This window comes from Aotus nancymaae, unplaced genomic scaffold (genome assembly GCF_030222135.1).
Source record: "Aotus nancymaae isolate 86718 unplaced genomic scaffold, 86718_ANA_hifiasm-v0.15.2.pri h1tg000062l, whole genome shotgun sequence".
Taxonomy (NCBI): domain Eukaryota; kingdom Metazoa; phylum Chordata; class Mammalia; order Primates; family Aotidae; genus Aotus; species Aotus nancymaae.
In genome coordinates this window covers 32,945,606-33,173,537 of record NW_026988476.1, presented here as the reverse complement: position 1 = coordinate 33,173,537, position 227,932 = coordinate 32,945,606, and the positions used below count along the sequence as shown (strand labels likewise).

At 42.4% G+C, this 227,932-nt stretch overlaps 7 protein-coding genes across 29 annotated transcripts; 4 read left to right on the top strand and 3 right to left on the bottom strand.

The window, feature by feature from the left end:
- Positions 1-298: 298 nt before the first annotated feature.
- MAP1A (microtubule associated protein 1A) lies at positions 299-21,860 on the bottom strand. Of its 2 annotated transcripts, XM_012442372.2 has the most exons (7): positions 21,588-21,860; positions 20,534-20,635; positions 11,497-11,579; positions 11,108-11,248; positions 2,407-10,600; positions 2,044-2,264; positions 299-1,846 (listed from the first exon to the last, which is right to left on the bottom strand). In XM_012442372.2, exons 1-7 carry the CDS (start codon positions 21,823-21,825, stop codon positions 1,691-1,693), a joined length of 9,135 nt encoding a protein of 3,044 aa, XP_012297795.2. In that variant the 5' UTR covers positions 21,826-21,860; the 3' UTR covers positions 299-1,690. The 2 variants fall into 2 exon arrangements, with proteins under 2 accessions (XP_012297795.2, XP_012297796.2); XM_012442373.2 differs by lacking the exons at positions 20,534-20,635; positions 21,588-21,860 and adding an exon at positions 14,510-14,606.
- A 257-nt stretch (positions 21,861-22,117) lies between these two features.
- TP53BP1 (tumor protein p53 binding protein 1) lies at positions 22,118-141,482 on the top strand. Of its 7 annotated transcripts, none has more exons than XM_012442206.2 (30): positions 22,118-22,445; positions 36,699-36,837; positions 43,267-43,455; positions 44,040-44,224; positions 44,417-44,510; positions 44,759-44,843; positions 60,269-60,399; positions 61,287-61,445; positions 61,785-61,911; positions 63,793-63,959; positions 65,517-65,646; positions 66,455-66,549; positions 69,543-69,748; positions 82,722-84,048; positions 91,627-91,746; positions 92,535-92,738; positions 100,039-100,096; positions 102,953-103,027; positions 110,012-110,495; positions 115,113-115,265; positions 122,161-122,432; positions 123,094-123,243; positions 123,542-123,972; positions 128,177-128,368; positions 128,778-128,993; positions 131,263-131,478; positions 134,853-134,947; positions 135,496-135,695; positions 136,483-136,628; positions 137,004-141,482. In XM_012442206.2, the coding sequence occupies exons 3-30, from the start codon at positions 43,449-43,451 to the stop codon at positions 137,189-137,191; spliced, it is 5,913 nt and encodes a 1,970-aa protein (XP_012297629.2). In that variant the 5' UTR covers positions 22,118-22,445; positions 36,699-36,837; positions 43,267-43,448; the 3' UTR covers positions 137,192-141,482. The 7 variants fall into 7 exon arrangements, with proteins under 7 accessions (XP_012297629.2, XP_012297630.2, XP_012297627.2 ...); XM_012442207.2 differs by having other exon boundaries at positions 61,782-61,911; positions 65,520-65,646; XM_012442204.2 differs by having other exon boundaries at positions 61,782-61,911.
- LOC135270390 (putative uncharacterized protein CCDC28A-AS1) lies at positions 116,021-119,067 on the top strand. The gene is made up of 3 exons (XM_064365713.1): positions 116,021-116,028; positions 116,745-116,869; positions 118,625-119,067. The coding sequence occupies exons 1-3, from the start codon at positions 116,021-116,023 to the stop codon at positions 118,687-118,689; spliced, it is 198 nt and encodes a 65-aa protein (XP_064221783.1). The 3' UTR covers positions 118,690-119,067.
- On the bottom strand, positions 127,354-181,415 carry TUBGCP4 (tubulin gamma complex component 4). The gene is made up of 18 exons (XM_012442212.3): positions 181,084-181,415; positions 169,419-169,547; positions 169,053-169,175; positions 168,618-168,671; positions 167,793-167,849; positions 165,821-165,900; positions 162,402-162,603; positions 159,953-160,118; positions 159,579-159,703; positions 149,750-149,800; positions 149,221-149,326; positions 147,574-147,681; positions 146,735-146,876; positions 143,936-144,113; positions 142,325-142,459; positions 140,765-140,881; positions 140,006-140,145; positions 127,354-139,374 (listed from the first exon to the last, which is right to left on the bottom strand). The coding sequence occupies exons 1-18, from the start codon at positions 181,159-181,161 to the stop codon at positions 139,362-139,364; spliced, it is 2,004 nt and encodes a 667-aa protein (XP_012297635.1). The 5' UTR covers positions 181,162-181,415; the 3' UTR covers positions 127,354-139,361.
- A 54-nt stretch (positions 181,416-181,469) lies between these two features.
- Positions 181,470-194,579, top strand: ZSCAN29 (zinc finger and SCAN domain containing 29). The gene is made up of 5 exons (XM_012442209.2): positions 181,470-182,912; positions 183,387-183,591; positions 185,336-186,034; positions 188,679-189,146; positions 191,079-194,579. The coding sequence occupies exons 1-5, from the start codon at positions 182,595-182,597 to the stop codon at positions 191,945-191,947; spliced, it is 2,559 nt and encodes an 852-aa protein (XP_012297632.1). The 5' UTR covers positions 181,470-182,594; the 3' UTR covers positions 191,948-194,579.
- ADAL (adenosine deaminase like) lies at positions 192,237-215,768 on the bottom strand. Of its 16 annotated transcripts, none has more exons than XM_064365967.1 (11): positions 215,534-215,768; positions 212,335-212,587; positions 211,675-211,805; positions 210,792-210,852; positions 207,481-207,568; positions 204,094-204,175; positions 201,492-201,618; positions 200,361-200,498; positions 198,423-198,561; positions 196,783-196,888; positions 192,237-195,945 (listed from the first exon to the last, which is right to left on the bottom strand). In XM_064365967.1, exons 2-11 carry the CDS (start codon positions 212,419-212,421, stop codon positions 195,885-195,887), a joined length of 1,020 nt encoding a protein of 339 aa, XP_064222037.1. In that variant the 5' UTR covers positions 212,422-212,587; positions 215,534-215,768; the 3' UTR covers positions 192,237-195,884. The 16 variants fall into 16 exon arrangements, with proteins under 16 accessions (XP_064222037.1, XP_064222033.1, XP_064222040.1 ...); XM_064365963.1 differs by having other exon boundaries at positions 192,237-196,049; positions 196,788-196,888; XM_064365970.1 differs by having other exon boundaries at positions 196,788-196,888.
- Positions 215,769-215,789: 21 nt separating this feature from the next.
- LCMT2 (leucine carboxyl methyltransferase 2) lies at positions 215,790-222,374 on the top strand. The gene has a single exon (XM_012442361.2). It carries the CDS (start codon positions 215,907-215,909, stop codon positions 217,965-217,967), a length of 2,061 nt encoding a protein of 686 aa, XP_012297784.2. The 5' UTR covers positions 215,790-215,906; the 3' UTR covers positions 217,968-222,374.
- Positions 222,375-227,932: the final 5,558 nt, after the last annotated feature.

The following is a 227,932-nucleotide window of genomic DNA, read 5'->3' as shown; positions in this document are numbered from 1 at the left end:
GTTGTCCAGGTTATCTGATCCTGGTTATTTGGTCCTCAGCTCTTGCCCCCATGGAATGCAGATGCCCTCCCCCAGGAGGCCCCTTGCCTCTCTTCCCTCCCCCAAATCAGATGTACGTACGTATGTACCCACCCTAGGCTCCTATTCTCCATACTCAGGCACAAGTGTTCCCAGTAATCAAAAGCATTGGAGTCTTCAAAGATAAATTCAATGCTGGTTGAAACAGAGAGGTAGGAGCCAGGGCCCAGCAACTAAGCAATGTATGGAGTTAGAAAAGCCTAAGCAGCACTACACCATCTGCAATGAACTCGGTTTATTGTTAGAGTTGGAGGTGGCTCCGTTACAGCAGCTGGGAACTATAGCAGGGAAGTGTGGGGAGGAGCAGAGCACAGCAGCACGGGGAGGGTGGAGCTAGGAAGAACACTAGGTGGGCTCATTTTGGTTTCCCAATAGTTTGGCAGAGAAGGCGAGCCCTGGTGACTACCAGCTTCTGGTTTCTCAGTCCAGCAGTAGTCTGACAGGGCTGCTCACTGGCTTGCTTGGGACGAGATCCTCTCCTGGGGTGGTATTTTCGGCCCGTTTTCACTTCACTCTGTAAGAGTTAAGCTATGACTCAGCTGCTTCTCCCTTTTTCCTTCCTCCCTCTCATTTTCCCCAAGTCCTCTGGCCTGGCCTCCACCTCCCAGATCCTCTAAGAGTGGGTTTGGAGAGGCAGCCAGTGTTCCCATTTCAGCTGCAGGATGGCATAGTGGAATGTTGGGGGAGTCACACATTGCTGGGGTGTCAAATGTTGGGATGTCAGGCAGTTGCTTATTTTTAACCCATTACACACCAGGCCACAGCAGATGACCACATGCAGAGAAGCCAAGCAGGGGATGAGAAGGGATCAGGATAATTGAAATGGGGTGAGTAAAAACTTTCAAAGAGTCAGGGAGTTTGGAAGAATTCTGGCATTTGGAATGGGCTCTCTTTGCCCTTTTGTGCTGTCTGGACACAGCCCTGGGATGTGAATGGTATAAAGCAGGGGCTGGGGAATAAGCTCCTTTCTCCTCTCACCAGTCTATCTATTGGTCTAAAGAGCTTCAAGTTTTAAATTGAGACATTCAGATACTGAGGGAAGCAATAGAACAGTGTAGCAGTGGGATACCCCCAGGCCCCTGCTAGAACTCAGACCCTGGTGGGTGGGGAGATGGGGGATGGGAGATGGAGGAAAGGGTGCAGCTCTGGGCACCTCACTGACAGTATCCTGCCCCCCAGGTCACATAAATTGCTATTGGAAATCCTTCCTGGGATGCCAAATAAATAGATTGAGATAAAGAGGTCCTTGGTGTTGGGGATATAATCTCCCTCCATGAGGGAGGAGGTTGCTCTCTGAGACCTATCCTCAGTCCCCATCCAATACCAGCATTTGACCATGCTAGTAGAGGGTTCTCAGGCATCAGATGCTATCCTATCCTAATTTGTCCCCTTCCCCTATCCTCTCCTTGTTAACTTTGGTTTGAGACCCCTCTCAGGAATGGATGACGGGAAGGGACAATCCCTCCCATTTAGCCCAGCCCAAGTCCCCACAAGAAGACATCTCCCTCCCCTCCCCCTAGCTCCCATCTCCCTCAACACCACAGGACTCAGCAGTAGCCATTATCTAAAGGAGCTGGGGGAGTGGATCCTTGGGGAAGGGAGGGCGGCTCTTTCAGAACTCAATCTTGCAGGCAGGGAAGGACTCATCCTGCATGACCACGGTGCTGCTGCTAGCCAGGACCAGAACGTTCAGTTGCTGCTGCTGCTCATGAGTTTGTTGGTACCACTCACGAGTCACCTCCGTGTCATGAGTAGGGATCAGAGTCACCTAGGAGGGAGATAAGACATGCCTGATGTGAGAACATGAAGGGAAGGTAGGTGAGGGGGAAGGGGAACCTGATGGTCTCAGAAACAGCCCTGTTGCCCTTAGAAAAGTCCCATCCTTTAATAAATAGGGACTGTGTTCTACTACTGCCTCTGAGTGAGCTTTGACCAAATTACTTCCTTGGTGTCTTTGCTACTCACCTGAAGATTCTCCCCCCACTGGGCCTTGCCCTCCAGCAGGGCATCCAGCACAGCCCGGCTTGGCTCGCCATTGGCAGGATCATTCCCACTGACCACATAGTAGGATGCACGCACTCGACGGAAGAAGTCAAGGTCAGCAGTCTTGCCACTGCAATGATTCGGGATATAGGCGAGATCCACATATACAGGGGCACCAGAGCCGCCCTTGGAACTCAAGGCCACTGCAGAGACAAGCCAGCATTCATTGTAGAGGAAAAAGTAGAACCCTTTTGGCAACCTTCTCCTCTTTCCCACTCCTGGAGTCTGACCAGCTCACACCCAGCCCTAACCCACACTCTCTGCCACTTTTCATGATATACTTACTCGGTCCTGCCTTGAGTCCATTGACTAGGCCTTTGGACATGGGGCTGTGTCCATCCTTTTCCTCTGCTGGGGTGACCTGGCTTGGAGTGCTGCGTGGTCGGGGTGGGGCCCGGGATGCTCGATCTGCAGTTCCTTTACCAGGGGTGGGTGATCGTTTTCCTCGAAGATCCAGACGCCGTGCAGGGGACGCTGGCTTGGCCCTGCCTGGAGCCCTGCGCCCTACTCGCCCCTGAACCTTCTCCTTCTCCCGTAGCCTCTCTACTCTCCCAGACTCTGAACTGAGCCCTTCAGGGTCAGCCATGCACACATCAGGGCGGGGAGGTGATGGGTGAGGGTCTGGCTGTGGGAGAGGGGGTGGGTCATGGCCAGGCCTGGGATGGTGAGTACCACTGACCCCCCCAGCTTTGTCCACAGGCAGGAAGTCCCCATCTTCATCTGAGTCAAGGGCTGCCTCCGCTGTGATGGATGGACACTCCTCAGTTTCTGGTGGGACATCAGAATCTGACTGTGAGGACCCTGAGTCACTGGCTGATGTGGGGGGTGTCTCATCAGCCACAGGGCATGGGCCCCCAGTGGTCCCTGACCCCCCTGCCTGGCGCCGCCCGCCTCTTCCTACCAGCCGAGCTTCCTCAGTTGAGAGGTCACTGTCATCTGTGGATGGGGGCAGAAGTGGGTTCAGGAAGGATGGGGAGACCTCCCCCCGATGGGGCCGGGGCTCAGCAGCACATCCCTGGGGCCCAGCCTCAACCTCAGGAGAAGCACTGCTGGGTGGGTCACCAGAGCCCCCTCCAGAACACAGTGGCTGCTCAGGGGACGGCAGTGTGTCAGGCCGGGAGCTCCTCTCAGCTCCTTCAGGCCAGGCCCCACGTTCCCAGGCAGGACAGGCCTCAGCCTCTTCTTTTTCAGCCTTGGCTGGGGCAGGGCCTAGGGGGTTAGGGCTGGTTTCAGTTAGGCCATTGGCTGCACAATCCCCAGAGGGACCCTGGAAGGGGCTTGGCTTCTCCATGGCTGCCCCTGAGCACTCCAGGTGGCGCAGCAGGGTGCCATCACCCATATCTGCAGGCAGGCTTGGAGCTGGAGCTAGGGCCAAGTCCAGTGAAGCTGGGGGTGCTGAGCTCAGAGGAGTAAGGTCCCAGAGGCTGTGGGGAGCTGGTTCCATTCCTGGGTCCAGCTCTCCAGATTCCTGTTCTGCAGCCTCAAGACCTGGAGAGAAGCGCTCAGCCACACTTGAAATCACAGGTGTGGTAGCTTCAGAAGAGGAGCCGTCAGACAGGGCTGGTGAGGCAGGTCGCGGCAGATTGGAGAGGAGAGGGGCCTCAGGGGAGCTGGGTGATGGGAGCTGGGGCAGCGAGGAGTCCAGGCTGGGGGCCTTGGTCACTTCCAAGTATTCATCATGCCGGGTTCTGGTGGGGGGTCCTGGAGCCAGAGCCAGAGCTCGGTCCCCAGAGAAGGCAAGGGAGCCACAGGGTGCCGAGCGGGGTTCAGCTGGAGAGGGCAGCTGTGTGGGAGCTGGCTGCAATGAGGAGAAGCCAAAAGCTGAAGCAGGGAAGTCCAGACTGGGTCGGGTAGGCCCCAGGTGTGAGTCCAAGGGAGGGCTGATATGTGCCTCAGTTTCTGGCCACAATGTAGGGGGCCCCATAGGGATGGAGTGAGGAGGACTTGGGGATTGGGCCTCTTTTTCTGGCTGTTCCCGAGCCCCCTTCTCCAGTTCTGAGTCACTAGTGCTGTCATCCCAGTGACTCCGGCCTGATTCCTTGGGGGATGGGGACCTCCTATCTGGGCTGCAGCTCAAGATGTTACCATTAAGAGGGGGGCTTGGACCTTTGCTCAGGATAGGAGCACGGGGGGGCACTGCAGGTGGGGTGAGGCTGGGCTCCACACTTGGCCCTGGCTCTGGCCTTGGGGGTACAGTGGGTCCTGCCAGGGCTGCATAGCTGAAGGTCGGAGTGTCAGATTGGAGGCTCCTGGGTGAGATAGGAGATGAAAGCTCCTTCTCTGCAGATGTGTTTCGGCCAGCAGCCTCCTCCTTGGTTGAGAGGCATGGGGGCCAATCCCCAGCTGCTCCAAGTGGAGGCTCTCTAGTGGGGCATGCAGGGCCAAGCCCAGTAAGCATCATCTGCTCATAGATGTCTGCATACTGAAAGCTTCTCTCATCAGGATAGGGTGTGGGCTCTCTCTGCTCGGGCTCAGTCTGCTCAGGCTCCATGGTAGTATGGCTTTTGCTGGCCTCTGGTACCTTTGAGCTGTGTGAGCTGCTGTCAGGAGCCCCAGCCCTACCTTCTTCTTCCCGTTCCCCTTCAGCCTTGCGGTAGTCCTTCCCCAGGGGGGAATATGGCCCACCTTCCAACTCAGCTGCCCCCTCCTGCACTGCAGCCACCACACTGTCGTATTCGGCTGTGGCCCAAGAGAAGGGTGCAGGAGTGTGGGGGTCTGGGACAGGTGTGGGGGGACCCGGAGCAGGGGAGAGGGGTGCAGGGGGGAGGGGTCTGTCCTTGGGCACCCAGGGTGGGATGTCAGCCAGCCATGAGGGGGTAATGGGTTCATTCTTCATGGGTGGCATGAGCTTAGGGTCTGGGATAGCGCTCTCTTGTCCTGGGGCTGAAGGAACCCTTTGTCCAACCATCTCAGGTGGGGAGGCTGGAGGGGAGATGATCTCAAAGGGAGAGGGAGTCAGTTTGTCCTCTTCCTCTGGTGGCAACCCAACTGGTGATTCAGCAAGCCAGCGCTCCACCTCCAACCCCTTCTGCGCTGAAGATTCCTGGAAATTCTTGAAGTCTGAGGCCCAGGGGCTCTGGGTTGTGTGTTCCGGTGGGGGCACTTCTTGCTCATCATCTGGGCCCTCATCTAGGAAAGTGCTTTCCCGTTCCTCAGTGTAGCGTGGGCGGGCCCCCTGGCCATCCAGTTCGTGAGGGAACCAGACCTTCCGCTCACAGCTTAGCTCCCTCCAGTATGTGTCCTGTTCCAAGACCACATCCTCTCTGCCCCTCCAATACCTGTTGTCCTGTTCAGGAGATGTGTCCTCCCATGCTGGGACAGGGTCTTTCTGTTCTCCAACTGGCTCCTCTCTCATAGGAGATGTTTCTCTCCACTCCTGGACCACATCCTGCTCCCTCCAGTACTTCTCTTCCTGCTCTCTGGCCTTGCCCTCCTGCATGAGGCTCTCTTGTAGCCCCAGAGCTTTGGTCTTCTCCAAAAGAGCTTCTAACTTCTCTTCCACAGCCTTGACCTTTTCTGGGGATTTTTCCTCTAGCATCTTCTCCTTTGGTTTCCTGGTTTTATCCTCCTGCACTAGGCTCTCCTGCTTTTGAGTTTGGTCCTTCTCTTCCAGGGCCTTCACATTTTGTTCCAGGGCTTCATCTTTCTGTCCCAAAGCCCAGTATTTTTGTTCTAAGGCCTGATCCTTCTTTTCTGAGGCTCTATCCTTCTGTTCCTGGGCCTGGTGTTTCTGTTCAGGGGCTTTGTCTGTCTGTTCTAGGTCTCTGCCCTTCATTTCAGCGACCTTGTCCTCTGGAGCCTTATGTTCAGCATTTCTGACTTTTTGATCTAAGACTTTGTCTTTCTCTTCTGGGGTCTTGTCCTTCTGTTCCAGGACCTTGTCCTTTTGTTCTAAGTCTTTGTCTTTTGGTTCCAGGGCCTTGTCCTTCTGTCCTAGGGCTGTGTCCTTTTGTTCTAAGGCTTTGTCTTTCTCTTCTGGGATCTTATCCTTTTGTTCCAGGGCCTTGTCTTTTTCTTCTAAGTCTTCGTCTTTTGGTTCTAGGGCCTTGTCCTTCTGTTCCAGGGATATGTCTTTTTGCTCTAAGTCTCTGACTTTTTGTTCTAAAGCCTTATCCTGCTGTTTCACAGCCTTGTTCTTTACATCCAGAGCCTCAGCTTTCTCATGGATAGCTGTATCCTTTGGCTCTATCATATCCTTGTGCTCCAGAGTTTTGTCTTGCTGCTGCAGGACTTCATCTTTTGGCTCGGATTCCTTCTTCTTCTGTTCTGAGGTTCTGTCTTTCAACCTTGGAACTTTATCTTCCCACTCTATGGCAATGTCCTCCATGGCAGGGCTTGGCAAAGACTCAGGACTTTTGGAGAAGGAGCTATCAGGTGTCAGAATGTGTTCACCAGGGCTCATTATTGCCCCAGGTAAGTGCTTCCCATCTCCTGAAAGTGTAGACTGAGACAGTGAGCTGGCAGGTGATTTCCTGTCAAGGCTCTCATCTGTGATGTCTGTCTGTGCAGAGTATCTAGTCATCCCATCTGTGGGAGGTGACACTGTGGCTGCATGGAGCTCTGGAACAGACATGGGAGCTGTGTGGTAAGAGGTGTCCTTGGCCTGCATCAGATGCCCCCTTTCTTCCTTCCCAAAGTTTAGTTCCCCAAACTGGAGGGTGCCAAGGCTTTCTGGAGAGAGCTGCTTAGAAGAAACATCCAGGGAGGTCTCCTTGCTGGGGCTCTCTTCTGACAGAGAAAGTGACTGAGCGTCTTCTGGAGATAACTCTGGCCAGCAGTCTTTGTGTAGGTACTGCTCTGTCAGGCCACAGAGAGACTTGGGGCTGGGCTCTTTGTTGGCAGTGTCTGGGGAGGCCACACTGAGGACAGAAAGGGACTCTGCATCTTCAGGGGAGAGGCTTCGGTCAGGATATTTGAGCACCTCATCTTTCTGAGGTTTGCAAGGTTCTTGGGGTGATATCCTCAAACCTCCGGGAAGGGCTTCTGCTCCCGGAATTGGGCCTGTGGGCTCTCCTGCCCCCATAGTCTCAAAGACTATTGCTTTATCCTGCTCTGGCAATAGCTGAATGGTACAGCCTGTATGTCCCTCATCAATGCTGACAGGTGCTTCCTGGGCCTGGGGGCTCCTGGGAAGATGAACCTTCTCTTCCTTCTCTAGTGTTCCCTCTTCAGGCTCTGGCTCAACTGTCTCCTCCACAGCATCTTCTTTGCCCACACCTGGTGTGCGCTTAGTGTCTCCCCAGGAGTCTGCTTCCTGAAAGTCTTGGGGCTCAGACTTTTCTTCCACTGGGGACTGATGAAAGGGTGTGTGGGTGGCACTGGGAGGACCAGATGGTGGAGGAGAAGCCATCTTCACTGTGCTGTCATCTGGGCTAAGGCACCGCTCCTCTGCTTCTCCAAGGGTTGGTTCCCCTGGATGTAGGGCATGCCCAGGGGCACTAAACACTGGAGTTCCATATTGACTGCACAGTTTCTCAGGCATCTGTACTTTTGTCATCTCCTCCTCTTCCTCTTTCACAGCTCTTTCTCCAGACAAGCCTTTCCCTATGATCTCTCCTCTCTTCTCTGACTCCCCAGTCACAGAGAATTCCTCACAGGGTGGTGATTTGAAGCCCTTGTCTTCTTCCAGTGAGGAAGTGGGTGAGATGGTACCAGCCGATGGCACATAGTCCAAGCCCTGAGTAGCTTCAGTACGAGAGGAAGGGATGCTTGTGACTGTGTCAAGCAGCAGGGAGCTCTTGCCTGTCTCCTCCGTCTGGGGAGCTGTAAGTGAGGCCACAGACTGGTCCTCAGCCACTGATGTGGCAAAGGAAGAAAGTTTGTCACACTCAGTGATTGAAGTGGCCGAGGACACATGTTCTTCTTCAGCCAAAGGGGCAGCCACTATGTTAGTGGGGTAGGTAAGTTCAGTCTCTGGTGCTCCATAGCCTTTGCCAGAGGTAGCAGGAACAGCACTGTCAGCAGGTTGGCTGGCTTCGAATGGGCCAGCACTTTCAGGCCCAGGGAGGTCATACGTACTTGTATGAAATCTGGGTGGAGCTGGGCGCTCCTCTGGCTCATCATGGATCTCCTCATCTGAGATGGTCTGCTCAGTCTCTGAGTAGCCAGGGATTGTCTCATCCTGGATGTAAGAGACATGCTCAGTGGCTCCCGCAGGTGTGGTCAGGCTGCTTAGGAATGATGAGGTCTCCTTCTCAGGGGCCTTGCCCTGGAGTCCCAATTCCCGACCCCCAAAAGCTTCCCTGCCCCTTGGAGTTACCTTCAAGGCTTCCTGCATATGTTTTTGGTAAAAACCCTCAGCTTTTGTCTCGTCCTCTTCCTCCTCATCTGAAGGGTGAACCTCCTCCATTTCTTCTAACTCAGCCTTTTCTATCACATCCTCCTTTACTTCAGGTTCACTTTCCTCTCTGGCTTCTGTTCTGTCTGGGAGCCTCTCTGCTTCCCTCTGCTTCTTGTCCTCCCAGGTATCTTTCTCTTCCTCTGTTTCAGCCCCAGAGTCTAGGCCTCTGTCCTTGCTACCTTGTTCCTCAGGGACCTCTGGGACAACCTCTTTATCTTTCATCACATGTTCTTCTTGTCCCAGCCCTGGAACAGAGGGTAGTGTTCCCTGGATAGCTGTATTTGGGGGTCCCTCCTCTGTAGTGTCTAGAGGGAATGGCTTATCTCTTAGTCCCATGTCCCTTTGTTCAGCCAGCAAACCCCTCTCCTCACGCTTCATCTCCTCAAAGTCCTGTGTGAGGTCCTCTGGTGAGGACAGGACCAGCTCCCTGTGCCCACTGACTGTTGGGAGTGGTACAGCCCCCTTCTGGGCTGGGGGCGTCCGGGGCTCAGAAGACAGCTCCTTCTCCCCACGGGCAGCACGGCTCCTGTCTATTTTGACTCTTCCAGGGGCCTTGGCTTTGTAGAGGGTCTTACGTACCTCAGGAGTAAAGGGCTTTAGGTCTGGCTTGGAAATCTTCTTGACCTCAGGTTTGGTATCTTTCCTCTTCTCCTCCTTCTTGGCATCCTTCTTCTCCTCCTTCCTTCCTTCATCCTTCTTGAGCTCTTTCCTCTCCTTTTTGATCTCTTTTTTCTCCTTGTCTTTTTTTTCTTCCAGCTTTGATATCTTTTCTTTAAGGTGCTTTTTCCCCACCTTGTCCTTGATCAGCTTTCGCTTCTCTGCCTTCAGTGCCTCACTTGACTCTGTCCTTACCCTCTCAGGCTTGGCAGGCTTCTCTGGGGGCTTCTCAGATGACTCTTTTGCCTTCTTCTCTGTCTTAGCTAACTCCTTGGCCAGCTCTGAGCGGGCCTCCTTAGCTCCCTCTTCTACCACGTCCTCCCGTTTGGCCAACTTGCTCACAGGTGTCTTGGTAGTGGCTTTGAGGCTCTCCTTGCTATCAGCCCGCTGTTTGATTTTGCTGGGCTTGAGGTTGGTAGGCACAGCCCCAGCAGCCAGGTCCTTCTGTGTGGCCACAGGGTAACGCAGGAAGTCCAGATGCCGAAGCTTTTCCAGGCCCTCCAAAATCTTATTCTGGGGAGCATTTCCTGGAAAAAGCACACGCACAATCTTCTCAGTGGGGTTGGCTGGTAGCCAGACCACCAGAGCAGTAATAGAGGTAAGGTAGGGCACAGAGATCTCAGCCTCCTTCCCACTGGCCAGCACGATGCCTGTCTTGGCTTTACTATTGCCTGCCCACTTTTGCATGAGGAACTGCATCTCCTTGCTGTCCTTGACAGGGTTGAGGACATACATGTCCAGCCGGCCCACACCCATTTTGTGGAAGAGGGTCAGTGGCTCAATGGTGTTGCTGACCACACGATACAGAGGCTCAGCCTGGATGCCCAGGCGGTTTAAGTGCTGCAGAGTGAGGCAGGCCTCTTCAATGCTGCGCTTGGCTTTCCGGGAGGCATCAGGAAGCCGCAGCTTATCAGGCACGTTGAAAAAGACAACTCCAAGCTCAGGGGAGATAAGGTTCTTCACCCAGTCACTGTAACTACTAGAGCCCTGGGACTGCTCCTCCTCTAGCTCTGCCACTTTGCGCTGTAGTAGGCCATTGATGCCTGGCAGGTTATCTGCCCCAATATGTGTGAGTAGCACCGAGTCAATGCGGTCCAGGTGCCGCACCAGCTTCCAAAAGCAGGACTTGCGATCAGAGCCACCATCCACCAGGATGTTGAAACCATTGACAGCAAAGAGGGCAGAGTCCCCACGACCACCTGGGAAGATGTAGCAGCAAGGCTTGGAGAGCTTGAGGAAGCCCCCTGAGGTTGGGGGCTCTAGCAGGTCAAATGGGGATGGCACATCCACAGTCTCAGAGACATACTCGGAGAACTCAGCCACGCCATCCATGGTGGGCAGCGTGGGCTCAGGGTTTAGCCGGAGGTGCAGGGTCTCTTGGGAACTGGATAATCCCAGGTGGCTCCAATCACCTTCCCCTAAGCAGGACACGGTGAGGAAGGCCTGGATCCCAGGGTCTCTATTGCTGAGCAATTGGGCAATCTAGAAGAATAGGAGATAGAAGCCTGATCAGGTCACTAGAGTTCAGCACCCTAATCTTCACCTCTCTCCAAGGTGAACTCTTTTTTTTTTTTTTTTTTTTTGAGACGGAGTTTTACTCTTGTTACCCAGGCTGGAGTGCAATGGCGCCATCTCGGCTCACTGCAACTTCCGCCTCCTGGGTTCAGGCAATTCTCCTGCCTCAGCCTCCTGAGTAGCTGGGATTACAGGCACGCGCCACCATGCCCAGCTAATTTTTTGTATTTTTAGTAGAGACAGGGTTTCACCATGTTGACCAGGATGGTCTTGATCTCTTGACCTCGTGATCCACCCGCCTCGGCCTCCCAAAGTGCTGGGATTACAGGCGTGAGCCACCGCGCCCGGCCCCAAGGTGAACTCTTACCTTTCTGCCAGGGCCCCCCATGGTCAAGAAATATGAGACTTTCCTTTAGATCCCTCCTGTAGCTCTAGTGCCGCCCTTTCTCCCAGACAGTCTGGGATGGAACTTACCTCGGGGTTGTGAAGGACCTGAGCAAAGTTTTCGCAGGAGTAGGTGCCACTCTGTAGGATGAGATCTCCCCCAGGCTCTAAACTTTGCCCACTCAAAATTAGTAGTTTATGAGCTGAAGGGCTGCTAAGAAGATGGTGAACCTGGAATGGAAAAAGGGGAGTGGTCACAGATATAGGAAATCCAGGGAAAGCCAATGAATGTCCTTGAAGTACTGCAAGAGCATGCTTCCCACTGGTGTCCCTCCCACCACCTCCAGACTAGGCTGGGGACAATAAGTCAGCTTAGATGCCAGAGAGAGGAATTCTTGGCCTAATAGTGGTAGCACTGGCAAGAGTGGGTATAGCACTTACACCAGGCCTGCTTGGCAAGGGACAGGCCCTGGCCTTACCTCAGAGCTGATACTGTCTGCACTGGGATTTACCAGGATGATGGTCTCTAGGATCTCACTCTGGTGGCAAAGGGTCCTCTGGCCTGAAGGAGAGATGTAGGAATTTATATTGAAGAGAATAGGTATAGAAATTGTGTGGTGCAGGAGAAGAAAGAATGTATTACTAGAAAATGGGACTCAGGAGAAAGAGAAACTTGGCTATCCTTAGACCCTGCCACCCTGGATACTGCTGAGTAAGGTCTAGGAACTGGCTCCTCCGGCCCTTCCCTTTCAGGGTGTCCACCGCCCCCTCTTCCACACTGGCTGTCCTCTCCTTCCCTTCATCTACCACACCCTCTGCTGCCTGTGTCCCCACCCCTCTGCCTGGAACTACAGGCTCAGACTGCCCTGTTGACAAGAAGCTTTTGTCCTGCTCGAGCACTAAGCTCCTGGTGCTGCCTGGGGATGGGGGAGCTCAGCTGGAGAGAGGGCCCCTGGGATGATGATCTTCATTTCCCTTTCTCCTTCCTGGCTTGCCTCTGCCCTGGGCTTTTCTGCCAGCAGAGTGTCTAGAAATAAGGAGATAGGAGCTTCTGTGTCTACAGACTCCCCAACTTTCTTGCCATCCAAGGCCAGAATTCCTGTTCCAGAAGACCCAGAGAAACCTGTGCTATCTAAACCCTTTATGATTCAAAGAATGGGCATAGGACTATAACTTCCTGTTCTGTCCTTTGGTTCCTCAGAGGCCAGGCCTGCACTAATACACATGCATACAAACATATTGTTCCCACTAGAAAGTTTTCACAGCATCTTTATGTCCCAAAGTTTCAGAGGTCAGATTCACTACCCCACAACCTATTCCTTGTGAACAGTTTCTTCTCTCATCTTTGCCCCTCTCCTAGAGGCCTCTACCATGGACATGGGGAGTGGAAGGTTCTTGAACAAGAAACACATTAATAAGGAAGGAGAGATTCAGAGTGTTCCCCAGGCCATGGAGAAAAACACCCCCAAATCCCCTATTTCCCTTTTCCAGCCTCACATGAAACACCAAGCAATTCAGCAAAGAAAGAAAGTGGCAAATCAGACAGAAGATGCTGAAGAAGAATGCTGCCATCCTCTGCTCCTGCCCTTCCTCCCCCAACCCCCTTTCCAATTGCAGTACATAGTGGCATTAACCTCATAGAGCATCCAACAGATGGCAGTGGGCTGTGTGGAGGATACTGGTGGGAGGGCTCATAATTTGTCCCTTAGACCTTCTTCTGTGACCCAGTTCTCTCTTCTTTCTGGGGCTTGGACAAGAAAAGCCTGGGCCAGGGCCTTTGTTAAGAGGAAGAGCCATGGTGCCAGGATCAGGCAGATCTGACAGCACAGGGCTGCAGATGCAGCTGTGGGGGAAATGAACGATGGATGGTGTCAGAAGACCAAACCCCATACAGGGTGGGTTGGGGTGAAGAGGAATTCAAGGGTTCCCTTCTATTCAGTTGAGAATTGAGGGAACATTTGAGATAAATTCAGAGGACAAGGGCCACCTCAGATGTAGGCAAGGGCAGGGCGTGGGGCAAGTGAGGGATATCAAGGTTTGGGAAGCTGCCAGCCTTAAGTAGTTCAGATTTAGAAGGGCAAGAGCTCCCTCCACACAAATAAGGTCACACATTTGAGGAAGGAAGGTCAGAAAGACAAATATCTATAGCACACACTGATTTGCTTTCTATCTACCACTCCCCTCTACCCCCAGTCTCTCATTCCTCATGGTCCCCGTTTATCACAAGACTTCTCCGATCCCAGTTCTTGTCCTGGCATAAGGTCCTATTCCTCACCATATCCCTGGGAGTGGTTCTGACTTGCAACTACATGGTTTATATCCTATGCCTCTCTTTTTCAGGCCTGGGAGAAAGCCATTTCTTCTGCTCCCCCGGCTGTCTCACTGAAGGGAACTGACTCGTTTTTTCCTTTTTCTTTGGAGAGGACCATCTTGTGAGGCAGGGGCGCACAGGGCTCTGTCAGTGCTGGAGTGGGGAGTGGGCTGTGGTGCGGAGGCTGAGCAGGCAGGAGGGCAGGTGTCTCCGCAGTGAGGCAGAAGGGGAGGAGGGCCATTTGGGCAGCTGCAGTTTGCCGCAGTGTGTGAGTGTGTGTGAGTGTGCGCACTGAGCTCTGGCTCCAGCTCCGCCCCCACCCCCCACCCCAGCATGACAAGTCATTTTCTTGGCTGCTTCTGCATGGGGGGTGGGGATAAGGGGATGCAGAGAGGGAGAAGAAACTGTCTTCTCTGTTCAAGAGCCCCCATCTTGGGAAGAGAGGCAGAGATGAGGTGGGAGAAGGGCTGAGACTGGGAACCTGTGGGGCTGACATGACTGGAAATGCTGGGTAGCCCCGGGGGAGGGAGTTCTCCATCTCCATAGTGGCCTTAGTGGGGCCAGAAAGCGGGGTTTAGAGTCCCAGTCTAAAGCTAGCCGCAGGGAATAGGGTGGGGGGAGCCCATTGCAAACTGGTTGGTCTGTGAGGAGGCGAGTGCCATGTCTTAATGACCCTTTCCTCCCTTCTTTTCCATAGTGTCCCCCACCTTCCCTTACTTGGCAAAAACTCACTGCCCTACTCACCACCAGAATAGGAGAAGCTGAGCAATCCAGCAGCTGACACCCAGGGGCCCTCCCATTAGGCACATTCCCATAACATCCCCCTTTCTCTCAGATTCTTCTGCCTCTGACCAAAAACATCGCTCCCAAATTCCTCCAGCACCCTGGGCTGCCAAGCAGAGCCAGTGGTACCACCCTCTGCTGCTGTCCCAGACTGATATCTCCCACCCCAGCCCAGCTGGAGAGGTGGACTGTCACAGCCCCTGGTGGCCTCTGGTTCTGGGTCCAGACTGGGCCCACAGCCAGTAATGTTCATCTTCTCTCTCCATTTGCCCAGCCTGCCTCCTGCCACTGGGCTAGTTCCAGACGTACCAGCACCCTTTCCATGACCCCATCCCACCTCCCCTCCCTCCCTATCACAGTGTACCCCCACATACCAAGCCCTTTGGTTCGGTTCTTACCCTGGCGTGTGGGAGGAAGCCTCTCATGGAGGCGGTAGCTCCGGCCTCAGCCGGCAGCTTCAGGGAAGAGTCTGCAGCACTTGGGGTGGGAGTGGGGGGGGGGTGCTTGATGAGGAGGGCGGCGCCAGGGCGGGGAAGAGGGGCTGGTCTGTGACGAGGCACTGGAGACTTAACTGTTTCTTTGCCTTCACGATGTCTGTACTCTAGTGCTTTTGCTTGGCTCTGGGGCTGAGGGATTGTCTAGCAGCTCAAAGAGCCTCTGCAATGTCCTGTGGCCCACAGGAGCTTTCTCTCACAACCATGCTTAGTTAAGAAATACTCTTTTAGCATCAGCCAAAAGACCAAAGCCCCATGCTAGGGGACAGAGCGAGGCTATAGAAGGCATGGGCCGCGTGGGCTCTCCCCCTTCTCTGAGAAACCATCTGCTGCCTCTTTCCTCAGATGGATCCAGGGAGTAACCTTCAGTCCCTGGAGGAGCAGGAGACAAAGGCTGGGGGCCCAAGAACATGGGGTAGGGGTGGGGAACTGCTTAAGAGAAAGGTTGGGGATGGGGAGATGTGCTGCCTTCTTCTGAACCTCAGCTACAGAAACCAAGGAGGGCAGAAACAAATCTTATTTTAGGGTTAGAGGGTAGTTTGAAATTCTGGAGTGGACACATGGTCCCTAGCCTATTGGGGTGGGGCACAGGGACCCTGAGAACTACATGAAGTTCTGTGGCAATGCAGCATAACACAGTAACCACACAGGCACTGATTCTTGGGATTCTTGAGTCATTGGAATATAGAGACAAGTCCCTGAAGGGGCAGGGAGCTTTCTGCCTTACGGTGAAGGAGTTTACAAGGACCGAGAAGGATCACCAGGGCCTCAGGGCCTCAGGCCCAAGCAAGGCTTTACGGTAGACCAATTATTAAATGTAACAGAAGTACTCTTTAGATTTAAAAAAAACCTATGATTGTATAGGGTGGTTGAGTTCCTGCTCTCTCCTTGTCTCTTTGCTGACTCTGTCTTATATTATTCTGATCCTTCTAACATTGATCCTGTTTCCCTTAGTCACTACCTCTGTCTCAGATTTAGTAAAGTGCTTTAGGACTTAAAGGAAGGATCTGGAGAGCGGTAGCACTTCCTTCCAATGGGAAGATGCTCATGCTCTCACATAGTCCTTCCCTGCCCTCTTCCCATCCACCCTCCCCAGTCCTGGCTAGCTCCTAAGGCCTTCCTCACAATCACAGCCACCCACGCATACCCCAAGACTCGCCCCACCCTTGCCCCAGGCTGCCAAGAGTTACTTTTGAAGGTCAGAGAAACCAAAATAGTCAGTGCTTTCAGCATCCCCCATCCCCTCTTAACTGCAGCCAGAGGAGAGGAGGAGCTGAGTCACTAGTACTCTTGGGGTTGAGGGGACAAAAGGGGAGCAATTCTTGCTCAGATCCGGGGATGCAAATCAGCAACAATGGCAACAACCCCATTTGGGTAGAAGCAGCCATCTGCAGAGATACACACAGAAAACCAGGCTGAGTTCCGAGCATCACAAAAGGGAAATACCTCTCTTCTGTAACTTTATCGTTTTTATTTCCTCCGACCTCAAGCCCTCTATCTCCTCTCTGCTTTCTAGGGCTTTCTGGAGTGTGTTAGGAGGGAAACTTGAGTAGACATTTGCCTTAAGAACAAAATAACATTTCCCAGACCAATGCAGAGCCCACCTTTATTCTCAGCTCAAGGGCCGCACCCTGGGCATGGTGCCAACTCACAGTAGAGTTTTCCTTCAGCCTGCACCCTCTAAACAGCTATGCACCACCACCAACTCTCCACCTGCTCTGTTTCTAGGCTCTGCTGCAATGAAATGGTGAGATGCCAAAGAAGAAAGAGAGGCTTGAGCTCAGACACAAAGTAAGATATGAAACTCTGGATTTGAGACCTGATCCACCATTTTACTAATCATGCTGCTAAACAAGTCACTTAACCTCTCTTAGAGCCAGCTTCATAAACTATGAAATGAGTATATTAGTACCATCCTCCAATAATGCTGTGATGTTTGAATCATATAAAAGATGAAAAAAATGCTCCTTCATTCCTAGACTTCTAAATCTGCAATGTACAAATGCCACTGGAAGTTTTTCTCCCTTTTATGGAAGATTTCCGAGAGGTCACCTAGGTGATTAAGGAAATTGTAAATCAGGATCTCAGACCAGATCAACTCTAGAGTACTCTTATCTCCCAGGTAAACCCAGAACTAGAGATGCCTGCAGTATGAGACTTGAAGTCCTTTTTGTGTCCTTGCTTTCCCATTTCAGACAGCAATGCAGACCCCAGTTCCAAGGGCTAATGAGCTGCTGTATTATTAATTCAGGATAACTTTTGTATTGGTAGAAGCAATAGACCAATCACTTCCTAAGTCCATCAGTAGAAATGGAGAGTCAGACCGAAGGCCTCCCAACTGGTCCCTCAGCCTGTGTTTTTATTTATTTATTTATTTTGAGATGGAGTCTAGCTCTGTTGTCTAGGCGGGAGTGCAGTGGCAGGATCTTGGCTCACTGCAACCTTTGTCTGCTGGGTTAAAGCAATTCTCCTACTTTAGCCTCCTGAGTATCTGGGTTTACTGGTGTGCACCACCACCCTGGGCTAATTTTTGTATTTTCAGTAGAGACAGGGTTTCACCATGTTGGCCAGGCTGGTCTCAAACTCCTGACCTCAAGTGATCTGCCTGCCTCAGCCTCCTGAAGTGTTGGGATTACAGGTGTGAGCCACCACACGCGGCCCTGTGTTTTTGAGTCTTAGAATATTTGTTATGAATTATGAGCCCTCCCCTCCATTTCCTATAGGTATCCAATAGTAAAAGAATCATAAAATTATTGAAACTCAGTTTTCCACTGTCCTAATGTTTCTGAGTTTGTATTAGAATGCTTGGAAGATCCAGATTTTTTGTAGGGGTTAGAAAGTCACCACTGGGTCTGGGCAGGGTGGCTCACGTCTGTAATCCCAGCACTTTGGGAGGCCGAGGTGGGCGGATCACAAGGTCAGCAGTTCAAGACCAGCCTGGCCAACATGATGAAACCCTGTCTCTACTAAAAGTACAAAAATCAGCCGGGTGTGGTGGTGCACGCCTGTAATCCCAGCTAAGGCAGGAGAATCGCTTGAACCCGGGAGGCAGGTGAGGCTGAGGCAGGAGAATTGCTTGAACCCGGGAGGCAGAGGTTGCAGTGAGCTGATATCGTGCCACTGCACTCCAGCCTGTGCAACAGAGCAAGTCTCCATCTCAAAAAAAAAAAGTCACCACTGGAGAGGCTACATGGTGCAAAAATCACCTTTGAAAGCTTTTACCAGACTTGACCACTAGAAGGAGCTGGGCTACTGACTCTTTATCAGAGGGTCCCTTCTTTTCTGTGTGGGTATGTTAATGTGGAGAGGGCAGTGCCTAGGAATACTTGTACTCTCCCTGTCACTGTAGGATACATTTTTGTCTGCTATCTTAGCATTTTGGCCCAGGGCTTGAAGATAGGTGATAGGAATGGTGGCCTAGCCTGTGGGGTAGTCAAGCCATAAGGCACTAACATATCCCCTTAAGCTCATCCCAGCTGCCTGGTCCCTTTGCGTCCTTACTAATGGAAGGCTGAAGGGAGGGGCAATGTCTGCAGCTGCTCTGGGCTGACTGTTGTTTGTGGGGACAGCTGAAAGAGGAGCCAACAGGGGTGGGGCTGTGGCCGTCTTGAGCAGTGTGGGTTTTTCCAGGAAATTCTCTGCTATTCTCCTGTGACATAGACAGACCATGATAAAAACGTCCAAACCTAAAAATATTCAGTATGCCAAAGTAAGCCCTAGTCTGGAGTATATGGACCTAAGCCCCTTGAGTACACCACAGCCAATCTCTTTGATGGAAAGGGTCTAGTAGGTGTTTATCATCAGTGCTTGTTTCTAAGAAGTGCCTGAGAATAACTATGTATCTCTCTGTAAGGGTCTTCCCAAGTATCCCTGCATCTTAATCTGAAGAATGGCTAGGTACTTTGGTTTAAATTCTTTTCATTTCTTATATTATTCCAGAAACCAGCCTACTCTCAGGTCTCTGTAGCCAAAAGGACAAGGTTAGAGAATTCAGTGTGAATTATTAACATCAGCAGATCATCACAAACTTCTGTTAGTCATTAATTTCATCCTCTGTCATCCCTGTATGTGGCCCTGCACCAAAGCTCCTAGGAGTACTAAGCGGTAAAACTGTTGATTTTCATCATGATCAGCGATAATGGAGGAAGCCATGACATGCATAATTCTAAACAGAAGAATTCTCAAAAGAGTGAGTGGCCTGCATTACAGAAAGCCAGTCACATCAGGAAGATGTCAGACTCACATATATTAATATAAAATTGCCATACATATTCCTAGGATGATAAAGTGTTAGTCATATTAACCTTATTTTCTCCAACTTCCCAGCAGCATCTATAGATATTAGTGATCAGGAAATGATCAAAGATTTGGAAGTAAGAAGCAGTGGAAAAGGAGGAGAGGTAATTAAGGAGAGGTGACTACTATACTGGATAATTGAAAATTATCTGTATAAGATATGAATTGAGTCATTCAGTTGCAGTGGCTGTTGACCTGGATGGATTTTATATTCTATTAAGCTGCATGGATTGGTATGTCAACATTTTCCAGTAACATGACTAGATGCCTAGCTCTTTTTTTTTTTTTTTTTTTTTTGTGATGGAGTTTTGCCCAGGCTGGAGTGTCGTGGCACAATCTTGGCTCACCGCAACCTCCACTTCCTGGGTTCAAGCAATTCTCCTGCCTCAGACTCCGGAGTAGCTGGGATTACAGGCATGTGCCACCACGCCTGGCTAATTTTGTATTTTTTAGTGGAGATTGGGTTTCTCCATGTTGGTTAGGCTAGTCTTGAACTCCTGATATCAGGTTATCTACCCACCTTGGCCTCCGAAAGTGTTGGGATTACAGGCGTGAGCCACCGTGCCTGGCCCTAACTGTTTTACAATAGGATGTAGAGCTTTCCATAGTCTCCTCACCGATATCTGTCATGGAGTGATAGTTCCTAAAATCTTATTTTCTCAAATCTCTAACCCACCCATTCCTCCCACCCAGCAGAATGGGAAACTGCATTATGTGAGCTTTGATCTGGGCCAAATCTCGGAGTACAACTTGATCTCATAGGAGTAAATTCAGGAGACCCTCCTTCCACTCTGGATTTGATGGTGCCCATCATCTTATAGTACCAGGATTCTGCTCTGCTCTGGAGATCTGTTGGCTAAGCCAAAGCAGGAACCAGAAACCCTGAAACCTGTGCAGCCTAAATAAAAATGCTAGGTGGGGCTCAGTGGCTCATGTCTGTAATCCCAGCACTTCGGGAGGCCAAGGTGGGCAGATCATGAGGTCAGGAGTTGAAGACCAGCCTGGCCAACACGGTGAAACCCTGTCTCTACTAAAAATACAAAAAATTAGCTGGGCATGGTGGGGGGTGCCTGTAATCCCAGCTACTCGGGAGGCTGAGGCAGGAGAAACACCTGAATCCAGGAGGCAGAGGTTACAGTGAGCCAAAATCGTGCCACTGCACTCCAGCCCGGGCAACAGTTTGAGACTCCCTCTCGAAAAAAAAAAAAAAGTTAAACAAGGGTCTAGGAAGATAAATGAGGGATTCTGGGGTGTCTTTAAAGGAAAGCAGGGAGTCCGGGGTATGCAGAAAGGGGAACACAAATGAAGAAAGTGAATTTTTGCATGAGAGATGCTGGATCACTAAAAGGAATACTCATTTCTTTAGTTCATGTCAACAGCTATCCACAAACAACCCGCTTCTCAGGGAGAAGTTACGTTCTCTAGGCTCCCTCCACTATCAAACCATGTCTGCAAAGTATATTCGGTATGTGGGGATAGCTATGGAATTCCATGACTTTTCTCCTCTATAAAGTTCCTCCCTTCTCCTCCACCCAAACCTCCCACAAGGCCGCTTCTCCCAGGGAGACTGGATTTCTGCTCTTCAGTGACCAGCTGTCACCCAAAGGACTGAAATAAAATGCTAGTCCTAACCTTTGACCTCTGAGGAGAAGTGAGCCAGATGCCGGGTAATGAAGAGTCTCAACTGTTGGTTCAAGTCAAAGGATGACAGGTCAATGTTCCAGGAGAGAATCCCTGTGGGAGAAAAACAAAGAGGATTCTAGATAAGGTTGTGGGTTAGGGGTTGGTGGGACTGCAGGAATACATTCAAGTTCACACAACAGGTAAGGAGAGGGAGGGTATATGGGCAGTTGCCACAATCAGCCTCAGTGATGTCTTGAAGAAAGGTGGCTAGTCGTGGTATCTTTCTCCCGGTTACCTTGTCTAGGCTTTGCCTAAGCCAGGAGGACGGACTTTAGACTAACCTCGGTCATTAATGAGTTTATAAGTAGGAATTTTCTTGTAAGGTTGCTTAGTTGTGGTGGAAGTGACACTAAGAACCTATTGTCAGATACTGAGAGCTACCTTTTCCAATTTACAGCTAAGTAGGATTCTATGTCGGCCTTCTATGCCCCCTTCCTTATGTCCAACCCTCCACGGCTTGCTTCCACCCGCAGGTGGCTCCGCAGCATTGCACCACAGGCACAGGCACAGCACTGGGGATGCAAGTGAGGACTTAGGAGCTGGTAGCCACAAAGGTCACCCTCAGGTTGGCTGCTAGCATTCAGAGATTTGAGATTTGTAAGGGCGTTCAGAAAACTCCTCATGCTGGTTCAGTGACCATAAAGAAGAAACAGCAAGGTTGGGATGTGGATTCTTCAGGGGATGGAGAGGACTTTCAGGACACCTGGCCCAAAACGCTGCGGAGGAGGGCGTGACCAGAGGGGCCCCAGGGGCTGCATAGAGCTCCACTGCCTCAGAGAGACTGCGGAACGCCACGGGGTGTGCGGGAAGGATGGGCAAGCGAGATGTTAGTAGAGCGAGAGGATACGGACACATGGCATGGAAGATGCAGGTGACAAGGGCGCAGATCTCAGGAAGTGCACACAAGGGATGGATATGCAGACGTATGCATTGAGAGTTGAATACAGAAGGCGGAGAAGCATAGGATGGAGATACCTGAAGCACAGCCAGAACAGTGGCTCACCTTGTTCAAGGTGGGCCCGTACGGCCCTCAGCTGACTCTCGGTACCGATATCGCCGATCACAATGAGCAAAGAGTGCTTCTGCAGGTCCCAGCGGGCAGCCGCCACCGCGGCTCCAGCCTCGCACAGCTGCTCCGCGGGTTTCTGAGGCAGCGGTGGGCCGGGACTTCGGAGCCCCAGCCCCAGAGTTGTCTCCATGGTAACGCCATGAGGCCGCGCAGGCCCGGCCTCGGTCTCCATGGTAACTCAGGCGGAGTGTTAGGCCGGCAGCGTCCTCTGCAGGGAGAGTGCGCGCGGTTCTTAAAGGCCGGCGACAGGTGCCGCTCATTGGCTGTTGCCTGTCAGGGGGCGGGGCGCAGGCGCCGCAGGGGCGGGCCGGGGCCAGAGCTAGAAGCCTCTGCTTTGCGGTCTCGCTGGGCCTGAGGGTGGTGCCGGTCCCCCATCTCCGCCACGACCCCCCCGCTACGTGCTAGCGGGAGCTTCCACTCAGACTTGAGCGGGGGTGGGGTTTCTGGGGGACCCATTGGAGGGGCTAGTCGGTTGCCTCGGCGCCTGAAGAAGCTTCTAGTTAAGATGTATCCCTGATAAGTACTGTCTGGCAATTCTGCAATCTCACCCGAACTGAGGGGAGCCATCTTGTCCCTCTCTGCCTCCGAGTTTGTATCATTGCCTCCGTCTGTGTCTGTGTGTTTGCATTATCGTTGTTTGGCGTTTTTGTTTTTTGCTTGTCACTGCCTGCCTGGGTCCTGCCCGAGGTCTCTATCCTCGGTTTCCCTGTCCTTGCCTCAGGCCCTGGGAGTGCTCTGGAAGGCTGCGCAGTATTGGAGGGGACAGAATGACCTTCCGGCCTTGAGTCCCTGGTGAGTTGTTATTCTGAAGATAGCAGTTGGCTGGCTACTCTCCATCTCTGCTGAGTGCAGGACTCGAGTGCAATGAGCTCAGACTGCAGCAAGGGGGATTTGAGTAAAACCTAGGAAAGACCTTCCCATCTACAAGTGATGTGACAAAGTGAGATGGGTCTCCCTTAGGAGACTGTTGTATTACTTTCCCCGGGGAGTTCTTAAAACAGAGGGGGCAATGTTTGCGCCAAAGAAGAGGTTGACAGTTCTAAGACGAAAACCAGAGGTTGGGAAAGGACTGGGGAGGCCTTGCACTGTTTTATGACTGACTAGAACATCTTTGTAAAAATGTGCTGTAAGTCTAGCCTCCCCCATTCCTCTGTGTCTCCACCTACTCCACACTCCAAAGGCTTTTTAAATCTAGGATACCGAATCATTCTGTACATGTATGTATGGAACCGCCTATGTTTCACCCTAGGGCTCCAGCACCACTTGTGTCTTTGTCCCATTTGCCTTCACTTTGGAGATTGTACAGTAAAGAAAGGAGCACAGTACCAGATTCAGCAAGGCTGCCTGTGAGCCACATTCTGATTGGGCAGTGTCTGCATGTTAAATACTTCACAGCAGCGGGGGGTGGGGATGGGGGGGTAGTGGCTCAGGCCTGTAATCCCAGCACTTTGGGATGCCGAAGTGGGCGGTTCACTTGAGGTCAGGAGTTGGAGACCAGCCTGCTCAACATGAGGAAACCCCACCTCTATTAAAAATACAAAAATTAGCTGGGGGGAGTGGTGGGCACCTATCCCAGCTACTCGGGAGGCTGAGGCAGGAGAATCACTTGATCCTGGGAGGCGGAGGTTGCAGTGAGCCAAGATCGCACCACTGCACTCCAGCCTGGGCAACAGAGTGAGACTCCATCTCCAAACAAAACAAAAGGTCACAGCAATCCTGGTCCCTACCATGGATCATGTGTTACAGAAAAACAGCCAGTCCATTCTGCAGCCAATCTGGACATGGCCCTGAAAATCCTTTTTGCAGCAGAAAAGGGGAAATAAGAGTACTGGCAGAACATCAGATGGTGGGGGTGTCTCACTCTGTATGACACATGAGATGGTATTTCACTGCACCCCTGCTCCCCCTCCCCACTATTTGTGGATCTGAATCTGGAAAAGAGCTCGGAGAGATGTGCAGGTCTCCTCTGCTGCAATCAGAAAAAGAGTACCGTGTAGAGGCAGAGAGCCAGAATATGTTGTGGGGAGAAAGGGACAGTTTCCATAGCAACTGTAGAGATGAGGCCTCTAACTACCACAGGGTCTCAGTATAAAGGTCAGCAGTAGTTAACCAGAGACTCTGCTTTCATCAAGTATGACAAAGGGACTAAACAATAGATCTGAATGGTATAGGGAAGAATCACACACTGATTAGATGGTAGGGGCAGAAATTCAGCCTTGTGATCTCAGGTCTTGCTAAAATTGGGTTTTATTAATTACAGTGCAAATGTAGATTATGATAGTAATAAAATTGCTTATGTGTGCTCAATGAGTATTTTGGAGGCTCATTGCCAAAGGCTGACAATGTCACAGAAAGATTGGCTATAGGTGTCTGTTAATTATCTTCCTCTTTCCTTGGTTAACAGTATTCCAGCCATTCCATTGGGTGATGATTCAATATATATATATTATATATATATATATATATATATAGAGAGAGAGAGAGAGAGAGAGAGACAGGGGTGGGGTTCTTGCTGTGTCACCAACGCTAGTCAGTGGCATGATTGTAGCCCACTTGTAACCTCAAACTCCTGGACTCAAGTGATCCTTGTTCCTCAGGCTCTGGTGTAGCTAGGACTACAGATGCATGCTGTTATACTGGACTAGTTTGTAAAAATTTTTTGTAGAGACAAGGTCTTTGTGCGTTGCACAGGTGGATCTCAAATTCCTGGCCTCAAGCAATCCTCCTCCCTATCCCTCCCAAAGGACTGGGATTACAAGTGTGAGCCACTGTGCTCAGCCCAGAAAATATTTTTGAGTGTTAAATTGCACAGAACATTGTCCAAAGTGCTCTATAAAGAAAACTGTGGCCGGAAATGATGGTTCACATCTGTAATCCCAGATCTTTGGGAGACTGAGATGGGCAGATCGCTTGAGCCCAGAAGTTTGAAACCAGCCTGGGGTACATAATGAAACCCCATCTCTACAAAAAATACAAAAATTACCTGGGTGTGGTAGTGCATGCTTGTAGTCCCAGTTACTCAGGAAGCTGAGATGGGAGAATCAATTGAGCCCAGGAGGCAGAGGTTGCAGTAAGCTGAGATCTCACCACTGCACTCTAGCCTGGGCAACAGAGCAAGACTCTATCTCAAAAAGAAAAAAAAAAGAGAGAAAAAAGAAAACTGTGGAACATTAGCATCTGTGTCCCAGAATTTTATAAGCAAAGACAGAAAATGATCTGATGCATATGTAGAAGACATAGAAAACTGAATAAAAAATTAAATGCACATGTGAATTACAAAGTATTTAAAAACCTATTTTGAATTTAGGAAGTGTGTTATGGCAGAAGCCTGGTAGTTAAAGGATGCTATTCAAAGGCCCTTCCAAGGATATTACCAGTGGAAGGTCTTGACTATGAGTTGTCCAGGTTCTTGGCATGTTGAACAAAGAATTGAACTAGCCGGGCATGGTGGCTCACGCCTGCAATCCCCAGCACTTTGAGAGGCTGAGGTGGGTGGATCACCTGAGGTCAGGAGTTCAAGACCAGCCTAGCCAACTTGGTGAAACTCTATCTCTACTAAAAATATAAAAATTAGCCAGGTGTGCTGGTGGGCACCTGTAATCCCAGCTACTTGGGAAGCTGAGGCAGGAGAATTGCTTGAACCCGGGAGTCAGAGGTTGCAGTGAGTGAAGATTGCGCCACTGCACTCTAGCCTGGGTGACAGAGTAAGACTCCATCTCAAAAAAAAAAAAAAAAGAATTGGACAAAATGCACAAACAAAGCAATGGAAGACGAAAGCATAGATTTATTGAAGTGAAAGTACACTCCACAGAGTGGGAGTGGGCTCTAGTAAGCTGCTCAAGAGAACTGGTTGTAAAATCTTCTTGGGTTTAAGTACCCTTTGGAGGTTTCTTATTAATTACATCCTACCTAAATGAAGACTTGGCCTGTGTGACCAATTAGAGGGTGAAGTGGTGGCTTGGCCTGTGACCAATCAGAGACTGAAGAGAAGTTACACCCTATGCAAATGAAGACTTGGCTCCCACCAGTCAAAGGCTGAAGTGAAGGCTCCCTATCTCCAGACCCTATTCTCCTGCCTCAAGGGGATTATTAGGGACCTGCGATATGCATGATTTTCAGATACAGGTAGTAGTGTGTGGTGGCTATGGAGCCTCCTGTTGTGTTTCATTTAACTGTTGACCTCCTGGAATGACCAAGTATAATCTTTCTGGAGCTGTCCAATTCTGTAGCTTTTTCCACAGTCTCGCCAAGCAAAATTGGCAGATATGTGGCACACCAATGCTTTTAAACTGTTTGTGATGAAGCACCCTTGAATTGTTGAAGTTGTCTCTAAGGATCCACCACTGAAAAAGGAGTTTAGAAGAGGTGCAAGAGAAAGGCACTATTACAGGCTCTTTCCTTGGGTGGGCACTGGAGTGGGCACAAGGCAAAAAGATAGTATAAATCTCAAATGGTATGAAAAATATTGGCTAAGTTTAAACCAGTTAGGGAATTATCAACCCCAGGCCTTCATAATGCATAGTGATAAATTATCCAATAGGAAAATTAACCACATTCTTAACAAAGTGGGAAGGGCATCTCTAAGTTTTTCTGGAAATAATTTTATATTTGGCATTTAAAATAAAGTGTTAAAGTTGTCCTCATGAAAAATCAGAGCTTTACTTGTAATCAGTTACACTCTTTCTTTTTTTTTTTTTTTTTGAGTCGGAGTCTTGCTCTGTCACCAGGCTGGAGTGGAATGGCATGATCTTGGCTCACTGTAAACTCCTCCTGGATTCAAATAATTCTCCTGATTCAGCCTCCCAAGTAGCTGGGACTACAGGCACGCGCCACCATGCCCAGCTAATTTTTCTATTTTTAGTGGAGATGGGGTTTCACCATGTTGGCCAAGATGGTCTTGATCTCTTGACCTTGTGATTTGCTGGCCTCCGCCTCCCAAAGTGCTGGGATTACAGCCATGAGCCACTGTGCCTGGCCACACTCATCTTAAATTATGTGTTCATGAGGGAGAAGAACATCATAATTCTTTCAGTGCTTAAAGTCTCCATAAGATTTAAGACAACTCTGGCAATTCACAAAGAAAAGATGCTGGCCCTTCTCTTCTAGCCTGATGAATGTCATTAGTTTTTCTGGGGGTCTGAACTTATTTGGCAGAACTCCAGCCTGCTCTGCTGGATTGAATCATTTTATCCACCAAAATATCCAAAGGGAGCTGCATACAGCTCGGATTCCCACCCTGTACTCAGTTCTGCCTATAAAGCATTCTTACACAGCTAGAGGCGTGTTGGATTACAGAAGTGCTGTGTCAGAGGCTTATCCTTGGCTTTTGGGGGAAATACTATGATCATAATGCATACCAGCAGCCATAGGGTCACCTCAGCCTGAACAGCTGGTATGTCTGCAAAGGCATGGAGTAAAATAACCTTTAAAAAGGCACTGAGTAAAATAATATCTAAAAAGCTTCAGATGGGGAAGAAGTCTGCATTTATTGCTATTCTGGACCACAGAGCAGGCCAACAATAAATATTTTTCTAATTATTATTTGTTCCCATTAAGTAAATTGGTAGAGCAATGGCACTGGGTTTACCTTCCCCCTGCAGAGCATTGCAAAGGATGACGAAGAAATTTTCCCTTTTTTTCCCTCTCTTCCCACATTCTTTTATTTAAGAAAGTGATTCCCAAAAGCAAAAAAAGTATTTATTAGTACCATCTTCCCTTATCTATTCCATTAGCCTGTGAGATGGAAGGTAGTGTTTGTCTGTGACCTCTGATACTATCTCTTCCTTTAATCTGAGCAAAGCTACCTCTTATTGCAGGGATCTCTAAGATTTTCTTTGTGGTGGTAGAGATGATGGTGGTAGAGGATTCAAACCTAACTATATAACTTAGCTTTCAGGCCATACCTGTGTGAATGATATTTTGCATTTTTTTCCTCATAGTATTCATAGAATGGAGTTATTTTCTTTCAAGGAATGGTTGTGTTGAAGAAATATTCCCTTTACAATATCACAAAATCATAAATACTTTGTCTCTTTCTTCTCATTGGTTCCTTCTCAAAGATCCTTCACAATATCACAATATGCCCTAACTCAACTTCCCTTTCCAGCATTACTTCCTGGAAATATCCTGTTTTTTTTTTTTTTTTTTTTTTTTTTTTGGAGACAAAGTCTCGCTTTGTTACCTAAATTGGAGTGCAGTGGCACAATCTTGGCTCACTGCAACCTCCGCCTCTTGGGTTCAAGCCATTCTCCTCCCTCAGCCTCCCAAGTAGCTGGGATTACAGATGTGCATCACCATACCTGGCTAATTTTTTATATTTTTGGTAGAGACGGGGTTTCACCATGTTGGCCAGGCTGGTCTTGAACTCTTGGCCTCAAGTGATCCGCCCACCTTGGTCTCCCAAAGTACTGGGATTACAGGCATGAGCCACCATGCCCTGCTGCAAATATCCTGTATTAACCCCTTCATTCTGTCATTCTGAACCACTCGCCTTTCTCTCATTCTTGTATTTTCTGTTCAGGCTGTTCATTTCTCCTTGAATACTCTGTTTTCCTTAATTCTTATCTAAGGATTTATATATTTACCTTTACCTTATTTGTGGAATAAGCATCTCATTCCACAAAGGATTTATGGGATATGACTGAACTCAAACACAGCTGCTTCTGCAAAACTGACTTTCTCACTTACCAACTATATGAATTTTAGCAAGTTACTTATCTTCTCTGTGCTTCAGTTTCTGTCTGTAAAATTAAAATAATAGCACCTCACCTTATAGGGATTATTTTGAGAATTAAGTGGAACAACCTTTTAAATATGCTTAGCACAATGTCTGGAATGAATGAATGAATGAATGAATTCAATAATATTTATGGCCAGTCATAGTGGGTCACACCTATAATCCCAGCACTGTGGGAGGCCAAGGCAGGAGGATCACTTGAGGCAAAAGGATCACATGAAGTTGCAGTGAGCTATGATCATGCCGCTGCACTCCAGCTTGGGCAACACGGCAAGACTCTGTCTCAAAAACTTTTTTAGTTTATTGATTGATTTGTAGAGATGGGAGTCTTGCTATTTTGCATAGGCTGGTCTCAAACGCCTGGCCTCAAGCAGTTCTCCCATCTTGGTCTCCCAACGTGATGGGATTACAGGCTTTAGCCAACATTCCTGGCCCTCGAGTATACATTAAATTGTCTCTTGATTACCTGTAATACCTAACACAATGTAAATGCTAAGTAATTAGTTATATTGCATTGTTTGGGAAATAATGACAAGAAAAAAAGTCTGTGAATGTTCAGTACAGATGCACCCATCTTTTTTTTTTCCTGAATATTTTCAATTCATGGTTGGTTGAATCCACAGATGCAGAATCCGCGTATAGGGAAGGCTGACTATATTTTAAAACACTACAAAGAAGAATCAGGAGAAGGCAGGGTGAGACTTCAGACTAAGCTGTAAGTGGAAGCAGAGAGGGAAGGAAGGAGGACTGCAAAGGAATCTTATCCTATTTATTTAAGAAACTTATCTAAGAAAGTTTTGGCTAGGTCTAGGAAGAGTCCTTAAACCAGAGGCACCTGTTGAAGATCTTGCATCTTAATAGGAATGGGCCTACCTTTGTATTCCTGCTGTGCTTAAGCAATGGCTAGGACCAGCCTGTGGGAAATACGGCTTTGATGCAAATGTGATGGTAGATCCAGAAGGGCAGCAGGTGGAGCCATCAGTTAATTATGCTCTCAGAAAGTAGATATCAGTGGTGCATCTTGTTTCTTTTTTATTGAAATGGAGTTTCGCCCTTGTTGCCCAGGCTGGAGTGCAATGGTGTGATCTGGGCTTATTGCAACCTCCACCTCCCAGGTTCAAGCAATTCTGCCTCAGCCTCCCGAGTAGCTGGGATTACAGGTACCTGCCACCATGCCCGGCTAATTTTTTGTATTTTAGTATTTTGTATTTTTAGTAAAGACAGGGTTTCACTGTGTTAGCCAGGATGCTCTCGATCTCCTGACCTCGTGGTCTGCCTGCCTTGGGCTCCCAAAGTGTTAGGATTAGAGACGTGAGCCACTGTACCCAGCCCAGTGGTGCATTTTCATGGTTGCCACAGTACATACCGCATGAGGAAGTTTATCTGAAATTCTAGAGTGGGCAGAACTAATCTACAATGACAGAAAGCAAATAAATGATTGCCTCGGGTTGGGAATTGATTGCAAAAGTCACAAGAGAACTTTCTGGGGTGATTAAAATGTTCTATATTTGATTGGGGTCATAGCGCACATACACACACACACGCATTTGTTGAACTCATCAAAACCTACACTTAAAATGGGCCCATTTTAATTGTACATAAATGATATACAAAGTTGACTAAAAAACACAAGATAGACCGGGCCCAGTGGCTCACGCCTGTAATCCCAGCACTTTTGGAGGCCAAGGTGGGTGTACTGCTTGAGGCCAGGAGCTCAAGACCAGCCTGGCCTATATGGTGAAACCCCGTTTCTACTAAAAATACGAAAATTAGCCGGGGGTGGTGGTGTGCACCTGTAATCCCAGCTACTTGGGAGGCTTAGGCACAGGAATTGGTTAAACCCAGGAGACAGAAGTTGCAGTGAGCTGAGATCATGCCATCGCACTCCAGCTGGGGTGACAAAGTGAGACTCTGCCTCAAGAAAAAAAAAACAAAACAAAACATTAGATACTTCACACTGACAAAGCAAATATTAGTGAGAATGTGCAGCACCTGAAACTCTAATATTGTTGTTAGTGGAAGTATAAGGTTATACAATCATTTTATTTTTAATTTTTTTAGAGACAGAGTCTTGCTCTGTTGCCCAGGCTGGAGTGCAGTGGTGAGATCGTAGTTCACTGCAACCTTGAACTCCTGGGCTCAAGTGATCTTTCCACCTCAGCCTCCCTAGTAGCTGGTACTACAGGCTGGTGCCACCATGTCTGACTAATTTTTAAACATTTTTTGTAGAGATAGGCCTCCCTATATTGCCCAGGCTGGTCTTGAACTTCTGGCTCAAGCAAGCCTCGCACCTCAGCCTCCCAAAATGTTTAGATTACAGGCATGAGCCACTGTACGTAGCCTACAATCATTATTGAAAACCGTTTTTGGCAGTTTTCTTTTTTTTTGAGATGGAGTCTCCTCTCACCCAGGCTGGAGAGCAGTAGCATAATCTTGGCTTACTGCTACAACCTTCGCTTCCCAGGTTCAAGCAATTCTTCTGCCTCAGCCTCCCAAGTATCTGGGACTACAGGTGTGCACCACCACACCTGACTAATTTTTGTATTTTTAGTAGAGATGGGGTTTCACCATATTGGCCAGGCTGGTCTTGAACTCCTGACCTTGTGATCTACCAGCCTTGGCCTCCCAAGGTGCTGGGATTACTGATGTGAGCCACCACACCCGGCCTTGGCAGTTTCTTAAAAAGTGAAAGGAGCACACATCTCATGACCCAGCAGTTCCACTCCTAGTTATCTGCCCAAGAGAAATGAAAACATACGTTCACAAAATGAATTGTTTATAAATGTTTATAGCAACTTTATTTGTAATAGTATATAACAACCCAAATATGCAGTAATAGGAGAATTGACAAAACAAATGTGGTACATACAATAGAATGTTATTGAGCAATAAAAAAGAATGAAGTACTGATGGTTGTAGCAACATGCAAAATGTTGAGCAAAAGAAGCTGGACACAAAAGACCACATACTTGGTAATTCCATTTGTATCAAATAGTATTACCGGCCAGGTGCGGTGGCTCACACCTGTAATCCTAGCACTTTGGGAGGCCAAGGCGGGTAGATCACGAGGTCAGGAGTTAGAGACCAGTCTGGCCAATATAGTGAAACCCTGTCTCTACTAAAAATACAAAAAAATACCCAGGTGTGGTGGTGTGTGCCTGTAATCCCAGCTACTTAGGAGGCTGAGGCAGGAGAATTGCATGAACCTGGGAAACTGAGGTTGCACTGAGCCGAGATCACACCATTGCACTCCAGACTGGGAGACAGTGTGAGACTCCGTCTCAAAAAAAAAAAATAGTATTATAGGCCATATTAATCTATGGTCATAGAAGTTACAGTATGACTGCCTTATGGAATGGGGATTGACTAGAAGGGACCATGAATAACTCTGTGGAGTGATGAAAATGTTTTATATATTGATTGATAAATAGCTTTCATGGCTGTATACATTTGTCAAAGCTCATCAAATTACCAAGCATGGTGGCTCATACCTGTGATCCCAGCATTTTGGGAGGCTGAGGTGGGATGATTGCTTGAGCCCAGAAGTTCAAGACCTGCCTGGGCAACATAGTGAAACCCTGTCTCTACAAAAGAAAGAAAAGTTAGCCAGGCATGGTGGTGCATGCATGTAGTCCCAGCCCCTGGGGAGACTGAGATGGGAGGATCACTCCACCCCAGGAGCTGAGCCCAGGAGTTCAAGGCTGTGGTGAGCTGTGATCGAGCCATTCTACTCTAGCCTGGGCCACAGAGCATGACCCTGTCTCTTAAAAAAAAGAAATTACACAAGAGCTGTGCATTTCACTCTATTTAAATTTTACCTCAATAAAAAAATCAGTCACTAAAAATAAAAAATAAAAAAAATGAAAGAAACAAGTCTTACTATTGAATTGGTAGAATTATTTTTTAAAAGGCTTTAAAATACAGTAATTTAAGTTTATGTACATATGGTTTTTAGACAGAATCTCATTCTGTCACCCAGGCTGGTGTACGGTGACTTGATCACTGCTCATTGCAGACTTGACCTTCTGAGCTCAAGTGATCCTCCTGTGTTGGCCTCCCAAAGTTCTGGGATGTGAGCCACCATGCCTGGCCTGTTCATTTTCTTTGGGTGTGCTAATGATGTTCTTATGTTTAAAATATTCTCTTTATTTTATTTCTTTGAGATGGAGTCTCACTCTGTCACCCAGGCTGGAGTGCAGTGGCACGATCTTGGCTCACTGCAACTTCTACCTCCCAGGTTCAAGCGATTCTCCTGCCTTAGCCTCAAGACTAGCTGGGACTACAGGTGCCCACCACCATGCCCAACTAATTTTTGTATTTTTAGTAGAGACAGGTTTCACCATGTTTGCCAGGGTGGTCTCAAATTCCTGACCTCAGATGATCCACTCACCTCGGCCTCCCAAAGTGTTGGGATTACAGGTATGAGCTACTGAGGCTGGCCTAAAATATTCTCTATATATTAGACACAGAAGTATTTATGGATAAAATTATATGATGTCTGGGATTTGTTTAGAAATCAGTTTGGGGGAAGTGGGTGGAGATATAGATGAAATAAGATCGAGCATTTTTTGAAAAAAAAAGATTGAGCATTTGTTGATAATTGTTGATGGTGGATTATATAAGTATATAGGTTTTAAATTTTTTTTCTTTTTTTTTTTTTGAGACAGAGTTTCGCTCTTGTTACCCAGGCTGGAGTGCAATGGCGCGATCTGGGCTCACCGCAACCTCCGCCTCCTGAGTTCAGGCAATTCTCCTGCCTTAGCCTCCTGAGTAGCTGGGATTACAGGCATATGCCACCATGCCCAGCTAATTTTTTGTATTTTTAGTAGAGACGGGGGTTTCACCATGTTGACCAGGATGGTCTTGATCTCTTGACCTCGTGATCCACCCACCTCGGCCTCCCAAAGTGCTGGGATTACAGGTATGAGCCAACGCGCCCGGCTTAAATTTTTTTTCTATTAATAAAAACAATATCTGGCCATGCTCAGTGGCTCATGCTTGTAATCCCAGCACTTTGGGAGGCCAAGGCGGGCAGATCACTTGAGACTAGGAGTTTGAGACCAGCCTGGCCTACATGGTGAAACCCCATCTCTACTAAAAAATAAAAAAAAATTAGCCAGACGTGGTGATGGGCGCCTGTAATCCCAGCTACTCGGGAGGCTGAGGCAGGAGAATCACTTGAACCTGGAAGGTGGAGGTTGTAGTGAGTTGAGATCATGCCATCGCAATCCATCCTGGGCAACAAGACCGAAACTCTGTCTCAAAAAAAAAAAAGATAGTATCTTCAAGCTTTTTCTTATAAGCAACCACAAGGGTGAAGTTACCATCAACTGAGTTGGGGAAGGCTGTAGGTGGAGCAGGTTGGGTAGAAGAGATGAGTTCAATTTTAAGCATGTTGAGTTTGAGATGTCAGTTGGACATCAAAATGGAGATATTGAATAGGCAGTTAGAGATATAAATTTTGTAATCTGTGAGAGAGGTGTGGGTTGAAGATATAGTTAGGAGTCTTTGGCATATATATTGTATTTATAGCAATGAGACTGGACAACATCAAGAAAGGAGTGAGAGTAAATAGAACTTAGAACATAGTAAGTACTCAAGAAGTATTCATTATAAACACGTGAATAAAATTCTTTCTATTTCTGTCTCACAATTCCTACAGATCTTTTATTGTATCTTGTACTATCATTGTTTATATGTCTTATCTCCTTCCTAGATTGTAAATTCCTTGAAACTAGAAACTAGATGTTATTTATCCTTTACAGTGCTCTCTACCACCACCATGGAGCCAAAATGGTGCCTCGCATTTAAGTGAATTGAAATTAATAAATGAACCTGAGTTTGTGAAGAAACTTTTGGCCCATTTTATGGGTTTTCTGACTTGCTCTGATTTTGGGTTCTTGAGACTCTGTGTGATGTGTTTATATGTGCGTAGAGCCAAGATGTGTTACTGTTATTCTTGCCACTAGTTAGACCACTAGCTCTGTACAGCCCAGATTAGCCTGTACCCAACCATACTGAAGACAGAAGGAATACAGGTCAGCTGACTCAGAATAGAGTATGAAGAGGCAAAAATGACGCAGGAAGTAGGATCCAAGAGTAGGCACTGTTTTCATGCGATGTTACTTTTACTTTATTATTATTATTTTTAACTTTTATTTTAGATTCAGGGGTACATGTGCAGGTTTGTTAAATAGGTAAGTTGCATTATCACGGGGTTTGGTGTACAGATTATTTTGCCATCCAGGTAACAAGCATAGTAACTGATAGTTTTTGATTCTTACCCTCCTCCCTCCCTCCCCCTCAAGCAGGCCCTGGAGTCTGTTGTTTCCCTCTTTGTACATAGACATTACTTTATGTATACTCATACAACTTCAGAAGATGAGCAACAATTTCACAGCTTAGCCACTAGCACACAGTGGTGTCCTTGTCCACTGAAGTCTTCTCTTACATTCTTTTTAGATTTCTCAGCCCCAGAACATAAAAACTCCCTTCTTCCCATTGAGACATGAGTTTAGGAGTAACTTTTTTTTTTCCAATTTTCAAAATGAACTTTTCACCCTTCACCATCCTGGCTCTGATTTCTGGCAGTTTCCACAGTCTCTATGTGTATTCCTTCTCTTGTCCTCATGCTGTTCCTATGTTAGTTGCAGGTTAACTTTTCTTTAGTTTTGCTTAGTACTAAGCTACCCAGCTCCAATCTTGGATAATTTGGTACCACTCTCTCTCTTCTTTATTTAATGACCACAGTATAATCATCAAGGTCAGAAAAATAACATTGATTCATTACTAATCTACAGACCTTATTCAGATAGCAACAGTGCTCCCATCAGAATTATTTATAGAAGAAGGAAAACCAAGTTCTTGTCTAGGATTCAATTCTGGATCACCTGTTGCATTTAATGGTTTTGACTTTGTAGTTCTTAAATCTAGAACATTTCTTCATACTTGCTTTTTTTTTTTTTTTTTTTTTTGTGATGGAGTTTCACTCTTATTGCCCAGGCTGGAGTGCAATGGCATGATCTCAGCCCATCTCAACCTCTGCCTCCAGGGTTCGAGTGATTCTCCTGCCTCAGCCTCCTGAGTAGCTGGGATTACAGGCATGCACCACTACGCCCGGCTAATTTTGTATTTTTAGTAGAGACGGGGTTTCTCTATGTTGATCAGGCTGGTCTTGAACTCCCCACCTCAGGTGATCCGCCCGCCTCAGCCACTCAAAATGCTGGGATTACAGGCGTGAGCCACCGCGCCCGGCCATTTCTTGATATTTTCATTGTCATTCTTGACCTTGGCAACACTTCTTTCTTTCTCGTTCTCTCTCTCTCTTTGGAGAATATGGGTTGTTTATTTGTAGAGCACCCATTAATGTGGGTTTATCTGATTTTTCTCATGATCAGATTCAGGTTGTAAATTTTTGGCAGGAATACAGTTAAAGTGTGATATATCTTCAGTGTATCATATCAAGTGACATGAATGGCTTTTGTTCCCTTACTGGTATATTACCTGGGATCACTTGGTTGAGTTGGTGAATATGAGGTTTCTTCCACAGCAAATTTACTACTTTTCTCTTCGTAATAATTCAGTATATTTTAGGGATATACTTTGAGATCATGTATATGCCCTCTTTTACCATATTATGAGTTTTAGCATGAATGATATTTATTTTGAATCATCTTTATTGTGAAATATAGCACAAAGTGAACAAAATAAAATATAAATTACAAATTTATGAATTATAAATAGTACAACTGTGTAAAGCCTCTGGTAATAAGAAATAGAACATTTCCAAGCACCTCACATGCCTCTTAATGAATGACAACCCCACTGTTCCCTATAAAATTGACCATACATCTGACTTTTATTGCACTTATTAAAATTTTTTATGACCTAAGTATGCATCTTTAAATATTAAAGCTTAGTCTCATTGAAAAACTTTTGTTACTGTAGTAAAATACACATAACATAAATGTACCATTATAACCATTTTTAAGTGTATGGGTTCAGTGGCATTAAGTACATTTACATTGTTGTGCAACCATCACCACCATCCATCTCCAGAACTTTTTCATCTTCCCAAACTGAAGCTCTGTAAATCGTTAAACAATAAGTTCCCTTTCCTCCCTCCTCCTAGCTCCTGGCAGCCACTATTCTACTTTCTCTCTTTCTGAATTTGCCTGCTCTAGGTACCTCATATAAGTGGAATCACACAAAATTTGTTCTTTCTGTCTGGCTTATTTCCCTTAGCATAGTATTTTCAAGGTTCATCTGTGTTGAGCATGTTGGTATCACTCTCGATTTTTATTCTGTAGTTCTGGCTTCCAGGAAGTTAGGAATTGGAAAAAAAGCTGAGATGATGGAGGAGAGCCAGGATATATCGAGTCACAAGATGAGAATTTTGAGGAGCGAATGGCAACAGCATCATACACTACAGACGTCAAAGATAATGAGGTAATTTGTTGTTGTTATTTTTTGAGACAGAGTCTTGCTGTGTAGCCCAGCCTGGAGTGCAGTGGTGTGATATCAGCTCACTGTGAGTTCCACCTCCTGGGTTCAAGTGATTCTTCTACCTCAGCCTCCTGAGTAGCTGGGAATACAGGTGTGTGCCACCATGCCTGGCTGATTTTTGTATTTTCAGTAGAGATGGGGTTTCACCATGCTGGCCAGGCTGGTCTTGAACTCCTGGACTCAAGCAATCCGCCTGCCTTGGCCTCCCAAAGTACTGAGATTACTTGAGTTACCGCGCCTGGCTGATAATGAGGTAATTTGACAAGAAAATTTTAGAATCAGTCATTAACATGTATAAAGTAACTACTTTGTGTCTGGCATTGTGCTAGGAATTAGATTTATGGAGGTTGAAGCCAGATCGCCATTGTAGAGAAGTAGAGTGGAGGGGAGATGCTACTTGAATGTGAAGATTGATTGCTTTTATAAAAAGAGGGAGAACCCAGAAAAGGGGGGATGGCAGCCTCCATCATTATTCAAATAGGAAGGCTAGGCATAGTGCCTCATGCCTGTAATCTCAGCACTTTGGGAGGTGAAGGTGGGAGGATTGCTTGAGCCCAGGAGTTTGAGACCAGCCTGGGCAACATGGCAAAACCTCATCTCTACAAGAAAATAAAAAAATTAGCTGGGCATGGTGGTGTGTGCTTGTAGTCCTAGCTGCTGGGGATGCTAAGGTGGGAGGATCGCTTGAGCCCAGGAGGTTGAGGCTGCAGTGAGCTGTGATCATGCCACTGCACCCCAGCCTGGGCAACAGAGTAAGACCTTGTCTCGAGAAAAATCCAACCAACAAACCAACCAATATATTCAGATGGGGCTAGGCCAGGCACTGTGGCTCACACCTGTAATCTCAGCACTTTGGGAGGCTGAGGGAGGCGGATCACTTGAGTCCAGGAGTTTAAGACTAGCCTAGGCAACATAGTGAGACCCTGTCTCACATGCCTGTAGTGTTAGCTACTCAGGAGGCTGAGGTGGGAGGATCACTTAAGCCTGTGAAGTCAAGGCTGCAATCAGCCATGCTCCTGCCACTGTACTTCAGCCTGGGTGACAGAGTGAGACCCTGCCTCAAGGAAAAAAAAAATTCAAATGGTCAAGAATTCTGGGTTTCCCCCCCACCCCACATATCACAACTTTCTGTTTCTTTTTTTTCTGTTTCCAGGTATGTGGCTCCTAGTAGTCGAGCTTTTATTATTTTTATTTTTATTTATTTTTTAGACAGAGTTTTGCTCTTGTTGCCCAGGCTAGAGTGCAGTGGTGCAATCTCGGCTCACTGGCACCTCCACCTCCTGGGTTCAAGTGATTCTCCTGCCTCAGCCTCCCAAGTAGGTGGGATTACAGGTGCCTGGCTAATTTTTTGTACTTTTAGTAGAGACAAGGTTTGACCAGGTTGGCCAGGCTGGTCTTAAATTCCTGACCTCAGGTGATCCACCCGCCTTGGCCTCACAAAGTGTTGGGATTACAGGGGCGAGCCACCACGCCTGGCCAGTTGAAATATCCAAAAAGGACTGAATATTTGAAAAGGTAGAAGGGAGAAAATTGCAGCTAATACTGCAGTCAAAAGTGTCCTTGGTATTGTGTGTCTGAGAGAGATTCAGGTTAATAAGAGGGCCCACAGCTGATTGGCTGGCCAGAAAATGAAGACATCTAAAAGGGGGAGCAGTGTGCTGAGTTGGCACAGTGCTGCTAATTGTGCCTCAGGAGCCTCATCTGTACTTGGGTATGACAGAGTTGAGGGCTCTAGAAAGGTTCAGAAAGTGGGTTAAAATGAACAGGAGTTCAAAATAAAATGTGACAGAGATATACAATGAAATATTATTCAGCCTTAAAAATGAAAGAAATTTTGACACATGCTACAACATGGATGAACCCTGAAGATATGCTAAGTGAAAAAAGCCAGACACAAAACAACAAATATTGTATAATTGCACTCATATAAGGTACATAGAGTAGGCAAACTGGTAAAGACAGAAGGCAGAATAGTGGTTGCCAGGGGGAAGGGAGGAATGGGGATTTATTGTTTAATGAGTTACAGAGCTTTAGTTTGGGAAGATGACAATTTTCTGGAGCTGGATGGTGGTGGGGTTGTACAATAATGTGAATGTACTTAATGCTGCTAAACTGTACACTTAAAAATGGTTAAAATGGTAAATTTTATGTTATATATATTTTACCACAATAAAAAATGTACAGGAACAACATGCCAAAATGTTAACTAGGTGAAGGGTTTATGAGAGATTATTATTATTTGAGACAGGGTCATGCTCTGTCATCGAGTTCGGAGTGCAGTGGTGAGACCATGGCTCACTGTAGCCTCGACCTCCTGGCTCAAGCAATCCTCATACTTCAGCCTCCCAAAGTGCTGGGATTATAGGCATAAGCCATCACACCTGGCCTATATTATTTTTCATTACACTCTTCTTGCAACTTTTCTTTTGCTTTGAACTTTTTCAAAATAAAAAGTTTACTTACAAAAATTGACAGAATGAAGTTCTGGAAAGGTAAGATATACAACAGTTGGAATTGCTTCTACTGCAAAGGTTGCAAGTATCTACATGTGTATCATCCTACAGTTAGGAGTTTAATATAGTATTACAAGCAATTATTGACTGCCTTAAACAATTCGGCTTTCACTTTTTAATTATATCATCACCTCTTTGTTGACTTCTTTATAGGCCGTGGAGTTGACAACTCTGAGTAGAAACCCAGGTTCTCCTCTGTTTTCATCACATTATTTTAATTATTATGAATTCACAGACTATTAGGGACACTCATATTCAGAATTCAAATAAAAATATATTCTAAAACAAAAGATTTGTCTCAACTGTTTTACAGTTTGTCATTGCTTCTCTTCAATCATGGTTATGTAAAACCTCTGCAGTTATGCAGACTAGTTCAAATTTCCACGCTTTTTATTAGCTCTGAGATGTTGCACAAATTATTTAATTTCTCCAAACCTTAGTTTGCTCATGTATAACCCTTATAGAATTATGAGGCTTTCAGGTGAGATAATGAATATAATACAGCCCAGTACCTGCCACATAGCAAAAATGTAATATATGTTGTTAATTAGTTTTATTATTGGTATATACCTGAACATGATTGTATAGATCCAAGTGCAATAGGTCCAAGTGCAACAGGCAGGTTAGGGATCAGAATCAATTATAGGTTACCTGTAAGTCAGCATATAATACTTTATTTAATATTATAGCTTAAATGGAATATGTAATTGGCTGGACACAGTGGCTCACCCCTGTAATCCAGCACTTTGGGAGGCTGAAGTGGGTGGATCACTTGAGGTCAGGCATTTGAGACCAGCCTGGTCAACATGGTGAAAACCCATCTCTACTAAAAATACCAAAAAAATAGCTGTGCATGGTGGTGTGCACCTGTAATCCCAGCTATATAGGAGGCTGACGCAGGAGACTCCCTTGGGCCAGCAAGCACAGGTTGCAGTGAGTTGAGATCGAGCAACTGCCCTCCAGCCTGGGTGACAGAGTGAGACTCCATTTTCACACACACACACACACACACACACACACACACACACACACACACACACACACATATACATATATATATATATATATATATAATTTCTTTCCTGTCATTAAATATGGTTGGCACTTGTCAAGTCTCCTCAGTAGAGTACTCTGCCACTGAGCTCCAAAACTATGAGTTTCCATAAAGCAACTTTAAAGGTTTGTGAATAATACCTGTGAGGGAAGAATGAGCTGGCTAGAGTTCCTTTGCTTAGAGAAGTCTTTGAGGAGACTTCAGAAAAAGACTCAGAAACTGAAATTAAGTCATATAGCATTTAGATTTGTTGTTTGTTTGAAATTTATTATAGAATTATAGGATCTAATGAGATGATCCCAACTTAATGACATCCACCCACATTTTAAAGATACCAGTTAAAGACAATATGAGAGGAAATGGCTTTAAATTCTAGAATAAAGGATTTAGGCTAGAAGACTAGAAGATTAGGCTTAAAAGAAAAATTTATGACAATGAGGTTTGTTAAACTTTAAATCGAGTTAACAGATCTGATGAGTCTTCTCTGTAAGGGCTTTAGAGATAAGTTAGATTTGTCTGTCTAAGGTGGTTTAGATAAAGATGCACTTGTAGACAGAAGATGTGCTGCTGGTCCTTTGCAGACTAGGGGTCAATAAAGGCCTTTGGCTCACCTAGCTGCAATCAGTCACAGCCTCCATGGGTAACCATTCTGCCTGTAGTTTCTGTTTTTCAGGATTATTTAATGATTAATTTAATTGCAACACTGCCTAACAAGGAATTAACAGTTTTTCTTAACAGGTTTTTTTTAAGACTCTTATTTTGTTTAGTAATGCAAATGGATCAGGCTCATTCATTTATTCATCTGTTTACTTTTACTCAGGTTGAGGTTTTTAGTTTTTTTTTGTTTTTTGTTATTGTTTGTTTCAGACAGGGTCTCACTCTCTTGCCCAGGCTGGAGTGCATTGGTGCAGTCTTGGCTCATTGCAACCTCTGCCTCCTAGTTGAGATCCTTCCACCTCAGCCTCCTGAGCTGAGACTACAGGAACATGCTACCACACCCAGCTAATTTTTTTTCATATTTTTTGTAGCAGTGGGGTTTTACTATGTTGCCCAGGCTGGTCTTGAATTCCTGGGCTCAAGCAATCCACCTGCCTTGGCCTCCCAAATTGGGATTACAGATGTAAGCCCCTGAGCCCAACCATTTTATGAGTTTTGACAAACATACTTGTCAAGTAATGAAACATACCTGTTTATTTGTGTCTCACCTGGGGGGAAGCAGAAGCAGACTGGAGAAGAAAAACAAAAGGTGACTTTTGGGGGATTTTTATGGGACTCAAGGTCATGATTTGCTCATAACAGGACCTGGTTGGTTGTGCCCTCTCAAATAGAGCAGATGAACTCACTTTGTCCACCTAGTGTAGTTAGTATTGATCTTACCTGGTCCTTTAAGTATTAAGTTTGTTTAGTCACTGGTCTTCTGTAACTTTAGGAATAGAGTATGAAAAGAGTCCATTATAAATGATTTTAAGATTAAGAAGTGAGATGTGTCTCTGTGTGGTCCATTTCATTTTAGCTCCACTAATAAAATATTCTGGGGACCATAATTATGTTCTAGTTATGGCAGTAATAGATTATAGATTTTTCAGGACAGTTTCAAGGAGTCAGTTCTTTTGTTCCCATAAGTAACATGTATTCAGACAACATGCCTTGATTTTGGTTTGGAAAATATGATCACTGTAATTTATAGCAGCAATGAGAAGATTGGTAGGAAGCTCCACTTCAGCTTTGCCTATATCAAGTGCTGAATTGGGCATTTACACAAAAGGAGAATCATGGTTGGGCTGTGCTGAAATAAATCAACCTGGGGTAGAAAGAGAAAACTGCCTTCTATTGAATGCCTACTATGTATATGCTTGGCATTGTGCTAGGTGCTTTCCCTGTTGACAGCTGCTCTGGCTAGAATTCTATCCTGGATCCAACTGCCACTTAAATAATAAATGCCCACCCCTCAACAACAGAAAAAACCTAAACACATATGCCTCACGAGGCTTGGTTCATTAAGACTTGTCGCAGCTGCCACACCCTCTTTAAGACCCTGGCACCATAATTAGGATAATAGAATCTCTGGGCTTGGAGGTATATTTGAGGTCATTTAGTTAGAAAGGGTGGCAGCTGTTCTCTTTACCACGGAGTTTGAGAATGACAGCTCACTTCTTTTAATGGGAGGTGCAAAATATGTCTGGGGCTGTAGTCTCTGTAGGCAATCCCAGAAAAGATAAAGCTACAATAAACAAATGTGACGCTTGAAATACGTTCTAGGCTGGAAAGGGCAATGGGAAGAAATATGGCTTACTGGAGCTCTGATACAATGTAAAAACAAACAAAACCCAAAAACACCCTGGCAGAGATATAATGTCAAGTCCTTAAATTCAGAATAGAGGCCCACAAAAGGGATCCTGATCGACACAGGTTAACCCTGTGTCAAAGAAGAAAGAGTCTCTCCGTTTTACCAGCTCTGAAGTACTAGCCATCCTCAAGTCACTTCTTCTTTGCCCTGTTAGGAGAAAGCTGGGAAACTCTCTCCTTTTCCAGGAAAGAGGATGAGAGAAGGGAATTAAGGGGCATGAACGAGAAAAAGCAGGTAGAGGTTCTGAAATGTCTGAGTAGTGGTAAATGCAATCGTACTGGAAGCAAGGGAAGGTATTTCACGCCCTCTCAAGGTCCCTTCGGTTCAAGGATACCGTCATTCTCCGGCTGTGCTAAGGGGAGGGCCTGCAACGTCCATGCTGCCATGGAAACGCGCCGCCGTGTTCCTTTTTCTTACGTGGGGCGGGGCACTCTGCCTCAGCTGCCTATCATCCATAGGATTTCTTGAGTGGCGGGCAGTAGCAGCGAATGGACGATCCGATATTGTGTGACGCGCCGGGAAAGGGGGAGTTCGCGGCCGGTGGCGGCGGTGGCGACAGCGGCGACCTGGGGATCGATCTGGAGGGACTTGGGGAGCGTGCAGAAACCTCTTGCTCGAGTGCGAGGGACCTCCCGCCGGGATGCCTGGTACTGTTTGGAGAGAAATGGGAGTGCAGTGGGCTCTGAAGGCCTGGATTTCGGGTCTGAAGGGATGGCTGACCGGAGGGGGCGGGGTGGCAAGCATGGCGGCGGTGACGGGGAAGGGGTTGGAGGGCCCTGAGGAGGGGGTGGGGAAACGGTAGCTAGGAAGGCTTGGTGGTCGTGAGGAAAGCTGAAAGGCTGTGTGGCTTCTGGCGAACAGATACTACAAAGCAGTCTTTTGCGGGGGGGCGATAGAGGCGCCAGAAGGACGTTGGGAGAGTTGGGGGGGGTGGTGGAAAAAGGGGCGGGGAGAAAAAGAGGTTAGGAAGGAGGGGAAAGGGTGTCTACGAGAAGGTGATGAAAAAGAGAGGGAGGGATAGGCAGGCTTATTGTAAATAACGAGGAATGGGTGACTTGGTAGGCATGATAGGAAAGTGCTTGCAGCAATTATAAATAAAATATTCTAATTGGAGGAGTCCTGAACTGGTCCCCTTTCCCAGCTCTTGTACTTCCGCCCATTATTTAGGCTTAGACTGCGTTAGCAAGGCTAGTCCGTTACACGGAACTGATCTTTTGTTATTCCATTCCAGGGGAGCAGATGGACCCTACTGGAAGTCAGTTGGATTCAGATTTCTCTCAGCAAGATACTCCTTGCCTGATAATTGAAGATTCTCAGCCTGAAAGCCAGGTTCTAGAAGATGATTCTGGTTCTCACTTCAGTATGCTATCTCGACACCTTCCTAATCTTCAGACGCACAAAGAAAATCCTGTGTTGGTGAGTGATGTCTTGTTTGAAAATGATTGAGCATATTTTTTTTTTCTTTAAACCTAGAACAACCAGCAAACAAGTATTTAGAAGATCATTATCTTCTCAATAAAGTTGATTGGAAAAATTGTTCACAAATAGTATGTTTCATTTTGAACTATTTCATATATAATGGGGATATTTTGTATATGTATTTTTTAGGATGTTGTGTCCAATCCTGAACAAACAGCTGGAGAAGAACAAGGAGACAGTAATAGTGAGTTCAATGAACACTTGAAAGAAAACAAGGTTGCAGGTGAGATGTTTAAAGCTGTTGGTCCCCTTTGCATTTTTTGGGTGCTCTTGTTGGAGCTGGGTGGATTTAAACTTTATTTGATTGTGTCGAATGTATGTAAGGAAGCCTACTGTGGTATCTGCATAATAGGCACTCAAAATTTGATGTGCTAGTGTCACTGATTAGATTGGTATTGTCTTTATTCTTGATTTTCTATTAAAGTTTGGTGGTAAATATCCTTTGTGCTAATATTCATTTGTTTTTTTCAGACCCTGTGGATTCTTCTAACTTGGACACATGTGGTTCCATCAGTCAGGTCATTGAGCAGTTACCTCAGCCAAACAGGACAAGCAGGTATACAGTGTTTGAAGGAGTTTAAGTGTATTATTAGATTGGTTCTTTTATCTGTACCTGTTGCCTCATTCAAAGGATAAAAGGATTAATCTTTTTCTTGTGGATTAGGAAATGGGACTGGAGGATTGTATTAGTATTATGTTAGTACTGATAGTTGGAATCTCTTTTGTAAATGTAATAACAATTTTTATGCCTTATTATTCAAATCATTATCTGTCTTGTGCATGTGAAACAAAATAAGCATTCCTGTTAGTAGAAAAAAAATCATTCAAAAGTATTTAGGGGCCAGGTGGGTTGGCTTGTGCCTGTAATCCTAACCTTTTGAGAGGCCGAAGCAGGTGGGTCACTTGAGGTCTGGAGTTTGAGACCAGCCTGGCCAACATGGGAAAGCCGCATCTCTACTAAAAATACAAAAATTATCCGGTCATGGTGGTACGCACCTGTAAGCCCAGCTATTCAGGAGACTGAGGCAGGAGAATCCCTTGAACCTGGGAGGCGGAGATTGCAGTGAGCTAAGTTTGTGCCATTGCACTCCAGCCTGAGTGACAGAGCGAGACTCCATCTGAGGAAAAAAAAAGCATTTAGGAGTATTATCAGAACTATTAGGCATGTTTTCCATCTACCAATTGAAGTACCCCATCAGTTTTAGATCCAGAGTGTTTAATTCATACCCTAAACAAGATTCATCTTTTACTATGTCTTATACATATCTTTATAGTATCCATGTTTTGAGTTCATCCTCTAAGTTGGGTCCTGTATTGGATGTTTGATATATAGTATAATCTTATTTAATCCTATTCTTAAAGCAGCTGTTCAATGAACACATTCTATTATTTCCATGGTATAGAGGGGAAAATTGATGGGCAAAGAAATTAGATAACTTACTCTAGAGTACATTGCTAGTAAGTGACACAGCTGGGCTTTGAACCTGGTCTTTGTAACTCGAATGCCTCCAGTTTCTTTCTAACTAGTCAGTGCTTCTCAGTCTTCTGCCACAATTCTCCTAAGGTCCAAGGAGAATGTAGAGAACTTTAGGAGTGTTTGGGTGTCATAGTAGAAAGGGGAGGTGGTTAGAGAGGAGAATGTTAGCTTGAAATGGTTAAAGACTAAATTTTTTCTTAAAAAGAAATGGTTTTTGGCTGGGTGGAGTGGCTCATGCCTGTAATCCCAGTACTTTAGGAAGCTCAGGCAAGACGATCATTGAGCCCAGGACTTAGAGATCAGCCTGGCAGCATAATGAGACCCAGTCTCTACAAAAAAAGAGAAAAGAAAAGAAAAAAATGGACTGGGTGCAGTGGCTCACACCTGTAATCCCAGCACTTTGGGAGGCTGAGGTGGGCAGATCACCTGAGGTCAGGAGTTCGATACCAGTCTGGCCAAAATGGCGGAACTCTGTCTCTACTAAAAATACAAAAATTAGCTGGGCGTGGTGGCAGTTGCCTGTAAAACCAGCCACTCAGGAGGCTGAGGCAGGAAAATCACTTGAACCTGGGAAGCAGAGGTTGCAGTGAGCCAAGATGGCTCCACTGTACTCTAGCCTGGGCAACAGAGAAAGACTCTGTCTCAAAAAAGTTAGCAGAGCATGGTGGTGTGTGCCTGTAGCCCCACTATTCAGGAGGCTGATGTAAAAGGATCACTTGAGCCTGGAAGATTGAGGCTGTAGTGAGCCGTGATTGTGCCACTGCACTCCAGCCTAGGTGACAGAGTGAGACCTGTCTCAAAAAGAAAAACTTTTTTGGAGGTGTGTTTTATTTTATATTCTGTGTTCATTTGTTTTTTTTTTTTTTTTTTTTTTTTTTGAGACGGAGTTTCGCTCTTGTTACCCAGGCTGGAGTGCAATGGCGCGATCTCGGCTCACCACAACCTCCGCCTCCTGGGTTCAGGCAATTCTCCTGCCTCAGCCTCCTGAGTAGCTGGAATTACAGGCACGCGCCACCATGCCCAGCTAATTTTTTTTGTATTAGTAGAGACGGGGTTTCACCATGTTGACCAGGATGGTCTCGATCTCTTGACCTCGTGATCCACCCGCCTCGGTTCTGTGTTCATTTGTACATAATTTTTTTTTCTCACAAATCATCAAGTAAAATAAAAGCTTTAGAACAACCTGCAAACTGATGGGCTCATTGGGGCCTGCAGAAGGGGTTTTTTTGGCCTACATAGGTGGTAAAATGTTAATATGTTTGAATTAATTGACAGAATTTTAAAATGGGGAAATATCTCATAAAACTTAGATTTCTAGCTTCTGGCATTTCTTGTCTCTACTGGCAACACTTGGCTGGGGTTATGAGTAGCCATCAACCTCTGCTTAATTAACCTGAGCTAATTTTTTGAACATTAGTGCTATAATTTGCCATAGTCAATACAATTCACTATTGTACTTAGATACTGAGACCAGGTGTTCTTTTGTCATTTATCATAGTTCTTGTGCTTTTGTTCTTACGCCCAGCTGCTTCACTCCTCTGTGTTATCTTGCTTTGATTTCTGTGGGCATTTAAGTTTATGGCACCTCTTTAGGAACATGTGCCAGGCTTATCTGTGTATTTGTGGCTCAGTATCCTGGTTTGAGCCAGTGGGGACAGGAAGTATGGACATCCCTCATTGTGAATAAAGCAATGGTGTTTGAGAAGTTTCATGCTACTTCTTTTAATGTTAAATAAATGTGCAGGCACTGTGGCATGTGCTTTAAAGGGGCTTTGGCCATTGTGGAGCTTATAATAGGAGAGTAGGATGTTAAATGAGTCATTACATCAGTAGCTATTCAATTACAATTGTTATCATTGCAAAGAGGAAAAAAAATACATATAACCTAATATGAGGGATAAGGGAATACCTCTTTGTGAAATATAGTCTGAACAATAAATATGAATTTACTAGGCATAGTTGAAGGGTAGGGGAGTAATGTGCAGTGTGCAAGGAAGAGCTTTCCAGACAGAATGAACTGTGTGTGCAAAGGCCATTAAGCTGGAAAGAATTTGGAGTTGATTCCAAAAGAATGAAATCTCTTCAAGGCACTTTTTTTTATTTGAGACAGAGTCCCGCTGTTGTTGCCCAGGCTGGAGTGCAATGGTGTGATCTTGGCTCACTGCAACTTCTGCCTCCTGAGTTCAAGTGATTCTCTTGCTTCAGTCTCCTGAATAGCTAGGATTACAGGTGCCCACCACCACTCCTGGCTAATTTTTTTTTTTTTTTGAGACAGAGTCTTGCTCTGTCACCCAGGTTGGAGTGCAGTGGCGAGATCTTGGCTCACTGCAACCTCTGCCTCCTGGGTTCAAGCAATTCTCCTGCCTCAGCCTCCTGAGCAGCTGACATTACAGGCACACACCACCATGCCCAGCTAATTTTTTGTATTTTTAGTGGAGATGGGGTTTCACCATACTGGTCAGGCTGATCTTGAACTCCTGACCTGGTGATCCACCTGCCTTGGCCTTCCAAAGTGCTGGGTGTGAGCCACTTCACCTGGCCAAATCCATCAAATTTATTCACATTTCCTATGTTACTTCTTTTTGTGTGTGCGTGTGAATATGTGTGTATTAAGTTTTATACAGTTTTATCACCTGTGTAGGTTTGTGTGTGCACCACTACAGTCAGGTTGCAGTTCTAACACTGAAAGGATGCCTTGCCCTTTTTTTTTTGTTTGAGACAGAGTCTTGTTCTTGTTGTCCAGGCTGGAGTGCAATGGCTCAATCTTGGCTCACCACAGCCTCCGCCTCCTGAGTTCGAGCAATTCTCCTGTCTCAGCCTCCTGAGTAGCTGAGATTACAGGCATGCGCCACCACATCCGGCTAGTTTTTGTATTTTTAGTGGAGACGAGGATTCTCCATGTTGGTCAGTTCGGTCTTGAACTCTTGACCTCAGGTGATCTGCCTGCCTTGGCTTCCCAAAGTGCTAGGATTACAGGCGTGAGCCACTGTGCCCGGCCTGCCTTGCCTTTTTATAGCCATATCTACCTCCCTCTTTTGCATCCCAACCCCTGGCAACCATTCATCCATTCTTCATGTGTAAAAATATCATTTCAAAATACTGTATAAAATGGGATCATATGGTATGTAATCTTTTGGGATTGACTTTCTTGGAGACAGGGCCTCACTCTCTTGCCCAGGCTGGAATGCAGTGGCAAGGTCATGCTTACTGCAACCTGCACTTCCTGGGCTCAAGCAATCCTCCCTTCTCAGCTTCCCAAGTAGCTGAGATAACAGGCACAGGCCACCACACCCAACTAATTTTTTTTAACTTTTTTTAGAGATGGAGTTTGCTATATTGCCCAGGCTGGTCTCCAATGCCTGGGCTCAAGTGATCCTCCTGTCTTACCTTCCCAGAGTGCTGGGATTACAGGCATGAGCCACCACGCTTAGCCCTGGGATTGGCTTTTTCAGTCAGTATAACTTCTGGGAGATCCATCCATGTTTTTGCATGTATCAATAGTTCATTTTTATTGCTGAGTAGTCTTCCATGCTGTGGATGTACTACAGTTTGTTTAACCATTCATCTGTTGAAGGACATCTAGGTTTTCTCCTGGTTTTGACTACTATGAAGAAAGCTGCTATAAACATTTATTGTACAGGTTTTTCTTTTCTTTTTGTTTTTTTTGAGATGGAGTCTTGCTGTGTTACCCAGGCTGGAATGCAATCTCAGCTCACTGCAACCTCCGCCTCCCAGGTTTAAGCGATACTCCTGCCTCAGCCTTCCGAGTAGCTGGGACTACAGGCGTGTACCACCATGCCTGGCTAATTTTTGTATTTTTAGTAGAGACGGGATTTCACCATGTTGACCAGGCTGTTCTTGAACTCCTCGGCCTGCCTCAGCCTCCCAAAGTGCTGGGATTACAGGTGTGAGTCACTGCGCTCGGCCATATGTACAGGTTTTTCTGTGAACAGGTTTTTCATTTCTCTAGGATAAATGCTGAGTTTTGCAATTGCTGGGTCTTAGTAGTTGCATGTTTGGTTTTTTAAGAAACTATCAAACTGTTTTCAGGAGCAGCTGTACCATTTTATAGTCCTACCAGCAATGTATGAGTGATCTAATTTTTGTTTCATCCTCACCAGCATTTGGTGTTTTCACTATTTTTTTGTGTGTGTGATGGAGTATCACTCTGTCACGCCCAGGCTGGAGTGCAGTGGCTCGATCGTGGCGCACTGCAACCTCTGCCTCCTGGATTCAAGCACTTCTCCTGCCTCACCTTCCTGAGTAGCTGGGATTACAGGTGCCTGCCACCATGCCCAGCTAATTTTTTGTATTTTTAGTAGAAATGAGTTTCACCATGTTGATCAGGCTGGTCTCGAACTCCTGACTTCAGGTGATCTGCCTGCCTTGGCCTCCCAAAGTGCTGGCATTACAGGCATGAGCCACCACACCCGGCCCACACTATTTTTTATTTTAGCCATTACAAGTCTGTAGTGATACCTCATTGTTGCTTCAGTTTGTATTTCCTTAATGGCTAATGATGGTGAGCATCTTTTCATGTGTTACTTGCTACCCGTCATTTTCTTCAGGGAAATAAATGTCTATTCATATCTTTTGCCTATTTTCTAATTGGATTGTCTTTTTACTCTTGTGTTTTGAGAGATCTTTATATATTCTAGATACTAGTCTTCCGTTGAACATGTATTTTGCAAATATTTTCTCCCACTCTGTTCTTCATAGGGTTTTTCATAGAGCAATTTTCAATTTTGGTGAGATCTGTTAAATAATTTTAACAGAATAATATAAATCATTTCCTTTTTTTTTTTTTAAAGACAGAGTCTCACTCTGTCACCTAGGCTGGAGTGCAGTGGCGCAGTCCCAGCTCACTGCAATCTCTGCTGTCCGAGTTCAAGCGATTCTCCCGCCTTAGCCCCACCCTGAGTAGCTGGGATTACAGGTGCCTGCCACAGCGCCCAGCTAATTTTTGTAGTTTTTAGTAGAGATGAGGTTTCACCATCTTGGCCAGGCTGGTTTTGAACTCCTGACCTCGTGATCCACCTGCCTTGGCCTCCCAAAGTGCTGGGATTACAGGTGTGAGCCACTGCTCCCAGCCAAATCATTTACTTTAAAAAGGGCTTATAGGCCAGGCACAGTGGCTCACACCTATAATTTCAGCACTTTGGGAGGCCACGGCGAGTGGACCACTTAAGCTCTGGAGTTCAGGACCAGCCTGGGCAATATGGTGAAACCCCATCTTTACCAAAAATACAAAAAAATTAGCTGGGCATGGTGGCACACATCTGTGGTTCCAGCTACTCAGGAGGCTGAGGTGGAAGGATCGCTTAAGCCTGGGAAGGAGAGTTTGCAGTGAGCTGTGATCGTTCCACTGCACTCTAGCCTTGGCGGCAGAGTGAGACCCTACCTCAAAAACAAATAAATAAATAAATAAAATAAAATGAATAGGGCTTATGATGAAAAGCAGAGAGTCCTTCTTCACCCTCGATCCCTTTTCACAAAGGCAACTGTCTTTAACTGTTGGTGGTTTTACTTCTGGGAGGTTATCTTCCTACCTCTAATACTATTATGAAACTATAAATGTGTTTTATATGTAAACTAATTCTATTGTACTGTCATTTCTTGCTTTATCAGATTAAGACAATTGAGTTCTGATAATGAAAGATAGGATAACTGAGCAACACCCTCCCAATTTTTTAAAATTTGTTTTCACTCTCCCAATTTTTGATAATAGTTATTTTAATTCTTCTACTGGCTCCTTTTATACCTCTAAATAATATATTTAAACCTTTGTTTTCTCTTTCCAGCAACTTTAGACAGTGGAGAAAAGTTTAACATCAGTATTGTTTTTTGTCTGTAATCTGAATTATTTCATCCTTTTTCTGATTCATCTAATCATTCTCCAAAATTTTTTTGAGTTTTTTTTGAGACAGAGTCTTGCTTTTTGCTTTGTTGCCTAGGCTGGAGTGCAGTGGCACCATTTCTGCTCACTGCAACTTCCACCTCCTGGGTTCAAGTGATTATTGTGCCTCAGCCTCCCGAGTAGCTGGAATTACAGGCGAGCACCACAACGCCTGGCTAATTTTTGTATTTTTAGTAGAGACTCAGTTTCACCATGTTGGCCAGGCTGATCTCGAACTTGAGGCTGACCTCAAGTGATACGCCCAACTCTGCCTCCCAAAGTACTTTTTTATTTTGTATTTTCTATGTGTCAGGTGTTGTTGGATTTTGGGAGTACAAAGTGATCAGAAGAAATAAAAATCGTAGACCTTAGTGTAGCTTACATTCTTGTGTAGGGTATAGAAATATATGATAAGTAAAATATGTAGTACATTAGATATTGATAAGGACCGAAGAGATAAATATAACAGGGAAGGAGAGAGGAAGCACCAAAGGAGTTGCAAGTTTATATAGGCCGTCTAGGGAGTGCTTCATTGATAGGACATTTGATTAAAAATATAAAGTGAGACTGGGCATGGTGGCTTACTCCTGTAATGCTGGCACTTCGGGAGGCCAAGGCAGGAGTATCACTTGAGCCCAGGAGTTTGAGAGCAGCCTGGACAACATAGTGAGACCCTCATCTCTATAAAAAAATACAGAGTAAGACAGTCATGGTAGTATGCGCCTGTGATCCCAGCTACGTGAGAGGCTGAGGTGGGAGGATCATTTGAGCCTGGGAGGTTTAAGACTGCCCTGAGCCATGATTGCTTCACTGCACTCTAGCCTCGGTGACAGAGTGAGACCATATTTCCAAAAAAAAAATGTCTAAAGTGAGTAAGTATATTTGCTGTTATCTGGGATAAGTGCGATCCATGCATGGAAAATGGCAAGTACAAAGACCCTGAGACATGAGTGTCCCTGGAATATTTAAGAAAAAGCAAGGAGGTTAGTGTGGCTGTAGTGGAGTGACTAAGAGAAGTGGGAGAAGAGGTTAGAGAAGTGAAAAGGGAACCAGATTATGTAAGGCATTGTGAGGAATTTGGCTCTTATTTTTAGTGAGATAGGAAGACATTTTAGAGTTTTGAGCAGGGGAATGACATCATCTGATTTAGTTTTTTAACAGAATCACTCTGGCTGCTTGATTAAGAATAGAGTGAAGGAGGACAAGGCTAGAGGCAGGAAGACCAATCAGGAAACTATTGACATAATTTAGCAAAATGTGATAGTGGCTAGACCAGGGTTGAAGCAGATGAAGAATAGTGAGAGTCTGACAATTCGAAAAGAGGATTCAAAGATAGATCAGATGTGGAGTGTGAGAGACAAGAAGGAAGTAACAGTTATTCCAGGTTTGGTTTGCTTTGAGCATCTGGGACTACAGATGCGTACCACCATGCCTGGCAGATTCCAGGTTTTTGATTTGAGCAACTAGAGTAATGGAATGACATTTAAGATGGAGAAGACTGCAGGAGGGGAAGTTCAGTTTTAAACATGTTAAGCATTGAGCCACCCAGTTGGACGAGGAAGTCTGGAGCTTAGAGGGACAGGTCTAGGCCGGAGGTTTAAATTGCAGACTCATAGCAGATAGATACTATTCTAAACCATGAGTCTGGATAAGGTCATTAAGTGGTAAATGTGGCTAGAGAAGAGGTCCAGGGACTCATGGAGCCCACCAGCATTTAGAGATCAGGGACAAGAGGGAAAAACACCAGAAGAAACTAAAAAGAGCTCAAAGTGCTATCATCCTTCATTGCTTCTTTTCTACCATTTGCAACATTTGCTCTTGAACTTTCTTTCTCTCTATTTCCCAGGGTCATTTATCTGGTCCTTTCAGTTATATAGATAATGTTCTATTTTGTTTTTGTAAAAATCTTGTCTTCTTTCACTTGCTTGAGTCACTGTTCCCAACTTTGCAAATTTATGTTTTCACCTCTTTTATGTTTATTAAAGTTATGCATAATGCTCTTTTTATGAAGTATTAATTGTGTAGAAAGTTGCAAGGAAGCAAAGATATCATCTGTAATCCTGCCACCCAGAGGCTAATTACTGTAAATATTTTGCCATCTTTTCTCTCTTTTTTTGTTCATTTGATTTATATGTTTGGCATCATGTGGAAAGTAAAAGTGTATGTTTGCTGATGTTTTGTTTAACAACATGCACATTTTTTCTGTGACAATTAAAACTTAACATATTCCCGAAGTTTTTTATTTTAAAAGTTTAAGCCTACAGAAGAAATGAAAGCGTATACATTTGTTCTCTGTGTCTGTGTGTGTTGTACTTTTTTTGGGGGATGAATTGTTTAAAACCAGGTTGCATTCATCAGAGTTCTCCTTAATATGATATCCCCTTAAATACTTAAGCATTCATCCCCTAAGAATAAGTACATTATTCTATATAATCATAGTACCATTATCATACATAAGAAAGTAATAATTCCATAATATCTAATTATGTAGTTCTGATTTTCCCAATTGTCTCAAAGATGTCTTTTATCTTGTTTTATTGATTGATTGGTTGATAGGATCTAAGATCCAATTCAGATTTCACATTTTATATTTGATTGTTTCACATACACACATATATGCACACACACACACACACACACACACACACACACATATTTTGGAGACAGAGTCTTACTCTGTTGCCCAGGCTAGATTGCAGTGGGACAATCTTGGCTTACTGCAACCTCCACCTCCTGGGTTCAAGCTGTTGTCTTGCTTCAGCTTCCCAAGAAGCTGGGACTATAGGTGCATGCCACCACACTGGTTAATTTTTTTTTTTCTGAGACGGAGTCTCACTCTGTCATCCGGGATGGAGTGCAGTGGCGTGATCTCAGCTCACTGCAACCTCCGCCTCCCAGGTTCAAGCAATTCTTCTGCCTCGTCCTCCTGAGTACCTAGGACTGCAGGTGTGTACTAGCATGTCTGGTTAATTTTTTGTATTTTTAGTAGAGACGGGGTTTCACCATGTTAGCCAGGATGATCTTGATCTCCTGACCTCGTGATCCGCCCACCTCAGCCTCCCAAAGTGCTGGGATTACAGGTGTGAGGCACTGCACCCGGCCTAATTTTTGTATTTTTATTAGAGATGGGGTTGCATCATGTTGGCCATGCTAGTCTCGAACTGCTAACCTTAAGTGATCTGCCTGCACTGGACTCGGTCTGCCTGCCTTGGGCTCCCGAAGTACTGGCATTACAGGCATAAGCCACTGCACCTGGCCCTGTTTCAAACATTTTTAATAGTGGCATAATGTTTTATTAATAGATTATGAAATTATTTAATCATTTCCTTAATGCTGAACTTAGAGGTTGTTTCAGAGTTTCACTCTTGTTGCCCAGGCTGGAGTGCAATGGCGCGATCTCGGCTCACTGAAACCTTTGCCTCCCGGGTTCAAGCGATTCTCCTGCCTCAGCCTCCTGAGTAGCTGGGATTACAGGCATGTGCCACCACGCCTGGCTAATTTTGTGTTTTTAATAGAGACAGGGTTTCTCCATGTTGATCAGGCAGGTCTTGAACTCCCAACCTCAGGTGATCTGACTGCCTCAGGCCTCCTAAAGTGTTGGGATTACAGGCGTAAGCCACCATGCCAGGTTGTTTTTCAATAACAGTAGACTTTTAGAAATAAGCTTGCATAAGGACTGTTCCATATTTCAAATTATTTCTTATGATAGAAATGATTAGAATTGCTAGGTATATGTATTTTTAAAACTTTTGATGCATATTTCCAAATGATTGTCCATAAAGTATTTGTTTATCTATACTCATTGGAAGTGTATGGTGATGCTCATTTCACCTTAATTTGAGTAACACTGAATAGTACTACAGCATTAAATAATTTTTTTCTAACTTAATTAGCAACAAATGGTTTATCTGATTTATGTGTTTAAAGATACTTGTATTTTTTTTTCAGTTGTCTATTCTGTCATTTGTCTATATGTTGAGGTTCTTTGTATGGGATGAATCCTCTATATTTTATGGAGACTAATCTTTTGTTATATTCCTTGCACTTATTTTTTCCTAATTAGTTGTCTTTTAGTTTTTAAAAAATTTATTTATTGTATTTTATTGTATTTTTTTTTTTTTGACAGAGTCTTGCTCTGTTGCCCAGGCTTGAGTACAGTGGTGTGATCTCTGCTTACTGCAGCCTGCACCTCCCAGGTTCAAAAGACTCTCCTGACTCAACCTCCCAAGTAGCCACGATTACATGCGTGTGCTGGGACTACAGGCATGTGCCACCTTGCCTGGCTAATTTTTGTATTTTTAGTAGAGATGGGGTTTTACTACCTTGGCCAGGCTCGTCTTGAACTCCTGACCTCAGGTGATCCACCTGCCTTGGCGTCCCAAAGTTCTGAGATTACAGGCATGACCCACCACGCCTGGCCTAAACATTCATTTTATTTTTATGTTTTTGAGACAGAGTCTCACTCTGTCATCCAGCCTGGAGTGCAATGGTACCATCTTGGCTCACTTCAACCTCTGCCTCCCAGGTTCAATTGATTTCTTGTGCCTCAGCCTCCCACGTAGCCAGGATTACAGGTGTGTGCCACCATGCCTGGCTAATTTTTTTATTTTTAGTAGAGATTGGGTTTTGCCATGTTGGCCAGAGTGATCTCGAACTCCTGGACCTTGAACTCCTGAGCCTCGTGATCCACCCACCTCAGCCTCTCAAAGTCCTGGGATTACAGGTGTGAACCACTGTGCCCAGACAGTTGTCTTTTAATTTTATTATGTATTTTGACCTGTGATGTTAACTTATTTAAAAAATATATGGTGTTGGCCAGGTGCAGTGGCTCACGCCTATAATCCCAGCACTTTGGGAGGCTGAGGGAGGCGGGCAGATCACGAGGTCAGGATGTTGAGACCATCCTTGCCAACATGGTGAAATCCTGTCTTCTAAAAATACAAAAATTAGCCAGGCGTGGTGGCATGTGCCTGTAGTCCCAGCTACTCAGGAGGCTGAGGTAGGAGAATTACTTGAACACAGGAGGTGGAGGTTGCAGTGAGCTGAGATCATGCCACTGCACCATAGCCTGGGCAACAGAGTGAGACTCTATCTCAAAAAAGAAAAAAAATTGGTGTTTGCTTGAGCCCAGTAGTTGAAGGCTGCAGTAAACTGTGATCATGCCACTGCCCTTTAGCCTGGGAGACACTCTGTCTCTGTCTCTTTTTTTTTTTTTTTGAGATGAGGTCTCACTCTGTCGCCAGGCCTGAGTGTAGTTGTACAATCTTGGCTCACTGCAACCTCCACCTCCCAGGTTCAGGGGATTCTCCTACCTCAGCCTCCTAAGTAGCTGGGACTACAGGCACATACCACCATGCTAATTTTTGTATTTTTAGTAGAGATTGGGTTTCACCATGTTGGCCAGGCTGGTCTTTATCTCTCTTCAGTGATCCGCCTGCCTTGGCCTCCCAAAATACTGGGATCACATGTATGAGCCACCATGCCCAGTCCCTTAAAAAAAAAAGTGACTAAAAAAAGTATATGTGTATACATATATAAGCTTCTTACCTGAATTTTGTTTGGACTCTCTGGTTCTATTATGTATTCTAAGATTTTTTTTTTTTCTTTTCTTTTTTTTTTTTTTTTTTTTTATGCCAGATTTATTTTATTTTGAATTGTATGAATGTCTTGCTTCAAAGGTTTTCATTTCAACATCTTTATTTCAGTATTATCTCTTTTTTTTTTTTTTTTAAAGAGAAAGAGAGAGAATAGGAAGGAGGAAAGAGGAAGAGAAAGAGAGAGAGAGAATGGGGAGGAGGGAGAAGGAAAAGAAAGAGGGAGAGAGAATGGAAGTATTGCTTTCTTGCCCAGGCTAGAATGCAATTTAGTAATGGGTATTGAAAACCTCTTTTATACTGATAATTATACTTAATGATGTAGTCAGGAAGGAATAAGGGAAGAAGATAACAAACAAACAGTCAACCAATATTTAATTTAAACCTATGAAATGCTATGCGATTACTGAGGAGTGATTTACTTCCAATTATATAGTCACCTTTGGAATAGGTGTGAGGTGGTAATGTATGTTTTGTGTATTTGAAGTGGAGAGTTCTATAAATGTTTATTAAGTTTACTTGTTCCGGGTCCGAGTTCAAGTTCTGAATATCCTTGTTAATTTTCTATGTCGTTGATCTATAGAATCGTTAGCTCTTCTTGTTGCATTGATCCTTTTGCCATTATGTAATGTCATTCCTCACCTCTTTTGATCTTTGTTGCTTTAAAGTCTACTTTATCAGAGGTGAGAATTGCATCTCCTGCTTTTTGTTTATTAGTTTATTTTTACTCTCTGTTTGATTGGTAAATCTTCCTCCTTCTCTCTGAGTCTTTGTGTATTGTTGCATGTAAGATGGGCCCGGATGCAGCATACCGATGGGTTTTGGCTTTTTATCCAATTAAAATATATTTAAGTTTAATACCGGTGTTTGATGCTAGCTGGCTGTTTTGCGCATTAGTTGATGTAAATTTTTTATTGTGTTAAAGATCTTTGCTTTTTGATATATTTTTGGAAAGGCTGATATTGGTTGTTCCTTTATATGTATAGTGCTTCTTTCAGAAGCTCTTGTAAAGCAGGCCTGGTGGTGGTGAACTCTCTAAGTACTTGTTTGTTCGCAAAAGATTTAATTTTTCCTTCACTCATAAAGCTTAGTTTGGCTGGATAGGAAATTCTGGGTTGAAAGTTCTTTTCTTTAAGGATGTTAAATATTGGTCCCCACTCTTTTCTGGCTTGTAGGGTTTCTGCTGAGAGATCTGCTGTAAGTCTGATAGGTTTCCCTTTATGGGTAACCTGACCTTTCTCTCTGGCTGCCCTTAGTATTTTCTCCTTCATTTCAACCCTAATAAATCTGGCGATTATGTGCCTTGGGGTTGGTCTTCTTGAAGAATATCTTTGTGGTGTTCTCTGTATTACCTGGAGTTGAATATTACCCTGCCTTGCCAGGTTGGGAAAATTTTCCTGAATGATATCCTGAAGAGTATTTTCCAACTTGGATTCATTCTCTTCATCACATTCAGGTACACCTATCAAACGTAAATTAGGTCTTTTCACATAGTCCCATATTTCCTGGAGACTTTGCTCATTCCTTTTCATCCTTTTTTCTGCATTCTTGTCTTCTCGTTTCATTTCACTGAGCTGGTCCTCGACTTCTGATAGCCTTCCTTCTGCTTGATCAATTCGACTGTTTAAACTTGTGCATGCTTCGCGAAGTTCTCGTGTTGTGTTTTTCAGCTCCATCAATTCACTTATATTCCTCTCTAAATTGTCCATTCTCATTAACATTTCGTCAAACCTTTTTTCAAGGTTCTTAGTTTCTTTGCATTGGGTTAGAATAAGTTCTTTTAATTCACAGAAGTTTCTTATCACCCACGTTTGGAAACCTGCTTCTGTTATTGGAACACCCGTGTAATCTATTAAGCCTTGTTCCGTTACTGATGAGGAATTGCAATCCCCTGTAGAGGGAGAGGCATTCTGATTTTGAGTATTCTCTACCTTTTTACGCTGGTTTCTTCCCTTCATTATATATTTGTCCGTCTGTCGTCTTTATAATTACCGACTTTCTAACTGGGTCTCTGACGTCCAACTTGTTGATTCCCTGTGCCGAAATCTGAGCAATCCACTGAGCCGGCCAAAACAGCGGTGTTAAGATTGATGGTGTTTTTCTGCCCGGGAATCTCTGGACTCTGCACCAAGAACTGGCGTGCTAAGGCACCAGCAAAACCGCCACGCCGGCCACAAGAGTCGCCCTGGCGACCCGTGGTGCTCCTCCACTGGGAATCTCCTGGTCCATGAGCAACTAATATTCGTCTGAAAGTGTGGCGTCCTCTCGTTCTTTGCGCTTTCACTGGGAGGTACGTGCCCGAGCTGCTAATCATCAGCCATCTTGGATCTCTCTCTTTTTTTTCTTTTTGAGATGGAGTCTTACTCTATCACCCAGGCTGGAGTGCAGTGGCGTGATCTCGGCTCACTACAACCTCTGCCTCCCAGGTTCAAGTGATTCTCCTGCCTCAGCCTCCTGAGTAGCTGGGATTACAGACACACACCACCACGCCCAGCTACTTTTTGTATTTTTAGTAGAGGCAGCCTTTCACCATGTCAACCAGGATGGTCTCAGTCTCTTGACCTTGTGATCTGCCACCCTCGTCCTCCGAAAGTGCTGAGATTACAGGCATGAGCCATTGAGCCCGGCCATGTTCTAAGATTTTTTATTAAAATATTTCTGTGAACTTTTAAAGCTTTTTGAGCCCTTTCTCTGCTCATCTAATATATATCTTCTCTTGTCACTCATCAGTAATTCTTCTGAATGCAAAATTTTTCTACCTCTGCTCAAAAATATAAAATATATGTTGGTGCCTTGTTTATTTTTTTTATTTACTTAATTCTGTATAGGATGTTGAATTGTTAATCTTTTAGGTGCTTTTTATAGAAAGAAGCACTATAAAGGTGAGGTATCTTACTTTCTTACTTTTTCAAGTTCGGCTAAGAGGTGGTTGGTATGTGTAGGGGGTCAGAGTGCTTTGATTAAAGTGTCCCAAACTATCTGGGAACACATGATTATATTCTTCCGCTGTGTAGTGTTCTGGGCCTGTCAGTGGTGGAATCTGCCCCTGCTGTGGAGGAAGAGAAGGAAGAAGAGCTGGAACGGAAGGAGAAAGAGAAGGAAGAAGATACTTCAGGCAATACTACACATTCCCTTGGTGCTGAAGGTAGCCTTGTGCCTTTTTCAGAATGGTAGATTTTTCTAACTTCCTTTAACATGATCCTGCACATGTCTAAATTTCTTCTCTTTATTTGGTTACAGATTTCTCATAATTAAATTGCGAGTCATTAATAAATTTGCTAGTAATTTAAAATGTTCCACCTGATTTGGTGTTCAGGAATTTGTAGTTCATTGGATAGCCTCCTTTCTGTGTATTCAGTTTTCTTCCTTTTGTATTCATTTGTTTTTCAAATAATTTTGGAATGTGTGCTTTGTCAGGTGGAAATACAATCTGAATTGCTATGACTGTGGGTATGGTTTATGATGTACCTTTAGAAAGCAAACATAGTCTATCATATTAAGTGCTTATAAGGTTTTATAGTATGAACTATTTTTACTTTATTATGCATTTTTCCCCTTCATCTTTAATGCATTTTTTAAAAATTAAAAAAAAATTTTTTTGAGATGGAGTCAAGCTCTGTCGCACAGGCTAGAGTGCAATGGTGTGATCTCGGCTCACTAAGACCTCTGTCCCCTGGCTTCAAGCGATTCTTGTGCCTCAGCCTCCTGAGTAGCTAGGATTACAGGTGTGCGCCACCACACCTGGCTAATTTTTGTATTTTTAGTAGAGATGGGGTTTCACCATGTTGGCTAGGCTGGTCTCGACCTCCTGACTTAAAGTGATCCACCCACCTCGGCCTCCCAAATGCTGGAATTAACAGGTATGAACCAATGCACCTGGCCATATTTGTTTTTTATTTTTGAAAAATTTGAGGGGTGCACAGGGCTTTGATATGAAGGACTTAACAGGACCCTCCTTTGCTGAGATACAGCAGCTTGTACATTGCATAATGTTGTGGGATGATAACTAATTTCTTGGCATTGTGTTCCTAGATACTGCCTCATCACAGTTGGGCTTTGGGGTTCTGGAACTCTCCCAGAGCCAGGATGTTGAGGAAAGTACTGTGCCATGTGAAGTGGACAAAGAGCATCTACAGTCAGTAACCACCAACTCTGGTTATACCAGGCTATCTGATGTGGTTGCTAATACTGGTATGAAACATGTTTTCTGGCATTTGATGTTGTTGTGTTTTCTCCCTTACTAGAGGTAGATTTTTTCCTTGGTAAGTTTTGTAGCTATCCAAGTTGATATAATCTAAGTAATTTCGTAATGTTGAAGAGTTTTCTGGTAAATACTTGTCAATTGTTTGCTTGTGGTCTGAGGTTTTCTTTAAGTTATAGGTTACTTTCCTTTTTAGAATGATCCCTGTATATATTTGTAAATTGGACTTCTGTTAAAATTTTTGCTTTTTAAAAAGCATTTGGGACTGTATCTAGTATTTTGAAAAATTAATTATCTCCTTCCTGTTTTTTTTATAAAACTCTAAGCAGTTAAGCACAAAGAACAGTCCAGTGAAGATATTCCCATAGCAGAACAGGCCAGCAAGGACGTCCCTGTGATAGCACAGCCCAGTAAGGATGTACATGTGGTGAAAAAGCAAAATCTACCACCTGCAAGGTAAGTCGTGTTCTTTCTAAAAAGTATTAATGGGTTTTGCTATAGGGTTATACTAATTTTGTTTTACCAGATGAAAACATTTTTATAAATTGTTGATTTATAAATATTTTTCCCCTTATACTGGGCATACTTGTGTTCCATTAGAAACATTGTTTACTTATGAAGTCTCAAGACTCATTTTTTGTCTGTCTGTTTGAGACAAAGTCTCACTATGTTGCCCTAGGCTTATGTGATTCTCTGCCTCTGTCTCCCAAACACCTGGGCCGTACTTGACTACTTATCTTATCTTTAGGCATTCTACAAAGACTCTTTTTTGTTAATTAAAAAAAAAAAGTTTTGCTGGGTGCAGTGTCTCATGCATGTAACCCCAGCACTTTGGGAGGCTGAGAAGGGTGGATCATGAGGTCAGGAGTTGGAGACCAGTCTGGCCAACATGGCGAAATCCCGTCCCTATTAAAAGTTAGCCAAGTGTGATGGTGGGTGCCTGTAATACCAAATACCTGGGAGGCTGAGTCAGGAGAATCCCTTGAACCTAGAAAGCAGAGGTTGCAGTGAGCCGAGATCATGCCACTGTACTCCAGCCTGGGTGACAGAGCAAGACTCTGTCTCAAAAAAAATTTTTTTTGGTGTAGAAATGGAGTCTTGCTATGTTGCTCAAGCTGGTCTCGAACTCCTGGGCTCAAGTGATCCTTCTGCCTCTGAAGTGCTGAGATTATAGGTGTGAGACACTCTGCCTGGCCTACAATGATGTTTTAAGACTGCTCTAACTATAAGTGTGACTCCGTGATCTTTGGTTGCCACTCTTCCTTTGTGATCTTTGTCTGCAGAGACACTGCCTGTCTGTAGGAGGTCTTCTTAGCCTCTCTGGTTAGTTATGAAGAGTAACATGAATATTATATTTGAAAGCCTACTATTTATATACTTGAGGAGCTCCCAGATTGCTTTCGGTTCTCAAGTATCCTGCATCTGGTATTTTATGGTATCAATAGATGTAGGGATTTTCTCAGGTTCTTTAGGCTTTTAACTTGGTAGGAATTAGGGAATGTGCCTCTGCTTCGTCTCTAGTGATTTTTATAACCAAAGCTTCATTGCGTCTGGCCAGCAGGTGAAGTTTGAATATGGCTGAGGAAAACTGCAATGCTTCCAGTTTGGGGAAGGGGATAAATAAACAGTCAGTATTGTTTTATTAATTCCTTTAATAGAAAGAGTGGGGAGGGGTTGTCCTAAGCAAAGTTGAATATCAAGAGAAATTGTCTTTCTAGCATAAAACACTTGGCATAACAGTGACTTTTTAGGCTTTTCTTTTAGATGCTACCTTCCAGCTAGTTATGCTATTCTGTTTATCCTGGGGAGTGGTAGAACAGGTGAACCTCATAAGTCTCTGGAAAGGGACCAGGGATGAATGTCTTACATGTGTTAGTATTTGGGGAAAAGGTCAGCAGAAGATGTGTGTTGCACTAGTACAGAGGATAATTCACATCAAACACTTTCCATGGAACGTCTTAGTTTGGACTGTTCTCCTTACTGGCATTGTTGTGGTCTGGATCAGAATTCTTCCTACAGCTCTGGATAACAGTATATGTAACAAAAATCCCCCAAGTCACTCATCAGAAGTCTTAGAAAGCCTGCAGCATGGTATTGAGCAGAGTTGAAGACAGGTATTGGCTGTGTGAGAGAGTGAGACAGGTTTTGAAATGGGCTGAGGACTTTGTGTCACTACAAAGAGTAGTTTACTTCCTTTTTAGTAGATAATTATATAGATTAGAGCCGTTGGAATTTTTGAAATTATTAAAGAAAAACAAAACAGGAAAAGCTTTTTAGTTAAAAGATGAAATCATTTGAACTTAGCAACTTTTTCTCCTGGTGATATGAATTTCCTAGGTCAGAGGACATGCCTTTTAGCCCCAAAGTGTCTCTTGCTGCTGTGGAAACAAAAGAACAGATGTCTGCACAAGAACTTATGGAATGTGGACTGCAGATTCAGAAGTCACCAGAACCTGAGGTTTTGTCAACTCAGGAAGACTTGTTTGACCAGAGCAATAAAACAGGTACCAAGAGTGATTTGTTGTTACAGCTATTCTACAAAGATCTAAACTTTTATTTTAGTCTGAGGCTACTGGTTAAGTATAAAGCATTGTATAGGTTTGCAGACTTGTTTCCTTCCATAGAAGGAAAATACATTTCTAGTTAATTAGTGAGAAGGGCTTTTTGGGAATAATTTCCATTCAATATTTTGACATGATTTTCTCTCTTTTGGAAATGAGATACTGAAGAATAGCGAATGCAGTAACTTTAGTATTACGGATATTAACTATTTTCTTTTAAAATGGCTAGTACGTCTTCAAATCTTAAATATGATCATTACGCTTAGGTTTTTCATATTCATCTGGGTAACAGTTTACTAACTTAATCTGTTTATTAGTTCATCTGACACAGATAGGAAGTTAAAATCTAGCAGAAAGGACATAAAACTTAAAAGAATTTAATTTGTTTCACACTTCTTTAGCCTCTACCAATCTTTCATTCCACAGCCTCAGAGAGCCAGAAAGCCTGAGTTAATGACCAGAAAAATACATTATGTTGGTTGTAAGGAGGGAAAGGAAGAAGGCTATATTCCTTTACTATGTTGTGTTGTAGGTTGCTGTGCAAGACATTCAGAGGGTCACCAAGAAACCTTTATTGGTGTCTTACTAAAGTTGTAAGGTTTTATTTAAGCAATTATTTTATACTGGGATTGATACAGTTGATACTCCGTCTATTGCTAAGGGGAAGGGACCAATAGGAGACTCTTCACAGTATAAATCAGTAATGGGTGGTCATAAATTCTGTTACTAATGCATTAGTCTTTTCTATTTCATTTGAGGAGGCCCAATTCATGAAAACTGCTGCATTTATAACATCAGGTGTCATGTGCATTGTTTTGACTTCTCACATCTGTATCATGGCATGAGCTTGACTTGACCTGAGGAAGACCTTGGAATAAAAGGCTTGTTTGCTATTTTTTAATAGAGGCATCCCAAGAAAGAAGAGCAGCTAAGCAGAAGTATAAAGATTTTGGCTTTTTAAAAAAAATTAATTTTTTTTTTGAGATGGAGTCTCACTCTGTCACCCTACCAGGTTCAAGCAGTTCTGCCTCAGTCTCCCAAGTAGCTGGGATTATAGGCATCTGCCACCATGCCTGGCTAATTTTTGTATTTTTAGTAGAGACAGGGCTTCACCAAGTTGGCCAGTCCAGGTCTTGAACTTCTGACCTCATGTGATCCACCCGCCTCAGCCTCCCAATGTGCTGGGATTACAGACGTGAGCCAACACGCCCGGCCGGGATTCTGGCTTTTAATCTCTAAGCTTAGATCATGACAGAAAGTACTAAGGAACTCTTTATCAATTCTTTATTCAGGAAGCACATGTGGGGATGGTGGTTAATGTTCACTCAAGATTTGGGCCATTGTGGTATTCCATTAGTTGTAGTATAATTAGAAAACAATTTTTGCCCTTTTGGAACATGGTTGGAAATTTGGATATTACTCTTTGTAGTACTGAATGGTTTTTGGCAGCTCAGTACTGTCAATCTGAGAAGTAAATGCAACTGAATTTCTTTTTTTCAGTAGCTTCTGATGGTTACTCTACTCCTTCAAGGGAGGAAGGTGGGTGTTCTTTGGCTTCTACACCTGCCACCACTCTTCATCTCCTGCAGCTCTCTGGTCAGCGGTCCCTTGTTCAGGAGAGTCTTTCCACGTAAGTAAGCCTAAAATAGCTTATGCCAAGGCAATATGTGCCTGAGCGTCTTAGGCTAAGGCTGAAAGAGCTAAAATTGCCTGGTACTCTAGAATTCTTTTTGAAATTAAAAGGTAGAACCTAGGCTTTAGAGCTTTGGGGATGAGAACATAGTAAACTGTTGAAGGCAGGTAAATCTGTTTTCCCATTTGAAAATTTTGTAATAGTAGCGCAAAGGTTTGACTAAGAAAGAAAAGGCACAGTTATTTAGAAAATGTTATACCTCCAAAACAAGCATTCTGCTCCTTTGTTTTACTTGCAGTTCTTCTCATTTAATAGCAGAGGGTGGAGAATAGGTTGTTATAGTTGATAGTAGTTGGATTTCTTTATCTCTGTGTTAGGGCAAAGAGGTGTCCTTGTTTTTTTGTTTGTTTGTTTAGTTTTAGCTTTGTTTTCTAATGAAAATATCCGTGGTCTGTCTGTTAGGCAAAAAATGGAATAATTTTTTTATGTCTTTAATCTGCAAATTTATTTATTTCCTAGCACTGCTCATTTTCTTTTCAGTCATGATGTCCTTGTGTCTGATCATTCAGTTTTCCCTTGCTCTCTTTTTGAAAAAGTTCTTATTTTAGAATAGAAATATCTGGTGTGGGAAATAGTTATTGAAGTATTTGTGGTTCTTCCGCCAGCCTCGCTGTTTGGGAGAAGTGCTGATAAGTATTTATCTGAATGCCTTAGATATTTTTTCCTATTAAAAAGTAAAAACAAATACAGAAATGCAAAACTGTGGCTATGGTAAAATAACCTGTGATTCTCTCTTTATATAAAGGAATTCCTCAGATCTTGTTGCTCCTTCCCCTGATGCTTTCCGATCTACTCCTTTTATCGTTCCTAGCAGTCCCACAGAGCAAGAAGGGAGACAAGGTGAGCTCTCTTGATCTGTCTGTTGATCTCAGATTAGAATAGGAGCAACACTTCTTCTGCCTTGCAAAATGTACTGTTTCTTTGTACTTTAGAATGCTTGTGACCCACACAATTCAGTAGGACTCATGTCTGCCTAACCTTTAGGGATATGGCCTATTGTAAAGTGCTGTCCTCAGTTCTTTGTTCTTCTTTCTTTCTTTTTTTTGTCTAACCCCATCCCCCATTCTTTACTTTTCTAGTACTAATTCTGTTGAGATTTCTGTGTATTGTTGACTCAATTTTTAAAAAGGCTCTGGAGGAAGAATTTTTGTTTTTAAAGTTGACTTAAATGAGTTAGTATGGGGAAAAACTGGGCTTATTACTAATGGCCTAGTTGTTTCTAGCAGCATGTAAACATATTTTTGGTAAGAAGGAACCAACAGTTGTTTCTTGTGGTCCTTATAGGTTATTTTTGCTATTATTAAAATAGTTTTAGCATAAGAGTGATTAAGAGTAGGTGGTAAAAATTTTAACTTCATTCATTTACTCCTTTGAAGACTTAGAGATTTTATATTACTTTATTTGCAAGAAAGCTTTCCTTTTTACTTACCTAATTTATCTCATTATTTAAGCTTCTTTTGCTCTGCCCTAGTCTCCTATCCAGTCATTGAAGATGTTTCTAAATTTCTATGATTCCTACAAAACTTTTTCTAACAAATTCCTGATTTTCATCTTTTCCCTCTTTCATATATAAGTAATAATATAATAGTTTTATTTTTATTTATTGAGCACTTAGTATATGCAAGGCATTGTTCTAGGTGCATTTATGTGGTTTTTCTCATTGAATCCTCACAGACATCCTAAGAAGGAGGTGTTATTTTTTATCCCCATTTTACAGATGAGGAAATGGAGGCATAGAAAGATTTTGCAACTAATGAGATGTAGAAGCAGATTTGAACTCAGGCAACTGCCTCCAGAACCTGTCCCATTATCTGTCATGTATATGCCTCCTGTTATATCCTTTCTCTGTTCTTGAATAATGTAAAACATAGACATATTTAACAGGTTTTCACATGTAATTTATCAGTGATAGAATTTGACCTTAGACCTTCTTCTGCTACAAAGTTTGTCTCTGGCTGTTTTCTTAAAATGTTTGGTAGGTATCCAAATGGACTAATACTAATCTAAGCATAATATGATTAGCATAACATGATTAGGTGAATTAATTCTGTAAAAACCCTGGTAATACAAGTTAAGTTTGGTTAATTCTTAGAACAGTTCCTTTTCTGTAGTGTGAACATTGAAAAAATATAAAAATAATTATATTAAATATGCTTTCTCAGGCTGAGGGCAGTGGCTCACGCCTGTAATCCCAGCACTTTGGGAGGCCAAGGTGGGCAGATCACCTGCGGTCAGGAGTTCGAGACCAGCCTGGCCACCATGGTGAAACCCTATCTCTACTAAAAATACAAAAAAACTAGCTGGACATGGTGATGGGCACCTGTAATCCCAGCTACTCAGGAGGCTGAGGTGGGAGAATCAGTTGGACCCAGGAGGTGGAGGTTGCAGTGAGCCAAGTTCCCACCACTGCACTCTAGCCTGGGCAACAGAGTGAGACCCTGTCTCAAAAAAAAAAAAAAAAAGCTTTCTCCCTCATTGTAAACAATTAATATTTATTGTAGAAAGTTTGTTAAGTATATAGGAAATTAATGAAAATAAAAATCACCTGTGGTACTATAAGCCTGCTATAGTTACAACTAATATCGTTGGATATATTTCAGTTTTCAGTGCATAAATATAAACTATTTTTACATAATTGGCATCATTTATATGACTCAGATTTCTTTTTCTATGTAACAGTATATTTTCCCTTGTCAGTTATATTTTAGATTTAATGCAGCTGCTTAATATGTGCATCAGTGTTTGTGAAACTATATGTGCCTTTTGTATTTGTTTTTTTTTTTGTTTTTTTTTTTTTGCTTTTCTCTTAGATTATTAACCTAAAGCCTTTTTTATATGAGTTCCTATAAGCAGGTTTTCAATGTGCTTTGTCATGGCCAGAAAGTTCAAAAGGTACAATAAAAATACTTAGCACAGCTGTGGTAGTATATTAAAGGCCTGTAGCACCAGATCCCAAATTAGGTGTAGAGTGGTAAGATTGAGGCTAAGGTAAGCAGCAAGGATGGATATTGAGATTGTGGTTTGGGTAGCTGGTAGAATCAATGTGAATTATGGGGAAAAGATAAATGTTATAAGTAGTTTGTAGTGATCTAGAGGAAGCCTGGTTGGGGTCAAGTTGTAAGATAGAGGATAAAAATGATGAATCAAATACTTAGCTAGCTAGGCTGACTCCAAGCAAGGTCCTGATAGCCTACGGTGGTAGTACACTATGGGAAAGCAGTGTTTTGTGTTTTTTGTGTGTGTTCCCTCCTAATTTGTGTCAGGATTAGTGTCTTCTCTTAGTTCTTTGATAAATCAGTGCTGATTGGCATTGATAGGTTTTTTTCCTTCATCTGTATTTGTATAGGCATCCATCTCTCTGCACTTAGCAATTGTTAATGTAAATATAATGAGTTCATAAATATGAATTATAGATACTGTATTTACTTAGAGTGGTGACAAGTTCATTGTCTTTCAAGGCCCATGGTAGAATATATGATGGTTAAATTAAGTACCAGTAGTTTGGGCTTTTCTGCCTGAAATGTGAAAAACTGAGCTATAAAATCAGGAAAGGAGCCAAGTTAGTTTAATATTTCTTATGAATGGGTGGGTAGCCCCAGATGCATCAGTTTTAATCTGTACCTAAAAATAGGAGCTTGGACTGCTCTGCCAACCAAAGGAAGTATTGCTAGATTGCTAGGACCCAATATTCTATTCTGTCAGCTTTTGTGAAAATTACATCATTATTGTTTTAGAGTGAAAATTTCTGTAATGTAATTGTTCTTAGTGATGTTGGAACATGAGTAATACTGATGAGTGATATTTCTCAATTTGTTTTTCCTGTTTTAAATCAGATAAGCCAATGGACATGTCAATGTTATCTGAAGAAGGAGGAGAACCTTTTCAGAAGAAACTTCAAAGTGAACCAGTGGAGTTACAAAACCCCCCTCTCCCACCTGAGCCCACTGTATCACCACAAGCTTCAACACCAGTATCTCAGAGCACACCAATCTTCACTCCTGGGTCACTTCCTATCCCATCCCAGCCTCAGTTTTCTCATGTGAGTATTGTAAAAACAGTTGTTTCTCCTAATATATTTTTTAAAAACAGCATTATTGGGGTATAATTTACAGACCGTAAAATTCACATTTTAAATGTATAGTATTGTGATCTTTTAGTGAATTTACAGAGTTGTGGAGCTGTCATCACAAAGCAGTTTTAGAACATTTCCAGAGTCACTTAACATCTTGATTTTTTTTAATGTTTAAACTTTTTACAGTGTCTTTAAACTTTTTGAAAATGTTACTGCAAAATTGGAAAGGGACTTAAATCATTATTCTACCTTAACACAACTGTTGCTATATATATTTTGGCAGGGAGTCTCACTCTGTCGCTAGGATGGAGTGAAGTGATGCAATCTCAGCTCACTGCAACCTCTGCCTCCTGGGTTCAAGCTATTCTCCTGCCTCAGCCTATTGAGTAGCTGGGACTGTAGGTGTATGGCACCACACCCAGCTAATTTTTGTATTTTTTTTTTTTTTTTTTGAGACGGAGTTTCGCTCTTGATACCCAGGCTGGAGCGCAATGGCGCGATCTCGGCTCACCGCAATCTCCGCTTCCTGGGTTCAGGCAATTCTCCTGCCTCAGTCTCCTGAGTAGCTGGGATTACAGGCACGCGCCACTGTGCCCAACTAATTTTTTGTATTAGTAGAGACGGGGTTTCACCATGTTGACCAGGATGGTCTCGATCTCTTGACCTCGTGATCCACCCGCCTCGGCCTCCCAAAGTGCTGGGATTACAGGCTTGAGCCACCGAATTTTTGTATTTTATTAGAGACACTGTTTCACCATGTTGGCCAGGATGGTCTTGATCTTTTGACCTCATGATCTGCCTGCCTCGGCCTCCCAAAGTGCTGGGATTACAGGAATGAGCCATTGCACCCAGTCATGTTTTTTTTTTTAATACTAAATTTTTTTGCCCATGACACATCCTCAGGAGGTCCTGATGATATGTGCTCCCACATGCTTATGTTTTTTAAAAAAGATGTTTATATAGCACAATTTTAATTTTATTTTTCCATTTAACATTGTGTCATAATAATTCTCAGTGCTACATTGTCTTCACTTATCCTTTCAAAAGTTGTGTATTATTTCTCTAAATGGATGTGATCTCAGTATAGGATCATTCCTATACTTAGGGTATCAAGATGGTTTTTAGTTTTCCAATGTGTGTTTTCTTCTAAAAGGAAGGGAAAACTTAACTTTTAATTTGTATAATTTTAAATTTAAATATTTAAAGAAATGAAATACAGGTTTCATAGTGAGTTGAAAATCCTTAAATCTAAATGACTATTTTATATGTTCAATCTAAATACCTATTCTTATAAGACCTTAAGTGTGGGAATTATTGTAGTTTTATTGGGAGAGCTTATTTTACACATTTCAGTTTGCAGGTGTTGTAACAGGAGTTTATATTTAAAAGTAAAATTTGACAATGAATAGTAATGTACTGTGCCATAACTTAAGTGAGGAGAGGACAGTAGGAAGAAATAAATTGATTTGTTTTCTGGAGTTTCAAAACTTGTTTTGTTGAAGGACTTCATTTTATGCAGTTCATTAGAAGCAGTTTGGTGGCATTGTTAAGAATGAGGACTCTAGAGTCAGAACTTCCTGGACTCACTCCTGGCTCTTTCATTACTACCTTTTTGACCAATTGAAATTGAATCTTAGTTTGCTTATCAGTCAAATGGTGAGGATATCGATACTGTCTACCTCATAGGATAGTTATGAAGATTGCGTTAATATGTATAAAATGCCTAGAATAGTGCCTTGCACTTGATAAATGCTACATAAGGGTAGCTGTTGCTGACAGTGAAAGGGTTGAAAACAAGGTTACCTATAGGTAAAACGGATGTTCAAACCACACATCATTTTCTTTAGCTTTTTTCTTTATCGTTGTTAATTGAATCAGGATCTTGGTCTGTTGCCCAAGCTGGAGTGCAGTGGCGAGCCTTGACTTTCCAGTCTCAAGTGATCCTCCCACCCCAGCCTCCCAAGTAGCTGGAACTACAGGCATGTGCCACCATGCCCAACTAATTTCTTAATTTTTCTTATAGAGATGGGGTCTCACTGTGTTGCCAGGGTTGTTCTCAAACTCTTGAGCTCAAGCAATCCTACTGTCCCAGCTTCCCAGTGTATTGAGATTATAGGTGTGGGTTACCATGCCTGGCCTTCTTTAGCTTTTATTTGTCTAAGTTATATGTGAATGTAGCTGGGTGTGGTGGGCATGCCTATAATCTCAGCTGCTCAGGAGATTGAGATAGGAGGAGCATTTGGACCTAGGAGTTTGAGAACAGCTTGGGCAAAATAGCAAGACCCCAATCTCAAAAAAAAAAAAAAATTATAAATTAACATATATAGTTCAGAAGAGATAACAGAATTTAAGGATGAGCTAGGCTGGGTGCAGTGGTTCACACCTATAATCCCAGCACTTTGAGAGGCCAAGACAGGCAGATCACTTGAGGCCAGGAGTTTGAGAGCAGCCTGGCCAGCACAGTGAAACCCAGTATCTACCAAAAAATACAAAAATTAGCCAGGCATGGCGGCATGCACCTGTAGTACTAGCTACTTAGAAGGCTGAGGCAGGAGAAGCGCTTGAACCCAGGAAGTGGAGGTTACAGTGAGCTGAGATCATTCCACTGCACTGCACTGCAGCCTGGATGACAGAGTGAGACCCTGTCTCAAAAAAAATAAAGAAAGAATTTAAGGATGAGCTATAAGCACTGACGCAGAGCACTGAGAAGAATTTTCCAGCACTAATTTAAAGAGAATGGTTATCAGATGTTTATCAGTGACCAAACAAGACTTTTATGGTCTTTGGAAAGGTGTTCCTACCCTTGGTGGGTGTGGACATAATGTCTGGCCACAAAGGGAGAATGGATGTTTTGAAAAACAAGGTACTATTGAAGGAATCGCTCTGTTTGCAACATTTACCAAAGACTTTCAGAAACAGCTAAAAAACCAGCAATGAAAATTTGAGACAAATGAGTGATTCTGAACATACTTCAGAGATTCTTGGAACCTAAGATGACTCTAGTCAGGTTTCTTTGAACTCATATTTTCTAAGATGCCTAAGCCAGCCAGTGCAGTCCATGCCTCTTAAAAAGTCTTCTCAAGAATACCAAAGCCGAGTGCGGTGGCCCACGCCTGTAATCCCAGGACTTCGGGAGGCCAAGGCAGGTGGATCATGAGGTCAGGAGTTCAAGACCAGCCTGACCAAGATGGTGAAACCCTGTCTCTATTGAAAATAGAAAAATTAGCTGTGCGTGGTGGCAGGCACCTGTAATCCAACTACTCAGGAGACTGAGGCAGGAGAATTGCTTGAACCCGGAAGGTGCGCCACTGCACTCCAGCCTGAGTGACAGAGCGAGACTGTCTCAAAAACAAAACAAAACGAAACAAAAAAAACAAAAAAAGAATACCTTTAGTAGGCCAGGCACAGTCTCCCACACCTCATAATCCCAGCACTTTGGGAGGCTAAGCCAGGAGGATCACATGAGCCCAAGAGTTTGAGAACAGCTTGGGCAACATAATGAGACCTTGTCTCTACAAATAGTCAAAAATTGGCTGGGAGTGGTGATATGTGCCTATAGTCTCAGCTACTCTGGAGGCTGAGGCTGGAGAATTGCTTGAGTCCAGGAAGTTGAGGCTGCAGTGAGCAGTGATCATGCCATAGCACTCAGTTTGAGCAACAGAGTGAGACCTTGTCTCAAAAGAAAAAAAAAATACCTTTTCAACATAGCTTTTAAGTTAAAGGTTTGATTTTACTTAAGCATTTGTAAAAGCCAAAAATAAGACAGTTAAAACAAGGCCTCTTCCTACCCAAAGATAACTACTTTTGGTTCTTTATGCTTTTTCTTTTGGTATAATGCTACATAGCATGATTATATTTTTTGTTCTTAGGTGCAGGGTCTTGCCCTGTTGCCCAGACTGGAGTGCAGTGGAGCAGTCACAGCTCACTGTCACCTTGAACTCCTGTGCTCAAGCCATCCTCCCACCTCAGCCTCCTGAGTAGCTAGGACTGCTGGCACACACTACCACACATGGCTAATTAAAAGTTTTTTGTAGAGCTAGGACCTCACTCTGTTGCCCAGGGTGGTCTTGAACTCCTGGGTTCAAGCAGACCTCCTGCCTCAGCCTCCCAAAATGCTGGGATCGCAGGTGTGGACTACCGTGCCCAGTCTATTTTCATAAAAAAATTTTAGCCATTTTCCAAGTATAGTTATATCTTAATTTGGTTTAGATCATTACTGAGTTTATTATCATATGATACTATGTAATGATATTAGATCATTACTGAGTTTAATATCACTATGATATTACTTTATTACTATGTAAACAATTACAGCAGAGCCTATGACATTATTATTTTTTCATGTTTGTATAATTTATGTTCTCTAAAATTGTAAATGTCTTTATTTGTTTAGTTTTCTTTGACTCTCATTAAATCAACCCTAGACTCTCCACCAATTGTCAGAAACTTCTTTCAGGATGTTGAGGAGACTTAGACTTTCTGTTTCATTTTTTTTGTAGAAACCACTTTTGGACCCTCCTGATTTCTAATCTGTACTGTTCCCTTCTGTGCTTAGTGCATAACTGTTACCTCCCTTCACTGTCGTTCTTGGAGATTCTACTTGCTTGTCTTTGTTGGTTACCTCTTGAGCTTCATGTCTTCTTGCTTGGTTTACTCCTTCATTTTGATGGGGGACATTGTTTAGTAACCTTTATTCTGCTGTCACATATTCTGCTATCACACTTGATTTGTAGTTTACAGGAGTATAGAGTTCTAGATTGGAAATAATTTTCCTTTAAAGATTTTGAAGGCATTGCTCTATTTTCTTTCAACTTCCAGTGCTGCTGTTGAGAAGTGTGAGGCCAAGCCAGCCGTGGTGGCTAATGCCTGTAATCTTAGCATTTTGGGAGGCTGAAGTGGGAGGAGCACTTGAGGCCAGGAGTTTGAGACCAGCCTGGGCAACATGGCCAGACCCTGTTTCTGCCAAAAAAAACAAAAACGAAACCAAAATAACAACAAAAAACAAAACAGTGTGAAGGCAGTCTGATCTTGACTTTTAATAGGTGATCTGTTTTTTCTTTACTGGAATCTTGCATGATTTTCTCTTTGATTCCAGTGTTCTGAAATTTCCAGACCTTTGGGATAGGTCTATTTTCATTCATTGTATAGGGTACTTGGTAGGCCCTCTCAATTTAGAAACTCAGGTCCTTCCATTCAAATAAATTTATTTCTTTAATTTTTTCCCTTTGTTTTGTCTGTTCTCTTTTTTTTTTAATGGACTATCCGTTGTTTGGATGTTGAAACTCCTGTAATAGTCTTCTAATTTTATGTTGTCTCCTACTTTCAATCATCTCTCTCTCTTTTTGTTCAACTTTCTGGCTGATTTATTCAATCATTAAACAGTGGCTATATTGTGATGTAATTCACATACCATTCAGTTTACCCATTTAAAGTGCACAATCCAATGTTTTTTTAAAATATATGCACAGAGTTGTGCAACCATCACCATGATCTAATTTTAGAATAGTTTCATCACCTTCCCAAAACTCATGCCCAATAACACTCATATTTCTTTTGGCCCTTAGAGACCACCAGTCACTTTCTGTCTCTATAGATTTGCTCATTCTGGACATTTCATATAAATGGAATTATAAAATATATAGCCTTTGTGAATGACTTCTTTCATTTAGCATAACATTTTCAAGGCTCACCTATGTTGTAGCATGTATCAGATTTTCATTCATTTTTTTTCTGTTGATCTATACTTGTCTATAAAAAATACAAAGAAAAAAAGAATTTCATTCCTTTTTATTGCTGAATAATACCATTGTGTTTATATATACCATAGTTACTCATTGATTCATCAACTGATGGACATTTGGGTTGTTTCCCCTTTTGGCTGTTGTAAATAATGCTGCTATGTACAGTTATGGACAAGTTTGTATGTAAACATGGTTTTATTTCTCTTATGTGTACCTACAGGTGCAACTGCCCAGTTCAACTATTTTTAATTCTTCTCTTAGTTGCTAATTTCTACTCTTGGGTTTTTAATTTCTAAATTTTTTTTTCAGAATATAATATATATATATATTTTAATAGCATTTGTCTTACTTTATGGATATGCTGTCTTATCTCTGTAACAATATTAATAACAGTTTTCTCCTCTCTGGAATAGTCATTATTTCTTCCAGATGGGCTTTAGTTTTGTTTGTTCTGATCTCTTTCAAATTAGAAGCTTTCTTCAGATGTCTGGTAATCTTTGATTATTTGCTGACGTTCAAGAGTGAAATATCAGAAAGATGATTGATAGTTCTGAGCTGGTGGTTGGGTCTTGTTGTTTTTGAAATTTGCTATAATGTGATCTGCTGGGACATTTTATTGGGAGTCCCATAATGTCAGTATCATGATTTATCTTGGTCTGGTCAGATGGCCTAGGAGAATGTCTCATCTTCTGTTTACAGGGTACAGACCTGGCTACCAATGTACTAGAAATCTGTTAATGGAAGAAGGCTTTGGGTGGGAGGGGGTTGGGAGGCAGGTGCAGGTTTCATTCAATATATAGATTTTCATTTAATCTCCCTATTTTCAGTATTGTATTTCCTGATAACCATGCCTCTTGTCTGCCAGTCCTGGGACAGTTGATTTTACTCTCTCCAGGGCAGAGGAGGGGCAGGGTGAGGATATAGGAGTTGAACTGTGGTATGACTGGTTGTTTCTTGGCTTTCTCCACTGCTGGCATAGGAATTCAACTTTCACTCTTCGGCTAAATAGATTACCTTTTCCAGAATTTTTTTGCAGTTATCTTTTCTTCTGTTCTCTTTTTCTCAAAATTTTGTGCTTAAGAAAAATCTCTTCACCATTACTTAATGGGATTTCTGAATATGTGTATATTCAGTCCTCCAGTTTTATTAAGTTCTCTACTTTTTTCATCATATATCAAACTTGTACATATTATTCTTAATGGGTAACCCTTGTACATCTGTTATTTCTTTTGTCTCTTGGTTACTGGAGTCCAAATCAACTTAAGTTTGATGTTGTGAGATTTAAATATGTGTAAAGAGATTATTACTATTCAAGAGAAAATTGGGATAAAGGAAATTTTGTTGATTTTTTTTTTCTTTCTTTCCTAAAAAATGTGTTAGTCGCCTAGCCTCTTTGACCCCCAGGATATGAGGGAAGGGAAGAGGATGAGTAGAACATAGTTTGATAGTTAACATTTTTCTCATTCTTGATATATGTATTAATTTTGGTGAGGACAATCAGACAAATGTTTTCAAACAAGAATAGTGGTGGTGGTGACACAACATTGTAAATGCAGTAAATGCCACGGAATTATTTAATTTAATTAATTTATTTATTTTCTGAGATGGAGTCTTGCTCTGTTGCTGAGGCTGGAGTGCAGTGGCATGATTTCGGCTCACTGCAACTTGCGCCTCATGAGTTCAAGCGATTCTCCTGCCTCAGTCCCCTAAGTAGCTGGGACGACAAGTGCACGCCACTACACCCGGCTAATTTTTTTATTTTTTAGTAGAGATGGAGTTTCACCATGTTGGCTAGGCTGGTCTCAAACTTCTGACCTCAAGTCATCTGCCTGCCTTGGCCTCCCAAAATGCTGGGATTACAGGTGTGAGCTACCGTGCCCAGCCTGAAAGGTTTAGTTTAAAATAGGTTAATTTTATGTTGTGAGTTTCATTTAAAAAAGGGTATTCATAACTTTACATTAGTGATGTTTTATCTATGAGCTTTTGTAAAATGAGTTATTTTTTTACAACAAGGGAAAAAATACATATATCTTGCAGAAGAGGTGGTCATGCATGGTGGCTTACACCTGTAATCCCAGTGCTTTGGGATGCCAAGGTGGGAGGATAACTTGAGCCAGGAGTGTGACAGCAGCCAGGAAAACATAGTGAGACCCCCTTCTCTACCCACCCCTACAAAAGATTAGCTGGGTATGATGATGTGTGCCTGTAGCCTCAGCTCCTGGTGCAGGGGTAGGAGTCAGAGGGGGAAGGATTGCTTGCGTTCAGGAGTCTGAAGCTGCAGTGAACTATGATTGCACTTCTGCACTCTAGCCTGGATGACAAAGCAAGACCCCATCTTGAAAAAAAGAAAAAGAAAAAATAAGATCATTAGTAATCCTATCTCAGAAATAACTACTTTCAGCTTTTTTGTTTGTTTGTTTCTTTGAGTCAGAGTCTTGCTCTGTTCCCTGGTCTGGAGTGCAATGGTGTGATCTCAGCTCACTGCAGCCTCCGCCTCCTGGGTTCCAGTGATTCTCCTGCCTCAACCTCCTGAGTAGCTGGCATTACAGGCACCTGCCACCACGCCTGGCTAGTTTTTTTGTTTTTAGTAGAAATGGGGTTTCACCATGTTGGTAAGGCTGGTCTCGAACTCCTGACCTCAGGTGATCTAACTGCCTCAGCTTCCCAAAGTGCTGGGATTACAGCCATCATGCCTGGCCAACTCTTAGCTTTTTTGGATATATGTTTATTAACTAAAATTACATGAAGATTACATATTATAAAAATGTATAAAAAGACTGTAATGGCCAGGTGTGTGGCTCATGCTTATAATCCTAGCCCTTTGGGAGGCCGAGGTGGATGGATCACTTGAGGTCAGGAGTTTGAGACCAGCCTGACCAACATGGTGAAACCCCATCTCCACTAAAAAGTACAAAAATTAGCTAGGCATGGTGACAGGCGCCTGTCATCCCAGTTACTACAGAGGCTGAGGCAGGAAAATCATTTGAACCTGGGAGGCAGAAGTTGCGGTGAGCAGAGATGGTGCCACTGCAGTTCAGCCTAGTGACAGAATGAGACTCTGTCTCAAAAAAAAAAAAAAAGACTATAATATATACCCGCATAATATTTTACTAAAATAGAAACTTCTTGCTATAGCCTGAATGTTTTTTGTTCTTTTAGTATTCTTCTGCAGTATAGGTTTATGTAGACACAAAATATTCTATCATGTGATATAATACAATTTAAAAATGATTGTCCTGGCTGGATGAGGTAGCTCATGCCTGTAATCCCAGTGCTCTGGGAGTTGGAGGTGGGCAGATCACTTGAACCCAGGAGTTCGAGATCAGCCTGGGCAACATGGCAAAACCTCATTTCTACAAAAAGTACTAAAAAATTAGGTGAGGTGGTGTGTGCCTGTAGTCCCAACTACTCAGGAGGCTGAGGTAGGAGAATCACTTGAGCCTAGGAGGTCGAGACTGCAATGAGCCATGATGGCACCACTGCACTCCAGCCTGGGCAACAGAACAAAGCCCTATCTCAAAAAAAAAAAAAAATATATATATATATATATCTCTCCATAACAATTTAAGATATTTCATATTGTTTTCTAAGTTATAATAAAACAGTGAACCACTTTGTAGCTAAATATCAGTGTGCTTTTATTGATTAATTTCAAGGAAATGGAATTATTGGGTTATGGGTATATAGGATTTCAGGGCTGTTGTGTTTTGCTAAATTGCCATTTAGAAATGTTGAACCACTTTTTTTTTTTTTTTCCTTTTGAGACAGAGTTTCACTTTGTTGTACAGGCTGGAGTACAGTGGCATAATCGCTACTCACTGCAGCCTTGGCCTTCCAGGCTCCCAAGTAGTGTGACCACAGACGTGTGCCACCACACTCAGCTAATTTTTTTTTTGTTTGTTTTTGGTAGAGACAGGGTCTCACTTTGTTGCCAAGGCTTGTCTCAAACTCCTCAGCTCAAGTAATCCTCCTGTCTCAGCCTTCCAAAGTGTTCGGATTATAAATTTGAGCCACTGCACCCAGCCTGAACCAATTTATACTCAGTCATATGTCAGAGTATATGAACAGATTTAAACAATCTGATAGGATAAACAGTAGTACCAGACATTGATTATACCAGAAGTTAAGGAATATATAGAATGCTTGTCTACCCATTTGATTCCTCATTCCCTTAAAAATCATAGGAAAAAAACCTGGGCATGGTAGCTCATGCCTGTAATCCTAGCACTTTGGGAAGCTTGAGCCCAGGATTTTGAAACAAGCGTGGGCAACAAAGTGAGACCAACTCTGCAAAAAATACAAAAATTAGCTGGCTCTGGTTGTGTGCACCTGTAGTCCCAGCTACTTGGGAGGCTGAGGTGAGAGGATCAATTGAGTCCAAGATGTCAAGGCTGCAGTAAGCTGTGATCAAGCCACTGCACTCCATCCTGGGTGAAAGAGCAAGATCCTGTCTCAAAACTAAACAAAACAAAACATAAGAAATGAATGCCTGACCATCTGTGTCTGGAGTTTTACATCATTTGCATTAGACAAAATGACACACTAAATGTAAATTCTTATGTAAAAACAACTAAGCTTTGTATTAATTTTTTAAAAAAAATTGAAGTATTGCTTACATAAAATAAAATTGCTCTTTTACATGTATGATTTGATGAAATTTGGCCATTGTATACAGCTGTGTAACTACGACCACCATCAAAGTAGAGAACAGTTCCCTCACCCTAAAAAGTTTCCATAAGGAAACCACCTTTTGTGGTTGATCTCCCTGCTGGCCCAATATACTCCCCTCTCCCGCCCTAGGCAACCACACATCATCTTTCTGTGAGTATAGTTTTGGTATTTCAATAATTTCAAGTCTGGGCAATATAGCAATTCCCATTTCTAAAAGTCACTTTAAAAATTAGCTGTGTGTGGTGGCGCCCACCTGTATTCCAGCTGCTTGGGAGACTGAGGTGGGAGATTGCTTGAGCCCAGGAAATTGAGGCTGCAGTGAGCTGTGATCTCACCACTGCACTCCAGAGCCTGGGCGACAGAGTGAAACCTTGTAGTTAAAAAAGAAAAGAATTTAATGTAATTGTAATCAGGAAGTATGTATATGGTCTTCTCTATTTGAGCTCTGTTACTTAGCATATTTTTGAGATTTGCTTGTATTGTACTTAGTAATATTTTATTCCATTTATATTGTTGGATAGTTTTCCATAATATGTGTATCTACAATTTGTTTATTCATCAATTGATAGACATTTGGTTCTAGTTTTTGGTTATTTTGAATAATCTATTCAATAATAACTAATATATGACATATGAATGAATATATGAATCATTTCCTATGAATTTATGAATAATAATCCTATGATCATTTGCATGCACATCTTTTTTTTTGGAAACAGAATCTTGCTCTGTTGCCCAGGTTGGAGTGCAGGGGCATGATTTTGCCTCTCTGCAACCTTTTCCTCCTGGGTTCAAGCGATTCTCGTGCCTCTTCCTCTGGGTAGCTAGGATCACAGATGTGCACCACCACATCCAGCTAATTTTTGTATTTTTAGTCAGGACAGGGTTTCACTATGTTGGTTAGCCTGGCCTCGAGCTCCTAGCCTCAAGAGATCTGCCTACTTTGGCCTCCCAAAGTGCTGAGAATACAAATGTGAGCCACTGTGCCTGGCCAGCATGCACATGTTATAAATAATAACTCTATGATCATTTGCATGCACATCTTTCTGTGGGCACAAATTTTTATTTTTCTTAGGTAAATGCCTACAAATAGAATGCCTAGGTTATATAGTAATGAATGTTTAACTTTATGAGATACTGCCATACTGTTTTTCCAAAGTGGGTGTAACATTTTGCATTCCCAGCAGCAATGTATAAGAGTTGCAGGTGTTCCACATCCTTGCTAATCCTTGGTTTTGTGAGCCTGTTGTTTTCTCTTTTTTTGGGACAGAGCCTTGTTCTGTCACTCAGGCTAGTATGCAGTGGCACAATAATAGCTCACTGCAGTCTCGAACTCCTGGGGCTCAAATGATCCTTCTGCCTCAGCCTCTCGAGAAGTTGGGACTCTAGGGGCACAACAACATGCCTGGTTAATTCTTAAAGTTTCTGTAGACATGGAGTCTAGCCATGTTGCCCAGGCTGGTCTTGAACTCCTGGGCTCAAGCAGGTTTCCCACCTTAGCCTCCCAAAGTGCTAGGATTACTGGCATGAACCAGCACGTCTGGCTGAACCATGATGCCTGGCTGTTTTGTGAAGTAAGTTTACTTTTTTTTTTTTTTGAGACAGAATCTTGCTGTATCACACAGGCTGGAGTGCAGTGTCATAATCTCGGTTTACTGTAGTCTCTCCCCCTGGGTTCAAGTGATTCTCCTGCTTTAGCCTCCTGAGTAGCTGGGACTGCAGACTTACACCACCGTGTCTGGCTAATTTTTATATTTTTAGTAGAGATGGGGTTTCACCATGTTGGCCAAACTGGTCTGGAACTCCTGACCTCAGGTGATCCACCCACCTTGGCCTTCCAAAATGCTAAGATTACATGCGGGAGCCACTGCGCCCGGCCTATGTTAGTTGCTTTTGTTGCATATAGTGGCATTTCATTGTTATTTTAATTTGTATTTCTCTGTTGACTATTGATATTGTAAGCTTTGGATTTTATTTATTTATTTATTATTATTATTTTTTGAGATGGAGTCTCACTCTGTTATCTACGCTGGAGCGCAATGATACTAACTTGGCTCATTGCAACCTCCGCCTCTGTGGTTCAAGCCATTCTCCTGCCTCAGTCTCCTGAGTAGCTGGGATTACAGGCACGTGCCACCCTACCTGGCTAATTCTTGTATATTTAGTAGAGACAAGGTTTCGCTGTGTTGGCCAGACTGGTCTCAAACTCCTGACTTCAGGTGATCCACCTGCCTTGGCATCCCAAAATGCTAGGATAATAGGCATGAGCTACTGTGCCCAGCCACTGGGTTTTAATATCTGCTTTATGAATGCTAGCATATTTTGAAATAATGAAGTAAAATAAGTACATATTCCCACCTCATGAGAACTGAAGTGGGCTGGAGCATGTGCCACTGCTCCTGGCTATCCTGGAGTTCTTTAATTCTTGAATATTTGATATTAGAAATTTTATATGAATCCAGGGATTAGCTATAAAAGATATACGATCATCAACAAATTATGATTTGTTTCTTTTTATTCTTCCTTAGGACATATTTATTCCCTCCCCAAGTCTAGAAGAACAATCAAACGATGGGAAGAAAGATGGAGATTTGCATAGTTCATCTTTGACAGTTGAGTGTTCTAAAACTTCAGAGATTGAACCAAAGAATTCTCCTGAGGATCTTGGGCTATCTTTGACAGGGGATTCTTGCAAGTTGATGCTTTCCACAAGTGAGTATAGTCAGTCCCCAAAGATGGAGAGCCTGAGTTCTCACAGGATTGATGAAGATGGAGAAAACACACAGATTGAGGATGTTGAACCCATGTCTCCAGTTCTCAATTCTAAATTTGTTCCTGCTGAAAATGATAGTATCCTAATGAATCCAGCACAGGATGGTGAAGTACGACTGAGTCAGAATGATGACAAAACAAAGGGAGATGACACAGACACAAGGGATGACATTAGTATTTTAGCCACTGGTTGCAAGGGCAGAGAAGAAAGTGTAGCAGAAGATGTTTGTATTGATCTCACTTGTGATTCGGGGAGTCAGGCAGTTCCTTCACCAGCTACCCGATCTGAGGCACTCTCTAGTGTGTTAGATCAGGAGGAAGCTATGGAAATTAAAGAACACCATCCAGAGGAGGGGTCTTCAGGGTCTGAGGTGGAGGAAATCCCTGAGACACCTTGTGAAAGTCAAGGAGAGGAACTCAAAGAAGAAAATATGGAGAGTGTCCCATTGCACCTTTCTCTGACTGAAACTCAGTCCCAAGGGTTGTGTCTTCAAAAGGAAATCTCAAAAAAAGAATGCTCAGAAGCTATGGAAATTGAAACCAGTGTGATTAGTATTGATTCTCCTCAAAAGTTGGCAATACTTGACCAAGAATTGGAACATAAGGATCAGGAAGCTTGGGAAGAAGCTACTTCAGAGGACTCCAGTGTTGTGATTGTAGATGTGAAAGAGCCATCTCCCAGAGTTGATGTTTCTTGTGAACCTTTAGAGGGAGTGGAGAAGTGCTCAGATTCCCAGTCTTGGGAAGATGTTGCTCCAGAAATAGAACCATGTACTGAGAATAGATTAGATACCACGAAAGAAAAGAGTGTAGAATATGAAGGAGATCTGAAATCAGGGACTGCAGAAACAGAACCTGTAGAGGAAGACTCTTCACAGCCTCCCTTACCTTTGGTGAGAGCAGATGATACTCTGAGACTTGACCAGGAGGTGGAGCAGCCCCAAACTCAGGAGAGAAAAGATAATTCATTAACAGAAGACTCAAAAATGGCTAATACAAAGCAGCAAAGCTCAGGTGCAGAGGCCCAGAAGCTGGAGAAGGCCTCTGCCCATGCCTCACAAAGCTTCTGTGAAAGTTCTAGTGGTGAGTGTGATTGTAGATTATTCTGTCTCCACCTAAATTATAATTTGGAATGGAAGGTTGGCAAGAACTGCATGCTTATGTCAGGGGTGAACATTAACTTTGGTTTTTGTTTATGAACAACCAATAATAATTGGAAAATTAAATTTTCTGGATTTTTTTTTTTTTCTTTAAGACAGAGTCTCGCTTTCTTGCCCAGGCTAGAGTACAGTGGTGTGATCTCAGCTCACTGCATCTTCCACCTCCTAGTTTCAAGTGATTTCTTGTGCCTTAGCCTCCCAAGTAGCTGGGGTTACAGGCATGTGTTACTGCCCAGCTAATTTTTGTGTATTTTTAGTAGAGATGGGGTTTTGCCACGTTAGCCAGGTTAGTCTTGAACTTCTGACCTCAAGTGATCCACCTGCCTTGGGCTCCCAAAGTTCTGGGATTACAAGCATGAGCCACCGCCCCCAGCCTGGATTGCATTTTTTAATAGTTACAGTTATTTGTGTGATTAGAGATATTTGAGTTTTCAGCTTTATAACTCAGGAGTAGTTGATAAAAAATATTTAGAAATTGTACCCATCTGGTTTTTTCTACTTAGATTGTATTGTTGCTCTGTGTGTATAGATTTTGAAGTCGCCTTGAAGTAGAAGGATCTTTTTTGATTAACTCTACATGATAAAATCACATTCAGAATTCTGTTGATGAGTATCCTATCAGTGAGTTATTTCCTTTTTATGGGCATTAAGTAAAGTTTCTAAAGTTGGTTCAAAAAATAGATGGCTCTTAAACCTGAAACGGGAAAATGTATTAGTTCTTGTTCTTTATTTTATGAAATTCAGCATGAAAACAGATTACTTTCTATTTGTAGGCTGGGCACAGTGGCTCATACCTGTAATCCTAACACTTTGGGAGGCTTAGATGGGCGGATTGCCTGAGCTCAGGAGTTTGAGACCAGCCTGGGTAACATGGTGAAACCCTTCTCTACTAAAATACAAAAAATTAGCTCGACATGGTGTTACATACACCTGTAGTCCCAGCTACTTGGGAGGCTGAGGCATGAGAATCACTTGAATCTGAGAGGTGGAGATTGCAGTGAGCCGAGATCTTGCCACTGGCCTGCAGCCTGGGCAACAGAGTGAGACTCTGTCTGCAAAAAATAAAGTATTTGTATGACATTAGCTGAAAATAATTTAATCTTTGTGCATCCTTAGAGTTAGTATAATATAAAATCAAAACAAACTCTTAAGACCAAGACACAAACTTAAGAAAACAAGTTTCTAGGATGAAATGAAAAAACAGTATTTGACAAGTTTACATAAAATAGCATGAGTGACTGTATATTTTATTTTGGTTTGTCTAGAATAGTCCCTTTTTTTTTTTTTTTTTTTTTTTTGAGACAAAGTCTCTCTCTGTCGCCAAGCTGGAATGCAGTGGCATGATCTCGGCTCACCTCAACCTTAGCCTCCCAGGTTCAAGCAATTCTCTTGCCTCAGCCTCCTGAGTAGCTGGGACTACAGACACGTGCCCCAACACCAAGCTAATTTTCATATTTTTAGTAGAGATGTGGTTTAACCATGTTGGCCAGGATGGTCTTGATCTCCCGACTTCATGATCTACCCACCTCGACCTCCCAAAGTGCTGGGATTACAGGTGTGTGCCACTGTGCCTGGCCTAGAACAGTCCCATTTTATACTCATTGTCTATGTGTGGTTATTAATAGTATTTTTTTTTTTTTTAAGTCTTTAAATTGTCCCTATTGCCAGGTGTGGTGGCTCACGCCTGTAATCCCAGCATTTTGGGAGGCCAAGGCGGGTGGATCACCTGAGATCAGGAGTTGGAGACCAGCCTGGCCAACATGGTGAAGCCCTGTCTCTACTAAAAATACAAAAAATAAATCCCAGCACTTTGGGATGCCGAGGTGGGTGGATCATAAGGTCAAGAGATCGAGACCATCCAGGCCAACATGGTGAAACCCCATCTCCACTAAAAGTACAAAAATTAGCTGGGTGTGGTGGCACGCGCCTGTAGTCCAGCTACTCAGGAGGCTGAGGCAGGAGAATCGCTTGAACCCAACAGGTGGAAGTTGCAGTGAGCCGAGATTGCGCCAGTGCACTCCAGCTTGGTGACACAGTGGGACTCTGTCTCAAAAAACAAAACAAAAATACAAAAATTAGCCCAGCATGATGATGGTTGCCTGTAATCCCAACTACTCGGGAGGTTGAGGCACCAGAAACTGAGATTGTCCCATTCTACTCCAGCCTAGGCCACAGAGCGCGACTCTGCCTCAAACAAAAACAAATGTCCCTGTTTATTAGCTTTTATATTTAGTACTTTTTTCCTTTCAGAACAAGGAATGTTAGAGCTAAAAAGGAAGTGAGGGGTTATTGGATTTAGTCTCTTCTTAACGTCTTGTGGCTCATTAATGACAGAGGCGGGACTAGAACCTAGGTCTCCTAATCCCGACTGTGCTTTTTCTTCATGTAAAGCTACTTAATACAGTTTCTTTGATTCTGAAGATCTGTAGTAAGGAACAATGTGAATAATCTAAAATTCTGTAGTAGAATATTTTTGTAATTTTGTGTTTAAATACTGTTAATGACCTATGCCAACAAAGTATCAGGTCTTGTTGATTGTTTTAACGCTATTATTTTGGAGTACTTTTATTTTATTTATTTTTTTGAGACAGAGGCTTGGTTCCGTCGCCAGGCGCCAGGCTGGAGTGCAGTGGCGCAATCTCGGCTCACTGCAACCTCCACCTCCCAGGTTTAAGCAATTCTCCTGCCTCAGCCTCCCGAGTAGCTGGGACTACAGGCGCGCACTACCACGCCCAGCTAATTTTTGTATTTTTGGTAGAGATGGGGTTTCACCATGTTGGCCAGGATGGTCTTGATTTCTTGACCTTGTGATCCGCCCACCTCAGCTTCCCAAAGAGTGAGCCGCCATGCCCAGCCTCAAGTGCTTTTAAATTATATGCAAAAGAAGTTTCTAAAACTTTGAGATATTAATTCTATTTTACTAATATTCTTCATGAATTCTTGTTTACAGTGTTAATTGGCAGAGTCAGCTTTTTTTGGTCATAAACACTGCCATAGTAAAACTTATTATTTTATTAATATTATTACTATCCAGATTATTGAAAATGCTAGTGGTTTTGTGTTTACTTCATGATTTTAATTCTTGGGCAATCAATGAAAAGCAATAAAGACAGTGGTTGGAAAGATAGTATTTATGAGGAGAAGTTAAATAAAAATAATTTTAATTGTAAATTAGAACATGAAGGGAGAATAGTGTTTTGTCTTTTGGTTTTTTTGTTTGTTGGTTTGTTTATTTTCTAGCCAGGGTCTCACTATGTCACCCAGGCTGGAGTGCAGTGGCACCATCATTGGTCACCTCAGCCTTGACTTCCCAGGCTCAGGTGATCCTCCTACCTCAGCCCCCGCTTCCCACCAAGAAGCTGGGACTACAGGCGTGTACCACCATGCTTGGCTAATTTTTTGTAGAGACAGGGTTTTGCTATGTTGCCCAGGCTGGTCTTGAACTCCTGGGTTCAGGCAATCCACCCACCTTGGCCTCCCAGAGTGCTGGAATTATAGGCATGAGCCACTGTGCTCAGCTGAGAATAATAGTTTTTAACTTAGAGAATTGTATAAAATAAAGTCATTCAGAAGAGCATCGGAAAAAGAACAGAAAAATACTAGTTTGTACTTAAAAATATAGTTGTTTAGTTGCTAAATGTTGAGAGACTAACATATTTTTACTTTTTTGAAACAAAGTCTTGCTCTGTCACCCAGGCTGGAATGCAGTGGGGTGATCTCGGCTCACCGCAGCCTCCACCTCCCAGGTCCAAGCGATTCTTATGTCTCAGCTGCCTGAATAGCTGGAATTACAGGCGCCTGCCACCATGCCTGGTTAATTTTTGTATTTTTAGTAGAGTTAGGGTTTTGCCCTGTTGGACAGGCTAGTCTTGAACTCCTGGCCTCAAGTGATCTAACCACCTTGGCCTCCCAAAGTGCTGGGATTACAGGTATGATCCACTGGGCCCGGCCAAATTTAATAGTATTTTGATATGTAACCTAAATGATAGTAACCTAAAAAATAATGGTCCTTCAGTCTGAAAAGACAGAGGAAAGGTATGAATTGGGTGGGTTTTACATTTACTCATCTGCTAAAGTTAGAAGAACATTTTTTTGTTGTTAATAGAGTCATTGATTTTTTTAAAAAAGATAGAGGCCAGGCATGGTGGTGTGCACCTGTAATTCCAGCTACTCAGGAGGCTGAGGCACAAGAATCACTTGAACCTGGGAGGCGGAGGTTGGAGTGAGCTGAGATCGCACCACTGCACTCCAGCCTGCATGACAGAGCAAGACCATTGTCTCAAATAAATACATAAATAAAGCATGCTTAATTTTGAAAAACATTGAAGCAATACAAGAAAGTAGAGATTGTGAGTGGGGAGGATGTGGGGAGAGAGGGCGTTGGGAGGAAAAGAGAGAGTGAGTACAGACAGGGAGAGAGAGAATTGCTCTAAATGTCTCCATTTATAGATAACTTATCACTGTTAATAGTTTGGAGACCTCTTCAAATATCTGTCTATGGAGAGCTCCTCTCAAACCTGAAAAAAAAGTAGCAAGATGGTACTTGGAAGCCCAACCATAGTTAACATAGAACAAATATGTGGTGGGTTTATGATGTGAAAAACTGAAATGAGTGCAGTAAGTCTTTAATTAAATCCATAAGTAATAGTCTGTAATAGTTAATAATGATCAGGGAAGCTAAATATGTTTTAGGTTCTAGCTATAACCTTTATTGGCTTACTTGATAGAATGTCATCTTAATTGGCTATTAATGTCAGAGGCAGACTTGTAGGGTAGCCTGTTCATGCATGATATCACCTGATATGTAAGTTGTTACATTTTTAACTAGATGTCTTTTAATCAATTCTTAGGGGTAACCAGTTCTTTTAAGAATAAAGAAAAAAATGGGGTTAAAACTATAACAGAAAGTTGAGAGAGACCTTCTTAACCTTTACAGTTTTAAATATTGCTTTGGAGTTACTCTCTAAAGTCCTTAAAGGACATACTCCCATTCAGGTGGTTGCGAAATTGATACTGAGTTTCCTTTTGTTTCCTCATTCATAGCTTCTTTCATTGTTTGGTATGCTGACATACAACATGATAGCCCATGATTATCTGGAAAAACAAGAAGGCATTTGATAATTTAAATAATGTAGGAGTGCTGAATGTTAGAGAAAGAATGGAATATGTGGAAATTTTCATAAATTTAAAAGGATGAAATATGCCAGCAAATGTATTTTTAAAGATTTGGCAATAATTTGAGTAGATTGATTCATTTTTCAGATGAGGGAACAAAGGCATAAAAATGGGAAACATTTGGAGGACATTGAATAGAAGCTTTATGAACATGAATAATTAAAGAAAGACTGGAAACATAGGCTGCTACTAGTCAGTTGAATGCTGACTAAGAGTTAGGAATTTGTTTTCTAGTAAAAACCTGTAAGTTTTTTGACCAGGAGCTAACAAAGCCATGTTTTCTAGGAAGGCAGCTTTGGTTACAGTGTTGAGAAAGAATGGGGGTTGGGGAGAGTGAGAGACTTAGGCAGAGGAAGTGATTGATGGATTGTGGTAACCCAGGAATGAGGCATTGGAGACCAGAGGAGAGTAGTGGCAATGCTTTCCCTAGGGCTTATAAAAGTCTCAATTTTCCATTAGGTTATAGTAATGCAGTTAGATAAATGGTGCTAAAATTACTTTTCATAAGTTTTATGTAATACTGTGCAAAGGAAACCTTATTACAGGGATATATTCAGCAGTTAATGCTTGCATATTATAGTTGCATAATATAGTATGTCACATAGAAAGGTCTGCTTAAAGATTTATGCACATTTTCAGAAGTCTGGAATGTATGAGGCTTTGCAAGGTGTTTTTTCAGTTTCTGTATCTCTTCTAAGTTCTTTATTAGAGCAAGTTGCTTTCTAAGGGGCTAGCACAGAGTGAATGCTTATCTACTTGACCCATTTCTTTTTTGTAACTATGGTGGATGTCTTTGCCAGTTAGATGTCATGTTGAGGTTCTTCACTTACACTGTTTACAGTTTTGTTTTGTTTTTTTTGAGACAGTCTCACTCTGTCACCCAGGCTGTAGTGCGGTGGCACTATCTTGGCTCACTGCAACATCTGCCTCCCAGGTTCAAGCGATTCTCCTGCCTCAGCCTCCTGAGTAGCTGGGATTACAGGCACCTGCTACCATGCCCAGCTAATTTTTTATTTTTAGTGGAGACAGGGTTTCGTCATGTTGGCCAGGCTGATCTCAAACTCCTAACCTCAAGTGATCCGTCTGCCTCTGCCTCCCGAAGTGCTGGGATTACAGGGGTGAGCCATGGTACCTGGCCCCTCTTTACAGTTTCTTTAGCTGAGCATATGCACTTTCATCCTTTATTTCTAAAGACCATTTCTTTTTCTCTTTTCGTTGCCTCAGGTTACTAATTCATTATCTTTTACATGTAGATATAAGAGATTTTTTGTTGTTTTGTTATTTTAAAGGAAAAAATTGTCATGATGCTTGCTATTAAAGATAGAGGAGTGGAAAAAGATGAAAGAAGCAAACTATTTTCATGAGTAGTAGTTGTCTAAGTATGCCAGATTATAGTTATTTTGAGCTATCCCAGGAAAGTAAGAAGAAATTTTCATGTATTACTTTTAAGAGGGCAGTCTGGCACAATTCTTATTTTCACCCAAATGTATCATTTGATTAAAGAGATAAATTAGGAAATTAGAAAATGTAATTTTTGACAGTTTTCTAGTTCTGATTAGCAAAAATTTGGAACTGAGTCCTAGGTAAAAAGTAGCTTTATGGCTTGACAAATATTTTCTATTTATAATAATTTAACAACTACCTAAAACACTGGTGATACTTATATATGAGGAATTTACTGTTTTGCAGAGATCTAGGTATGACGATTACACTTAGTCCATTCAAGAATGAATGCTGGTCAGTACTGCTGAACCATGAAACCCTTGGATTTCTGTGCTAGAACCAGTCAGTATCTTGAAGTCCTTTGACCCGTGAGATCCTTTGTCATCTCTTTGATTAGATTATAGATTATAAGTATTAACTTCAGACTTTGCTTTGGAGAATCCTACAGACTATTAAGGCTTAAACGAACTCCTTAGGGTAGCATTGCATAAAATTACATTGTCTAGGTTTGAAACTGTCCAAATTTGTATCGCTAAATATCCCCTGATGTGTACTGTCTTGGAGCTCAGATGTTTGTGTTCTTTTTGACTCCATGTTCCTCAGGTCCTGCAGATTTTTGGCTTTCTCTGTTTGCTCGTCCTCTAGTTGTCTACTTCGTGTCAATACTATAGTTGTTGGCTGTGAGGAGAGCAGACACAATAAAAGGGAGTTGGTCAGGGGGCCTGGTGAGGATGGTAGGAATGAGACAGAATTTGGGAGCAAAGGAAAAGAGTAATTGAAATATTTCTTAGAGTTCTCATTGTTTTTGTTTATTTTATACTTCTGTTTTGGTTTGTTTTTTATCATTTTTTCTTTCTATCTTTCTTTCTTTTTTTTTTTTCAGAAACCCCATTTCATTTCACTTTGCCTAAAGAAGGTGATATCATCCCACCATTGACTGGGGCAACCCCACCTCTTATTGGGCACCTAAAATTGGAGCCCAAGAGACACAGTACTCCTATTGGTGAGTGAATAAAAAGTGATGATGTTTAAGCCAGAATTTCTGAGATGTCATTCTTTACGCAAGTGATATTTTAGATCTGAGGAGTTGGGCCTGGCTGGTAAGGTTGATTTTTGTCTTAGGGAGAATAAGGCTATGAAGTCTGGTTCTGTGATTTTACTTCTAGGAGATGAGGGGTAAAGAAAGGAAGGAAAGAAAGGATGGAAGGAAGAAAGAAAGAAAGAAAGAAAGAGAATACTTAAAAGCATTTTAGCTTATTATTTGCAAGACAGTAGAATTTGAGTGCTAAGTAGTGATATAGAGCTGTTTTATAAGGAAGGAGTAGGAAGTAGGGTAGAAGTACTATTTATTCAGTAGCTTGGCTAATTAATCAGTTTGCTGCTTGACAGGGCAAGAAAACTTAGATCCTCCTTCCCTGAAGCAGCCAGTAGTCATCTACATTAACCTATTTGTTTTCTCTAGTCAGTGCTGGGAGGTAACAGTCATGCCGTCTGGAGTCTCCTGCTACCTATGCCTGATGCTGGCAGATGTGGGTTGGCTGAGGGCTCATGCAGCATCCTTTGTCCAGATGCAGAAGTGGAACTGAATCCTGTTGCTCCTCTTAAGACCAGGTGTCAATACTAGTTCGTAGTTGTTGATACTTATAACAGGGATCTATCCTAGGAACCTCCTCCAATCTTGCAGAGCTCTGGAGCCAAACAGGCAAATTGATGACCTTGAATTACTGTTTTTTTGTGTGTGTTTGTATTTTAGTGTTCTTTTTTTCTTCCTCCCTCCCTCACTTCTTTCAGGTATTAGCAACTATCCAGAAAGCACCATAGCAACCAGTGATGTCATGTCTGAAAGCATGGTGGAGACCCATGATCCCATACTTGGAAGTGAAAAAGGAGATTCTGGGGCTGCCCCAGAAATGGATGATAAATTGTGTCTAAGAATGAAACTGGTTAGTCCTGAGACTGAGGCGAGTGAAGAGTCTTTGCAGTTCAACCTGGAAAGTAAGTTTATGTTAATCTTGGATAATTAGTAGCTGCAGGTCATCTGGGGAGTATTGATTATAATCTAGTTATAATAATTGATATTTTATATTTATAAGTGCATTTGTAAAGTCTTACACTCATAGATTTAATTATTTGCTTTTGGCCAGCTGTCATGTTACTAAAGATACTCTGTTTTATAATCTCAATGTTACAGCTTGTTTCTCTGTATTAAGCCTATTTCTGTATAATTGGTTTTCCTATTCAGAAAGACTTCAGAATAGGGTAGAAAATTTTAGGACTGTGGATTCACATTGCAGATTAATGTTGATTCTTTCTCGCATGAATTACAAGTTGTTTGGTAGGGCTAGAATAAAGAGAAGTTACAAGGGAGGGTTGCAAAGGAGGGACCAGATGCTGAAAGACTTTTTACATCATGCTGAGAAGCTCAAGAATTTTACCCAAGGGAGTAATATGATCAGATTTGCCTTTTAAAAAAGGATCAGCTGAGTTTTTCAAAACCTTGTGTGTTTGTGCTTGATGGTTCCTTTCCTTGCATTTCCCACATTCTGTTCTCCTGCCTGGTAAATTCTACCCAGTCTTTAACCAGAAAGTGAGGTTATTGGTAGCAGGGCTGTAGATGAATGATGAATTTGAGGGGTGAATAGACAGAACCCTGGGGCCAGTTGAATATGGAAGTAATGGGGAGGAAAAAAATAGAGAATGACTCTTTGTATCATCTCATTTTTATAATAGTACTGCCAAGTAGGTATCTGCATTTTCATTTTATTGATGAGAAAACACAGTAAGAGAGGTTTTTTTGGTTTTATTTTATTTTTTTAATTTTACTTTAGGTGTATACTATATCCAGCATTTCTCCCCATGTTATCCCCCCGACCCTCCCCACCCCCTGCTGTCCCTCCCCTACCCCCACACAACTGCCCTCAGTGTGTGATGCTCCTCTCCCTGAGTCCATGTGTTCTCATTGTTCAATACCCACCTATGAGTGAGAACATGCGGTGTTTGGTTTTCTGTTCTTGTGTCAGTTTGCTGAGAATGATGGCTTCCAGATTCATCCAAATCCCTGCAAAGGACACAAAATCATGGTTTTTTATGGCTGCATAGTATTCCATGGTGTATATGTACCACATTTTCTTTGTCCAGTCTATCATTGATGGGCATTTGGGTTGATTCCAGGTCATTGCTCTTGTATACAGGGCTACAGTGAACATACGTGTGCATGTGTCTTTATAGTAGAACGATTTATAGTTCTTTGGGTATATACCCAGTAATGGGATTCCTGGGTCAAATGGAATTTCTATTTCTAGATCCTTGAGAAATCATCACACTGTCTTCTACAATGGTTGAACTAATTTACACTCCCACCAACTGTGTAGGAGTGTTCCTATTTCTCCACATCCCCTCCAGCATCTGTTGTCTCCAGATTTTTTAATGATTGCCATTCTAACTGGCGTGAGATGGTATCTCAGTGTGGTTTTGATTTGCATTTCTCTAATGACCAGTGATGATGAGCATTTTTTCATATGTTTGTTGGCCTCATATATGTCTTCTTTTGAAACGTGTCTGTTCATATCCTTTGCCCACTTTTGAGAGGTTTTTGAGTTATATGCCTAAGGTCACAATAATTGGTGCTAGGTAGATTTGGAATTTGAGTCAGACCTAACTTTGAAGCTTATAATTTTTTCATTTCTGGTAGTTTATAAAAGCTGTTTAAGGGAGATTAGAAGAGGAAGAAATCTCATAAGTGAGATTGTGAAGGAACATTCAGAGAGAGGGAGAACTAGGAGGGTATATGAAGCCATGGAAGTCTATGGAGAGGAGAGTTACAAGAAGATAATGTCAGGCACAGGAGCAAGTTTAGTAAGATTGTCTGAAAATATACATTGACTCTGGCAGTTAGGATCCATTTGGTGACTCTAGCAAGAGCCATTTCGGAGCAGTTGGGGTGGGAGCTATACTGAAAGTAATTGAGGAAGGATGAAGAAGAGGAGATGAGGCCACAGATGTACTGTCTACTTTTGAGAATTGCATGTGAGAGGAGAAGAGAAAATATGGTGAGTTAGAGGGAAATGCAGGGTTGAAAGAGGATTTGTTATTTTTGGCTGGGAGAGGCCTGAGCAAGTTTATAGAGTTTAACTAATTTATGCCTAGTGTTCTACTGTTGGAACACTAAACTTGTGGGAGTTATTTATATCCTGCTCAGGGTCATTGCCAAGGTCTGATTTTTCACAAAAAACATTTGCAACCTTCAGCATAAATGGGTTAAGGAAGGGTCCAAAAGAGGGAGGCATAGATTAAAGATGAGGGAATTGGGGAAACAGTTAATGAATCAAGGCCCTGAAGAAGTTGAGAGGGGAAGCTATTGAAGACTACACCAGAATAGGTTGGATAAGCAAGACTTCTCCTCTGAGACCAGAGAAAAGTAATTTTAACCTAATACATTTTTAGCTGTTACTGTATGCCAGGCACTTCACATGTATAGCTCATTAAATCTCATAACAAGCCTATGAACTAGATATTATTATCCTTCTTTTACAGATGAGGAAACTGAGGCACAGGAAGGTTGAGCACCTTCCCTAAATATAGCTAGCAAATGGAGTAGCTGGACACAAATCCAGGAAGTCTGATTCCAAAACTTTAATGCTGTGGTACTTATTGATTTGAATCTTAGCAGCTCAGTAGACATTAAAGTATTACATGGTTCCATCCTTATTCTCATCTTCTCTGGAATAAAAAAGGGCTTATTGCCAGGCATGGTGGTTGTTGCACTCCTATAATCCCAGCAATTCAAGAGGCCGATGTGGGAGGTATGCTTAAACCCAGAAGTACAAGATCAGTCTGGGCAACATAGTGAGATCTCATCTCAGAAAAATAAAAATTTAAAAAAGGCTTGTCGAGAGAAAGTATATGATAACCTTGAATCTTACTTTACCTTTGGACCTAAAGTTACAACTAGCTAAGTGTTAAGGATGATTACATCAGTAAATTTTACTACTTTTCCTAATACTAGGAACATAGTATCAGGGACTATATTCATTGTTACTTAAATCATTTCATCCTTACAACAAACTTTTGAGGTTTGTCGTGTTTTTATCTTATAGAGGATGAAACTGAGACTCAAAATGACAAAGTAGTTTACTCCTAGGTTGGACTATTAAGTGCAATAGCCAGGGTGTGAACCAGGTTTCTGTTTCAGAGCCAGGGCTCTAACTGAACTTCAGCTGTTTAGATTATATTGGGTCATGAATATTTTAGAAATATTTAAAAACATTTAAGGGTTGTTTTCTCTAAGCCTGGTATAAATTGTAAATGAAAAAATTTTAATCCCCTGAAATTAGTGACATTGCTCTGAGAATATGGGATTCTTTTCAGTATGACCTTTAATTTGTTGCTGCATGTTCTTGAAAACATCCTTTTTTTTTTTTTTTTTGAGACGGGGTCTCTCTCTGTCACCCAGGCTGGAGTGCAGTAGGGTGATCTTGGCTCACTGCAACATCTGCCTCCCAGGCTCAAGCGATCCTTCCACCTTAGCCTCCTTAGTAGCTGGGACTGCTGGCATGCCGCTACCCTTGCCTGGTTAATTTTCTGTATTTATTGTAGAGATGGGGTTTCACCATGTTAGCCAGGCTGGTGTTGAACTCCTGGGTTCAAGCGATCCTCCCACCTTGACCTCTCAAAGTATTGGGATTGCATGCCTGAGCCACTGTGCCTGGCCACCCTTTATTTTTCAAGTGTCTGTCCCAAAGCACTTTGGGGAGAACTTGAATACCTTCTATTTCTAGGTGCTCTAAAAACTATTTAAAATTAGTTCATCAACCTAAAATATTTTCTACATATTTTATTGTTTTTTCATTTTTAATTAGTTTTAAAAATTTTTATGATACAAATTAAATTGTTTTTAAGTTTTTAATTTTGTATTATTACATAATTTTTTAACTTCTTATATGGGAAGAGATGAATTGGGATTCAGGAGAAGTTTAATTTTCATTTAAGAATGTTACTGCTAGCCAGAGCAATCAGTCAGGAAAAAGAAATAAAGCGTATTCAAATAGGAAAGGAGGAAGTCAAATTGTCTCTATTTGCAGACGACATGATTGTATATCTAGAAGACCCCATCGTCTCAGCCCAAAATCTCCTGAAACTGATAAGCAACTTCAGCAAAGTCTCAGGATACAAAATCAGTGTGCAAAAATCACAAGCATTCCTATACACCAATAACAGACTTAAAGAGAGCCAAATCAAGAACGAACTGCCATTCACAATTGCTACAAAGAGAATAAAATATCTAGGTATACAACTAACAAGAAACATAAAGGACCTCTTCAGGGAGAACTACAAACCACTGCTCAATGAAATAAGAGAGGACACAAACAGATGGAGAAACATTCCATGTTCATGGTTAGGAAGAATCAATATCGTGCAAATGGCCATACTGCCCAAAGTAATTTACAGATTCAATGCTATCCCCATCAAACTACCAATGACCTTCTTCACAGAACTGGAAAAAAACACCTTAAACTTCATATGGAACCAAAAGAGAGCCCGCATAGCCAAGTCAATTCTAAGCAAAAAGAACAAAGCGGGAGGCATCACACTACTGGACATCAAACTATACTACAAGGCTACAGTAATCAAAACAGCATGGTACTGGTACCAAAACAGAGTTACAGACCAATGGAACAGAACAGAGGCCTCGGAGGCAACACAACATATCTACAACCATCCGATCTTTGACAAACCTGACAAAAACAAGCAATGGGAAAAGGATTCCTTGTTTAATAAATGGTGTTGGGAAAACTGGCTAGCCATATGCAGAAAGCAGAAACTGGACCCCTTCCTGACCCCTTACACCAAAATTAACTCCAGATGGATTAAAGACTTAAACAGAAGACCTAACACCATAAAAACCCTAGAAGAAAATCTAGGCAAAACCATTCAGGACATAGGCATAGGCAAGGACTTCATGACCAAAACACCAAAAGCATTGGCAACAAAAGCCAAAATAGACAAATGGGACCTAATCAAACTCCACAGGCAAAAGAAACAGTCTGCACGGCAAAAGAAACAGTCATTAGAGTGAATCAGCAACCAACAGAATGGGAAAAAATTTTTGCAGTCTACCCATCTGACAAAGGACTGATATCCAGAATCTACAAAGAACTAAAACAGATTTACAAGAAAAAAACAAGCCCATTCAAAAGTGGGCGAAGGATATGGACAGACACTTTACAAAAGAAGACATACATGAGGCCAACAAACATATGAAAAATGCTCATCATCACTGGTCATTAGAAAAATGCAAATCAAAACTACCTTGAAATACCATCTCATGCCAGTTAGAATGGTGATCATTAAAAAATCTGGAGACAACAGATGCTGGAGAGGATGTGGAGAAATAGGAACACTTTTACACTGTTGGTGGGAGTGTAAATTAGTTCAACCATTGTGGAAGACAGTGTGGCGATTCCTCAAGAACCTAGACATGGAAATTCCATTTGACCCAGCAATCCCATTACTGGGTATATATCCAAAGGATTATAAATCGTTCTACTATAAGGACACATGCACACGAATGTTCATTGCAGCACAGTTTACAATAGCAAAGACCTGGAACCAACCCAAATGCCCATCGATGATAGACTGCCCATCGATGATAGACTGGACAGGCACATATACACCATGGAATATTATGCAGCCATCAAAAACGATGAGTTCGTGTCCTTTGTAGGGACATGGATGAACCTGGAAACCATCATTCTCAGTAAACTGACACAAGAACAGAAAATCAAACACCGCATGTTCTCACTCATAGGCGGGTGTTGAACAATGAGAACACATGGACACAGGGAGGGGAGCATCATACACTGGGGTCTGTTGGGGGGAAATAGGGGAGGGACAGCAGGGGGCGGGGAGTTGGGGAGAGAGAGCATGGGGAGAAATGCCAGATATAGGTGAAGGGGAAGAAGGCAGCAAATCACACTGCCATATGTGTACCTATGCAACAATCTTGCATGTTCTTCACATGTACCCCAAAACCTAAAATGCAATAAAAAAAAAAATTAAAAAAAAAAAAAAGAACGTTACTGCTGGCCGGGTGTGGTGGCTCACCCCTATAATCCCAGCACTTTGGGAGGCTGAGGGGAGTGGATCACCTGAGGTCAGGAGTTCAAGACCAGCCTAGCCAACATGGTGAAACTCCATTTCTACTAAAAAAATTAGCTGGGCATGATGGCAGGCGCCTGTAATCCCAGCTACACAGGAGGCTGAGGAGGAGAATCGCTTGAACCCGGGAGGCAGAGGTTGCAGTGAGCCGAGATCATGCCACTACACTCACTCCAGACTGAGTGACAGAGTGAGACTCTGTCTCCAAAAAAAAAAAAAAAAAAAAAGAATGTTACTGCTTAGGGCTGAGTGTGGTACGTCACAGGTATAATCCCCAGTACTTTTGGAGCCTGAGGCAGGTGGATCACTTAAGGTCAGAAGTTTGAGACAGCCTGGCCAACATGGTGAAACCCCATCTCTACTGAAAATACAAAACTTAGCTGGGTGTGGTGGTACATGTCTGTAATCCCAGCTACTCGGAAGGGTGAGGCATGAGAATCGCTTGAACCCAGGAGGTGGAGGTTGCAGCAAGTCGAGATTATGCCACTGCACTCCAGCCTGGGCAACAGAGTGAGACTCCGTTTAAAGAAAAAAAAGAATGTTACTGCTTAGTAATTCATTATATTGTATTTCTTGCCAAACTTATTAGTGTCTTATAGGAAGTTTGAAAGAAAATTGATTGGTGGAAGCGAGAAAAACTTGTACCATTAAGTTACAAGAAATCTGGCCTATACTCCAGCCTGAGCAAAAGAGCGAGACACCATCTCAAAACAAATAAAAACAAGAAATCTGGAGGATCACTTGATTTCAGGAATTCAAGACCAGCCTGGGCAACATGGCAAAACCCTGTGTTGGCTAAAAAAATACAAAAAATTAGCTGGACATGGTGGTGCATGCCTGTAGTCCCAGCTACTCGGGAGGCTGAGGCATGAGAATCGCTTGAACCTGGAGGCAGAGGTTGCAGTGAGCTGAGATCATACCACTGCACTCCAGCCTGTGTGACAGAGTGAGACTCTGTCTCAAAAAAAAAAAAAAAATTACAAGAAATGTTTGTATGTTTACTTATTAGTTTTACTTATTTCTATTTCTTTTTGTTACTCGTTGCAAATACTAGTAGAGCAGAGTGAAGGTTTTAGGTGTGATACTAACTAAATTCTGTTTCTCTTTCCTTTCTCTCCTTTGTTTTGTTTTTATTCAGAGCCTGCAACTGGTGAAATAAAAAATGGATCTACTGCTGTTGCTGAGTCTGTTGCCAGGTAACCAAAGCTGGATGCTATTTAGAGTTTAATATGCAGCTACTGGTAATGAGGGTAGATGGTTTATCAACAGAGGAAAAAAGTTAAAATGAGACTCTTCCATAAAGGATTTAGCAATGTATTGAATTGATCACACACTTCTAAATTAATACTTTTTTAAGTGCAGTGAAGCTTTTTTCTATACCTAGAAAGGTATTACATGTCTTTCTTTTTGTTCATGTGAGAGTTCCTCTCCCCACTTATTTCTGTTGCTGAGACAAGAGTCTCCACAATCGCAGGATTGTTGTTCCAATTGATGAGAAAAGGAAGGCTTAACAAGAGATAGTTACAGACCTCGTTGCTTTTGCAATCCTGTATTCAGCCGCAGCCTCAGGTCATTTTCTCTTCTGCCTGTTAAATTAACTACTATATTGAGCTGTTATTTTTGCTTTGTCATGAATGTTGTAATGCTTTGAGGATGAATATCACCCCATACTGAGGTTTTGGTTGTTAAGCCTTGCCATCTGGTGACTGTGAGAGTACAGTTGTTTCATTTGTGTTTGGCATGAGTCATCCAGCATGAAAATACTAACAGCAGTTGGTGAAATATAGGTAAGAATTCTTTTTTTTCCTTTTTTGAGACAGAATCTTGCTCTGTTGCCCAGGCTGGAGTGCAGTGGCGTGATCATGGCTCACTGTGACCTCAATATCCTGAGCTCCAGCAATCTTCCTGCCTCAGCCACCGAAGTAGCTGGGACTATAGGCGTGCACCACCTCACCTGGCTAATATTTGTATTTTTTGTAGAGATGGGGATCTCATTATTTGCCCAGGCTGGTCTTGAACTCCTGGGTTCAAGCAATCTGCCTGCCTTGACCTCCCAAAGTGCTAGGATTACAGGCGTGAGCCACCATGCCTTACCAAGAATTCTTAAATTAGAGGCTAGGCAGGTACTGTAAATAAACTTGTTATTTACACTGTAAATTAACTTAAGTTATTTACGCTGTAAATTAACTTAAGTTATTTACACTGTAAATAACTATTTATACAGAGGGTTGAGGACAATGACAAACTGAATGTATGGTCCATGTGAAAGGGTGTGCCCCACTCAACTCCAGCCAGCGGTTGTCATGCCAGATTGCAAACTTAATGGTTGCCACATCTTTGTTTTTAAAAAGAAATCCTGGATTTTTAAAAATAAAATATCAAAAGAGGCCTGTGGACTAAATGTGACTTCTTTCTTGTGAGTTTCTGACAAAGTCTTTTGATCTGTTCTTAGCTGTGTCTCAGAGAGATTAGTTGCTCTCTGGGCTATTGTATATTTAATCTGAAAGATAAGTACCTTAGGGTCCTCACTCATTTGAAGATCCTTTAATGATACATTGTTGAAGTATCATTAAAGTTGAAGAACTTGAGAAGGTCTTTAGAAGTTGGAGAACTTAGAAGGGGAAGAAAGTAGAGTGTGTATCTGATCTATTTGGCATTCACAGAATTTTTGGCCAGGGAACTAGTTGTTACTAGTTTGTACATATGCATATTCAGAGGGAACAGAGTATGTTGCTGAAGCTTCTAGAACCCTTAGGGTAGAAAGTAGAGAGGAGAAAATAAGGAAAAACTTTGAGCAGAGGGTTGGAATGGCAGATCATAGAGTGAGATGAAGTTTATTGATACTGTTTTGAAGAAAATTTTCTATATAATCATCTAAATTAAAAAATTTTTTACTTGTTTGCCATTGGGTTCACTATAACAAATCCTCTAAAGTAAGCCCTGTCACAATATTAGAAGTGGTCCTTGCTTAAGCTGCAGTTAGGTAGAGCTTTTTAGTTTGTTGCTTTGAGATGGAGTCTCACTTTGTCACCCAGGTTGCAGTGCAGTGGTGCAATCACGGTTCACTGCAACCTTGACCTCCTGGGCTCACGTGATCTTGCTTCAATCCCACAAGGAGCAGGAACTACAGGTGCCTGCCACTACGCCTGGCTAATTTTTTATTTTTAGTAGAGGTAGGGTTTCGTTATGTTGCCCCGGCTAGACTTTAACTCCTGAGCTCAAGCGATCCACCTGCCTTGGCCTCCCAGAGTGGTAGGATTACAGGCGTAAGGCACCATGCTCGGCCTAGGTGAAGCTTTTATTTTACTATAGAAGGTTTCAAGCATATACGAAAGTAGAGAGAGCAGTATACTGGACTGCCATGTATTCATCACCCAGTTCCAAGAATTACCTGTGGCCAGTCTTGATTCATTTATAGATATTTCCAGCACCCGCTCCCTACTGAATAATTTTGAAGATAATTTTAGCATTATATAATTTTATCTGAAATACTTCAATGCTGTCTCCAAAAGATAAAGATTCTTAATTTAAACCTTAACCATATTACTATTATCATACTTTAAAAAATTGACAATGGTTCCTTAATATCCTAAAATACTCAGTGTTCAGATTTCTCTGATTGTCTCATAAATAGTGTTTTACAGTTTGTTTGACTCAAGATCTGAGGTTCACATACTGCATTTGATGATGTCTCCTTAAGTCTTTTAAAATGTATAGACTACCCCTCTAATTTTTTTTTTTTTGCCTCTTGCAAATTATTTGTTGAAGGTACAGATTGTTATATATTTTTCTACATTCTGGATTTTGCTGATTGCATCTTTATGGAACTTAATACAGTCCTCTGTCCACCTTATTTCCAGTGAGTCTTGTTTGAGAATTTTAAATTACGCTAATTCAAAACAAGTATGAAGAATCTGCATTTTGGTATAAGGTGGTTTGGAGTGTGGTATGCAGAGAAAGCATTTTATTTCCTCTTTGTATACAAGGATAATCTCCAAAGGTACTTTTCTTTTCCAAACTAACAATTATATTGCTTTAATATATTATCTTAGTCCCCAGAAGACCATGTCTGTCTTCTGGCAAGAGAATGAGGCTCGAAGCGAGGATACTCCCACCACACCCATCAGGTAAGCATTATTTTCATAGAATCTTTTGGGCTACATTGGTTCACAAAATGGTTGGTGCCAAAATCCTTTTATGTGCTGTGCTATGGTTTGACTGTTGCATGTGTTGGAAACTTAACCCCAGTGCAAGTGTTGAGAGATAATTAGTGGTATTGGTATAAAGCTACAGAAGTTGAAAACACACACACACACACACACACACACACACGAGGTAATCATGGGAGCACTGCCCATATGAATGCATTAAGGCTGTTACAATGACCATGGGTTAATTATAAAGGGTTAAGGGGCAGTTTGGCCCCCATTCCACCCTCTTGCATTTACCCTCACCATGTGATGCCTTCTACCATGCTACGATGCAGCTAGAAGGCCCGCACTAAGTGGCCATCTAGATGCTGGTGCCATGCTCTTGGTCATTCCAGCCTTCAGAACCATGAGCCAAATCCTGTGAATCTTTTCTTTATAAATTTCCTAGTCTCGTGGGAATTCTGTTATAGCAGCAGAAAACAGACTAGGATGCACTGCTACTATTTTGTGAGCTTGAGCTTACCTTTTTTTTTTTTTTTTTTTTTAACCTTAAGGGACTATAACGTATTCTGGATAGATTCATGAGCTATCATGAGAAATTTTATTAAATGTTTTATAGATACACATTTTTGTCTTTATCTGCCAGTTGTATAAATTTGAAATGACTGTCTTCATAAATAAATAAATAAATTAATTAATTGATTTTGAGATAGGGTCTCACACTGTCACCCAGCCTGGAGTGAAGTGGTGTGAACAGGGCTCACTGAAGCCTTTACCTCCAGGGCTTCAGCCTCCCCAGTTGCGAGGACCATAGGCATGTGCCACTATACTGGCTAAGTTTTCTATTCTTTGTAGAGATGGCTTTTCACTATGTTGTCCAGTCTAGTTTCAAACTCGTGGGATCAAGCAGTCCTCCCACCTTGACATCCAAAAGTGTTGGGAATACAAATGGAAGCCCCCATGCCCTGCCTATGAAAATAATTGATGTAATTCTATATTACTCAGATTAGTTTTTATTTTGGAAATCATGTTTACTTTCAACAGACTTTTTATTTCTCTTTAGCTTGTCACAGAGCAAAATATGAGATGTTTAGCATCCCAAATTTAAAGTTTTTAAGACTTAATGGAATTAATTTTTCTGTAATTTCTTTTTCTTTTTAGAGACAGGGTCTCACTCTATAACCCAGGCTGAAGTGCAATGGTGTAGTAGTAGCTCACTGCAGCCTCAAACGCCTAGGCTCAAGCAGTCCTGCCTCAGCCCCCTTAGTAGCTAGGACTACAGGCATGTGCCACCATGTCTGGCTAATTTTTTTTTTTAACTTTTTGTAATCCCAGCACTTACTGTGTTGCCCAGGCTGGTTTCAAACTCTTGGGCTCAAGTGATCCTCCTGCCTTGTCTTCTCAAAGTGCTGGGATTGTAAGTGTGAGCCACCGTGCTTAGCCCCATAATTTCTTTACTCCATAATCTCTTAGAACAGTTCTGAGGCAGGAAAAAAGTTGAGTTACAGGTCTTTTTTCTCTGTTTAAGTAATTAAGGAGGTGACTGGTCACAGTGGCTCATGCCTATAGTCCCAGCACTTGGAGGCCAAAGCACAGGGATTCCTTGAGGCTAGGAGTTTGAGATGAACCTGGGTAACATAGTAAGACCCTGTTTCTTTTCTTTCTTTTTTTTTTAATTAGCATTTTGGTCACAGATGTGCAGAGAAAGTGAGACCCTGTTTCTGCCGAAGGAAAAAAAAAAGGCTGGATGTGGTGGCATGCGCTTGTGGTCCCAGCTACTTGGAAGACTGAAGTGGGTTGATTGTTTGAATCTGGGAGGTCGAGGCTGCAGTGAGCTATGGTTGCACCACTGCACTTCAGGCTGGGGGACAGCATGAGACCCTGTCTCAAAAAAATAAAGAATAAAGAGTATCTTGTATGGAATACATGATTCTTATGTTTAGTGTAGAGAGATAAGTAATGGCAGTGGAATTGAACCTGTGTTTTCATTATCAAGTGAAGTATCTTTCACCTCTAAAATTCAGTGATTTCATAATTAGGCAATGTGATAATGTTTTGTCAGTAGGTATATCACTAATAGTGATATAAGTAGCATGATTTGGCTGGGTGTGGTGGCCCACACCTGTAATCCCAGCACTTTGGTAGACCGAGGTGGGTGGATTGCCTGAGCTCAGGAGTTCAAGACCAGCCTGGGCATCATGGTAAAACGTCGTCTCTACAAAAAGTACAAAAATTGGCTGGGCACGGTGGCTGACGCCTGTAATCGCAGCACTTTGGGAGGCCAAGGTGGGAGGATCACCCGAGGTCAGGAGTTCAAGACTAACCTGGCCGGCCGGGCGCGGTGGCTCAAGCCTGTAATCCCAGCACTTTGGGAGGCCGAGGTGGGTGGATCACGAGGTCAAGAGATCAAGACCATCCTGGTCAACACGGTGAAACCCCGTCTCTACTAAAAATACAAAAATTAGCTGGGCACGGTGGTGCATGCCTGTAATCCCAGCTACTCAGGAGGCTGAGGCAGGAGAATTGCCTGAACCCAGGAGGCGGAGGTTGCGGTGAGCCGAGATCGCGCCATTGCACTCCAGCCTGGGTAACAAGAGCGAAACTCCGTCTCAAAAAAAAAAAAAAAAAAAAAAGACTAACCTGGCCAACATGGTGAAACACCATCTCTACAAAAATATAAAAAATTAGATGGACGTGGTGGCGGGTCCCTGTAATCCCAGCTGCCTGGGAGGCTGAGGCAGGAGAATCACTTGAACCCAGGAGGTGGAGGTTGCAGTGAGCCAAGATCACATCATTATGCTCTAGCCTGGGCAACAGAGCAAAGCTCCTTCTCAAAAAAAAAAAAAAAAAAAAGAAGAAGAAGTACAAAAATTAGCCAGGTGTGGCAGTGCATGCCTGTAGTCCCAGCTACTTGGGATGCTGAGGTGGGAGGATGGCTTGAGCCCAGGAGATGGAGTTTACAGTGAGCCAAGATCGTGCCACTGCATTCCAGCCTGGGCAACAGAGCCAGACCTTGTTTTTTTTTTTTTTTTTTTTTTAAAAAGGCTGGGCACGGTGGCTTACGTCTGTAATCCCAGCACTCTGGGAGGCCGAAGTGGGTGGATCACCTGAGGTTGGGAGGTTGAGAACAGCCTGACCAACATGGAGAAATGCTGTCTCTACTAAAAATACAAAATTAGCCAGGCGTGGTGGTGCATGCCCGTAATCCCAGCTACTCAGGAGGCTGAGGCAGGAGAATTGCTTGAACCTGGGAGGCAGAGGTTGCGGTGAACTGAGATCGTGCCATTGCACTCCAGGCTGGGCAACTCTGTCTCAAAAGGAAAGGCCGGACAGGGTGGCTCACACCTGTAATCCCAGCATTTTGGGAGGCTGAGGCAGGAGGATCACTTCAGTCCAGGAGTTAGTGACCAGCCTGGCCAACAAGGTGAAACCCTATCTCTACTAAAGTACAAAAATTAGCCAGGTGGGGTGGTCCTTGCTTGTAGTCCCCAGCTACTCTGGAGGCTGAGGTACGAGAATCACTTGAACCCTGGAGGTGGCGGTGGTTGTGAGCCAAGATGGTGCTACTGCACTACAGTCGGGGCAGCAGAGTGAGACTGTCTCAAAAAAAAAAAAAAGTAACAGCATAATTTCTACGTTTCTGTGTTCATTATTGAAGGAAAGATGTCTGCTTTAAATGGGCATTCTGGTAAGTGTGTGCTTGTTGATATTCTTGGATATCAAATGATCCTGATGGTAAGGAAATCATGTGATTTAAAAAGTGGTGTAGTAATGGCCCAGCTATTAGTAAATTTATTGATGTCATTGTATTGCCTTGCTTTTTTTTTTTTTAAGCATTTTAAAATAGAGGTGCCAAAGTGTTGGTGATATTGTTTAACTTTGGTGGAGCAAAGACGTGGGATTTTAGCTGGATTTGATTCCAGATGCTTCATAAACAGAGCTACACTCAGAATAGAATAGTTAGACATTTGTTAAATATGGAAAGTTATTCTTCTCTATTTCAATTTAATTTTTTTTTTTGAGATGGAATCTTGCTCTGTCATGCAGGCTAGAAGTGCAGTGGGGCAACCTCGGCTCACTGCAACCTCTCCTTCCTGGATTTAAGGGTTTCTTCTGCCTCAGCCTCCCAAGTAGCTGGGACTACAGGTATATGCCACCACACCTGGCTAATTTTTCTGTATTTTTAGTAGAGACAGGGTTTTGCCATGTTGGCCAGGCAGGTCTTGAACTACTGACCTCAGGTGATCCACCTGTCTTGGCTTCTCAAAGTGCTGCTACTGGCATGAGCCACTGTGCCCGGCCTCAGTTTGGATTAACTTTATCCATGCTTTTTTCTGCTAAAATTTACTTTTCAGGATTTTTTTTTTTTTTAAACGGAATCTCGTTCTGTTGCCCAGGCTGGAGTGCGGTGGGATGATCTCGGTTCACTGTAACCTCTGCCTCCCTGGTTCAAGCAATTCTTGTGCCTCAGCCTCCTGAGTAGCTAAAATTACAGGCATGTGCCACCATGCCCAGCTAATTTTTGCATTTTTAGTAGATACAGGGTTTCACCATGTTGGCCAGCCTGGTCTTGAACTTCTGGTCTCAAGTGATCCACCTGCCTCAGCCTCCCAAAGTGCTGGGATTACAGGCATGAGCCACTGTGCCCAGCCTAAAATTTACTCTCTTAGTATTAGTTTCTAAGTCTGACATATAGTGACTAGAGTAGAATTGCATAGCTGGAATTAATGGAAAGGGAGAAGTATGGCACTTCTTATAATTTATTGGATTACTGTAGAAATAAAATTCCATTCAGATATTCTAACCTGAATAAACAGCTTCTGAGGTGTCTTAGTCTCTTTGGGCTGCTACAACAAACTTCCATAGCCTAGGTGGCTTACAAACAACAGAATTTATTTCTCACATTTCTGAAGGCTGAGAAGTTCTAGATCAAAGCACTGGCAGATTTGGTGTCTGGTGAGGGCTTGATTCCCGGTTCATAGACAGCTGTTCTCACATGGCAGTTGGGGGCAAGGGAGTTCTATGAGGTCTCTTTTATAAGGGCACTGGCCCTTATAAGGGCTCTTCCTCTTAATACCATCACCTTGGGGATTAGGATTTAATATATGAGTCTTGGGGTGAAGGAGACATAGATATTTAGTTTGTAGCATGAGATAAAATTTATAAGCTTGTTTAGGATGGGAAGCAACAATAATTGAATTCCTAAAATCCTGGCTCTTCTGGCTTTTGAATCCTTTCCTTCTTGCTCAGCCATTGATATGTTAGATGTGTTAAAGATTCAAATATGAATATTCAGTTGATATTGAAGGTGAACTGAGTCTCTTTAATTGCTTTGTCTTATGCATCTAATATTGATTGAGCAGCTGCTGTGCTCAATATCTTACATATATGACGGTTTATAAACCTCACAAGAGGTAACTGCTACTCATGGTAGATGTCTCCTGGCAGTCATGTTCTTCTTCATTGAACCATATATTCTCATTCAGTTGAGGTTCCTGAGAGATAGGACATAAACTGTAACAACCAAATGTGTGCTAAGCTCTTCTTGGCTAGAAATCTATTCTAAATCCCACTGTGAGGTCCTGTTCTGGTAGTTGAGTTAAACAGTATAGAAATCTCAGAAACTTCTTTTTTCCTTTTCCTTCAAGATCTAGAGCAGAGCAATCCCTAAAGAGCACTTCCCGCTTCCTTTACTCTGTTGACCTAAGCAAGCTGAGATCCTAAGGATAAGAGCTTCTCTCAAGTAGGAGACAGCCCCAACTCTATCTTTTTCTGGCCACATACTTAAATCAACATATGACATGGTTTCTAGGCCCCTTAGCATCCTACATGTTACCTTCTGTGTGTTTTTCTACAGTTTATGCCTTGTAAACTGTCATGCCTAGAACTGAAACAGATATTCCATATGTGGTCTTAGCATGATCAGTTCAGAATGGATTCCTTTGATCTTTATTCTGGCTATTGTACATGTAATGGAGCCTAAAACTGCATTATGTTGATTTAATCTATGAGTAGGTTTTGCAGTTGATTGATTCAGAGAACATTCATTCTTCTGTTCAAAGTACATGTAGTAAGCATCTATTTTATATTAAGCTGTGAGTTAGGTGTTTTACATATAAAGATGGTTAAGACATCAGTGTCAAATTTCTGTTGACTTGCAGTTAGCCTGGACCTTTTTATTCTGGAGAATTGTTAGGGACATTTAATAAAGCTCCTAGTCACTTCAGAAATCATGGTATGTGGTTTGTAGAAGACATTCAGCAAATGCTTATGGAATAAAGGAACAAATCACTGATACCCAAGTGGGATGACTTAGGAAAATAAATGGGTTATATCTTGATAACTGTCTTTGAGAAACCAGTTCATTCTGAGATGTTTAGTTGTAGACATACATCAGTATAGCTGACAAAACTAGAATCTACCTACAACTTTATTCTTTATAAATCAGATTTCCTTTCCTAAAAATATTGGTCAGGAGAGGATAAACAGTATCTAGAATGCTAGGAATCAGTTAAGGAATGTTAGAACCATTCATAAAGCCAGATGAGACATCTTGACTTAATTGATCTGTTTTCAAAATAGATCCCTAAGTTGTCCTTCATTGTCTGTGACTTCAGTAATTGGTTTACATCTTTTTGTTTACTTCATTTTCCTGCATCAAGTTTCAGAGTTCATAGCTAGTAATGGGAAGAAATTTTATGACTATTTTATCATCATGTGGGAATTGTTCTATCTACTGTAATATTTCTTACAGGGGTGAAATTATGAGAGGCCTCCCAAGGTGATGATGCTTAACTACCTTAATTTCTCCCTTCTTTACATTTTTCATATTGTCAAAATATGGCTCCCCCTTTCCACTACACACACATGCACACACGTGCACATGCGCACACACACACACACATGTTGACACATGCACTTGCTTAATTGACATGGCTTCTTTCTATGTTGCATTTTCAGGGGGAACTTGCTCCACTTTCCAAGTTCTCAAGGAGAAGAGGAGAAAGAAAAATTGGAGAGTGACCATACAATGAGGCAGAGTCAACAGCCTATGAAGCCCATTAGTCCTGTCAAGGACCTTGTTTCTCCTGCTTCCCAGAAGGTGGTCATACAAGGGCCATCCAGTCCTCAAGGAGAAGCAATGGTGATGGATGTGCTAGAAGACCAGAAAGAAGGACGGAATACTAATCAGGAAAATCCTAGTAAGGCCTTGATTGAAAGGCCCAGCCAAAATAACATAGGAATCCAAACCATGGAGTGTTCCCTGAGGGTCCCAGAAACTGTTTCAGCAGCAACCCAGACTATAAAGATTGTGTGTGAGCAGGGGACCAGTACAGTGGACCAGAACTTTGGAAAGCAAGATGCCACAGTTCAGACTGAGAGGGGGAGTGGTGAGAAACCAGTCAGTGCTCCTGGGGATGATACAGAGTCGCTCCATAGCCAGGTGAGAGAACATACATACTAGGGTGCATCAGAGGCCCTGTTGTTGACTTTCAGGATTCTCAGAGAATTTAAGTTGTGGCATGTCTATCTAATGGCAGTTCTTGACAGTTTTGTATAGAACAATGGTTAAAAGACAAAAACAACTTTTCCAAGATACAGATATGGTAGTGATACTGTGGGTAGCTATAGCCAGTCGTCTTTGAGGGAAAATGTAGTATTGCTAGAGTTTTTCAGGTAGGTCTTTAGTGGAGAAGAAAGCCAGAGATCAGCTTGGGTCCTGTAATATTCTTCTACATTCACTCTTTTCCTTCTCCATCATTTTTTATCTTCCCCTCTAACCATCAGATCTAATTTTCTCTCCCTTAAGTCTATTTCATCATGGTTCTCGGAATTTAGAGAGTAGACAGTAACAGGGAAAGAAGCAGCACGAAGAATAGTGTATTTCAGTATTTGAAACAGAAAGAACAGTAACAGGAATAGAGAGAGAGAGAGAGAGGGAAAAGTCCCCAGGTGACTAGGAACTGCAGAAGAGAGGCTAGACTAGAAGCTAATGGGAGGAAAAGGATTAGGGTGGATGAAAGTGAGGCTGGAAGAATATCAGGTTCCAGGGAACAGAGTAGGAAAGTATGAGTACTAGTAGAAATTAAGTAGGTGGCTGTGCGTGGTGGCACACTCTTGTAATCCCCGCACTTTCGGAGGCCCAGGTGGGAGGATTACTTGAACCCAGGAGTTTGAGACTATCCTGGGCAACATAGTGAGACTTTGTCTCTTAAAAAAAATTGAGTAGCTAAAAATAAGTGGTAGAAATGTATGTGTTAACAAATATGTAGAAGTTCACAACATTTCATTGAGTGGCAGAGTAGGATCTATGGCAGAGAAAATTTAGAAGTTACTAGTTAACAGTAGTCTCCACTTATCACTGGTTTCTTTTTCTTTGGTTTTAGTTGCCCATGGTCAGCTGCAGTCCAAAACTATTAAATGGAAAATTATAGAAATAATAAGTTTTAAATTGTGTGCTGTTCTGAGTAATGTGTTAAAATCAAGTGCTGTCCCTCTTAGTTCTGGCGAGGATGTGAATGCTCCATTTTCCCAGCATATCCATGCTGTATATGCTCCCTGCCTGTTAATGACTTAGTAGCCATTGTGGTTATCAAATCAACTGTCATGCTATTACAGTGCTTGCCTTCAGGTAACCCTTGTTTTACTTTTGCCCCGAAGTTTGAGAGTAGTGATGTTGACAATCTGAATATGCCAGAAAAGTCGTAAAGTGCTTCCTCTAAGTGAAAAGGTAAAAGGTCTTAATAAGGAAAGGAAAAAAAATCATATGCTGAAGTTACTAAAATGTATAGTAAGAACATATCTATCTATGAAATTATGAACAGTGTATTGTTAAAGTTTATTTCATTATTAGTTATTAATCTCTTTCTGTGCTTGATTTATAAATATGTCTGTATGTATAGGAAGAGACATAGTGTATAGGGTTCAGTATTATCTGCAGTTTCAGGCATCCACTGGGGGTTTTGGCACACTTCTCCCTCAGATAAAGGAGATACTGTAGTGGCCAAATTGCCTTTTCAGTTGCTGTGGTAGATTATCTTCATTTGGGATCTACTTAGGAAATCTTCACTATCGATGTACCACTCATTCTGATTGTCCAAGTTGTTTGTTTTATAAAAACAAAATACAGTTTTTATTTATTGAACACCTGTGGCATATGAGCATTGTGCTCAAGACAATGGCAAATTTTATGTTATACAGATTTTACCATAATAAAAATATATAGATGATGTATGGAATAACAGAAATTGAAATTGGTGTGCCATCTTTTGAAGAGAGAGTAGCAAATGAGAAAGGCTGTGTGCAAGTTTTCCAGGTGTCAGTGCTTTTTAAAAATCCCCTTCAGTGTAGGCAGGACATAGGCCAGTGCTAGTAGAAAAGCATAAGCAGCCTACTTTGACAATCCTGAAATTTTCATTTGTATATCAAAATGGACATGAAACCAGGTTTCCTATGAAGGGAAAGTATGGTTTTATTTTCATTTTGTTTCCTTCCCTTAATGGTGATATGATCATCAATTTATTTATTTTACAGACACCTCTTTTCAGAAGACTATTTGAAGAGAGGAAGGATAGCTTTCTTTTTATCTGCCCCCTTTACCTTTGCTTTGTATTCTCTCAGACACGCTTAAGTCTCTCTCTTGAAGTGATCATTCATATGGCTGTTGTAATTGGAAGAATGCAGGGTAGCTTCTTGGCCACATTTCAAGGGATATGTAAAGCACTGAAACCTTTTAGACCCACTTTCTCTTTAGTGGGGGAATAGTCATATTGTGTGTGTAAGAAGGAAGTTCAGGCTATCATAGTTCTCATGGGTGGGCATCCTGATGATTGAGGTGGTACAGGCCTGTGCTTTAACCATTCCTAAGACACAGTTGTAGATGTAGAAGTATTTTTTTTTTTTTTGAGACAGTCTCGCCCTATTGCCCAGGCTGGAGTGCAGTGGCATAACCTCAGCTCACTGCAACCTCCACCTCCCAGGTTCAGGTGCTTTTTCTCCTCAGCCCCCTGAGTAGCTGGGATTACAGGTGCATGCCACCATGCCTGGCTAATTTTTTGTATCTTTAGTGGAGACGGGGTTTCACCATGTTGGCCAGGTTGGTCTCAAAAGCCTGAACTTGTGATCTGCCCGCCTGGGCCTCCCAAAGTGGTGGGATTACAGGCATGAGTCACCACACCCAGCCGTATGTAGAAGTATTTTAAAGAATTGGATGAGTAGTGTTCCATGCCTTTGATATTATTTATAACTATTCACATAATTTTCATATCTCCATTTTAGTAAATATTTCACCTCTGCCTGTTTCCAAGTTGAGATTGGAGTGGAGATTATTCAGATCAATTATTGAAACCTTTTGGTAAATTACTACCACATGTCAGAAAAAAATGCAGAATTACCATTATTGCATTTTTGGCTACTTTGATATTGAATGCTGAAAGTAAAATCATCCCACCATAGGGGAGATAAGGTGAGAGACAGAAGTGTGCATTTTCTTTTCAGAATTACAGAGCCAATGGGATGTAAGAGGGAGGGAAAAAATGTGATATAGTTGTTATTAGAAAACATTAATTTTTTTCAGAAATACAAGACTGAAATTCTAGCACTTTTTATCAGCCACAGGAAGGTCCTAGATCATAAAGGCTGAAAGTCCCAAACTAACTAATGATTAGAGGTGGTAAATATGGCTTTAAGATTTAATTTGCTAAGAAGTTATCTTTTAAAAATTACCCAGATCTGACTAAAGCATGAACTCAGGCTGCCTGTAAATAGAAAATTATGAACAAGAAATAATGAATCTGGATGCTATATTAGTTAAATCAGTTGTTCTTTTGAATAGCAGTAGTTACTAGACGTTTGTTGTGTTTTTGTAAATCAGAAATAGTGCATTTGAAGTTCTTCAGAAGTACTGAATCAATTATACCTGTCCCGAACTTTCCAGCAGTGATTTGTCTACTACAGTACCTGGCACCCTTAAGTTGTTCGATAAATATTTGCTTAATGTTTTTTGAGTGAAAGAAGCGCCGTCCCCCTAAGTAATATTATTTAATAGTTATAATAAAAATGTAGGGTCTTATTTAGCCCTACGTTATTCTTATAGTAGAACTGGATATAAAATCTTAATTTGCAATTTTTTCCATTTCTGGACACTAGCTCAACTTTTTAGCCATAATCTGTTCTTTGGAGTAGATGAAATATTTTATATTTAATTCTTTTTTGTTTGTTTGTTTTTGAAATGGAGTCTTGCTCTGTCGCCCAGGCTGGAGTGCAGTGGCACGATCTTGGCTCATTGCAACCTCCGCCTCCTGGGTTCAAGCGATTCTCCTGCCTCAGCCTCCCAAGTAGCTGGGATTACAGGCACCTGCCACCACACCCAGCTACTTTTTTGCATTTTTAGTAGAGACGGGGTTTCACCATATTGGCCAGGCTGGTCTTGAACTCCTGACGTTGTGATCCGCCCACCTTGGCCTCCCAAAGTGCTGGGATTACAGGCGTGAGCCACCACGCCCAGCCAAAATATTTTATATTTAATTCTAGGAGAGATCAGTATATATTGTTTTAGGTAATAAACTGTGGTTTTTCACTTTAATACAGGAAAAACAGATAAACTGAGATTAACAGATAAATCATTATGATTTTATGTAAAGGACTAAAGAGTGCCTACCTTTTCTCTAAACAGCTATTGCAAATGTAAACTGTAAACTTGTTTGCTAATTTGCAAGGTAGCATCAAAAGTAGAAGAAATACAGTTTAATTAAAAATAATGAATTTTTAGGGCTCAAAGGTTCGCGTAAATGTTTGGAGATATAAGTACTAGATGTAATGAGTTTGATTTAGACAGAAATAGGTCATTTTAGGTGATGCTCATACAAACTTTTCTTAGCCTCTGGCTATACAGCTGATCCATCCCTGGTCTTATTTATAGGTGGTTAAAACAAAACAGTTGGAAGATTCTGTCACACTAGATTCATGGACCCTCAAAACAATTTTCATCATAAAGCATTCGGTTGTGATTTTGACAGCTTGCAGTGAGACCTGTGCTTATGTTCTATGTCTTCTGTCACAGGGAGAAGAAGAGTTTGATATGCCTCAGCCTCCACATGGCCATGTCTTGCATCGTCACATGAGAACAATCCGGGAAGTACGCACACTTGTCACTCGTGTCATTACAGATGTGTATTATGTGGATGGAACAGAAGTAGAAAGAAAAGTAACTGAGGTAATATATACTCTGAGTCTGTGTGGCAAATTAATCCCTGCCTCCCTCCCTCCCTCCCTCCCTCCCTCCTTCCTTTCTTCCTTCTTTCTTTCCTTCCTTCAGTCTCACTTTGTCATCTAGACTAAAGTGCAGTGGTGTGATTTTGTCTCACTGCAGGCTGTGCCTCTCCAGCTCAAGTGATCCTCCTGCCTCAGCTTCCCTTGTAGTTGGATCTACAGGCACAAACCATCATGCCTGGCTAGTTTTGTTTATTTTTTGGAGGGGCAAGGTCTCACTGTGTTGCCCAGGCTGGTCTTGTACTCCTATGCTCAAGCGATCCTTCACCTTTGGCTTCCCAAAATGCTAAGATTATAGGCTTGAGCCACTGCCCCTGGCCCCACATTTCTTTCTACTGAAAAATTATTTTGACTTTTTACCCCATCCCCTTTTCTTGTGCAACACTTTGTTAACATCATTTTATTAGCAGAGATAGAGAAACAGGGTTAGAAATTAGAGTTCCTGCTTTCTAAAGCTTTCTCCAACTGCGGGTTTGCTGTTTGACCATTGGTTAGTTATTTGACGAGTCCCATTATGCTTTCCTTTTCTGTAAAGAATAGATCTTAATCTCTGTAAATCTCTCTCATGCATAAAAATTGTATGTATTTAAATCCTTAGAAACTCAAATGAAGTTTAGAACACTCTGTTTATCTACCTGTGTTTCCTCACATATTTTTATGTCTACTTATTCTGTTCTTTCTTTGTCACTGTGTGTGTTCATGGACCTGTTGGTAAGAAATGCACCTTTATTTTTTAGTGGGATTCATTATAGACTCATTACAAATGTCAACACAATATTGGCATTTAGTGACTATTTGTTATATTGAATGGCATAATATGCTGACTTTGTTTACATCTAATAATGAGAGAGATTAGGCAGATTTTTCTAGAATTAAAGATCTGGGACCTTTGTTGGTATACGTTAAGATCTGGAACCATTTTACTAATTTGTAAGAGGAGGCACAGTTATTTTCTTTCTTCTTTTGAGACAAAGTCTCACTTTGTTGCCAGGCTGGAGTGCAATGGCACAATTTTGGCTCACTGCAACCTCTGCCTCCGAGGTTCAAGCGATTCTCTGCCTTAGCCTGCCGAGTAGCTGGGATCACAGGCACACACCACCACACCCAGCTAAATGTATTTTTGGTAGACATGGGGTTTCACCACGTTGGCCAGGATGGTCTCGATCTCCTAACCTTGTGATCCGCCCACCTCGGCCTTCCAAAGTGCTGTGACTACAGGTGTGAGCCACTGCACTTGGCCTTTTTTCTCTTTTTTTGAGATGGAGTCTTGCTCTGTCACCCAGGCTAGAGTACAATGGTGCAGTCTCAGCTCGTTGCAACTTCTGCCTCCTGGGTTCAAGCGATTCTCCTGCCTCAGCCTCCGGAGTATCTGGGATTACAGGCACCCGCCATTGCACCTGGCTAATTTTTTTTTTTTGAGACAGAGTCTTGCTCTGTCACTAGGCGCCAGGCTGGAGTGCAGTGGCATGATCTTGGCTCACTGCAACCTCTGTCTCCTGAGTTCAAGCAATTCTCCTGCCTCAGCCTCCCAAGTAGCTGGGACTACAGGTGCACACCACCATGCCCAGCTAATTTTTGTATTTTAGTAGAGACAGGGTTTCGCCATGTTGGCCAGGATGGTGTTGATCTCTTGACCTTGTGATCTGCCCACCTTGGCTTCCCAAAGTGCTGGGATTACAGGTGTGAGCCACCATGCCCGGCCATTTTTGTATTTTTAGTAGAGACGGGGTTTCACCATATTGGCCAGGCTGGTCCTGAACTCCTGACTTCATGATCCACCCGCCTCACCTCCCAAAGTGTTGGGATTACAGGTATGATCCACTGCACCTGGCAAGGCACAGATATTCTTCCTTTACCCAGATACTTTACTTTAATTCTGTCTGCTACCCATGTAGGAGGTTGTACTCAGGGAGAGTTAAACTCTAGTATATAGCTGTATTAAATAGAATGTATAATTGCTGTTATTCAGCGGACTCTTGTGGCCCTCATGTCAGATAACATTTGAGGTTAGTTTGAGGAATTGTTTGTTGTTTGTTTTACTATACAGAGATTATTCAGATTTCATTGGTTTTATAGGCACTTATTTGAGAAATTGTTTTTTTTTCCTTTTTTTTGAGACAGAGTCTTACTCTGTTGCCCAGTGGCCTAATCTTGGCCTACTGCAACCTCCGTCTCCTGGGTTCAAGTGATTGTCCTGCCTTAGCCTCCTGAGTAGCTGGGATTATAGGCATATGCCACCACGCCCAGGTAATTTTTGTATTTGTAGTAGAAACAGGATTTCACCATGTTGGCCAGGCTGGTCTTGAACTCCTGACCTCAAGTGATCTGCCTTGGCCTCCTAAAGTGCTGGGATTACAGGCTTGAGCCACTGTGCCCAGCCTGTTTTTTTTCTTTATTTGTGTATTCCAAATCCCAGAAATATTTCTTTTAAAATACTGCTTTATTTTCATTTTTAAAATGTTTTAAAAACATTTTTGTTCATGTTATTACTATTTTGGAGACATTATGAAAAGCAATTTGCTTTTCATGAAAATTTTTGTAACTTTTATAGTCCATATTAAACTCTGTGTCTAGCACACTACATTTAGTGTTAAATATATTACTTTATTTCTTAAAATGTATTTTTTATTTTTATTTATTTATTTTTAATTGTATTTTTTATTTTTATGTTTGGAGACAGGGTCTTGCTCTTTTGCCCAGGCTGGAGTGCAGTGGTGCTATCACAGCTCACTGTAGCCTTGACCTCTGGGGCTCAAGGGAGTCTCCCACCTCAGCCTTCTGAGTAGCTGGGACCATAGGTACACACCACCACACCTGCTAATTTTTGTATTTTTTGTGGAGATGGGGTTTCACTATGTTGCCCAGACTGATCTTGAACTCTTTGCTCAAACGATCTTCCTACCTTGGCCTTCCAAAGTGATGGGATTACAGTCATAAGCTACTGTGCCAGGCCCATTTAATATTTTATATGGTGCTTTCTAAAGTATATTTCTGGAAACAGCAGGCCTCTTAGATAGTTTGATGGAGGGAAAAGGTTCCATGGTCATGAATAAGTTTGAAAAACACCAAATGCTCTATCTGTCTTCTGTTGCTATAACTAAACACCTGAGACTGGATAGTTTATAAATAAAAGAAATTTATTTATTTATTTATTATTTATTTATTTATTTATTTATTGAGACGGAGTTTCACTCTTGTTACCCAGGCTGGAGTGCAATGGCACGATCTTGGCTCACCACAACCTCCGCCTCCTGGGTTCAGGCAATTCTCCTGCCTCAGCCTCCTGAGTAGCTGGAATTACAGGCACGAACCACCATGCCCAGCTAATTTTTTGTATTTTTAGTAGAGACGGGGTTTCACCATGTTGACCAGGATGGTCTTGATCTCTTGACCTTGTGATCCACCCGCCTCGGCCTCCCAAAGTGCTGGGATTACAGGCATGAGCCACTGCGCCCGGCCAAATTTATTTTTTAACAGTGTAGGAGGCTGAGAAGTCCAAGGTCAAGGGGCTACATCTGGTGAGGGCTTTCTGGAGGGGACTCTGAAGAGTCCCGAGGCAACACAAGGTATCACATTGCCAGGAGGCTTACAAAAGAGAACCAAAATAGTTTTTATAACAGACCCACTCTCATGATCACTAACCCACTCCTGTGATAACTCATTAATCCATTAGCTCATAATTCGTAGTTCATGAATGGACTAATCCATTCATGAGGGCAGAGCCCTTATGACTCAGTCACTTCTTTTTTTTTTTGAGACGGAGTTTCACTCTTATTACCCAGGCTGGAGTGCAGTGGCGTGATCTCGGCTCACCGCAAACTCCGCCTCCCGGGTTCAGGCAATTCTCCTGCCTCAGCCTCCTGAGTAGCTGGGATTACAGGCACACACCACCATGCCCAGCTAATTTTTTGTATTTTTAGTAGAGACGGGGTTTCACCATGTTGACCAAGATGGTCTCTATCTCTTGACCTCGTGATCCGCCTGCCTCGGCCTCCCAAAGTGCTGGGATTACAGGCGTGAGCCACTGCGCCTGGCCCCTCAGTCACTTCTTAAAGGTCCTACTTCTTGATACTGTTACATTGGGTATTAAGTTTTAACATGTGTTTTGGAGAGGACAGATATTCAAACCATAGCATGCCATTAATCCCTGTCCCCACTAACATGGAAATTCACATGTTACCATATTAAAGGTTCCAAGAAGTCCTCTATTAAGGATACCTATTTTATTCTGTTTAACCCAGCACTTCCCAAACTTATTTGACCATTAGCATTTTTTTAAAGTAATACCTGTTATTTCCCTGTGGAAGATAGTTTGGGAAACAATACCATAATAAAATAAAATAAAATAATGATAGTGACTTAACATTTATTGAGCACATACTATGTACCAGGCATTATTCTAAGCACTTTATTGAATTAACTTATTTAATCCTTACACCTATGCTATGAAGTAGATGCAGTTATTATTCTCATTTTGCAGATGTGGAAACAGAAGTATATCAAGTTAAAATAGGCCACTGAGAATGATGACAGAAGTAGGAATGGGGAAGGTAGAGAGGCTATGAAGCTAAGGTCTTCATGCTTGAGAGAGGGTGATACAACTAGGGAAGGGGCGAGGATAGTTTTAAGAAAATAGCAAATAGTGGTTTTGAAGGAGAAGAGGTGGGGAAATAGAAATGATCTAAATGGCAGTGGGGAGCAAGGAGGTATCTCATCTCAGAATTCTTGAATGGAGGTTTGGCTGAAAGAAACCAACCTCTGCTAGAAAGAGTTTTAGGAAATGTGAGATGTTCCGGGGGTATCTAGGATTCATTCACTGAAGGCAGAGAAGTAGAGAGAGGATCATAGATTGTTTTGGAACTGTTGAATTTTAGGTGTTTGTGGTAAATCCAAGGGGAAGACTTTAGTAGAAATTTGTATGAGCTGAATCATCATGGTATTCGTGGTAGATAGGTAAGGTTGAGTGTGGTGAGACTGACCAGGGAAAGCGTGTGAGAGTGAGAAAAGGAATAAAATCAGAGTCCTGGGAAATACTGATTTTAAAGGAACACGCAGAGAAGGAGGAACTCAAAGACGCATAAGTAGAAGTAGACAAAGAGGTAGACCAAAAGAAAGAAAAAACGATTTTATGGATTTTAAAGGAGGAGAGATTTTCGTGAAGAGAGGGATCAGAGATAATTATTTAATCATTTTACAGTATTATCTAAATGTGTATGTATGTGTGTCATTATATTCTGTCTCCCCATGGGGATTCTTTTTTTTTTTTTTTTTTTTTAATTTGAGATGGAGTCTTGTCAGTTGTCCAGGCTGGATTGCAGTGGCACAATCTCAGCTCACTACAAACTCCACCTCCCAGGTTCACAAGTGACTCTCTTGCCTCAGCCTCTCAAGTAGCTGGGACTACAGGAGTGCGCCACCATGCCTATTTTTTTTTTTTTTTAATTTTTTTAGTAGATATGTGGTTTTACCACGATGGCCAGACTGGTCTTGAACTCCTGACCTCAAGTGATCCACCTGCCTCTGCCTCCCAAAGTGCTGGGATTACAGGTGTAAGCCTCTGTGCCTGGCCTCCCAAAAGAGATTCTAAACTCTGTGAGGGAAGGGTCTATCTTACATGTCTCCATATTCTCTCTGGCAGTTAACATAATATTGCATGAACATTCTAGACTAGGAAGGCAGATGTGTCACACTCATGCTATAATTTCTCTATGCTGTGTCCATAGTGGATATTGCTGATTGGTCTTAGAATCTTTCCCCACTGAGTCTGGGATTTAGCCTCAGAAGGCTTATTAAAACTGAGCACCAGGCAGCTACTACCAATTCGTTAAAGTAAGCATCTGAGATAAAGCCAGTTTCACTTTCTTGTGGTCTGTAGATACTTATAACCTTTTTGGCCTTCATTTTTCCAAATGGTAGTACTATTTTAGCCTTTTTTTTTGAGACAGAGTCTCATACTATTGCCTAGGCTGGAGTGCAGTGGCATGATCACGGCTTACTGCAGCCTTGACTTCCAAGCTCAAGTGATCCTCCCACCTCAGCCTCCCAGTAGTGGGGACTACAGGCATGCACTCCAACACCTGGCTGATATTTTTATTTTTTATAGAGACTGGTTCTCACTGTGTTGCCTAGGGTGGTCTCAAACTCCTGGACTCAAGCAGTCCTTCCGCCTTGGCCTCCCAAAGTGCTGGGATTACAGGCGTGACCCACCACACTTGACCCCTTTTAGCCTATTTTTGCATATACTTTTCTATTGCCTTGATCAGTTATTTAAAGGTAATGTCAAATAACTAATGTCAAAACATGTAATGCTGTCCACTGTTAATGAAGTACCTAGAAGGGCTCCTGACCATCATTTTCTCCTCTCACCTGTCTACTTCCCCCTCTCACCTGTCTACTTCCCCACTGCCCATCTTTCAGACAAGACATTACCTCTGTCTTCTGGGTTAGAATTCTTGCTGGTAGCCAGAGGTTGTGATCTTGGTTGTGAACTTATCCATTAAAAAGATAAACTCTTTCTTACCAATATAGTGCCATCTTTATTTTATATTTTATTGAGATACAATATAGTCCCATTAGAATGAACAATTCTTACCAGAATCACCTGGGGGGAGAGAGAAAAAGAACAGATCCTAAATGTTCAGTTCAGTGGCTTTAGAAAATTTTATGTAACCATTACTCAAAACAGATACAGAACATTCCCATTATTCCAGAAAGTCTCCTCCTGATTCTCAACCTTTCTGAATTATGATTTTGTGCCATTTGTAGGATTTTCCAACTATCATATTAGCATTGTGTTATTGTGGCATCTTTTAGCTTCTGTATCTATTTTTTCCTTGCAGGAGACTGAAGAGCCAATTGTAGAGTGTCAAGAGTGTGAAACTGAAGTTTCCCCTTCACAGACTGGGGGCTCCTCAGGTGACCTGGGGGATATCAGCTCCTTCTCCTCCAAGGCATCCAGCTTACACCGCACGTCAAGTGGGACAAGTCTGTCAGCTATGCACAGCAGTGGCAGCTCAGGGAGAGGAGCCGGACCACTCAAAGGGAAAACCAGCGGGACAGAACCCGCAGATTTTGCCTTACCCAGCTCCCGAGGAGGCCCAGGAAAACTGAGGTGCAGACAGGGTCTCCAGAGAGAGCCACAGCAGGGGCAGGGTTGCTGACATTTTAATATCAAAGGAAAAGGGGAGTAATGGGAAATCCCCCATCTTCCATTCAAGATAATCAAGTCCCCTGCCTCACTATTTGTCCCCTTCCTGTCTTGGGTTTGCATGGAAGTAGGGTGGAGCCCTGTGGGAGGTAGATTTCATTGGCTAAGAAGCCCCTGAGAAAAGGTAGATAACAGGGGAGGGGACTTCGGGAATGCTGGGCACATGTTTCCACCACAGCCTTTACAAGATTTACTTGGGAGTACAAAAGGTTTGGGATAGTAGCCCCAACTTAATGCATCCCCTAGCTTTTTGTTACTCTTTGCAGGTGTCCAGAGCCTAAAGTAGAGGAGAAGGCATAGCAGAAACGGGCGTGCTGTTATTGCAGCAGTAGGAAGCTTTGTAAGAGGGAATAGACTTACATGGAGGAGAATGTTCTTTACTTGTTATCCCACACTCCCCACTCCCTGGCTGAGATTTTGGTGGTGGGTGTGTGAACCAGCTTCCTGCTGCCCCAAAGGCTTAGCACGTGTAGGCCTGTCATGTAGTCTAAGGGCCAAGGGGAGACTTTGCGAAGAAAAGATTCAGTAGCAGGTGCTATCAGACTAACTTGTCTTCATTCTCTAGTCCTAGAAAAGGGGTCAGTCAGACAGGGACGCCAGTGTGTGAGGAGGATGGTGATGCAGGCCTTGGCATCAGACAGGGAGGGAAGGCTCCAGTCACGCCTCGTGGGCGCGGGCGAAGGGGCCGCCCACCTTCTCGGACCACTGGAACCAGGTACCTGGGTAGCGTGAGATATACTTAGTCTATTATTTGTTCAGAAAAAAAGGGAATAGAGAGAAGAGAGGGGAGTAGAGAGTTTGTGGGGTGTCAGGAGGGAGAAGGGGGGCTCATACTGACTAGGGAGTCGTCAGGGATCAGAGTGAGGCCACAGAGAGACCAGGTTCACGCCTGTGATGGGGTTTTCAAAGAATGGGCTGAAGAGACTGATGGACAAAGGAGTGGGAAAATTCGTAGATATGTACTTCTGTGTTCTTGTTCTTACTGGCTTCTCCTATCCCTTATCTCTCTTTAGAGAAACAGCTGTGCCTGGCCCCATGGGCATAGAGGACATTTCACCTAACTTGTCACCAGATGATAAATCCTTCAACCGTGTCACGCCCCGAGTGCCAGACTCCACCAGACGAACAGACATGGGTGCTGGTGCTTTGCGTCGTAGCGACTCCCCAGAAATTCCTTTCCAGGCTGCTGCTGGCCCTTCTGATGGCTTAGATGCTTCCTCTCCAGGGAACAGCTTTGTAGGGCTCCGTGTTGTAGCCAAGTGGTCCTCCAATGGCTATTTTTACTCTGGGAAAATCACACGAGATGTCGGAGCTGGAAAGTATAAATTGCTCTTTGATGATGGGTACGAGTGTGATGTGTTGGGCAAAGACATTCTCTTATGTGACCCCATCCCGCTGGACACTGAAGTCACAGCCCTCTCGGAGGATGAGTATTTCAGTGCAGGTAATGAGAGAAGCAGAGTTTGTAGAGATTGTTTTGTGCCTTGGGGCAATACTCTGTTATGTTAGTAATTATCAAGACATTATTTCGTACTTTTCCGGGGTCCCCAAAGTCAGAAATTTTATTCGTACAAGACTGGTCACTCTTGCTACTGGCTTTTTGGTTTGTTCATTTATTTTTGATAAACTTATTTTGGAATATTTTTAGATGATTTATAGAAAATTTGCAAAGTACAGAGTACTGCTAGTACAGAGAGTTCCCGTATACTCCTCACCCAGTTTTCCCTATTGTTGACATCTGATGTTAGCATGGAACATTTGTTAAAACTAAAAAATTAACCTTGGTTCATTACTGTTAACACAACTTTAGACTTTATTTGGATTCCACTAGCTTTTCCATAATGTCCTTTTTCTCTTCCAGCATCCAGCATTGCATTTAGTCATCACATATCCTTTGGTCTTCTCTGATTTGTGGCAATTTCTCAGTATTTTGTTTTTTCATGAACTTGACTATTTTGGGGCGTCCTAGGCAGGTATTTTATAGAATTGACTCTCAATTCAGGTTTGTCTAATGTTTTCTCATTAGATTGGAGTTATGGGATATTTTAAAAAAAGAATGCCACAGAGATGGCTTGGTGTGGTAGCTCACGTGTGTACTTCCAGCACTTTGGGAGGCCAAAGCACGGGGATCACTTGGGGCCAGGAGTTGGAGACCAGTCTGAAACATAGTGAGACCCTGTCTCTCCAGAAAAAAAGGAAGGAACATAAATTAGCTGGGCATGGAGGTACATGCCTTTAATCCTAGCTACTCAAAAGGATGAGGCAGGTGGATTGCTTAAGCTCAGCAGTTCAAGGCTACAGTGAGCTGTGATCATGCCACTGTACTCCAGCCTGGACAACAGACTGAGACCCTGTCTCTTTTTTTTTTTTTTTTTTCTGAGACGGAGTTTCGCTCTTATTACCCAGGCTGGAGTGCAATGGCACGATCTCGGCTCACCGCAACCTCCGCCTCCTGGGTTCAGGCAATTCTCCTGCCTCAGCCTCCTGAGTAGCTGGGATTACAGGCACACGCCACCATGCCCAGCTAATTTTTTGTATTTTTAGTAGAGACGGGGTTTCATCATGTTGACCAGGATGGTCTCGATCTCTTGACCTCGTGATCCACCCGCCTCGGCCTCCCAAAGTGCTGGGATTACAGGCGTGAGCCACCGCGCCCGGCTGAGACCCTGTCTCTTAAAAAGATATGCCACAGAGTGAAATGCCCTTCTCATGTTATTATATAAGGACCTGGGAAGGTTTGTGATGGTGATGATATATCGACATGACATCACTGATGCTGTTAATCTTCATCACTGGTTAAGGCTGTATTTGCCAGATTTCTCCACTCTTTTTTTGCGACAGTGCCACTCACTGTGTTGCCCAGGCTAGAGTGCAGTGGTGCAATCTCGGCTCACTGCAACCTCCAGCTTTCCGGTACATGTGATTCTCCTGCCTCAGCCTCCCAAGTAGCTGGGATTACAGGTGTGCCCCACCACACCTGGCTAATTTTGGTATTTTTAGTAGAGATAGGGCTTTGCTATATGGGCAAGGCTGGTCTTGAACTCCTGAGCTCAGGTGATCTACCTGCCTTGGCCTCCCAAAGTGCTGGGATTGCAGGTGTGAGCCACCGTGCCCAGCGTTCTCCACTTTAAATTTAGTGTTTTTCCATACTCTCTTCTTTTTTAAAACTTAACTACCTGCTTTGATTGGAACCCAGTAGGTGAGTATGGCAGATATATTGAGAATCTTTTGTTTAGGAGGAAGTTTTCAGCTGTGTCTGTATGCCTGCCTATCTACTACTTATTCTCTGGTTTGAAGAACAATGCCTTTTCATTTCTGAAGTAGGTAGTATTGGTGATAGTGAGAGGTTTATGTTTGTTGTTATTGCTTCATGTGCTGGTCCTTTGAATATGTTGTCTCCTTTCTATGAAATAATATGAAGATACCTATTTGTGTTGAGTTTGTCATTTAAAAACATCCTTCTGAGGACTTTTTGAACATGGATTAGGATATAAGGGGGAAAACTGGCTTTTTTTTTTTGTTCCAAGACAGTTTTACTCTGCCTGCCAGGCTAGAGTGCAGTGGCACGATCTCAGCTCACTGCAACCTCTGCTTCCCAGGTTTAAGTGATTCTTCTGCCTCAACCTCCTGAGTAGCTGGGACTACAGATACGCGCCACCATGCCTAGCTAATTTTTTTGTATTTTTAGTAGACACGGGGTTTCGCCATGTTGGCCAGGCTGGTCTCCAACTCCCAACCTCAACTTATTTGCCTGCCTCGGCCTCCCAAAGTGCTGAGATTACAGATGTGAGCCACTGCGCCTGGCCAAAAAATGGCTTTCTTTTTCTTTTTTTTTTTTTTTTGAGACAGAGCCTTGCTCAGTTGCACAGGCTAGAGTGCAATGGCGCAATCTGGGCTCAATGCAACTTCTGCCTCTGGAGTTCAAGTGTTTCTCCTGCCTTAGCCTCCCAAGTAGCTAGGATTACATGTGCCCACCAGGATGCCTGGCTAATTTTTGTATTTTTAGTAGAGACAGGGTTTCACCATGTTGGTCAGGCTGGTCTTGAACTCCTGACCTCAAGCAGTCCACCTGCCTCAGCCTCCTAAAGTGCTGGGATTACAGGCGTGAGCCACCACGCCTGGCCCGAAAAATGGCTTTCTATTGGAGTTCCTCCAGGCTTTCTTGTATTTGGAATCCTCTGAGTAGTTGCTGTTTGCCCCTTTGTTGATTATTAAATGGGCCACTTCACCTTCTAGTTCTTGATAACATTGTTAGCTGTATGTGGAATCAGTTAGGAGTAGCACATGGATTTGGGTCTTTTAATGTGACTCATAGTTTGGATGTCATAGTTTGGATGTATCAGATACATGCATTCTTCTTCCAGGTGTAAAGCTACTCTTAGGGGTTCATATTTGCCCTTTTAAAGACAGAGTTCTGTAACAGGAGTGAACTGTGGCAACAAGGTGTGGGGATTCTGTGTCCCGTTTCTTGAGGCTGTTTGCTAATGTCAACACTAGACTGCTTCTAGTTCTAGTAGCTCTTCATTAGTATGAAATATTTTGTTGGCCTTGGGCTTCTTTGTGATTTTGAGGGAGTCTTTGTGATTTAGTTTGGTGATAGACATTTAAGCTAGGAGATGAAAAAATAAGGGAAAAGGGAGTGATTCCACAGGCTAGACAGAGAACCAAGGCTTGCTTTCTCTGTATTCTTTTCCTTGGGTGGGGTAGGCTCTGGGTTTCTTTTAGCTCTTCATTCAAGCACAGGCTAATGGGTGAGAAGAAATTGGACACTTCTGTTTATAGGAATGAAAAAATATTCATAGTAATGCCTTGTTTTTGTATAGCATATGTGTGTGGGGGTGGGGGTATGTGTGTGTATCTATAGCTGTAGTATGTGTGTGTGTTTTAAATTGTTGATTCATTGATAGAGAGGAAGAAGTGTTCTTTTTCACAGGATTAGTAATAGGTCCTGACCAAGATCACACAGCTTGGTGGCAGCAGAATTAGGCCTAGGTGCAGCTCTCCTGAATTCTAGCTTAGTTTCTTTTTATATCCCACATTTTGTTCCTTCTAACATAAAGGCCTTATCGTCAGATTCTGAATCAGAGCAAGAGCAGGAAAGTAGATAATAGGAAGATTAGGTAGGAGAGGCAGGATCTGTTTTTTTTTTTCTTTTCTTTGCTATCTCTAATTTTGCTACATACACAGACAAAAAACACACACATACCGTCTCTCTTAGAATGATGCCATTTTTCACCTACAGCTTACCTTAAGACTTACAACTCAGCCTCCCAGGGAACCAAGAAGGAAAGGTTTAGAAGTTATAATGGAATTGTTAGGAAACCACATGCCGTTTTTACTTCATGGAAATCATTTGAACCACCAGCAATCCATAATGGCTGTCTTTGGGAAGCTTTATTTTATGACTAAAGGCTATCTTCTGCCAAGAAACTTGCCTTGTCCTAATCCCAGTGTAGTAGCTACATATATCCTAAGTGTTGCTATTGTTTGGGATTGACAGCTGAAATTTCTTTAAGTCCTAACTTCAGTCCACTGTTGGATCTCTAAATTCCCTAACTCAGGCCTGCTTTGTAGAACCCTTGTGAGAGGGTGCTAAGGAGCCTAAGACCACAGCAAGCTGCTTTTATGTTTTCTGCCCCCCGCCCCAGGAGTGGTGAAAGGACATAGGAAGGAATCTGGGGAATTGTACTACAGCATTGAAAAAGAAGGCCAAAGAAAGTGGTATAAGCGAATGGCTGTCATCCTGTCCTTGGAGCAAGGAAACAGACTGAGAGAGCAGTATGGGCTTGGCCCCTATGAGGCAGTAACACCTCTCACAAAGGCAGCAGATATCAGCTTAGGTAAGACCTTTGTTTCCTGAACAGATGCTTTTGGGCTTCTGTTCTGCTTACAGTGGGAATAGTAGTTTCTGGACTAGTCAGTAATGTTTCCCTAACTTACGTTATTCCTATGTGTGGCTTATCAGATGGTGATGAGCTGTCATTTTCTAGAGCTACTGTCTTAGTGTTTCTTAGTACCACATAGAAAGTCCTTGGGGATTTGCTGGCCTCCTCAGTTCTTTGGGGACTAAACACATTCATTCATGGCAAAGACTGAAAAAATACTATGGCCTTAAAAAGAAGCTTCTTGGCCTCATGGAAAGTGGGGGAAAAGAACACTGTGGTGTCTGAATCAGGGTCTGCCCAGCTTCTTGGAGTTCCGGGTCTCATACCATAGAATTTGACCAACCTTTGGCTTATCCTGCCATAGACAATTTGGTGGAAGGGAAGCGGAAACGGCGCAGTAACATCAGCTCCCCAGCCACCCCTACTGCCTCCAGTAGCAGCAGCACAACCCCTACCCGAAAGATCACAGAAAGTCCCCGTGCCTCCATGGGAGTTCTCTCAGGCAAAAGAAAACTCATCACTTCTGAAGAGGAACGGTCCCCTGCCAAGAGAGGTCGCAAGTCTGCCACTGTAAAACCTGGTAAGTGCTCCTTTTTGCCTCATTCTCTATAGACCATAGCAGAATGCAGCGTCAGCTGCTGGAAAGATGGAGCTTTATATTTGGCAATGGCCCTTCTGTCCTGTTTACAAAGTTGGGGTCCTGCCGAAGCCCACAGGTGATATTCAGGGACAGCTCACTGCATACCTCCTCCCCCATCCTCTGCAGACTCCAGTGAAGGTAGATAGAAGACTAGAATTAGCTGAGCCTGGTGGTAGGCGCCTGTAATCCCAGCTTCTGGGGAGGCTGAGGCGGGAGAATCGCTTGAACATGGGAGGCGGAGGTTGCGATGAGCTGAGATTGCACCATTGTACTCCAGCCTGGGCAACAAGAGTGAAACTCTGTCTCAAAAAAAAAAAAAAAAAAAAAAAAAGGAAGGCCAGGACTTGATCACAACCATTCTTTGACTACTTTGTGGGTTCTAGGAAGGAAAGCAGAAGTATTGAAATTAAAGCAGATGCAAAATAGGTGTAATATCTCTTTGCCTGCACCATCTTCTTCCTGGAAATTCTGCTACCCTCTCTCTTATGCTTGAGCCCTCTAGCTTTCTCAGACTATTGAAAGGTCATGACTGGGTGTGGTGGCTCACGCCTGTAGTCCCAGCACTTTAGGAGGCCAAGGTTGGGGGATCACTTGAGGTCAGGAGTTCAAGACGAGCCTGACCAATGTGGTGAAACCCCATCTCTACTAAAAATACAAAAATATCAGCTGGGCATGGTGGGGCATGCCTGTAGTCCCAGCTGCTAGGGAGGTTGAGGCAGGAGAATCACTTGAACCTGGGAAGCAGAGGTTTCAGTGAGCTGAGATTATGCCACGGCACTCCATTCCATCCTGGGTGGCAGAGTGAGACTGTCAAAAAAAGAGAAAAAAGGTCCTATCTCGGTGTGCTCTGCCCTCTCCCCATTATCCCTGAAACAACTCCTTTTCAGTCCCTAGTGTTCAGTAATTAAGAAAGGAGTTAATTCCATCTGTTATTCATTGAGTCCCTACTGTGACTCACGCCCAGCTGCTATGGGGTTCAGGATATTACAAAGGTAAAATCAGTCTGTTCCCTTTTGGAACTTTCTCAGGCTAGCAAACTGATGAAACTCCATTGATTGTTACATTGTCCTGGCACCAGAGCTCCTTTCGTTTCCTGCGTATTGAATTGTGTCATCACCTTATCTACTCAACTGCTCCTGTGTTTCGGGGTATTTAAAAACAACAATAGTTAATCTTTATTGAATATTTACTGTATGAAGCATGGTGCTAAGTGCTTCACACATAATTACTTCATATATAATCCCTATGAAGTATAGGTGCTAGAATGAGTTTTTCCAGTTGAAGAATCTGAGGCACAGAAAAGTTGGCTAACTTTCCCAAGGTGACAAAGTAAGCCAGTATTCAAACTTTGGTGGTCTTCCCTTCTGTTTCTAGCCTTGTTCATATATAACATACTGCCTCTGAGACTGTTTTCTTGCTACTGGTTTTATTTTAGGGAGGCATGCATGACCTGTCTGTCATCTTAGCCTCCTAATGAACCTACGATTCAGCTTCTCCAGGTCAGGTATCTGTTTTTTTTTTCCTCAAAGACTTATCGGGGCACTCTTGGCATGGGTGTTCTGGCTGGCTGGGTCACTTACCTACCCAGGTGTTGAAAACTAAGTCAGTTGAGGCAGGCTATTTAGATGTGGCACAATCTATGTGTAAAAACACTTTGTTACCAAGTGTTCTCTGTACCATTCTGGTAAAGGTCAGCGATGGAGTGGGAGCATCTATCTACAAGGGGCATTTCTTGGTAATAAAAAAGTGTTTTTCTTTGTTTTTTTTCCAAAGGCTGCCTCAAAATGTATCATACCCTGGGGAAATCAGAGTATGGGACAGAGAAAGTGGGCTGAAGATTTCCAAACATTTTGCTCTGTCACATACTCTTTCTATTAGAACCACTTCTTTCTTCAGATGTCCTCAGAAGTATTTGGTGTGGCTATATGATAAAACTTTGTTCATTTTCATTTATGAAAACACTGTATATACATTATTACAACTGTGTAAAATTTAAATATGTAAATTTCTCTGTTGTAAATTTCATCCTAGGTTGTTGGCCATTTAGAATGGTTGGCCATTGGAATGGTCTTTGGTTTCTGTCAGATAAGTTCATCAGTACATTGCCTACCCATCAGGTCATACTTGGTGCTGGGATCTTTTGGTGCTAAGTCTTTTGCTCAGGCAGTGGTGTGTATCCTTTTAGTAACTGTGCCCCTGTCCTTCCCAGGTGCAGTGGGGGCAGGAGAGTTTGTGAGCCCCTGTGAGAGTGGAGACAACACCGGTGAACCCTCTGCCCTGGAAGAGCAAAGAGGGCCTTTGCCTCTCAACAAGACCTTGTTTCTGGGCTATGCGTTTCTCCTTACCATGGCCACAACCAGTGACAAGTTGGCCAGCCGCTCCAAACTGCCAGATGGTCCTACAGGAAGCAGTGAGGAAGAGGAGGGTAAGGCCTTGGGAAGCCTTGGGAGCTGTGACACATGTGCACTTCTTTCTTTTCCAGTCACTTAAGAGTTGGTGGTCCCCTTGCCATATGTAGAGGCAAGGCAAGTAGCATCTTGGTCATAGAAATGACACTATATGCTGCTTTTTAACAGATTATAGACTGTTTTCACAAAATTCCTCTCAGTGAGTGGTTCCTGAAAACAATCCTGTGAGGCAGATGAGAGATGGATCTAAACCTATTTTATGGATGAGGAAATAAGTTTGGACAGGTTAAATAATTGGTTTCTTTTGTTCACAATAATGACAAACTTGGGACTAGAGCTCTGTCATTTTAGCCTGTTACAGCCATCCAAGTCAGTCAGGTCTGAATGCCCTGCAGTCTTCCCCATTTGTGTTCTGTGGGCATCTGCTAGAGCAAACCCATGTGGAGGGTAAAGTTCATTCTCCTGAGGTCTGAGTGTAAGACTGGGACTATGGGGTGCCTGGTTCCTCAGGGTGATTGCAAAGAAACAGCTCTCTTTAACCTTAAATTAAATCTGTACATTGCATTTATTTCTGTATTGTCTTTTACTTAGTTTTTGAGTGAAAGCTGCAGTGGGGAGAGGTCTGAAAAATGTGTGATATAGGAGAGGGGATGAGGAGATACAAATGTATACACTATAAATAAGTGACTGACAGCAGTTATCTAAATGTGTCTGTCAAGGCTAAAGGTCCAGATGGAATGATGTTATACAAGTTAGAGGTCTGACTAATGTCTTGCAAGAGGGAATTGAATTAGGCAACATGGTTGTCATAAAATAGCACCACTGGAGATCTGTGAGGGTTGGCATTTCAGGTGTGTGGATGACTCTTTCCTAATTAACCAAAACTGTATCTCACCGACTGCAGCCACAAGTAGATATGTACAAGGACATGGAAACAATGATCAGGGTCTTACAACTGAGGTATATGCTACTGGGAAGGTGCATAGAGAGTTGTGAGTAGATAGGCTCTGGTGTGGGAGAGTTGGGATGTGGGAATGAGTAGATGTGGTGTGGTAGGACTTCCAAGGTTAATTGTGTGCAACGCCTAGCTTGTCAAACAATCAGATAGGCACAGTGGTTATTTGAGGAATTTCCTGGACAGAAATAATTGGGAGTCTTTTGTATAGAGAGGCGTGTCATGGCATTAAAACAGTGGTCATGGGTTGTTTTTTTTCCCCCTTTTATAATATTGCTGGACTCTAAACCAGGATTTCACAAGGCAGCTCTATAGATGTTTTGTTTGTTGCTTGGTTCAGCATAGTCAAGAAAGCTGACTGGTATTGAGATGCATGCTGTCCAATTTCATTAAAATCCGTGTGCCTATGTGAGACATAATAAACTCTACTTGTAAAAATAAAATGAGGCATTTGGACAGTGTTTTTGAAGAAATCTCCAGGTTTCTGGTATAAAGTATGGTTATGGTGAATGTGTCTTTATGTCGGTAACTTCTTCCTTAGACACTGCCCAACAGTACCAGAATCCTTGATATTTTCAGTGTATGAGAATGATTAGGGGTTTCTCAATCTCAAGAAGGTGGAAGATACCTAATACTAAAACAATTCTCTGTAGAATTACAGTTTTAAAGAAACTATTTGATGGATGTTACAGATAAGTGGGAATTCTTAGACACCATCTTTATAACAGGAGCTCAGTAAAATATTTAAATCCATCTGATGAGATATATTTATTAATGAGTTTGGTACCTAACCTTGTTGGGTGGCACCACCATCGGAGATGCTTTAGACACAGGGATTGACTCTGGAGTTCGGTTTATTTAGTACCTTCATACTTGATTTAGATGGTGGGATTAACATTGTATTCATATTAGCATCTGGCTGGGCAGGGCACTCATACCTCAAAAATGAAGAAACTGGACTCTATTTGAGAAAAATTAGAGAAACACACTGCCTAGACAGGGTAATACTTCACTAGACAAATGCAAGGAAATATAATTAGGGATTAAAATCTAAACAGATTAGTCCTGAAGTAAGCAGACATAAAGTAGAAGTTTTGAGAAAAATACAGGACTGTGAGGGGTGTCAGCAGTGACTCAGCAATAGAATCTTGGTGTTGAAGACTGTGGCATGCTACATTGAGATAGCAAAAGGATGCTGTGACAAAGCTGAGAAACATCCCTACTAAACTGAGTTTCTTATAACCATTAAGAGTTTCTGTTTTGAGATTTCAATTTGGGAAGAATGTGGAGAATGCTGAATCAAGAAAAGAGCAATAAAAGTGAATAGGCTGGCTAGTCAGAACTAAGCAGAGATGTTGAGCCCTGGCATGGGGCCTCAGCACTGCCTGGGCTGCTTCAGCAGGCAAGGAGGGCACTGAAGGGGGAGCTGTCTCTGCAAGGGATCTGCTCTAGTAGGTTTCATGGCTGGGTGTGAAGGGGAAGGGGAGTGGTGCTAGCATTGAACCTTATGCACTGGATTGGGTTGGGTTTTAAAATTTGTGATAAAAATTTCAGTTAATTAGAACTTAATTTCCCAAAACTCCTAATTAACTAAAATCTCTAATGTCTTGCTTTTTTCTTTTTTTTTTTTTAATGTGTTATTTATATATGAGAGGAGCAGATGACAAGAAAACAAGCTCAAATTAGATATTTGGTCAAAAGAGGCAATTTCTAATTGCCTAGGGTCATTACAGCTTCAGCCTCATCTCTCATATCTTCTACTTCACCCTCAAGACTATAGAGCAGTCATTGATGTTCAGTGCCCTGAGGTACTTCAAGATCATCAAAGGTAGATAGTTTTCAATAAAAAGGTTGAAACAGGATTTTCTAACCTTCACTTAATCAGTTAAAATTTTAAAACTATACTTTCATTGAGCATTCTGGTTTATCAGAGTTTTAGTGTGCAAGGGGGTAAAAAGGCTGATGAAGTGGGAATATGAAAGTTTTATTATAAAAAGTGTTTATCAGCTATTCATTTCCGCAGAAGGTAGAACTAGAGGAAATGGGTTTAATTTGCAACAGGAAAGATTTAGGATAGATACAACGGGAACTTCCTGATGGTAAGGGTTATTCAAGTTGGAATATGTCACTGTGGGAAATGATTGTGTGCCCATCCCTATGAACAGTCTGGTACGGGAACCATTGATGTTTTTAGGTCTAGGACCTACCTCCAGTCCTCATCTTCCCATTCCCTCCTACTCTTGTCCCTTCTTTTGGCAGCATTGTAAAGGCCTCAAGACAGATCTCTTTCTGACCTATGGGGAAGCCCTTGGCCTGTCTTTGGGGACACACTGCTGTAGAGATAGCTGGGGAGTGGAAAAGGGGGCTGTAAGAAACAGGCATAAGGTAGCAAATAAGAAAACAATCAGTAATTATTTTGTTTTTGTTTTAATATAGAATTTTTAGAAATTCCTCCTTTCAACAAGCAGTACACAGAATCCCAGCTTCGAGCAGGAGCTGGCTATATCCTTGAAGATTTCAATGAAGCCCAGGTGAGGAGTTTCTTTGTGTAACCTAACACAGTGGCAATGATAAGAACCAACTTACTGTATGAGAAGAGGCCTGAGAGCGGTTGGGGGATTTGGATAAAGTAGCCAGAGATTTCAGGAACTGAGACAGTGCCAAAATGTTGTTGCATGAAACAGATTTTTTGTTGGGTGTAGGGAAGAGAAGTTAGGACCTTGGGTTAGTTACTGGCTGTGGTTCTGTTGCTGGGACAAAAGTAGATTGAAATTTGTGTTTGGTGGTGGAAACCCCTATTAGTGTTGCTGATTGTTAGCCTGAAAGGCTGAGTTTATGGGTCTTGGTTGTCCCTTGAGGATTTAGGTCCTCAGAATGCTGCAGGTGAGGCAGAGAGAACATCTTTTGAAATCGATTGGGCCTTCCCGTGAGAAAAGTGGCCTTGGGCAGACAGACTAAATCACATTTTGCATAGTAGTTGGAAGTCTTCAGATCTGCTCTTCATGGCTCATTATGACTGCTACTTAGGAGCTTTCCACCTAAGTCACCAAAGCCATTGGCTCTGCTGCTTTTCTTCCAGTGTAACACAGCTTACCAGTGTCTTCTAATTGCGGATCAGCACTGTCGAACCCGGAAGTACTTCCTGTGCCTTGCCAGTGGGATTCCTTGTGTGTCTCATGTCTGGGTCCATGATAGTTGCCATGCCAACCAGCTCCAGAACTACCGTAATTATCTGTTGCCAGCTGGGTACAGCCTTGAGGAGCAAAGAATTCTGGACTGGTAGGTATTTGAGAGCCCATCCAGAATTGTATAGACAGGAAGGCAGCAAACTTTGGAGGGAAGAGAATCTAGGTGAGAAAGTAAAGCTTTCTAGAAACTGGAATATGTGTAGGATAAATCTGAGTAGGTTTGAAATGACTTTAGCAGTTTATCTAGTTTATTTTCATAGGTTATATTGGCTGGGAACCTTTTGAAAATGTGTGAAGATTTGTACATAGGCTCAATATTCTCAACCTGTAAGGTTAGAGAATGAAGTTTTAAGCAGTCATTAAAAATATATAGACTCAGAGCATAAGATTTGGACTATTCTTAGCCCCAGAACACACAAGGAAATCAAAAAGCCAGGATCACAAAGAATACAAGTCATTCACAGAAAGAAGGAAGAGAAGGGGGACCCTGATACAGGCCTTAGTTTTTGGAGATGAAGTGTTGCTCTGTCACCAAGGCTGGAGTACAGTGATATAGTGACGACTTACTGCAGCCTCAACCTCCCAGGCTCAAGTGATCCTCCTACCTCAGGCCCCCAAGCTGCTGGAACTATAGGCAGTCGCCATCATACCCAGCTAATTTGTTATTTTTTTGTAGAGTTGGGGTCTTGCCATATTGCCTGGGCTGCTCTCGAACTCCCGGGATTACAGGCATGAGACACCATGCCTGATGGGGCACTCAGTTTTGAAAGCATTCAGATGTACATGAGTGCATTTGCAGAAAGGCAGTTTGTGGGTATTACTTGTCATGCTAAGGCCCTTTCCAGTTATATAGAGCTATCTCTCTGTCTCTTTCATAGGCAACCCCGTGAAAATCCTTTCCAGAATCTGAAGGTACTCTTGGTGTCAGACCAACAGCAGAACTTCCTGGAGCTCTGGTCTGAGATCCTCATGACTGGTGGCGCAGCCTCTGTGAAGCAGCACCATTCAAGTGCCCATAACAAAGGTACATGAAAGAGTGTATGTATGTCTTTGTCTTTGTTCCAGGGATTTCCTTAGACCTGTAGGTGTCAGGACTTGTGGTCCAAGGCTCAGTCCTAATAGGTTGACTGTATCCATGTTTCTAAGAGAAGAAAAGTACCACCTTCAAGAGGGGAGTCAACATAAGTGAAGCACTGGGTGTATACTGTTAAATATTTTTACAAGGTCAGCACGTAATGATTATAACTCTACTGTTGGTCATGATCAGTAGCAGTGTGTTTGACATAATGGGCTTTGGTTTGTGCAGAGTGGGATGTATTGGCTAGAATCATATCTCTCTTTGTAACGGAGGGCTATATTGAGTGTCCTTTCCTTGTTCACTTTCCCTTGCTTCTGGCAGATATTGCTTTAGGGGTATTTGATGTGGTGGTGACGGACCCCTCGTGCCCAGCCTCAGTGCTGAAATGTGCTGAAGCATTGCAGCTGCCTGTGGTGTCACAAGAGTGGGTGATCCAGTGCCTCATTGTTGGGGAGAGAATTGGATTCCAGCAGCATCCAAAATATAAACACGATTATGTTTCTCACTAAAGATATTTGGTCTTACTGGTTGTATTCCCTACTATCGTGGAGATTGTGTTTTAACCAGGTTTTAAATGTGTCTTGTGTGTAACTGGATTCCTTGCATGGATCTTGTATATAGTTTTATTTGCTGAACTTTTATGATAAAATAAATGTTGATTCTCTTTGGTTGTAGTAACTGGGATTTCTTCATCTGTTTCTTTGAGCTTAATCTCAGAACAAATGTCAAGACAGACAAACAGTACTGTCTGAGGTTTTTCAATAGGCTTATTCACTTTAGGAGGTCAGCTAGCCAAGGAAATTGAAAAGTTAGAGTGAACTTTATTCTGTGGCATCATTGCCAAAATTTGGTTATTCTAGGTAATGTCTAAAATGCTATGCTTACAAAAACTCAGTTTAGAGTAGGTGATGATGGCCCAGATTAATAAATAGTTGTGCCAAAAGTTGAGTGGAATTGGGTACAGCTCTTGTTTCCTAACAGTAAAAAAAAAAAAAAAGATCTCATTCTCTTTCTCTCTTTAGAGCTGAGATCACTAACAGCTGACCTGTGGGTATTCCCCCCACTCTTAGAGCTAAAGGGAGAATGACAGCACCAACTGCCATGAAAGGACAGTGACCATAAGCTGGATGGTATGACCTTCCGTAAGATAAACATGAGAAGCACAACTGAGAATGTTAAAAGTGCTAATCAGAGGCCCAATATTATTATTATTGTTGTCACAATGGCTGGAAGCTATTCCTTCCCTTCCTCTAGCATCATCCTTGTTTATGTCTTCTCATTCTCTAAAGCAGGGGTCAACAAGTTTTTTTCTGTAAAAGGCCAAAGAGTAAATATTTCAGGCCTTGTGGACCATTTGATTCATCACAACTACTCACCTTTGCTGTGAGAGCATGAAAGCAACCATAGACAATGAGTAAACAAATGGGCATGGCCGCATTTCAGTAAAAATGTCTTTACAAAAAAAGACAGGACATAGTTTGCCAACCCCTGTTCTAGAGACAGCAGTGGAAAGGGTGATCTTTAGTTGTTGATAATAGCAGGAAGTAAGGTTGTCAGAGCTTCCCACTGTGTGTAGAAGATGTAGTGATGAAAACCAGATTCAGTGACTATAAACTGATGACAGAACACTGCATTCTTTTTCAGTTTGGAGGGAGTTGTTAAATGAATATTTATTTACTCACACTGATATGAATATCGATTACCAGTGATGGCTGGGCCATATTAAGATAACTTCAACTCCTATGGTTTGTGTAAGATAGGTAATTGGGCCTGCAGTCTTCAGTATTTAAAAACCTAACAACTTGATCTCAATTTTTTCTTAAGAACCTTTTTCTTGGAGAATAAAAAATACTTTTTTTTTTGGAGGGGGATGGAGTTTCGCTCTTGTTGCCCAGGCTGGAGTGCAATGGCGTGATCTTGGCTCACTGCAACCTCTGCCTCCCGGGTTCAAGTGAGTCTCCTGTCTCAACCTCCTGAGTAGCTGGGATTAAAGGTGCATGCCACCACACCCGGCTAATTTTTGTATTTTTTGGAAGACAGGGTTTCATCATATTGGTCAGGCTGGTCTTGAACTCCTGACCTCAGGTGATCCACCCGCCTCAGCCTCCCAAAGTGCTGGGATTGCAGCGTGAGCCACCACACCTGACCTAAGAAATACTTTACTTTAAATATATTTTCATTAGCTAGAATTGTCCAATCTGTGTAGGTATAAATTACTTGGTGTAGAGAGAGAGAAAGCCTATCTTACCTGTTCCTTTCTTACTTGGTGGTAACATCCAGCAGTTAACCTGTTTATAAATATAGTTACTTGTTCACATATGAACCATAAAATAGTTAACTTTCTGCTCTGTATTGTTTACTGCTGTATCTCCCACAGCTTGAACAGTACCAACGCACATAGTAGGTGCTCAATAAATCACTATTAAATAAAAGAACATATCCAGCAAATTTTCTCAATGTAAAGTATCAGAGATGCCACATGTTCTCCTTGATGGGAATGATGGGAAGGATTTGTACCCATGGATGTTCAGTAACTGCTTCTAGGGAAAGGTAGAATCCTATCACTAGGCTGCAGTTATTTGTGTGTGGCTAGAATGGGATGTTTGTTTTGAATCTTCTGTTACAACCTTGGGAATGAGGTGGGATTTACTGTTACTTCAGTTTATGAGTCAGAGCTTTTCACATCCCGAAACTACAAAAAAGAGAGAAAGCCTTATTAAGTATTATGCTTTCCCAAGACTGCCTTCAAAGAAAAATGAATCAGGACAACCTGTGATCTAAATAATGTCATCTTAAAACTCAAGACTTTCTCCCAACTATTCTGCTAAAAAAGCTTAGGAAAGAATCTGCTTGTGGACATTTTAGAGAGAGAAAGGACAATGCAACTGACAGACCTCTGGGAAGCCAGCTACCACTGACTCTCACTATCAGATTTTTTAAAAGTTTAGAGTTAGAAAGGGTGGTCCCTCCTTTCACAGATGTAGAGGCTAGGGACAAGCAAGGTGGGGGGCTGCACAGCTAGTTCATGTCAGAATTGGGAATGGAAGGCACATGCCCCCCCGGCATAAAAATATATAACCTAGCAAAGGACTGAACACCTATCTCACTGTCAGGTTTTTTAGTATCTGATGATGACAACTTTTACTAGAAAATCTTCATTAAAATTATTAAAGACGGTCACACTTCTGTCTCTGAGCCTTGTTTATAAAATGAGGGTATTTGGACTACATCATGGCTAAAGTCTCCTTCCTGCTCTAGAATTCTGTAACTCATTAAAAAGACACCCAAAAAAGTCTACTGAGTTACCCAAGGGTTGCTCCTACCTGCCCAGTGTTCCACCAGCCTGGGTATAGTATTTGTTATAATCTAGTCGTAACAGTAGTTGAGCCAAATCTGAGTTGATCTGATGATTCCGAACACTGGAGAGAATCTTGAATAGGAGTGAAGACTGGCGGCTGAAGCCCTGCAGACAGAAGGACTCAGTTTATCATTCCACTTCAACTCAACAACTCTCCATATGGAGGATGGGGGCGGAGGGGGGAGTTTCTTGGAAAAGCCTTGTTCAAAATTATATAGAACCACCTGGCCTTCCCACATTCCTATTTCTATTAGTTCCTAAAATGACTTGTACCAAATCCATACATGCATGACTTCCTATGAAAGTACGCTTTCATCAGTAGGAATTTAGTAGCTGGTTTCCAGTTAACATATTTTGTCAAGTACTGAGGTTGGGGAAAACCCGTTTTGATTACAAGCAGATAATTATCTCAGTGAGATGGGGTTTAGTTAGTTCAAGGAAGTAAGAAGGGGTAGGATGTGAGGAAGTCAGAACAAAGCCAGTGCTTATTTGGTGGGCTGAAAAAACTATTCAGGACTGAACTACGTTTGAGCACTGTGAGGTGACACAGTAATTACCTGCTTCAAAATCAACTGATACCAACATTTTAATCTTTGTATCTTATTTCTGTGCGTGTATGTATTGAGGAAATGTTTTAATGATTCAGAGGAAAGATCATGAATTCTCCATTGGCAAAACCACCTCTATCCTTTCGGCAAGGCTGCATACTTCCAGGTAGACGCACCTTCACGAGAATGCTCAGCTGGGCGGCTCCACGCTCATCCAGTGGGCCTAGGTTCTGACTGACCAGCGAACAAAAACTGTGACAGAGATCTAGGATTTCATTCAGGCAGTGAAATACCTACCCAGGAAACAGAGTTGGCATTAGGAAAAGGAAGGAAGGTACCTTCATGAAATTCAAGATTTGGGAGAACAGTCTAATTAGTAGCTGACCTCCCAAATCTGAGAAGATAGACACTGCCACTTTGCAAGGCCTGCCAGCCCCTCAAATACACAAAATGTGTAAAACAAATGCATCCCTTCCTGGCTAAGCTGGTATTACTCTCTTAGCCCTGCAGCAAACCTCCACTCTAGCCACATTTAACTCTTCGTTTCTTAGACCCGCAGAGTGTGTTCCTGCCTCTGAGCTGTGAGTGTTGTTCCCTTTGCCCTGGATGCTCTTCTTTTTAATACTAGTTCAGGTCCTACCCACTCTCTCAGTGAAGCGCTCCCTTCCACACTGTAGCCTTTAGTGAACCCCCATTTCTTGCTTCTTTATTGTCTGTACTGTTGTCCACTTGGCAATTGTTCAGGCCTCTGTGTTGTTAATGATTTTTGTATGTATATATGTCTTGTTTTTCCAACTAGATTGTGAGCTCCTTAAGGGCAGAGCCATGACTTATACCTCTTTGTATCCCCAGTGCCTTGCATACAGTAAGCACTCAATAAATAATTAACGATGATGACCTGCTCCGATAGTCTGCTTTTCCCTATGGATATATCTGTGCCACACAAGGACAGCGTCTACCCATCACAGTAATTTTTGGTTATTTTCAGCCAGCCCTTTGGACTGGGATCTATTAATATATAACTTACCCTTCTTCGTACAGCAGAAATAGCCCTAAACACCAGAACAAAAAGGTCTGTAACAGCTGTGCTATAGCACACTGAGGTATAACAACTAGCTCATGTCAGAGATGAAGCATAACCGTTACATTAGAAACTACAAGAGATCATTTCAATCTTCCTATTCTTTATCCTGGAATTGGAACTAGCTTGTGAGCTTTAAAAAATACAAGTACCTGGATCCCACTATTACAGGGACTTTAAGTGCTCTGTCACCTAGATACTTTTAAAGGGTCCCAATGATTCCAATGTGCAGCCAAAGTTGAGAATAACTGCCATGAAGGAGATACATATGTACTTATAGAAACACGTACACACATCCAGAGAGAAACACTACTTGTCTATGAAAAGAACTCTCAAATGACTTCTTAGAAGGTGGACTCCATATGCTTTTCATTGGTTTCTCTGTACTGTCAAGCAAGGTTTTTGAGTTTAACTCCTGAGTGTTTAAGCACATAATTCTTTCATCTATAGCTGCTTACCATGCCCTATATTTCAGAAATTCAAAGACATCTTAGGTCCCTTTGAACATGCCCTTTTAGTTTTGCTTTATACATTCTTTAAAAATGTTTTAAAATGAGTAATTGCTTAATGATAGTTTCATTTCCTGTCAACTCAGAGCACCTGAGGGAATGGTCAGTTCTAGAAGCAGTTTAGGAAACCAATGAGCCTTACTTACAGGTTTCAATAGGATAAAGGATTGAGCCAGCAAATTGCTCAGGAAGTGGTCATGAGCCAATCGGATGCTTTCAAAGTCTGGGGTAGAATTGATTTGATGAAGCAGCTGGGAGAACTGAGACTCCAACACATCTACCTGACAGACATTACACAGAAATTTTAGCACCTTGCATATTCTAAGGACTAAAAGACATTAAGATGCCTGACAAGTTGAAATGAAAATGCTTTGCCCCCACTCATCTTCCTTCTAACCAAGCCACTTTTAAGGCTAACCAAAGACACCCTTATATTGCCCACCCTTGTAGGAAGTTATTTGCATAATTATTTACCCCCTCCAATGTCTTGGCTGACCACCCTCCCCTGCCCCATCTTTTTTTCTTTTCTTTTTTTTTTTTTTTTTGAGACGGAGTCTTGCTCTGTCTCCCAGGTTGGAGTGCAGTGGCACAATCTTGGCTCACTGCAACCTATGCATCCTAGGTTCAAGTGATTCTCCTGCCTCAGCCTCCCGAGTAGCTGGGATTACAGGTGCCCACCACCATGCCTGGCTAATTTTTCCATTTTTTAGTAGAGACAGGGTTTCACTATGTTGGCCAGGTTGGTCTCGAACTTGTGACCTCAGGCGATCCACCTGCCTTGGCCTCCCAAAGTGCTGGTATTACAGGTATGAGCCACCGTGTCCAGCCTTCCCTGCTCCATCCTAACCCACTCATGTCACATCCCCTCCACTGACTGACTTGGTCACCTACTGGATTCCAGAAGTGATAGCAAAGAATAAAAATAAGGGGCAAGTCAATAAATAACGGATTGCTGATAAGGAGCCTTTAAAATGCCCTTAAGAGGCTGGTGTGGCAGTTCATGCCTATAATCACAACACTCTGGAAGGCAAACACAGGAGGATCACTTGAAGCCAGGATTGAGTTTGTTTTCTTTTGAGACAGAGTCTTGCTCTGTTGCCCAGGCTGGAGTGCAGTGGTGCAATCTCGGCTCACTGCAACCTCCACCACCTGGGTTCAAGCCATTCTTTTGCCTCAGCCTCCCAGGTAGCTGGGACTATAGGCATGTGCTACCACACCCAGCTAATTTTTCTGTATTTTTAGTAGAGATGGGTTTCACCATGCTAGCCAGGCTGGTCTTGAACTCCTGACCTCAAGTGATCTGGTCGCCTCAGCCTCTTAAACGTGCTGGGATTACAGACGTCAGCGACTGTGCGTGGCTGAAGCCAGAATTTTGAGACCAGCCTGGGCAATAAAGTAAGACTCCATCTCTACGAAAAATTTTAAAAAGCTAGGCATGGTGGCATGTGTCTGTAGTCACAGCTACTTGAGAGGCTGAGGCAGGGGGATCACTTGAATCCAGGAGATTGAGGCTTCAGTGAGTTATGACTGCACCACTGCACTCCAGCCTGGGCAACAGAGCAAGACCCTGTGTCTAAAAAATAACAAAATAAAATAAAATGCTTTTTTAAGAAACATGCCTAGCGATATAACTCCTGAATTTTCTCAAACTCCACCATTTTATCAAATACAAAATTATAGTCCCTCTTCGATACTCCCTGCCAACCTCCTAGGCTTGTTTCCATATCCCTTCCTTCTACTCATCTCTCAGCACAGACCTGGAGATAGTACTGAAGATTATCCACCAAAAATGCCATGTGATTTCTTAGGCGCCACTTGATCGCATCAGTCTGGTTGGACTTGAGGTGCTTGCGCTGCATTTGTAGGGCCCAGCAGTGCTGCAGCTCAGCTTGCACCCGGCGCACACTCAATAAGTACTTGAAAACAACATTGTATCTAGGACAGAAACAACAGGATATTCAAGATGAAAATTTCACCCCCTGCACTTCCCCCACATTACAGACTCTAGGAGTTTGTGCTTACCCGCCCATCTCACAAAAAAGCAGTAAGGAAAGAATGACTAGACATGTAGACAAATAAATTGTAATCTATACAATGGAATATCATATAGCAGCCAAAATGAATGAACTCCAGCTATATAACAAGGTGAAACCCCATCTCTGCAATTTTTAGATGACTAGGGAAATTTCAATGCAGACTGGATATCAGATTATAAGGGAGAAATGTTAATTTTATTGGCTGTGATAATGGCATTATAGTTCTGTTGAAATATCCCTTTTTGAATGGTTGACTCATATTGCTTCTTAGCAATATGATTTTTTAATGAAAAAGGTAAATCACAAAAGATTACATAGAGCCTTTTTTATAATTCTTTAAACAGGCCAGATGTGGTAGTCTCACGCCTGTAATCCCAACACTTTGGGAGGCCAAGGCAGAAGAATTGCTTAAGCCCAGGGGTTCAAGACCAGCCTGAGCAACATAGTGAGATGCCATCTCTACTAAAAATTTAAAAAATTAGTCAGGGATGGTGGTGCCTACCTATAGCCCAGCTACTCAGGAGGCTGAGGCAGGAAGATCGCTTGAGCCCAGGGGTCAAGGCTGTAGTGTGCTGCCTGGGCAACAAGAGCAAGACCCTGTCTCAAAAAAAATAGTGTGTTATGAATCATTATGATGAAGCTGATTCTCTGTCCCTGAAGTCCAAAGCTTCCCTCTAAGATAGACTCCTGCCTCCCTGCAAGCTCAGGAGCTAACTGCTTAATGCTGAGACCCCATACTGAAAAGACACATGGGAAGAACAGCTGATTCTTGGTAGAATTGGATTTATTTACCTGTTTGTAGGAAGGCTTGCAGAAGACAGTCCCATTCTGTTTGGTTTTAAAAATTATCTATTTCTAAAGGAACAAACATAATAAAATAATAGACCTTGTTTGGATACTGATTTGAACAAACCCAAACATAAAGATTTTTTTTTAGATAATTGGAGAAATTTCAATGTAGGCTGGATATTAGATTCTAGGGATTACTGTTAATCTTATTGGATGTGATAATGGCATTGTAGTTCTGCTGAAATATGCCTTTTTCAATTGTTTATTGGCAGAATGAATGGATTATGATTTGCTTTATACAGCTCCAGCAACAAAAGTTGGGGAGGGACAGATGAAATTAGTAGTAGAATGTTGATGGTTACTGAAGGTGAATAATGAGGACATAGGAGTTTGTTATAGTCTATATTTTTGTTTATAAATTTTTATAATGAAAATGAAAAAAAAAATACTTCTAAACTTGATTTCTTCAAGGGTGTTGAGAGCATATCCAGTTAGGAGGTAAGTGGGCTGTTGGCCTACAGGATCCTGGGAGCTAAAGATATTTGGAAGTTCTTTGTCCAGGGTCCATGCCACTTGCTTAGCTGGGCCATGGGCTCTGAATTTGCCATAGAATCTTCTCCCTGAACCAGCCTCATCTTTTCTAGTTTATGCCCAGTCTATTCTACCCTAAGCTCCTCTACCTCAAAAGAGTAGAAGGCTAGGAAGAAGAACAGGAAGGATTAAGAGTGGTGGCTGGAGGAAGAGACGGACTTTTTGTTTGTTTTCCTTTTCTTCATTCCTCTGGTTTCACTGAGTATGACAGCTTCAATTCTCCATCCAGGCCAGGGGCCAGTTCTCTGACTAGTAATTGGGTTTGGGAAGTTCCTAGATATGGTGTGAGGGTAGATTTCAGAAGCCACCACCAGCCATATTTGCTTCTCTTGCCTCTTTTCTGTAGATCTCTGGTTTGGGGATATTAGGTCCTGACCAAGCCAAGCAGTAACACTTTGCAAGTTCTCATGATAAAGAGCAAGGGTGACCTGACAGAGACTCCAACTTGGTCAGCTCCTTTACTTGACCCCCAAGCTTGGCTGCCCCTGTTGTCTCTCCCTGGGGGTAAGGGGGCAATCTTCTCCCCAGCGGCTGACATCTACAGCAAACATGCAGGCTGGAGGACTTTCCCAAGTAAATCAACAAAAAATATTACGAAATTGAGGGAGAGACCTTGTCAGGCATGAGGGAATCATCAAGGGCAAGTATCTTGACATGGTACCTGAGACCTTATTTTCCAGAGGTCACAAACTGGCAGCCTACAAACTGCTTGTTACTTTGCAATTTAAAGAAACAATGGTTTGAAGTGGGTATATGCCCTACCGTGGATTTCAACACCCACCACTCCCTGTGTCTCATATCTGAGCTTCACTTACTAATGTGATCAGTCTACCCCTTGAAGGCATAGGCGTTTACAACTTTTGATTTACAGATTGTTAAAAACTAGTTGGGTAGCTATCTTGCTCCCATTAATTTTTTTATTTTTTTATTTTTTTAAGAGATGGGGTCTCACTATGTTGCCCAGGATGAATTTGAAATCCTGGGCTTAAGGAATCCTCTTGCCTCAGACGCTGGAGTAGCTGGGATTACAGACATGTGCTACCACAGCTTGCTCTCCCAGTAATTCTATTCCTGCTAGTTTTTTCCCTTGCAAGTAAGGTGGGTTATATTTACCTGTGAGAGAAACTCAGAAATACTCACTTTTCCAGGACAGCTGGGGTGAAGAGAATATGTAGTGGCCACTGTACTTTGTAGGAAAGACCTAGGGCTGCCCAGCCAGATGCAGGGGCTTCCCGGGGAGAAGTTTCCCGAGAAGGACCTTCTCTTGCCTGAGTAGCATCTGCTATGATAAAGAAAAGAAGAAAAGAAAACGACTTGGTTAATCAAGAACCAGAGACTCAGCAAGTGAGTAACATTCACGAAATGAGTTTGCAGGAGTTCAAGACCAGCCTGGGCAATAGAGTGAGACCCTGTCTCTACTAAAAATCAAAAATTAGCTGGGTGTGGTGGTGTGTACACCTGTAGTCCCAGCTACTCAGGGTGCTGAGGCATGAGAATTGTTTGAACCTGGAAGGCAGAGGTTGCAGTGAGCCAAAAATGCACCACTACACTCCAGCCTGGGCGACAGAGCGAGACTCCATCTCCAAAAGAAAAGAAACGAGAGCTCACTGGAGTCTGCGATGTCAGAAGCTTACAGGTGACACAAAAAAGGGTGCAAGGAAACTTCTTTGTGAGGTTTTCTTGGGAGGTCTTCTAGAGATTCTTTCCTCAGCCTTAAAATCTGGATCCTGAAATAAATAAAACAGGGACCATTCCAGCAGCATGACCAAAAACAAAACCCCAACCCCCCCAAAACATGGCCTGGGCATCTCACATAACCTTTCTGGACTTCCCTTTTCTTCTGTATAAAACTATAGTACTGTACTAGCTGATTTCTAAGATCCAAAATTATATGGTTTCTATGGCAGGGGCTGGAAGCAGAGATGGGAAAATGGGTATGACCAGTAGGAACTCTAAGGTGGCAGGGAGGAATGGCAAACCTTTGTGCTCCTTTCCGTGATACTCGATTGTCAAGTGCAACAGAGGGAGAAGGTTGTCATCATCTAGCAATACCTTGTGTGCTGACTGCTGAAAGGCCACATTCACATCTGCAAGAAAGAACACCCAGGCTGACGAGGACGCCTGCCTACGGAACAAGCCCAGACTCCTGCAGCTTTCCACTTCCTCCCCAGCATGCCCAACACTAACAGTAGGACACAGTGGACATCTGTTGCATTTGCCTAACATCTGTCCATCCTTTTCTTGCTGGTAACAAACTGTCTCCTGATTTTCCTTAGAGAATCATCCCTACTCAGTACAGTTCACATATTTCCAGTGGGTTAGTGCTAGACAACACCCGATTCTAGGGGTAGCCAGGTGATGTAGGCATGATCAAATGGAATGTAATACTCTACTTTGTTATGCTATATTGTTTAGGGACAGTAACACAACCAAGCCAGGCCAATCCAGAGGCTCTATTCAGATTCTTAAGAGTACAGCTCTTTTTTCAAGATAAACAGGGACTTAATAGGATGTAACTTGGCTAGACTATCTTGCTACCATACAGAGCAGGCCTGTCAGAGAAGAAAGAGGTGAAAGATGGAAAGAGACCAAGTCCTAAAGGTGCCACACGCGTCACTGGATCAAGCTTTGCCAAAAACCATCACACTGCTGAGCTTTTCAGTTATGAGAATCAATACATTCTTTCTTTCCTTTTGCTTTGAGTATGAACTGGATTTTCTGATATTTGCAACCACAAGTACTTACATTTGTACTATGTAAATACCGTGGACATCTATGGTTTTACTGAGCTAGAAAAAAAATCAGCCTGTGTGTATGTATTTTCTTTCTCCCATTTTAGTTTTTTCAATCCTTACCCAACTCTATTCATGCAGTTTGGATGGGAATGGCCATCAGTTGGTCAAGGGGTGGCCACTTCTCTGAACTAGGCATAGCCTAGTGTTCTGACCTCTTTGACTGATATAAGGATAGGCATGTGATGTGGGCTGGGCCAATCAAAACCTAGAGAATTCTGTAGAATTCTCTAACTTGCAACAAGAGGGACCAGGTTTGGTTCCTTCAGAAGAGGACACTGTGAGGCATGTTGCTGGGAGCTGCTGGTGGTCATGTTTCCAGAAGGTCATCAAAGAGTTCACAAGAGACATATACAAGATATGAATGAGAGACGGGGGTAGGGGGTGGGGAGAGGGAGAGAGAGAATGAATATGAATCCAAGTTGTCCCACTGGAGTTTTAGATACAATAGCAAATCAATTTCCCTTTCCTAACTAGGCCAGCTCGGGTGACGTTTCCATCATTCACACTTAAAGAATTCTACTACAACACTACAAGAGGCACTAAGTCCCAATATGCCCCATAAAGTATATGTGGCTGTAGTCCAATGAGAAAAAAATACCTGGTTTGAAGGTCTGTACCAACTCTTCCAGGACGGGTCATGGGCCAAGACCCTGTTCCCAATGATCCCAGCATGAAGCCTACCTGCAAAAGGGCCTTCCATCTCCGGAAGCCACTGCTCTGTAACTCACCAGGCTGCTCTTATGTGGAGCAAGCCTTAAAAGGGTCAGCAGCAGCCAAGAAATACCCTGCAATGTCAATCAGTTGATCATTCTCAGGGCCACAGACAATTACCATGCTCAGTTACTGCAGTGGGCGGTGTTTTTAACATGTGTTGAGCTGTGTCAATGAAGGCCTGAAACAGTTCTCCACGTCCCAGAAGGTAGAAGTCTTTAATGATCTGAGGAAAGAATTTTAACTTATAATTCAGTAAAGCAAGGCAGGAGCTCCTCACTGTCCTGAGGAATTACACATATACAGTAATTTCCAATTTCATCAACTGGAGCCCAAACTACAAAAGGATATAGGCATTGGACATTTCAAAGAGGTATACTGAGTTCTGCATAGCAGGATGACTGGTGTGTATTTGGCCTTATTTATTCAATAGCAACATAATTATATTATGCCAGAAGAAAGTACACTCCCAAATCTTTGTATGATAGTAGATTTGTAACATTAGGTATAGTTTGCTCACTTGGGTAAGAACAAATGAGTTGACTCTGGAAGTCTAGGTACAGGCAACCAGTGCTCTCAGAAAACATCAGGGAATGGAAGTCACTGCCTACCAGCATCATTGTAAGAATTACAACAGCTCAGCCATTACCTTCAGCTGACCCAGTAAATCGGACTCCTCTACCATCAACTTCCAGAGATGCTGTGAAAACAACCACCAAACAGGGACGAATTTCATTACAGTGAGAACTCCTGCCAAGAATGGTTCCATACAAATTCAGCAATGTATTAAAAGAAGAATACATACCTTGCCCCACATAGAAAAATTTACCCAAAAGGATCACTGTATTATTCCGTTCTTGCACTGTTGTAAAGAAATACCTGAGACTGGGTAATTATAAAGAAAAGAGGTTTAGTTGGCTCATAGTTCTGCAGGCTGTACAGGAAGCATAGTGGCTTCTGCTTGGCTTCTGGGGAGGCCTCAGGAAACTTACAATCATGGCAGAAGGCAAAGGCATCTCATATGGCAGGAGTAGGAGCAAGAGAGAGCAAGAGAGAGCAAGCGAGAGTTTTTGTTTTTTTTTTTAAATCGCTACCTCAAATGTTTTACTTGGTATGCTGGAAACATTTAAACAACCAGATCTCACAAGAACTTCCTATCGTGAGGACAGTACCAAGGGGAATGGTGCTAAATCATTCATGAAAAACTGTCCCATGATCCAATCACCTCCCACTAAGCCCCACCTTGCCCCATCTCCAACACTGGGGATTACAATTCATGATGTTTTGGCAGAGACATAGATCCAAGTATATCAATCACAGACCTGGATATAAAACTGAAAACTATAAAATATCTGGAAGAAAACAGAAGAGAAAAATCTTTTTACCTTTAGTTAGGCAGAGTTCTTAGACATAACACCAAAAACATGATCCATAAAAGGAAAAAAAAAAAAAAGGTAAACTGGATTTCATCGAAATTAACAACTTTTAGGACAAGTCATAAATTGTGAGAAATATTTGTAAGTTACTTATCTGTTAAAGAACTTAAATCCAGAATATATAAAAGACTCTCAAAATTCAACAATAAGAAAACAAAAACCCAATACAAAATGGGCAAAGAGGCCATGAAAAAATGTTCAACCTCGTTAGTCATTACAGGCATGCAAATGAAAAGACAATGGAGAAGCCACCCAAACATCTATCAACAGATGAATGGATCAACACACTGGTATAAACAACAGACTACTACTAAGCAATATAAAGGAATAAACCATTGATAAATGCAACATGGGTTCATCTCAAAATAATTATGCTGAGTAAAAGAAGCCTAGTCTCCTCCTCCAAAAGAGTCCATACTGTATGATTCCATTTTTATCAACTCTAGGAAATGCAAACTAACCTAGACTGACAGGGAGTAGGTCAGATCAGTGGATGCTTGGGGACAGGGAGGGTAGCAAGGGTGGGATGAAAATACACGGAAAGGTTGCAAATAAAGGATGGAAAAAGACATCAGGTAAATATGATCTGAAAGGAAACTGGATAGTGATCTTAGTAACTAATAAAATAGAATCTAAGTAAAGAATATATTAGGCTGTGTGTGATGGCTGACACCTGTAATCCCAGAATTTTCAGAGGCCGAGGCAGGCGGATCACTTGAACTCAGGAGTTCAGGATCAGCCTGGGCAACATGGCGAAACCCCATCTCTACTAAAAATACAAAAATTAGCCAGGTGTGGTGGCACACACCTTTAACTCCAGCTACTCAGGAGGCTGAGATAGGAGTATTGCCTGAACCTGGGAGGCGGTTGTTGCAGTGACCCCAGATCATGCCATTGTACTCCAGCATGGGTGACAGTGAGACTGTCTCAAAAAAAAAATTATATATATGTATCAATTATATAATACATACATATATCTCATAGGTGATACAGAGGACATTATGTATAAATAAAAGGAAAAACACAATAAATATATATTTATTATAAATATGCACATGCTTCACATATATCCTAAAAATGTGCAATTAGAACATACACTCAGGCCAGGTGTTTGAGACCAGCCTGAACAATATGGTGAAACCCTGTCTCTACTAAAAATACAAAAAATAGCTGGGCGTGGTGGCATGCACCTGTAGTCCCAGCTACTCAGGAGGCTGAGGCAGAATAATCGCTCGAACCCAGGAAGTGGAGGCTGCAGTCAGCTGAGATCGTGCCACTGCACTCCAGCCTGGGCAACAGAGCAAGACTCTGTCTGAAAACAAAAAAAAAAGAAAAGAAAAGAAAAAAAAGAACATACACCCAAGACAGAATATACATTCTCCAGGCGTACACAGGACAGTTAAAAACAAAAACCAGACCCTGCATTAGTCCATTAAAAAACCTGCAACCAATTCCAAAGAAAAAGTGTCATATAGACTATGTTCTCCAACTATAATGCAATAAAATTAAAACAAATTCCTTGGTTAAAAAATCGTAAAATTAATTAGGATTATATAGAACATAGAACACTACATGCCAAAAACTTGTGAGACACAGTCAAAATAATATGTAAAGTTTTATATATATTTCTCAGAAAACACAGGTTAAAAATAAAGAAGTCAAGCCTTTCAACTTGGGAAAGGTAACTTAAAAAAAAAAACATGAAGGAAGAAAATAAAGAAAAAGGCAGATATCAATATCAATGAAATAGAGAATTCAAAAAAAATTATCTACATCTGTATCTTTTATTTTTTGAGATGGAGTCTTGCTCTATTGCCCAGGCTGGAGTGCAGTGGAGCCATCTCAGCTCACTGCAACCTCTGCCTCCTAGGTTCAAGAAATTCTCCTGCCTCAGCCTCCCAGTAGCTGGGACTATAGGCACCACCACACCTGGCTAATTTTTGTAGTTTATTTTAGTAGAGACAAGGTTTCACCATGTTGGCCAGGCTGGTCTTTAACTCCTGACCTGAAGTGATCTGCCTGCCTTGGCCCCCCGAAGTGCTGGAATTACAGGCGTGAGCCACTGTGTCTGACCCAAAAATATATATTTAAAAAATAAAATTGGCCAGGTGCAGTGGTTCACACCTGCGATCCCAGCATTTTGGGAGGCCGAGGCCAGCAGATCACCTGAGGTCAGGAGTTCAAGACCAGCCTGGCCAACATGGTGAAACCCCATCTCCATTAAAATGCAAAAATTAGCTGGCCAAGATGGCAGGTACCTGTAATCCCAGCTACTTGGGAGGCTGAGATGGGAGAATCACTTGAATCCAGGAGAACGTGGCTGCAGTGAACTGAGATCGCGCCACTGCATTCCAGCCTGGGCAACTAAGTGAAACTCTGTCTCACAAAAAATAAAAATAAAAATAAAATAAACAAAAAGCCTGGTGGGCACAGTGGCAGATGCCTATAGGCCCAGTTACTTGGGAGGCTGAGGCAGAAGTTTCACTTGAGTCTAGGAATTCTGGGCTGTAGCGTGCTCCACCAATCATGTGTCCACAATAAATTCGGCATCAATATGGTGACCGTGTGGGAGCAGGGGACCACTAGGTTGCCTAAGAATGGGTGAACTGACCCAGGTCAGAAATGAAGGAGGTCAAAACCGCAGTGCTGGGGTATGGTGGCTCACATCTGTAATCCTAGCACTTTAGGAGGCTGAGGTGGGATGACTGCTTGAGGCCAAACGTTCTAAACCAGCCTGGGCAACATACTGAGACTCCATCTCTACAAAAAAATTAAAAATTAGCGGGGCATGGTGTTTTGCCCTTGTCCTAGCTACTCAGGAGGCTGAGGCAGGAGGATTGCTTTACTTTAAAAGATCAAGATTACATTGAGCTATAATCACACCATTGCACTCCAGCCTGCAAGACAGAACAAGACCCAATCTCTGGGGAAAAAAAAGAAAAAAGAAAATGAAAGACCAGGTGCTGTCGCTCATGCCTATAATCCTTGCACTTTGGGAGGCTGAGGCAGAAGGGAGGATTGCTTGAGCCCAGGAATTGGAGGCTGCAGTGAGCAATAATTACACCACCTCACTCTAGCCTGGGTAACAGAGTAAGAAGAGTAAGACCCTGTCTCAAAAAAAAAAAAAAAAAAAAAAAAAAGAATGAGCCAGCTGTGGTGCACTGTGGTATGCACCTCTAGTCCCAGCTACTTGGGAGGCTCAGATGGGAAAATCGATTGAGGCTGCAGGTTGAGCTGCAGTGACCCATGATTGCACCACTGCTCTCCAGCCTGGGTGACAGAGCAAGAAGCTGTCTCTAAATTTTTTTTTTTAATTAAAAAAAAAGGCAGGCTCAGTGACTCACGCCTGTAATCCCAGCACTTTGAGATGCTGAGGTGGGTGGATCATTTGAGGTCAGGAGTTCGAGACCACTCTGGCCAAAATGGTGAAACCCCAACTCTACTAAAAATACAAAAATTAGCTGGGTGTTGTGGTGCATGTCTGTAATCCCAGCTACTCAGGAGGCTGAGATGGGAGAATCCCTTGAACCCAGGAGGTGGAGGTTGCAGTGAGCCAAGATCATGTCGCTGCACTCTAACCTGGGCCACAGCGAGACTCTGTCACCAAAAAATAAAAAAAGAGAGACAGAAAAAAAAGTATAAAAACAAAAGCTTGTTCTTTGAAAAGACTAGTAAGACACCAATAAAAATAAATTCTAAATAAATAAAACATTAATGACTATAGTCAGATTTTCCAAAAAATGAAATCTAGATGAAATAGGTAAATTCCTAGAAAATACCAAAATTAGTACAAGAAATAATTGTTTTATGTCAATAGGTTTTAAATACACTCAACCAGTTAAGTCTTCCCTCCTAAAATATCTAGCTTAGATTAATTTTCAGGTAAATTCAAACTTTCAGTAAGAATTCCTGTCTTATATAAACTGTTCTAAAAAACAGAAAAAGAACAAAACCTACCTAGCCCAGTTTATGAGGATTATAGAATCTCTAGTCCAAAACCATATAAGCAAAATACAGGACAAGAAGGGTATAGTCTTATTTCATTACTGATATGGTTTGGCTGTGTGGCCACCCAAACCTCATCTTGAATTGTAGCTCCCATAATTCCTATACAGTGGGAGGGACCTGGTGGGAGGTAATTGAATCATGGGGGTGGGTCTTTCTCATGCTGTTCTTGTGACAGTGAATAAATCACATGAGATCTCATGATTTTATAAAGGGAAGTTCCCCTACACAAGCTCTCTTGCCTGTTGCCATGTATGATGTGACTTTGTTCCTCATTCCCCTTCAGCCATGATTGTGAGGCCTCCCCAGCTATGTGGAACTGTGAGTCCATTAAACCACTTTCCTTTACAAATTACCCAGTCTTGGGTATGTCTTTATTAGCAGCGTGAGAACAAACTAATACAACTAGTGAATACAGATGTAAAACATCACAATCAAGCAGTGTTTATCTCAGAAAGAATCAACATCTCAAAATCTAACCAGAAATTTATCATATAAATAGACTAAAGGAGAAAAAGAACCCAGAGCAAGAAATTGAACCTTAATTGATACAGAAAGATAAAATTCAACATCTGCTTATGACAAGAATTGGACTGGGTATGGTGGCTCATAGAAGAAACTGAAACTCCTGAGCCAAGGAGTTCAAGATCAGCCTGGGCAACATAGCAAGACCCCATCTCAAAAAATAAAATAGAAGGAAAGTTATCTAATTTGCAGACGGTATGATCATCTACTTAGAACAACTGATAGAATCAGACTATTAGAATTTAAAAGAGTTCAACAAGTTGCAAGGTATAAGATTAACCTACAAAAAGTAATACCACTATTTCTCTATGTAAGCAGTAAAAACTAAAGACATAATTAAAATGAGAACTATTAAGTACCTAAGAATTTTAAACCTTTCTGTTGAAGTACTAAAATACATACAGAAAAGTACATGTCATAAGTTCATAGCTTGAACATTTTTACAAATTGAATACTTGTACTGCCAACACCCAGATCAAGAAGTGGAACAAACCAAGTGTTCCCAGCGCCCTAGAAGCTCCACTCATGCCCCTTCCTTTGACCTAAAGGCAAATACAGTCCTAACATCTAGCAGATTCACTTTGCCCATTTTTGAACTTTACAGAAATAGATTCATATAGTATATATACTTTAAAGAAAAAAATTTTTAAAGGAGAGAAAGTCCCAAAAGGGTTAAGTATAACACATATTTACAAAACACTCCCCACTTTTCCTTCTGGGCACACAATTTATTTTCATTACTGTGGGCTGTTATTGTTCCAATAACGCCTTCCAAAGTCTACTAGCTACAATTCTAAGAAACTTAAAAGAGTCTGTGCTTCAGTTTGCTTACCATTTTACAAACTGGAAATATAATTCCTAGCAAACTTTCACAAGAAAAAAACAATTTTTCCTATTGTTTTTAATTCAGTACAATTCTACTTTCCTCCATTAATTATATTTTCCAAAGATACATAACAAAAATGATAAAACAACAGAAATAGATTTTTAAAGATGAAAGGAACTGATACCAACCCCTTTAGACTAAACCTGCCTTGGCCTTTAGACGGGGGTGAGGCAATGTCTTAAAATTTTGAAAGGACAGAAACATGGGTCGTTTAGATATTTACTTGCCCACAAAGAATCAAATCAAACGATACTTCATAGCCATTTTAAGATCGAACATTCTGTGTCTACATCATAGCTCATCTCTAAGGAACAGGAGTTTTTGAGACAGTGACTAAAAAGGGAAACCATATTTATAATACATTCCTGTGCTTTCAACCCATGGAGATTTGATGCTTTTAGCAGTTTCAAACACTGACATAAGTGCACTGCTTTTTAGTCCTATGTTTCAAAATCTCTAGTAGCAGTTTGTCTTTAGTGGGTGGACTGGCTTGCTTAATTAGAAATACCTGCCGGGCGTGGTGGCTCACCCTGTAATCTCAGCACTTTGAGAGGCCAAGGCAGAAGGATCACTTGAGCCCAAAAGTTCAAGACCAGCCTGGCCAATAGAGTGAACCCCCCAAGTCTATTAAAATACAAAAAAGTTTGCCAGGAATGCTGGCACAGGCCTGTTGTCCCAGCTACTCAAGAGGCTGAGGCACATGAATTACTTCAAACCGGGAGGCAGAGGTTGACTCCAGCCTGGGTGAGAGGAAAGGGAAAGGGAAAGGGGAAGGGGAAGGGGAGAGGAAGTGGAAGGGAAAGAGAACAGAAAGGGAAGGAGAAGGGAAGGGGAAGGGGAAGAGGAAGGGGAAGGTGAAGAGGAAGGGGAGGGTGAAGAGGAAGGAGAAAGGGAAGGGGAAGGTGAAGGAAAGGGGAAGGGGAAGAGGAAGAGATGGGGAGGGGACAGGGACAGGAATGGGAAAGGGAAGGTGAAGGGAAGGGGAAGGAAAAGGTGAAGTTGAAGGAAAGGGGAATAAGAAGGGGAAGGGGAAGGAAAGGGGAAGGTAAAGGGGAAGGGAAGGAGAAGGGGAAGGGAAGAAGGGGAAGGGAAAAAGGGGAAGGGAAAAAGGGGAAGGGAAAAAGGGGAAGGGAAAAAGGGGAAGGGAAGGGGAAGGTGAGGGGAAGGGAAAGGCAGAGGTGAAGGGAAAGGGAAGAGAAGGGAAAGGCAAGGGGAAGGGAAGGTGAAGGTGAGGGTAAGGGAAGGGGAAGGAGAGGGTAAAAGTGAATGAGAGGGGAAGCTAAAGGTGAAAGGAAGGGGAACAAGAAGGGGAAGGGAAGGGAAAAAGGAAGGGGAAGGGCAGGGAAAAGGGAAGGAGAGGGGAAGGGGAAGGAAAGGGAAGGGGAAGGTAATGGGAGAGAAAGGTGAAGGGAAGGTGAAGGGAAAGGAAAGGTGAAGGTGAAGGAAAGGGGAAGGGAAGGGGAAGGGCAAGTGCTGGAAAGGGAAAGGTTAAGGTGAAGCGAAGAGGGAGGAAAAGCAAAGAGGAAGGGAAGGGGAAGGAGAAGGAAAGGGGACGGGGAAGGTGACAGTGAAGGAAAGGGGAAGGGGAAGAAGGGAAGGGGAAGGTAAAGAGGAAGGGGAAGGGGTATGTAAAGGAGAGGGGTGGGGGAGGGGCAGAAGGGGAAGGGGAAGGGAAGGGGAAGAGAAGCAGAAGGGGAGGGGAAGGGGCATGGGAAGGGGAGGGTGGGGGAGGGGAAGGGGAAGGTGAGGTGAAAGAAAGAGGAAGGGGAGGGAAAAGGGAGGAGAAGGAGAGGGGAAGGGAAGGGGAGGGGAAGGAGAGGGGAAGAAGTGAAGGGGAAGGGGGAAGGGGAAAGGGGAGGGGAGGAGAAGGGGAGGAGAAGGAAAGGGGAAAGGAAAGGGAAGGGGAAAGGAAAGGGGAGGGGGAGGGAAGGGGAAGGAACAGGGGAAGGGAAGAGGAAGGGAAGGGAAAGCGGAGGGGAAGGGGAAGGGAAAGAGGAGGGGAAGAGGAGGGGAAAGGGAAGGAGCAGGGGAAGGAAAGGGAAGTAGAAGGGAAGGTGGGAGAAAGGGGAAAGTAAGGGGAAGAGAAGGGGAAGAGAAGGGGAAGAGAAGGGGAAGAGAAGGGGAAGCGGAAGGGGGAAGAGGAAGGGGAAGGGGGAGGGGGAGGGGGAGGGGGAAGGGGAGGGGGAGATGAAAGGAAAGGGATCTGCCTGCCTCAGCCCCCAAAATGCTGGGATTACAGGTGTGAACCACCACACCTGGCCCATATGAGGAAATTTTAAAACGTGCACTTGCACCAAGTTCTTAGTTCCAGTGCTTCTGATTTGTAGGTCAGGAGAGGGTAGGTTCTTATGCAGTTTAGTATGGCTTTACAACTTGTACTTTTATTTGTATACATAATCATCTTACGAATCCTGCCCCTCTCCTCCCCTCCCCTTCCTTCCCCTTCAGTCTCCTTCCTGGGAGGCAGAGGTTGTAGTGTGCAGAGATCGCGCCATTGCACTCCAACCTGGGTAAGAGAGTGAGACCCCATAAAGAAAATAAATAAATCATAAAATTGTCCCATGCAATTCTATGCTTAGCCAACACTGAAAGCCATGAATATAGTTAACAACACAGCTGACTAAATGTCTCGTTTCAGGTTATCACATATCCATGAGACAACTGTTAATATAAGCCACAGAACATATATGCTCATTTGAAAAATTACTGGTCACAATTGAAGTTGGTGGCACCAGCACAATTCAAAATGAAGAACGCTGCGCTCCAGGAGTTGAAGGTCTGGCACTGACCTCACTACGACTACTTACTGTGCCACACCAGACAAGTCAGCCTGCTGAGTATTTGTTTCATTTATAAGAATGAGAAAATAATATTTGTTCTGCTTTCCTCTTAAGATTATTATCTATATACATGAAAGTACAAGTTATAAAGCCATATTAAACTATAAGAAAGACACTACATTTCGTCAGAATTAGTTGATTCCTTGGAGTTACTGAAAATGATAGAGACAGATTCAAATGCTGATTTTCAGAATCGAAACCAAGACCTCCCCTTTATTCAACTAACCAACTAACTAAAAACCACCTGTCTTGTAGTTAGCTGAGAAAAGAGGAAGGTACTTCTGCCTCTATTACTGAAAAGGGAGGCTTTGCTTTTCTATTTTCTACCTTCAACTTTCTCCAACAGCTCTTTCCAAGCTCGGCTCTTACCATAGCAAGAAAAAAACAAAAGTCAAGTAGCTCAATTTCTTTTCTTTCTTTTTTTTTTTTTGAGACAGAGTTTGGCTCTGTTGCCCAGGCAGGAGTCCAATGCTGTGATCTCAGCTCACTGCAACCTCCACCTCCCAGGTTCAGGCGATTCTCCTGCCTCAGCCTACTCAGTAGCTGGGGCTATAGATGCACGCCACCACATCTGACTGATACTGTGTTTTTAGTAGAGATGGGCTTTCACCACATTGGCCAGGCTGATCTCGAACTCCTAACCTCAGGTGATCCACCTGCCTTGGCCTCCCAAAGTGTTGGGATTACAGGAGTGAGCCACTGCACCCAGCCAAATAACTCAATTTCTAGGGAGCTAGTCCATTTTCTTCCTTTAAGAAAAAAAAAAAAAAAAGATGAAACGCAAACCTCAGCCACAGTGCTGCGAATGCGATCCACCACCTGTTCAAAGTCCACCAAGCTGAAGAGCGGTTGCTGCTTGAGACGGTGCAGCTCTGCAGCAAAAGTGTCCTCCTGGTTTTTCAAAATAGATCCTGCAAAATAGGAAGGCACCGTCAAAAGAAGACAGAGAGCACCCAGGACAGACGGGGTTTTCCGGAGAGGGCTAATCTCGGTGGGGCAGCAACTTCACCTGCTTCTTAGACAAACATCATGATTCTGCTACAATCTCAGGACAGGGATATTACCAGCCACTTGCTCTGACCAGGCATACTGTCGGGCCACATAGTATTAACGCAGAAGAACGTTTCAGGATGTGGTACATTGGACAAGGAGCTTTCTACCTTTTCTAGTCAAGTTCACATTCTGATTCTCAAACATCTGGACAGATTCTCCAACAAACAGGATTTTTTCGGCAACCCTCACTGGAATGTAGGATGGCAGAATCTCCACTCGCAGGGAAAACTGCTTCAGAGATGGTGCCAGCATGTTCTCTTCCTCTATCAGGCGCTAGTCAAGGAAAGAGTGCACATTGAGAGGCAGTATGAAACAAGAAAAAACAACAAGAAGAAGAAACTATCTAGGAACTCTCCCAACCCATCATTTAAAGTAAAGACGCAGGGACTTAAAATCTGGTGTCGCACAGTTCTCAAATCACCAGTTTTGGAGAGATGTATTTCATCTTCAGGCAGCAGAGTAGCATGGTGGAAATAAGAGTGGCTTTTTAAATACTGGAATTTGGGCCCTCACGCTACCTTTACTATTGCATAAAAACTTGCACAGTCAATCACCTGCCTTACTTACACAATGAAAGAGGTGGTGTTTTTTGTTTTCCAGGTCTTGCTGCTATGTCTGCTCTGCTGGTATGCCTCAGGGCACTGTCCCAGACTGTCTTTTCCTCTCATCCTACACTTCTTATACGATCACATCATCTTCTGTGACTGATCAGTATAACAGAGAGTTTTAAAGTTTAGGTCACAGATCTCTCTCCAATCATAAAAGCTATGAACCTTCCAGATAAATGTACAGACATATAACATTTCATGAACCTCCTGAAGCCACCCATGGGCCCCATATTAAAAACCTCCAAGCTCCATGCTGATGACTCCATGTATGGATTTAGAGCAAGCTGGAGTACTCTCATGAGCCTCAGGCTCAGCCCACTAAACATTTCCCACAAGTTCCTTAAACTCAACATGCCCCCAAATTAGACCCATCTTCTTCCCCGCATACCAGGAGTATCCAACCTTATCACCATTACTTGCCTGTTGCTGAAGGCAGAAACCTGGGTATAATCAACGATTCTTCCCTCTTGACTGATTTCCAAACACTCACTAGGCCTATTGATTCCACCCTCTAAGCATCTCTCACACCTCTTTATTCTTAATTTAGTGTTACCATCTTTGGTTTAGGGCACTATTATTTTCACCTACATCTCCCTAGCACTCTTTTAACTCGTCGACCTACCTCTAATCTTGATTTTTAAAAAATGATTCCCCATACAGCATCCAGAGTGATTTATCATGAAGTCTGGCTGTGGTACCCACTTGGTTAAAATTCAATAGCCGCCAACTCTTTTCAGGTTCAAGTACAAATTTATTTCCACTGTTTACATGTACCTTGTGATCTTGCCTCTGCTTAACTCAAGTTTTATCAAGTACCAAATTTAACAGTTTCAAAGACCACCTCTCCCTCATACCATCTCTTGTAACATTTTACGTCAGCCTTTATTTGACCATTTCAATTGAATTACTAGTTTCCCCAAATGAACCATGTACTTAATGGTCCCTGTACCTTTACACACATTATTCCTTCTGCCTGGATATTTCCTGACCTCTCCTCCCAAACTCTTTGCAATTTAGACATAACTTCCACTGAAAAGCCTTCTCTAGTTACTCCAAGACCGTACCCCATGACCATGTTCCAAGAATGCCCATATTTAGTCTTTTCGGAGCACTTAGAATACTATTAATGTAACTGTTTACTTTTCTATATCTCTTTCCCTAAACTAAGCTCCTCAGAGACAGAGACTACTACTTTTTATTTGTCTACACAGTTGTAGCACCTAAAACAATGCTTGGCACATAACAGGCATTCAATGAAATATTGCCACAGAATAAATGATTGGATGGATAGATGGATGAATATGGACAATGCAGGATTTTGAGGAGTCTAATTAAAACAGCAAACAGGCTGGGTGTGGTGGCTCACACCTGTAATCCCTGCACTTCGGGAGGGCGAGACGGGTGGATCATCTGAGGTCAGGAGTTCAAAACCAGCCTGGCCAACATGACAAAACCTTGTCTCTATTAAAAATATGAAAATTAGCCAGGTGTGGTGGTGTGTGCCTATAGCCCCGGCTACTCGAGAGGCTGAGGCAGGAGAATTGCTTGAACCTGGGAGGTGGTGGTTGCAGTGAGCCAAGATTGTGCCATTGCACTCCAGCCTGGGCAACAGAGCAAGACTCCCTCTCAAATGCAAACAAACAAACAAACCAACAAAACTCCAAACTGTATTTAAAATCTAAAATGTAGCTAGCTACTCCTTTAGAGGTAAGACTTATACTCTCTTAAATGCATATATTGGGAAAGGGGGAAACAAAAATAAACCTCAGAAACATATTTTCTATTTTATAGTCTCACACTAGTTAAGATAAAGCCAAAAGTTTACATCCAAAGAACTGCTGGAAGGTGCTCAGCTATGAGCTGAGAAGGGATCACCAGAAGATCATTATGGCTGCACACTTTTCTGACTCCTGGCAGGAGGGTGCTAGGCTGCTTTCTGGGCTCTCACCAAGTCCTGGAGTTCTCTCAGTTGTTTTCCTGTCAGTCCCCCAATGCCCAGATCCTCCTCGTCCTCTTCTGGCTGGGCACTGACATTACCAGAAGATGGACCCTGTTTGATAAAGAATTCTTCATGCTGGTCCAAGAGGAGTCCATGGAGCATCCAGGCTGAGAGCTGTTTATACATGACCCCATGACAAACGGCCAGGATTCTGAGCAGAGTGGAAAGTAAAAGGCTTAGAAATCTACTTAGAGAATACTAAATCCCACAAATGCCACAGAAGTAATGCTTTAAATTGTCAGAGGATAAACAGAGGCCTGGGAATTTGATGAGTCATAAGGGAAATAACCAATTAAGTTAAAAATAACTGTGCTATTTTAATTTAAATGTGGGTGAACTAACTCACTGAATTTCCATATTTGCAGCCTACATAATGAAATTTAAAATGTTCAGTATACGTGCTGATATTACTTTAGGAAAGACATTTTTTTCCCTTCTTTTATGTAATTTTCAAAACTGATGAGTCCTAAATATGTACAACTGTTTCACAGCAGTAAAAAATAAAAATAATAAAAAAATTTAAAATGGGACTTAATGGAGTCTCTTTTTGGCTAACAGTATTAAATCTGTTTTATTTTTGTTAGAATCACATAGGGAGAGAAGATTCAATATATGAGTGCCAGGTATACATGAAAAACTATTATCTTGCAAAATCCAGAAACTAAAACAAAATGCAGAATGGTTGTTGGGGAATAGGATATTCAGATGGTCTCAAAGGATCACCTACCAGATAGCATATTAATTAAAAAGGGGAAAATGGACCTCTACAATGGAGCAGCATGTGATGAAAACACCTAAGCCAAGTGATCCATCTTCACAACATCAGTAATGGGATAAACTTACTTTCTGTGTCTTCTAATATGATGTAATGGGAAATCATGTCACCTATGTAGTATTCTTGCCAAAAATGTTTAATCTGAATCTAATCATAGGGAAATAAATAAATAAAGATTGTGAAACATTATACAGGACAGCTGGTCGGAACTCTTAAAATGTCAGCCTCATCAAAAACAGCAAGAACAACAAAAGGCAAGGGGGATGGTTCTAAATTAAAGAAGACTAAAAAGACATGAGAACCAATGCAGTATGTGAACACTGATTGGATCCTGGATTGCAAAAAAAGGACAGCTATCAAGAAATTTTGGGGGACAAATAGAAAAATTTAGATACAGTATTATTGAATTAATGTTAACTTTCTCGAATGTGATATGGAATTGACATTATGTAAGAGAATCCCTTTTTCTTTTCTTTCTTTTTTCTCCTTTTTTTTTTTTTTTGAGACAAGGTCTTACTCTGTTACCCAGGCTAGAGTGCAGTACCACAATCATGGCTCACTGCAGTTTCGATCTCCTGGACTCACACTATCCACCCATCTCAGCCTCCTAAGTAGCTGGGACCACAGGTTTATGTACCATGCCTAATTTTTTGGTATTTGTAGAGATGGGGTCTCACTATGTTGCCTGGGCTGGTCTCCTAGGCTGAAGCTATCCACCCACCTTGGCTTCTCAAAGCACTAGGAATACAGGTATGTGCCACCATGCCCAGCCAAGAATGCCTTTTTTCTAAAGTCATACAAGTTGAAGTATTTAGGGGTTAAGTGTTAGGATATCTGTGACTAGTTTCAAATGATGTCGCAAAAAAAATTGTGGTTTGTGTATTTCACATATACGTATAGAAGGAGAAAGAAAAAAAGAAATCAAATGTGGCAAATGTTAACAAATGGTGAAACTAAAGGATATACTAGTGTTTGTTTTTTGTTTGTTTGTTTTGTTTTGAGACAGGGTCTCATTCTGTCATCCAGGCTGGAGTACAGTGGCAAGATCTCAGCTCACTGTAGCATCAACCTCCTGGCCTAAAGCAATCCTTCTACCTCAGCTTCCCGTAGCTGGGACTACAGGCAGGCACCACACCTGGCTAATTTTTTTATTTTTAGTACAGACAGAGTCTTGCTATGTTGCCCAGGCTGGACTTGAACTCCTGGGCTCAAGTGAACCCCCTGCCTCAGCCTCCCAAAGTGCTGCGATTATAAGTGTGAGCCACCAAGCCCGGGCTACAAGTGTTTTATTACACAATTCTTTCAACTTTTTTGTAGGTTTAAAATTTTTCAAAATAAAAAGTTGGGGAGAAAAAGAAATTACAAGAGCTTGAGCTTGTTATTTGTAGTATGTCAACTGAATGGAATCTCTCTTTAAAAAGATCAAATGTGAAGCTATTTACATTTATGCATTTCTGAGTGTGTGGTCTGTAAAGTCTGATCCCTGCAAACACAGAACAAATATGTATATATAACATCATCTACATAAGATTTTATATTCTATACATAAAAGTATAATAGAGAATTAAGTCCCTAAGGCATGTTCTGGAAAGTTTCCCACTTTAATGAGAGTTTATTCATGCAGTGGTAAGAGTGGAGATTAAGTGGCCTGGCCAGGTGCAGTGGCTCACACCTGCAATCCTAACACATTGGAAGGCCAAGGTGGGAGGATCGCTTGAACCCAGGAGTTCAAGACCAACCTGGGCAACATAGCCAGACCTCACCTCTACAAAAAATTAAAATAAAATTTAAAAAAAGAAAAAACAAAAAGAGTTGTGAGTGGCCTCATGGACCATCTATTATAATTTTTCAATGAATGTCACACTTTTTTAAAATAAGGAAAATGGAGAAATGGAAAGATCAAACATGCAGTCTTTGATCATAGTCTACATATATTTTTATATAGTTGTAATCACAAGACAAATACAGTTTTGTATCATTTGTCAGTACATATTTATATAAAATATTTTTCATGTTACAGTACCTACATTTTTCATGGCTTTATAGTCTAGCAAGTGAATATATCTTCATTTAAATTTTCTTCTAGTGTTGGTTATTTTATAATTTTCTGATTAGTAGACAACATTGCAATCAACATGTTTGTGATTATAACTATTTTCTTCTATTAAATAATTTTGTTAGGATAAAATTCCTACAAGTGGCATTATGGGACTGTAAAGCATGAACGTTTTTAAGGACCTTCAATTTGAAAATACCAGCTACTCAAATACACATTTAGACATAGCAAGCAACATCTGGCACATGTAATGGAATTCCTGCAAGGATAACAGGGTCTAAACATTTAAAAAGATTGCCTCAAGGTCATCCAGGCAGCTAAATCCTGGCTTTGACACTCAACACTCTATAGCCCTTATTGCAATGCCTGAGCCATCATAAGAGTTACATAGGCTCCTCTGCTCATGGGGCTTTTTCTTTCCTGGTCATAACCTTCCCAAGAGGGAAACCTGAAATGACCTGAAAATAAAACATGTGAGAAGTCAAATAATTTGACCACCCACCTTCACCACCAATTCCCAGTTAAGCCATGACTTACTTTTCCAGAGCACTTCGAACAGGAGGCAACCCCCCACAGCTGTGTTTGTAGACTGTTTCCAGGATTTGACAACCATGAATCTGTGGAATATACAGCCTTGTCAAACTGGATTCCTTTCTAATAGTCCATGCAAGACAAATTTATATTCCATATTCAACCAAGAGGGCCCAGTCTAGGAGAGATTGGGGATAAACTTTCTCCTAAGATTTACACATAGTGGTTCTCAAAGAGGGACCTCTCCCATCAGCAGCAGTATCACCTGGGGACTTATTAGCTATGCAAACTCTTGGTTAGAGTCCAGCACTCAAGTGTTTCCACAAGCCCTCCAGGTGATTCTAATGCACAGTAAAGTGTGAGAACCACCACACTTAAAGAAACCAGAATCATTTAAGAGTTGTAACACCAAAGCCAAGGAAAGCTCTTTATTTCAAGGTAAGGCCCAATGCAGCTACTTCTAAGGTATATACTTTTTCAAAAATACTCTACCTCTATGTTCTTCAGGCTTTTATTTTTACCACTTTGAGGTATAATTTACCACGAAATTCACCCGTTTTAAGCATACTAATGAATAATTATTTGTAAATTTCAAACACGGTGCAATCATTACCACAACCCAGTTTTATAACATTCCATTACTCCACAATGCCCCTTTGTACCTGTTTGCAATCAATCTCCATTCTTACCCTCAGCCTAGACTCTTGACCGCCTGATTTTTAAAAACGCTATAGAGCCTTGGTATACTAGTTTCTCTACCACCATCCTGGCAGGAAGATTCACCCATCTGCAGTCCCCTATTTTCCACTCTCCTTCCTGTAGCCAATGGAAGCTGAAGGCCAATTGAGACATGCAGCTAGGCCTGGCTCCCTTATGCTGTCCTTGCTAACTCTACTTGCCTAGAAGATCCTCTTTTATTTTTGAAGATAGTTTAATCTAGTGGTTAACAGCACACTCTTTGGAGCCAGATAGAGCTGGGATATAAACCCATTTACTACTATCTGTGTGACCCTGAGCACACCCCTTAACCTACTTTAGCCCTTTAGAGGATTGCATGTGATAATGTATTTGAAGCACTTAGCACAGTGTCTAGTACACAGTAAGTGCACAGTAAAAGCCAAATGTTGTTATTTGATCAGGGCAATCAGCTTTGAAGGGCCAATGAGCACCCACTACTGGCCTTGCTGGCACAGCATGAATGTAGCAGAGCACTTGTTTCTACACTTACACAGTAAAAAATGATATAGCAATGTGGCAGATTAACTGGTTTACTAGTTATATTAATCAAAATGAACACCCCTAATAAGCTAGGCACAAATAAGGAGCTTAAAAAATGAAGACTTGAGCTAAAGATTTTTAATCCATTTGTCCACTTGGGTCCAACTGTGGATCAATTCCCTAGGACAGCAGATTTGTCTTCTAATATGAAATCTCAAAGCATTTATTCCTCAGAATTATTAACTCTGCCCAGAAAGACATTCTCCTGACATTGGAGGCCCTAACTTCTCAATACACCAGATAAAAACTTGGGATAAGAATAGACATATTTAATAAACATCTGGCTTTCACTCACTGAATTCGTAATTCTCAGAAAACTGCCAGCACACCAACCATATTACCTTCTTACTAAGAATTAACTTTCTGCCTCTCATCAAGATCCACACCCAACAGTTCCAAACCCTTACTGCAGGTTCCTCTCAGCTGCAAACATACACAGCACTTTTTTTTCTTACCCCAACAACATTCTTGGGTACATCTATTAACATTTCCTCTACCTTCTGGACCAGGAAGTGTTTAAGGACGAGTCATATTTTTGCATTCCTGACACTTACCATGATACCCAAGCAGTTATTGTTAAACAAATAAAGGAATAAAAACTACTAAAAACTAGGGTCTTCGAAAAAGAATGCAAGGCAAAATTAATTCGTAATATTCCCTCAGTGCTTAGCAGAGCAAAAGGAATAAGGAAAGTTCTCACCTTTTGACTTTTAATTTGTTCTACTACAACCATCACAGAGGGAAAAAGAAGCTGGAACTGCAACGTAGAGAATAATTAGAAGGGTATGTAATCAAATGTAAGGGGAAAAAAATCAAGTCGGGAAATACTTTTGTTTCTAAATAGTTGAACTTAAGAGAAAATGGCAATACCACAGAACAGTCAAGATCCAGTATCCTATGGCAATTTGATGTTGAAGTTCGCTGCAGATAGCAAGAGGACGGGAGAGAAAAGCAGTTTCTTCTCTTTTTTTTTGTTTTGAGACATAGTCTCACTCTGTCAACCCAGACTGGAGTATACTGGTGGGATCCCAGCTCACTGCAACCTCCACCCCCAGGTTCAGGCGATTCCCATGCCTCAGCCTCCTAAGTAGCTGAGATTACAGGCACATGCCACCACACCCGGCTATGTTTAGTAGAGATGGGGTTTCGCCATGTTGGCCAGCCTGGTCTCAAACTCCTGACCTCAAGTGATCCAACTGCCTCAGCTTCCCAAAGCGCTGGGATTACAGGCAGGCACTGCCATGCCCAGCCGGGAAGCAGTTTCTATTTCTGAGGCTGGGATGCTTGTTAATACTGATGTCAACATAGAGGATTAACATTAGCATATAATATCAGACATTAAGTTTTAACTACATTTGGAAGTCTTTAAACAGTTTTGATCTAGTAAAGCACATAAAAGGCACAAAACATAAAATGTTGGGCTCTGAATCCAAAACAAAAAAAGTTCTCAAAAACAGTGTCATAAATTAGATTATTCTGACACTATCAACAGATTCCAAGGCATTTGGTTACTTGGGCAGCATACCTGGTCTAAGGAGTAGTTGACATGTGATATGGAGAGATGGGGATCACCCAGGAACTGCAATAAAAAACCGCTGTGATTAGGGCTCCATACAAAGTATCTCAAATCTATTTGATCTACAAAAATGAGAAGAGAATCTGATAATGGGCTAAGTGTTAGTTTTAGGCTATCGAGAATTAATAATTTAATCAGGTTATTAATCCTGATTTTCAGGCCATAAAGAAACCAAGCCAGGGCTCTTATAAACTCACTAAAGAGTCTGTCATGATCTGTGAGCCACTCCGATCACAGGTTGGGCAATCAGAGAGAGACCACTGTACCCTCCAGCCATGCAAGAAACTGTTCACTCTTAACTATCTGACCTTACCAAAGGGCATTTCAGATTCAAGAACATGCTCTATTGTCCCAGAAGTGTTTCCTGTATCTCCTCCTTCTTACCTCTTGTTCCAAATCAAGTAGTGCTTGGCGGTAAGGCTGCAGAACAGAATCCAGTCCCGTGCAGAAGGCCCTCAGATAGATTCCATGTAACCCACCTTGGCCCTGCTGAGATGGATGGTGATCCTGAAATCAAACAAACAGAAGCCAACTTGTCAGCTCAGGCCCTGAAACCTGAGAAAGACATTATGAGGCTTGTTTCTTTTAAGAGTTATATAAACAAACCAACTACAGATATTGCCTTCACTTGAAAATTTCCAGTGATGAGAAATCCGTAACTTATTTCACATGAATTACCGATAAATTGACAGAAAGCTTGACATAGCTCCTGCCCTCTTGAGGTGTACACTCCCTGAGAACAGGACCCACCTGTTGTTGCACATGGCCGGTATACTGTTCAATGAACTCAGTGAAGCGAATATAGTCTGTGCCGAGCCGGCAGAGTCGATTCAGGACACTGGTCTCACTGGGGTGAAGGAAAGGGAAGTCCTGCGAAACCTGCAGGAAGAGGAACACTGCCGAAAACACTGATGCCTGCCAGTCACTGCTCCAACTTCCAGGTGCTTCAAATGCTTGATACTATGCATTTATCTTTTTCTTTCTCAAGATGTCCACTTAAAGGTGTTAAGTTCTGGATAACAATGTATTTCCAAACCACTTCAACGGGGTTCCCTATCCCTGACCCAATTATGTGCTTCTTAAAATAGGTAACACATGCTAAATAATTTAAACAATAGAATATGGTGTACATTAAAAATAAGTCAACCTCCCAGAACCAGCCACTGTTACCTGCTTCTTATGCAATCTTCCAGTGATGGTCTATAAGGATATGGGGGTTTTAACCTGGTTGCAACAAAGTCTCCTTAGCAATATTGCTTAAATGGGTCTGCAGGTTCCATGGGTTTATCTGACGTATTCTTAGGATTTACAAATTCTCTATAAAAGTTTTGTTTTCATTTCATTAAAAGTCTAAAATTAAGCATCCTATTATCTGTAAAAGTACCTTATAACTGGCCATATAAATTTAGAGTGCACATTTGCATTTGTATTTTTAATTTAAATGAAAGCCAAATATGCTATATATAAAGGTTTCACAGCAGTTTAGGTAGAAAAAAGTAGTGGGAAAATATATTCATTCAACCAACTTTGAAAAATATTGTGATAAAATATACATAACAAAATCTATCATTTTAACTATTTTAAGTATATAGTTCAGTGGTATGAAATACATTCACACTATTGTGCAACCATCACCACCATCCATCTTCAGAACATTCTTGTTTGCCCCAACTGAAACTCTGTATCCAGCTCCTGCCAAATACCAAGCTACTGCCTCTGATTTTTGTTAGGGGCAGCTGACCCCTAACTCTGATTGCTCTGCAGCTGCATTCCTATCTGGGCACCACAGCAAGGCTGCCAGACACACTACAATTGAGCAAAGCCTAATTATAGTCATCTGGGCAGCATAGGGGAGGTCATAGAAAACAAATCTTTGTTTAAATACTGTTTTATGCATACCGGTAAAATCCTGTTTGTTTAAAACTACAACCATAAAAGTCACAGGATGATGTATTGTAAGTCTGTCACAAGCTGACAAACTATCTTTGTGCTTGTTACAAGCTGATAGATTATCTCAATCCTGAAACTCCCTTATGCCCCTCTCACCCCATATAAACCCCAAAAAAGCCTTGTTTTGTAGGCTTGGGGCTGCCTCCTCTAATTGTCACGGAGCAGCCCAGCAGATTAATAAAACTTGCTTGCTTGACATTGGGTTTACTCTCCTTTCTCGCGGCTAACCTTACATTTTGGTTCCGAAATCTACATTTTTGGTGCTGAAATCTGGGAAGGGGTAGGCTTTGGCTCGCTCGCTCGCTCGCTCGCGCTCTCTCTCTCTCTCTCTCTCTCCTCTCTCTCTCTCTCTCTCTCTGCTCCCTCTGCTTCTATCCCTCCCTCTCTCTCATATCACCCCACTCCTGGCCACCCTCCCCTTCCTGAACCTGCAGAAGACCCAGAGGATCTCCCAGACTCTCCCATTGCTGGCAACTTCATCTGCCATCAGAGCCTCCACCGAGCTAAGACAGACTCCTGCTGATTACCCAGAACCCTTGACCGTCAATGCCTTCCCTAAATGCAGTGCTGGGGTCAAGTGCTTCCTCTGGCCTCCAGGCCTCCAGTTCCTCTGTTTCAGGGATTCCTGACTTGGCAGCTACCTCTTCTATTCCAGACAAGGCCGGAAGGATAGGGGAAACCCTCTCCCGCTGTCTTTGTCATCAGTAGTCTCTTCTTCCTCTACCTCCCTCCTCCATTTCCTATGGAAGCTTCTCAGTCCACCCCTCCCAAAACTACCCCCCTTGGGTGTCTCCTGCATAATCTCAATGCTCTCAGCCTCCGTTCAGAGGTCCATCCTAAGAGGCTTATCTTTTACTGCAATATTGCTTGGCCTCAATACAAATTAGACAATGGCTCCCAATGGCCCAAATATGGCACTTTTAATTTCAATATACTTACAGACCTAGACAACTTTTGCCATGGCAATGGGAAATACTCTGAGATTCCTTATGTTCAGGCTTTCTTCATTCGCTGTAGCAGTCCTTCCCTCTGCCAGTCCTGTACTACTTTCCAAATCCTCACATGCTCCAAACCCAACTTGCTCCCTGTCACCCTCCCTACAACCCTGGCCAACAACTCATCTCCTGCCACACTTCCCACAGCCCCAGCTGACAACTCCTCTTCCTTGGGTCTGCTGATTTTCCTCCTCCTAGATTGCATCATAATCCCCCACCAAAGGATCATGATCCTCCACTGTACACTCCTGCTATGGCCCTACCCCTCTCCCCTTCTCTCTCCAACCACCCCACTTCTGACTCTGAGTCCTCCCTGTCCCCACCCCTTACCCGCTCTCGAGCCCAACATGCCCAGCAACCAGCTCCCTTGCTTCCCCTCTGGGAGGTATCAAGGGCTGAAGGGATCGTCTGTGTCCACATCCCCTTCTCCCTCTCCAATCTCTCCAAAATTGAAAAACATCTCAAGTCCTTCTCCTCCAATTTATATAAAAAAATTTAAATATCTAACCGAGTCTTATGAACTCACTTGGCATAATCTCTATATTATCCTCTCTTCTACCCTTCTTCTGGAAGAGAAGGAAAGAGTGTGGCTCACAGCCCAGGCACATGCCGACGATCTTCATCAGCAAGATCCTACTAAGCCTGTAGGAGATGCTGTTGTCCCCCAGGAAGAGCCTTCCTGGGAGTACCAACCCACAGACCCCGGCCGGGTGTCACATAACCACATAATTACTTGCCTTATTGTAGGCCTTAACAAATCTGCCCATAAGGCAGTGAATTTTTAAAAACTCAAAGAAATTTCCCAAAAAGCAGATGAAAATCCTGCCTAATTCCTTTCCCGCCTTATAAAGCCTCTCCAAAAAATATACTCGCATTGACCTGCCTTCCAAGAAGGAACTATTGTTCTTAATACCCATTTTATCTCCCAATCTGCCCCCAATATCGGGCACAAACTTAAAAAGGCTGAAGATGGCCCTCAAACTCCACAACAAGACCTCTTTAACCTGGATTTCAAAGTCTTCAATAACAGGGATGAGCAAAGTAAATTAGATAAAGCCCAAAGAGATCGTGTTAAATACTAGCTTCTAGCTGCTGCTATCCATCAGCCTAGCCCTAGTACCCAAGGGCACAAAAGACCCGATAGCAGTAGCCCTCCCGGGCCTTGTTTTAAATGAGGCAAAGAAAGCCACTGGGTGTGGGCATGTCCTAACTCACGAGTGCCAAAAAGCTCTTGCCCAGTCTGCACCTCAGAGTTACCACCCCTTCAGCAAGACAAAAGGTGAAGAATCACTTGCACTCCCACAGCTCCTTGGCCTAGCGGCTGAAGACTGATGAGGCCCAGGGACCCCGGCCCCATCTGCCATCACTACATCAAAGCCCAGGGATAACTCTACTAGTAGCAGGTAAGCCAATCTCTTTTTTAATCAATACCACAGCCACCTACTCGGCTTTGCCTGAATTCTCAGGTCCCACTTATCCCCCTCAAGTCCATGCACCACTAGACCTTTTACTTGTTCCCTATTTGATACTGTTTTCTCACTCTTTCTTTATCATGCCTCGTTTACCCTACCAGCATCCTAGGCAGAGACCTCCTAACCAAATTCAAAGCTTCCATCACCTTCTTCTGTTCCCCACAACCGGATTCTCTCCTACTCTTCTCCACTACCATGCCAGTCCTCTACCCCTCCAGCCCTCCACCCCTCCCTCCCAATATCCACTCCCCTTTTCTCTTGTTAATCCAATAGTGTGGGATACCACTACCTCCTCTCTAGTAGCTCACCCTGATCCCATCAAAATCCAGCTAAAAGACCCCCCCAAATTTCCTGTCTCTCAGTATCTCATTTCATTAACCTACCTAAAAGGCTTATGACCCAGCATAAACAGACTCCTCTTGTAAGGCCACCTTAGGCCAACACATTCTCCATATAATACCCCTAAATTCCCTGTCACAAAGGCAGATGGCTAATCTCCGGGCTATCAATCAGGTGGTCCCTCCCATTCATCTCGTAGTTCCCAACCACTATAAGCTCCTTTCCCTCATCCCTCCAGACACAACCCATTACAATGTAATAGACCTAAAAGATGCCTTTTTAAACCATTCCTCTTCACCCAAACTCCCAAAATCTCTTTGCTTTCACGTGGACTCACCTTGAAACCCTCCAGTCACAACAACTTACTTGGACAGTCCTCTCCCAAGGCTTTAGAGATAACCCCCATTTCTTTGGACAGGCTCTAGCTCAAGACTTCACCTCCCTAGACCTCTCCCCTAGCCAGCTCCTCTAGTATGTGGACAACTTCCTCCTCTGTAGCCCTTCCCTAAAGGACTCTCAGACTCAAATTATTACCCTTCTAAACTTTCTTGCTAATAAAGGATGTGTTTCCCCCTCCAAAGCACAACTCTCCACTCCAACAATGATGTACTTAGCAGTCCAACTCTCCCCTGGGGCCCAAGCCATAACCCCAGCATGGGCAGCACTAATAGATAGCCTGCCCCCACCCACCTCTAAAGGTGAAATCCTTTCTTTCCTAGGACTAGAAGGCTTCTTCAGAATATGGATTTCCAATTTTGCCCTCCTAGTCCACCCGCTCCATAAAGCAGCTAAAGGCCCTCTCAATGAGCCCCCAAAATCCTTCTCAACATAATCCCTAGCTTCCACAAACTTAAAGCTGCCCTTGTAACCCCTCCTGCTCGATCTTTGCCTGATATCTCTCAGCCCTTCACTCTCTACACAGCTGAAAACCATGGAATAACCCTTCGTGTCCTTGGCCAACAAAAAGGAAGTTATCCCTCCTTTGCTCCCATAGCTTACCTATCTAAATAACTAGACAACACTGTCCAAGGGTGGCGACCTGCCTCAGAGCCCTAGCAGCAGGAGCCACCCTAGCCTTAGAAAGCAAAAAAACCTAACATACAGTCAAGAGACTACAGTCCACAGCCCACATAATCTACAAGATCTCCTCTCCTCTCAAGCACCTTCACCTTCTCGTATCCAACTACCATGCCCTCTTCCTTAAAAACCCTGAGTTCCCCTCTCTCCAAAAGTGCTCCCCTCAATCCTGCATCTCTATTTCCAGTATCTTCCTCCTCTCCCACCCACTACTGCACTGAAATCCTTAATCACCTACAGCCTCATTTCCCTAATATTTCCCCTGAACCTCTCCCCATCCTGACAACCAGTTATTTATAAACGGCTCTTCTTCCAAGTCAGTCAACTCCCATAAAATCGCTAGGTATGCAGTCGTCTCCCTTAACCAAATAATTAAGGCTAAACCCCTGCCCCTGGGGACCTCCTCCCAAAAGGCAGAACTTACAGCTCTCACCAGGGCCCTAACCCTCTCCAAAGGCAAACCAGTCAACATTTTTACTGACTCCAAATATGCCTATCACATTCTCTATTCTCACGCCGCCATCTGGCAAAAGAGAAAATTTCTTATTGCCAAAGGAATCCCCATCACTAATGGGCCCCTTCCTTACCAACTCCTCCAAGCTGTACACTTCCCGGCTAAAGCAGGATTTATACACTTTCGAGGACATCAAACAGAGTCAGATAAAATCTCAAGAGGAAACAGAGGCAGACAAGGTAGCAAAAAAAGCCCCCTTTTCTTCTGCCCCTGCCCCTCTCCTCATTATCCCCACAATCCGACCCCAATATTCCCCCACTGAAAGAGATTCACTGCTACAACAAAAAGCCACCTTCCCATACAAGCTCTCTCAACTCCTTCCCCCAGATACAAACTCCAATTCTTCCTCAAGTTCCTCTTTTAATAGCCCCACTGCCTCTGCTCCCTCAGAGTCCCTTCTCACTTCTACAAGGCTTGAAAGATCTGTCTCACTCCCTCCTTGTTACTGCGCTCCAACTCTACACTTGCTTCCCGTTGCTTGACCTGTTGTTCCTTTTCCTCTACTGCCTACTCAGCTACCCTAATTTCTCAGCCCTGGGACCATATTCCCATTTGCTGTTCATACACCGTTCAAAAGGCTCTGCCTTCGTAGATAAGAGCCCTCACCCTCGCTAGGAACTAGCCGACTTCCCTCGCTAACAGAGCTACCAAACTTCTCTCCACATACACTACCAATTACAACAGCGCAAAACTCCCTCACCCAGCCACCCAAGGTCCATAACGCTCCACACCACAAAACTTGGCCAAGCCCCCTTATGTGTCACCTCTTCCAAAGGACACATACATGTAGGCACCATCCCTCCCTCTGCCTGTGGCTCAACTCAAACCATCTCTCATCCCTCTTCCCATACCTCACTCCAAGTAGATTATTCAGTTTCCCCTGAAGCTAATGGCCTCTTTACCCAGCCCCTCCGCATTTCCTCCCATCTTGCCTCTCAAACATGGAAACCCCTTCCCCAGACAGGAGTTCTCAAAGGGGTCTCTCTCTCCTCCACACTCTGGGTTGCTGAGTCCCTTCAAACGAGGCGCCTAAAAACTCCAACACCTATTCTCAATCCACTTGTTTGTTTTCATTAACACCGCAGGCATCTTCTTTCTCTGTGGATCCACAACCTACTTCTGGTCTCCCTACCAACTGGACAGGTACTTGCACCCTTGTCTACCTTACCCCCAACATTAACCCTGTCTCTCCAAACCAAAAACTCCCTGTCCTTGCTACATCACGTGCCTGTTCAAAAAGAGCAATACAGTTCATTCCCTTATTAGTAGACCTTGTAGTCACTACTACTGTCATGTTAGAAGCAGGAACCTAGGAACCTCATTATCATATTTCCAGTCACTCTCCAGAGACTTCCAATCATCACTAGAAAAAATAGCAAACTCTTATCACTCACCTCCAAAACGAACTAGACTCTGTAGCAGCAGTCATCCTACAAAATCACAGAGGCCTAGATCTCCTCACTGCTGAAAAAGGAGGTCTGTGCCTCTTAAATAAACAATGCTGTTTCTACCTCAATGAATCTTGGCTAGTACGGGATGCTATCAAAAAGCTCAAAGGCCGAGCACAAAAACTTAAAGACAGTCATTGTACCTGGCCCCAGTGGTTCCGTAACTCCTGGGCAACCTGGCTACTGGCCCTCCTAGGTCCTGCCATAACCCTTTTCTTCCTTCTAGCATTTGGCCCCTGCCTCTTACGACTCCTCACCCAGTTTTTACAGGACTGTATTAAAGCTTTCACCCATGGGACGATACAAGATATGATGCTGCTCCAAGAATACCAACAGCTCCAGGAACGACAGTCCCTACTATCTAGCCTCCCTCGGCCCAAACGTCGAGCGTGGCCCCTATCCAGCAAGAAACAGCCAGATGACAATGGCGCCCCTCTTCTATTAACTATTATAAGGCTGGACTGTTAGGGGCAGCTGACCCCCACTCTGATTGCTCTGCAGCTGCGTTCCCATCTAGGCACCACAGCAAGGCTGCCAGATATACTACAATTGAGCAAAGCCTGATTACAGCCACCTGGGCAGCGCCATGGGGGAGGTCATGGAAAACAAAACTGTTTAAATTCCTGTTTTACACATACCTGTAAAATCCTGTGTTTGTTAAACTGCCACCACAAAAGTCACAAGATGATGTACTGTAAGTCTGTTACAAGCTGACAAACTATCTTTGTGCCTGTTACAAGCTGACAGATTAGCTCAGTCCTGAAACTCCCTTACGCTCCTCTCACCCCATATAAACCCCTTGTTTTTTAGGCCCAGGGCTGTCTCTTCTAATTGTTAGGGAGCAGCCCAGCAGATTAATAAAACTTGTTTGCCTGACGTTGGGCCTACTGTCTTTTCTCTCGGCTAACCTTACAATTTTAACTACTCTAGCTACCTCACATAAGTGGAATCATTTAGGCCGGGCATGGTGGCTCACTCCTGTAATCCTAGCACTTTGGGAGGCCAAGGCGGGTGGATCACGTGCGGTCAGGAGTTACAGACCAGCATGGCCAACATGATAAAACCCCGTCTCTACTAAAAATACAAAAGGCCGGGTGTGGTGGCAGGTGCCTGTAATCCCAGCTACACTGAGGCATGAGAATTGCTTGAACCTGGGAGGTGGAGGTTGCAGTGAGCCGAGATTGAGCCACTGCACTCCAGCCTGGGCAACAGAACATGACTGTCTCAAAAATAAAACAACAACAACAACAACAACATTTGGTCCCTCCATTTGACACTTGCTTCCACCTTTCAGCTACTGTGAATAATGCTTGGTGAACATGGGGATACAAATACCTGTTGGGTCCCTGTTTTCACTTCTTTTGGGATATACTCAGAAGCGGAAGTGCTAGGTTATATGGTAATTTTATATTTAATTTTTTTTTAAGAGACAAGCTTTCACTCTGTCACCCAGACTGGAATACAGTGGTGGGTTCATAGCTCACTGTAACATGAACCCCTAGGTTCAAACAATTCTCCCACCTCAGCCTCCAGAGTAGCTAGGACTACAGGCACGTGTCACCATGCCCAGCTAATTAAAAAAAATTTTTTTGTAGAGATGGAGTCTTGCTCTGTTGTGCAGGCTAGCCTCAAATTCCTGGCATTAACTGGAGGGTGAGGCAAATTCCTTCAGCCTCACCCTCCCAAAGTGCTGAGATCACAGGTGTGAGCCGTGTGCCTGGCCTTTATTTAATTTTTTGAAGAACTGCCATACCATTTTCCACAATGGCTGTACCATTTCACATTTCCATTACTATATCTCAGATACTGTGCTAATACTTTGAGATAAAAGAGTGAACAAAATCAGATACAGTTAATGCTCCAAATGAACTTGGCATATTATAAATGGGTGGATATATATAATATAGATTATATGTGGTTGTCATCTTTATATGACAGTAAATGTGGTAGCAAATAGGCAAAGAAGAATTTTTCTGTTACGGAGTCCACAGAAAATTGATTAGGAATTAATTAATGTAGATTTTAATGACACAATGCTAATCACATCTTCAAGTTAGTAACTTAAGAGGTAGCACAACACCTGGTCTTAAGAACCTGGTCTCTGGAGACTGCCTGGGTTTGAATCCCTGTGTTGCCTCTTACTTGCTTGAAAGCTCAGGCAAGTTACTATACCTCTCTGTGCTTCAATTTTCAAACCTATAAACTGAAGAAAATAATTGTGAGGATTAAATAAGTTAATAAGCACATGTCCCAAGCATATAGCCAGTGCTCAATACACATAAGCAATTTTGCATTATTAACAAGGCAGCTCTACCAGTTATCCAATGATACTATTATTAAAATTGGCATTTAAGCATTTCTTTTTGGCAGAGCTTTCGAAAAGTTCAATGTCTAATTATTCTGAAGCAGCAAACAATACCTTGAAGTTACTGATACCATTCTATACAACATACTTATATGAACAGGCTGAGAAATCCTGAATTAGAGTAATAGTCATTTGAATATATTGATAGTTTTGTTTACTTTTAATTTATAAGAATATTTGATTTTAGAGTTGTTTAACAGCATTATGCTTGAGTTTATACCTAGCTTAAGTATATATTCAATATTATAATAATTTTCATCAACACTTGGCACTCATGACAACTGTTCCCTTTATTCAAATGTAAAAGACACTGCTCTGCAAAAGGTATGTAATATTTGCTGTCTTTGTCTTCTTTTCTTCCATCAATACCTAAACACTTGCTATGTGGCAGAAAATGTGCTAGGTCCTCCAGGTACATCAGTGAAGAAGACCACTGTGGTCTTTGCTCCCATGGGCAACCTATGAGGGAGAAAGATTTATAAACAGGTAACAACAATACATTATAAATTGTGACAAATCCTATAAGGGAAATAAACAAGTTGATAGAGAATAATGGCATTAGGGAAGGATGCTTAATTTAAAGATGTGGCCAGAGAAGGTTTTTCTGACAAAGTGACTTTAAAGCTGAGACCTTAAGGATGAAAAGCTAGAAAATACATGTTTGAGAATTTTTCATAAGAAAGGAAGGGAAAAGATGAATTACTTGTGGCTGTCTCCCCCGCCCCCTCCCTAGCTATCTTTCCCTTACTGTGTTATCTCTTTTCATTTTGGACAATCAGGCACACACATACTTCCTGAATACTATCCTCCTACATGCCTGGCACTGTACAAGTTCTATGGAGAAAAGTGAAACATCGACTTAGTCTTCAAAGACCTATAGGTCAAAAGTAACAATTCAAACTCCACTAGGCAAATCTTCACCTCACTTATTTTTTCCAAAAATTCACATAGGCAGGGCGTGGTGGCTCAAGCCTGTAATCCTAGCACTTTGGGAGGCTGAAGTGGGCAGATCACTTGAGGTTAGGAGTTCAAGACCAGCTTGGCCAACATGGTGAAACCTTGTCTCTACTAAAAATACAAAAATTAGCCGGGAAAGATGGCAGGTGCCTGTAATCCCAGCTACTCGGGAGGTTAAGGCAGGAGAATTGCTTGAACCCAGGAGGCGGAGGTTGTAGTGAGCCAAGAGGGTGCCATTGCACTCTCACCTGGACGATACAGTGACTCACTCTAAAAAAAAAATAAATAAATTTAAAAAATTCACCTAAACTCCCTAACTCCAAATATACATTCATAAATAATAACAAAGGAATCTGTTTGATTTACAGGTTTTATAGACTAAGAATGTACCTTTTCTGCTCTTCCAGTCTATATTGCAAATTCTCCTAGGCAGAGGCATGCCTTCGTGATCAGTTGGACTTAGATTTCAATCTTGCAATTACCAGGACTAGCCAGCATAAAGTTCTCTGAGCTTAGTTTGATCATTTGTTAACCGGTAGAAACAATACCTAAGTTACTCAATTATTGAGAGCATTAGATAACATTGCTGGAAGCAGAAGCAGGTAAGAGTAGTTCAAACACTGAAGCCAGACAGGCTTGGGTTCAAAACTAAGCTCTGTTAATTACTAGCTATGTGATCCCGGTAGTTATTTAACATTCTAAATCTAGGTTAATTCGTAAAATGGATATAGGTGGTTGTGAGGATTAAATAAGATAATGTATATACGGACCATCATACATTCCTGGTTACACGAAGGCCCCCTTCCAAGTTCTTTACCTAGTGCAGAAATTTCCTGGTAAAGGAGTAATGAGGGAAACATCACACGCTCTCCATTTCATTTCTTCATTCTACAAACTTTACTTAACGCTTTCCATGTGTTTGGGAGCTGTGTGTTTGGAGCAGTCCTTCAAAACTCAAACAATACATGCGTGAAAATAAATAGGAGAAAGTGCCTCCCACACTTCTATATCATTTCCCAGTAACTGTCACTCAGACACCTCAAATTCAGGCCCTTTCCTCGCCCCGCCACAGGCGGGGCTCTTCGAGGTCGGCCCTCCGTTTTCCAGCCTAAGCCCGGCCTCTCTAGGCGTCACATTAGCGTTCACCCTAAGGGACTGCCCTCCAGTCACCTGTCCAGAGACACGCTCCCAGCCCTGCAACCCCTGCCCGCTCAGTCCCTCAGCCTCATCCCCCAGGCGCTGGCTCAGGTCCGCCGCTCCAGCTCTCCCTGGTTCTCGCGCTCTGCACCGGACAGTACCTGCAGGCCACTCCGTTTGTTCCAGGTGAAAATGGACCCAGGGTACCCGCTCAGAGCCAAGAGCAGTTCGTGGATCATTCCCGCAGCCGACCTCGAGTCCCTGGATACGTCACCCCCTCCTCCAGCGCCCCACCAGGCGACCACGAGGGGAGTGCTCCCCTTTCCACACTCGCACCGGCCCCTGGGTCGGGTGGTTTGTCCCGAATCAACCCGCTGAGACAATCAATGCGGCAGAGCGGACGGGAGGCTGGGAAGGGGTCACGGCCGAGACCCGGAAGTTCGGCGGCTCCACAGGGCCCACCCGCTACTCCCGCCCAAGCTCTGCGGAGACTGAATCGCGGTCGCTGCCCTCGCGCATGCGCCCTCGGAGCCCCGAGCCGCCTTCTCGGACTTCCGGTTTGAGAGCTGTACTTAGTGGCTAGAGAGCTGAAGCTGGGGCCAGGGCGGGACCCCGAGTGGGTGAGGCTGGCCAGGAGGCAAGGATGCGAGGAGGTTGAGGGGCAGCTCGAGAGGGAGACCCTCCCAGGGGTGGAGTGGGCTGGAGGGTGCCTTAGCCGGGTCAGAGACCTCTGGAGGGACTACACGACGGCTGCGGGTGACCCGGCCGGAGGGAGCGGAGACAAAGAGGCCGGAATCCCGCAGCAGCCCCTTCTTCAGCTGAGAGCTCTGCGTCCTCGAACCGGCAGCACCTGGAGCCCCTGGCCAGCACCCGAGCTCATCCTTAGGAAGCCGGTTACTACTGGCCCTCAGACTCCGTCTCTCCAACGCAGTGTGACTCTCCCCAAACCCACTCGGTCCTCGCTTTGGAGCCAAAACTGGTTTCTCTCCTTGCTTGAGGTTTTCCAACAAGTTGCGCCCGAATCCTTGCTAAGAGGCTATTACTTCTACGAGGGGAAAACAAAGACTCGAGGTTCTGGACGTGATTTTTGCCTGGGGTGCCCACCCCAGTATCGGGAGTAGTGCAACCCGAGAGGGCTGGGCGGACGCAGAAGGCCTTGGGAAGGACTGCGGCGGTACTTGGGGAGATCAGCTGCGACCAGCTGGACAGAGACTTTTTGTTGCCTTCAAGCAGGATAGTGACTTGCCTTTAGATCCTCTCGAGCTCCAGCTCACCTGTATGGTTCGGACTCACTATGCAACATTGGTCAGGGGAGTTAAATGGGATCGGATTTGGAGGAGGTGGGAGAGGAGCGGACAGTACTTTTATTCTCTGCTGCTTCCTGGGGCTGCTCTGGAAGTCATCCAGAAAAGCAGCTTCTGCAGTCTTTTTACTGAAGATTGTGCTACCTCAGAAGGCCACTTGGAGCATATGGGAAGGCAGACCAGTTCTGGCAAGACTCTAGACATATGAATATATTCCTTCTGATAGTGCCATCTTTCTCTGCCCTAGGAAGAAACTCTTCTTACAGAGAGAGTGTCATTTTGCAGGTGATTCTCCAAGGACACGGGAAGATAGATGTAAGCTCTGGAACCCAGACTCTTAAGTGGAGGGAAGCTGCTTTCTGCTGTGAATGATGGCCAAATCCTCCCTGAGAGAGAATGGCCCTGACTCTGAGACATTCCGACAGCGCTTCAGGAGATTCCATTACCAGGAGGTGGCTGGGCCGCGGGAGGCTTTCAGCCAACTCTGGGAACTTTGCTGTCGGTGGTTAAGGCCCGAGGTGCGCACCAAGGAACAGATTGTAGAACTGTTGGTGCTAGAGCAGTTCCTGACTGTCTTACCTGGGGAGATCCAGAATTGGGTACAGGAACAGTGTCCAGAAAATGGAGAGGAGGCAGTGACTCTGGTGGAAGATTTAGAAAGAGAGCCTGGAAGACCTGGACCTTCGGTGAGAAGGGAGGGGGAATTCAAAAGTGTGATATTAGGAAGGGGCAAGGGTGGAGAGCTAAATTAATAAGCTTAAAGAGGGACAGAATCTCCCTTGGTGATGCTTATACTTCCGGTCTGGTATAAGTAACTTTTTCAGACAGTGCTTGTCTGGAGATGCTACCTGGATGTACCTTCACTTACCCTATCATAATGAGTTTTTGCTAGTTTTATAGTTTCTTAATAAGGAAGAAAGCATTTTTTTTTTTTTTTCAGCCTGTAGTTGGGTTTACTGTTTGGATCGTTTCCTTCTGGAGTTTCAGCTGCTTTAAGCTAATGGCAATGGAATAAGACCCTTGTTCACTTTAACCTCCCCCACCCCTAAAATCCTGGCCATGGCCCTGAAGGATGATCTCTTTTGGGGTATTAAATAATCTCCTCTGAGAATGCCCCTCATTATGACTTTGCAGTGACAATTAACGGGGGTTGTTTCTAGGTCACAGTCTCTGTGAAGGGGCAGGAAGTGCGCTTGGAGAAGATGACACCCCTGAAATCATCACAAGAGTTATTAAGTGTTCGGCAGGAGTCAGTGGAACCCCAACCCAGGGGCGTACCCAAGAAAGAGAGGGCAAGAAGCCCAGACCTGGGACCAGAGGAGCAGATGAACCCAAAGGAGAAGCTCAGACCTTTTCAAAGGAGCGGTGAGGAGTAGATTCATATGGGAAGATAGAGTGCCATTCCAAGTTGGGAAGTAGGGTTGGGAATAGTGAGTGGGAAAGGGATTTCAGGAATAAGTGGAAATTGTAGAATATGTGGTTGTTGACATGTAGTTTAGCCCTCTGGTATTCTTTTATTACCTCTTGATAAGTCCACTAGAGAATGGCTCCCCAGTTTTTATCAGAACTTGGAATTACTTCCTCTTGGTAATGATAATAGGTCATTATTTTCTAGATAAAAATTATTTTCTATACTTGAAGGCAGATCTTCCTTTCTGTTGTTTTCCTTCTTCAAATTAAACTCTATTTGTTTCCTTAAGCTTTCCCCTAGAAGATCCATTCTTTAAACCTAAGTTTTTGTTGCTCTCTATTGGAACCTTTAAGTTCTCCAAATATCATGTTAATTGTGGAGAGCTAATCTATGTATATTATTCTTGTGAAAGTCTGTTAGAAGCTAAGTAAGAATTTTACTTCAGAATCTTGCAACGCCTTGTATCAATATAGCCCAAATTGTGATTATGAGATTTTTTGTTCACCTGGTAACTTCCAGGATTCTGATAGCTTTCCCCAGTGCCTTTATACCTACTTGATTATTCTTGTACTTGATTTTGTAGAACTTGTTTTTCTTCTTTGTATTCTATTGATCTCCATGTTGTATGCTTTTTTTCTCTTACCAATTCACTTAAAATTTGTTGAGGTTGTTTTGAATTGTGGTATTATTATCTAAGATGATAGCTTTCTCAGCCAGTTTGGCAATGGTCTCTCTGTTTAGTGATGCAGATTAAATCCCTGAATCTCACAGACTTGCAGAGTTCATTAGTTTTGGAACACCTTGCAGGATACTCTGCAATAAAAAAATGTGCATATCCTCAAAGAACTTAAAAACATCATTGAGAACCACAATAGCTAACTCTAAGTATGTGCTGAACTGAACTGTACTGAAACAATGCCAATGACTCGCTCAATTGTGTGAGTACTGTATGGGTTTGGCAGAGTGGGAGATGAGGGAGCACTGTAGGTAAGGCTTCTTGAAGGCATTGGTAAATGCAGCCTCTTGAAGGACGGGCTGAAATTGGATAAGAGAGAATTAAAAGCCACAGAGGGGTGATAAAAGTGTGCTGTGTTCTGGAGGAAGAGTCTGACAGGAATGGGTATGGTAGGCACTAAGGTTAAGGCTCAGCAGGGTAAAATGTGCACTGAGGAAGCAAGAGCCTGGAGTTAGGAAGAACAGTGACTGCTGTAGTTATCTGTTGTGAGAGGATAAGGAGTTTGGACTTGGATGGTGGCAATAGTTCTAAACATAAACACCTTTAGAACTTGGTGACTGACTGTGAAGGAAACAGATAAAGACAGTCTTCTCTCACTTCCCCCTTTAAATCACCCTGAGTTTAATTCTGAAGCCCCAAGTGAAGAATAATTATTCCCAGCAGTACTAGGACCTGCCTACAAATAGGAGAGCTAGGGAACAACTTGGAATAGAATTATCTGCTCTGAACACACAGACTCCTTTCCTCTCTTGTCACCCTGCTTTGGAAAATAGAACATTTCTCATCTTTTGAGGTTTCCTGTATTTTCCCCACCTTTTTCAACTCATTGAACTTTCTGAAAACATTTCCCTAGACACTTTATTTATAATCATCTTGGATGAAAAAGGCAGGACTGAATTTCAAAGATTTTTGTGATAATCAGTCCTAACTAAGATACCCTTTGTTTGCTTCCCTGCAAGCAGGATTTCCATTTCCTAAATCCAGTGTGGTCTCCAGGTTGGAGCAGGGAGAGCCATGGATTCCAGATCTGCCAGGCTCCAAGGAGAAAGAACTTCCAAGTGGTAGCTACACAAGAGACAGACGAGTGCATGCTGATCTGTTACTATCCAAGAAAGATAGAAGAAGCTGGGTGGAACAGGATCACTGGGGCTTTGAGGATGAGAAGGTGGCAGGTGTGCACTGGGGTTATGAAGAGACCAGAACGCTGCTTGCAATTCTCAGCCAGACTGAGTTTTATGAGGCTCTCCGAAACTGTCATAGAAACAGCCAGGTGTATGGGGCTGTGGCTGAGCGGCTCAGGGAATATGGCTTCCTCCGGACCCTGGAACAGTGTCGGACCAAGTTCAAAGGTCTCCAGAAGAGCTATCGGAAAGTCAAGAGCGGCCACCCACCTGAGACCTGTCCCTTCTTTGAAGAAATGGAAGCCCTGATGACTGCTCAGGTCATTGCCCTGCCCAGTAATAGCTTGGAGGAAGCAGCCTCTCACTCTGGCCTGGTGGGCAGTGATACTGAGACTGAGGAGCCAAGGCAGGGAGGCTGGCAGCATGAGGCAGGAGCAGAAGAGACTGTGGCTGAGGAGTCTGACAGTGATGACATGGATCTAGAGGCAATCCCCCAGGATCCCAATTCAACTGGACCTGTCCTGTTCAGAAGCCCAAGTGGTAAGAAGCTTTTCTTCTTGGAGTTTTGGAATTAGACTTGGGGAATGAAGAGACTGGATGTGGGGTCAGAAGGCCTTAATGTCACATGCCAGCTTTGCCACTTAAGGAACAAAGAAGTGCTTCTCAATTTTATGTGTGTATTTAATTCTCTTTTATGGGAAAATCAGTGAGATAATTGGGAATAAATGTAGATTTCTGAAAGAAATACACTCAGAAAATCCACAGTCCTGAGATGGAATATCATTCCTTTCATTTCTTTACTAAATTATTTTTTCCCTGATTTTAAAATCATTGCAGGCTGAGAAAAATGTGGCACAATATTATCTTTAAGTACAACCAGTATTTATTGAGTACGTTGTAGGAACTTGATGCTTTACAAATATATATATACATACACACACACACACACACACACACACACATATATATTTTTTCTGAGATAGAATCTCACTCTGTCACCCAGGCTGGAGTGCAGTGGCACAGTCTTGGCTCACTGAAACCTCCGCCTCCTGAGTTCAAGCAATTCTCCTGCCTCAGCCTCCCAAGTAGCTGGGATTACAGGCGCGCACTACCATGACTGGGTAATTTTTAATAGACATGGGGTTTCACCATGTCGGCCAGGCTGTTTTCGAACTGGCTGGTCTTGAACTCCTGACCTCGTGATCCACCCGTCTCGGCCTCCAAAAGTGCTGGGGGTTAGAGGTGTGAGCCACCGCATCTGGCCTTTTTTTTTTTTTTTTTTTTTTTTGAGACAGTTTCACTCTTGTTGCCCAGGCTGGAGTGCTGGCATGATCTCAGTTCACTGCAACCTCTGCCTCCCAGGTTCAAGCAGTTCTCCTGCCTCAGCCTCCTGAGTAGCTGGGATTACAGGCATGCGCCACCATGCCCAGCTGATTTTTATATTTTTAGTAGATATGGAATTTCACCATGTTGGTCAGGCTGGTCTCGAACTCCTGACTGCAGGTGATTCACCTGCCTCAGCCTCCCAAAGTGCTGGGATTACAAGTGTGAGCCACCTGTAAAATACGTAAAGCCCAGCCAATGCTTTACATATTTTATCTTTTACTTCCCCAAATCTCAAAGTCAGTTTATTATATTCATTTTTACTTAGAATAGCACAGTGAAGAATTGTCCAAAGTTGGGGAAACACTTTTTTTATTTAAAAATTTTAAAATAGGCCGGGCGTGGTGGCTCATGCCTGTAATCTCAGCACTTTGGGAGGCCGAGGCGGGCAGATCACGAGGTCAAGAGATCGAGACCATCCTGGCCAATACGGTGAAACCCCATCTCTACTAAAAATACAAAAAAATTAGCCAGACATGGTGGCACGCGTCTGTGGTCCCAGCTACTCGGGAGGCTGAGGTGGAAGAATCTCTTGAACCTAGAAGGTGGAGGTTGCAGTGAGCCGAGATTGCACCACTGCACTCCAGCCTGGTGATAGAGCAAGACTCCGTCTCAAAAAAAAAAAAAAAAAAAAATTAAAATATATTTAAAACAGAGACAGGGTCTTGCCATGTTGCCCAGGCTGGTGTCAAACTCCTGTTTTCAAGCAGTCTTCCCACTCAGCCTTCCAAGTAGGACTACAAGTGTGACCCACCACACTCGGCTGGGAATTCATAGTATACATTGGCATTTTAGCAGGATTGGGAAGTCCTACAGTGAGAAAGCTTGTTTAACACCCTATATTGAAATATTTTTGCCTATGAAATCCTTTTTAAAGTATCACTTATTACTGTTAATGTAATTGGTACAACTATGCTGTTATGGAAAGAGCACCAAAATATGATTCAGGAGGTATATATTCTAATTCTGATGACCACTAATCAACTGCGAGACCATGAGTAATTATCTAACCATTCTAAGCTTCCATTTCCTCAACTGTAATATGTGGCATAGCAGGAGGACTACATCGCTAAAGTTGCAGTCCCTTTGTGAGCAGTGGTCTTTTCCTTCTATTTTTTATTACATGTGTGATCTTACTTTAGTTCTGTTCTAGTTTTCTGGTCTTTGTGTCCTCTGCTTTTTCATTTCTCTTTTTCTTCGTTTTCTTCATTGAGTTTTTCCTTTTTTGTTGTGGATACAAATATATGTAGGCTAATTGAACATGGCACATGTGCTAAATGTTATTTTCACTCTGTCATCCAGGCTGGAGTGCGGTGGTGCGATCTTATCTCACTGCAGCTTCTGTCTCCTCAGTTCAATCTCGATTCTCATACTTCAGCCTCCCAAGTAGCTGGGACTATAGGTGTGCGCCACCACACCTGGCTAATTTTTCTGTATTTTTAGTAGAGATGGTGTTTCACCATGTTGGCCAGGCTGGTCTCAAACTCCCGGCCTCAAGCGATCCGCCCAGCTTGGCCTCCTAAAGTGTTGGGATTACAGGCATGAGCCGATGTGCCTGACCAGCTTTTTTATATGGCTAAACAGAATTTATGAATAAAGGTCTCTGTGAAATTGCTAAAGGATATAAAGAAGCAAAACATTCTATAAGGAGTTGGTGGATTTTTGAAACATTAAGTATCTTTACTTTCTCATCTAGGAGCCTGAGCTTAGGTGAATTCTCATGATGCAGATGATAGGACTGAGGAATTCAGGCTGTAAAGCTCTGGATTAAGTGGTGCTGAAATTTCTCTTCTGGTGGCAGGTGTACACTGGGGCTATGAAGAGACCAAGACTTACCTTGCAATTCTTAGTGAGACCCAGTTTTATGAAGCCCTCCGGAATTGTCACCGCAACAGCCAGCTGTATGGAGCAGTGGCTGAGAGGTTATGGGAATATGGCTTCCTTAGGACCCCGGAGCAGTGTCGGACCAAGTTTAAAAGCCTGCAAACCAGCTATCGTAAAGTCAAGAATGGCCAGGCACCAGAGACCTGTCCCTTCTTTGAAGAGATGGATGCTTTGGTGAGTGCCCGGGTTGCTGCCCCACCCAGTGATGGCCAGGAAGAGACAGCTTCTTGCCCCTTCCAGAGGACCAGTAAGGCCGAAGCTCAGAAGCAAGCTGAGGAGGCAGACGAGGTCACAGAGGAAGATTCCGATGATGATGAAGAGGATACTGAGATACCCCCAGAGGCTGTTATAACCCGTGCTCCAGTGTTATTCCAGAGCCCCCGTGGTAAGATTCTTTCACTGTTATGGTTTGAATAACAAAGGGAAGACAGTGGGTTTGAGGAAAAGTATCATCAGATTGAGAACTGGCCTCTATACCCAGCTTTCATGGATTCTTCTTGTGACCACCCATGTTTCTTACCTGTTAAAGCAGCTTACTGAGGGGATATGAAATATTTATGTGACTTGCTTCCCCACACCAGAGCATCAATCTGAGATAGCTGCACATTGTAAACTTGCTGTGATTTATTCATGAAGTGCTAGGTTTCCAGCCAGTTTACCGAGCAGGGAATCTGAAAGCTCACATTTCTCAAGTAGCATGTCAAGTACCCATAGTAGGATAAAGTTAACTTTAAAAGTTCATTCTCTTTTATATAAGGTTTTCTTCTAGTGTCAGCCTATATACCAGCTGTGTATCTGCTTTATTCACATTTATGAAAACCTGGTAACTGTTCAGGTTCCTGAGAGAACTGACCCTTTGAATCTTAGCTGCTAGATAAGAAAAGAGAAGAGTTCTGATTTCAGAGTTATATATGTTTATGTATGTGAATCTGGGCTCTGGTTATTAGCTAAGTGACTTAGTGAAAGTTACTTAAGGCCAGGCTTGGTGGCTCATGCCTGTAATCCCAAGCACTTTGGGAGGCCGAGGCAGGTGGATCACCTGTGGTCAGGAGTTGGGAGACTAGCCTGCCCACATGGCAAAACCCCATCTCTACTAAAAATACAAAAAATTAACCAGGCATGGTGGCAGGCACCTGTAATCCCAGCTACTTGGGAGCCTGAGGCAGGAGAATCATTTAAACCCGGGAGGTGGAAGCTGCAGTGAGCCGAGATTGCATTATTGCACTCCAGCCTGGGCAACAAGAGTGAAAATCTGTCTAAAAAAAAAAAAAAGTTACTTAACCCCCAAGTTTGCTTATATATTAAGACCTACCTCATAGGGTTGATGTAAATGAGGTACAGTGCCTGGCACATAATAGGCATTCAATAAATAATAGTTTTCATTTCCATAAGTCTTTAAGATGAGCATTCTTTAAGGGTATTCCATGGAGTATCAATTCCATGGGGTATTAATATATTCTACTAAAAAATAGTTTCTAGGTTTGGGAAGATGATAAATACCCCTCTTGGAGGCTCACAATACATATTCACATATTTCAGGTTCTAAGATTTATTTAATTTAGTGAGTATTTCATGAAATGTAAGATTAGGCTTCTGAGTGGAAATACTATCTCAGGAGATACAAACATGGGCTGATACTCAACATGTTTTTGCTCCTAGATTTAGTTCTGGGAATATGGGATTCAGGGTTTACCTGAAATATCTGAATAAATGCAAATCTGCATAGCCTAGACCCAAAGAAGCCAGGCATTTGGTTCTTAAGGCCTTTTGGTTCTTTGAAAGACTAAGTATTTTTCTATCCTCTTTTTATTTCCAATGTATATTGGAACGTGAGGGGAAGGAGACTCATAAACCTCCTTCTGGATATAAAAGTTTCCAAAAATGTTTTCCTAAGCATGTCCTTCTAAACCTTTTAGTTACTGGCAAAGAACATGAATAAGAATACTATGATAGACCTGAGATGTGGCAAAAATACGTATTAGAAAGTGTCTTTCCTATAGAAACATGGAAATTATCTAAAACCTAGTGAGTTTTCCATGCTGTACTGGGAGGATTTTCCAAAGATCCTATGTGACCAAGAGGAGTTAAAAGTGTTTATTAATGAGACCCTATGTAGAGAGAAGCACATGACAGGTTACCAAGCAGAGACGTAAAACATTGGGATTTTAATAAGATGATGGTAGTTATTTGGGATCTAGGGCTTCCTAATTTTTATCTTTAATTATCTGATGTAATGCTTGTTTTTCCCAAGTTTTACATTCCCAGGGCACATATAATTAAGGAAATAGATAACTTCTAAAATTCTATTTTACATCAGGTTTTGAAGCTGGATTTGAGAATGAAGAGAATTCAAAACGGGATATTTCTGAGGAAGTACAACTGCATAGGACATTACTTGCAAGGTCTGAAAGGAAAATTTTCCGGTATCTTAATCAAGGTAAAGGCAATGAAAGTGACTGTAGATCAGGAAGACAGTGGGAAAAGACCCCAGGGGAGAAAAGAAGAAAACTGACACTCCAAGAGAAGGGTTTAAGTGAAGTCCTAAGTGAACAGAAACCTTGCTTGGGAGAGAGACCCTATAAATATCTCAAATACAGCAAAAGCTTTGGTCCTGATTCCCTTCTCATACATCAGGTATCCCACCAGGTGGAAAATCCATATAAATGTGCTGATTGTGGGAAAAGTTTCAGTCGGAGTGCACGACTTATTAGACACCGGAGAATCCACACTGGAGAGAAACCTTATAAATGTCTTGACTGTGGAAAAAGTTTCCGTGACAGTTCAAATTTCATCACCCATAGGAGAATCCACACAGGAGAGAAACCTTATCAATGTGGTGAGTGTGGGAAACGCTTCAATCAGAGCTCAAGCCTTATCATTCACCAGAGAACCCACACAGGAGAAAAGCCCTATCAATGTGAAGAGTGTGGAAAAAGTTTCAATAACAGTTCTCATTTTAGTGCACATCGGAGGATACACACAGGAGAGAGACCCCATGTGTGTCCTGACTGTGGAAAGAGTTTCAGTAAGAGTTCTGACTTACGTGCACATCATAGAACCCACACAGGAGAGAAACCCTATGGGTGTCATGACTGTGGCAAGTGTTTCAGTAAAAGCTCAGCCCTTAATAAGCACCGAGAAATCCATGCACGGGAAAAGCTTCTGTCACAGTCAGCACCTAAGTAAGCCCCTGAGGATAATAAAGAGGCTCAATAAATATGTATTGTTGAGAAGTCTTCCAAAAGTGAGATCCATCTCCTATTCTGTGTCCAGCTAGCTTAAGAAATTCTCTTTAGGCTTTATGCCACTGTTTGTTCCTTGTTTTTCCTGATCTAGAGTCAAATCCCCAAGGCACTCTAAAGAATGAAGGGAAGATTTCAGTCCCACTCCTTGCCTGCATCTGAATTGATGGATAACATCGTTTCCTTCTCAGTGCCTATGGTGTTCCCTTAATAAAGTAAAGACAACATGGTAGTAGATCCTATGCATTTGATATGCATCCTTCTTTACTCATTTTGTCATTCAGCTGCATTTTGACAGGAAAAACCCATTACATTTCAAGAAGCTGTTATGAGACTTTGCCCATTAGGTGGGTCTAGCTCTTATTTTTTTTTTTTTCCTACAAGATGGAGTCTTGCTCGGTCACCTAGGCTGGAGTGTAATGGCATGATCTCAGCTTCTTGCACCCTCCACCTCCCAGGTTCAAGCAATTCTCCTGCTTCACTCTCCCAAGTAGCTGGAATTATAGGCACCTGCCACCATGCCCGGCTAATTTTTGTATTTTTAGTAGAGATGGGGTTTCACCATGTTGGCCAGGCTGGTCTCGAACGCCTCACCTCGTGACCTGCCCGCCTCTGCCTCCCAAAGTGCTGGGATTACAGGAATGAGACATTGCGCTCGACCTAGCTCTTCTTTATACAATAATGGAAATGCTATAATGAATGACTCTTTCTGTTCACTTAAACCTGTGCTCAAAATGACAGCTTTGTCAGGCATACTCTTCATTTACCTTGAAGGAAAGTTTAATGTCCATCTTGGTTCTGCTCTGTGATCATCTTGTCTATAACCAGGTGTTCTTAGGCAGAAACAATGAAAACTTTATACTGAAGTGTGAACCCTGGATTTCTTAGTTTCTTCTGAGTCCTAGAAGAAGGGTTAGAGTAATACATTTACAGGATTTAGTTTGGTTTTCTTTCTGTCCAGTCTCTTCTGATTTTCATCTGTGCCTTGTGGTCCAGAAGTCCACAGAGCAAGGCAGCTGGATGTGGTGACAGGTAAAGCAGTTAAAGCTGCCAGCAGGAACTTGTCTATATTCCACACACCTAGTATAGTGTTATGCCCTCTGTGGGCACTCAGTACTTACCTGCAATAAGCAGAAGCTACTGCCACATTCCCATGTATTGGGAAAATGAACTACTGTGTGTGAACAACCCTTTACCCTAATGGCAGGGAAGATGGATTATCTTTGGCCAGTAGAGCTGCCAAGCTACATATACACATTCAGGTGAATACAATTAAAAGCAGCTCTTTAAATGCAAATGTAATTACTCATCTTTATAATAGTAATGAATTAACTGCCCATATGTTCATATTATGATCAGCCCTGTATAGCACAAGGTAAAACAGGTCCTGTCCTTGTCCTTACAACCTAAAGCAGATGACACTGACATGGACAAGTAGTGCACATGCATAGCTGCAGCAGTTATAGAGAAATCTAGAAAGCTAGGTAGTAACACTATGCATAAATGCATGGTCCAATGCATTAGAGTTTGCTGTAAGAAAAATCCAGGAGGTATTTTCTTCTTTTTATTCAGGAAGGCTTCATGAAGCAGGAAGTGTTCAAACGAGGGAAGCTTAATGGTTACATTAGGGTAGGAAGAACTTTCCATAACTAGTTAAAAAATTGAGTGGTGGGTAGGTTGAGGAATGGGAAAATGGGGTAGCAAGGTGTTTTGTGTAGATGGAACAAAGAGCAAAGGATAGACTATAAGGAAGGCCAGATAAAGCTTGGAGCAGCATGGAACTCGAGGAAAAGTATGATATGGGCTGTGCATCAGGCAGAGAGAATGACCTTAGCTGAAACATGGGTGCTAAGGGCAGACCATGAGGTGGTACACCCATCATCTCTAGTAAATCAGGTACTGTGCTATAACTATTGATAAGCAAACAGCTGACTGGCACTGGAAAGAATGAGCAGTTTTAGGGGACTAGCTCCTACGGGAGACAAAGGTCAGAAATCATAATATCTGATGAAGATATTTTGAAGGGCATGTGAGAAGGAAGATAAAAATGGCCAGATGGCCAAGGCCTGGGACAAATAGCTGTTTCACATTTAATTGGAATCCTGTGGCTGGAATAAGATCAGGGAGAGCAGTAGGAAGATACAGTATTCTATAATTCGTAACTTGTGTTACAGATTAATTAGGGTTCTGGTGCTGAATATTAGTACAAAAAAATCTCCTAATATTTATTAGGAATTAAAGGAAGATGGTACCTCTGTTATGTTGCCTAAGCAGACAGGAAGCTACAAGAAACACCAGTCTGAAGCAGTGCCTCAGGATCTGAGATGGTTTAGGAAGTATGTGGTAATGTCAAAAAAAAAAAAAGATTACTGTCTTTAGAATATCTATGTATAGTCTTGTGGGAAAAACATTGGTTGGGGTATCAACAGATATTCTGGTTCCGGATGTCTTGTGTGTAAGTTAACCAGCCTCCATTTCCCTTTCTGTAGAGCAAAATGTTTACACCTAATCTGCCTCTCAGGGATACCATATTAATAAAAATTATGTCTATAAAGTGCCTGGCGTTTCTTCGAGAGAGAGAGAGAGAGAGAGAGAGAGAGAGAGAGAGAGTGAGTATATATATATATGTGTGTGTGTGTGTGTGTGTGTGTGTGTGTGTAATATAGGCAAATTATGATCAAGTTGTGGATGGTAGGAAAAGATCAATCTTTCTTTTTTTTAGCTCCCTATGTGGGGTTACTAGAAATATCTTTATCTGAATCTTTTTATTCTAGAAAAAGGAATAATTCAGATTGTGGTAAAAGGGAAATTAGAATGCATATCCTTCCTTTGTACCTCTATCCATATCCACAATAAATTAGGACCCAAGATAACTGGGTATGCAGAATCTTATTTTTTAAAGTTTTAAAAATTTATTTTATTTTTTAGAGACAGGATCTCACTCTGGCTGTAGTGCAGTGGTGCCATCATAGGTCACTGCAGCTTCAAACTCCTGGGCTCAGTGCAATCCCCAGCCTCCCCAACAGATGGGACTACAGGCATGAGCCAAGACACTCAGCTAATTTTTAAAATTATTGTATTGATGAGTGGGGTCTCTTTATGTTGTCCAGACTGGTTTTGAACTCCTGGCTTCAAGCGATCCTCCTGCCTCAGCCCCGCAAAGTGCTGGGATTAAAGGCATGAGCCACTGTGACCAACTCAGCTGAGGCTTACTTTAAAGACCCAGAACCAACCCTCAAAACTCCAGATGAAAAGAATGGAATGTGCAGAAGGAATAGGGCAAGGGCCAACTTGCTTACTAGGTGAAAACCCAATTCATGTCAAACTACCTCACAACAATTACATGCTGCCCAACCTGCCATTCCTCAGATAAAAGCAACAAGAAATATCTTCAAACATTCTGAGAAAGAGAAACCAAGCCCACTGTTAGGGGAGCAAGAGCATCTATGCACCTAACATAAGTAAAGTCTTTGTGGAAGACATGGGGTGGCATGTGCAGCAAAGGAAGCAAAAAATGTATATTAGCCTTTCCTAATCTTATGCTAGTAATTCCAAAACAAATCAAAATGAGAGACTTTTATTTCCCTGAAGTTTTATGATTACTAATGGGGAAGGACTGCTGAGTCAAAATAATCATTGGTGGACTGGGGATTTAATTAGCAACAGTCACAGTCAGGTACCATCCAGTAAGCACCTGAGAGCTTGTGAGTCAGTTTAAGATATATTTACTGAGCACCTGCCACGTGTAAGGTTGCTGATGATGGAGCCCATGGAACTTCGCTGCTATGCTTCAAAGAAGTGGTGGACTGTTTTACTAAGTGGGATATGGCAGGAACACCTTGATTCAACAAATACGCAGAAGTAGTTCACCTCATTACAGCTTAGAAGTGTAAGACTCTGGGCTTCAGGCGATTCCATTTCTTCCTCAGTTCAGATCTGGTGCTGTCAGAAGCAAAGATGTAGTTGATGGATTCATAAGAGAGATCCCACACCTGAGACTGTGTCAAATTAAATGTTTCAGCTGCCAGCTGGTACTCTTGAGAAAGCTGTGTTGCAAAAACACCCTTATCATCAGTCTGCCAATGTAAACAAGAATATTTCAAAATGAAAAAGGAATGATTTTTCAAAAAATAACCACCTTTTTGTTCAGAGTCTATTTTTCCTATTTACTATACTTCTTTCAAGAGTCTAAACAAGGGCCTATAAATTTATCTATGCATAGCTGTAACTAAACAGACTTATACTTTAAGATACCAGAACAGTGTTTCAACTCTGGCTGTATATTAAAATTACCTAAGGAACTTTCAAAGCCTATCTATGCCCAGGACTCACCCCAGATCAAATAAAGCAGCAAAATCTTATGGGATGGTTGCAGAGCATCTGTTTCATTTTTCAGTTTTGTTTTGAAGTTCTCTCAAGTACCTTTTGCTATAGAGCCAATCCAGAGCCACCCTGGCCCTCTGCAGCATCTCATGTCCCAGTCCCTTTTCTTTTTTTTTGAGATAGAGTTTCACTCTTGTTGTCCAAACTGGAGTGCAATGGCACGATCTCCACTCACTGCAACCTCCACCTCCTGGGTTCAAGTGATTCTCCTGCCTCAGCTTCCCAAATAGGTGGGATTACAGCCATCCATCACCACACCCAGCTATGCCCCACTCCCTTCTAACTCCTCTACTTGAGCATTATCCTTGGGCATGCAAGGCAGTCAGCTAGGTAGTGAACATCTGACTTAATGCAACTCAGAGAGCAAAAAGGAGCAAAATACTTTACACAGAACACCTTACACAGATCACAGAAGGATGGGCCATGCTGTACCAGAATCCGAAATGGTGCTGGTCATAAGATGGAACTGTCTGACTTTTGACGTTTGAGGTCAAACAGAGTTCTATATGAAAAGAGGGGAAAAATCTTATTAAAAGCAAATAAGTGAATTCATTCAATGTTCACCAAATAGACACATGAGAAATATTTCCCAATTTCGCTAATTTAAAGTAGTTTATTAGTTTACAAAGTCAATCTTTCCTTATGTGTGAAAATTTGTAGTTCAATTAGTGTAGCTGTACAGGAAGTATGTGCTGCAACTAATGGCAACAGTGCTACCAGGCAAGGAATTAACATCCCTTTCAAAGCCATGCACTTCTCCTTCTTTGACCAAAATAGAGAGGAAGGAGGAATGTCATAAGCCAGTCATAATGAAAAAGGCAGGGAATTATCATGATAGGAGAAGGGTTTTTTGAAAAGCTACTGCAATCCCTCCTGGTCTAACGGTGGAAGCCAAAACAAAGGTAAGAAAACTACAGCACTGCATGAGAGTTAGAGCATTACAAAGCACTAAGAATGAGCAGGGACTTTGCCATGGCTTCTAAGAACCCCTAAACAGTTTCACCCAGACAATCATCCATTCTCCTCCTTCTGCTTATAGGTAAGTTAAGTCCATCCTAAGAACGACTCCTACTATTAATAAATTCCTTCCTGGAAACATTACCAGGCTCCCTAGACAGAGCAAAATACCTTACTGATTTGATTGATGCCATCTGCTCACTTGAGTAAGGCAGCCTCAACACAGGCTTACTCAGTTTAAGGGATGACAAACTCAAACTGTCCCCTTACTCTGTTGGGAGCAGAGCTAGGCCACCATACCAAGTAAGATCACTATGCAAGTGGTTCCCACTCTCTCCACTTTTGTGGATATTTAAAATTTTCCTTAGTTAAAATAAAAAATCTCACGCATTATGAATTACTGAAACTCTTAAAACACTCACACAAGCATTTTTATAAATTGGTTAATTTAGCAAATTCATCATTCCATAAAATGGTATGCAGCCAACCACTTTTTCCTTCTTTAGAAAGGCCTTTCCTAACTATCCAATCAAAAGTGGTTATACAATCACTAAATATCAGCCTATTTAATTTTCTTCCTAGAACACTAATGTTTTCTTGTATATTTGTTTACTGTCTTCCCTCTGCTAGAATATGAGTGTCTTGGGAAAGAAATCTTGCATGTTTTGTGTACTGCTCTATCAACAGCAATGACAGCAAAGTAGGCACTTCATAAACACAAGTGTGTAATGATCAACAGACATGTGAAAATATATTTGCGATTTTCCATAATGCTTAATTTTTAAATAATGTTACATGTTTTCATAACACATCAATTTTGTTTAAATCATTTCAAAGTTTTAGATGACCCTTTATTCCTTTTAAAAAATTCTTACTGAGTTACATAGAGCTTGTATTTTAATGGAAGCTAAAGCTTTCTGTTACTTAAATAGGCTCAGAAAGCACAAATTCCATTCATCTTTTAATAGCTAGATGACATTCATCCTTTTAGAACAGTACTTCTCTACATGTGGGTTGCAACTTAGGGATTGGGGGAGGAACAGAGGGTTGTCTGGAAGACCTGAAACTCCAAACCTTACCCAGTGGTATCCGATGTTGCCTCACAAAGTCCACCAGATCTAGGGATCCTCCCTCACCAGAGTTGAAAAATGTTCCATGTCCAATTCTGTCAGGAAGGAGATCCAGGAGTATTTGCGTTTCTTTGTTTTGGTTTGGAATCTTAAGAATGGGGGAAAGGGGATCTTCAGTGGCCTCTTTCAGTGGTTCTTAGAGTACTTTTTCTATAGCTAGGTACCCTACCCCGAGTAGTATTTAATGCAGACCTGGAAAACTGAACTACTTCTGCCTTCCTAGCTCTCTTTACCTTTATCTTCTCATTATTTTCCCAATATTCTTCTAGATTCATTTCATTGATGATAATAAACACTTATTAAGAACCTACTTTGTGCCTTTTCACACAAATTCTTTAAGGTCTCACAAGTATCTTACAAGGTATTAAGATGAAGAAATTAAAGCTGAGAAACATTAATTAAAAAAAAATAAAACTTCACAACTCTACATGCATATGTGTGCTCTGTGTTGTATACATGTGTTCATATATATTGTAAAAAGTTCTGAAAAAAGATAAACACCAAACTGTTAACAGTATTAACTCTGGGGAGCAAAACAAATAGAAATTTGGCTTTTAATTTTTAATTCTTTTCCTTATTGAGGCTTGGATTTTTTTCAGGTATACATAACTCTTATAGTTAAAAATATAAAGCATTTTAAAAAAAAAAAGTTGTCCAAGGCCATAGAGCCAGTGAATGGTAGAGATAAGGGTGAAACCTAACTCAGTCTGACTCCAGGGCCCAGTTACTTTCCTCGCATAGTGTGCTCATCATGTTTATTCTGACAAGGCTGGCTACCTACATACCACAGTCACCATCAAAATGTCTGGCTGTGCTCTTTAGCTCCTAGATAGCGCAAAACAAAAATGCTCACATTTTTAATTGAAATGTTTTCTATCCAATGGACTGTATGAGAAAAGCAACAGAAACTAAGGTAAAGAACAAGTTCTGATGTTGGGCACAAGGCTAGAGATGTGCATGTGTGTACACCGTCAAACATGCTGTTCCTTTAAAATGACCAGTGGTGTCCATCACGCATCAGTTAGGTCAGCCACAGGATGTCCTATGCGTGAAAGGTCTTTCGGGTTCGAGTCTGGAAACATGTATTCCAGATTTTAAGTCCTGCCACTAGATTACTGACCCTCTGCTTAGAGACATGAAAGATACAAGTGTACTGGCAAGAGGTTCTGATTTTCTTCCTCAATCTTTAAATCATGATGCTACTCAAACTTTACACATTACTCCTTTAATACAGTAACTCTGTGAGGTAAGTAGACTAAGTCGTATTAAGCATTTAAGAAACAAGTAGATAGAAGTACTGAGGTAAAAAATAAATCCATCTATAAAATAGGGAAAACTGCAGCAAAGTCCCTTGTTTGCCTCATAGGGATGTGCTAAAGAAAGTGACTACTTCCCAGCAATTATCTGTCACTATGTTCATGTTACCCACAAAGCTTGGGTCTTATGAGGGGCACTGGACCTCTTTGCCAGGCTCTGTAAAGTGACATGCTGCTTCCTTTATTGCCAGTGCAGGTGATACAATCAAGTCCCTTCTACTATGAGGACAGGTAAGATAAATTGGTGCTTTTCTTAGAGTCAGCTTGCCAATGACAAGATTGATGTTGGAAATTCATATATTTTTCTCTAGCAAGATGTCATTAAGCTGCTTTTAAATGACACAACTGGCATTTGACTTAACAGCCACTCCCAAGAACCACAAAAGGATAAAAACAGTAACACCAGAGACTGAAGCAAGTCATGTGTTTTTAAATTTAGATTTTAAAATATTTCTACTTTTCCTTTTTAAAAAATGTTTTTCCAATCCAGGTTTATTCCTAGTCACTTACAAATGACTCTCTTATTTTCTATTATAATCTGTTCCTTCTAGCCTAAGACAATATTTTTTACCTCTGAAAGATGCAATGCCAACTTCAGACCCGCTTTCTTAGCTTCTAAAAGAGGTTCCAAGAAGTCTTTTGCTTGTCCTACCTTTAAAAGTTTTAATGAGGAGGCATGAGAATTCTGAGAAAACTGAGGAATTGAGTACTCCATTCCAATAAACAAATAACATAATGGGAGAAAAAAATAATGGTAGATTAATTCATTTGCACATCTTGTTTATAAAACACCTACAATGTGCTAGCCACTTTGCTGAATACAAAGCTGGCAACAGTCCTTGCTCTCGAGAATCTTGTCTGGTATCAGTAAACTGAGGTCAATCAGCTAAGCTGGATATAGTAGTCACCAAATTTTATACCTGGAAGGACACCTAGATATTCAGTGCTAAGGAGACCTTACTCACTTGATTCAGGAACTCTCATGATTACTCAAAATACCTCTGTTAAACAGATAGATACATACAGTACATACAGTCCAGGGCAGTACATACAGTCCAGGTTTGGACAAAGCTGTAAGAATCAGTTTCATGGGAATCTCCTATTCAATGGTTTTCAACCAGGAGCAATTCTGCCCCCCAGGGGACATTTGACAATGTCTGGAGACATTTTTGGTTGTCACAGATGGGAGAGTGCTACTGACATCCAGTGGTAGAGGCCAAGGATGCTGCTAAACATTCTACAAGGCACGGGGCAGCCCCACAACAAATTATTCAGCCCCAAATATCAATATTTCTGCTACAATCTGACATTCAAGAAGCTCAGGCCAACATTTCTCAACTACCTATGAGATAGCTAAGCCCTAACACCCTAAGACATCCATTCACTGTACGTAATGAATTACATTATAGTGCACATAGTCTGGTACTAGTTGTGCACCATCTTCAGAAGAATGGAGAAAATAGTCATAGAATCAGGCAACTTTTTTTTTTTTTTTTTAGGATACTTAATTCTTTGACAGAACCTTGGATGAAAGCTGCTCTAGGCATTCTAGTCATCCAGGGCAGAAAAGGCCTTCATCCATAGAGTGGAGTGTCTGCTGGATACTATGGAGAATGCAATGCAAGATGCCCAAAGCTAGTCCTTATCCCACTAACTGATTCTACCTTTTAGAATTAAAATCTATGTAGGAAAAACAACTTACAGTAGGGTCTCCACTCAGGTCAAGGCCAAGAACTGTACCCTCAGTAGAAAGGAAGAACTCCTCGGCAAGTTTTACAGTCTCCTTGGCTACTAAAGGGCCACCTCTTCTGTCAATTGCTATCAAATACCTTTAACATAAGAAAGACGGAGCTGAAAACGAATAAGATGCAGATTAAAAAGACAATTGTGAGTGTGGCCAGAGATGGCAGACTACATATAATACATCTCACTAGGAAAAGTAGAGCCTGACTGAATCTAGACAACATGACATTTTACTTTGCTATACAGACTGAGACATGAATTCCTAAACAGCATCAAGCATCTAGTCAGTGTTCAGATTTCCAGTTGTCCTTTGAGGTTTTTTTGTTTCTGTATTTGTTTCTTCAGTTTGTTTGATTCAGGATCCCAACAAGATCCACACTTTGTGTAAGTCAATGTATCACCTAAGCCTCTCTTAATCTACAACCACTCCTTCCTCTCCTCCCACCTCCCACCCTGCTTTTCTTGTAACTTACTTGTTGAAGAAACAAAGAAAACTTTGTCCTACAAAGTTTTCCATGGTCTGGATTTTGTAGATTGTATCCCTGTGTTGTTAACATGTTTTCCTATTTCTTATATTTCCTATCTAGTCTAGAGGAGATCAGATTCCATTTTTTGGCAAAAGTAAACTCAGAGTTAAACTGGTGGTGGTGTGTTTTTAGGAGGCTGAGATCCATTATTCCATTAGGGGTTACAAAAATAGTAATATTCTCATTATAAAATGTACCAAATATCTGATATAAGGCCATTCTTCAAATATTAGCCGTAATTTTATAGGACTTGAATACTCAAAGAATCCCTGTTAATATTTCTTTTCCCTTTTTTTTGAGAGTTTCGCTCATCAGCCAGGCTGGAGTGCAACGGCATGAACTCAGCTCACTGCAACCTCTGCCTCCTGGGTTCAAGCGATTCTTCTGCCTCAGCCTCCCAAGTAGCTGGGATTACAGGCGCCTGCCACCACGTCCAGCTAATTTTTGTATTTTTAGTAGAGACAAGAGTTTCGCCATGTTGGCCAGGCTGGTCTCAAACTCCTGACCTCAGGTGATCCACCCACATTGGCCTCCCAAAGTTCTGTGATTACAGGCATGAGCCACCACCGTGCTTGGCCTGTTAATATTTTTTGAATATCCAGAGAAGCCCTGTAATTTTTCTTCAGCAGTTATTAGCTTACTATTTATTCACAACATAAATTCCTTCAGTATTTGCTCATTTATTTACAAAATTTAGATCAACTATATATAAAATACTATAACTTTTTCTTTACTCAGCAACTTCCCATGCCATTAAAATAATGTTAGAAACAGTATAAATCATATGAACATACCATAATGTAATTGTCCTCTGAATGCTGGACATTTTAGGATATTTTCTAATTTCTGTTATAAGTAACATTACAATATGGAATCTTATGCATAAATCAATCTATTTTCTAGGATACCTTTCTAGCAGAGAATTACTGGGTCAAAGGCAAAACCTTTTTTTATAAATCTTGACATATATTGCTCTTTAGAGAGGTTTTCCCCCCTTACCTGTATACAAGTGCAGGATTTAAAGAGGTTTTATTAATTACATATGTTTACCAGCAGTGCATAACTTTACAAACACTGGTTATTAATTTTTTTTAGCCTATTGAAACAGCATTGTAATATATGATTAATGAGTTAGTTTTCTATGTATTTCTATACATTTACCAGCTATTTTTATGTCTTCTTTTCTGCATTCTATTCTTGTCTTCTGCTTGGTTTTTCATTGGGGTATTAGTCTAATTAAGCTTAATTTTTAGTCTTATAGCCTGAATCTATATAGCTAGCTTTTTTCCTTTCTTCATTTAGGGCTTTACTGAGCCCCTATTATGTACCTGCTTTGTGGTAAGTACTAAAGATGTAGTGGTGAATCCAAAAACAAGGTCCTTGGCTTCACTAAACTTCCACTCTAGTGGGTGGGTATATATACAAAGGAAATAAAGGAAATTTATTTGGCTTCACTATACTTACACTCTAGTGGGCAGGCATATATACAAAGGAAATAAAATAAAGGAAAGAGGATTAGCAGGGCACTTTAGACAGAGTGGTAAAGGAAGGCCCCTCTGAGGAAGTGACAGCCAAATCAAGACCTGAAGTATGAGAAACCAGCTGGGCAGCAATCTGGTAGAAATGTGTTCTGGGGAGTACTAAACAAAGGTGCTGAAGGGGGACAGTCTTTCTTGCTTATTTTAGGAACAGACAGTAGGCCCACGTGTAAGGAAGAGTAGTCTAGATGAGCTGCTGAAGTAAGAGAGGCAGCCAGATCACATGGGACCTTGTGGGCCACAGTAAGAAGTTCATTTTAGCTGAAAGGCAAAGGAACACCATACTTTACTCAAATAAAAATACTCAGATTTTCACTGCCATGTGAATAAATTCAGAATTGTGTTCTCACTTTAAACACGGTTCTTGATTTTATTTTTCTATTGTAGAAATCAATTAATGATTAATTTTTAAAAATCCATTACATCCATGATGAAAACAGTAAAAATTCACATTCCGGTTTTGTAAATTTTAACTATTAAGGTACAGTCTTCTTACCTAACATCAATGTCTAAGTTTTCTTGTTTGGACTGTTTTATACCTTCCAGTATAGATTCCACATAAATCTTTTTGGTCATTCCTGAAAAGGACACATAGAAAATATATGTAAAGAGATCATCAACTATTTCATCCTTCACCTTCAGTAATCCTATATAAACAATTACATTTTTACTTTATGCTATGACAAGAACATGGTTAAAGATGAGTGAAAACATGGCTCTTGCAGGTATATTTCAGTAAATGCAAATTATATTTTAACAAAATTGGCGGAAAATGAAGTACTAGAGAAATTAAATAAAAAAGATAAAGACTTTTTTTTTTTTTTTTTTGAGACAGGGTCTGGCTGTCACCCAGGCTGGAGTGCAGTGGCACAATCTTGGCTCACTGCAACCTTTGTCTCTTGAGGTCAAGCCATCCTGCCACCTCAGCCTCCTGAGTAGCTGAGACTACAGGTGTGTACCACCATGGTCAGCTAGTTTTTGGACTTTTAGTAGAGATGGGGTTTTGCCATGTTGCTCAGGCTGGTCTCAAACTCCTGGGTTGAAGGTGATCTGCCTGCCTTGGCCTCCCAAAGTGCTGGGATTACAGGCATGAGCCATCACATCCATCCTGTTGTTTTTTTTTTTTTTTTTTTTTTTTTAATTAAAAGAAAAAGGGACATTTTCTCTCCCGGTCCAGAAAAAAAATCCTAACTTGGTTTCCTTTCCCAATCCTGCTCAGGCTTAGTGTTTCTCATCCAGAGAACCAGGGATGTTCTTCTAAGAATGAGTGCTCTGCTCTCTGGGGAGATCTGCAAGAGTGCTCTCCAGAACAACCTCCTGTAAAATACCTTCTTTTCTTTTTCTTTAGGCTACACTGGGAAGAATAAAATACTCTTTTACCCAGACTGTAAAATGCTTAAGTTTGGTGGAAAGTCTCTGGTAAAATACAGAAAGTTATAAATAAAAATAAAAATTGGGTATGGTAGATCATGCTTGTAATCCCATTGCTTTGGGAGGCCAAGGCAAGATCACCTGAGGTCAGGAGTTTGAGACCACCCTGGTCAACATGGTGAAACCCTGTCTCTACTAAAAATATGAAAATGATCTAGGCGTGATGGCACGCGCCTGTAATCTCAGCTTCTCGGGAAGCCGAGGTAGGAGAATCACTTGAACCTGGGAGGTGGAGGTTGCAGTGAGCTGAGATCCCACCATTGCACTCCAGTCTAGGTGACAGAGCAAGACTCTGTCTCATAAATAAATAAATAAATAAATCCCACCCCCCGCCACCTAGATGACTACTGTGTTTTTGAGGAAGGGAATTAAATAATAGCAATAATAGTAAAAACGAAACTTTGTAATTTGTAGTTGCTATATAACAAAGTAAATTTTGCTGTGTTGTGTGCTGTTTAATAGAAAACCTAACCCCCAGCTCTGCTTAAAATTAACTAAGTCCCGTAAAACCTATCTTATTTATTCTCCCCACATTCTCAGCAAGGTTCCCAGGCATCTCAAGATTCCTGTTTTTCTTGCTAACCAGCGGCAAGGTCACAATAACACCCAAAGAATGTAAAATGTGTTTCTCAAAATGTTATTTTTCAAATGTAATGTATAATGTATATCACAAGACATGTTACAAATTAATTAACTGGTCTTTGTTCTGACCTCTGTAAACCTGTTAGCTGCTATGTCATCCTGGATGTATAAAAAGTACCCCATTTTCTTTCTGGGCTCAGACTTGGGATGCTAATCTGCTGAACTGGTGGCCACTTTAATAAAATCCTCCTGTTTCACCCCTTGGTCTCTCCGGTCTCCTGGATATTCTGTAACATTTTAAGTAAACATATACAGATTTATTTTTATTTATTTCAAGAGACCTTTTTTAAGGTCTCTCTCTGTTGCTCAGGCTGGAAGGCAGTGGCAACATCATGGTTCACTGCACCCTTGACCTCCCAGGCTCAAGTGATCCTTCTGCTCCAGCCTCCTGAGTAACTAGCACTATGGGTGTATACCGCCATGCCTGGCTAATTAAAAAATTTTTTTTGTAGAGGTGGGTCTTACTATATTGCCCAGACTGGTCTCGAACTTCTGGAGTCAAGTGATCCTCCTGCCTCAGCCTCCCAAAGCACTGGAATTACAGGCATGAGCCACTGCACTCTGCCCATATGCAAATTTTTAAATAGTTGAGATGCTACTAGGTATATGTGTACCCAGTTCACATATACCTAGTAGCATGTGAACATGATTCTGAATATTTTCTCATGTCATTAAAGTGTCTTCACCAGTATTTTTAATGGTTGCCTAATATTTCATTAGCCTTTATTTAACCATTCCTCTACTGTTGCATATTTAGGTTAATATCCTTCTTTTGAAACTCCATTTAAAGAGTCCTACTATTTGGCAGGTTTCTTCTCTCCTTCCCTTTTAGTACTTTCACCAGCAAAACATGGAACTGATTCCATGGTTCAAAAATGCAAGATGAGAGCCTTCTCCTTATCTCATGTAAACACTTACTTTATAGTAAGAGTTTCAAAAATTTTACCCCCAAATGATTACTGAGCTACACATATCAGGATGCAAGATGACCTAGGTCTCTTTGGATCATAAACAAGGTGCTAAGAGGATCCCAATGTCTCCTGATGCTGCTCTTATAGAAGGAGGATCTCAGGAAATTCCTCCAGACCATATCCAGAACTCATCTCTATTCTAAGAGGTTTTACCACATCACAGCTTGCTCCTGGCCTAAGAAACTATTCCCTGTGAAGTGAATGAATAACCTACATTTCAGTAACTACCATAAAACATGATTCTGCATCCACTCACTGGCATTGTCTCATAAGTGCCTGTGATGCAGGGAGCAAGAATCAGCCTCTGCTTGTGACAGTGCAACTATAAGGAGCAGGTATCTTTTTCTCAGAGTGAAAACAACTAAACAAAGAAGAACAAAAGAAATTGTTGCAGGCTTTTGTTTCCTTCTTTAAACAGATAATGCCTGACTGGAATTTTGCTACTTTTTACTTAAGAATAACTCACTCATTAATAATGTACATTGGGATGGGTGCAGTGGCACACACCTGTAATCCCAGCACTTTTGGAGGCTGAGGTGATTCTTGGGCCCAGGAATTTGTGGTTACAGTGAGCAATGTTTGTGCCACTGCACTCCAGCCTAGGCAAGACAGCAAGACCCTGTCTCCAAAATAAACAAACAAAATGAACATCGTCAATGTACATCAGAGAGAGGACTTGGACTGTTCAATGAAATACAGAAGGTTCAATGAAATACAGAACAATACAATAGTGTAAAAGTTAGTGCTTCATACTCCCAGTACTTCATACTCCCACTCACAAACATGATCAAAGCACACAGGAAAAGGACAGTACATTTGCTGAGAAGATCAAATTATACCAGTAGCATTGTCTCTTCTGGGTGTGCTCCTTAGTTCCAAGTACTTGACACCATCATCTGCAAATTCTTTTATGACATCTTTTGTGACCTGATAATAAAGATAATGTATACAATATTAATAATGTTTGTGTAAGGGTCCCAATGAATGTGCCAAGTGCTACAGCTTCATTTTATTCATTAAATTTGATTTGCAAGAAATGTTGGAAGTTTCCCACATGGTAGAGGTTATCCACTTTGTCACATCCCTGATGGAGACCATGCAGAGCAGTAATATTTCCAATCACTCCCATCACCCCCATTCCCACATTAAATCCCAATCTGCACATCAGCTACAACTTTTATTTCTTTTCCCTTTTAAACATTTCTCTATTTCCTAGTATTTATAACAGCAGATTGATACAATAAAGAAATGAGGCAAAACTAAAACCAGTCAGAACCATCTATATGTATAGACTGCTAGGAAATGGACATCCAGAAATAAACAGCTAAAATGATTAGGTATGACTAATGTGTTATTTGAAGACATGGCTTAAGGTTTTTATTAAAGTTATTTAGGAATAAGTTATATTTTTCAATAAATTCTGGCAGGGTTAAATTTTCTCGAGAAGTACTTAGGGCAAAGAAAGCAGGTAATAAAAATGAGTAAAACTGTATCCAATTTAGTGCAAATCTCAATAATTCCCAAGTTCCTGAAGGCATGTTTTTCCTTTCCGCCTTCAAACTAAAAAATCTACAAGAAAAAAAAGACTTAAGTTGGGGAAGCTGTGACAAATTGCCCTAATTAGTCCTTACAGTTGGTATCCTAATCTTAATCTGCTTTAATACATGCACACAGGCATGCGAGTGCAGTGTCCTGGCAAAGCAACAGGGACTGGCTGTTTGTACAGACAGTGCCTAATAGTATGGCACTACCTTGGTGAATTCATAGCAATCCAAGGTCTTGGCCTCTTCTTGTTTCTTTTACCACTAAAGACAAAAATGAACTTACTATAACATAGGTGGAATGGGTAGCTCAGTTTCATCCAGAGGTCTAAGGACCCAGATTCTGAGAATACACAGTCAAAGATAATATGTCAGCATTCTAAACATGAAACTCCCGGACCAAGCAAGATACCACTGCTGCCTCCACCAAGGAGCATGACACTGCAGCCTCCATGCCATCATTAATGGCATTGGCCCCATGGCACTGCTACTCCAGGAACTCCCTCTTGCTGTCACTGACACCACTAAACTGCGGCCTCATCTTTATATTAATAGGTTGAGGAATCTGGATGTCATCATTGTCCCAGAACTGAACAGACACAAACTCACCTACCCCAGCTCACATTAGACTAATGCAGAAACCTGTTTGACTGTGAGGAGTTGGGTAAAAGTGAGGGTTTGAAATAGTAGTCCTTTGTAGTGACTGAAGTGACTACTATCCCTCTTTCTGAGTGGCTAGCTCTCTGTAAAACCAAATGAACAATGAAAAACTAACGAGTATGGAGCAAGAGCAAAAGGAACATGATTTATCTAGGTCACAGTGAAGCCTAGAGAATCATCCCTAACCCACATCCAAGAACATTTACCCGGGGTCTACATCTGTGTTTGCCAGATTTAGCCCTTTCTGTGATGTGCGGTAGGTACTGAAGACGCCTCTTTGGGCTTTCCTCTCCTATGCACTGAACTGAGAGTATCTATTCAAATTCTTTTTCCAGACAGAGTACATCACACTTAGTTAAGTTCCTACTTACCCAAAAGTCTCTAAGACTGTATAGCTTGAATGGGAAAGAGCATGAGCTCTGCAACCAGATAGAGCCACCACTTACTCTGTGTGTGATCTTAAATAAGTTACACTTAACCTCTTTAAGCCTATTTCTTCATCTACAAAAAGGGAACGATAAAAATACCTACTTCTGAAAGTAGTCCTAAGAATAATGTCTGGTACATGTAATAATGAGTATCATTTTCTCAGCCACACTCCAATCCTCTCTTTGAGATTATACCCGGGTCAACTTGACTAGAGTTTTAAGTGATCTCCCTCACACTCAGTCCTACATTTACAATCTCTTAGCTTACTCTCATATACATTTCATTTATCATATGGGGCATGTCATTGTCACCCCCTGAACCACCTAGTAGCACTAGGTCAAATGCACAGACTCTTAACTTCTCACCTCATTTAACAGAGCTTTTCAACTTTCACTTTGAAATGAATGTAGCAATGAACATGGCATTATTATACCTATAGAGTACTAAACTCCTGGAATTTAAATTTCATCATTTTGCTCTGTAACACTCATCAACAAAGTGAGACCAGAGCCCTGTGGTGAACATTCCTAGCAGTGTTCATGTTATCTTTTGAGCAGCTACTTAGAGAATGCCCTTTTGGTTCCCTATAAATCCTATGTGTGTCTCTAACACAGAGCTTACCACATTATGTTGCAATATCTGCTTATGGGTCTCTCCAACCTAATTATAAATTCCTCAGGGGCAAAGACTGTGTCGATCTCTCTAAGACTTTAGCACAGTGCCTGGAACATTGTGGGTGCTCAGTCATTTTTCACTGAATGAAACTATTAGAGTTAACTCTCCTCTAAAAGATGATTAATTTACTTACCACTTATCATAAAGATCAGTCTTGACCAAAGAGGAAAATTTTTTCTTGATCAGTCAAAAGTTACCGCTCCAGAAACACAAGTTATACTTTTTTTTTCCTACTGGTTGAGAACACTGACACAATTTTGCTTCTCTCCATTTACAAAGAAGACATTTTAAAATGCCATCCTAGTCAAATCAGTGATACAGAAGTCCATCTCCCACGTCAGACTCCAGTATCACAGAGCGGCAGATAAGAGAACATAGTGGTATCCTTTGTAACTTCATAGGGAAGGCAGAATTTCCCCAGGGATTAATCACTTAATCTCTAAGCCCTTCTTGAACTTCTTTATTCTCTATAATGTCCACCCATGCAGTAAAAGTCTCTTATGTAATACAGACAATGCCTTATCAAGGATATCCCTATCTGTGGTCAAATATTTCATATATATATGTTATATATAAAAAACAGGACCAAATTTTCTCTCCCATATAATTCTCTATCCTGTAAAAGATGCTCCTCCTGGTTCTTTCGTCATATCTTTTATAAGACACATGGTTTTTCTGTACTAGCTCTTAGGCAAATGTCTTATGTCAGTTTTTCAGAGTTGCCATAAAAGAGAAAACATTTTTCATCATTCTTAATGAGAGCAAAAATGAAAAGTCATGTGCAATAATGGAAGGAAATTACTTCATAATTTTTAAACCATTCTAAAAATTCCTTCATGTCTTACCATTAGAATATCTTCGGGGCTACTAGTAAGCTTATGAATAGTTTGAAACATCTGGAAACATCTGCAATGTGAATGAAAAGTGTTAACATATTGTAGTCATCAAAACCTTGTCACTCAAAGAAACTCACTAACTGAATGAATTGAATTTTAGGCTAATAGTAAATATATATTTGTATTTACAAAGAACTACAGAATCAATGTTTCAAAAACTACATTGATCTGGAAAGATAATCAAATGACTGAAAATAAAACATTACTGATATTTTTCAGTGGGAAACAATAGTTTCCCTTCTCCAATCCACCCCTGACACCAAGAGATTTAATATGCCTATATTTTCAAATCTAAAGACTAACCCAGGGTATGATGGCTCATGCCTGTAATCTCAGAACTTTGAAACGCTAAGGCGAGTGGATAGCTTGAGCCCAAGAGTTTGAGACCAGCCTGGGCAACACAGGGAAACCCCATCTCTAAAAAAATTCAAAAAACATTAGCCAGTCACGGTGGCATGCATCTGTGGTCCCAGCTCCTCAGTATGCTAAGGTGGGAGGACTGCTTGAGCCCCAGAGGTTGAGGCAGCAGCGAGCTGTGGTCACGCCACTGCACTCCAGTCTAAGCAACAAAGTGAGATCCTGTCTCAAAAAAAAAAAAAAAGAAAAGAAAGAATATCCCAATGTGTTATAACTTCACAGACAACAGAAATCACTAAAAATACTGTCAACAGTCTAACAGCTGGAAAAAAAGTTGTATGTTAAGAGATATGCTCCATGCCAGATGCCAACCCTATTTCTGTTAACTACTAAAATCTGAATTCTTACATACTACTTACAATCTCAAAGTACTGATAGAGAAAAAGAAGTACGTCCACAACCTCCCCACACTTACTCTTCTAAAGTTCTTTTCTTTCCCTTGTCAATCACAGTCATCTGATCATGGATATTAAGATCTGGCTTCTGGGCTATTAATTTCTTCATGGTATTAGAACTAATGGATCCATTCAAGTGGGCATGAAGTTCCTAAGACAAGAGATACAACCAGAAAACTTACCAAATATCCGATAGATTCATAGCATCATACCAGCTACCTGTTGTTTGTAGTTTGCACTAGGCAAACTGCTTACCAGATTTAGCTATATAACAAAGTTTACAAACTTTGCCTACAAAATTTACTTTTTCTTTTTTTCTTTTTTTTTTTTTTTTTTTTTTTTTTGAGATGGGAGTCTCACTCTGTTGCCCAGGCTGGAGTGCACTGGTGTGATATCGGCTCATTGCAACCTCCACCTCCAAGGTTCAAGTGATTATCCTGCCTCAACCAACTGAGTAGCTGGGACTACAGGCATGCCACCATACCCAGCTAATTTTTGTATTTTTAGTAGAGATGGGGTTTTGCCATGTTGGCCAGGCTGGTCTCAAACTCCTGACCCAAGGTGATCCACCCACCTTGGCCTCCCAAAGTGCTGGGACTTCAGGCGTGAGCCACTGTGCCCAGCCAAAATTTACTTCCATGAAAAGAAGCAACATAAAAGTAATTACAATTAGCAATCACCCAAGATTTCTGTAGTTGAATTCTCACCACTTTTGGCAATTCAGAATAAAAGTCTGTCTTCCGTGGCTGTTGTTCTTCTGCATCCATTATTTCAGCAGGAAAAAAATGGTCCTTCTCCACTCTTATTCTTGGTATGAATAATACGATGTATTTCAGTCAGTAAATTGTATGGTGCTGAATTTCCTTCAGATTGCTTTACTTCCACACATTTTGATAAGATTAGCTGTATGTGTAGCTCTGGGTTCAGCTTCACCTATTTTAACAAATGTTAATCTTTTCAAATGTTAACATAAAAGCAAAGAAACAGGACTTTGCCAATTTTTTTCTTTAAAAGGCAAAGCCCCTCTAAAACTAACTTAAGTGATTAACTTAAGTGTGTTCCATGAACACATGGAAACTGTTATTCTTAAACGTCATCATCATTAATATGCGAAAACTCAGAAAGTCAAGGTGGCTACTTTGAAAATCAAGGAGCTGCAGTAGGAGCTCTGGGAGCTGCCATCCGGAGCTCTGGGAGCTGCCATCCCAAGCTCCCAGACTCAAGGTATCCTCTCACTTCAGCCTCTCAAGTAGCAGGGACCACAGGCATGCACCACAACGCCTGGCTAATTTTAAATAAAATTTTTTTTTGTTGAGATAGGTTCTCACCATGTTGCCCAGGCTGGTCTCAAACTCCTGGGGTCAAGTGATCCACTCGCTTGAGCTAGGATTACAGGAGTGAGCCACTGCGCCTGGCCAGATTTTCAATTTTACTCCAGGATCCTGACCTTAATTTGTGCCCCATTCAAACCATCCTCCAGACTGACCTTTAACTAGCTGTGAGTAAATTTACTGACCTACTGGCTACAATGTTAACCTATGGAAATTAAAAAGCAACTAAGCAATCACAATCTTTACACATCAAAAAAATTATTTGTTCCATGCCTAAAACACTGCTACCAACAATAGCATGCCGTACCAAATTTAACGTTTCTGGACTAGTTTTGGTCTGGGCCAGAAGGCAACAAACACTGGGATGAGATCCACATTAGTAATATTTCATCAATATTAGCACAGGGCCAGAAGCAAGTATATTGTCTCCCAGGGAGCTTTCTTTATGCTCCCACCTACTCCCTCAAAGGGAACTGATAATAATAAAAATATTTGTTACTGTTTATTACGCACTTACTATGAGCCAGGCATCGTGGTGTCTTAGTTATTTTGTTTAAATCCTTAAAACAACCCATGAGGTATTATTATCCCCATATTATATAATAAATTGAGATTTAAACACCCCTCCACACAATCATAAGGCATCCAAATCAAAAATTTTACTCCATTCGCTTTCCTTTTTTTTTTGGATAAAGTCTTGCCCTGTTGCCAGGCTGGAGTGCAATGGTGCGATCTCCACTTCCTGCAACCTCCACCTCCTGGTTCAAGTGATTCCCCTGCCTTAGTCTGCCAAGTAGAGACGGGGTTTCACCATGTTGGCCAGGATGGTCTTGATCTCCTGACCTCATGATCCAACCGCCTTGGCCTCCCAAAGTGCTGGGATTACAGGTGTGAGCCACTGCACCTGGCCTACTCCATTCTCTTTCTTCTTGAATTACTTTTCTTGATCTGGTCTTTGCAAAAAAAAGCAATATTTTTGACATCACATCTACATTTTAGGAACTTGTCATTAAACAAATTTGTTTCTGTAGTGCTATGTATTTTTCAGTCTTTCAACTATTTCTTTTTTCTATTTGGCCCTCAATCAACCCTGAAATACCTCCCAAAGCAGTACTTAATCTCATTTTAGAGATAAGGATCCAATGACCCAGTAGGCTTAGGTGAGCCCTCCTTCTGATCCCTTCAGAAGCAATTCTCAAACTCCTCAAATGTTCCATCAGATCTAATGGCCTTACACTAAACTGACAACTCTGCCACCAATTTTACAGAGAAAACAGAAGCCATCAGTTGTAAATTCCTTCTTCTTCTCTCTGCTCTACCTCACACCTAAGCTTGATTATCCATAATCTTTCTTTTTTTTTTTTAACCCCTTCAGGAGTCACAGACAAAGGATTCATTCTCCTACCCTCACAACTAATATGTGCCCAGGATCCCATTTCTATCTATTCCAAGTTACTCTACCAGTGAATTATCTTCTCATTTTTCTCTTCCTTAAACCTCTCCCTCTCCACTGGCTGATTTTCCTCACAGGACCAACACGCAAGTGCAGTATTTGCTTCCACTTGAAAACAAAAGTTTATTTTTATCCCACATTCTTCTTTAGCCACTGCCCTGACTCTTTTCCTTCTGAGTTAAGCTCTTCCAAAGTTATAATAATTTAGACTGGATTCCTCCATTAACTTACCTCCTATTCACTGAAACATGGATTCTGCCCTCATTTCTCCACAGAAACTCCTCTCCCTAAGGTCATTACTGAGTTCTTAAACACCAAATCTAAATGTCGGTTTTCAATTACCAAATGTTTATATCCTGATCCAAACCTTTTTCTTATTTTTTTTCCACAAGAAAACATCGGCAAATATCAAACTTTTTCTTGACGCCAGTATCCAAATCTGCTAGACTCCAAAACTCATGCTCTTAACCACTATGCAGAACCACCTGTAGTTAATCATAAAGTTATCTAATTTCCTTTTCTGTTTCAGCCAGTCACCAAATCCCAGTGAACAAATGTCTCTGGAAGTGGTTTTCCATGGATGACTCCCAGACACCCAATTTAGAAACTTTATGATTACTTTGAACTCCAACCTGGATTTACTCCTTAAAAACAAAGCTCAGAACATATCACAGGGAACAATAATCTCTCTTCAGTGACTCCCCCTTCCGGGGACATATTGAACACTACTTTAAAATCCACAGAATTCTCCAAGTGTAAAGGGGTGTGATGAGAAAGAGAGGATGAGTGGTTTATACACTGTTAGTCTAACATAAGGCGGGGAATACAAGGGAATCAACATTCTAATATCTGTGGGGAGACGTTTTCTTATTAAGTATCTACAAATTATTTGTAAAGGTCGGTTTCTTCAGTTTGCACCCTGGCCTTAGTGACTTGTTTTCAGTTTAAATGGGTTCTCTTTTGAAACTTTGAGAGGATTAAATAAATCAGCAACTATTAGCACCCAAAGAAGCTAACTAATCCTCACCCACGGAAGGTCCCTGGTGCCCACCCTTCTTTGCTCCTACCAGATCCTGTCAGTCCCCACAGACTCACCTCTTAAGAGATTTCTCAACTACGAGGACTTAGGCAAGTTTTCCCTTTTGGTTGAAAGCCTTGTAGAAACGTAACAACCCGCCTTCCCTAAGTCACACAAGTCACAGCGGTAGCGGGCCGTATTCTCGCGCAAACGGAAACCAGGACAATCAAAGAAAGGTCAGCCGCAAGCGAACTTAGCACGGCTACTCTCTCCTCAAGTCCGGTTGGCGAGATACGCTCTTCCCGGAAGTGACGCACACGTGTCGGCGGAATGGGAAGGCCGGGATCCGGTGTGGTTTTTCTCCGTACCTAAGTCAGTGACGTGTGTAGTATACTAACCAAGGGGCGGCTCACGACCGTGACAGACTGCTGTTCCGGATCTCTTCTGGCCATGGGCCCCCGGAGCCGCGAGCGTCGGGCAGGAGCGGTACAGAGCACCAACGACAGCAGCGCCCTCAGCAAGCGTTCCCTGGCTGCGCGCGGGTACGTGGAGGACCCCTATGCCGCGTTGCTGGTTCCGGGCGCGGTGCGCCGCGCACCGCTCATTCACCGAGGCTACTACGTCCGCGCACGCGCCGTGAGGCACTGTGTGCGCGCCTTCTTGGAGCAGACTTGGGTGCCCGACGCCGCGCCTCGCGCTCAGATCTTGTCCCTCGGCGCCGGGTTCGACTCTCTTTATTTTCGCTTGAAAACCGCGGGCCGCTTGGCCCGGGCTGCAGTCTGGGAGGTGGATTTTCCGGACGTGGCGCGGCGCAAAGCGGAGAGGATTGGAGAGACGCCAGAGCTGTGCGCGTTGACCGGGCCTTTCCAGAGGGGCAAGCCCGCGTCAGCGTTGTACTTTGAGAGCGTGGACTACCGCATCCTGGGCCTGGACCTGCGGCAGCTCCAGCGAGTGGACGAGGCTCTGGGAGCCGCAGGTCTCGACCCAGCCTCACCCACTCTGCTCCTGGCCGAGGCAGTGCTGACCTACCTCGAGCCGGAGAGTGCCGCGGCCCTCATCGCCTGGGCAGCCCGGCGTTTTCCTAATTCCCTTTTCGTGGTCTATGAGCAGATGAGGCCTCAAGACGCCTTTGGTCAGTTCATGCTGCAGCATTTTCGGCAGCTAAACTCCCCCTTGCATGGCCTCGAGCGCTTTCCTGACCTGGAGGCGCAGAGGCGCCGCTTCCTTCAAACTGGCTGGACTGCCTGCGGTGCTGTGGATATGAATGAATTCTATCGCTGCTTTCTCCCTGCAGAAGAGCGCCGGCGGGTGGAAAATATTGAACCCTTTGACGAGTTTGAGGAGTGGCATCTGAAGTGCGCCCATTATTTCATTCTGGCAGCTTCTAGGGGAGACACTCTTTCCCACACCCTAGTGTTTCCACCCTCAGAGGCATTTCCTTGTGTAAATCCTGCTTTGCCTTCAGGGGTCTTCCCTGCCAGTGTATTCACTAGTGAGGGCCAGGGCCCAAACCTGAAGAGATATGGCCACGCCTCTGTCCTCTTGAGCCCGGACGTTATTCTCAGTGCAGGAGGATTTGGAGAGCAGGAGGGGCGGCACTGCCGAGTGAGCCAGTTTCACTTGTTCTCAAGAGACTGTGATTCTGAATGGAAAGGCAGCCAAATACGCAGTTGTGGTACTGGAGTTCAGTGGGATGGACGCCTTTATCACACCATGACAAGACTCTCGGAGAGTCAGGTTCTGGTTCTGGGAGGCAGACTCTCCCCAGTATGTCCAGCTTTGGGGGTTCTCCAACTTCAGTTTTGTAAGAGTGAGGATAATAGCACTGAGGACCTGAAAGTGACAATAACAAAGGGTGGCGGAAAGGATGATTCCATATTGTCTTGTTGGCGGCATTCAGCAACAGAAGTGTCCTATAAGAATCAGGAATATTTGTTTGTGTATGGGGGTCGAAGTGTGGTGGAACCTGTACTCAGTGACTGGCATTTCCTACATGTAGAGACAATGATTTGGGTCCAGATCCCAGTGGAGGGAGAAGCACCTGAAGCCCGGCATTCTCACAGTGCCAGCACTTGGCAAGGGGGAGCCCTCATTGCTGGAGGTCTCGGGGCTTCTGAGGTGCCATTGAACTCTGTGTTCTTTCTGAGACCAATCTCTTGTGGATTCCTCTGGGAGTCAGTAGACATCCAGCCTCCCATTACCCCAAGGTACTCCCACACAGCTCATGTGCTCAATGGAAAGCTGCTACTTGTTGGAGGGGTCTGGATTCATTCCTCCTCATTTCCTGGAGTGACTGTTATTAATTTGACCACAGGATTGAGCTCTGAATATCAGATTGACACAACATATGTGCCACGGCCATTAATGTTACACAACCATACTAGCATCCTTCTTCCTGAAGAGCAACAGCTCCTGCTCCTTGGAGGTGGTGGGAACTGCTTTTCCTTTGGTACCTACTTCAACCCCCATACAGTCACATTAGACCTTTCTTCCTTAAGTGCTGGGCAGTAAGGACTGGACTCATATTCAGGACCCACTAAAGTACACAAGAAAGTTTTCCACAAATAGAACTACCTTCTAGTTATTGCGACTCCTCCCTTCCCCATCCTTTTTCCCCCTTAGCACTATTCAGTGCAGAAAGTGAAAAAGGTTGGTAAAATACCTACAATCAGTACAGAAAACAATTGAAGACAGTGGCCATGCAGCCTGAGAGTAGGGATGTTTGGATTCATGTATACAGTTTATTGTTCTTCCTCTGATTTTCTAATCTAAGTTTATCCATTTATTGAGTTACAGTGGTCTTCAGTAAAGTAAAAAAATTTTCCAATCCCAGGCCTTGTGATTTGAGATGGTACCTTCGAAAAAGTTTCACGCAGATCCTTGGTTTAATATAGTTGAAGGAGCATGGTATTGACCTAATTCTTAATGTAGGAAAGCTGAAATGAACACAGTCACAGTTTGATTAAAACATTGTGCTGTTTATTGCAACAGAAAACTCAGATAGCTTTAACAACAGGAAACATTTTTAGGTCTTTGACAGCATACTTTTTATAAATGTTTTGCTATTGATTCCATATTTATTTAGATTTATAAGTCCCAATAAACCAAACTGATGCGTCAATTCATTTTGCACGGGATATAATAATGTTTTGTTCCAGATATACTCTTCACCCTTCACTGTTCTGTGCTCCTTGAGGCTGACCTTTTGGACTCCATCCAGGAGCTCTCTTCTGTTCTTTTTGGTTGAGTTCCTCCACCAGTCAGAGGTGCCAGAAGGGAATGGGGGCAAGAAGAAGAGTGCATTAGTATTTATTCCCATTTCTTCCCCAAGAGGTTTGCAGGTTGGCAGTAGCAGCATTCTTCTGTCTAAGGCTATGGCTCCTGTCATGTAATCTTTGCCTGTAAGATAGAGTTCTAATTCTGCATCACCCCAGGTTTCTGTAATTGTTCTTTACTTCACCTCTTCAGGCCTAGGAGTTGTGATGGCTCTTTGCTAGACCTGAACTGTAATGTCCAATGTGGTAGCTGTTGGCAACATGTGACTATTTAAACAAATTAGTAAATTCAGTGGCTTAGTCACCTTAACCACATTTCAAGTGCTTAATAACTACATGTGGCTTTGGCCACTATATTAGACAATGTAGATGTAGAACACTACATCGTTACAGAAGTATCGACTGGACACTGCTGACCAGGTATCTTGACTTGGTTTCCTTTAACCCTACTCATCCCCTCATAGTTAGCATCCCATTAAACTCAATTATCTATCCCCCTTAATTTTGCATATAAATGGATATGAAAGGTGATAATATAGAAACCCAGTAGCAAACATAAACTTAGTGTATGGGGAGGACAATGTTGGCTCTGTTAGGTGAAGGCTCCCAGGAGGAGACCAGCTGAAGAAGGGTTGTGGTCTAGGCTGGGCATGATTGCTCACACCTTTAATTCCAGCAGTTTGAGAGGCCAAGGCAGAAGGATCACTTGAAGCCAGGAGTTTAAGACCAAACTGGGCAACCAAGCAAGACCCCCATCTCTACAAAAAAAAAAAAAAATTAGGTGGGCACAGTGGCGTGTTCTTGTAGTCTCAGATACTCTGGAGGCTGAGGCAGGAGGATTGCTTTAGCTCAAGAGGTTGAGGCAGTAGTGAGCTGTGATTGTGCCACTGCACTCCAGCCTTTATGACAGAGTGAGACCCTGTCTCTTAAAAAGAAAAAAAGGATTGTCTAACTTGAGCTTTCCTGAGACTTTTAAGAGCCCTTTCTAGGGAAAGCATCGGTTATGGCTATGAGTGAGTCCTGGGAAACAAAGGGCTTATTATAGCTGGGAAGGCATCTTCCTGCAAGGCAATCAGTGGGCCAGGTAGTAGATAACTGGCAGGGAGTATGAACAGCAGGAAAAAATGGCTGCTCTGTATTTCCTGTTTCTAAGTTTACTACAGCCCACCCCAGCTTTCAGAAGCAGATAAAAGCAGAACACTGTGATGAGGCCAGGTGTGGTGGCGCATGCCTTAATCCCAGCACTTTGGGAGGCCAAGGCTGGCAGATTGCTTAAGCTCAGGAGTTGGAGATCAGCCTGGCCAACATGGTGAAACCCCATTTCTACCAAAAAAAAAAAAAAAAAACCCGGAAAGATTAGCCAGGAATGGTGGCACATCCCTGTAGTCCCAGCTACTTGGGGGTGCTGAGGTGGGAGGATTACTTGAGCCTGGGAGGTCGAGCTGAGATCATGCCCCTGCACTACAACTTGGGTGACAGAGTGAGACCCTGTCTCTAATAATAACAACACTGTAATGAAATAAGTGTTATCAGCTATTTGGTAGAGTGTACCAGAATTCAAACCTAGATCTAACTCCAAAGCCCAGGTTATACCTTCCACTATGATGCTGCCTACATCATGCCATCAGCCATCATTTCATTATTTTTGTGGGGAAAAAAGGGGAGGAGGAATGCTATCTTGAGAATGTGGATGTGTGCCAGACCTGAATTAGGAGTGCAATAGCACCTATTGTCTTGAGAGCTGCCCAGTAGGGCGCCTTATGAGTAACAGGGTTTGTTCTCCCAAGAGAAATTACCCACATTTTTTGTACGTGATTACCAGATTAAGCATGTCCTCCACCTTAACTGAGAATTATGCTCAGTTAAGAAATTATTCATCTCTCGAGAGCTACTCATTAAAGCACTTAGAAATACTGTCAGCAATATTTACCCTATGCCTTTGGAGCAGCATTCAGCATAGACTGTGCTGAATCACCGTTTCATTGACAGTAATCTGCACAGTTGGAGATGTGAGCCAGATTGAGAACTATAGCTGGATAATAATTTTTGCTTCTCCATTTTACTTTTGGAATTTTTGTTCTAAAATTCTGATATGGAGTTTTGGAGTAGTTATGAGAGTTAATGAACAGGTCTCTTCTTCTTTTAGGGATTACTTCTAGACCAGATAAACTACTTAAGGAAGGAAAGTAATTTCTTATTTTGAATCTCCACTCTGGGTCAGGATTTCAAAAATAGTGTATCATAATAGTGAAGATATAAAAACAGGTTAAGAACGACTGTTCAAGGATATGTTCTTGGGCCAGTGCTACTGCTTCTTTTTGTACTTTCCGAATTTTATAGCTGAATATCCATTTTTTGTCTTTCTGGAGCTTTAAGCATTCTTAATGATCTTTGGTAGATGGTGTGTACCCAGTATGTTCCAGGGCCCAGGTGTTTCCTTGGTTGTCTTCAGTGATCTCAGACTTTGAAATCTTAGCTTGTTCCGTATGTATTTTGTGATCCCAAATCCAACCTCAAGCAATCCATATTTACTCTGGGACTTATCCCATATGACATCTGGAAAACAGCCCTATATGACAGCCCCAAATGTAATCAATCACTTTTTCCCTGTGCAAGAGATGCCTGTGCTCTTTGGAAAGTTTGGTAAATAAAATAACTAGTTAATAAGGTGGTTCGTTTTTTGTTTTTTGAGACAGTCTTGCTGTGTCGCCCAGGCTGGAGTGCAGTGGTTCAATCTTGGCTCACTGCAACCTCCACCTCCCGGGTTTAATCAATTTTCCTGTCTCGGCCTCCAGAGTAGCTGAGATTATAAGTGTGTGCACCACCATGCCTGGCTAATTTTTTTTTTTAATTTTTATTTTTAGTAGAGATGGGGTTTCATCATGTTGGCCAAGCTGGTCTCAAACTCCTGACCTCAAGTAATCTGCCCGCCTCAGCCTCCCAAAGTGCTGGGATTACAAGATTACGTGCCCAGCCTAGGTGGGTTTTTAATCATAGGGACCATCAGTAATGTCTAGTTTGACTAAGCCTTTTAACTTCAGTAATGAAGAAGGGAGTGTAAAATAGCATTAAGCTGGCAAGTAAGGTCATGCAACTTGGCTAATTACATTACACTTGATGTTTAAAGAGAGAAGGAGAGTGTGCAGAGCAGGAATTATGAAATTTATAATTGGCTTTAGAGTAGGCTAAGATTTCTTTGGATGTCAATAACTGTGAGTAAAGAATTCTGTCATCCAACAGGTTAGTTACAAGACTGCTTACTTATCTGTCTTGGACACTGATAGAAAGCACTTGATTGGGAAGGGGCAGTTCCTTGACTAAGGGAAGAAATTGTATCTGGTTCACTTTTCTATCACCAAAATAGTAGATGCTCAACAAATACTTGTTGGATAGAGGTCCATTCATGTACTTAAATAAATTATATTTGAATATTACTATAGTTCTTATCATTTACAAACAGATGTCAGTAACTCCTATAACTATTGTATATGTGTGTGTGGGGTAAGCATTAAAATTTTAAAGACCCCACAGTTTAAGAGTCTTTTGTAATAAATTCAACTTCTCTGTCCCGTGTAAAGGTGGTAGACTTTCTGGTGTCATTTTTATCTTTATGGAATAAACCTGAACCTTCTTCCTGATTGCAGTTTTCAGCTGATCCTCATTCTCTTTTGCTCAACAATGACCATATTCTTTGGAGATTAAATGAGTTAACTTTGCAGAAGGCTAATCTGAGGGAATAGGAACATACAATTAAATGTACTTGTGAGCAAATATACACAGGATCTTCCTAGGATGTGATGGTTCACTGGGCATGACTTGGAGTATAACTCTCAAAGGAAGTTTAATAGAGGAAGAGGAAAAACCTTGCCCTAATTTTTTATGTGAAAAGTCATTTGCCACCTAATTGTCACACTAAAGATAGGAAATAAATTGAAATAATAATGGCTTTTAGGACATTACATAGCATTCTGCTTAACTCATTCCCCAGCCTTTGTCCACATTTTTAGGCTTTCCATTAGAGCCCCAACCTCTGATTCATATTTAGATGTATTGCTTCAGAAAAAGTTAGCAAAGCTGATCTTTCTTCTTTATGGATGCCTCAGCAACTTAACCAATATTTAAAGAAAATAAATGTTGCTCTTCCTTTTCCTCCCCTCTAAAAAACCTCAGTTAAAAAAGTAGAGTCTAGGCCCCAATCCATTGAATTTACATTTGAATAGTTGAGTCCAGTCAGTCAGCAATATTTTTATGTTCAGTGCATAACATATAAATACTCAAAAATATTCATCACATGAATGTTCAGATGACTGATTTAGGCTGAAATCAGTAATAAATGAGTAGTGAATTGTAATGTTGGAATCAGAGATTACCACCAGAAAATCAAAATGTAGTTTAATGTCATAATTAAAAATAGTGTGGTATTGATGTCATAAAAAATAAATAAAAGGAATAAAGAATTAAAATCAGACTGTGTGATAAGGCGACATTTCAAATCAAAGAGTAAAGGCTGGACTATTTAGTCTGTGGTCTGGGGTGACCTGCATTTGTGAAAATGGTGTTAGCACCCTATTTCTCACAAATCACAAGCATAAATTCCAAAGGGATTAAAGACCAGACCCAAATTTTTAAATAGCACACACAACATAAATTATATGAGCATTAGAGCAAGTATAAAAGAATATGATTACAACTTTGGTGGTAGGAAGGTCCTTAAAGAACACATAAACACAAAATGAATAGAGGGAAAAAAAAACAGTAAATTTATAGGTATTTAAAACTTTGGACAGCAAGAAAATACATTAAAATGTTAAAATATTAGTGATCAACAGATATTTTAGTTTGTAAGTCCTCTCTTCCTTAGATGAATAGCTCACAAGGTGTCCCTCCCCTCTCCAGAGTCATCATGTCCTAGGGAGATTTTGGTTTCTCTTTTTCAATCAATACCTGAATTAAGATGCACGGAACTCATCCCTCAGTTTCTCAATATTAGCTTCTGAGATACATTAAGAATGGGAAATTTGAGTTATGGAAGATGGAACTTTCAATAGAAGATATTCATTCATTCATCATTTCAGCATTTAATGATTCTAAGCAGATACATCAGCAAACCAAATAATCCATTGTGGGATTTACAACCTAACAGAAGGAGACCAGAGATTCAACTATCGGGATAATAAATACAGTACATAACAAATACCGTATGTAAGTGAGAAGGACTTCGAAAAAGGTAAAGTAGGGTAAGGAGGATCAGGAGTGCAGGTAGTGGTTTACAATACTAACTAGGGCAGATAGGATCTCTCTCACTAAGAGGTGAAATTTTACCAGACTTGAGGATGCAAAAGAATTAGCTAAGTAGATTATTGGAGAAAGAATATTTCAGACAGGAAATAGCCAGAGCAAAACTTCTAACGCTACTCATTAAGAACTTTGGCTTTTCATTTGGTGAAAAAGGGAGTTGTGCAGGGCTTTGGATTATATCGTTTTTGTTACTTTTTTTTTTAAAACAGACTTTATTTTTTAAAGCAGTTTAAGGTTCACAGCAAAACACAGCAAAAAAAGAAGAAGGTACAGAGATCTCCCATATAAAGCCTGCCCCCACCCAAGGATAGCTTCCCCCATATCAACACCCCCTACCTACCTGATGAACCTACCCCGACACATCATTACCACTCAAAGACTACAGTTTACACTATGGTTCGCTTTTGGAGTGCTACATTTGATGAATTTGGACAAGTGCGTAATGACACATGTCTGCATGTATTATAGTATCGTAGAGAATAGTTTTGTTGTCCTAAAAGTTCTCTGTGCTCCACCTGTTCATCACCCCCTGCCCCATGCCTGGCATTCACTAATTTTTTTTTACTGTCTTCATAATTTTGACTTTTCCAGAATGTTATATGGTTGAAATCATACAGCCTTTTCAGATTGGCTTCTTTCAGTTTGACTTACATTTTTTTTTTTTTTTTTTTTTTTTTTCCTTTCTTTTTTTTTTTTTTTTTTTTATTGCATTTTAGGTTTTGGGGTACATGTGAAAAACATGCAAGGTTGTTGCTTAGGTGCATATGTGGCAGTGTGATTTGCTGCCTTCCTCCCCTTCACCCATATCTGGCATTTCTCCCCATGCTATCCCTCCCCAATTCCCCACCCCCCCGCTGTCCCCCCCACTCCCCCACAACAGACCCCCATGTATAGTGCTCCCCTCCCTGTGTCCATGTGTTCTCCTTGTTCAACACCCGCCTATGAGTGAGAACATGTGGTGTTTGATTTTGTGTTCTTGTGTCAGTTTGCTGAGAATGATGGTTTCCAGGTTCATCCATGTCCCTACAAAGGACGCGAACTCCTCGTTTTTAATGGCTGCATAATATTCCATGGTGTATATGTGCCACATTTTTCCTGTCCAGTCTATCATCGATGGGCATTTGGGTTGGTTCCAGGTCTTTGCTATTGTAAACTGTGCTGCTATGAACATTCGTGTGCATGTGTCCTTATAGTAGAACGATTTATAATCCTTTGGATATATGCCCAGTAATGGGATTGCTGGGTCAAATGGAATTTCTATTTCTAGGTCCTTGAGGAATCGCCACACTGTTTTCCACAATGGTTGAACTAATTTACACTCCCACCAACAGTGTAAAAGTGTTCCTATTTCTCCACATCCTCTCCAGCATCTGTTGTCTCCAGATTTTTTAATGATTGCCATTCTGACTGGTGTGAGATGGTATCTCAATGTAGTTTTGATTTGCATTTCTCTAATGGCCAGTGATGATGAGCATTTTTTCATATGCTTGTTGGCCTCATGTATGTCTTCTTTTGTAAAGTATCTGTTCATGTCCTTCGCCCACTTTTGAATGGGCTTGTTTGTTTTTTTCTTGTAAATCTTTTTTAGCTCGTTGTAAATTCTGGATATCAGCCCTTTGTCAGATGGGTAGGCTGCAAAAATTTTTTCCCATTCTGTTGGTTGCCGATTCACTCTATTGACTGTTTCTTTTGCTGTGCAGAAGCTGTGGAGTTTGATTAGGTCCCATTTGTCAATTTTGGCTTTTGTTGCCAATGCTTTTGGTGTTTTGGTCATGAAGTCCTTGCCTACGCCTATGTCCTGAATGGTTTTGCCTAGGTTTCCTTCTAGTGTTTTTATGGTGTTAGGTCTTATGTTTAAGTCTTTAATCCATCTGGAGTCAATTTTAGTGTAAGGTGTCAGGAAGGGGTCCAGTTTCTGCTTTCTGCATATGGCTAGCCAGTTTTCCCAACACCACTTATTGAACAGGGAATCCTTTCCCCATTGCTTGTTTTTATCAGGTTTGTCAAAGATCAGGTGGTTGTAGATATGTTGTGTTGCCTCCGACGCCTCTGTTCTGTTCCATTGGTCTATATCTCTGTTTTGGTACCAGTACCATGCTGTTTTGATTACTGTAGCCTTGTAGTAGAGTTTGATGTCTGGTAGTGTGATGCCTCCTGCTTTGTTCTTTTTGCTTAGAATTGACTTGGCTATGCGGGCTCTCTTTTGGTTCCATATGAAGTTTAAGGTGGTTTTTTCCAGTTCTGTGAAGAAGGTCATTGGTAGCTTGATGGGGATAGCATTGAATCTGTATATTACTTTGGGCAGTATGGCCATTTTCACGATATTAATTCTTCCTAACCATGAACATGGTATGTTTCTCCATCTGTTTGTGTCCTCTCTTATTTCGTTGAGCAGTGATTTGTAGTTCTCCTTGAAGAGGTCCTTTACATTCCTTGTTAGTTGTATTCCTAGGTATTTTATTCTCTTTGTAGCAATTGTGAATGGCAGTTCGTTCTTGATTTGGCTCTCTTTAAGTCTGTTATTGGTGTATAGGAACGCTTGTGATTTTTGCACATTGATTTTGTATCCTGAGACTTTGCTGAAGTTGCTTATCAGTTTCAGGAGCTTTTGGGCTGAGATGAGGGGGTCTTGTAGATATACAATCATGTCATCTGCAAATAGAGACAATTTGACTTCCTCCTTTCCTAATTGAATACCCTTTATTTCTTTTTCTTGCCTGATTGCTCTGGCTAGAACTTCCAGTACTATATTGAATAGGAGTGGTGAGAGAGGGCATCCTTGTCTAGTGCCAGATTTCAAAGGGAATGCTTCCAGTTTTTGCCCGTTCAGTATGATATTGGCTGTCGGTTTGTCGTAAATAGCTTTTATTATTTTGAGATACGTTCCCTCGATACCTAGTTTATTGAGGGTTTTTAGCATAAAGGGCTGCTGAATTTTGTCGAAGGCCTTCTCTGCATCAATTGAGATAATCATGTGGTTTTTGTCTTTGGTTCTGTTTATGTGGTGAATTACATTTATAGACTTGCGTATATTGAACCAGCCTTGCATCCCCGGGATGAATCCTACTTGATCATGGTGGATAAGCTTTTTGATGTGCTGTTGTAATCGGCTTGCCATTATTTTATTGAAGATTTTTGCATCTATGTTCATCATGGATATTGGCCTGTAGTTTTCTTTTCTTGTTGAGTCTCTGCCAGGTTTTGGTATTAGGATGATGTTGGTCTCATAAAATGATTTGGGAAGGATTCCCTCTTTTTGGATTATTTGGAATAGTTTCAGTATGAATGGTATCAGTTCCTCTTTGTATGTCTGGTAGAATTCGGCTGTGAACCCATCTGGACCTGGGCTTTTTTTGGGTGGTAGGCTCTTAATTGCTGCCTCGACTTCAGACCTTGTTATTGGTCTATTCAGGGTTTCGACTTCTTCCTGGTTTAGGCTTGGCAGGAGGCAGCTGTCCAGGAATTTATCCATTTCCTCCAGGTTTTCTAATTTATGTGCATAGAGTTGTTTGTAATAATCTCTGATGATGGTTTGAATTTCTGTGGAATCTGTGGTGATATCCCCTTTGTCATTTTTTATTGCATCTATTTGATTATTCTCTCTTTTCTTTTTTATTAGTCTGGCTAGTGGTCTGTCTATTTTGTTGATCTTTTCAAAAAACCAGCTCCTGGATTTATTGATTTTTTGAAGGGTTTTTCGTGTCTCTATCTCCTTCAATTCTGCTTTGATCTTAGTTATTTCTTTTCTTCTGCTAGGTTTTGAGTTTTTTTGATCTTGCTCCTCTAGCTCTTTCAATTTTGACGATAGGGTGTCAATTTTAGATCTCTCCTTTCTTCTCATGTGGGCACTTATTGCTATATATTTTCCTCTAGAGACTGCTTTAAATGTGTCCCAGAGATTCT

Excerpts from the sequence above, each read along its gene's own strand:
- LCMT2 (XM_012442361.2), top strand. The coding sequence starts at position 215,907 with ATGGGCCCCCGGAGCCGCGAGCGTCGGGCAGGAGCGGTACAGAGCACC.
- LOC135270390 (XM_064365713.1), top strand. Across the intron at positions 116,870-118,624 it reads CCAAGTAGCTGGGACTACAG|GCACGAACCACCATGCCCAG; the intron begins GTGCACACCACC and ends CTGGAATTACAG.
- ZSCAN29 (XM_012442209.2), top strand. The coding sequence starts at position 182,595 with ATGATGGCCAAATCCTCCCTGAGAGAGAATGGCCCTGACTCTGAGACA. Across the intron at positions 182,913-183,386 it reads CTGGAAGACCTGGACCTTCG|GTCACAGTCTCTGTGAAGGG; the intron begins GTGAGAAGGGAG and ends GGTTGTTTCTAG. Across the intron at positions 183,592-185,335 it reads CAGACCTTTTCAAAGGAGCG|GATTTCCATTTCCTAAATCC; the intron begins GTGAGGAGTAGA and ends CCCTGCAAGCAG.
- TUBGCP4 (XM_012442212.3), bottom strand. The coding sequence starts at position 181,161 with ATGATCCACGAACTGCTCTTGGCTCTGAGCGGGTACCCTGGGTCCATT. Across the intron at positions 162,604-165,820 it reads GTTCGAAGTGCTCTGGAAAA|AATCCTGGCCGTTTGTCATG; the intron begins GTAAGTCATGGC and ends CACTCTGCTCAG. Across the intron at positions 142,460-143,935 it reads ATCTTCAGTACTATCTCCAG|GTAGATGTGTTGGAGTCTCA; the intron begins GTCTGTGCTGAG and ends AATGTCTGTCAG.
- MAP1A (XM_012442372.2), bottom strand. The coding sequence starts at position 21,825 with ATGGAGACCGAGGCCGGGCCTGCGCGGCCTCATGGCGTTACCATGGAG. Across the intron at positions 10,601-11,107 it reads AGGTCCTTCACAACCCCGAG|ATTGCCCAATTGCTCAGCAA; the intron begins GTAAGTTCCATC and ends CTATTCTTCTAG. Across the intron at positions 1,847-2,043 it reads AGTGGGGGGAGAATCTTCAG|GTGACTCTGATCCCTACTCA; the intron begins GTGAGTAGCAAA and ends TCTCCCTCCTAG.
- TP53BP1 (XM_012442205.3), top strand. Across the intron at positions 44,844-60,268 it reads CAGCCAAACAGGACAAGCAG|TGTTCTGGGCCTGTCAGTGG; the intron begins GTATACAGTGTT and ends TCCGCTGTGTAG. Across the intron at positions 84,049-91,626 it reads CTTCTGTGAAAGTTCTAGTG|AAACCCCATTTCATTTCACT; the intron begins GTGAGTGTGATT and ends TTTTTTTTTCAG.
- ADAL (XM_064365962.1), bottom strand. The coding sequence starts at position 212,421 with ATGGATGCAGAAGAACAACAGCCACGGAAGACAGACTTTTATTCTGAA. Across the intron at positions 204,176-207,480 it reads CAGAAGAGACAATGCTACTG|GAATGACCAAAAAGATTTAT; the intron begins GTATAATTTGAT and ends TGTCCTTTTCAG. Across the intron at positions 200,499-201,491 it reads ACCTGAGTGGAGACCCTACT|TACTCAATTCCTCAGTTTTC; the intron begins GTAAGTTGTTTT and ends ATTGGAATGGAG.